Source organism: Calonectris borealis, chromosome 1 (assembly GCF_964195595.1).
Source record: "Calonectris borealis chromosome 1, bCalBor7.hap1.2, whole genome shotgun sequence".
In the NCBI taxonomy this organism is placed as follows: Eukaryota; Metazoa; Chordata; class Aves; order Procellariiformes; family Procellariidae; genus Calonectris; species Calonectris borealis.
Genome location: NC_134312.1, coordinates 205,499,981 through 205,785,897, shown reverse-complemented (window position 1 = coordinate 205,785,897; position 285,917 = coordinate 205,499,981). Strand labels below are relative to the sequence as shown.

At 39.7% G+C, this 285,917-nt stretch overlaps 1 protein-coding gene across 1 annotated transcript; it reads right to left on the bottom strand.

The window, feature by feature from the left end:
• Positions 1 to 59,240: 59,240 nt before the first annotated feature.
• TRPC6 (transient receptor potential cation channel subfamily C member 6) lies at positions 59,241 to 166,727 on the bottom strand. The gene is made up of 12 exons (XM_075140098.1): positions 166,585 to 166,727; positions 100,232 to 101,006; positions 88,519 to 88,704; positions 87,936 to 88,100; positions 82,535 to 82,748; positions 80,462 to 80,689; positions 74,228 to 74,492; positions 71,253 to 71,448; positions 69,458 to 69,661; positions 62,911 to 62,994; positions 60,934 to 61,009; positions 59,241 to 59,392 (listed from the first exon to the last, which is right to left on the bottom strand). Exons 1-12 carry the CDS (start codon positions 166,725 to 166,727, stop codon positions 59,241 to 59,243), a joined length of 2,688 nt encoding a protein of 895 aa, XP_074996199.1.
• Positions 166,728 to 285,917: the final 119,190 nt, after the last annotated feature.

The following is a 285,917-nucleotide window of genomic DNA, read 5'->3' as shown; positions in this document are numbered from 1 at the left end:
TAAGCGTGTATGATCTGCATAAATTCTTACTGGATAATGTGTATTTGTGCAAACAGGAACATGATGAGATAGTGGAAGATAATCTGTAAAATAATTTGATAATTTTACTCTAGTTTGTTCATCCAACAAAACTATAGAAATTCTAACAAACCTTTCAAAAAGGTAAATTTCTAGATGGACAGTAATTTTATGGATGCATTCACCTTAACTGAGCCATCACTGCTCTATGTATGTTAATTTTCTCATGTGTCTGAGAAAATGAGGTGTTAGGATGTGGCCTTTGTCACACTCAATATAAGCAAGTGTAAATGCTTCATTTCTGTCGTAGAATGAGTATTCAGAATTTCTTCTTCCGCACTAATGTAGTTTGTAACCCTCCAATATTCAGTATCGAGCCTTTGAGCACCATTGCCAATCAATATTTTAATAAATCAAAAAGAAGTGACAGCCTGTACTTCTGTATAGTGGCCTGAATGGGAGTCTACTCACATTAGAGTACACTTCTCTTCACACAGAAGTGTAAATCACCCAAAGTCCTGCTCCAGGTTGTTGCCAGAAGTCAGTAAAACAGCTAGGAGAGTGGTTGGGCAGAGGTGGTGATGGCACCCGCGAGTTAGGTGAACCATGGCCTGGAGGGATCTCAGGGGCGTCCTCGTCTTACAAGAGACCTGGTGGTGGGGACAATGCAATGGCGGGAGATGCAATGTCTGGCTTTCATTTGCTATTGAACAGCGATCTGGGGGACTGCAAACAGGGATCTGGCAGATAGTGTGGCATTCACATGGCAGGGCATGTGCAGGAGGTCTGGGACACTGCTTGGGCTGCTGTTTGCTGTTGGAGCTTGCAGTTTCCTCAGCAGTCAGGGCACTGTTTCTACGTCTTCTTGGTCTTCTGGGAACAACTTCTGGGAACTTTGGAGTCTAGGAACTTTGGGGTGTTTAGGGGAGGCCACTGAGATGGTGGGGCTGGAGCACCTGCCCCATGAGGAGACACTGAGGGAGCGGAGCTTGGTCAGCCTGGAGCAGAGATGGCTTTGGGGACACCTAACAGCAGCCTGAGAATACCAAAGAAGAGATTACCAAGAAGGCAGAGCCAGCCTCTTTACTCAGATGCACACTGGGGAAACAAGAGACAATGGTCTTAATGCAGACAGGAGAGGTATGGACTAGGTATAAAAAAAAAACTTTCACAATGAGAATAGTTAAGCACTGGAACAGGTTGCCAAAAGAGGTTATGCAGTCTGCATCCTCAGAGGTTTTCAAAACTCATCTAGAAAAAGCTCTGAGCAACCCTGTTTGAATACAGTGTTAAACCAGCTTTGAGCAGGAGGTTGGAATAGGGACCTCCTAAGGCCCTTTCCATCTTGAATTATCCTATGGTCCTAAGAACAAGTCTCTTCCAAAATCTCACCAATACTGTTACAATTTTTCATGCATGCATGGACATAGTTGTATTTCAGATGAGACAGTACCACACCTAGTGTCTTCCAGGCCTAAGATCAGGGGGAAAAAAAACAAAAAAATGGAGTGGCTTTGCAGCTGAGAGTGGGAGTGGGTTCAAAAGGATGAAGCTGACAAAAGATTCGTTTTTAGTTTAGAACAAGAAAATTTCAGACATACAGGTGCTCAAGCAGTATAATAGATGTAACATGGAAATATGAATAGAAGTAGGCTGAAGAGGTAGAACACAATTAAACTGGCTCAGACCATATGCTATTATGCAGACTGCAAGCTCAGCCCTGCATGTTTGGAAAGAATTTCTATTTCCCTCTCAAACAGCTGGAGCTGTTGTCGCACACGGGATTCTGGACTCGATGAACAATCTGATCTCTGAGGCAATCACTGTGTTCCTGAGGTACTGAATGAGGTCTCAGGGACCCAGTGCAATATACTTAAGTAAATATAAATGATTTTGCTAGACTGTGCCATCCTTGTATCATGTTTGGATCAATGGCTACTATTATAGTGAATAGTAAACAAGAATGAATGTTGTAGAAATGTACAAATATGCCTCACAATCATATAAAATGCATATGCTGGATATTCTTTTGGTGCAAACTAACATAATCTACTAATTTCTCGAAGTGAGCCCAGTTTGCATTCATGGTTTAGCCTTGGGCTTCCACATACTAGTCCTGTGCCTTGTCCAACTCTCTCCAAATCTGGCCACATTTCTAACATCTTTACATCCTCCCTATGACCTCCCCACTTGTGTACTTGGTGGATACTCCTCCTTTTTTTTCCAGGTCACTTCTCAAAAATAGCTTTTTCCATGATGCCTTTTCACAAACCAAGAAACATTAATATACTTGGAAGAAACTACATGCATTGTTTGAAATTTGTGCCTTTGATCTGTGGACCTTGTGCTTTAGTAGTCTTCTGGGAGCTTAAACATACTAACACGTTGACAGCATTCAGTAAATAATTCAGGTGGAAAGCTTCCAATTAATTATTATTTTACTCAGTGAAATATCAGCCTTGAATTACAATCAATTTGGTTTTGGTTAGGGAAAAATAGACTGCACATTAGTAATTTTCTGACATCAGTTGATATTATTTTACTCCATTCTCTAAATGTCATACTTCAACTATGGCCTTGTATTTATTTAAGCATATATGTGAAGGACTGCACACTATGTGCTTATTGAAGGATTAAGATAGGAAATTTTTAGTGTGCAAAAGGAACCTTTAAGTTTCTTGAATTCTGATTGAATTCTGTTGAATTCTGATGAGAAAGAATATTTACGTTGCTTGTGAAGTTACTCCAATTCATTTGTTACATAAAAGCTATCTTGAGAGTGTGAACAAGACATAATACACTGAACAAAGCAATTTCTGTTTGTTTTCTTGGTTATAGTACACGTAAAATCACCCTTAGATTTCAGATGGACATTTTAGTTATTAACACGTTTTCTATAAACAGAATTAATGATAGTGATAAAATGACACGTTTTTTTCACTCATGAAAATGAATAAATAATCTTCATCAAGCATGATTCAAATGCAAATTTCCTAGTACTATTCAATTTGCTGGCACACTATCTTGTACTAAAGAATCCTGCTTGTCTAACCTTGATTTAATTGTGCTCTGTGCATAAGCAATGACCTCACTTGGGTCATGAATCGCTGAATCAATGGAGCAAAAAGTACCACGTTTGACCTTGCCATTAATGGCAAAGCCTTAGACAGTGCTGTATTATGGGGTTTTTATGTAATATGTATATTTTTCTGACATTATTAAGCAGTTTTCATTTATAAAAAATAATTAAAATAAATACAAGTAACATCCTAGGTACTGCCCTCTCCCTCCCCTTTAACCCAACAGGCAGTCCCTAAAAAAATTCAATTTCATTAATTAAAAGATAGGATTTATAATATTAGCAAATTTTTGTTGGAGTTGTATTAAAAACAGAAGACAATGGCCATATAGCATATCTGAAATTGCGGTTAAGATTTTTAGTCTTCAGCAGTTTTACTGGAGTGGGATTATATAGACATTTAATTTGACTATAAAATCCAGCCAGTTGACAATGAAACAACTTGGGAATATTGCTGCTGCTGTGTTTGTCTCTTCAGAAATAGAATAGAATTATACTATATACTTTACTTATACATTGATAGTTTCTTAATAAACACATTCAGATAAAAATTCTCTCTTACCTTTCATTTGTTCATTAGTAATAATTGATGATTATTATCTTAACGCTTAGATGTTGAGTGCTGCAAGACAGTGGCTCATTGTAGAGTTACATTATACCAAAGGCAAAGGAGCTGAAACAGATTTGAAAATCTTCATAAAAATACTAACTAGTAATTGAAAGAAGACAGTACATATTTCTACTTAAGCGTTCAAAAATATGGGAGTTAGAGATCTACAGTTTGAAAGATGCTACACTATTTAACTGCTAATAGAGTTGTATGTAATGGAAAGAAATTTTTTTAATGAGTAATTAATGTATTTTTAAATTTAACTTAGTTCCATTTGGCAACAAAAACTGTCAGATATGTAAAGTGCACATAAATGAAATTGCTGAAACATTGAAGGAAAACTAGCTAACAATTTTATCTTAATGAAAATAGAGAAATCTGACAAAATTGAAATTGGATCATATTGCTTTGGCATTACTTTATAACTAAAATTAAATTTTAAAAGAAAACTTTAAATATTTAAAAATAAAAAGCGTGTTTGGGAGCTGTGAGGACACTCAGGATGATGTGACAGTGACACAGCTGGTAGGAAGACATGCTGTGTAAGCACACCATTTCCTATCAATATGCAGCTGATCAAAATGAATTTCCCTCCTGAGTGTGAGTGGAGCTGTTTTTCCTTGACAGGACAGAGAGAATGAAACTGTGTGGGTTTTGCACTTCCATTTTGCAGGTGGACAAGGTCGGCGTCAAGTGACCCCCACATGGATACCCAACCCGCAGCTTCAGAGACCTTCTCTGATTCTTATGCTGAAGCCCAGTGGGAAAGGTAGATTTAAAGGCTTTCAGTCATTGAGGGAATTCAAAGAAGTCCGTCTTTCCTCTTGCAAGAGTTTGGTCTGTAGGCACAGTCTTCCACAGATATCCCAAACAGCAAAGGGTCTCAGTGCCGGGCATCCCATGGGCTTCCTGTGTGTCATGACTTGAACAACGACTTCTCCTAAATTTTGCTTCCTTGTCACGTGGTTGTTTCTAGTACCATTCCACCCTGTTGATTTTATCAGCTGAAGTAGTTATGTTAAAATATTTGGACCAAAAATGGTAATAAAATAGCTCTCTGACTATTTTTCAGGATTTTTAGCCAGAGTTGCCATGTTCTTTTATCTTTGTACCCTTGCAGGACTTGGACAGCACTCTGTGGTGAGCAGCCCATCTGAGAGAAGGTGCTGTCTCAGAATAACATTTTTGTGCCACACCAAGAAAATGCATAGTTCTGACCAAATTAAAATCTACCGAGCTGAAAATGTACTGCTGAGAGGCAAGAAACAAGAAAGGTTTCTTCCCCGCTTACTATTACAGAACATTAGCTGTTACAAAGGGTTCTTTGTAAGCGTAATACCCCCAGCCCCTCTCTATTGCATCTTATCACTTTAGAAGAGTGGAAATGAGTAGAATTTTTCTCCAGTAGTTATGGCGAACGGTTCTATTTTGAGGATTTTTACTGCATTGTAGAGGTCATGCTGGCATTTCTGAGAGCTACTTCAGACTTCTCAAAAATTTTTTCATTATGTTGTTTTCTGTTGGGAGCTATAATTCTTTAAGTGAAAAACAGGCTGACATTAGCGCTCAAGAAAAAAAAATTATGGGCACAAAATTCGTATTCTTATGATAGCTTCCCGAAATATGACACAGAAATCCTCCACAGTTATCATCTGAAATGTCATTTAAAAGAAGTTTACTGTCATTCAGTTCAACTTCTGCAAATGTAGCTTTACTGTAATTTTGTTGTGAAGTTCTTGTTAGGTTTATTGTAATTATCACTAACTGCTTGCATCACTAAAGCAGAAGTGATAATGGCATTTTTACGTTGAGCTGTACACAGTAATTGGACAATCGTGCTGTGTAGATGGAACATTAAATTCACTGAAAACCGTTTCTTTTTGAGGTGAGTTCAGAAATGAAACTTCAGAAATTGCTAAAAGCATCATTAAAAATTTACAGACAGTCTGGAACCCTAACATTATTTTCTACAAAAAGACCAAGTCATCTTGTCTCACTCTCAGCCTCTCTTTTTATCTAAGAGAATCTGCTAATTCATCTCTGCTGCCAGGTAAGTAGAAAGTTAAGGCTTCAGAACTGAACAGAATTGAGCAACGCTGTCTAGGTTACAGTTGCAGGTATATATTTCACTAGGAGCAGAAGAACACAAGAGCAGAAAACTTTTTCAGATCATCCAGTTATCACAAGCCCTTGGTGATTACAAGCTGAAAGGTCATACAATTTAGTGCTATTGATATATACATCAAATTCCCTCTTTGCTTTAGTTATGCTTGTGTTAAAAAGTTTTCCAGCATCCCACTTACAGCTCCTCCATGTTTATCTAGCAATTTCCAGCAGTTATTGCAAATATACATCAATCCAGTTATAGTATTATTCTTTATATACTAACTATATCTAAGCTATATTTAGGTATATACCTATAGTATATATTTCTCTTTCAGGAACTTCTATAGTATCCTCTTGAATCTATATCAACTTTAATGATCTGCTGCCTCTTCTGACCTAAGTTCCACAGGCCTATTACTTCTTGTATAGAGAACTACTTCTGTGCATTGTGAATGGGGGTCCTTCTAGCTTCATTTGATGCCCCCCTTTATTCTTGTACTGCAAGAAAAAAATGACCAGTGAATCTCTGTCCCCTTTCCATGACACTCATTGTTTAATAGACCTCTATCATATACCTCCCTTCCCAGGTCGTATTTTTCTCAATTTTAGGAATTCCTTTGATGGAGCTGTAGGATCTCTTCACAAAAGCAGCTGTGGTAATGGTTATCCTGTCATATTTTCTATACTGCTCATTTTTTTCCCTTGTTAACATGAAAAAACTTTGAATGCTAAATTCCTGCATTCCAGGTTCCTTTCTGCTTCTTACCAGCTTCTGATAATTTCAGTATTTACATTTATGTATTCTGATTTATTCTGTTCATAAAAAGAAAGCAAACAGTCAATGCTATATATGTTTTTGTTTTTTAACTACAGATTACACATGGAATAAGCAATAAATCAAAATGAAACCAAACCACAAAACTCAGAATCTGAACATTCTCATACGCCCATCTCCATTCCAAAATATCAGTCCGTTCCTGTGTACTTTCCCTATGAGCATCAGAAGGTACAAGAAATAGTAGCTACTAAGACCATCAACAAATCCAGAAGCTGTCAAACTCAAAAGAAAATCAACTCCATAGCTATTGCCATGGCACCCTCCGTTTCCAAAGCTGCCATTTAGCTAAACCAACGTAAGGGAGAAAGGGGACGATCCATTCCGAGAGGTTTTTTCTGACCCAAACCCTGCCCTTACATAGGGAAGCATAATTTCAGTGTCAGTGAATAGGCCGTACCTTTTGAGAACTAGAAATCAGCATTAAGAATCATTATCAGAGAGTGCTGAAAACTGGAGTGCAACTGAGGGAAGGACCTATTTCTTATTTGCCCTTTGTTATTTCAGAACTGAATCCAAGTTCTTGAGCAAGCGACCCCCTTGGAAGAGGCAGCAGTTGATGAGCCTGGAGTCGAGTTGCAGGCCCGGCATTTTGGGGTCATTTCCTGCGGCTTTCGCAGAAGCTACGTTCCAGTTCTGCATTAGACGTGCAACCTTGCATTGCCTGAACTCTAGCCTACTCTGCAGAGGCTAAATAAAGAACTTGGAAAACATCGGATGATTCAACATCGGTTTCCACCGGCTCGTTTATGGTTCAGATTCAGTGGCTGGAGGGTGGGTTTAATACGTGGTTGTAAAAGTCCCATCCTGGCCCAGGGATGTCCTTTGGCGTTCGTACTGCAGCAGAGCTGTTACAGCTCTGTGTCACTGGAAATGTTCTCGACCTCTGGGATTTACGGCAGACTGAAGTGTGCTTTTTATTCTCATTTGAGTAGTCCTTTTAGATAATGTCTCTATTCTCCCCTCCTTTTCTTAGAAAGGAGAATTTAGTGTGATAATTTAAAGTACTGCATCTGTGAACTCTGTGTTACAGGAAAAAGTAGGCATTGCCAAAAGGCGACGACAGAGAATCAGAAAAGAAATGATGTGGCAAAGAAAAACAATAGCACAGACAGAGTTATGGATTTTTGCTTTTTATTTGTGCCTCCTCCAAAGAATTTCCTTAGTCCTGTCACACAAAACTTACTCCCGTGGCTTTAGGGAAGCAGTGCATATCTCACTGATGAACCACTATAGTTTTCAGTGACAAGGGTGTTATGGACCCATAATATTTTTATTGATAATAGATTTTGATTAACAGTGATAACAATATTACTGGTAAAAATTATGAACAGATTTTGCCCTATGAAAGCATGAAATGACACAGGACCTAACCAGGATGGATTTTATTACTTATGCCTGTACTTAGAGGGGTTTTCTACTTCCTGAACACCGAACTTTGGTGTCTGGCCCTGAAGAAGAATTCCATGTCCAGGAGAAAACTGTGTTCAGCGTCAGGAGAAGAGAGAGGTGCCTCGGAAAGGCTATCCAAAAAACTCACACACTGAAGTGTCTGCTATGGTTGACTTTGCCAAGTGTAAATCTTCCTGACACAAAATACACTAATATGGAGGAAAATCTTGGCTACTTCTCCATGTTAGAATAAACCAAAAAAACAGGCACAAAATTAAAATTTTAAAGTTTTATCACAATTAAGCTGTACTCTGTTAATTCCATCTTTTTGCCATGGTGATGGTGAAAGAACCATTTTGTCCAAAATTAATAATGATTGGGCAGAAAGAATTAGCATATGACTACTTTCCTCTAAATTAATCATTAAATTTAATTAGAGTAGATTAAATCATCACCTCCTGATTAAAATGAGTTTGCTTTTAAAACCTGCCAGGATTAACACTTGTAAGAGCAACTGGCAGCTTCTCTAACAATTGATTACATGCAGTACATCAACTAATTGTAATACTATCCGAATAATGAGTAGTTCTTTGGGCAAAGTCTTTGTACAGTATCCAACAAGGAAAGTCTTATTTTATCTGAGATGTCTAGGGATTACTGTAATAAAATGATAAAATATAGTCAATGTTGCATTATTTTAACATACCCACATTGGAGCGAGAAAGTACAAAAGTAGTATGCACCAATACTATTTTCCTTGGGGAATGCTGCATAACTGTAAATGTACACTCACCTACCTTGGTAGCAGTCAGAATCAATGACATAATGCAGTTTTTCTTTTCCTGCAATATAAGCCTACATTTTAAAAGCAGGGTGTATTAAAAGATAATACAGGTGATTTTATTCTCTATACCAGCTTGTTTGTTGTACTCCCTCATCTGTTCATTGACAAGAAAAGTGAAAACCAAAAGCTGTTTCACACTTCGAAGCTGTGGACTTTCCGGCACCATACAGACCGTCAGTCAGTTTTTCAGTACACAACCAGTTCAATTATAACATGTAGGAAATTCCAAAATTACAGATGTTACCATCCTGTTTTGCTCTCAACCACCAATGCCAGAGTCTGTTTGTCAGGACCGCAGGCTTCATCAGGACTGCAGTGTGGTTACAGCTTTGTGCAGGAGGATGACAGTGATCCTTCACTGAATCCTGAACTGGGTAGTCTAGCTATATAAAGTATTGATTGCTGCTTATATGACTTCCAACATTTTATGTGTGTACTGTAGGCTGCTGAGGTCTTAGCCAAATTAAATTTCTTTCTGCCCAGCTGTCCTTATTTTAGTCAGAAATCTGGGGTTTTGCCATTCTCTCTTGGTGACAAAAAAATGAACTAGATCTGAATCTCTTCTGAAACATTCAACTGAATAAAATAAAACATCACTGACATGTTCCAGCAGTCTGCAGTGGCAGCATTTACTACATCATCCGCTGGGAATCATAAACCAAATCTAAACATTCATCAAAAACACAGCTGATCTTCTAGATATGAAACCCATATACACTAATGATTATTTTTTTCTGCATGACAGCCTGTAGCAAAAACACTGAGATGTATAAATGGTTGCTCTTAACAAGTCACTAACATTTTTTTTTCTGTGATTTTTAACTGCAGATTATTTGTGCAGAAAATAGAATATTATTCTGTGATTTCTTGGTGCAGATGCAAACATAGGGATGGAGTTTTTTGCTTCAGGTGATTCCTAGCTAAAAGTGGAGAAGTGCTTCAGATATATGGACAATCATATTTCTGGGTAAAAGAATAGGAGCATAGAGAGAGTGTGTATATGAGAAAGCTTGAAACTTGCAAAAAAATTTTCTTTTTCATTGAAAATTTAAATAAGGTATACCTTGTGCTTCAGGGTTACGGGAGATGTTCAACAACTGTGGACACAAATGGTAGAGAATATGCTTAGTAGAAAAGATAGGAATCAGTGCTTCTGAAGACATGGTCCTTCTGGAAATGCCTTCCTCGCCGCAGCCTGAGACTGCTCTCCGTGCTGCGCTGCCTGTTTCCTGCCAAGCCTAGAACAGTGCGGAGGGTTCGATTTGAAATATTTTACAAGGGCATCTAAAATTAAAAGAAAAAAAATGGATAGTGCTGTTCTTCCCTGGACTGGGTCAAGATAAAGGGAAAATCTGCTGCTTGACTATTCTTTATCAATCTATACCAGATTAAGGTTTATTCTCAAAGACTTCTCATTTCAAATTCCGATTACTGAGATTCTAAACCTATCAGCCAAATTTGAGTCAGGATTGGAAACCAAAAACAAGGTCTTTTTTTTTTTCTCTTTTAATTAGTCAAGAGGAAATTGATAGCAAACTGATTATGTATATTTTCTATATGAAATATATTCTGAACTCCCAAATAATATTACAAAATAACAATACTTTGATTATGATGTTTAAATCTATGTATCAGTAACACTCACTTTCCTGAGGCATATTTGAACTACAAATCCAGCTGAATACTGTCACCAGTAATCTTGCAACGTTCAGCTGTAATACCAGACAAACCATTTTTTATTCGCACGATTACTGAAAGTAAATAATCCAATCTACAGAAAAAGCCATAGGCCAAAGGTAAAAGAAATTTATGTCTGCCTGTCTGTCTGTTCCGATGTAGAACTGCAGCTTTAGTGGCTCAAATTTGTTCAGACCATCAGTCTTACAATTTCTCTCCTTAGCTATTTCTCAAACATTTAATTGCGTGTATTCTGGAATTAGATTACAAGCACAGGTCCCCTTTTCCTTTTCCTCCCTCCTCATCTTAGGCCCTTACTCATACCTGAGTATTACCAGAGTTATTCCCTTTTAACAAAATTTTCATCCTTAAAGAGATTTAAAGTATTTTCACTCCTGTTTTGTCACCTGCAGCTGGTTTGTGAGATGAGATCACTCTGCCTCACAGTCTGATGAGTCCAAAGAGGTAAACAGTTCAGAAGCCCATTTATTTTTTCATACTGTCCCGTCCATCAGAAGACTTTCCTCTAAGATTCAGTCAGTACTATTGTTGCTGCCAGATGTTTTTAGACATTTATTTTAGACCTACAGCCTCTCTTTTCTTTGGTGGCATTTTTCAAGTCCAGAAAATGTACGATTAGGATGATTCATCAAAAGTTTAAAAGCATTTTTTGGAGGGAATTTCATAGAAGAAGTCACTAGTATTTGCTAAAGGCGGTACAAGGCAGAGAATAAAGAGAGATCCTGCCTGAAAGAGCTCAGTTTACAAGTCAGAGTGAAGAATCTCAGAAAAGCCTGGAAACCTCCTCGTTTTAATTTTATATATCAACTGTCCAACTGCCATGCCTTAGAAACCTGAAGTGAGGATGGAGTTATGCCACAGACATATGTCAGTTAACCTGTTCAAATGCGAATCGCCGGCAGTTTTATCTGAGCTGCTGAAACTGTAATCTTGCTATGGTTAAAGGAAAGCAATGATAACAATAAGCACTTTTAGGGCACAAGTCCTCTCATCCTAATGACGATGGTTAGGACTTGTCCTAATCTGAAATAGGACAACTGAATCGCCCCCCAAGGTGCCAGCTTCTCTCTGTTGATTATGGAGGGATGACTGCTCAGGTGTCACTTTTTCCACTGCTGCCATTTGAAGTTAAGTGAGATGAATCCCACCCCAAACTAAGTTGATCCTTGCAGACAAAGTGTGGGAAGGGACACAAAGGCGTAGAGCAGTGAGGTGATTTGCCCAAGTCATGTGGGACGTCAGAGCCAAAGCCTGAAGGAAAACCAAGCTTTGCTGATCTTCTTTTAATCCTCTGGTAACTAGCCTACCCAGCAGACCCCACACGCATCATTTGTTTCTCCTTTCTTGCAAGTGCTGGGAAATACTTCACTTTTTAAGAGGGGGCTGGTGATGGATAGCGACTAAAACCATCGAATCAGACCGTGGTCATGATTCATTTCTTATTCTCCATATTGCAAGAATCTTGACCTATAGATCTATAGGAAGACATATTCCTCTTGCTATTTTTCATTTTCACCTTGGATTCTAGAAGAGATTTTACATGAGTCTGTACAAAGTAGAAATGTATATCGTCTTAACAGCATTTGGTTATCATTTTCTATACTATTCCATTTGTGGTTTTTTTTTTCCCTCTGGCTAATCTTCTCCCATGCTTGCCTTAGAATATGCAACTGTCCAGTATAATCTCACCATTAAAAGCCTCCCCTTTATGGCTTGCATTGCCGCCCAGTGAAGATAATGTAAATCTTAATAATGCCTTTGAGAAGAACCTTTACATACTTTCTCTTCAGAAAATTTGATACTTTAAATTGTTTGCCTTCAGATATAAAATTAAGTTTATATACCTGAAGGTTTACTGTTTGAAATAATGATTGTATCCAACTGCAATAGGATATATTTAATTTCTTGTATCTGTAAACTGTATTTAACTGAATTATCTTGTGAGCTTGGTTTCCATGAAATAGTTATAACCTCAATATTCTTTTAAAAACACATCCTAACTTGATCTGTAGCCATCTCCTAATTCCAGACGCTAAATAAAACTAAAATATTTGTCTTTCAGTGGAATGTTGAAAATGTACAGTTGGGCAGAAGAACAAACCAGAAAAAATGTATTCTATAATTTATTACTTTGTAGTTTAAGTCCCAATGAGATTTGAATCATGTCAGTAGTACAGTTTATGTTGAAAATTATTTTTATTACAATTTATGTTGTTTTAGATAAGGAATTGTTTTGAAAAACACTCTGTAAGGACCTTAAATTACCTGTCCTAAAATGGCTTATATTGGTTTGCTTATAAAATACCCAGCAATGGTTTTAAAACCATGTTACTTTTGATCTTCATCCTTATCAAGTACTTGCTAAAAACTCTGTGTTCTGCTTTTTTTATTAGTTTGTCACTATCCAAAGGTAACTTAACCCTTTAAGCCTTACAGTGATACTCAGTTCTTTGGGAGAGGGAGAATACGCGGCACAGTTTGGAGGAAGAATACAAAGAAAAGGGAGGAAAGGTAGGAACCATAGAGTCATAGAACGATAGAATAGTTTGGGTTGGAATGGACCTTTAAAGGAGAAGGCTCCTCGCCTGGTTTTGCAACTCTATAAGGTACAGGTCCCTGTGCACACTTCTCCTCAGCTGGGACAGAGAGGTCGTCCAGGCACCAGCCACTGCAGACAGGCAATGGAAAACTCTTTTCTTTTTCTGCACTCTTTTCTACGCTTGCCCCAGCGTGAGAAGCAGAGGTGCCTGATCAGGCACTTGGACAGTACACAGACAGCATGAGCCCACTGGTAGGTCAGGAGTGGGTTTGTGGAGGAAAAAGAAGTTTTCCCCTTGTTCCACTTATTTCTGCAGGTAGGGGCTGTCTGCATGGTGAGACGGGTTTTGTCCTGGACCACTCACCCCGAGATATTTGACTCCCTCAGGGCAGCAACTGCAGAAGCCACGCATTGCCTCTTAGAGGTGGAGGTGGTGGGAAAGGGAGAAATCTCCTGGGTGGAAAATTCTGGCATTATCTTACTGTCACAGGTGTCACCTATAAAGTGCCATGGAGGCTGGGAGGAAACATAATGACATTGTGGAACTTCTCATAGGAGGAAAAAACAGCTGGCAATGCCCAGTTCCACTGCCCGCCAGCTGCCTGCTTTTATAAGCAGCTGCTTATATTACAGGAGCCCTAAGCTGCAATTACATGCAAGTACTTACTCATTTCCCATCTACTTGCACCATTTTCTGAAGGATATTAATATAATCAATTTCACTTCTGTCTATATTAATAATGCTCTGTAAATACAAATGGGAAAATTCAATTTTAGAATGGCAACAGGGCTTTTCATATAGCCCATCTTTAGAAGGTTATTGCACATTTCGAGTGGTTGATGCCACACTGCTGTCAGCTTCAGAGCTCATAAACCCGCCAGAGCTATGCTGTAATTACCTAAAAATGCACCGTCCAGAATTTCTTCTCGTTTCCCAACCCCTCCATGCACAGGCACCATCGCCGCAGCTGCCTGAGCATCCTGGGCGACTGGTCCAGGGGGGCTTGCGGGCGCCTGGAGACCAGCGGGGAGCCTGGCCCCGTGGTGTCCCGCTGCCTAGCAACGGTCACGCTGACCTCCTCTGGTTGCCATGGTGACATCTCCGGCAAGTGTCACCGGATAGGGGATCCGAAACAATTTGCTCTTGAGAGATAAAGTTCTGGTAATGCTGACCTCGAGAAATGGGTAATTTTATTGCTGTCGTCAAGGAACTATGCTTTTTAGAGACAAACCAGCTGACTAAATTTCTTGGTAAGAAGTTGTAAGTTTTAAAATAAATTCAGATTCAGGGGTATCCCTGCTCTGCCGGGGGTGGCCCATGGCCACAGTCCCTCAGGGGTGTCCCTGCCCCAGCATGGGTCACCCACACCCACGGCCACAGTCCCTCAGGAGTATTCTTGCCCCCTTGGCCTGGAGTAGTGTCCTCAGCAGGGTGTCTGCAGCCCTTCATGGCCACCCTTTTCTTTCTGAAGTAAGTGTGAGCAGGGGCACTGCGTACGTCTCTGACTGGCTGAGGTTCAACCTGTGATGCTTTTTGTTTCTGTAGGGTGCAGACCTGGCTAGAGCAGCTCTTGACTGGCACCCGGTCATGACTTCTCAACCCACATCAGAACTGCAGTTCCTGTCCTGCTACATTACAAGTGCAAGGCTTTGTCTCCCTCCTCACCCCAAGCCTAGCACCAGGCCTTTGCCTTGACCTTGGCTGAGCCTTCTCCAGGTTCCCAGACATGACAATCTTGAAGAAGTTCTCAGGGGAGATTTCTTCTTGCAGTTCAACTGGAGCCCTAGGATTTGTCAGTCTCCTAACTGTGACCTTAATACTAGTCCAAATCTGACTCTAACCCTAACATAAATGCACAAAAGCTGCAGAAGAAAAGGGTGAGCTGCAAAAAGGATTCTCCCTTGAGAACTAGTTTATGAGAGTTGTGGCTGAAGGATTGGTGCTAAGGCTCAGCTGTTGTTAAGAATTAGGTTTACATGTAAGGTTACCTTAACAGAAGCTTCAAAGGGGCTGAAGAGGAAGGAGGGGTCTACAGCAAGGTCTCAGGAGAAATCTCCCTTGAGACCATGGTCAAGAGGGCCATGACTAAGGATCAGCAAAGGCCAAGACCTAGGGTGGTAATTACTGTCAGGTTTAGGAGAGAGAACACACCTAGGGCTTCAGTTGGAGTGTCAGTGCAAAGGGGATGCTAAAGAAAGAGCTGGGCTACAAAACCAATCCCCCCCAAGAACCTGTACAACAGGACAATGGCTCAGTGGTGTTGGGGTAGGCTTCAGCCCATGTCAAGACCTACAGTTAGGCTAAGGGTTAGGGTTAGGAGAGAGGCAAAGCCTTGAGCTCCAGTTGGAGTGGGGTTGCAAAGGTGGCTGTCAAAGGAAGGGGTGGGATGTAAAGAGAAATCTACACTGATAACTTATTCAAGAGGGCCATGACTAAGGATCTTGGGATATGGCTGAGCCAAGGCCAAGATCTTGTGGCCTTGGTTTAGGATTAGTATTATGAGAGAGACAACATGTATGGCTTCAGTTGGAGTGTTGTTTCAAAGGGGCTGATCAAGAAAGGGATGGATTGCAAAGTCAAATCGTTCATGGGAACTTCTTCAACACTGCCATGGGTGGGAGTCTTGAGATTAGGTTCTGCTGAGGCCAAGGTCTTAAGGCCAGGGTTAGGTTTAGGAATAAGTGAGAGACAAAGCCTGGGGCTCCAGCTGGAGTGAAACTGCAAAGGAGTTGCTCAAGGAAGGTGTGGGCAGTGAAAAAAAATGGTCCCCATAGAGCTTTGTTAAAGCAATGAAGTCAGAGGGTCTTGAGCAAAAGCTGAGCCAATCCCAAGCCTGGCTTAGGGTTACATTTAAGTTTGGAGTTAGGAGAAACCCAAAGCCTAGGGCTCAAGTGTGGGAGGGGTCTAGGGCTATAGATGGAGTGGGGCCACGAAGGGGCTGCCAAAGGAGGGGGTGGACTTCAAAAAGAAATCATTCTTGGGAACTTGACTGAGGGTCTTGGGGTAAGGCTCAGTCATTGACATATCGTAGGATTATGTTTAGGTTTAGGGTTTAGGTTAGGTAGGGTTTAGGTTTGGGTTATGGTTAGTACAGAGACAAAGCCCAGAGCTCCAGTTAGTGCAGGGCTGCAGCAGGGTTGCCAGGGGAAGGGGTGGGCTAAAGACAGAAATCATTAGTGACACCTTGTTCAACACTCTAGTGCTGGGCGTCTTGGGCTGAAGGCACAGCTGAGACCAAGAGGCCTCTGGTCTCAACTATGCACTACTCTGTAACCCACATGATATTGGTCTTGAAAAAGTTCCCAGAAATTATTTATTTTTGGACCCATTCCCCTCTTTTGGCAGCCTGACCCTCACTGGAGTCTCAGGGTTTGTCTCTCACAAACCGTAACCTTAGCCATAGGTCTTGTCCTTGGCTGAGCCTTAGCCAAAGTTGCCCAGCCACGGCCCTGTTTAAGAAAGCTTCAGAGGACTGCTGCAATGCTGTGCAGCAGTATTTCTGTTTTCTGAAGACTGTATTCGTGGTATTTTAATGGTGTATATCTCACCATGCTATTTTATTTTGACGAGCATAAATGAAGTGTCTCTGAACACGCCTGTGACCCCTGCATTCCAGTGGTGTAAGGATGCAACTTTTGGTGAATTTTTGCCTAGTGCAGTAATAATAAAATACATAGCATTTCCATAGCAGCTGGCAGCTTCACAGGGCCCCATAAAGATAAATCAATTGACATCTCTTGTGCAAGTTTTCCTTTAATGAGATATATTTTAATGACTAATCTGACCCGCACTTTTGTAACCTGCACGCTTACTTTGAAGAATGTGAGCGTAACACAGCCACCCCTCTCGTATGCCAATAGGTCCCTTCAAAGTGCTGCTGCTGCTCTGAACACCGAACCTGAGAAAGGGCCATAGGTCTGTGGTGGCAGGCGGAGCAGACAGTGGTTGCAGCAGCTGGACCAAGTCTAGGAAGATAGGAAGCAACTGGAAAGGGAGGGAGAAAAATTCCTGGATGAAAGGAGCTTGAGAGTTTGTGGGGGAGAGAGAGGATCTGTGAGAGTCATGGACTCTAAACTATCTCGCTGAGGTCCCGGGCAGTTACATTATACCCTTGCTTCCTCTTACAGGAAAGTACTGAGTCCAAATATAGTTGTTTCTCATCTAAATTAGGTATTTGTCTTCTTTCTTGACTAGGAGATAACATTTTTTAATAATTCAGTTACATTATCTTTTTTTGTTTGTTTTGTTTTGTTTGCTTTGTGATTGCTTCGAATGTACCATGAAATATTTCTGCGTGTCTGCGTGGCTCAGTCATTTGCTTTGCCCGGAAAGCAGATGATCACTTAGTGAAGCAGTGTGCTTCTACTCACACTTCTGGGGGTAATGCCGTGCGTCTACCATGGCTTTCAGGAAAAGTGTCAGTGATATAACTTGAAGAAGCACAGTCAATGGGTAAACCTCTGTGCTGAGTTAAGAAAGATTACAAGCCGAGACAGGAAGAAGATAGAGAAAACAGTAGTGAGAAAAAAAGCAAAGTGACAAATTAACTAAAAGAAATAGGTTCATTCTCTGGAAAAAAAGAGAAGAGCAGAAAAGACAGAAGTGGAATAAAAAGGACAGTGACGAGGTGGGAAGGGAGTGGGAGGTGAGGGAAGTAGGCGGTTGACAGAATAATCTAATTACACAACACCAAGTAACAATTAAGAAATAAGAAGAGAGACAGCCATAGGAAAGGTGAAGACATTGCCAGGAAGAAAGTATCTAAGTGAGAAAAAGAGATCACAGAGAAAAGATGGGTTGATTATTATACTACCAACCACAACTTTCCCTTGGCTTGGACATTTGCATCATCGTCTGTGATGTATTTGCATAAGAACTGGCCTTAGTTTAACTTTTATGCATATCTCAAAAATGCAGTTCTTATCTGGAAGTTCTTATGTTAGATTTTTTATATTTGTAGCAAAGTTATAAGAGAAATCTGGGCTTGCAACTCTCCAGAACCAATGCTTACAGCAGTCTATTGTTTATACTTGCCATGTAAGGGATTTTAATGCCCAAGATTACTTCCAGTATGAAGCTACATTTTGTTTCTGGAAAGTCATACGTGAAGCAAGGATATTCTTCTCAGCCGTTGATTTCCTCTTCTATTTAGAATGATAGGTAGAATAAAAAAAACCCTTTCTGTTTCAAAGGCCATTCCTGAGAAATCACAGTGTAGTTCCTGTTTACCTGACAAGATCAAAGGCTGCCATTTTTAAATGCCTGTGCCCAAAGTCCACAGATTTAAGTCATTAAAAACTAAAAGACACTGATAATTCTGACAATCTATCATTTACTGAAGCTGCTAAAAATGAAGGTGTCTGATTTGGTCACCAAGTTTAGAAATGTCAATTTTATTCTTTTTGTGCTTATCACAATACTGTAAGTATAATGCTGTGACATGTCCCTGTGGAAAACTAATTTAAATTGAAGCTAATTTCTATACAGCAAACTGTGTTTTACCAAGATTACTGCATAGCAAAATAATTGACACATATGTATACATTGCACTTGATGTACAGGCTAGTGACACAGGTTAATAACTACTATGTCTCTAACCAAATTATTTTTAGGTTGATCTTGTGAATCCCTTCTTTTATAGAATTAATATTTTAATAAAACTGAATTCCTGCAGTTAGAATACTTTGTATTTTGATAATCAATATTCTTACTTCTTTCTATTAATCCAAACTCAAGCAGCAACTAAACCCAATACACATTTTAAGTCCAATGCAAGATCTTAACAAGTTCCTGCGTGACTGTAGAAATTTTGTGATGAGATGTATCCACAACTCTATCTTTGATGATCAAATTGGGCAAACCAGAGTCTTCAAAGTGCATGTAATGTTTGTCTCAAATACTTGTACATGGTTTGACACTTTTAGGAAAGCAGCTAAGTGTTTTCTATTGGCCGCTGAGGACTATTCTGGCAGGCTTTGCACTGAAAACTAGAAAGTTAAGTCAAACCGTGCACAGCTCAGTGCTGCCATAGCAAGAATGCTTCCAGTACATGAGCTGGTTTGTTCGAAGCTGTCTCACACACCTCTGCTCTACCCTGCAGCCTGCAGGATTAGCACACTCCTAACTTCACGTGGTAGAGGAAAAGGAAAGGAAAGAGGGAATGTGTGTGACTTCCTGAGAATGTGACGCTGTGGGCAGTGAAAGCCTGGGAAGAGTCCTAGCACAGAGGAGGTTTGAACTAATCATCTCTTCTGCTATCTTTACATGTTTTATTAACAAGTACCAATAAAAATTAAAAAACCCAAATGTCAGGAAATGAATGAGTTTGACTTCAACTTAATGTGTGGTCCGTGCTTGTAGGTTTGGAGAAGTGCTTGAATTATTGTTGCTGGACTTTTCCAAATTCGGCTTTTAAGATGTGAAACTGAAGAGAACCTGACATGGGTAATGGAATAGCAACAGCAAGTTTACTGAAAGTTATAAAGCAGCTGCAAATGTTGGCTTCAGTCCTGTAGAAACAGCAGAAACCATTCCAGCAACAGATGGTCTAGGGGCTTTCATTTATTCGGGGACTGTTAGTGTGTACCTGCCCATTTCTGTGTGCAGTGGAAGGATGTTGTAAGGACACAAGAACAATTGTACTAGGTCAAAGATACATCCAGCCCCGTATCCTGCCTCTGACAGTGGCCAATGCTATCTCAGAAGAAAAGCAGCAAGAGCAGTTCCAGGGGAAGAATCTTTTCTCAGTAACCTCGATTTTGGCTGTGCCTGCTGCAGCAATTTGCCTTGAATATTTGCTGTCAGTTCACTCTACCATCTACATTACTCCAATTCTTAAAGCAGCTTTTGTGTGGACAAGCATATTATGTTCCACTGGAAAGCAAAATGGGTCTTTATGCTAACTGCCCTTTTACACCAGTGGAAATGGCAGTGCTGAACCCACTTGTGACCCCTGGACTGTGTAAATGACCACCTGGGAAAAACCTGTGGATCTTCAGTTGTCATGAAATGGTGTAAGTGCTCAGAGAAGCCCAAGAGTTTGCCCGCCTTAGCTATCACCCTGGCCAGCTTCCCAGGAGATGTGCAGCTCACAAGCAAGGACGCAGATCTTACCAAGCCCATACATCTGTCCTTGAATTGTACTCAGTTAAGGGCGAGCTGACATAATTTCAGTTGGTCTGACCCTATAAGTACTACTCTGCAAGAATGACAATTGTAGAATCAGATGTGTAAGCTCTTATTCAGCCAAGCATTTAAGGATGAATTTAAGTCCTGTTGACTTACATGAGAAATAAGTGTGTGTTTAAGAGTTGCTGAACAAGAGATATTGTTATCATTAAGTCATATTCTACTTTTTAGAGGCGACATCTATTGACTTATATGGAAATATGAGTGTGGGTTGAGCCTACACTGAATAGTTTTGATCACCAGTCTGAAAAATACAGTGGCCTGTTTCATAATCATAAAATTGGAAGATTTTCAGCAGCTTTTATTAGCTTTTTTTCTTTGAAATCACAAAAATACTTTGTGTTACATTATCCTGGTTTAGTTTGAAGGTTTTCTTAAAATGCTTGTTATTAGTAGTCTTGCTAAATTGTAACCCAAAAGAGCGCTAACACTTGAGCCACTGAAACACATGGCTTTTCGTAAGTTTGGTGCTGATGGCTGGACATATCCCTATTACCAAAAGAACAACACGTAGACAATAGTGATAGATGACCAAAATAAGATGTATAAGCGGTTTCAAAACCTGCCCACTATTTCAGACACAAAGATAAGGAAAATATGTATAGCATCTAAGAAGTTTCCAAACACGGGAAAATAAGTGAGTTATAAATATTGGTACATTGAAGCTACATTAAAGTCATCTCACTCTATTCACTCTATTGTAGCTCTGAAAAAAAACCCATTCATTTGACTGAGAAAAATGTAACTTTATATGGCTGATGGATTACAGCCTTAGTAAAACTAAACTTACTAATAATATCATTTCTGTTGAATGTTATTAATATTATTAATTCATTAGATCAGTTGGATAAGCTGTTCTCTCTGATTCTTCCTAAAAGCAATAGTTATAAACATGACAAGGCAGGCAGGAGAGTAGTGATCAATATCAAATTAGTTGAAGTGACTAAGACTGCAGTTTAAGTACAACCATGAGAAACATCAACATAACATAAGGGAGGATTTGACTGTTGCTGTGTCAGAGCATAGTGCTTTCAGCTTGACACAGAGTCATTACTCATTGGGTTTTCAGCACAAAACCATCCTGTGAAGGGTTCTTAACAAAAGTCCTCATAGAAACTTGAAACAATGTTGCATTAAATTTAAGTAGAAAATTATGAAAACCTTTTTTCATAGTTCAGCTCAAAGTGGGTGAAACATCTTATAAAAAGCCATATTGCCTCAAGCTCAGTCAGAGAACATCTGAAATTGTAGACAGCAGCTGGTGAAAGGGAAATGTGGGAAGCACTCGTGTGTTCTGCAGTTGGGCAGCTTGCAAGAGCCGTGCCTCTCGTGCGGGACAGGCAGGGCAGTTAACCACCTGCAGGGACTAAGAGCTATTGCATAGAAAGAAGCGGTGTAGACAGCTCAGCTCACCACAGGGGTGGGAAGCTGGTGTTGCTGGTGGACAGCCAGGCAGCTGTCAGGACTGGGCAACCTCTGCCCAGTGAGAGTCACCACAGCGACTGGCAAGTTGCCTGCCTGGTGTACAGGGCCATCCTTTCTGCTACTCACAAGCCAAAGAGCTTGTCCTGCTGGTCCCATGTGTGGGCCATTAGTTATGCATCCTTCTATCTGATGTCTGTAGAACAGAGTAAAGATCCCTTGATGGACTGTGGCTCAGCGGCAAAATATTTTAAATGCTGGGCAAAGTGCCATGTGTTTGTAGTTAATACTGAACAATCACCAGGAAAACATACCGTGAATTATCACTGACAGCTTTCCTCAGTGTGGGAGCTAAACAGCAGAGGGGGAGATCGGCAAGTGACCTAACATATATGTAAAACTGGTAATTTATCATTCTGTATCAAGAATCAAACACAGGGTGGAACCAATGGTCAATAGGCAAATTCCTATAAATGCAGGGCTATGTTGTCCAGTTAAGCCATACTGGACACCGTACTGGAGAATCTGGGCTAGCATAGCAGAGGGAGAAAAACGAAAGGGAGCAGCTGCTGTCCCTGTGTGACTGAGAGGATTTCTAAATTACTGTAATGAGGATAACCCAAACAGTGATGTAATCCTCACCGTGGAGTCAAGGTGGTGAAAGTCATGCAGAAGGAAACAAAAATTATGGAATTATCAAAGGCTGAGACTGTGGAAAGCTAAGTGGCTTGTTAATTCAAATGTCCCCACAGCATCGCTGCCAAGTATCAAAATAGGCAGGAGGTTTGTTTGTCACTCCTGTTACTAAAGGAGCTGAGCAGCTCACAGACCAGCCTGATACTATCAGCTCTACATACAGCTCGGCCCAAACTGCTGATTTATGACAGAATTTAGTTTCTCTTCCTCCTGATGAATAGTCTTATCCCAGGTTGAATCTACGGCAAATAGCTGCTGGGTAGTGGTAACTGCCTTTTTTCTTTGAATTTTTGGAGGCTGACGGTTTAACACACACATCAGCTCATTAATTCTTCCCTGTCCTGCCTGACCCACACCCTGTGCATCCTCTTCTACCCTTCAGAAACCTAACGGCTTTAGATAACTTCTGTACCATCCATTTTATCCAAACCTCTTCTGGTGCCTTTCGAGGTTATAAGACGACTCTGGTTCTGCTTTAACTGAACTGCTTGGATGGGGTTCATTTTGCTATCAAAATACCAAGATGTGGGTGTATGCAAGTAGGTGGCTACAGATAAAGTAGGTGGCTAAGCTCCCCCAAAGATGATGGAGATAGAGTCAAACAGCCAGTGTAACTTGGAGGTAATTCAGTTTACTGAAAAAGTTTGCCCATTGGGTGCTCCTAGAGTAGATACCTTATGGCTGGTCAGATGAACTGTTCTCTCAAGGGAAAAAAATGAGCAGAGAGTTAATCCATTAGCTAGGTGCCATCTGTAGGTTTTGCTGTGCCTGAGTAGGATCATGACAGAGGCATAAACTTTCCTGTTACGGACCTTTTTTTTCTGATAGGGATTATGTCAAATACAGATTCACCCTCAGGGGGTTCTTTCAGCCTCGGTTCTGACAGTGGATTCAGTCACAGCACCATCCCCCTGTTCACGCTGATGTTACGCTGCCTTTCAGATCTTCAGCGTTTGCGACACAACATGCTACTCCTGCCAGATGGGCTCAGCGACTCAATGTTTAGATGACTCTAGACAAATAATTTTTTTCTATGTTAATACAAAACTTTACAAGTGCAATGCTTTTTTTGGCCGTACACAAATGCTTTGTCTGTTTTAAAAGTACATGCTTTAAATTAATCACATCCTTCTGAGTAATAAAAGATTTAAAAGCTTTCTCAGCTGCCCCATTATTTCTAGCTTATCCTATTATATTTTATAAAATATTTGATGGGAGAGCAAGGACTCTTGGCTAATGATTAGACAGGATAGCAAACATGTTTTGGGGGAGTAATGAAGTGTTTGGAATAGGTGATGCCTAAACATGGTTTACTGGAACTAGGGCACAATGACAAATACCGTACTTTGAGGCTGAGCAGTGGTTATTAATTAGCTATACCTACTTATTTTAAGTCTCTGGTGCATGAGTATCGCTGGTTTCGTAAATCTTCCTGTTCTTTTTCAAGGTAGTTTATTCAATGAAAATAGCAACATGTGGTGGGGTCAGTACACCCTCATTTATTTTTATATTTCCTCTTAATGTACATTGAATTTTAAAATATTTGTTCTGGCTTCCATTAACTCTAAATGTCATGCTGTCCCTTAAAAATATGCCATTTCTTAACCTTCTTACTCAAGTCTGCCTGATACTTGTTCAGTACAACACATAGAAATGGTTCACTACACACAGCTTACATCCATGAGGGAGTACTGCATCTTCTACTCTCACCTATATCATTGTAAGTCATTAAGTTTTGTACAAATATACTTCTGTAAAGACTTACACAGAGTAAAATTGCAGTCGCTAGGATGAAGCACTGTGTGCTACTGGCCGACAATACGAATGTGTAGGGTGCTACTAATCCAGGACATCTAAACAACAGATAAGCTGTGCCTTGCTCATCACAGATGAAGCACAGAGGAAAACGAAAGTACCCTGAGATCTCAGATCTGAGGAAGGAATTTTCTGAACCCCCAAACCTAACAACTGGTATAAGTTTTCATATCAATGACCAAAGCTTAGAAACATGTTTTTAACAGAGAGTTTAATAAGCATTATTTAACCTCAGGTAGCCTGCACACACACCTGTGTGATACGCATTAGACACAGAACTTCTTCCAGAAGAAGAGTCTTCTAGAAAATTCTGACCTTATTTTAAAGGTTAAGTGGTGGTAAATTCACCATCCTGGTCTTATTCTGTATTTCTAGGCTGAATTTCTTATCTTTGGCATCTAGCAACAGCATTTTGTACGCTGCTATTAATTATGTTGAAAAATCCTACATGGGAAAATACTTATAGAGTAGAATCCAAGCCATTTCTCAACCTTCTTTTCAAGAAGCCAAATAATATCATATTCTTCAATCCTTGTATCTGTTTCATGGCCCTCCTCTGAATTCACTCAAGCATGTGGAGGTTGGCTATGCGATCTTCTTCAGCTTGAATAGCTTTTCTACACCTGTTGGAAAGGAAAAAAAGACAAATTTACTTTTTCAAACCTAATTTACTGAAAACAAATAATGGATTATAGGTAAAATATACAGCTTATCTGTACAACAAGAGACTGGAGGTATTCATGGAGTTTCTACATGTCCTCAGTTTGGTCTGACATTTTAAGGGGCATTTCCAAACATATACTCTTGTTCTCGTTTGTGTTATTTATTTCTTGCCTTCCAAATTAAAGAAATAATGGAAAAATACTTTTACAATTTAAACTCTATTTGTTCTTTGAGTTTCTTAAGTGATTAGTTGAAAGTAGTTTTCTGTTTGTTTTCCAATGTGAATGTATTGCTTTGCTTAGGGAGATTAGAACAAGGTGGTTTATCTTATTTCTCTTGCTTGTTTAACTAGTTTAAAAAATAAAAAGTGTACTTACAAAAGCTTCCCCCTTTGCCTCTTGCAGACTCCTGAGTAAATTAGAAAATGATAACAATATTAAAGTACATAAATTTACATTATGCATGGCAGCTATCAAATGTGTGTTTTGAGATGAGTCAGACTTCAACATGAAGCCCTGCTGTGTGACCTTTCAGTCTGATTGCAATCTCAGCGTGTGACAGTTTCACTAACACCACATACAGCCTTTTCCGAAATTTCTGCCTTCCAAACCCAAGTCTTTTAAAACTTAGTTTTCAGACATTTTATCTGACCTCTCACAGTGAAATGCATTTTTTTGCATGGTCACTGTTTAGACAGTGGCATAACAGTGCTATCTGATTGGTTGTCTAGTCATTTCCAGCTAACCCCTCCCAGTCTATCATGGTTCTGACAGCGGCTGAGCAGATATCTAGCACAACAACATGATTATCTATTTCCTGTGTGGTTTTTGCTTTCAACATTTGAGTGTATCAATATGTGCTGCCGTTGTTGTTTCCCTATGTGTATGACTTGGTACATATGTACAATGAATTTTTTTTGGGGGGGTCAATCTTACCCTTTTTCATATAGAGGACTCCCTCTTAAATCTCTAAGGCTGATCTCTCTTGGGATGTGCCCAAATTCCTGGATTCTGCTGCGTTCAGAAACCAGCAAGTGCTGAGGTATGAACATGAGGAAAGAGAATAGCTCCAAGTCGTGATGAAATAAAAAGGCCTGGACACTGAGAGTGATGGAAGTCAGCAAAAAAGCTTATTCAGTTCTTAGGTACAGCAGTCTACATATCCAAGTTACATTAAAGCACAGTCATCTTAAATTTAGTGTAGCTGTGACGTCACTTCTTTACTTTGTTGCTTCCCCAGTCAGAGATGATAGACCTGCGTTATCTCAGATTACGATGGTGTATCCGTAGTTGCTTTATCTGTGAAGATGTGACTCACTGAGTTTCTAATTTATGAGACATCAGAATAAATGCGTGCATCAATTAAGGACAAAGTGATTTCAAAGACCTTTGCTGTGCTATGTGAGCAGAAACAGGATGGTTGTGCTTAAACTCAGTGTTGGGTAATCTCAAAGATTTTTCAAGCATCTTCAAGAAATGCTGAAAAATATTACCAAGGTAAATGATGAATGAATATTTTGTCCTTTGTTGGAGTTTTTCTTTTCTTTAATGAAAATGAAATTGTGGTACTTATCTAGTCTAACTGAAACTGATCTAGAAATAGAAAAAAAAACCCGAACAACTAAGTTTCTTCTTCCAAATCTTTACAAGATTGTTTCAATTTTTTTAAAGTTTTAAAATACTTAAAAGCTTTCAAAACTAAACACAAAATTCAGAGGTAAGGTATGCCTCCCAGAACTGAATTCCCCACGAATCCTGTGTTACAGATGTAGTTTACCTGTGCAGTAGTATCTACTTAGCAGTCATTTATAAATTAGGTTTAGCTGCCCCTGAAGGTCATTAGGCTGGCAAATCTGATGGCTACATGAAATGTAGTGAAAAGACAAAAGTACATGTCAGTAGCCAGGAGCTGATGAGTCAAGACTGACATTAAGGTTTTACTGAGAAAAAAAGCTGCTGTTCTTTCCAAAAATAAGGCAGCCATTGCCTGTTCATCCACTTTTGAGGTGAAAACCAGATATACAGTGAATTCTTCAGTCTGACTTTGTGAGAGGTCAGGGTGCTATACATCTCTGGAAACCATGTTTTGCCAGAAGAAGGGGAAACATGAGGCTGGCAGCTGTGTGCAATGTCTCACGCAGCAAGACCGCTCTGGGCGCAGCCTGAGTTGTGCCATCTCAAAAAGCAGGGCTTTCCTGAGCCCAGCGGGCTCGTCACGGTATGACACCAAAAGGAGTGCGATGGCCTCACAAATTGGTAAGTGAGGTGCAGGAGGAAGGCTTGAAAGATCTTGCAAAAGGTCTGTGTGGTAGTGACATATCTTGTGTATGGAGAGAAACACAAATTCCCTCTGGGAATCAGCCAGCCAGCCCTAGGGAATGAATCCACAATGCAGTATAGTTACTTTCTCAGACACAATTAAAATGTAATAGCAATATGTAAGTAATGTACATTTAAAGGATAGCAGGGCTCACATGAAAAGATAGTTTTCAAAATGATGTGGTTTTCATAGATCATGTGGTTGGAAAGGCAATGGGAAAAGAGACCAGGAATGGGTCTCATCTCCCTGTGCAAACAGATGGGCTTCTGTCAAAATGCAGGTATTGCACTCTGCTTGTAATACATCAAGATACTCGACTCCTTGGGTGCCTTGACTTTGCATTTACAACCATCTTTACTTTCACAATATAGGTGCTTATAGTCATATAATTAAAAATAACACATTAAATCAATGAACTATAGTGGCAGCTCAGTTTTCTGAGGCCATATAAATTAATCACTTTCTCATCCTTCTCTGACCTTGCTTCAGTAAGTAGGTAGGATGAATTCATTTGACATTTACTCTTTGCCAACTTTACTTCCTGAACATCCTCTGCAAAGCAGCAGATTAATTCTTCAGGGTTAAAGTGTGATGTAGACACCACTTGTCTTACAAGAGACAAAGAGGATAAGAAACCCTCTTACCACATGCTCTACCGTCCACCAAAAAATTAGTGACAAGACCCAGCAAATCTGCCAGCCTTGACCGGATGGGAAAGGGGGTGACAGCTGATTTCAGTTCTGTCCCTGAGGTATCATGGCTTAACAAGTGGGTACATTCAACAGCACATTGCTGCTTTCCTCCCCATGGCTTACTTTGGGGTGGCAAGGGAGGGCAGTGCCTTTGAAGGATCGTGGAGTTATGCACAGATCATTGCTCAGCGCTTTCCCTAGCCTCAGAACAACCACTGTTCACATGAGCATGACTTGAATACAACTTGAAATAAGAAAAAAATGACAAAAGAGGATTAATAGAAACTGTTCGAACAGAAATAGCAATTGGATGCCACTTTAAAATTGCTGAGACTCATCATTTTGTCTTTCTGATATTGCTTAGGAGAGGAACTGCAATAGGTAATAAACTATTAACAATTTGGAGGAAAAAAACAACACCCACTCTGTCTGATGTCTTGCCATAAGGATCTATTGGCTACCAACACAAAGCTTTTCAGGTCACTGTGTTCCATATTTTCCTCATGAAATGTACTGTGCACTTCGGTCACTTGAATAAATCTGTGTATGCAGTTTCCTAATAAATTTTTTATTTTATTGCCTAATAAAAGGAACTTTAAAGACCATGTGGATCTGTAATTGAAGATTGTAGGCTTAAAGAGAGAATAATTTTAGAGGAGCACAAGGGACATGGTATTTGTTATAAGAGTAGAGCCACCATAATTTCTGCACAGCAGATGTGGAACAAAGCGATGCAGAGAAATAGTTGGAGGCAGACCCCAGCTAGCCCTGGATGGGTGCTGAAAGAGTAGGAACAAAACCAAGGAAAAGGAACCTTTCCTGTGTTTTGCTCTGTGGGAGGTGAGCTTCCCTCCAGCCCCCTGCTCACGAGGGTCACCCCGACTTACCGACCCCTCTCCCGCAGCAGGAACTCTGCTCACGGCTCTCAGTAGCCGTATTGGGGCAGCACAGCCCCGAATGGCTCCTCTCAGCCTCAGCTTTGGCAAACTGAGCTGAGCAGCAGCTTAAAGCTGTGCCCTTTCCCCACCCCGCAGCTGTGCACCTTCACCCTCTAGCTCCAGCAGAGAGAGAAGGGGGATCTATGGGAAACCCCGGCATGAAAATGATGCCCTGCTACAGGCAGGCCAATTTCAGGTGTAGGGCTTGAAATTAAACTCTTTCGGAGGTGTGAGGTGCTTGGTCGAGTGATGACAGTGCTCGGCACTATGTTCATAGAACCATAGAATCATAGAATCATAGAATCATTAAGGTGGACCAAAGTCCAACCGTCAACCCAATACCACCATGCCCGCTAAACCATGTCCCTAAGTGCCACATCCACATGTCTTTTAAATACTTCTAGAGATGGTGACTCAACCACTTCCCTGGGCAGCCTGTTCCAAGGCCTGACCACTCTCTCAGTAAAGAAATTTCTCCTAATGTCCAGCCTAAACCTCCCCTGGTGCAACCTGAGGCCATTTCCTCTCGTCCTATCGCTTGTTACTTGGGAGAAGAGACCAACACCCACCTCGCTACAACCTCCTTTCAGGTAGTTGTAGAGCACGATGAGGTCTCCCCTCAGCCTCCTCTTCTCCAGGCTAAACAGTCCCAGTTCCCTCAGCCGCTCCTCATAAGACTTGTGTCCAGGCCCTTCACCAGCTTCGTTGCCCTTCTCTGGACACGCTCCAGCACCTCCATGTCCTTCTTGTAGTGAGGGGCCCAAAACTGAACACAGGATTCGAGGTGCGGCCTCACCAGTGCCGAGTACAGGGGCACGATCACCTCCCTGCTCCTGCTGGCCACACTATTTCTGATACAGGCCAGGATGCCGTTGGCCTTCTTGGCCACCTGAGCACACTGCCGGCTCATGTTCAGCCGGCTGTCAACCAGCACCCCCAGGTCCTTTTCCTCTGGGCAGCTTTCCAGCCACTCTTCCCCAAGCCTGTAGCATTGCCTGGGGTTGTCGTGGCCGAAGCGCAGGACCCGGCACTTGACCTTGTTGAACCTCATACAGTTGGCCTCAGTCCATCGATCCAGCCTGTCCAGGTCCCTCTGCAGAGCCTTCCTACCCTCCAGCAGATCAACACTCCTGCCCAGCTTGGTGTCGTCTGCAAACTTCCTGAGGGAGCACTCGATCCCCTCATCCAGATCATTGATAAAGATATTGAACAGGACTGGCCCCAGTACTGAGCCCTGGGGAACACCGTTCATGACTGGCTGCCAACTGGATTTAACTCCGTTCACCACAACTCTCTGGGCTTCATTTATAGGCTTTCAGATAAGTGTTTTAAAAGTTCTGCAATCCAGTTGAGGCTGGTTAACTACAAAGAGTAGTTGATTGATAAAGTATTCCTCTAGTAATCTTCTGTCACTGAATATCTAATTTTGTAAATTAAAGTCTACTACACAGGTCTGTGACTACTGTAAGGAGGAGAGTTAGTGTTGTTTCCTTTTCAGAAAATGGTTTGGTTTATAATATTTTTTTTTCCTAATATCACACTGTGCCATCTTGTGTTTAATTAAACAGATATGGCCACATGTACTTTGGGGAGGGTTAGATTTATGTCCACGATCATACATAAACAATACATTTCTTATCAAATCATACTTTGCTAGTTTGTATTTCTCCAAAATTCCCTGATCCAGTCCTGTTCTGGAGGAATCCTGACTGATTTACCCTCATGGGCTAAAAGATCACAAGTTACAGTTTCACAGTGACTTAAATAAAATGTGTTGAAATAGGAAAATTTCAGCTAGATCTCACTTAGAGTTTTTTATTATTTCAGTCAACAGTTCAAAGGAAATATTGGAAGGGAGAAGACTGTTGTAACCTCTTCTGCATCAAAATCCACTAGCCTGGTAACATTATCCGAAGTCAAGACGATACAGTGCCATAAACACAGGCCCTAATCTGCAAAAGATGGAGATCAGATCACAGGTTAGAAAATGATCAAGAACTAACGGAAATGGAGACTTTATGGAGTGGGCATCAAACAGAAATGCAAGATTAAGGAGTACTAAAGGTAAAATTCTTGAAGGAGCTATTTTAGGATCTTTTTTATCAATGATGTCCTGAATGATTTGTCAAAATACAGGAGGATAAATATATGAAGTAGTACCTTGAGGACAGGAAGAAAATTTACTAGCAGAAAAATACAGAGTTGGGCATGAAAAGTCAAGTACACAAAAATTTGCTGGAAACTGGAAGCACATTGATTGGAAAAGGAGAGACTTCAGAATATTAGACAATCATGTTTTACCTAATTCATTAATGTGTTTTGATGGCATAGAAAGCAAAGGGGATTCTAGAGCATATGAAAGAGTAGAAATTTTCAATATCAGTTGAAATGTGTTTGCCAGCAGAAACACTGCTGTTATCTGGGATGAAAGCTGAATTGTCATCATGACTGGAAAGGATTATGAAGTTGATTTAGGGAATGGACAGCCTTTCGTAAATCAGAAGCTAGAAGGGATTCATTTTTTTAACACAATTAAACAAAGGCTGAGGGAACATGTTATTGCTTTTACAAATATAGTTTGGGGAGAAACCAAGCTAAATGACAGTATTGGCACAAGAATGCATAGGTATAAAATCACCAAAACTATAGTCTTCAATTTAAAACAATGTTTCTGATCATAAGAGCAGTGAAGATCTGGAATAACCTGCCATTTGGAGTAGTGGAGACAAAAGAATATATACACCTAACCATTTTAATGCTAATTTAACAAATATTGGCCACTATCATCCTCAGTAAGTGAAAGTATCTTATCATCTAGAATGGTATAGAGCCGCTTCTTCCCAGGACCAGAGCAAGATTAATTATAGTGTGTTTCCCCCCTTTTTTTTTTGGCATTATTCATTACTGCCTTTTTCTGACAAACGTTAACATTAGGATTTCTTCTATCCCTTGCACATTTAAAAAATGGACTTAGGTTGTATTCAGCCCTGCCAGCACATTTTTCTACCTGGTGTCTTGTTCCCCTTCATAATTTCTAATAATAACAATCATGACATTTATTGTGTCATTTTATGGACTGGGTTCTCCTTTTACTTTGTACTTGGCTGAAAAAGAATCCCCAAACCTCTGTTTTGGTGATCCAGTTTAGTTCCTGATAAAATAGACCAGCAAAACTGTAAAAGTGGGCCAAGCTGGGGAACAGAAGGAGGAACCAGCAGCCGGAGACTGGAGCTTCTTTTGCTAACATCACTCTGCAGGTGGCAGGTTGTGAAACTATTTGTGGGTACTGGTTGCTTTTACAATCAGTTTTCTCTGCTTCTGTGCCAAGGAGATGAATAAAGACAACAAACTCTCACCTTCACCTGCCACTTCACAGCAAATCATAATGCCTGCCCGGGCACTCAGAAGATTAACATAATTAATCTTAAATCAGAGTAACTGTTTCCAAACTGTGCTTGGCATGAAAGTCACCACTTCTGTTTCAGGAGTCCTTGAGTGAATGCTTGTCTGTATTCACTGACTGTGATAATTGTTTAAGTACAAGTATTGCCTCTCTCTACAAGCCATGTCTTTCTTAAAACTGTCTCCGGGAGCCTTAAGAATTAGAAGGCAGCTAAAGGGAGCAGAAATATACTTGTGTTTGTGTGTGACTATGCAAAAAACCAGACAAGAATCAGCACTTAAATAAGTCAGCACTTAAATAAATCAGCACTGGCTAAAATAATTTGCTGGTTGTCCCACCTGCCCCCCTTCCCCAGCCTGCAGCTGGCAAAGCTCTGATGGTATTTATCAGGTCTTTGCTGATATTGCTTGCCATTTACAGCGATGTGCCTGCCTGTTTCCCTTCGAATGAGAACAACCCAAGCGACAAGGCAATTTTGAACCCATGTATGGTGCATGGGCTGAGACTCCATAGCCTCACATTGGGTTCTGAAAAATACCTGTTATGAAGAACTCATACACCGATCTCACGTGTTTAATGTGCTGGATTCACTCATGGCTCCTTCTCACTCGCCTGTGCTGTTTCACACCCATAAGAGTCTTTGCAAAACAAATTGGCTCAGTCACCCTGTCATGGTTTAACCCCAGCCGGCAACTAAGCCCCACCCAGCCTCTCGCTCACTCCCTCACAGTGGGATGGGGGAGAGAATCGGAAGGGTAAAAGTGAGAAAACTCATGGGGTGAGATAAAGACAGTTTAACAGGTAAAGCAAAAGCCGCGCACGCAAGCAAAGCAAAACAAGGAATTCACTCCCTACTTCCCATCGGCAGGCAGGTGTTCAGCCATCTCCAGGAAAGCAGTAACAGTGACTTGGGAAGACAAACGCCATCACTCCAAATGTCCCCCCCTTCCTTCTTCTTCCCCCAGCTTTATATGCTGAGCATGACGTCATATGGTATGGAAGACCCCTTTGGTCAGTTGGGGTCAGCTGTCCCAGCTGTGTCCCCTCCCAGCTTCTTGTGCACCTCCAGCCTCCTCGCTGGTGGGGTGGGGTGAGGAGCAGAAAAGGCCTTGACTCTGTATAAGCGCTGCTCAGCAGTAACAAAAACATCCCTGTGTTATCAACACTGTTTCCAGCCCAAATCCAAAACACAGCCCCATACTAGCTGCTGTGAAGAAAATTAACTCTATCCCAGCCAAACCCAGCACACATCCACATAAAGTGCTTATCTGTACTGCCAGCTCCAACATCTCCTGGGGGTTATCTCTTCAAAAATACTCAAGTTGTTCCGTCTGAGACCATCAACTAATTTAGTCATCCTACGAAATTATTCTCCAAAACCCAGGAAACTTGCAATGAGCACCATGAAATAGAAGAGCCCTTAAGAATTTCTGTTCAAAGAATCAAACGTAACAAGATGCTCTGTCCAGGTGCTGTAAAATAACTTGCCCTCACTGAAACAAGTAACTCGGTGTTGCTTACGTGACTGATTTGCCAGCAAAACCATATTGTTGTCTCTGCCTAGTGAGCTGTGTGACATTGACTTGGTGAGTCAAATGTGAGGGACCCTGCAAAAATGTAACCCCTTCTATTGAATAAGCCGTGAAACTTTCCATTTGTTCATCTATATCTCTGCCGTACACCGTAGCTATAACTTACAATCAATGATCTGTTAAGCTGTACATCCAGGTAAGTTGCCACAGGGAAGAGATTATGCCACCGAGACAGCATTCCCAGAAGACATCTTGTGTGAAATAGATATTAATCAAAGCAATTCCAGCAGTTCCTGGAGGGCAGCAGATTATACTGCACCATGTATTGCTCAAGCCAATACTGGCCTGTGCACACTCTCAGCTGAGTACACAGGGGCGGCTCTTGCAATTTCAGCAGCTAAGGAAATGGCCAGCTGCACACAGCGACAAAGCCGGGGTGCTCTGATAACAAAATTTCCAGTGAATTTCAGTTCAGAACGTCAGAGACGTTCTCCTTTTTTCCTTCCAGAGGAAGTATTATTTGAAGGCTAAGAAAAATGCTTGAAATAAGACATGAGACATAAGAAGGAGAATGTGGAAATCAAACTAGATTTGTGGCTCATTAAATGCTACTGACCTTAAAATGCACATGCCCCTCTTATTCTGATTTTGCTGCCTGACTGTGCCTCTGTGCATCACTGTTAGCCAGAAGATGAGCTTTCTGAAGCATCCATGGGGCACCCACTTTGTTCACTTGGCAATAATTTCAGAGGTTATTGCCCAGCAATAATTTATAGTAGTCAAATACAATAAGCTAAGGAGCAATGAATGATGTTTTTACAAGCTAGTTTTTCATTGTCACTTTGTGTTTCGGTGGCCTGTTATGCATTTGGCAAGCAAGCATTTAACCTTAAAAATGTTTGTCTCCCTCACCCACAGCAGGACAAAATGATAAGGCTTATGGACTCCTAAAAGGGCTGCACTGAAAGCTGTGAGGAACCTAAATTATCCTTATTTACACTCACCCTCATCCTTCTGCAGTAGTATGAGGGAGACAGGCATTGTTCAATAAAAGCCAGAAGACATGGTTTATCATGGTTTATCACGTTGAGGTATAGGTGACTTATTCAGCTGTGCTCTTTTTTGCCTTTTACTGGTTGTTTACTGCATGGAAATTATAAAACTACTTTTGCTTTTCTTACATCCCTAAATTTGATTATTTCACAAGACTTCAGAACATTTAAGTACATTAATAATTTGATGAAATCTCAGGTTAAGATATAATTCTGCCTTAGGTGGCTAAAAATGTGTCTTATTCTTTAGCTTCTGATTTGTTCTGTCTGGTTGCTATACCTCACCAACCATATGGCATGTGTGTAGTGGTTTTGGGTTTTTTTTTAAATTATAGTGTCACACCTGGGCCCAAACCAGTCAGTCTGCAGAGCAGATTGCTCATCTGTGTTTCATTGAGACCCTCTAAAGTGCTCCACAAGAGGTGAGGAACAAAACCAGTGCCATACTGACTTCCAGAGAGTTTTTTAGAATTTTTTCAGGCTGAACCACTGATACCATAACAAGTACTATAAGGTTAATTATCCTTGCTTGGCTGCCTGTTGCTCTGATATCAAGAATCAAGTCACCCTGTTGGATCTTCATTTTGCCTTCATTTTCACACCTGTGAGGCACAAGTTATGTCACCTTTATCTTTATCTAAAGATATTCTTAAAGGAAAGGGAATTGAATCAAAAGCAATTATATTGTTTCTGAGCCTAATCTATGCAAAAACCTACTCTTGACATTTTTTTCATTCATTAAAATCAGCAAAACCCAACATTTTTTTCTTAGCATTGTTTTTAAGCCTTTCAGATTCCTAACTGAAGTTTGCAGTCATGACAAATGTAATGCTTCACAGTCCACTTTTGAGATTTCAAGTACCCTGCTGCTGTTTTTGTCAGTCTAACTTTCTCCTAAGAGCTTCCCAAGTATCTTTTATTGTAGCTGTTCTGTATATATTTTTCTCTGATTTCCAGAAACCATGTCAAGCTGACCTAATCAAATATGAAACTGGATTCTTCGCAATAGGTCTCTCTGTTAGGAAGGTGTGCTAGAATTTTTAATAGGTATGGTTTCAACCTCTTTTGCCCTCAAATAAATTAAAGTGTTTTTTGACATGTACGCAGTGCCCTGTGGTATTGGGGTAGATGGCTATACAACATCTGCCCGTCTGTCCGCTTTTATCTCCATTATTAGAGTAACTGAGTTCTTCACAAGCACTGAAGAATGCATTGTTCCTCAGAACACCCTGTGGCTTTGAAGTAGGAACTTCATTATGTCTGTGGGGAATGAATGGACAAGACAGGTTAAGGGCTAAACCCTAAAGGTAGTTAAGGCTTGCAACACTGAGATGAACAGCATCTAGGGGCACTGAACCCGGGGTATTCTCGTCTCCAGGTCAGTCAGCCCTGGGGAGAATTAGGTGCTCATGGGACTGATCCTGAGAAACCTCTGAAGCTATGGAAGATTTAATTCCAGAAGGAGGAGGTGGACCTTAAATGCCTCTGCAGGTTCCTACTCTGGTGAGTGTCTGCACTTGGTACGACAAAAATAATAGAAATTATTGGAAGGCACTAATCTCAAATACCTGAAAAGTTAGACTATACCTAAGGTATAGGAGGGGGAAACCTGGGTTGAAAGCACCCAATTAGACAGAACAGGGATCTAAACCAGGTTTCTTACATACAACACACAGGTCTACCCTAGCTACAGCAAGACCCTTGTTCTTCTCCAGTGCTTGCCTAGTTGTTCTACTTAGTAGGAAGACCATAGTAGCTCATTGGCTGTAGGATTTATCAGTGCCTGTAGCACAGTAGCTTTGTACAATCTCAGATATGTGGGATACTCAGAGACCTAAGGGGTTAGGGGACTAACCAGTGCTTTCTCAGATCATCCATGGCACCTACCATGGTGGTGGTGGCCTTTGTTGTATAAAAAGAGATATCAGATGCCCCTTGTCTACAGGAACTGAACCAAGTCTTCTTAATGTGACCTGCCTTACCCCTGAGCACATTTACTTAATTATCTGTGCCAGTAGAGATCATGAAAAGGAGAATACAGTTTTCCTTGAACTTCTGATTATCTTTCTCAGTATTAATTGGTGTGAACTGGTGGAGCCATGATAGCCAGTTGGGTGTTCCTTCACTAGACTCTTTCTTACAAAAAGCTTCTTCACCCCTTTCTAAATGAGCCGACTTCCGCTTCCAATACTTCTTGTGTATAGGGGTGACTGATACCAGCACGGGTTGGTTCTGTGGTTTAGCTTTAGTGCCTATTGCCAGGGTTGGTGTAGCCTCAGTGCCTGTTGGTTTGGTTTCCTTCTCTTCTCCCTGAGGGTGCTGCATAAAACCCAGCAGTGTTTGGTAGATACTAGTCAGGGCCCAGCACAGTGCGATGTTGTGCCTCTTTGGAATAACCACGGCATTTTTTTTTTCAAGCATTCTATCACTTCATCAGGATCCTGTAGTTGTTCGGGAGTGAAGTTCCAGACCTTTGGGGGTGAGAAGTTCTCCCACATGCTGTGCCACCCATGACCATCCATTCTCAGGGCAGATGTCTGGGTGATTTTTTTAAATAGTTGTTTAATCCTAAACAAGACCTGAAACACATTCAGGAGACATAGCAACAAGAGCATGCTGGCTTGAACATCCCAAGGATATTCAAAATTCTCGAAAACTGAAGGAAAAAGGGAAGGTGAAAGAACAGGGGAAAGCATCCCCGTCTGTCTCCCCCATAGAGTGGTTCTTCGGGGAGAAAAGGTGAAGAGTGTCATCATTAATAATTTCCGAGAGATGGCGCCCGAGGTACGGAGATGCCAGCAATGCCAACTACAGATACCAAATCAGTTTTTTTGCCAATAATATTACCGTAGCAGAAGCCAATGTTACACAGTACAGCAAAGTGATAATCCTGACCAATCTCCCAGAAGTGATAAACAGCACTGAAGGGAATACATACTGCAAGTAAGGATTTACATAACACAACCATGAGAACAAATGAAACAACATTGTAACCAGCGACTATTAAATGCTTATAACAAATTTATTTTAACATGCTCTGGTTAGATCTGTTGTTACCTCAACCCTTCGTGCCCCTCGTTGGCCGCCAAAAAGGACTGTCGTGGTTTAACCCAAGTCAGCAACTAAGCACCACACAGCCGCTAGCTCGCTCCCCCCCCCGATGGGATGGGGGAGAGAATCGGAAGGGCAGGAGTAAGAAAACTCATGGGTTGAGATAAGAACAGTTTAATACTTGAAATAAAATAACAACAACAACAACAACAACAACAATAATAAATTGTAGCAAAGAGAAAAACAAAAGAGAGAGAGAGAGAGGAACAAAACCCAGGAAAAACAAGTGATGTAACCGCTCACCACCTGCTGACTGATGCCCAGCCAGTCCCTGAGCAGCAGTCGCTGCCCCCCTGGCCAACTCCCCCTAGTTTATGTACTGAGCATGATGTCATATGGTATCGAATACCCCTTTGGCCAGTTTGGGTCAGCTGTCCTGGCTATGCTCCCTCCCAGCTTCTTGTCCACCTGGCAGAGCATGGGAAGCTGAAAAGTCCTTGACTATGTAAACACTACTTAGCAACAACTAAAACATCAGTGTGTTATCAACATTATTCTCATCCTAAATCCAAAACACAGCACTATACCAACTCTGGGAAGAAAATTAACTGTATCCCAGCCGAAACCAGGACATGTAGCAATACTTGTATAGTCTGTTCTGCCAGTAAATGATCTGGATTTGTAAAAAGCTAACCAGGTTAGAGCTGTAACAACTTAATAGGACTTCTAGCCTCAATTCAGGGTGCACAGAAGAGCAAAGCGATTGAAAAGTATTGGTAGAGACAAATATCTTGTGCTAGTTCCCTTCAAGTCAAGTTGAATGGAGGGCACAGAGAAATAGTGTAGAACATGATAGAATAATGGCTCTAAATATAGCTTCAAGGAGAGGCCAGGCTATACTGTAGAAGATTACACAATGTATTCGAAGGAAGAAAGCAGCTCAGGGAGAACTCTGCAGCGATAGAGCAATGCACACAACAGGCTCTGCAGCCCACTGCAGAGGGTTAGTCATGGGGCAAGTCAGTGGTGCCCATCCTGAAAAATACAGCTGTTCTATCCTGCAGAAAAGCAATCAGGATCACAGAAGATGAGATGGGAGGATACTTCACACAACATGACAAATATGTGCACAGCTCTACACAACCTATAGTAAGGAAAATGTTTTACTGACATTGATACCACTATTTCCTTTTCATCATTACTTCACCAGCAAACTATCTTGTATTCCATGTTTCCCGGATGGTGAAAGAGAGAGGGTATAGCATTTTTTTATCTGCTTGTTGTACAAGAAAATAGTCTGTCCCAGAAACTGCAGAAAGATAGACAAAGACAATGTATGAAGTTAATTGGCCACATCAGTAGTAGGGAAATCTCCAGCAGTCCTTCCTGTGGTCACCCATACTGCCTGGAAGAAGGCTCCATGGCAGCTGGTTGCGGCTCCCGCACTGTTCCTGCAAACCTGTCTTCCTCATCACCTTCCTCACCAAAGGAGAAGGCAAACACAGAAGGTTGTCTCCACTCCACCACTGAAGTCATGGAGTAGAGACAGCCTTTCCCCTCTTTGCCTAGGCAGCAAATACTCCAAACGTGAGGCTGTATTAGAAACTGCATGAAATGCTGCATTGTTGTTACTTTCAAGTATGAATTTCACAGGTGAGCTCAGCAGCTGAAAGAAAAGCAAAAGGCGACTTTAGGCACCTGGTGAGCTCAGGCAGCAGCTGAGCAAGGCTTTATGATAACAGTTTGGGATTTAGACATTGATACTTCATCTTAATCCTGCCTTAGTATTTAAGCTTCTTAGGACCTTTCTGGTGAGCTAAGAAAGAGATCTGTGGATGAGCAAACTCTTTCAGGAAAATGGATGGAGCTAGATCAGTTTGACAAATAAGAAAGGGTGATGATAAATGTTGTAAGTTTGCCCCTCCATTTCTGTTATGCTGCTGGGAATGTGAATTCAAGCTGTTTTGTAAAGAGCAGCCTTGAAAGAATTCAAAATTTGTGATGCATTCCCGCAACAATGCAGCAAACAGGAGGCTTCTCATGTGAAACACTGCGAATTAACAATGCAGTTATTAACAGTGCCTCGAAAGCAGGCAGCGTGGGAAGGGATGGCTGCTATAACAGAACCTGAAGAAAATAAAATCTGGCCTTTTTGGTCTTTTTCATATGTTGCTATTACAAGTGATCCCTAAAATAACTAGAATTGAAACATACGGGGAGGATGAAGGAGAAACTTCTTTCATTTTTGTTTATTTATATATTCAGCAAGAGTCAGACCTTGCTCCAATCAAGGTGGAATTAGTCACAAAAAACCATTTCCTTTAATTTTAGTGGAGATACTCCATGTATAAATAACTACACATCAATGAGATAAGGGGTTCACAATCCAGCCCAGGACTTCAGCCAGTCTCCCCAGGAACTAGTGTGCATTTCCAACACAGCAAAAAAAGGCAGGGAAACATTATCATTAAAACCAGGAAGAAGTTCTGAAAAACCTCAAGCAGCAGATGCCAGGATTCAACACCATGAAAAATCATTATATAAATGTGTATGAGCTGCTGCTGTCCCTTTAACTTTGCACCAAACAGCTTGCCCATCTCAGATGCTGGAACAGGAGCATGGCCAGCAGCAGATCTTCCTTCAGACAGCCGGAACAGCGGTGGCTCGCTCCAGCCTTGTAAGGGAAGAGAGGAGTTCCTTGGACAAGCTGGACAGCAGCATCGTAAGACCTCTCACAAAACCTGATTTATACCCAGCAAGCTCTGAGCCTGACAACATGAGGAACAGCAGGCCTCAGCTGAAGTCAGTGGTGTTATATCAAGGAAGAGCTTTGCTTGGACTCAGGAAGGTCCTCAGGCATCAACGCTGCAAAAAAGCAGAACATTCAATTCAAGACGGTCCTTTCCCAGAGTTAGCAGGGACTGCGGAGCCACTGGAAGGCAGGCTAAATGCAAAATCATGTAGACAAATTAGAGAAATGATCTGGGGAAAACCCCAAACAGAATATAATTCAATTAAAATGTGAGCAGAAATCTACTTTTATCTGCAGATTCATGCTGGGAAGCAACAGACTAGGTAGGAATTCTGCCAAGAAAAGGGATGCAGGCATTATGGTAGATCAGGAATGAAATGAAATGTCACCTGTGACACGCTCTCAGGAAGATGACCAGTAAAAGCTGAAGGTGAGCTTGTAAAAGTCATACAACAACTTTATTTAGTGTTGGCAGGGCCTCATCTGGAGAGCCACATTTAGTATGGGACATAACAAATTTCCAAAGAAAAAATCTTAAATGAGAGGAGTCTAAACCCCATGACTTTTGAGGAAAATAATTGAAAGAATTGGTGTTTAGTCTGAAAGAAATGACTGAAATGACAATAGTCCTCAAATGCATAGGAGGCTGCGGCAAAGAGGAAGAGAATAATCTGTTCTAACTCTCTGTGCTGGGATGGTATGGCATGAAAATATAGTAAGAAAACTTCAGATCACAAAAAAGAGAAAGAAAAACTTACCTTTAGGGACAGTAAAGTATGTGTATGGGTTATGGTCGCCATGGAATCACAAGCATCTAAGGTTTTAAAAGCAGACTGAGACAAGATACCTAAAAAGCTGATCCCAGCCCGGGATGAGGGTGGCCTTCTGAGGCTGTGGATTTTTAAAAGATCAGACTGAATCTTGGCTGCTTTTGTTGACCCACCAATGGAGATAATATTTTAAAATACTTGTAAGTCCTTTTCTGCCAGAATGCACTACTTCAAGGCAAAACTGATGAGCAACACAGTACATAACAAATGGGTGGGAGCCTGACCCTGTGGAAGCAGGTTTTTTGGTAGATTTCAAAGCTTTTTGCCAGTCATATTCCACTGAACTCTGCAGGAACTTGTGGGTGCCGTTATAGATTTCACAAAAAAGGTCACACTTATATTCATCCAGAGAGAAGCAAGAACTGGTAAAGATCTTAGAGGAGGTCTGGAACACCGGAAAACATTATTTCACTTTCAACACTCACATTTACATCTTCTCCTGTAAAGCCCAAAGGAAATATATGAACAGAAAACAAATTACAGAGAGAGAAAACAAACCTCCCTCTTTCTGGCTTATGACTTCTTTGACCAGGTCTTGACAGGGATTGCTGATGCAGCTGCCAGCGATTCCCTCATCCTAGCCCCAGCAAATAGCTCGGGAAGATCAAAATGACAAGATCGGAAAAAACATTGGAGAAGCCTTTTTGGCCAAATGGTTGACTTGTAACAGTGTTGCACTTCATTATTTATTCCTAATTTTATGGTTGCTGGTGTTACTGCAGCCCTACAGACTTCCACTTGTGAGAGACATAAGAAAGCACAAAATAAAACCATCACTAGAGAATTTATAAGAGAAGATGAGAGTGAAAAACAAGCTATTGTTTCTCTCATACCGACAAGAAACAGGCACAGAAACACTGAGTCTCTGCAGTTTTCCATGTGAAACCCTGCTAGTGCTTTCCAGCGAGTAGGCAGACTGCGGCAAGCAGGGGGTCCACAGTGGCAACTTCGTGTAGAGCTGATTGCGGCATCAAGGAATTCACAACTGGTGTGAGATACATCAGTACCTACACCTGCAGGGGCACAAAGTTTAGCTTTACCTTCTCTGGTTTGGAGACCAGACAGCTGTGGTCGCCGGCATGTAGCGCCCACCCCCCGACGTGCTCAGGGCGCTAGTCCTTGCTGGCGTCTGCGGCAACCCATCTGCCGTGGAATGCGTGTTTATTTTAGCTGGATGAGCGCAAAACCCTAAACCTGAGCTGCACCAACAAGAGTCTGCAATGTAGACACGGTCTAACGTGAGGTGGGAGGTCTGTGCCAGAGCTGGAATCAAACTCAGCTTTCTCTCCTCCATGTCTTGCTGTGTAATCACAAGAGCATCTCTGCCTTTTTTATTTTTGCCTTTGCTGTCCTATAAAATTATGCGTGCTGGAAAGGTGCCAGGCAATTTGAAAGACCCTCAAACAGCTTAAGAACAGAAACATCTTTCCTGCTCAATCTATTTTCATTGCAAATATTAGCAGATCAGCCATCTTTGCTCTTTTTCTGTTTTGAAAACAAAGTTTTGAAACGGTTTCCATAAAAACCACACAGGTAGTTTAATCCATAAATACATTTTTTACCCTGTACTGGGAAGAGTTAACTCCCTGCATGTTTTTTCCCTAAACACTGATAACTCTGAGGGTCACTCACAGAATTTCTTTGGGTGCAGCAAAGTGATTGGTATCAGTGGGAGCTGATTGCGGAAAACTTTTTAAGACGTTTTAAGAAATTGAGCTTCTGACCAGAAGAAACCTGCTCTCACTTGATTTTTCAGTTGCAATATGTCTAGCAGTTCTTTTAGAGTGGGCTCAAAGTGTAACCTGCTTAGTACCCGAAATACAGAAGCTGTGGCTGTTTTTGAAAAGTTAATGACAATTTTTCTGACAACTTCAACGATTTCACATCCTGTGGGTCTCAGTCAGTTTTAATAACATCTCTAACCAGAAAAAAAAAAAAAGAGATTTATTTTGACTGGAGATTTATTTTGCTCTTGGAATTTGGCCCTAGATTTGTGATTTATAGTGATGGATTGGAAAAAAAAAAGTTAAAATTCTGGTTTTTTTAGTTTTAACTTATATTAATAGTACATGACACTGAACGAAGTTTGTGCAGCAATGGCAGTCCAGGCTTAGGAGTGCCAGAATCCTGTGAGCCAAATGTCTTGGAGACATTTCAGTCTAGAAGACAGATACGTTTTGCCAAACCCTTTATTCACAGGAGACTGAATTCATAGTTCATTTAGTTCACACTAAATATGGAAAATGCCACCTTCTCCTGGCTCTGGATTAACCATGAAGTGAAAATTTTGCTAATTTCGCATTGACAACCATTAGAATCATAGAATCATAGAATCATACAGGTTGGAAAAGACCTCTAAGATCATCGTGTCCAATCGTCAACCCAACACACCATGCCCACTACACCATGTCCCTAAGGGCCTCATCTACACGTCTTTTAAATACTTCCAGGGATGGTGACTCCACCACTTCCCTGGGCAGCCTGTTCCAAGGCCTGACAACCCTTTTGGTGAAGAAATTTCTCCTAATGTTCAATCTAAACCTCCCTTGGTGCAACTTGAGGCCATTTCCTCTTGTCCTATCGCTGGTTACTTGGCAGAAGAGACCAACACCCACCTCGCTACAACCTCCTTTCAGGTAGTTGTAGAGCGCGATGAGGTCTCCCCTCAGCCTCCTCTTCTCCAGACTAAACAACCCCAGTTCCCTCAGCCGCTCCTCAGAAGACTTGTGCTCCAGGCCCTTCACCAGCTTCGTTGCCCTCCTCTGGACACGCTCCAGCACCTCCATGTCCTTCTTGTAGTGAGTGGCCCAAAACTGAACACAGTATTCGAGGTGCGGCCTCACCAGTGCCGAGTACAGGGGCACGATCACCTCCCTGCTCCTGCTGGCCACACTATTTCTGATACAGGCCAGGATTGAGGCAAGTCCAGTGATTTTTTAATCAGACTATTATGTCCTAATATTTTGAGTGCTGTAGACATCTGATAGTTAAAAGTGTGTGTTTGTCTGTGCATGTATATTTATATAGAATTGTGCACATTTTGTATATTGTCTTTATATAAATATAGATGCACATATACATAAATAAATTACATTGTATAGATACATATGTACAGAGACTATATAAAGGATATGTTACATATTCACAACGTATTGTATATTTATTGCATATGCAAGTTTCTAAATACACAAACAATGTAAGAACATGAGAAGGAGGTTTGGAAAAAAGCAAATTTTTCCCAATATGGAATTTGATCTAATTTAGTTATAAATTTATTTATTAGAAAGTAAAGTGCCTGACCTTTCCTGTATAGAAGCAATAGGAAATGGTGCTGGTCAAGAGGAGAAAAAAAAAGTTTTCTTCTGATGAAAAAGAGAGATAAGAAACCTTCACTCTCCCATTTCAGACGACTACATCCATTTTCAGGGTAAAAACACACTGAGTGCTTCTGGAGCACAGGCAGGTTGTCACTCCAACCCCTCGCTTGTCATTTTGATGCTTTCTGAGGTCAAACTCCAAAAGCAGCTCTGGGGCAGACAGTGCTGGGTGGATTCCCACCGGCATAGACTTCTCTGCCGGAGATCCTGTTTGGAGGTAAGGACACACAGACCGCTTCCCAGTGCATTCCTAATCCAAAAAAAAGTGCTCTTTTTGATGCTAGAAATCAGGCAGCCATATAAGCACTAATGATAGTAGAAGCTGGTGGCAGCACCATACCTCGGGCTAAACTCCAAGTAGAGCTTATTATTTTGTTCAAAAGTAGAAGGATACCTTTTCTGCCCCAGCAATGAAAGCCTTCTGATGCCCCTTATTTTGCTCATCACAAAGCACTAGCACCAAATATGCACAAGTCAGCCCTATCTTTGGGTTAAGAGAGGCTACAGCCTTGCTGTTTATGGCTGGGGGTGGTTTAGTGTTTTCTTACTGAGCACCGGTGTTGTGCAGAACATACAGCGATGAGACATTCATGCCTTGATCTACCTGATGCAGATTAAAGAAGTTTTTTTTGCCAAAACTCAGTCAGGCAAACTCGTTTGGTCATTTTTTCAGTGGGAGGACATGTCCTTTATCATATATTTGTTCCACATAACCCCCTTCCCTTAGGACTTGGAAAGCAGCTATGTAGACCTTTCAGACAACAATATTGTCTATCTCTCCTCCACAAAAACCCAGTAAAGCCAAGGGACACCATTCTTCTGAATCCTCCTTAGATCCCATATGTCACAAACCTTCTTGTCTGCAGATAGATACAAAACTTCTGGGGAATGATAACTCACAAAGTTTGCCAAAAGGCCACCTGCTTGGTTGAAGAATTATCATCAAAACTCTGAAAAGTCCCAGTTCGTTTCTGAGCCGCAGTGTGCAAATTGCAGCACTGGCTTTAGTGAAAACTATATATGAAAAAAAAAAGTGTTAAAATGTAATACAGCAATAAATCGCTGTGTTTTTTCCAGGTAACTAGCAGTTTCGGCTTAGCTTCTAGCAGGCATAGGAAACTTGTGGTCAATTTACTCACATCACTCCTCAGCCTGTCAAGGCTCAAGAGCAAGGGAAGGAAGCAAATAGGCATGAGGCCGTGTCACCTAATCACTTTTCTGCAGAATAAAACCCAGTGACTGAAGTAATTCAACCCTCATGACCCTGCCAGGATTGGAGTCGTGCCAGCCCCCAAAAGAAGAAACTAGACATCAGACCGATAAACGTAAGTCACAAGGACAGTGAACATTAAAATGAGATTTCGTATTTATAAATGAGGCAATGGGCAGTCAATTAGCAGATGTGGAATTGGGGGGATGAGAAATATAAAAATACAGCCTGACAGCGCTGCAGTTTTCAGTGTTCATTATTGCAGCATGACCCAAGGAAATATATCCAGCCCAAAGTCATGCAGCCTGTTCAAGGTGTGCCACCACTGTGTCTTGCTGTGATGCTTCAAGGGACAGGTGGCTGGAATGTTTTCTTTTTGATGTGTAAAAACAAGACAGCCTTTAGACCATTGTGAAATGAGAGCCATTTGGGAGCGAATAAACAGGTCTAACATGGGAGAGCCAAAAAAAGTGGAGCTGAGGGTTATATCTCACATGTCTCTGCAGGCTCAGTCACTGTAAAACCAGAGCAGCTGAGAATTGGGGTGAGGAGGAGCAGCCGCCAGGTATGTGCAGAGCTGGACGGAGAGCTGGCCCTGGTGCTCTCTCCCGTCCGGGCACCATGGATTTGCTGCCTGCATGGGGCAGAGGCCAGGGCTGTGTCCTGTCCCTGAGCTGGGTTTGAACTTCAGGGCTGCTGGGTCAAATTCCCTGCTCTATTTTCCCTGCTCATACACGCCCAAAGAGGCCATTTACTCAGGGGCATCTCTCAGAAACCTCTGGCTCCATCCTTCTTGAGTGAGGAAAATACAGCACGAGCCCTGTGCAAAGCTACAACACTGGCTGGCTGTTGGAATTGGGAAATATTTGTATCAATGAAGAAATAATGAATGAAAACAGAGATCAGAGTCCTCTCTTCTTTTTACAAAATCTGAATAAATCTCATACAACTTCAGGAACAAAGGAAAAAAGAAATCAAAACATTTCTCATATTTACCTATAACCTATTAAAGCTGATCCATGGCAATTAAAATACAAAAAAAATCCAACTCATTTGACCTTCTGCTGGAAATCCAGAGTAGGTTCTCTGCTTCCCTCTCTCTTGGCTTCTCCCACTCCAGACGAGCTCTGTCAGCTATTTCAAAACAGCTATTCCAAAATCCACATCAAACATGGATGAACAAGGATTTATTGGGGAAAAAATGGTGCAAGATAGGAAACAAGAGGAAAAGAATTGGGAGTCATGTTTCTAGAAATAGGATGACATGAAAATAGCTGAAGTAGATTGAGCACAACCCATTTCATGCTTGGAGTGTTCGCCTTAGGAGTGACAGCAGGTGTATTTTAAGACTTAAAACTTTCCATGTTCAGGGATTTAAAACATTTATATTGAGTTATACTTGAGGTGTGACTTCTTTTATAGAGCTTCATTTTGATGCTACTATAGAGCATTGATATAGTATCTTTTTAAAGAATTGTTAGATAATTTTCTAGGCAACTCTGCTGCATCAGGTTATAATAATAATTTTTTCTGCTACGTAAAAATGTTACATTCTGCAGTCTCCAGCCTTCCCAAGCAGGGATGGGCCCGTGTTTGTTTGGCTGTATTGGTTTGTCTGCTCAGGGCTTTTGCTTGGCTGCTTGTTCTTTGGTTATTTTCCTTGGCTGGGAAAAGAAAATAAACAAATACTGGAAAACTGCTGTGTTTAGATGAGAGGGGAGTGATTAATCATAAGTCTAGAAGCCATGCATAAAAATTAATAAATTTCCCAAACTCACCAAGAGAAAAGCGAAATGTTGAAATCTCCGAAGATTTCATACATCCCTTCAATTCCTGGAACACAAACCAGAGGCTTTACAAACGTGGCTGGTCCAGGATCCCAAATAGTTGCTTTGGATAAATACAGATAACACTTTCAATCACTGAGGCTTGTAAATGCATATAAAGGTATCCATAATATAATCAGAGAGTTACAGAATTATAGAATAATTTAGTTTTGAAGGAAGCTCAATAGATCATCTGGACCAGCGCCTGGTCAAAGTAGATCCAACCCTGATAAAGTGGCCTAAGGCTTTATCCACTCAATTTTTTCAAAATCTCCAAAGATTAAGACTACACAACCTCTATGAGCAGCCTGTGCCAGTGTTTGAGCACACCCAGTGGAAGAATACATTTCCTAATATCTAATCTGGATTTACCTTCTTGCAGCTTGTGTCCATTGCCCCTTATTCTCCTCGTGTGATTGAGATGCATAATTGTCAGTCGTGTAAGTAAGTCTTGTAAGTAAGCATTTGCTGTGGCCTTTGAGTGGTTTGACTGAAGTCTTATTTTCACTTGACAGTCTGCTTTATAGGAAACATTGTATAGGAATGCCCAAGGCACCGAAAAAAACAAGTAAGAAAATTTGGTGGATGTATGTGTGTATATGTATACTGTATATGTAGTATATAAATATGTATATATGAGTGTATATGTAACATGTAAATCTGTATGTGCGTGTATGTATAAAACAAAGTGTGTGTGTGTTTGTGTGTGTGTGAGTGTCAGTGTGAGCACGTTGTCCCAGCCCTGCTCAGGGGGATGAGACGGCAGGGTTTGGAAGGTCTGTGCACAGTCAGTCCATCACCTGCTCTTTAAGCAAGAACAGGGAATCACTGCCCCAGCGTGGTGGGTTGTGCTTTTGCATGTGCCTTCAAAATTGCAGGGCTTGAATTCACTGAACTTTTTCTCAGTTTCGTCCTTACAGCTTTGCCACATTGATACAGAGTCAAACAGAGTTTTGGTTTACTTTGTACTTGCAGTTTGCCTGAACCTCAAATAACAGGTTTGCTTTTTAATTAGGCAGCTCCAACAGTGCCATACTTTGCTTTTTGTTTAAGTCATACACACAAAAATATACTGCAAATGAATATAAACAGTTCAACACAGATTGTTTAGACCATTTGTTGGAAGTGATGTCTGCGCTTGTGATTTCCTATGGTTTGGTCAGTCAGTCACCTCGTGCCTGAGAGTCCTCATGGAGGCACTAGTTCTAGTCACACTGCATTTCCCCCCTTTTTTTTTTCTCCTGGGTAGAAAAGTGGTGCTATAGGCCCATATCACCCAAAGCACGTGCACTGATATGCTCTGTGCCTCATTGCTGCCCTTAGATGGCTGTAATTCTTGCACCTGCATAACTGGTAAGGCCTTATTGTACCTGATTTAGAGGATTTTAGGCTAATTTATCGTCCTGAGTGAGCCATATGGAGTCAAATGATGGCTTTGTGGGCCATTGTGGGCATTACAATGGTGACCTCAGGCCAGGCAAACATCATATTCCTATGCCAGGTCCATACGCACTTTAGCTAGAAATACTTTTGAACCTACTTTGAAGGTACGTGTGGGCTCAGCCTCCATGCCAGCTTTTCCTTAACACCTGCTTCCAAATAATCTGAACGAGAGGCAGGTTTTAGTTTGAATTTAGTTTGAATTAAGGCTTGTGCTCATGCTTGGCAGGCAGGTTGCATGCACACTCCCAGGAAGATAGGGCTCATGAGCGTAGGGATCGAGAGAGCCACCAGCCCAGCAGGGGCTGATGCGTTTTACTCACTTACACTGATGCCCAGCCAGGCCATCCATCGCACTCACTGCTGCTACAGCCTGAAAGCACAGGTAAATATGAACCAGGCTATAAGGTTTGATTTTTATAGGGGTGCAACCTGCTAAAGGGGATTTATCTATATCACAGTTGCTTACAGCCACTTGTAGTACTAAGGATAATTTCTCCCAGTAGAAACCGGGCTTTTAAGGCCTGTTTATAATACTGAAATCCTTTTACACTGTAAACAAGAAGAAATAAGAATGAGGACAGTGGTTCTGTTTTCCAGAATTGAGTTTGCTCAGACAAGTTTTTTTTTTTTTTGCCCCTTTTTTATAGCAAGATTTCTGGAAAGCTGATGCACTTAATGCAATTAGCCATGACCTTGATAAATGTACTGCATAAAGATAAGTAGGTTATACTATAATCGTTACTGAATCAATACATCTATTTGCTAACTGTACTTGCTAATTCAAACCTCTGGCCAGGGTATAATGAGTTTATGTTGGCAGGGCCAAGGCACTGCTGTGGGAAATTATTGTTTTCAAGCTCATTGTTACTTAGGATAAGAGTAGATGAAGGAACATGGAAATACAGTTGGGAAATAAAATTGTTGTTAAAATATTTGCTTTATTGGAAAGAGAATGAATCTTCATGTGTTTACATACCCAGTTAAGACAGGGATGGACTTAGCAGAAGATAGGGTTTAGTGGGACTTAGGTAGACAGTGTTAGCGCAAGAGAGAATGTAATTCTCGCAAACTGGAGAAAATGTGATATGCTTCTAGGCTACGTCAAATCCTCCTGTTGACCCAGACAGTAATTATGTTTATTTTGGATAGCACTACAAAAAAAGTGTTGTTGTGACTCAGCTAAGTTGATGATGAGTTGTCAATAGTTTCTTTGCCTGTCGTCCACATGTGGACATCCACTACCGCATAGTTTTTGGCAAAGAAGGAATTATACATCTAACTCTCCTGAGATGTCTGGTGGACCATACACCTCAGAAGTTGCTAGAAGCTGTCTTTCAGACAGTCAGTCACTACTACCTCAGTTATATTGGAACTACCCTTAGGTTTTGCTTTGCAATTTTTAGGATTAGAAATTTACAATCGTTACTGAACTATGTCATTGGAGATCCCAGGATGGTCCTTGGGAGCCCACCCACAGCCCTGCAGGGATTTCATCGTAACTCAACCCCCATTGTAACAGTTCCCTCTAGTTCCCTCTTACCCACCTGAACTGAGAAACAGCTGAGATGATTGCATTTGAAGACTAGTTTCTCCAGGTTGTTGCTATTACACTGACTTGACTTTGGACAAAAAACTACAGGTTTGTATTGCACAGAACAGCGTGCATATAGATAATTTTCAGTCCCATTATAAAGTTAATCTAATTGTCTGGGTACATAGGAAGGCAAATTCACTCTTTGCATATTGCCATTGAAGTCACTGGGATGGATTAATTTGACTTAGGGCCTGCAAAGTCTGAAGTAATAGCCCTGCTACAATGTGCCCTGTGAATCCAAACATAATTTACCTGCCAGAAATTCCAGGCTGTCTTTGCTATAGCCTGTTAAATAAGATGGATATCTACCACCATCTGTCTTCTTCTGGCATGCATCCTGTGGTCTGCGGACATACAGAGGACTTCACCTACTATTGCATAAACTGATGTTATTTACTGCGCATGGAAGAAGCTTGTATGACAAACTGTTGGCTAGCAGCTGCTGACTATGCTGCGACAACACTGTAAAATGTATAGACATTGAAAATGATTACTTGAAATACATTTATTTCAACCAGAGTTGAATTCCTGCCTAAACCAAGTATGTAAACCAAGTATGTAAACCAATAAACCTAAAAATAAATGGGTAAGCTTAATTTACTTTTCAAAAGAAGTGTTAGGATAAGTTTAGCAGAAACAGTTTACTGGAGAGGCATATATATGTCAACTTTGCAGTAACCAAGATTGCTTTGAAATTTTTCAAGTCTTCTGTTTGATAAAGTAAGCGAAGATCTGGGATTATTTTTTCCAGAGCTACTGCAGTACACTGACTGCAGTCCTGTGGCTCAGGAACTGTTCTCTGTATAAAATAAACTGAAAGAAATATATGTATTTGAAGTAATTTCAAGCAAGCCTGATGACAAGAGCATTTGTTAAAAATATCTCTAATTCTTTTAAATTATGGATAACTGCCTTCTCTCCTACCGAGCTCCTGAGGAAACTTACAAGGACCGTGACATACCATCATCCTATCAGACACTGTTGGGGCAAGGAGGTGGGGATACCTCACTGGGATCATCAACACACACCCTATCCCCAACATAATCATCTCCTTCAGATTAAGTTTTGGCTGGTGACTAGAAAATTTACCTCCATGAAAGAAAAACATCTTGGTGCTTGCTTAATGCAACGATTGAATAATTTGAGGTTGAGTGATCAGCTACTAGATCAACTTCAACTGATGGAAAGCCAAATGTAATGGAGATTAATTTGTAAGAGACACAAATAATACAGGTATCTGAGTCTTACTAAAGTACATTGTTTGAAGCTGTGAAACCATCAGGACAGAAGAGCACTCAGCATATTTTCATGTGCAACTTCTTGTTAGGTCACTATTTCCATGCAGACCTCACCGGTGGCCCAATAAGGAATTACTATTTTCTCAAGACATTGAGCTACAAATAGATTGAGCTCCGCCAGAGGCTGCGCCTCTGCTCTAAGCCAAGATTTACCTCTGAAGCAACAATCAGGCAATAGAAGTCTGTTGAGTGAAGGCCCTGAAGCAGAGGGTGCTGGTGGTCTGTGCTTTCTTTCACAGAGACATTCACAACTAGGGTTTTGTGACAGTGGATGGGACTTACCTGAGCAGTGGAGAGAAAGAGGTATTTTGAAAGCATGTTTTGCTGGCATATTTTAGACATCTAAAATTGTCTAGATTTTTCTATGTCTTTTCAGAGATTAGAAGAGGAGCCTAGATGGCTCACTGAGTTATCTATGTTGCGGATATCTAAAATAGGAGAGAGAAAATCTCCAGACGCATGGAACATTCATGGGTGGTTACGGGCAAACTTCAGACAGTAAAAGAACTGTAGGCTCTGTGGGAGTGATTTTCTCTTTATTTCCTCCCACTCTGATACCGAGAAATCTTTCTTGGTCCAGCCAGGGCTTGGCTTTAACACTCTTGATGGTACCACAGTCAATGGCCTCCTGTAGGGACAGCGAGAAGTCTCTGCTGAAGGGATGTGGCTGTATCAGGCAGTTTAGTTTCCTAAAGCAAAGCAAAGTGTAAGGTCCGCTCTAGGGAGAAGAAATTCACAGTATTCTTAAATGATGCTGACGAATTCGAGCATGAGGCCATTTCTAAGAGAAACATTTTCTTTTGAAAAACAGAACCATCATCTCAGGAGAAATCATACGTGCTCTAGCACAGCCACCCAAAGTAGTCTTGAATCTTTTACTACCAACATGATTTGATAGCAGCCTGATATTGTACCTTATTGTCTGTTCGCCAGAAAGACTTGTTCATGATGTGTGTTTTTTTTAAACAATTTACTGTGTCAGTGATTTTTCTCCATTCAAAAGTGAGTATGTTATGACCCAGCTGCAGAGACTCAATTTACCATAAGGAGATGGGGACTGAGTAACTGGGCTACAGACAGGACAGGTTCAGTGAGTGTCTTAACTGGAATTTTTAGAACTGCAGTTCTCAAATACAATCCCATAGCGATGCCTTTTGCTGTGAAGACATTAAACTCATGAAATTTGTGGTTTTTCTCTATTGAAGTGGATTACACCATTGGAGTTCTGTAATAGTTAATCAAAATTTTTTCTGGAAGCAAGGAAATACTCCATTTGAAAAAGAATTGAGGTTTTCTCTTTTATAAGTTCCTCAAACTACTTATTCAAGTGTGTTTACATCAGTTAGTATCATCCTCCCCTGGCACAAATGAAGAAGCTGAGGAACAGAGAGTTCAACTGGCTTGACAAAGGTCATGGGAAAATAAATTTATTTGTAGAAATCCATTCACTAGCTGAGAGTGAGTAGGTTTTGCCTACAATCAAAAAGTTTTTGGGTTGGTTGTCATTTTATTTATGCCCTTTTGACAGACTGTGCAAACTTACCAGAATATACTCCTTGTTGTTTATAAAGCACAATGAAATATCAAAGTGATATAAAAGTGTTCATTGTTCATACATAAAGGTGCATAAAAATATTGCTATTAATATTGATAATGATTCATCTGCTGAACTGTACTTTGCATACTATAAGATCTGATCTTTTTCAATTACTTTGATTGGAGGTCCATCGATTAAAGGAACAAAGAGAAAACAAGGAGTTGAATCACAGAATATTGAAAAGGTTAAAACAAAACCAGATGCAAAATACAGTTTCTTGGACATAGAAAGCACTGAAAGATTGTACCTTGTGATCCCTACGGCACTGTCACATTAAAGACGGTGACAAGAACAGAAAGAGGAACAGGAGACTCAGGTTTTGCAATAATGGAAACGAGAACAAATGGAAATATTTTGAGCTACTCAATCATATACACCAGGGAAGAGCAGTGTATCAGATGGGATTCCCTGCCACCTAAGTACATGGAGTTTAAGGTACACTCCTCAGCCTCACCTAACTTCTCTTTTGTTATGAGCTCCTGAAGTACAAGTATTTTTCCAAACACAAACTTTTTAATTTATGACGTCTATTTTCCACAGGCCAGATTAAAATTTAAGCAGGAACATAAGCGCTTAGAAACATTATTCACACCAAGCATTTTCTAACGAATTAAAAAAAGCATTAAATATTTACATGAAAAACGAGCAATTTTCAACATAAGGACAATTTCTGCTGTTCTGCAAATGAGTATACTTGCACATTATGTGGTCTACAATGTATTAATTATAATATTCAGCTACAAATTTCAAGCTTGAGGGAAATCTCCTAGAGGCAAACATAAGATTTCATTGGACTCAACTGCATTTTGGGACACTGCAGTCATGAGAACATGTTCTTAGTAAATTACACGATACAGCTGCTATAGCTGAAGTTGCCAAGATCAAACTGTATATTGTAAACTTTAAAGACATAATATTGAAAATATATGTTCACCACAATGTACTAAAACATGGGATATGAACTTCTCTTTATCATAAAGCTCCTGGTTTATCAACAAGAATTTAGTTGCCATGTGTACAGCAACTTACAGTTTTTCTTATGTCTGGGGTAGATGCAGTTAATGGGTATTTTCATTTATGCCTACAGTTACAGTAATGAAGAAGGAAAAAACGTAATATTACCGCAGAACCATACTCATCCATCACCCCTGGGGGATGGGCTGGATTCTTCTGGAGGCAGGTTAGATCCTGCCCCTCTCAATGACTTCAAGCACTTCCAAGGAGATGAGCATGTGTGATGGTTCATGGCTCTGCAGTGTATGCAATTATCATGTCTGCCAAGCTGGGACTTCTCCCACTTCATTAGAAACATTGCTAACAGCTACAGTGGCTTCTTCAGAGTACTCGGAGAGAAATGGTCACTTCTACTATACGACTCACCTGGGATACTTGTCAGTCTTAAGATGAAATAAAATCATGCCTTTGACCATTTCTATCCACCGGATATAAAGTAAGTCTAGATGAGCTCAGATGCAGAAGTCTTCATGGCTGCCATCTAAAATCAGATGAACCTGTAGATCCTACTTCTAAAACCAGTAGGATTCATTGGCGTGGCCTGGCAGTGCTCCAAAATAGGGTGAAACACAGCAGATTTTAACCTGGAATATCTGAATCTATATATGAAACCCTGTAGCTCTTACTCAGGACCTGTTACTGTAAATATTGAGTACCTTAAGCTTGCACTGCAGTATTACTCTCTAATATCTGCAGTCCTCCATGATGTATAAGGCTTTTTCCCAATAGTTAGGCATGATTCGGTTTCATCCAGAATAGTGGGAGAAACCCTTGAGCAAAGCTTTGTTGATTTGAGGATTTTCTTACTGCATTTTCTTCTGTTCAGAATTTCTTAAGCCCTCCTATATCTTTTAATGAAATATGTTTGCATGAACAGAAAGGAGAACGTCTAAGAGATGACAGATTCTACTTACCATGTCTCATAATTCAAGCTTAAGAAATATTCAAGGAAAAAAAATTATAAAGGCAATTCTTCTTCACAGTAGGTCTGGTTTAGATGTGGAAGCTGCTGCTGCAGAAACTGTGAATAGCTGAGCTCAAAAAATTAACAAGATTTAAAGAAACAATTAAGTAGGTAGCAAGACTATCTTGTTATCCTAATAATTCACAAAAAAATCTGGAAACACTTCCTCATCAAAGTTATGTCAATCTTGCCTTATTAGAAACCAGAAGGAGAACTAAGTAGGATGCAAATTATCTGTTACCTACTACAGATGTTCTGAAACATCTAGCATCAGTCACATATAGCAGACAAGATACTTGACCTTGAGTCTAATCAAGTATGAAAAGACCTTTGTTCCTTCTGTGAAACTTTTTTTTGTACTAGTGTTGCTAGCAAATTAAAGTATTTTACCATATTTGTCTTGCTGCTGTCTTCCAAGCAAGAGCAGCAAAAGGTTCCCAGTAAAGGACCAACGTGCTCATACGATGCACCACAAAGGTATTTTGAGTCTGGTACATTTAATTTTTTTATCAGAATAATATATTTGGTATTGTGCTCATTTTAAATACTACATTGCTTGTCACACTACATTTGGCAATAGACCTCTTCAAATATATTTAACAAATTGTTCCATGAGTAATAACTACATATAAAATATCTTCATTGAATTAAAAAAAATCCATATGTATTTTCTTCATGAAATACAATATATACATTACGATCTTATAGTTTTAAGGTAAGTCAAAATTTGGGCTTAAACAATTTCACAGTGTCCATTTTACCTCTGTAATAAAAATCTTCACTTTAAAAGTGCCTGGATCTTAAACTGTGTTTATGTATTTCCTTACATTGGGTTTATGGCGATCAAAGGTTTTACCATCATCTAGCACTAGACCGCAGATCCAAATTGTACATTACAATGGCCAAAAATAAAGACTTTTGATTACTGAAAGCGAACTTTGACTGTCCTTGTTACCTCAAGTTCTGACCACAGATTTTCTGAAGAGCTTGTCAAAGGTGTAAGATCTGCTTTGAGCAGTACGGCCTCTAACACGGTTGTTCAATGGAGCTGTAGTAAGCGCTCACTGCTTCAGAAAACCAGGCCCAAAATACTCAAGCGGGAACTCAAAATCAGTGGCCAGTCCTGGCCAAGGGAGATGGGCAGGAACCATCCAGGAGCCAAAAGGCAGTGAAGTTAGCGTCACGCTGCCTTCCAGCCCGCGATCACCCCAACTGCCTTCATTTTCCACACAACGGCTGACACAGAAACCGGAGCGTTTCTGCCAAAGACCAGCCAGTCAGGTCACCTCAGAGTCCGCAGTACCCCCTGTTGATTACCGCAGGAAATACTGCAGGTTAGGAGGTAACGCTCTTCCACGACCAAAGGCGAGTTATGAAATTGGCTGTTCTGTAGCTCATAGTTTTTCAGGCCAGCACACTGTGGTTTTTAACGCAAACTGCTCTACTACCTTTGAAAATCTCACTTTCCTTCTCCTCCTTCAGAGGAAGAAGCCTTAAAAGTTTCTAAACCCTGAGTTCATTACACCTGAGGCCCACAGGACACGGATTGTCCCACACGCTCCATTTGTGGCTAAACTAACGGGCCAAGCAGAAGGCCGAGCAGTTCCCCCAAACCATGACAAACACCCTCGGGGCAGGCCGACCCCCACAGTGGCTTCCATTGCTCTCCAGGCAGGACACAGCCCCTCACCTCCACCTGCCTCCACGCTATTTCAAAGCCCGTTCCAACACACTCTTTTTTCCCTGAAAATACACAGTGATTTCACCAACAATTTTTAAAAAAAGGACTATCAGTAAATTCAGCTAGAAACTAATCTAAACCCATTAAAAAACAACCTCCAGCCTAAAAGGGAGAGGCAGAAACATTCTGATACATTCCACAATAAATAAGTTTCACAAAGCTAATTTAAAAGCAATTACTGAGAAGCCATTTTCAGCCTTGTTTCCTGAACATACAAGGCATTTACAGGTGCGTTATACATCTTGATGTTCCTGTTATAATTTTTCACAGCCCTTTTGCTCATTTGAACCAAGCTTACAGAGAAGCAGAGATCCCCAATGCAATATATGCTTCTAACAGTCCCAGAATTGCTGATTGTCAGAAAAGAGAAACCCGAATTACTGTATTATCTGATGGAAAAATTAGATGGAATTTAGCCTGTATCTATCTGGAGAGACAGAAACCAGCCGACTGTCCTGTATGGACGTATCAGCTGGCCAGTCACACAACTATCAGCCAGACACGGCACGGGCCACCCCTTCTCCAGTTTAAGAGAAGGAGACATAGAAGAAGTATTGCAGTGGGCAGGGTGGAAGCATTGGAGGCTTCTGCTGATGACATGGAGTGAAGATTCTTCACTGAAGGAGTCCTATGGAATACAGCACAAGAGCTGAGCTTTCTCCAGTGGAAAAAAGGACAAGGGATGCAAATCCATAGAAGATGAGATTTCATGAATTTTTGGAACAACGTGGTTTTGTTTGCTAAGGATAGATCTGAACAAAATTCAATAATTTAAACAAGTTTAACTGTGGGGAAACATGGTCCCCAATGCATGACATTCCCAGAATTCAGAGAGAGGGTTTGCACCTTACATTTTAGTAACTTCCACCTTAAACAAACATGTTACCCCTAGCCCGCAGTTTGCGAGTTTTAGTTCAAGACGTAAAAGCTGGAGAACTTGGGAATTCTGGAACAGATTAGAACTTCAAGGATTAATTATTTTGGATTAAAGAAGTTTTCTTCAGGCCTCAGCAATAGCTTTTCAATAAACTTGGTGAAAAATATTTCTTTCTTAATGCACTAACTCCCATTGGAATCTAGGTATCTTTCAGGATAGTCCAGTGGTGACAGGGATAAGTAGGGGAAAGTATAACACAGTGCTCTGAGTATTCTGATATCTACCTCTTCAAGGAAACATTCAAGTAAATTACTTTAATATCCTGCACATTTTTAAGAAAGGCAGTTAGCTTTTTTTTTTGCTAGTTGGGAATGCTTGAAGAATTAAATAGCTTTTGATATAAATATGTAAAAGCCTGGAATTTTCCTCTTTTGCTTCACTAAAATATATGTAAGAATGTCTATAAAAGGAAATTTGCGAAAATAACCAGTTAATGTAGGAAAAGTTTATATTTATGCTTTTAATCTTTCATGACTGGGCTTATCGAGATTCCACTGGAATTCTAAAAGGGGTAAATTGTATATTAAAATGATCTCAAATTAACTCTTCTTCAGCAGGTAAAGAATAAATAAGTATCCTTACTCAAGTGGTATCTCCTCCCTACCGTAGACCCAGAGGATTTGCCACTGTGGTTTTTCAATAAAGAATTGGAATGATTGGATTTCTGAATCTGTTGTAGAAATGTGAGCTAGACTCGAGAAAAACAGAAATATGGCTTTAAGAAGTGAATTGTTAACGTTCTGTTGCCTTCTTAAACATTTAGGTTATCTCTTGCTTTCTTCTTCCTTGGAGTCAATAGACAGTTTTTCCCCAAGTTTCCTTATAAGTTCTGCCAGATCTTCAGAATTTTGAGATTTTTCCTCAAGGAGTTCATACCGGAGACTTGAGATGTCCTGTTTAATTTCCTTCAGTTCACCTGTAACAAACATTAGAAGATCACACTATTAAGAAACAAAGGAAAAAAATGGCATATCCAAATATCTCACAGTTATCATGGGTTTTCTCTGGATTTCTTTGTTGAAACAGAAAAAGCGGATGTTCTGCTGCCCATCGGTGAATGGTGGCTTAGGGATAGGAATATGAAGATGCAGTTCAGGAATCAAAGAAATCTGAAGGCAAAAGTGTGAGAGATCACATCAATTCACAAAACTGAAATGATCCATTAGATGGAAGCTGCTGTACTGCTGCAAGAGAGATCATAGAATCATAGAATCATTTAGGTTGGAAAAGACCTTTAGAATCATCGAGTCCAACCGTAAACCTAACACTGCCAAGTCCACCACTAAACCATGTCCCTAAGTGCCACATCTACAAGACTTTTAAATACCTCCAGGGATGGTGACTCAACCACTTCTCTGGGCAGCCTGTTCCAATGTCCGACAACCCTTTTGGTGAAGAAATTTTTCCTAATATCCAATCTAAACCTCTCCTGGTGCAACTTGAGGCCATTTCCTCTTGACCTATCGCTTGTCACTTGGGAGAAGAGACCGACACCCACCTCGCTACAACCTCCTTTCAGGTAGTTGTAGAGAGCGATAAGGTCTCCCCTCAGCCTCTGTTTCTCCAAGCTAAACAATCCCAGTTCCCTCAGCCGCTCCTCATAGGACTTGTGCTCTAGACCCTTCACCAGCTTCATTGCCCTTCTTTGGACATGCTCCTCAATGTCTTTCTTGTAGTGAGGGTTCCAGAACTGAACACAGTATTCGAGGTGCGGCCTCACCAGTGCCGAGTACAGGGGGACAATCACTTCCCTACTCCTGCTGGCCACACTATTTCTGATACAGGCCAGGATGCTGTTGGCCTTCTTGGCCACCTGGGCACACTGCTGGCTCATATTCAGCTGGCAGTCGACCAACACCCCCAGGTCCTTTTCTGCAGATCATGCAGATCTGAAGTGCCTGAGTCCTCCTGGCCAGCAACAAGGCCTCTCACTGTCCAAAAGAGAGTGGTCCTCTCCTTTTCCTGCTGCGCTAAGTGTCTTTCCAGCATCAGAGGGGTGCAAACAGATGAGAACATTTCCGTGAAGTGCATTCACTAGCTATTTCCAGCTAATGAATCACACCAGGAAAAGGCTGAAGCATGTGTATCCCCATATATGAATCCCCAATAAGAACACATATCCACACAAGGGAGAATTCATACGGGAGTGCCCCAAACCAGCTGCTGCATTAAATGCAGCCTCACCATGGGAAATGCATGGGCATTACTAGAAGTAGCAACACTTTTCACAAGAAGTTGTCAGATCAGTGATAGTTTCTGATGGGAGAGCAAAGACAGAAAACCACAGCTCTTCCTTAACTTCAATTTCATGTTCATTTTACATCTTCCACTTGTAGACATGTCAAGTGGATTAAGTATTTTGGAAACATTTTTTTCAAGTGGCATATGCATCCACTTTAATTAGTTTGTTTTGATTCTCTGATTAGAGATAAACATACAATTCATCAACATACTCACCTTCATTGACTTCATCACTCTCCTTATCTATCTGAGCTTTCAGTACATATCTTTTAATGAGACGCTTCATTATTTTCTGCAGAGAAGAAAGAAAGAAAAAAAGAGTTTTCTTAGCTGGACTTTCTAGTATTGCTATGACATTTCAAAATATGAGCTCTGTTACCTTCTGTTGCATTCAGACGTTTCAGTGTAGGACTTGCCAGGTTAAAGGAATATAATGTAAAAATCTCTGCTTTCATCTACAGTAGATATTTAAACTTCATGATTCTGCACATATATGTACATGAAAGTTAGAAAACTAAACACATCTTATGAATGTTATCATTCATGAAGCTTAACCTACTACTGGAGTCTATGAGAATGATTAATACAGTTGCAGCTTTGACTTCCATGTAGGTGAAACCATCAAGCCTTTATTGTTACCAGACGATGATAATGACCCTGATTAGCAGTGCTAATTGCAAAACCCTTTTGCCATCAGTTTATTTTAATCTATTTTTATATTATATTTGATAAGTTATATTTTCCCAATGCGAGGCTTAGAGAAAGTGGGACCCACAATTCTAAGAGTCATTTAAGCATCTCAGCTGGAACTCATCACCAAATACAGATATTTTCTAATGTAAATATACATATCTGTGGCAGTCACTTTTAATTCCCTCTATGGATAGAAAAAGCAAACCTGAGAGCACAGTTCATCTCAGACAACTAAAATTGATCAAATAAATCACACCATTACGATGACTACCCTCTCTCCTGATAATATGGGGAACCTAGGCCAGCAAATTTAGATGTAAATTTTACCTTTCCAGGAAAAATAAATTCTGCCCCTGACTCTCCAATTAGTTCAAATTTCTTGAATAAGAACAAAGTATCTAATTACCTTTGAGGATCTATCTTTCTATCTTTGGGTTTAATATTTTCATATGGTGTAACCCATGACAACACAATAGTACTTGTTTTTCACTACAAGATGTAAAATGTACATAGGTTTATGTGTCTGCTTTTGTCTCCACAGTAATAGACCTGACCAGAGGTGGTTGTGAGGTGAATCATGCCAGATTAGTGGTTCCAGACCATCACTACAGTCATGCTTGCAAGGTCAGCAGTTGTAATCTGAAAATGTTTCAAATACAAAGTCACACATCCTCACATTTATGGGATAAATTTTTAATCTTAATATCTATCACGGCATCATAATGAAATCGGCGGTGAAAAAGTCAGGGAGTTTTTGGAATAGACTTGTGCAGACACTGCATAATGTAGGAGTGAAGCAGAGCTAGCCTGCCCAAGGGGAAAAACTTCTTTCTGTCTTATGGTTAAAAAAGGTATACTTGTTTTCTATACTCTTTTGTATTTAGATGGTCTTGTTCTATTGCCCAGGCAGTTCTTGCTTCTTCCTTTCCACCTGCTTGGCAGTATTAGAGGAAGGAAAGGAGCAGCCTCTGGACCAGAATAGGTGAGATTTATGTGGACTGTGCTGGGTCTCTTTATACTTAACTGCACAAAGGCTCATTGCAGTTGTTTAGGAGGCAAACAATAAACAGACTGTACTGATAGCATAAAGGCTGAAAGATATTTGCAGTGCTTGAGGTATTAGCATATAGAGGTGTGGCACAATAAGCTGAGCTGCTTCAGCAGATGGAACGGGAAGATTTTGGGTTTCTTTTTGGTTTTCTTAATTCACTGCGCAGTTGAGGATTCAACCTGTCTCTAAAATTAAAAACATTTTTCAAGCGTTTTAAAATGTTGCACTATAAGGGGAGCACTTAAGAAACAAAAAGAAGAAAAAAACACCCTCAGATTGTACTGCAGATATCTAAATCATTGCATTTATTTCTGATATATACAAGGTTTGTGGATTTATTCTTACTCATTTATTCATGTTATTTGACATAAATTCAAAACTGTCCTCATGCTGTCGGTCTGCCAGTTCTACTACTTCTTGATTTTGTTTCAAAATAAACTGTTTTTTACCTGGTATTGCCTTGGAGGATTGTTTAAACTGTTTAAGTGGATTTCATCTGAGCTTCTTATACTTGATTGCTTCCTTTGACCAAGCTGAAATGGAAACATTAGTTACAGTACAAAATAAACAGAACAATATGGTTAAATTATCTCGTGCATATATTGTATGACAGAACATTAGCTGTTAAGCTCAATTTGGGGAGTATTAAATTACTGTGGTAAAGTCCTTGTACCCGTGCAGAATTTCATCACAAGAGTTGAAACAAATCCTTTCAGATTGTGATGTAGGAAAGTGAGAACTGGGAGGTTTTCTCCCTTTATTCTGCCTGTCACCTGCTCCTAACATGCCCAAGGGACCAGAGCAGAGCAGCCACCTCCTCGTGGGCTTTCCCATGCTCCTCAGGGGCACAGGAGGGGGATCCACATCAGGAGGAAGACAGCAAGGGTGCAGCACAGCTTTGAAGGCAATGGATGAGGGAGAGTCAGGGCAGGGTGTGGGAGAAGCCAAGGCAGAAGGAGAGGCGGCAGCATTATCCCTTTCCTTTCTTTCATAGCACTTGCCCATAATTAATGTGACCTCCACTACCACAAAATACACAAGGAGTTTGCTTCCCCCCTCACTTGCACTAGTGGCTGAATGTAATCGGTTATGCAGTTCATGCCAAGGACCACAAAATTATCAGCTGACATTTTTGAGTAGCATCTTCTTTACTACACATGCTGAAAGGAAAGGGCATCACTCCCTGATGAAACACCGAGGATGTAATTTGCAGGCTTCATTACTGAAGCCTATAGCCTTCATGTAGCCATTTCTCCTGCAACTGAAATAATTACAACCTCTTGAGGTATAATGGGAGCTTCCCGTGGTTGAACTTTGATAATAAATGGAAGTAGGAATATGGAATATGTGATAAATATTCACCAGATGTCAATTAGAAAATGATAAAAACATCTCAGCGGTGAGCTTTACTGGGGCTTCATTCTAACATACATGTAGTAATACAAAGGCTACAATAAAAAACTTGGGAATTTTATAGGTATAAAAAGGCTGAATGAGGCATCAGATTCAGTTGTTTAACCAGCAATGAGGACATCAATTAAAATTCTCAATTCTCCCAGCTGCTGCAGAGCTTGCTCCTTAAAAGTCTTCTAGTTTTCTAGAATTCCAAATAACTTTACATTCACTTCAACAGTAAAGCAAATAAGTCTTCATGCATCTGCAAACAGGGAATAATTTAAATATTTTTAGATCTTGTCTAGCATTTCATAGAATCATAGAATGGTTTGTGTTGCAAGGGACTCTAAAGATCATGTAGTCCAACCCCCCTGCCATGGGCAGGGACATCTTCCACTAGATCAGGTTTGTACTTTGATATTTTTTCCTGAAGAAAAGATTACATTTATTGGTAAAATATATTAATTTGCAATTAATATAAAGTTTACACTGAATTTGGAATTTTGTTTTATTCTTTAGAAGGAGTCACAGTATCTATATACACATACTTTTAAAAAATTATATATCTAGTCAGACTATGTTTATTTGACTAAGCAAAAATAATGATAGAGGATATATAGTAATATATAAATAGATATATAAATAATTAATATTTATCTCTAACATATTAACCTGAATTTGGATGGAAATTGAATTAAAGATATATAAAAAGGGCAAGTTATTGTTGCTTTTTCTTGATTGAATAAAGCTACCTTAAACGTTTTGAATACGTATTAGAAAACATAAGTTTATCTAAACATTTTAACTTAAACTATGTATCTGATTTATAATAAAAAATAGTGGCTAGTGAGTTTACATGACTGTGTAATCACCGTGTCTTTCAGGATTTTAGAACTAATAATACTCTCTTGGGCCTCACCTTTGCTACCAGATTGAAAGAGAAAAACAATCTTCCTGCTTTTTCAGCTCTGGTTTCCTAAAGCACAATTTTTGGAAATAATGTAGTAGAATAAGAGGAAGAGTATGCTTCCTCTGCAGTGGCAGAGGAAAGTCATCCTGACCAAAGCTGCTCTAGGGCATGAGCTGGTGTGGCTGGTGTCTCAGCCCTTCGGGATCTCTGACTTTTTCTGCAGCTGTGATACCATTCATGATCCTGTTACCTACCAGTTACTTATGATCTACTAATGCATTTAATTTCATTATGTATTTTTTAATATTTATTATGTATTTTATTACGTATTTTAAATGTAATCTGTCATGCCGGTTACTGGTTTCAATTTTTTGTTATATTGGTTCACTTCAAAAGTTAATCCAATGCTTAACTAAAACTTGATTTTCTCTTGAAATAGCAAAATCAGTAATATGTGGTGAAATAAGTGAGACACCGCAAAGTTGTAAAACCAGACACACCGTAACATCTTCATCTTAACTTCGACCCTTTTAGCTACAGACTGCACCTTGAAAGTTGGCAAGTAAATCAGAAGTGTGTAACTTCATTAAATGTGCTTACGTGTAACACTAACAGGAGAGAACATCTATTGTACGTTGCTGAATGACCACTTGGTGGCAGAGATTGCCAAGATTTCATTATAACTTCATTTTTGCACAAAGTTTTTAAACTCTCTTTAAGCTTCATGCCTATGGCTTTTTCCTCTTCCAAAAATTACTACTAGAGTAAACTCAGCCTGTCACTGAACTAGAATTCATATTTTTAAGTTAATATCAATTGAACATCCACACATGAGTTACTGGAGGAGAAAAAAGTGTAATTTAAATAAAACAATGATATAAAGCCTATCAAAAATAACTCTCCTCCAGGAGTGTTGTGTGAAAGAAGAAATGGACTGTTGCTCTTAGAAAACACCTTCTTCTTTAAACTTGCTTCTCATTTCATCGCTCTCTAGTCTTAAAATCCAATGCAATCAGAATAGTAATGTAATTACTGTAGCTGTTTTGTGTAACACTTTGTTATCATCTTAAATCCCAGTTTTCAGAAGCGGCTGACAACTTGGAATGCCAGTAAATTGTACGTGCTTGGACCAGAAGGGAGGGTTCCCAGAAAATGGCTCAGTTTGCACTCCCAGAACCAGAAGTCACTTGTGAAAATTTCAGAAACACTGTTTTATACTAGTAAAGTAAAAGTTAACATATTTTTTATTGTTAGAGTGAGGGTTTAAAGCTATTTCAATAATTAGTTGTTCCTTATTTCTATCCTGAGGGGCCATGTTTTAAGAAAAAGGCTTAAATAGGTCATCTGCCACTATTGGTTTTTAGGTCAGGAAGATGAACAAGTTCTGTGACTCTTAAACCATAAACTTTCTCATTCACAAGGCAATTTTTCAGTTTAGAATAAAACTCAAAGTAGGTTTCTTTAAAAGTCTGAAAATTAATTCAGGGTTAGGAAAAAATCTGATAAATGATGGTTGCATCCTTACAGCTCTCTTTCAGAGGGACTGCTGTAAAAGCAGACACAACTGTTACTGTTTTATCTAGAATTGGTAATTATTACACTTTGCACCTTTCTAGCCATCTGAATTGCTAGGTTTAAATGTAATTTTGGAAAGGAATGATAAAAATTCAGCTTCTTTTCTTAGAGTGTAAGAATGGCATTTTTATGGGAACATAAATTTCATTTTAACAAGTCATTAAAAATAAGCTTCTAACTTACTTATGTGCTTTTCAAAGTCACAAATTAAGTGAATTAGAAAAAAAAAACCTTTGATTTGTTTTTTCTCACCATCACTTAATTTGAAGTTTATATGCATCTCCTTAAAGTCATGATTTTTCAGTGATGACTTTATCACTTACAGAGGTTGTGAAATCAATTTGCATCAAGCAGCTTGATGAAAAGTTTTGCAAATGTTGGAGTCATTAAAAACTTGAGCAAATGCAGTATTACCTCTGTTGGGTCTTAAATACATTAGGTTTAGCTTTCCCAAATAAAATGAAGTGAGATCTGTGAAATGCTAGAAAAATGACCAGTAACACACATGAGACATCTGAAGTTAATAACAATCTTGATTTTGGTGACAGTGTTTGTAATATCTGTGTTTGTTTTTATAAACTATTATGAACTTAACCAGAGGCTTGTCAGAGGCACAGGATTCTTCCCTATAGCTCCATTTTTTCCTTCTGGGATTGCAACCAGTTTCTTTTCTCTTTTACTCTTCAACTGATAACTGTAATGGAAAAAGTGCTTGTCACATTGGTGACAGAGAGCTGACAAATGCATGTAACTCTTTACTGGCCCCCTGTCTAATGACTAATGACTCTTGACTACAGACTCAAGAACTCCTAACCTTGAACAGGCCTCTGCTCAGACTACTGCCTATTTTAACAAAGATCATGGCATATTCAGATTTCCATAAATGACACATTTGTTTCTGCCACCATGACAAACCTGTAATTTTTTTTGTGTGAATGTTACCATATGCTCACCTTTCTACTCACTACGTCTGATCAGCTGTCTTGCAAAGCTCTTCTTCCCTAACGTGTTACAATAGTGCTAGTCTTTACACTTCCAGTACCACCTAACACCACGTGCTACACCCCATATTCTCCTAAAGCAATTAAGACACTGCAAGAAAAACTGACTGACTATAAACTCTTTAAATAAGCCCTTGAGATACAGCAAGGAATCAACGCAAGTGCTTTTTACTGTACTTGTCCTGTAAATAAAACGGATAACAGAATGCTTTACAATAAAAGCAGGATGCATCCTTGGTGGAAACAGAGACAGGCTACAAAGGGGTAATTTAAAAACTCTGCCCAGGCATGTGAGGGTGGTGGGAGGAAAGCCAAAGCTCACCTTAAGTTGACATTTGCAAGGGCAGTAAGAAGAGCTTCTACTGCTACAATAGCAGTATAAGGCTGAAAAAGGAAAATGTGGGCCTGTTGCTCAGTGGGGGGGGGGATTTAGTGAAAGTGGGCTCAGGTAAGGCTGAGGGACTTGATGCCTTCTTTGCCGCAGGCTTCACCAACACTCTCTCAGGCCTCTGTGCTTAGTGAAGGGATTCGAGGAGAAGGAGTATGGCTGGCTGTGGACAGGTTTACTTGAGAGAACTTGACCCAGGCAAGTCCACTGGACCCAATGGGCTGCATCCACGGGTGCTGAGGGAACAGATGAATTATGTTATCACCTTCCAATTATGCTATCATCTTTGAAAGATCATGGAGATTGGGAGAGGTCCCCAAAGGCTGGAGAAAGACAAATGTCAAACCCATCTTCAAAAAAGGCCAAAAATTATGATCTGGGCAACCACAGGCCACTCAAGCTCACTCTGGTAACTGGCCAAATAATGGTTTGAGTCCTCTTGGAGCACATTTCTGAGCTCATGGAAGAGCAGATGGTGACTGGGAACAGTAAGTGTGGGTTTATGAAGAGTAAAACCTGCCTGATCATCCAGATGGCTTTCTGAGATAAAATTACTGGGTTTGCAGATGAGGGGAGAGCTGGAAATGTCATCTGCCCTGACTTTAGCAAGGGTTTTAACACTGTATCCTAGAATATTCTTGTACCCACATTAGGATGTTACTATTTGTACTGGCTGTCCACTGTATGGGTGGACAACTAGATGGGCAAAATCCTGGCTGGATGGTTGTGCTCAGAGGGTAGTATGGGGTCTTGTCCTGGGAGTTGCTCTTTTAAACATCTTTATCAATGACCAGGTGTCAGAGGTGTTGGAGCGCACTCCTGTCAACTTTGCAAACAAAGCCAAATTTGGGGGGGGAGTAGTTGATAGGCTTGAGGATAGGGATGCCATCCAGGAGGATGGGGCTGACAGGAACCCTGTGGATTTCAATAAGGACAAATGGGAAGGAACAACACAGGTTGGGGACTGGCTGGCTGGGGAGCAGCTCTGCAGAAACGGACCTGGAGGACTTGGGGGACAGTGAGAAAGATGTTAAAAAAATGCAGCAAGTTCAGCAGAGGGTCACCAAGATTTTTGGGGCTGGAGCACTTGCCCTGTGAAGACACACTGGGGAATCTGGGCTTGTTCAGCCTGAAGTAGAGATGGCTTCAGGCATACCTAACAGGAGCCCCCAGTGCATACGGGGAGGTCATTGAGGAGAAGGAGCTGGGCTCTTCACAGTGCTGCAGGACAGGAGGATGAGAGACAAAGGACAAGTTCAAACAAGAGGTAGAAGAAGCAACTTCTTCCCCATGATGGACAGTCAGATGGTGGCACATGCTGCCCGGAGAGGTTGTGCAGACTCCATCCTTGGAGGTTTTCAAGACCTGACTAGATGAAACCCTGAGCAACCTGGTCTGACCTCAGAGTTGACCCTGCTGTGAGCAGGAGGTTTGACCAGAGACCTCCTGAAGTCCCTCCCGGCCTGAATTATTCTCTGATTCTGTGACAAGAAGCAGGAAGAACTGTAAATTTACAATAGTATTTTTGGACTTTACTGATTACAAATGTAGACAAATATTTATACTAAAAAACAAAGCAAGAATTTCAGCCTGCATGTAGTGACTGACCTCAGTATGGACTAAGTATGTTGGGAAATCAATTGGAAAAAGAGGTCAACATGAAAAAACAAGTTAAAATTAGTTTTATCTTTTAAAATTAGCAGTCAGTATACACACTATACAATTACCTTGTTCATCTCTGCATCTTCCTGAAAGCTTTTCTTTTGGCACAGAAATGGTTTAGAAATCCATTTTTTGATTCTGAGTAGGAGATACAGCAAAGATTTTGGGCTTGGCACTAAGTTGAAGGGTACTGGAAGAGTTCTCCCTTCTTCAAAGTAAGAAAACCAAAGTTTAGCCCTTGCAAATTTCCATTCTACATCAGCATCATCCTGTAAAACAGAAACACGGCTGCTAATACCATCTTGACTATTAAAGATGCTCTAGATCAAGAACTCGTTTAAAATCTGTGAAAACCAAATTTCAATGAATGGAACTGTTCTTATTAATCCATTTAAAATAATGCAATTACAGAAGAACAAAGTGGATTTGATTTAAACGTTGTTTACTCCAGAGCGAGTGCTAACAGTCTGCAATACAGGATCACAAAGACAGACCTCTTTGTTTGGTGCTCTCTGTAAACACACTGATAAGAATGAAAGCTCTGACTTAAAAGCACCCAATACAATGCCCAATGTAGAGCTTCATGGCAACACTCAAATTCATCTGTTAGGGCTTGACCGAGTAGTCGCTTGCTTGGAACACTGTCATGCTCAGTAAGTAAAATGGAAAAATCCCATATTAATGTAACAAAAATGTAAATCTCTCAATGAGACTACCAGCTCTGATTTCTTATGTTATTGGTCCCTTCTGTAGCAATTAGTCTATTATCTTTTTTGTGAAGAAGACATAGTATCAGAATTTTAAATGAAAATTTTACTCTATTACTTTAAAGATGAAGTTAAAAAAGATTAGATGATTCTTGCCTAATTCCTTCTACTAGCTGGAATATAAAATTAAATCAGGTATGCTATCATCACCACGGTTTATGTTTAACATTTATGATAGCCAAAAGACTTACTCTATTCCTCCCTGTAAAGTTCAAGAGGGTTTTCTGGAGAAAGGACTGATGTCATGTTCAAGGACATGACTCAATATTGCTGTAGCTGTTTTTGAAGCTGTTTGTATCCAGTCACCATATTTTTTGATAATAGCCCAATTTTTGTTGCTTTGAACCTGATAGTTCTGTGGCCTCCCGAGTCAGAAGAATCTGAACCTCCCTAGAGAATGTGTGTTGCTCTTGCTCAAGCTCGACAACACTACAGCCCCAAACCAAAGCCCAGAACCTGGGACCAGAGCGGTGTCAAACAACTTGAGTCTGCTGCTTTGTGGCAAGGGTGTCACCTGGGAAAGGCTGGGATGGCTCCTGGAGATCTGCTTCCTTTTTTTCTAAACAGCGATAATTATTTAGCCCTTTGTTTTCCATGGCATGCAAAAGTTCATGCTGATTTTCAGTAGCCCTGCTGATTACTTTGTCAAGTAAAGTTTTGTTCACTGCAGAGGACTAGAGCAACCGTTGTTTAAATAAAAGAAAACAGCATGTTACAGACTTGCTTGCAAGGTCAAGGCATAGGAACGAGAACATCCTTGCAGCAAGAGGGACACTACTCAAATAATAACTACAAATGAGGCAAATGAAAGATTCACAAAGTCACACAATGTAGCCCATCCTCTTCAGGAACATAACACAGTTCAACAGCAGTTTCTTAGTCCAGTCTATTGCAAGCACATGCAGCTGGGTAATTTCCAGGTATTTTGTAATAAACATGTACAGTGGAATTAATATTTTCTCCTAATATATTCCAAAAGCCTATGTGTTACTTTTCTTAAATAAGATGTCAACAAGAAAGATTTTCCAGGAGATTTAGACAATTAGCTATAACAGTAAATGTGGTGATATCTCATCATAAACAGAATTTTTACCTCAATTTCCTGGAATGAACTGTTGATCATTGCGATAAGCATGTTCAGTAAGACGATGACCATGGTAACATTATAGACTCCATAAAGGACATAACCAATATTTTCAATAAATTTGTGTTTATAATTGATGACAACTGATTTAACTTCTGAAAGTCCAAATATAGCCCAGAACAATGTCTTGAAACTTTCTTCAACACTAAAAGGAGAAATTGAACACATGCATATGTTACTGAAGAAAAGCTGTATATTCTTATTGTATAAATTGCCAGTTACCATTTTTATATAGTGTACAAATTTTTCCATTATCATAATGTAGAACTCTATCATAGTGATATTATGCAGAACAAGTAGACTATCTAATTTCATATGTACAAGGTGTTTCATAATATAAGATTCCTAATATTTAGGACTGACAATAAAACCATCTGATTCAGTCTAGGAATTATATATACATCCTCAAAAGAATATTACAATGATTCACTTGTTAACTACTTTAATCTACATGCTACATGCTTGCTGGTAATGCCAATGTAAATAACAAAAATAATTAACCTGTAAATACTTTATTTTAATTGCATCATTAGTTCACTCAGTATGAATTATTTCACCATTAATATGACTAACATTCTGAAACTGTGAAGAAGACAGGATGTCTGATTGCAAATCAGCATTTTTCAAAAAATGAGTCTCACACACCATTTCACAAATTCAGGGTAAAGGCAATAAGCCATGGTGTGGGGATACTGATTTTTTTCCAGGTTAGTTCATTTAAATACATGTATTTCCTCTTAATCAGTTTTTTTTTTATTTTTATATATATAAAAACATATAAACATAAGTCCAAACCTCTGAGGTATCTTTTCCTACCTATCCCCACCTGTTTGAAAACATACTTTCTGTTGCTTTGATGAAGAGATCTCAGCTTCCCATATCCAAAAATGCAGTAGCATTGCAAAGCATATTCTGAATTTTATTGCTTTATTGTTAAGAAAAAAAGTTAAAAGAAACTTGTAATTTTTAGTCATGAATTTACTTTTCCACTTACAATATTTTATCAGTATTCCATCTGTGAGTTGTAGTTTATCTATTGTGTGAACTAATAATAATAAAAATAATAAAAAAGTAGTAACAAATTTTTCCCTTGTGGCCAAGTTTGCTTCCTGGCTGAGTATACTTCATAACAGCTATAGCTTGAATATCATGACAGCCAGAAATTAAGTGGGCAAGAGCTGCAGAGCCTGGAAAAGAATGAGTTTCCACTCAAGTGATCTATCTCAAAATCACAGCTAGAAATGAGAGGCATGACAAATGTATACCAAATAACTCCTGACAGACAGAGTAAATTCAGAATTTCTCTTCTTATGATGGGAGAAGAAAAAAAGAAATAAATAAAAAGGAAATAGAGAGTCAAAAAAAAAAAAAAGGGAATATATTTTCTCCTCTCAAGATGGAATAGATTATTGCCATTGGAAACTATGGGGAGCCAGAGCTGAAAATAGGGATTAGATCTTTTTTATGACTGGTAAGAATATACAGAGTTGTCTGAATTAAATAAGAAGTATTTTATAACGTGTATCACATTGTAGTGATTAGTCTGCTTCAATTACAGACGACAGCAGCAGCTGATGGAGGAACCAGCCTTGCTCCCACGTGCTGCAGGGAGCCGCCTCGCTGCGCTCTGAAGTGCCGGTGCTGCCGCCCTTGCAGGCAGGATGCTGCCCCGCAGGCCCAGGGTCTGACCCAGTCTATGTCCCGAAATCCCTGAACCACAGGTTGCACTGACAGGTCATCTGACGTACGTACAGTGCTGTGTAAAGGGTCTGAGGTACTTCTGTTTTTTTACAAGCCTCCCCAGCCTAATGCAGCCCAGGCTTCTGCCACGCTGCTTTCAGCCAGTCAGCCCCAGCCTGTCCTGGTGCCCGAGGTTATTCCTCCCCAGGGGCAGGACACGGCACTTCCCTGTGCTGAACTTCACGAGGTCTCTGTCTCATTTCTCCAACCCGTCAAGGTCCTTCTGAGTGGCATCGTAACCAGCTGGCCTATCAGTCACTCTTGTTCATCCATAGAGGCCTCTTGACACCTTTGCTTGATTTGCCCATTGAGACACGTGCTGAAAAGGCAATCTTGAGAGCTGAAAAGGCAATTCTTAAAAATCAACCAGCTTCCCTGGACTGCCCTTCCCTTCAGGGTCTTATCTCATGAGATTCTTCCCTGAACAGCCCAAAGTCTGCTCTCCTGAAGTCCGGGGTTGTGATCCTGTTATTTGCCTTGCTCTCTCTCCTCAGGAACCTGAACTCCACCATCTCATGGTCAGCCAAGGCTGTTCCCAACCTTCACATACCCAACCAGTTCTTCCCTGTTTGTAAAAGTCAGGGGTCACAAAACTCCTCTCCGCATCAGCTCCTCAATCACCTGTGTCAGGAATTTATTGTCAATGCTCTGCAGAAACCTCCTGGATTGCTTGTGCCCTGCTGTGTCGTCCCTCCAGCAGATATCAGGATGGTTAAAAATCCCCATAAGGACCAGGGCCTGCAAGTGTGAGGCTTCTTCCAGTTGTCTGAAAAAGGCCTCATCTACTTTGCCTTCCTGATCAGGCATTCCATAGCAGACATCCACTACAACATCACCCATGTTGATCTGCCCTCTAATCCTGACCTATAAGCTCTGGCTGGCTCATCATCTATCCCAAGGCAGAGGTACAGCCATTCCTGCTACTGTCTCACGTAAAGGCCAACTACATCTCAGCTTTCCAGCCTGGCTTTCCTGATTTATCATAGCAAGAGCTCATCCTCTGATTTCAAATATATCCTTTAAGTACCAGTACAGGAGAGAAAATTACTACTTAATCCAAGACGAAGAAATTTTTAAGATGCAAACAATTATAAAACAATTAGTAGACTTAACACATATGATGCAAGCAACAGACTTTCCATAAAAATAGCCCACAATAGAATGGTTTAATCAGTTGTACTTACGTTGTGAATGCTTCATTTTGTTTTGCCCCCAGATAGTAGGAATAGAGATTAAACATGCCTATCATGAAAGCCACAAACACCATGATAAATATCACCATGAACTTGAAGATGTCTTTCACAGTTCTGCCAAGCGATATCTGCAGTGGTCCAAAGCTTTCATTAGCTGGTAAGATGTAGGCTATTCTGGAGAAACTTAATACTACCGCAATTGCATACAGGCCTTCGGATATGATCTGAGGATCAGATGGATCCCAGTTTATTCTGGCTAGAAACAAAAGATGAGAATTTTGGTCAGTATTTCAAAGTCCCCCTTAGGCTGTTTACTGAAGTACTCTCTTTTGGTGAGTAACAATGAACCAGTCAGTGTAAATTGGAATTGAATGCAATGGTGCTATGCAAATTTGGAACAGATAAGATGCAGTCTTCATGGCTTTTTTCCTTTATTGTACATTGCATCATGAATTTTCAGCAATTTTCACTTGCAGAAAAATTCTAAGACTTTGTTGTCTAAAAGTAAGGATCAGTTACTTTCTACCCTTTCAAACTTAAAAAACACATAGAAAATCTACTTCCTCACTGAGAGCTGTGAATACTTAGGTATTAACTTGGGCTTCCATGGGCCAAGTATGACTGCTCAAGTGGTTGTCCACTACATCACAGTGCTCAGCGAATGTCTTACGTGAAGATGCTGCTAGAAATAGAAGTGAAAGGAAGATACCTTGTTATGACTGAAACAGAAGTCCACCTACTACTCTAGGGCTGGGGAAGCATTTTATTTTACTTATGTTTTACTCTCTTCTTTTTCAACTTAATCAGAAGTGTAATTTTTAATTAGAAGAAACCATGAGTGGGCTTCAGTTCGAGATTAAGATGTCTACAGACAGCTATCCAAAAGGAAGGTACAATCAGTCCATCCTAGAGAGCGCTTGGGGCTTGATTCAGACACCTGAGCAAAGACATCCATTGCCATTTGAGACGCCTAGGGTATCCAAGATTATTTGTACAGATCTGTCCGAGGTTTTTTTGGAGCAGCACCTTGACAATTCAAATGGCACTATTCACTTATGTTTGGCCAATTGAATTGAGCCCGGTAGAGATAAAACTATTTCACAGTTCCACTGACTCTACTGATTAGATCTCCATTGATTATAAAGGTGGGCTGCAAGATCACTGCCATAACTTTTTGGGAGTTGAATCCCAACCTATTAGAGAATTTAAGTAAAATTCAGCTTATGGTGTCAGATGATGAAAACTGAATAAATTAAATTAGAAATGTGATTTGTTTGAGCTATCCGAAATGAACTGTTTAGATGTGGGGATCTGGAATCATTAAATGCCATCCACAACTCCAAAACTGTGGAATCAATGTTTCTCTACTTTTTCTATCTACTCCATCTTCTTACTCATAGTGAAATGGTAATGGCTCCCTTTTCTGACATACATCAAACACCCATTTCCATCACCTTTTCTATCATCATTTCTATCAATCTCTTCTTTTGAAGCTAATCCACTTGTGTGAATTACTTGAACATCCTTTGGATCATGAGTGAACGTGACATTGCTGTTTCATAGAGAACACATTCAGCTGAAGAGGGGAACATTCCAGTTCAAACCTGTGCTTAAATAAATATTTATAGAAAAGTGTCAGAAGGAGAAATCCAAAGCACTAACATTCAGGATATTTCCTAGCTGGAGATTAAGCCATTCTCCCATGAGGTGGGAGGTTTAAGTTCAATTCACTACTGTGCTTCAGGCAAAGAGAAGAGGTTAAGCTGGGATGGGTTTCCTACATCCCAGGAGAGTGTTGTCATCTGTGTTTATTCTACTGTAAATGCCAAAAAATGATACAAATAATTTATACTGCAATGAAGGCAATCACTGGCATTTGGAAAAATACTAATTTGAGACGTTAACTAACAAATAACCATTTAATAAAGTATGAGAAAATTATATTCTTCAAGGAACTTACTGCCATGCCGGTATTTGTGTACCATGACAAAGTAATGAATGACTCTGGTTTTAGGCACAACAAGGCTCAGTTAGCACATATTCATTGCCTTGGTAGCTGCTGTGTGTTTCTTGTAGGTATGTGCATATTCTTTTGTTTATTGTCACTGTAAAGCCTACTACACACTATATTTAAATGAGAAAATGTCTGTATGGCAAAAGACTGCACATTTTCACATAGGCAGACATACCTATGTTAACTTTACCTCAGATTTCATGAATAACTGAAATCAAAGACGTCCATGAATAACTGAAATCAAAGACATCGGATGTTTCAGTATGGGCTAGTAGCCAGATGTCTTTCAGGATTCCAGATGAGCTGTATTATCACAGAAAGTTTGAGGTGGGAAGGGACTTCTGGAGGTCATCTGGTCCAAGACCTCTGCTCAAGCAGGGCCACCTAGAGCCAGTTGCCCAGGATCATGTCCAGATGGCATTTGAATATCTCCAAGGATGGAGACTCCACCACTTCACTGAGCAACCTGTGCCAGTGCTTGGTCACCCACACAATAAAAACTTGTTTCCTGTGTTTCAGTTTGTGCCCCTTGCCTCTCGTCCTGTCACTGAAAAGAGCCTGGCTCCGTTCTCTTTGCACCCTCTCTTCAGGTATTTATATACATTCACGAGATCCCCTCCTGAGTCTTCCCTTCTCCAGGGTGAACAGTCCCAGCTTTCTCAGCCTTTCCTTACAGAACGGATGTGCCGGTCCCTTCATCACCTTTGTGGCTTTTCATAGGCCCTTCTCTCCAATATGTCCATGTCTCTCTTGTACTGGGAAGACCAGAACTGGACACAGGACTCCAGGTATGGCCTCACCAGCACTGAGCAGAGGGGAAGGATCGCCTCCCTCCACCTGCTAGCAATGCTTTGCCTAGCGCAGCCCAGGATACCATTGACCTTCTTTGCCGCAAGGGCCCTTTGCTGGCTCATGTTCAACCTGGTGTCCACCAAGTTATGTTTGCTAGCCTATGATAAAATCTGTGGCATTAAATATTCATTATTAATATTATTCATGTTAGTATGACCAAACATAGATGTTCTCCAAGCAGACTTCAGTGTACATGAGGGTAGGAAGGCTCTGCAGAGGGATCTGGACAGGCTGGATCGATGGGCTGAGGCCAATTGTATGAGGTTCAACAAGGCCAAGTGCCGGGTCCTGCACTTCGGCCACAACAACCCCAGGCAACGCTACAGGCTTGGGGAAGAGTGGCTGGAAAGCTGCCCGGAGGAAAAGGACCTGGGGGTGCTGGTTGACAGCCGGCTGAACATGAGCCGGCAGTGTGCCCAGGTGGCCAAGAAGGCCGATAGCACTCTGGTCTGTATCTGAAATAGTGTGGCCAGCAGGAGTAGGGAAGTGATCGTGCCCCTGTACTCGGCACTGGTGAGGCCGCACCTCGCATACTGTGTTCAGTTTTGGGCTCTCACTACAAGACAGACATCGAGGAGCGTCTTCAAAGAACGACAAAGCTCATGAAGGATCTAGAGCACAAGTCCTATGAGAAGCAGCTGAGGGAACTGGGGTTGTTTAGCTGCAGAAAAGGAGGCTCAGGGGAGACCTTATCGCTCTCTACAACTACCTGAAAGGGGGTTGTAGCGAGGTTGGTGTTGGTCTCTCCTGCCAAGTAACTAGCGATAGGACGAGAGGAAATGGCCTCAAGTTGCGCCAAGGGAGGTTTAGATTGGATATTAGGAAAAATTTCTTCACCAAAAGGGTTGTCGGACATTGGAACAGGCTGCCCAGGGAAGTGGTTGAGTCACCATCCCTGGAGGTATTTAAAAGACGTGTAGATGTGGCACTTAGGGACATGGTTTCGTGGTGGACTTGGCAGTGTTAGGTTTACGGTTGGACTCAATTATCTTAAAAGTCTTTTCCAACGTAAATGATTCTATGATTCTATACACTAAAAAATGACTCAACTCTGCTTAAGACAAAGTCACAACTCATGACTGATGTCAACAGAAACTGCCTTGCTAGACGATACAGTATTATATAGCATAAATGAGTTACAAGACTTCTGCTTGTCATACCCAGAAACTATGAACATACACAGTCCTTGTTTGCAAATTCTTCAAGTGGGTGTTACTGAAAACTGAATTAATATTTAACCAGCTGCTTTTATAACTTATGTGAAATTTGTAACTTTCCAGTAAAATTCATAAGACTACAATTTAATAGGTTTCAGAATATATATATTAATTGCTCTACAGCCTGGATAATGAAGAAATGCAACCTTATCAGAAACAGTATTTGAAGCATAGAATAGAGATAGAAACTGATGTAATTCAGTGTCTAGAGAGAAATATCCAATAAAGGGAAGAGAAATGTGGTGGTGTGGAGAGTGAACACAAGGAAACAGAGCATAATTTTTTCTCATTTGGGCAAAATAGCTTCTAGTCACTTCTCATATATGCCAAGCAAGTTTATTAACATTTTTATCTCTTACTCATAAAAAGAGTGGATTGAGAAATATTAAAATAATGTAACAGAGTCTCTGAGCAAAGAATATATAAAAGATACATTGGTTATGTTGGCAAAGCAGGTTTAAGAAGTTCCTGCATCTCATTGCTTAGTTCTGCCCCTGCATTACAGCACATCACATTCGCAGTTGTGCCAACACAAGTGTTTGCAGGTGTGGTGGTGCAATCCCCCCCCGCCTCCTGGGCCGCTCCACGATCTCAGAAACTCCCATTAAACCTTGGCCTTGGTGTAATGAGTCAGGCCGTGAAGCGTCCCTTTACCATATCAGGAACTCTTGCGTAGCTGAGGCTGGGGAAGGTACTGATCGTACCAGAAACTTCTGCTGCCTGGCCCAAGTGGAGGACAAGAGCGGGGATAATTGTCATGCCCTGATACCTTTATCTGAGTCGTAGCTCAGTGGAACGATACTATTGTTACTGAAACTGTAAGAGTTTTGACGGATGACTAAAGTCAATCATCTTGTGACCCTATAAACAGCGGTCCCAAGTGAGACCCTTTGAGCTCTCCTGGACCGCAGCAGGCTACGTCCAGCATCTCCCTCTGAGTGGAACGCTCCTCAGAGTTTGCAAACTCTCGAGTTTGTGATATTCAGAGGACCATCGCCAACTGGCACGGGACCTGGGCTGCAACACTCCTCGAGGCTCAACCCTTTGCCCGTTGAGAAATGCCAAGACATTTGACGTGAGTATTTCACTGAATTCCAGGGGGATTTTTAACAGGTATATCTTTGTATATTTATCTATCTTTGTATCCATGTGCATGTGTGTGTGAATTGATGGAAGTACCTGCAAGCAAATACAGTCTGCTAAAATCTTATGATCTATCTTAGGATTGTGAATGAACCTTAGACTGCTGCTAAACACATATAATCCCTTAGACATATACTGTTGACCAAGTCTGAGACTACGGGTAGATCTAGCCAGGTCTACCCTGAACCTCATGACTCAACAGGAGGGTCTCCTTACCCTTTTTGTATTAGACATAAACTGTTGTCCAAGTCTGAGACTAAGATTGGATCCAGCTGGGTCTTCTCCGAACCTCGTACTCAATGGGAGGGTCTCCCTTAACCTTTTCATCCTCAGCCTCTGTATAAATCATTCCAACTCAATTCTAACACAGTACCCTGGTTTCGGCTGGGATAGAGTTAATTTTCTTGCTAGTAGTTGGCATAGTGCTGTGTTTTGGATTTAGTATGAGAAGAATGTTGATAACACGCTGATGTTTTAGTTGTTGCTAAGTAGTGTTTACACTAATCAAGGATTTTTCAGCTTCCCATGCTCTTTTCCTTTGTATGCTTCATCCATGTAGTAAGTGATAGAGTGAATCTTGCCATCAAACTCTGTTAAGTTGCACGTTTATAAATTTCTGTTAAAATCACTTTCTGCTAATACCTTCGACAGCGATTCTTTGAGCGGCCTCTAAACCACTCATTTGCAACAGCAGGATAGCATTGTGTAATTGAACAGATGAAATTATCTGGATTAAAATAATCTTGAAAAGGGGTGGGATGACAGTAGGGTTACTTTGATCTTAGATCATTTCAGTGCTTGATGTCTAGAACAGTCCCCAAAGAGATGTGTGAGCATAGCCAAGAGAACTGTGATCAAATAGTAGGGATGAGAAAGAGAAGAAGGGGTGGGAATTCCTTAAGCAGTACATCATGGAACTAAAGTATTGGAGACTTATTAACAGCAAGTCAATTCATCTTGGCCCAAGAAGTAAGTCTTAATCACGTGCAATCAACTCACCCAAGGTGTAGTATTTTATGTTGGGCTCCAGTGTTGGACTTGTCAGATCTTTCATATTTGCATCAACGAAGTTCTGGGCTCTGGACGCATGCCAAAATGCCATAAACCTTGCTATGAATGATGCTGCAAAAATTGCTAACATACCAAAATCAAGCATATTCCATAACTCAAAAAGGTACTCCTTTGGACCTTGAGACCAAATTTCTTTACATTCAGACCATATCATGCCTGTATAAGACAAAACAGAGAAAACAGTGTGTTCTTTTATCTTCATGTTTGTTTTATTTGATATTTTATTATGTAGAGGATATGCTCTTGGTTACAGTCAAACTGAAAACCATTTTGGTCAGTGGGAGTTCGAACACAAACTAAAATCCTTGAACCTGCCAATTCATATACATTCCAGCATTTCTTTCTCATGTGAGTAATAATAAGTCTCTCATACTGCTTTTTCCTGTACAACTACAAAAGCTTTCAAAGAGAAGAATGGGATATGAGTATTACCATTTGTTACAGACACAGAAAGAGACTGAAAGAGCAGAAATGCTCTGGCATGATTATATACTGGTAGAACTAATAGCAGAACTCACATTTTCTTATTTGCAGAGTACCCTGGGTAGAGTCTATTTTACTGAAATTGCAAATATGTGTGACAAATGAAAGTAAAAATCAGACCTAATGCTTCTTCAATAAAGCAAAGGTATCTGTTTGATTCCTAATCATTCCCCCTTAATAATAAAATATAGGAGTACAGTATTAGTTTATGGCATCCTTTTTATTGCGCAAATCCTTCTGCTTTTCAAGATAAAATTTATTTAATCATGAATTACATTTCTGGGATTCTAAAGAGAGTTAATAAAAGCCTGAATTGGAATAATGACACTATTTTTTGCACTTATCGAATTGTCTGAAGGAACTTTTAATCATTTTCAGATAAGGACAATTATAATGTTAATTACAGTAATTAAATTCAGTGCTACATCTGTATGCACTGAATTAATTTCTCATAAACCATCTTATGCATGACACTGAAATAAATGAAAATAGATTAAATTAGCAAAATAGAACTTCAAACTGGAAAATTACTATTTACTCCTTTATTATCAGATGAAAACACTGATATTTATAGAATATTTGGAAATCTAAGTGCCATATTACTCCCATAATACACAACTATACTAACTTATATACAGCTATATGATGAAATAAATAAACATTGTCAATGTCTTTTAAAGCTATAAGAATCAGTTGGTGTACAAATGGCTCCAATTTCAATCACAGCGAGCTCATAAAAGCAAAATATTTTAAATGCATAAGCTCTTGAATGGAAACAGATTTTACTTAGCTTGAATTTAACTCTCCCATATTACTGACTTAACAACCTGAACCCAGATCTTTAAAATATTTGGGCATCTAAACCCCACTGGAATAAATGGCATTAGATTTGTAAATAAGAATCAGACAGCTAAAATATTTTTGAGGGTCTGTGGTCAAGTTCTTATGCATCATCGAATTGAATGCGTCAGCTCAGAATACTATTCATAGTATTCATTTCATCCCTATGTTGGGATGGCAAAATCTACTGCTGAATGTTCAGGGGTCTATATTCTGCTTCTCTTTTGTCAATAATACATTCAGCTATACACTATCAATTCTGCAGGCACACTTGCAAAATAAGAGAATCTTAGGGGATAGAGACAATTGGACACAAAAAAACTTGGCCCATGATGTGGAAATCTTTCCCCTTGGGAGTTGACACAGCCTGACTCAAAAAAAACCAGAAAACTGGTAGACGTAGACGCTTTCCTTTGATAGTCATAAAACTGAATTCATTCATATTCAGATGATGTAGATTTCACCTAGGTCCTTAACCTGAACGTTTGTGATTAACTAGGCACATGTGAATCCTGCTGACATCCAATAAGAAACATGAGGCCAATGTGGGAATGCAGCCAGTTGAATAAACTCCCTTTGTGGCAATTTTTACACATAACATTGATAGCAAAGGATTAAATTGGGTCCAGCTTCACTGAAATCATAGCAAGACAAATTTAAGCGAAAATTAATCTTTACCTATTACCCAAGAAATAATGAGCATCTCCATCCATGAGAAACAGGATGTTTTCATCCTAAATAGCTGTTTTACATTGCCTGTTGTTTCATTAGGTCGGAGTTTGGTGCCATCAAATCTGTCAGCTGCATTCATGACAAGTAGACCAAGAAAAATGGTGAAAGAGGCTGCATGGGCTACAAACTTCATAAATGGTCCACGCATTATCCTCCCGAGCTGCAACACAGGTTATAAAACACAAGGATATTGCATTGCCTTCTCCACAATAAAAATGTATAAAAAGAACAGTAACACAGAGAAATATATATTTCAGCAACACATAGGAACAAATATTTGGAAAAAGTTGTATACTATGACGCTATGCTGAAGGTCACCTTTAAAAGTTTCTCCTTATTTGCTATTTCCAGAGGGATAATCTATCAGTTTCACCATACATGTATTTTTAACTCAGTGTTCTGAAATAATTCTGTAATTATTTTGGGGCATCTATGTCTATTAAAGGTAATCAAGAGAAAAAATTATTATAGTTGTTGAATTTCTTACATGCTAGTCATCTCTATAAGGCAACAAAGAAAATGAGATTTTGGCACTTACTAAAAGCATTGTTATCACCAGGAGTGAATTATGACTAAAGAATTCCGTTTCCTGACTGATGTGATACTCAATTTAGCACAGTTATTGTGCAGTTTTCCCAACTTATTTTCTTTTAAAAAAAAAGTCATGAGGCCCCAAAAGGTTATGTTTATAGTTCTGTAGTGTCTTAATTTCCTTCCTGACTCCTTTAATGGAAATGTGCTCAACTTTGCCATGTTTAAGAACAACTTTAAAATGGTTTAGTGCAACACTTAAAAAACCTAAAAGTTCCATACAAACGCACACAAGGCTGAACTTTTAGCAATTATTTACTTTATTTTTGAGAGTGCTTGTATTAAGAGTAAAAGTCTTAGCTTGTTCATTTAGTTGGCAGCTGCAGAAAAATACTTTTTTATTTTAGATGAAGACAGTATCTGTATCTGACAAAAATTTCTTGGAAAGAATTGAAAGCAAGTGTCATGGATCTCAGCTGAGGCATATAACAATCTGTGGTCTGGAAAAGGGAGGGGAAAGCAGAAAGATAAGTTATTGGTATTCGTATTTTTGCTACACTTGTTTCACTATCAAAGTCAGAATTTTCCTGTCCTTACAGTCAGCTTTTACAGAAACACAGAATAAGAAGATGCAGCCAAGGACGCGATGGTAAGGTCTCAAATACAGATAACATTAAGAAAACTAGACAAATGTAGAAAGAAGATACTGTTAAAGGAACACTGTCAAGGTTAGCAGGCACAAAATTTGATCTTCTTTCTCCTTTATATTATTTTGCAAACCCATGCCATTCATTATGTTTGTGTTTCTCACTCAATAAAATTAACTTATCTTTTATTAAATAAAATATTCCATCAGCCTCATGAGATGAACTTCAACAACCAATTATTTTGCGTGAACTACAAAAAGAAAAGGTAATTGTCATGGGGAAAGATTTTATTTCAAGCTAGGAAGGAACAGTCATAAACAACACACAATAAAGCAGAGCCGGAAAATTATAAAGTACCTTGACAGTGTCCTTTTAAATGCATTATTCTTGTGTTCATAAACGAAGATGGCTTAGGAGAAAGATGCCAGAAAGAGACATAGCCAGAAAAGAAGAAAAAATACTGAAGGAGGTAATGTTAATATAACCCTTGATCAAAAAATACAAAATTTAAAAGACTGAACTCCTAGCATCGCCCCCCTCCCCCGCCTTCAAAAGAGACAGAAAAGTATTTTTTACATCTATATAGTAAAATCTCCCTAGAAACAGGACTGCCTATGGTTAAACTGATTACACAAACGCTGTAAGTTATTATGACATTGCCATATAACAGTGATCCAATAAAATCTTGAAATGACACTTTTAAAATTCCCAATCTCTTTATGGCAAAGATATAGGTCAGAAAACACGAATCAAGAGCAACATGTAAAGACAAGGCCATAATCTTGCAAGTTTGGACTTTTCTGTAAGATAGAGTCCCTCCTTAACACACTTTCACTGCGCATTTTGACATAATAAATTCCCTCCCATTGCACAGACCAAGGACATGATCTTCTAAATGCTCTGAATCTCTTTCTTTTAAGTGGTTTTGGTTTTGGGTTTTGTTTTGGGTTTTTTTCTGGTTTCTGACCCTCTGTGCTATGGTCTTTAGTTTGCTATAGAGTTTTGGAGAGTGTTTTATGGGTTAGTTTGGGTTAGGACAAGATATACAATAGTTATACTGTGTGGATACTTCCACATGTATTTGTCTGTATATAGGGTCACCTGAAATCGCTGGGGACTGGAGTCAGTGATTCGCATTATGCCACCTTTGTGACTCTGCAGAAACAATCAGTATTGTAACATTACGGAGTATGGCATTGATAAATAAATGATAAAATAGGACTCCAGGTAGCACATCTACCACAAAGGAGAAAAGGCCTGATAACAAAGAGGAGATAATGCATATACCTTTTTAGGAAGAACAATTTCCTAGCTCCTCATATACTGGACTCATAAACTTATATACTATTGTCGTGGTTTAACCTGGCAGGCAGCCAAATACCATGCAGCCGCTCGCTCACTCCCCCCGCCCCCCCAGCGGGACGGGGAGAGAATCGGAAGGGTAAGAGTGAGAAAAACTCGTGGGTTGAGATAAAGACAGTTTAATAGAACAGAAAAGGGAAAATAATGATAATAAATAATGATAGAATATACAAAATGAGTGATGCACAATGCAATTGCTCACCACCCGCGCTGACCGATAACCAAGTAGCGATCGGTACTTCCTGGATCACGCCTACCCTTCATATACTGAGCATGACGTCACATGGTATGGAATACCCCATTGGCCAGCTGGGCTGGCTGTCCTGATTATGTTCCCTCCCATCTCGTGTACCTAGCTCAGTCAGTAGGCACGGGAGCTGTCCTTGGACTAGGAGGGCACTTAGCAACAACTGAAAACATCAGTGTGTTATCAACATTCTTCTCGTACTAAATCCAAAACACAGCACTAGGAAGAAATTTAACCCTATCCCAGCCGAAACCAGGACAACTATAATGTTCAATTTCTTTTCCTCTACCACAGTGCAAAAGAGGAATGTGTATAATCCTCAGAACACACTTCTAGAAAGCATGTAGGGACTTATCAAGTTACTTCTTGATAAGGTGGCTGGGACCAGCGAAAGAAGACTGAATTTCAAATTCAGATCCCTCATCTTGGCCAGGGGCTGACTGAATTACTTAGGAATTCATAAAGCTAAAAATGTAAATTCTGTTATGAATTAGAGCTGAACAGCACAGACATTAGAGATTCTTGGAGATAACTGAAAAAAGTTTTTACTCTTTCAAAATGTCAAGTAATAAAATAGTATTCTAGAAGTTTTGGGTTAATTATGTCAGTAGTTAGACTGAATTACCAATCAGAAATGAAGAGCAAACAGTTCACAAAACTTCGAAGTGCCTCCATATGGATTGCTCGCTAAAACTCAAAGTAATCTTAATTCCTTGCGGCATCTGACATGAGTGAATTCCTGCCAAATCAACAGGACTTTGTCTACATATTTCTATGAAATTTCTTTCAGATCTGAAACTCTCAATTCAGTACCTGTGGTCCAAGCTCAAATTAATTTTTTCCTAAAGAGGAAACTGGTCAGCTATACAAGTAACTGACTGAGATGCTGAAATGTCATAAAGACATTTTTGCCTTTATCAGAGCCATGGCATGAGAATATAAAGAAATGTGTCAGAATAACTCCACTGCAAGCTGTTATTTTCACCACAAATACTGTATTTTCTCTCTCTTCTGTCACTGTGCCCTATAGTGCCAAACCTGGAAAAAGAATGGGTAGTTTATCTTGGTAAGAGGAGAAGAGATTTACAAAATTCATACACAGAATGAACTCTGTTGATATAGATTGTGTTCTGTATTGGAGCCATCCTATCCTGAAATTAAAAAGTGAACATTTTTGTCTTCAAAAAACAGATGAATCAAATTTTGAAGTATGAGTGAAGCACAAGGTAAGAAATGGCAGCGGGTGAAAAAGGTGGATTAGATTTTACATTTGCAGAATATAATGAAACAAAAAGCATTCAACATATAAATCACACGATGAGACAATTAAATAGCGACAGAGGAAGTGAAACCTTAAAGGATGTTGTCCCTTGAACCTTGACTTTAAAAAGCTACTTTGAAATAGCTTTTCCAGAATGTTCAAAATTACTTTAAGATCCAATAAATCATTGAAATAGGAAAATGACAAATAGATAAGTCACTGGTATAGTTGAAAACCAATTACTGAAGTATGTTGAATCTCAAGGCATGTTTTAAGACAAAAGTATTTGTCTTATATATCAGTATATAACTGATTTTTATTGTCCAGACTGAAATAAATGAAAAATATGGCGAAACAGAAAAGGCCCACCTTTCTCCTCTCAGAGAACAATAAAAAAACCCCACAAAGACCTCAGTCCTCTCTTTCAATCTTCCTCTTCCCCTGGAATCATTGTACGTGCACAGGATTCGACCTGCTAAAATCACGGATGTTATACTGTAACCTGTTGAATAATCCTTATAGGTTCCCATTTGTTCCTAACATACTCTCAAGGAAAATCTTCCATCAGTGTCCATTTAAAATGGATAGCGACCGACTAAAGCAGAGATTCAACACAAAGTTCAGAGAAGTCAGAGACTGCAACCCATCTTCAGTGGAAAGGCCTTCCATACTATGTATCATCCAAACCAGATACAGTGGTAGCATCCAGATCCAGACAGTGCATTATAAATGGATGCAGGGGAGGCTGAGTGACTGCTTTAAAAACCTCATGAAATACAGTGAGTGTTAGCACTGTCTTGACAACACAGTTCACTTTGACTTCTAGAAAAATGATGATGATTGTTTTAATTTCTGGCATTCATGTTTCAGCGACTTTTATCTATTAATTTTTAATCATCAAAAATAAAATTGCCTTTGAGGTAACTGGAATCAACGTACACTTGAACTTAGTCTAGCTCTGAATCAATGGGAAATGAGGATCCTCTGCCTCTGCCTACTAAGGCAACAACTAAATGAAGAATAGTTTGACTCATTATTTCTAAAGTACAATTTCTACAAGGCAACTCTTGCTCAACCATTGTAATTTAATACACATTGCATTTAACACAATACATTTACCTGTCTTAATTACAATTGTCAGAACATGCAATCTTGCAGCCATTCCATTCTAACTCAGCTTTAAAATAACACGTTTCTGAAGTATTATTTAAGCATGTCAGTAATTTATACCAGACAGGAATCTACATACCGATGATACAGGAGTTAATAAAAGGCCATTAGAAGATTTCACAGACTGACCTTACTGCAAGGAGCAATCCAGTAAGCCATTGAAAGGAATGGCAGTCCTACCGCAACAGCAAGAACCACCAGAAACTTCACTGCCATGGTCTGCTGCCGTAAACCTGACAAATTCTCATACCAGATTGAGAGAAGTTGTTGCTGGCAGTTTGGATGTGCTACAAACTGTAACAAAGAAAATGTGTATCAGTATTTGTTATCATGCAGTGTACATGACTGCTGTGCTATCCTCTGGTTTTTATTAAATCTTGTACTTTTCCAGGCTGCAGAAGTAGTGCAAATTTCTTCCATCTTTTTTTTTTTAAATAGATTAAAACTAAAAACAAGGAAATATCTACAAATTTTGCACATAGTTACACATTTTTTAGAGCCATTTGCTCTCACACTCACTGTGACCAGTATCCACCCCGAGTATCTGCTTCTTGTTTATATTGCAAGCTATTTGGGGCAAGGATTCTTTTGTATGTAAAATACACTGTGCAGAAGGGCCCAAATGTTCATTTAAGTGTCAGAGGCTACCAAAACAGAAACATTTAATAATAGCACAATTTAATACCACTATCATGACATCATAATTGCTTACTTTTTTAACTTCATACTTAATGGCGAGTTTTAAGCGGCTAAGGCTGGGGCGACCGTGTTCTCCATTATTATGGCTCATGTCTACATCACCATTCAAAATAGCTTCCACTTCTTCGGTATTTCTGCACAAATCAAGGAGTCCAACTACAAAATCCTTGCATTGCATAGACAATTTCTTGTAATCATTCTAGAAAAGAGAAGGAAAGAGAAGATAACTTGCTGTTTAGACCTAACACAAAAGTAATAGTTCTACATCCCAGCTACACATCTGTGAGCACCCATAATTTGTTTGCATATTGTAATGTTTTTTTTCTGGTAGATTAACAGCACTTTGTTATCAGGCATCTACTTCCCCTGAATGTTCAAAGAGTAGGATTCATCTCACCTTGGTTACCTTGGACATCTACATTATCAATTTTTACAACTGAGTTACTTCTCTAGACTTGCTTTAGAGCCAATTGAAAGTAAAAAAACACTTTCAGAAATATTGTATGACATTTTAATGACTATTTCAAGTTGAGATGAATAGCACAAGGGAAATTTTTCTGTTCACTGACTGTCACAGAAGTCTAGATAACTAGCTCAGATGTAGAAAGTTACACTGGAGAGACCTCAGTTGGACAAGATAAGCATCCTACAGAGAACACGTCTAAACAACTTCCCAACCTTCCTGAGAATTACATAAATATATTGAATTTTCTTAGGCCTTGAATTATTCTTGTAAATCTTATCTTTCTCATTTTCCAACATCTCTTTTAGCTTGCAAACACAAGATTTGATTGCTGTGTTTCAGCAACAGTGTCAGCAGTGCTACAGATAGCATGGTGATACCACATCTCTAACTTAGACTCAATGCTCTCTAGCTCAAATATCTCACAACAGGCTTCGACGTGTGAGCTAAAGTGTTGCTCTACAACTGCAGGTTCAGTTGCTTATTGCTTTAACTACCAAATATTCTTCTCAGTCACTGTTTTTCAAAAGGTGTAAGTCAAAACAGAAAAAGATATTTTGATCACTGCAATCCACAGTTCGTTAACCACTCCTTACTTGCAGCTGTGTTTGAGTCATAAAAGATTAATATAGCTAGACAGATAGGGAGTTAGATGGAGATAGATATAGATGTGTATCTAAAGCTAAAAAATGTGTACAGATACATTGCCCTTGGCCTAGATCTTACAAGAGATTTACTCATACATGTGTCAACAACTTCTGATATTTTTGTGATCTCTGCTAATTTTAATGTCTTAAAAAGATGAAATTACTGTAAAATTTTTCCCAAACAAAAGAATGAAAAAATACCCAACCACCCCACACCATACAGGACTGCTCATGTAGTCTCTATTTCATATTCAAAGTAACTTTCTATGAATGCTTTTATTACAGTGACAGTCCCCCTCTTCTGGTCTGTTCTTCATAGCATTCCCCCTTCTCCCACTCTTAGTCTCTGCTTAGTCCCTTTTTCTTAATTACTTCCTTCATACTAACTGCCATCTAATGCACACCCTGGAAGAGAAACCATTATTTTGAGTATACAGAATACCCTAACTTATTTGCCAAGGGTGCACTTCATGCATGTTTGCGCTTTATTACCCACAACACCACAATACCAGTTTATTACCCACAACACCACAATACCAGTTTATTACTTTGATATATTAAAGGATTGCACCCAAGTTTTACGTTTCACTTTACTTAGACAGATGCAAACATTCATAGACAAATAGTTATAGACACTATTGTATGTCTACATAAAACTGCTAGTGATTTATTTTTTTAATAATGTAATGTAAGCAAGATAGCTCAGATCTGTCATAAAAGAGAAAGGAACTTTAATGTCATTTCTCTAGAAAGACAACAGAAGCTAAATACTAAAACTAACCATTTCATGACATGCTATATATTTTATTATTGTATTATTTATTTTCCCTCTCTTCAGAAGAATAACAATAGAGATTAACCAAAATCCTGACTTCTTGGCACTACAGAAAGACATTTTTTGAGGCTAATATATCACTTTCTGTTTGGCTTTCATTTTTGTAGCAGCAGCTAAGATTCAGTATTCAATCATTTTAATACATAAATGTCCTCTTCAAAGTTAAAGGAGAAGTAGCCATTTGAGACAAAGGAAAAACCTAGAGTCAATCTGTGCACCCTTGTGCGATTAGGTACCATGAACTGTTCCAAACTGGTATCTGACCCTTCAACACCAAACGAAAAAAGGAGTATTTTTCAATAAATTTAGGAACGAAGTAATTTGGCCTTCATAAGTAACTATTACAAAATATTGTAATATATTTGTAATATATTGGTATATGCGTATTTTCTGGTAGGAGATACGTATATACATGCACACTCACGCTCACTCTTCCTCAGCATTTTCCAGGTCTGGTGACTGAGACATGACATGGATTTTCAAAACAGTATGTGAGGAGACCATTACTCCACGGTGGAGTCCAATGCCTTTGGGTAGTCTCAAAACAAAAATCAGGTATGATAATTTATTCTAATGAATAATATGATTTTTTCTGAGTGTAGTCCTATTTACTGAAATGAATACTGAATGGGCACTTTTAAAAATAGCCAGATACCCCCATTCACATTCACACTTTGCAGAATTATCCCTTCTGAATTTAGGTTCTGTACACAGTATCACAGCATATTTTAGCAAATTCATCCATAAACTCCATCAATTCATTTTCTCATTTGCAAATGCAGTAAAACAGCTTCCCCTCCTGTGAAATATTGCCATAGCTGTGATCAGTGGTGGTAGCTGAGCTGAAATCTCCTCGGCGGTCAGGTTACAGCAAATAAGCTTTGGGGAAATCAAGCGGCGCCCAGCATCGCCGCCTCCGCCCCAGCCACGGCACAGGACGGTTGTAACACAGCAGAGTCAGCTGAAGGCAAGGCACGTCCCTGCTCCAGTTCACAGTTTGCTGTCTTGAGACATATTCCCTTATGAAGAATTTATCCTCTTAGGGAAGGTTATGGAGGACAGATGGAATGATAATGTCTTAAACTGCTATGGGAAGATTTGTCAGGGTCTGGACACAGGGAAGGTAGCTCTAGCCAGAGAACTTCATTCCTAAGAAATCAAGTGTGTTAACTTGCAGAGACTACGGCACAAGCTGCCTTTTGCCCCTTGTCTCCTTGGTCCACTTACATGTGTAGTGACAGCAAAAATGATTAATATGCTCTTCTTGCCATCTCAATGTCTCTCTGTCACACATGCACAAAACCTTCCCTCTCCCCTAGTCTCACATGTCTCTTACCACTAACGTGAGCCCAGGGAACGTGGTAATTTGTTTGGCTTAACTTATTTTTGAAAATGGCCAAAGGCGCGTGGATAATTCCATGAGTTCTCTGCAAATTGTAAACTTAATGAATTAAAAAAGCAGTCCTGTGAGACTTGAGAAGGTAGTTAGCAATTAAATTACAGTTGGAGGCTCTAAAAAGGATGAGTCCTTAATTCTGCAATAAAGCATGAGTGTGCTTTATTTTACGCATGTGACAATGTTGGTTCAGGGCTCCTCAGCAGTTCAGGAAAAACCCAATTTTGCCAAATTTTGCCACACCAAGGATGAGGGGGCAGCACTAGCTGCTCCCACCCTGCAAAAGGAAGGTGATGATTTGCGGTGAGTCCTGTGGGGGATGAGGAACCAGGGGAACAAGACGCTGGTGGCAGAGGAATGACAGGAGGTGTGGGGGTGATAGTGGCTGCTGCTGAGAGGGGTCACCCTGCCCTTTGTGTTAGGAGCAGCCACAGACTGTCTTGGCGTCCCGGGTAAGAGAGCAAGAGGGCCACAGTCACTCTGAAAACCTCCGCTGACCATGATTTGCCTTACTCTGACCGCATAAGCAGGAGAGCATGGCCAGGAGAGCAGGAGAGCATCACCACAGCCGTTTCTCCCGGAAGAAAGGGGCCTTCTCCACTCAGCGTCCTGTGACCAGTCACAGGCTCCTGCTGTCCCCCAGACTGTGCCCGGGATGAAAATGCTCTCAGGACACAGGCTGACACTGAACCCCAGAGATGAGATGGAGCAGTGCTCCAGACCACGTCCTGGTCCTGCTTAGTGAACTGTAGAGGCCAAGACCAGAAACACGGGTACTGCTATACGAGGATCTAGGATTTCACAGTGCCTTGTGAATGTAAGTGGGACCTAAATGTTGGATTTAGGCATCTTAGTAGGTAAACAAACACATTATTCCCCTTACAAAGGTGGTCCTTATTCCTTCGGTGCTTCAGGTCTTCTTCTCTAAAAGGTGATGTTAACTTTTCTCTAAGAAAGCTGACAATACCTGGGAGCTGACAAGACTGGGACCTGATTTCTGCAATGGGGGTTCTATAAATGAAAACAAACAGAAGATCAGACTGTGAGATGATAAATTGAATTTTCCTTCTCATCAGAAAAGCAAACTCAGATGATCTTCTCAGGGATGTTAATTTAGAGCAGAGAGTAACATATCTACATTTATTTTAAAAATACATTTTTCCACTCCATCCCATTAAACTATAAAACAGTCTGTTGCCATTACAGCTGCAGTGGACTTTGTACTACATGAAAATCTTATCCATTTTGAACAGCACTGGGCCACAGCTGTCCTCAAAACTCCAGGCCACATCTCTGCAGGACAACATTTGTCAGATATCATCTACATCCTTATGGACACAGTAGAGATATTAGCTCTAGGGTGGGCAAACAATTTTGATGACAGAAAATACGAGCGCAATCCCCCCAAATAAAAATATTCTATATAGTATCAAACATTGTAAAGCTGCACACTTAGCCATGTCATAAAAAGCTAAATTAAATGGCGTTCAGAAAATTCTGAAGATCTCAGAATTACTCAGGAAGCCTGAATTAGCTGTTTGCTTGGTACAGAAATATTCCTACACTATGCTTGATACATCTGTCCAGTTGACTTCCTTCAAAAGTCATCTTCCACTTTTTTCTGGATTTAGAATCATAGAATCATAGAATAGTTTGGGTTGGGGAGGTTTACACGGCACCGGGCCTGCTGGCGACGGACGGAGTTCAGCTGTCTCGCAGGGGGAAAAGGATTCTCGCGTGTGAGTTGGCCGGGCTCATCGAGAGGGCTTTAAACTAGATTCGAAGGGGGACGGGGATAAAACCAGGCTCTCTAGAGAAGAGCCTAGGGACCGCACGCCATTGTCGGGGGAGAAATCGGCAGCCCAGCTGAAGTGCATCTATACCAATGCACGCAGCATGGGCGGCAAACAGGAGGAGCTGGAAGCCATTGTGCAGCGGGGTAGCTATGACTTAGTCGCCATCACGGAAACGTGGTGGGATGAGTCTCACGACTGGAGTGCTGCAATGGACGGCTATAAGCTCTTCAGAAGGGACAGGCGAGGAAGGAGAGGCGGTGGAGTAGCCCTGTATGTTAGGGAATGCTTCGACTGTCTAGAGCTCGATGGTAGTGATGACGAGGTCGAGTGCTTGTGGGTAAGGATGAGGGGGAAGGCCAACAAGGCAGATATCCTGCTGGGAGTCTGTTATAGACCACCTAGCCAGGAAGAGGAGGCAGACGAAATATTCTACCAGAGGCTGGCAGAAGTCTCCCAGTCGCTAGCCCTTGTTCTCATGGGGGACTTCAACTTTCCGGATGTCTGCTGGAAATACCACACGGCAGAGAGGAAACAGTCGAGGAGGTTCCTGGAGTGTGTGGAGGATAACTTCCTGACGCAGCTGGTAAGCGAGCCCACCAGGGGAGATGCCTCGCTTGACCTGCTGTTCACGAACAGCGAAGGGCTGGTGGGAGATGTGGTGGTCGGAGGCCGGCTTGGGCTTAGCGACCATGAAATGGTAGAATTTTCGATACTTGGTGAAGTAAAGAGGGGGGCCAGCAAAACCGCTACCATGGACTTCCGGCGGGCGGACTTTGGCCTGCTCAGGACACTGGTCGAGAGGGTCCCTTGGGAGACAGTCCTGAAGGGCAAAGGGGTCCAGGAAGGCTGGACGTTCTTCAAGAAGGAAGTCTTAAAGGCGCAGGAGCGGGCTGTCCCCATGTGTCGAAAGAAGAACGGGCGGGGAAGGCGACCGGCCTGGCTGAACGGGGAGCTCTGGCTGGGACTCAGGGAAAAAAGGAGAGTTTATCACTTGTGGAGGAAGGGTCAGGCAACTCAGGAAGAGTACAGGGATCGCGTTAGGTCGTGCAGAGAGGAAATTAGAAAGGCAAAAGCCCGGCTAGAACTCAACCTGGCCACTGTCGTGAGAGACAACAAAAAATGCTTTTATAAGTATGTTAATGACAAAAGGAGAGCCAAGGAGAATCTCCATCCTCTATTGGATGCGGAGGGGAACGTTGCCACCAAGGACGAGGAAAAGGCTGAGGTACTCAACGCCTTCTTTGCCTCAGTCTTTAGTAGTCAGAGTGGTTATCCTCAGGGTACTCAGCCCCCTGAGTTGGAAGACAGGGACGACGAGCAGGATAAACCCCCCATAATTCAAGAGGATGAAGTTCATGACCTGCTATGCCACCTGGACGTTCACAAGTCTATGGGGCCGGATGGGATCCACCCGAGGGTACTGAGGGAGCTGGCGGAGGAGCTTGCCGAGCCGCTCTCCATCATTTACCAGCAGTCCTGGTTAACTGGGGAGGTCCCGGATGACTGGAGGCTCGCCAATGTGACTCCCATCTACAAGAAGGGCCGGAGGGAGGATCCGGGGAACTACAGACCAGTCAGTCTGACCTCGGTGCCGGGGAAGATCATGGAGCGGTTGGTTTTGAGGGTGCGCACGAGCCATGTCCGGGACAACCAGGGGATCAGGCCCAGCCAGCACGGGTTCATGGAAGGCAGGTCCTGCTTGACCAACCTGATCTCCTTCTATGACCAGGTGACCCGCCTAGTGGATGAGGGAAAGGCAGTGGATGTGGTCTACTTGGACTTCAGTAAGGTCTTTGACACTGTCTCCCACAGCATTCTCCTAGAGAAGCTGGCGGCTCACGGCCTAGACAGGTACACTCTTCGCTGGGTAAAAAACCGGCTGGACGGCTGAGCCCAGAGCGTTGTGGTGAACGGAGTTAAATCCAGTTGGCGGCCGGTCACAAGCGGTGTTCCCCAGGGCTCAGTACTGGGGCCGGTCCTGTTCAATATCTTCATCAATGATCTGGACGAGGGGATCGAGTGCTCCCTCAGTAAGTTTGCAGATGACACCAAGTTGGGCGGGAGTGTTGATCTGCTGGAGGGCAGGAAGGCTCTGCAGAGGGACCTGGACAGGCTGGATCGATGGGCCGAGGCCAACTGTATGAGATTCAACAAGGCCAAGTGCCGGGTCCTGCACTTCGGCCACAACAACCCCAGGCAACGCTACAGGCTTGGGGAAGAGTGGCTGGAAAGCTGCCCGGAGGAAAAGGACCTGGGGGTGCTGGTTGACAGCCGGCTGAACATGAGCCGGCAGTGTGCCCAGGTGGCCAAGAAGGCCAACGGCATCCTGGCCTGTATCAGAAATAGTGTGGCCAGCAGGAGTAGGGAGGTGATCGTGCCCCTGTACTCGGCACTGGTGAGGCCGCACCTCGAATCCTGTGTTCAGTTTTGGGCCCCTCACTACAAGAAGGACATGGAGGTGCTGGAGCGTGTCCAGAGGAGGGCAACGAAGCTGGTGAAGGGCCTGGAGCACAAGTCTTATGAGGAGCGGCTGAGGGAACTGGGGTTGTTTAGCCTGGAGAAGAGGAGGCTGAGGGGAGACCTCATCGCGCTCTACAACTACCTGAAAGGAGGTTGTAGCGAGGTAGGGGTTGGTCTCTTCTGCCAAGTAACTAGCGATAGGACAAGAGGAAATGGCCTCAAGTTGCGCCAAGGGAGGTTTAGATTGAACATTAGGAAAAACTTCTTTACTGAAAGAGTGGTCAGACCTTGGAACAGGCTGCCCAGGGAAGTGGTGGAGTCACCATCCCTGGAGGTATTTAAAAGACGTGTAGATGAGGCCCTTAGGGACATGGTGTAGTGGGCATGGTGGTGTTGGGTTGACGGTTGGACACGATGATCTTAGAGGTCTTTTCCAACCTGTATAAAAAAGAAAAAGAAAAAAAAAAAAAAAAAAAAAGGAAGGGACCTTTAAAGGTCATCTAGTCCAACCCCCCTGCCATGGGCAGGGACATTTTCAACTCGATCAGGTTGCTTAGCGCCCCGTCCAACCTGACCTTGAATGTTTCCAGGGATGGGGCATCTACCACCACTCTGGGCAACCTGTTCCAGCATCTCACCACCCTCATCATAAAAAATTTCTTCCTTACATCCAACCCAAACCTACCCCCTTTTCAGTTTAAAACCATTGCCCCTTGTCCTTGTCACTACAGACCCTGGTAAAAAGTCTCTCTCTGCCTTTCTTATAAGCCCGCCTCTATATCTTGAAAGGCCACAATAAGGTCTCCCCGGAGCCTTCTCTTCTCCAGGCTGAATAACCCCAACTCTCTCAGCCTTTCCTCACAGGAGAGGCGTTCCATCCTTCTGATCATTTTCGTGGCCCTCCTCTGGACCCGCTCCAACAGGTCCATTTCTTTCCTGTGCTGAGGGCTCCAGAGCTGGACACAGTACTCCAGGCTGGGTGTCACCAGAGACTCCTAACAAAGAATCATCATCCAAATCACTTGTAAACACAATATCTGCAACCAAACGTAACAGGCATGTAATGCTAGATACCACCACTACAGAGGACTGAAGTAAAGAAAGAAGTTTTTTCCAGAGAATAGTGGTTTCCACTGATTATGGCATTTCCTATTTTGCATGAATCACAGTTTCATGGTCAGTGTTCTCTCTAACCTTAACTGATGGTGTAAGACAGGAGAGAGAAGTAATTTATAAGATAGTCACAAAGCAACCAGCATCACAGTTCAGCATCAACCCTTTCCATTGCCTCTGAGGAAGACCTGGGAATCGTCTGTGCCACTGGTTGCTGTAGGCACCCACTAGGAAGCTCCCTTGCAACAGTACCTCATCAGCACTATAAAATAGGTGACTTTTAAAACAGGGTATTACTAGAAAGTTCAATTTTCATTTACACAAGGTTTTAAATACTTTAAATGGCTCAGGGAAACCCTAGGTGGAGCTAAAGATTTGCCATGTCCAGCTAATCTATGCACTAAAAATATACTTGTTTTGATTACACTAGGACATGTAACACATTTTTATGAAAACCACATTTTTACGGAGGGACTACACTATCCAGGTGATTGTAGCAACTCCTGAAATAAAGTAAGGGTAACAATTTTTAGATAAATTGCTGCAAGCAGGGATATGAGCTTACAGGAGCACAAACAAGCCCAGACTCAGTAAAGACGATTGCGTCCATTTCCTGCAGCTTGTACACACAACCTTTGTACTGCCTGCACTGAACCTAGGCCAGGTATTTCTCAGACAAGCCCCCAGCCTGTCTGGATATTGTAAATGTCATCACTTGTCAATAGTGTAAATGTTAACTCTCATCAATGCACGTATAAATGTACTCCCTTGTCTTTAACATTTATCCAGAACCACCACATGATTTTAATACCTACAAAAATGTTCCCAAAAGACCTTATGTTGCCAGCCGCCTACTCCTCGTGAAACCTTAAATTAAGGGAGAGTTAAATTTCCATGTTGCTTTGCGCTCCTGCTTCTCATTGTTCCTCTTCACCTTTACTCTACTCCAAAGAGTATGTACGTCCCCAGCGGAGCTTGGCTTATTAACACTCGGCAATATGGAGCTGCTCTGTCTCTCGTTTCTGCTGAAGGACAGTACCTCAAAACCTCTGTTGCAATTCTTTATACAACACTACCCTACAAGTAGAGCTCTAATTTTTTGCAACTGAGCCAAAAGAGTAACTATAAAACCAAAAGTCACTCAGGATTGAGCCAGGTCACGCTGAGGAAGGACCTCCTCACGGCACACCAGGGCAGGCTGCAGAAGCGTGCTTTCTGAACCAGCCCACCTTTTCTCACCTATGTGCTCCACTCCCTGCCCTGGTGGCACCAGGGACAAATACTGAGCTCCCAGTTCACCTCGCCAGTTGTGTACTGCAGCATACATTTGAAGGACACTTCTTGCTGACAGTTCCAGATGGTGATTTTATTTATCTTTATCATAATCTTAGCTTGTATCACTCCAACTGTGGTAAACGGAGCTATACAGTCCCTACAAATCAGACATGCTATTTATCTCAACATAGCTGTGAACTTAACAGGCTGCATTTATGGTGTATGAAAAATGTTTTTCTGTTCTGTTCTAAATTTATTCCCCTTTAAGTTAATCAAGTCCTTTTGTTCACATCTTCAGCAGCTGCTAAAGAGAAAGAAACAAGAGTATGTTTAAATACCCTTCTCTGAACTGTACATGAAAGCCCTGGATGAAATCTCAGTCCACTGAGGTCCTAAGGATTTATGCCAGGGACTTCATGGGGTAGACTTTCATCTTCTCAGAATTTGGTCTTACTGATATAAAATAAAAATTCTCCCCTGCTCCTATTCCAGCTGTTTAGCTGCTGTTTTTAAGAACTCCTTGCACATTCCTCCTCCAAGAAATATTTCAGCTCCTTACAACAGATTGGTGCCACAAAGGTACACCTAGGAGAATGAGACAGGAGTAATAAATTCAGAATTGCAGCATCTCAGCTTAGGTTGGCTGAGCAGAAACGGGTTCACGGCCTTGAGAACTGTGCCACTGCTAAGATTAACATTAAATATTGATCATGGCAACTTCAAACTCTTCCTAACACAATGTTGGAAATTATTCTCTTACTGCTTTGGAGGGGGTTTGATCTCCTGCTAGTGAAATCTAGATATCTTGCTCTGTCACAGCAGTATCATATACTAGCATCTGCTTTCAACAGGGTCCCATAAGCTAAAACCAGTCCAAGTGATTTTAGCTAACCTAAGTCATAATTAACACTGCCTATGTTTGCATAAGGCCTGGTTTTGCATTTACTGAGGGCAAAAAGCTTACATTCTTACCATCTTAACACAAATAAACTATGGTAAACATTTTTGTTGGTTGTGCACCATTGTATCTACATAATAAATAAAAAAAAATTCATCCTTCAAGGATCTAAGGGGCCTTGAATCCCTGGGTCTCAACTATTTTTTTTTTTTTTTCAAAATCATGCATTTTTGTAACATTAAAAATTCTATATAACACTGAAAAAGTCTTTAACTTCACAGAGTTCACATATAACCAGGCACAAATAAGTTAAAAAGAGGAAGAGGTTAGTAGAAACACCAGAGAAAAGCAACACGTGAAAAAAGGACAAGCATGACATTTTTAGAGTCCTTTAGTAAATAACTGTAAAACATTGTCAGAAGTGAGCAAGCTTTCAGTCCAACTACGAGAAAATAATGAGAATGTATGAGGGTTTAGTAGAACCATGCAATTTGTCTTGCATAAATGACCAAACTATCCCATTTCAGTCTCCTCTTTCGCCTGTCCTCGGCCAGCTTCACTCAGGGGTTTGAAGATAGTCCCTTGCTATCCTGCCTGATAGGAAGTGGAAAATTAGTTCCCTGGCATCTTCTACACAAGCAGCACGAATTACAATCAGCACAGAGCAATAAGACGTCACCAAAGACTTAAATCTCCCAGTCATTAAACAATTGTACATTTTCCCACATTATCCTGCTGATTTGTGAAGATGATGCTAGTCTCTTACTGTTCAAGGATGGGAGAAAGACCTTTGATTGAACTTTGCAATTCTGTGTCTGTCAGAATCGGTATCCTTCTACTCACCTTAAACTCTTTTTCAATGTTGGCAAGCACGGCCAACTCATTGCTGAGCTCTAAGGCAGTCATTACAGGGTCTTCACTGGACAAAGACAGATAAGCAGGGCTGGCCAGACCTTTGTAGGCATTGATTCTGGACCTAGAATGGCTGAAAGAGTCATGCTTTTGTTTCTGATTGCATTCACTGCACTTGCAGAAATAGTCATGCGGCCTATCGATCCGAGCTCCTTTTCTCAGCAGGGTGTGGACAATCTCATACTCATGGCAGTGAGCAGCTAGAATGATTGGTGTAACATCATGGGAAAACCGTGTGCCATCTTCATCGTATGCATAGAAGTCATCGTGCTGGAGCTCTGACTGGCTAGGACTCAATGCAAGCCTCTTGCCTTCGGCAAATGCGGGATGGTTTAGGATGGCTTCCACTATCCGAACATAACCTTTGCTAATAGCCAAAAGCAAGGCATCTCCAACCCGAGACAGGTTCTCCTTCTTCAGCAGAAGTTCTGTGATCTCCAGGTGCTCATTGGCAACTGCTAGCTGCAGGGCGTTCTGCCCCATATAGTCCACACAGTTCACATTGAGTGAGGGACATTCTTCCAGCATTTTGCGAATCACTGGAATATTTCCATATTCTGCTGCATCCAAAAAGCGCTCCTCCTCAAGAGAAAGACTTGTTGAGTGGTCATTAAACATATACGCTGGCCCTCGACTGGCCTGCCTCCTCCCCTTCTCCCGGAGAATGGTCTGCCGTCGTAGCGCTAGTCTATTCTCGTTGCTTCGGCTGTGCAGAAATAGAGAAATTATTAGTTCTATTGTACACAAAGGCATATACATTTTAAATAATAATTAATAAAAATATTTTAATCATTTATCTGCTGAATATTTTTAATGCAGCAGGAAGACCAGAAACCCTGGCTTTGATGCACTTTCTAACCACTGTCGCTACACAGCCCTGGAATCAGTAGCCAGCTACATTTTATTTCAACAAGAAAAAGCCCTAGTCAATCATAATTTAAGACTAAATTTTTTTCCCTATTTCGTCCTCCAAAGCATAACTTTTAGTGAAGCTGGATTGTGCTTCATATTACATAAGTAGAATAGTAGTTTTAAAGGTGAGGTTCTTCCTCAGGTTTACTGAAATCCCTCTCTGTTTTTCCAGCACTCTTCTATCCAAATTTCTCAGCATCATTTGGTATCCCACACATCCCCCTGATATGTACGGTCACTTCATGAAAAAAGCGCTTCCTATTTTAACCTAGAAAAGAAGAAAGTATTATAACATTTTTACATGCCAAGATCTCACTTTCTGATTACAAGAATATTTTCAACAGAAAACATTCAACTAAGTTTGAGAATTGCTTCAAGAGCGAAACTATGTTTTCTCTGGATGAATGTACTACTTTCTGACACCTCTGCTAGATCTAGCAGATATTTTGAAGGACTTCACTGGAACAACTGAGTATGAAAAAAAAGAACATCAGATCTCAAGTTCATTGTTTAAATATATATTTTAAATACAAAGATGACCTGGAGAATGGTGATAACATGCAATGACTGCCTCGGTCCAGAGACAGCTGGTAGCAACAGCACAATGCAGTGAGAATAGCCCACATCTGCTCAGCTAGTAGGAGGAGTCCCGGTGACACCACATGAGCCCAGGTGCTCTCAGGTGGCCCTTCTGAAAGCCACCATCCCCTCAGGATGCCATTCACCCAAAGCTCTTTACATGGTCTACTTTGGTGCTAAGTCACAGCTCAGAGTGAAGACAAGTCACGGTGTGAAAGGAGTCAGCAGTCGCGGGATGAGGGACACGGGATTGCAGAGCACAGCAGTGCACAAACATGGAAACTCTCTAAATTTCCTTCTGCCTCAGAAAAGCAAGCAGGCTGACTTCACTTGCTCTTATTATTCTTATTGCCATCACTACTTTGGCCGCTATCTAGCTTACGTTTTGGATCTGGTTTCTCCTCTTCACCCTGCTGATGTTTTTCTGACATCTATAATTGAATGCTCAGTTATAAATTGAATCTGTACAAGATAAAAGCATATCGGCTACATTGTATGACATCTGTTACTCCCCATCTCCACCATCCTTTTCATTATTACAGTTCATAACCTTGATATCCTATTTATTCGTCCACTCAGTGGCTTGTCACCAAATCCTGCCAATTCTTGCTTCATGATAGCTCTGAAATGTTGTCCGTTCTTCTACTTCTACTACTGAAACCCTCAGTCATTCCTCACGTCTTATATTAATTATTAATTACTTAATAATTATTTAATTATCAAAACATAAAGTGAACCATAGCAAAGCTAAGTTTGCTGAGGAATGCTACAAAATATGCTACATTCTTTTTAACAAGAAGAAAATCTAATTCATGACTGCATTATTTCAGTCAACTAAGATCCCAATCCTCAATAGAAATTCAATTGCAAATCATTTTCTCTCCCAGAATTACTCTGCTAAACTACATAATATTCACTACAACTTCATCTTTTTTCTTTTTGAATGGTAGCTTAATGATTCTTTACATCCATACGCTCAAACACTTCACTATTTTCACTATTTTCAGTATTTCCCACAAAATAATAACCATGAGCAATATTTTATTCATTAAATACTTACTAACGAATATGAATTTAAGTATTTAAATGACAGCAAAAAAATCAGTCCTTTGTGACTCAAAATGTCTTCACAAAAAGTAACATTACAAGATATTATTTCTTCTAGATTGTTTATATTTAACTTTAGTACAAATTTCCATTTTGCCTCTTGCCTCCTCAGTTCCAGAGATACAGTCCTCTGCAGCACTGGAAATGCTTCAAATTGCCAAAGTCTTAAATCTAAAAGGACAAATTTTTTGCAAGATAATCACAAGCATGGAATGTGGAATATATCAAAATTGATAACTATAACATTGTTCAATATGAAGACAGTACTACTACTGTGCTACAATGGCAAGTTTACAGTTTTAGTTTGGACTATGTCTATCATTTCATGATATGGAATAAAGTTCGATCCCATCCTCTTCTACTCCTGAAGATCTCTACAAAGGCTGTCTCAGTTACTGTGGGTTCAAAACATATGAGAGAATATCAGTATATGCTAATGTCTTATAGGTGAATAAGCTATATGGCTGGTTGAAATTTTTCCATGCATATTTCCAGATATTTTAAAAGAAAAATATATTTATAATTGTTGAAAAGACAGCCTTTGGAGAGGTTTCATAGAAAACATAGAAAACTGAAAGAATGAAAATGTTACTGGCATTGGCGACAATATTGGTGCCAAAACCTGAAATTCACTAAATAGAAGCCAGTCTTTTGATATACCTACAAGTGTTTAACTGGAAATGCGTGTGCTAAATTGGAACAGGGATGAAATGGTAGAAAGGAGAGATCACAGCAGCGAAAGCAGACGCCAGACTGCCCAGTTGTGAAAGTTATACCTTAACAGACTGTAACGGGGTTCTGAAAAGTTTCTTAAAAGATGGAATATGACAGTGTATTGGTAGGCTGAAAATCATCTGGGAGACAGGAAAGAGAAGGAAGTTAAGACAAGATGAGAGGGAAAAAATGAGAAAGAAAAGAATGTAAGGGGGAATTTTAAAACCTGCTGGGTGTTAAGGTTTATGCACTGAATCACTTTTAAGAGATGACCATAGCAGGACCATAGGGAGACAAGATCCTTAATTTCCACAGCAGAGTTAGTTCTCAAAAAATAAAGGACTTAAATACCCCAATGAAGTTAATCCTACAGTCAAGGGTTTAAAATTGGGCTGTATGTTTCTTGCGTTTTATAGCTTCCTGGAAAAAAGAGGCTTAGTGTAATAATCATAAAATTTTGAGAAAAAATGTTTAGTTGATTCTGATCAACTGATCAGAACTGATTTTCATTCACCATTGCCCTTGCATATCCCAATGGTGCAATGCTTGGAAAAAAAAAACATTTTTATAGTGAAATGAACTAGAGCTAGCGTAAAAACAAACAATACATATTGTAATTACACATCTTGTACATGTATGCTTCTACCAAATTTAATTAAACATGATTTGGTTTTAGAGCTTAACTGATAAAAATTAAAGCTTCTCTTATAACAAATTTATAAAAAAAAGGATACAAAAACTTTGACTGTACTACTTTTAAGACTTTTTACAAAGGTGATGTCATGGCAGTTCACTGAATTGTGAATTGCCACTCCTTCTTAGGAGATATTTGGGAAAGCAAGTATACCTGTGTTGGACAGTTGTCAGTAAAATAAATTAATGTTTTTTAATTATTCTTTTATTCTACTGCATTTTTAATGAACAATCATATTGTGACCGATGCATACTGCTTTGCCCTTTTGGCATTCTATAGTTGAGTGTATAAATGCAAGAAGTTAGGAAAATCATCATAGGAGGCAGCCCTAAACAAACAGGAAGAATAAAGCACGGTTTGGTCAAAACCAGCATTTCTAGATGAAATATAGATAAGAAAGGTGACATTTAAAGTGATTACTTTAAAAAGTAATACCTTTTATATCAGTTTAGAAAAATAGAGCAAACTTACAAGATTTAACACATACATACAGGAAAACTAGGGTAAATATAAAAATAAAAACATACAGCGTTTTTCTTCCACAATTCATAAGATTTGTATTTATTACTAATAAAAAAGTTTGCTTTCAAAATGAATTTACACCTAGAACTAAATATTGCCCTGCTGGCATTTAAATATTTTGCGTTTTTTGAAAGAAGAGGAAATGTTTCTCTACTAACAATTTGGAAAAACTATTTATTACAAAATATCAAATGATTAAATTTATTATGATATGTAATAGTTACAGGTAGCTACACCTGTGCTTGCATCATTTAGATTGCTTTGATATTATATAGTCAACTGTTTATTTGATTTATATTTGACTTGTGTCTCCTGTTCCTACGTCTTTTACAGGAGAAGCTATAATGCTGTTTGGATTCCACAGGGCTAAGCAATTTAGGGTAGCAAAAGGTGAAAACATCCACCTCTATCTGAGAAGTCACTGTGCGATTTAGCTCTTGACTTGAATAAACCGTTACAGTCAGGTTTTTTTGGAGTACCAGTTGCTCAGTTTCTCTTTAAGTTGTTTTATGTCAAATGTAAGCTCTATCAAAATAACAAAATGCAAGTTTTATTATTCAAAGGAATGGTACTTCTTTTCAGTGTTTGCCATGGAGTCAGAGAGCTCCAACTGAAATGGAATAGCAGGACACATTCTGCAGCAGTTAATCACATATCACGTAGGTTTGAGTTTCCAGTCCAATTAATGAAATTAAAGTAAAAAATTCTATTATATTCTGATCAGTGCTGAAGCTATTAAGCCCCTTCCATAGTTCTTTACTCTGCTCAATAAAATCCATTAGAGGTGTTAACATTTTCTCAGTGCAAGTTCTGCAGCTGACTCAACTGGCAGTAGAAGCAGGCAATGAGTATAGTAACCAGTGTCTATCATGTGCTGATCTTTAAGCTATTTCTTGCATTTAGCAAAGGAAAAGCTTTGAGAGATTTTAATTAACACAAGCAGATGTCAGCATATCAGCTGCTATAAGTGTCCTTACCTGTACTTCTGCGATTTCCCTCTCCATGGCCTCTTCAGACATTAAGATGTGATGACCATCTTCTAACAAAAGTCACTGCAGTATCTCTCACCTTAGAAATTCCCAGAGCATCCGTGCTCCCTCTACCATATTTCACCTCAATCCATTCTAAAGACCCAAACCACCATGTTTTAAGAAATATTTATTGTTTTGCGCCAACTGGTACCATGGTTCCATCTCCCTCAATCCTTACTCCTTCATTTTCTCTGCCATTCCTTACATATGCTGTGTACATGAAAGCTCCTCCCGCTACTATCTACTATCCAAAAAGCCATGCTGCATCTCCTACATAGCAAGGGAAGTGTTCGCAAAGACTAAGTTCAGTTTAATGAGGTTAATCTCTCCAATTCCTACAGTCAGTAAAGGCAAACAGACACCATGAGACCAGGATTCAGAGCAGGAACTCCATCTCTTTGTAGATTATTTACCGTGTATAGGATGGTTAGCATCATTAACATAACAGTAACTATGTTATGTTTATGTTTGCCTAAGATAAATAGCCTAAATTCCCCACACCTGCTCAACTCATGATAATAACACATCTATACTGTTTATTCTTATCCTTCTGATTCTCACTTCTGGCAGAAACATTGAGATGATACGTATGCATGCAAAGATGGAGTTAGTAAAGCCAAAGTTCAGCTGGAGTTAAAAGCAGCAAAGGATGTGAAACCAGCAAAAAATGTCTTCTGAAAGTACACTATAAGCAGAACGAAGGCTAAGGAAATTCATGTGGACCCACTGACCAAGGACACAGGTGAGACCGAGGTACTCAATAATTTCCTTGCCTCAGTTTTCACCAGTAAGGTCTTTCTGCAGACCTCAAAGGTCCCCAACCAAGTAGCAGAGTGAAGCATTATCTACATTCAAGGAAGACTGACCTTAAGCCAACCGGACACACAATCCTGAAACCTTGCACCCAAGGGTACAGAGGGAGCTGGTAGATGTCATCGCAAGGCTGCTCTCTATCACCTTTTAAAGTGCATAGCGACTGGGGGAATTTTTACTCATAGGAAACAGGTTCTCCAACTTTCTTAGCTCCTCATTGACTTCTCAGTTTTGAATAAATTGATCATTGAATTGCAGTAGCACAATAATCTGGAATGCAGAAACCATTGAGCAGCATGCTGGCTATCTATCTTAAACCGCTTCTTTCTTCATGATATGTGCAGCAATTATTTACTGCTAAACATCATTTAAATAATTTATACTGAAGTTAACTAACAGACAATAAATTCAGCCCATAAAAAAATCATAATTTTTAAAAATTCCTTCAAAAAAATAAAGATGCAGTGTAGATTCAGATCTTATTTAAACTAAGTGACAATAACAATATAATTGATTTAAAATACATATCTTTATCTGCCCTGCAAAACTAACCCAGTATAAAATTATTTTGCTAGCATTTGATCCTTATAAAGTGAAAGGAAACAAACCCTTCAACAGGATCATGGTCACTATTTTTTCCTGAGATGTTAACTGAACTTCAGTTAACCAGCCAAAAACTCCAGTTCATTAAACACTTTCTCTTTCATTTTTCAAATAACAGAAACTGATTATATTTCTATTCCAGCAATACATTCGGTATGATTTATGAAAACAAAGAGTAATCATTGCTAGTGAAGAATACTTAGAATTAGCTTGTTCATCCAGTAGCATTTCCTCTTTCCAGAAAATCATTGCTTAAATGGGCGATTAAGTACATACAATCCCTAGACAGTAACTCATCTTCTGGAGTAGAACTTATTACAGAATGAAACAGAAGATTTTTGCATTCTTTGCTGGACTGTAGCACGTCTGATGCACAGCTCTAGAATCTCAGTGTAATCCATTTTCTCTGCATCAATGTATTTTTATAAGTATGAAATAAATTTCCTGTTTTGCCCATTTGCAATTACAGTTAATGGAAGTTAAGGGTCTGTAATTAAAACTGTTTTTTGCAGCACAAGACTATAAATATGTTTAATTGTAACAGAGAAGGCAAGTTATTCTACTTTATTATTTCTGCCTTATTAGATGCACACAGTAAATATTAAGTCATGAATTTGTTAAGAGTATAAGATACTTGATTACCTCCAAGACCAGGGAAAGGAATTTGATGATCCAGAAGAGTATGTTCAGTTCTGTTGTGTTCTGATGTTCTTACATTTATTTCACCATTACGAAGGTCTTTTCAGTCCATTTTTTATCAAAAAGATACCCATGTTAGCACCTATTGTCACAGATTCTGGCCACATAAGTCTTAAAGCCACTTGAAACCTCAACCTTCCCGGAGTACTAAATAACTGTTGGTTGCAACAGATTATTAATGCACTTTGGGGGAAATGCAGTCTAAATGACCGTACTTATTACTACTTATTATTCAGAGCCAGCATGACCAAGCCTGGAATACTGTCATCATTTTGGATACCGTATTACAGGAAGGAGTTCTACAAAATAAGAAATTAAATGCAAGAGAGCAGCAGGGGTCACACAGTCTCTACTGTATTTTCCACGTTAAGCATAACAAGGTCGATTTTGTGAATTATATAGTGTGGTATTCCATTCATCTCACTTCTACCATAGGGACAGTAGAATTCTAGTATAAATTAGTCTCTGTAGATAAAGGAGAGACAATTCTCCTGCCTACCTTTAATATTTATTTTAGGATAGCATAAATTTTCATGTGGAACACCTACATTTTTCCATTGTTTAAAAGGAATCCTATCTGATTAGGTGAGATTAAGGCCTCCTTTAATGTATATAATTTAGTAGGAACATAGACCACAAAAGGATGATGGAGTCAAGTCCCTTACAAGTACAGACACCACCCCAAATAATTCCTATTAAAATATCAGGCCCTGTCTTAAAGGAAATTGCTATCTTGCTGAATTTTATTTTCTCTCACTAATCCCACTAAAAGACTAATCCAGAATTTGATTGTTCTAGCAGTTAGAAACATTCATCTAATCTTCAGCCTAAATTTAATAATGGCCAATTTATATCTATTTGTTTTTGTTTAGGAAACAGAATTGTATTTCAAATTAAGTAGCACTTTCCCCTGACAATGGTTACCTGCAACCATGGCAATCATATCCCCTCTCAACCTTCATTTTGCTGAGCTAAATCAGGCTCATCTCATTTCCTGCTATGTCCATGCAGTGAAACCTGCCACAGAACAAAAACTCGAGTTCACCTTCCTGAACTATACAGTAATCCCACGTGTCAGTGTTTGCAGTAAAATGATGAGCAACCATTTTGTGTTAAAATGTACTTCTCTGCTGCATTTAGATCCAAGAAATCGTTTAGGCATTACGGATTCCTCTGCGACCCAGAGATAACTCTTCTGCCTTTGCTGACTTTCCTTAATCAGGCGTCAGACAGCGAGTCTCTGATTTATGAGCAGTCTCTGTGCTGAAAGATCCGATTTCGACCCTCAACTCAACTTTTGCTACGAAGAGTTGTGGAGCTGGGAAAGTTTGGGAGTGGGAAACAATTGTGGGCATTCACAGCATTATAATACAAAGTAAAAAGCTTTTTAGAAGAGTCTGCAATAGCTGCTAGAGGCTGAACAAGCTTGCATAGTGACAGGATAGACAACTCCTCTTTTTCCTTTATTCATGTAAAAGGGTTTATTATACTCTAAACTTACTGTGTAAAAGTACTCCGTTAATTCATTTAAACTTAAGGTTTGGCTTACCTTCAAAAATTTATTACCTCTGGAGGAAGACTATACAATTTCTTAGGAAGTTAAAAAAAAAAGAAAAAGCCAATGTAAACTAAATCAATAATTTTCAAATTTAATTCTCATATGCTGTTGGTAAACTGTCAATAATTAGTAATTGGCTAGGAGAACAGATAAGAAGTAATACCAAATAAGACCATCAACACCAAACACCCAAGAATAAATTATCTTGAAACAGTCTAATTTCCTTCTGTGACGGAATAAGAAGCCGTGTGATCTAGGCGGGACCCATATATATATTACAGGTATTTAGTAAGGCTTCTGCTGCTGTCACACATGATATTCTAATGAGCAAACTAGAGAAAGAGGCTGAAGGAAATTATGAAGAGGAAGCACAGTTGGTTGGAAAACTGTAGTTATCAATCCAAGGTTATAAAGACAAGCAGCTCAGAAAATCTGACTTAGATATGGTATGATTTAATATATTCATTACATGTGACGGATGTTGGAAGAGAAACTCCATGTTTTACATTTGCATGGGAACTTCGTCTGGGAGGGATTGAAAACTTAGTCCGGGAGGAAAGCGAGGTTAGGATTTGGAATGGGTCTGACAAGAAGTGATCTGAAATAAATGCTACGCAATTTGAAAACAAGATGTAAAAAATTTTGCACCTAAGTGAGAATAAGAAAGCACAATTAAAAGATAGGAATGGCCTAGGTCAGTTTGGAAGTGGGATAGGTAGGAAATAATATTGGTGTTATATAAACTTGTGGTGACACAGGCTCTGCACTTTGAGAACAATACAGACCAACGGCAATTAGTCTAGAGAACGACTACAGAGCTGATCAAAGGTCTGGAAGTCATGAAATAAAGTACAAGTAGGTTTTGTTTAATTTAGAGAAGACTGAAGGAAGATAGATAGTGTTCAAAGCAATGGTGTAAAAGGAAGGGAATAATTTGTTTCTATTCAGGTCTGGGATTAGTAGACAACCTGTAGCTTCGAAGTCCCTAAAACTTGATGGTAAGAAAATATTTCAGAGGAAAAAGGATTATTTGGATGTTCTGTTCTTCTGCTTTTCTTTAACATATATATATATATGAAATATTTTTAAATGTAGTATAGAGCATAATAATATATAATTTGCAATATATATTTTATAAAATTATATATTGATATATATAAAACATATAGTAATGTATATAAAATTAAATAATATATACTTAGTCCAATCAGAGGTAGGATGTGAGCTTAGACAGACACATGGTCTGAACGTGTATGGTCAGACCTCATGGTCTTTCTGTATCAGAAATAGTGTGGCCAGCAGGAGCAGGGAGGTGATCGTGCCCCTGGACTCGGCACTGGTGAGGCCGCACCTCGAATACTGTGTTCAGTTTTGGGCCCCTCACTACAAGAAGGACATGGAGGTGCTGGAGCGTGTCCAGAGGAGGGCAACGAAGCTGGTGAAGGGCCTGGAGCACGAGTCTTATGAAGAGCGGTTGAGGGAACTGGGGTTGTTCAGCCTGGAGGAGGCTGAGGGGAGACCTCATCGCGCTCTACAACTACCTGAAAGGAGGTTGTAGCAAGGTGGGTGTTGGTCTCTTCTGCCAAGTAACAAGCGATAGGACGAGAGGAAATGGCCTCAAGTTGCGCCAAGGGAGGTTTAGAGGCCTTGGAACAGGCCTGCCCAGGGAAGTGGTTGAGTCACCATCCCTGGAAGTATTTAAAAGACGTGTAGATGAGGCGCTTAGGGACATGGTGTAGTGGGTATGGTGGTGTTGGGTTGACGGTTGGACTCGATGATCTTGGAGGTCTTTTCCAACCTTAATGATTCTATGATTCTATGACTCTATGAACCTCTATGCGATGCCATGCTACAGGACAGGAAGTGATAGGCTGTAGAAAGGAAGATTAGATTAAAAATCTCAATGTAAAGACAGTGAACATCTGGAAACAAGTATCTGAAAAAAACTTGAATTTTCCACCACCAGAGATCTTGAAGAACAGCTGAATGGCTATGGGACAGCTGACTTTGCTTGGTGGAGAGGAATTGGCTAAGATATCCATGTCTCTCCTAGCCTTATTGCCTACAATTTGATGCTGCAAATTATTAACAGGGACATATCTGTCTCATGAGGGAAGACAAACGCCTCAAACCATGTTATTCAGAACTCATGCTTCTTCTGCAGTTCTCCATCATCAGTCAGTCACTAAAGCCGATGACAGTCCCACATCCTTTACTACTACAAAGCATGAGCATGCAGCTCTCACAAGATGCGTCTCTCTCAGGAAACTAGTAACAAACTACAGACGACAACAACTCCCTGGCTTGAATCTGATCATCAAAATTAGAGCCTGTACAAACTGAAGGTATGCAAAGTGTTGAGTGTTGATAAAGACCCATTTCACAGGCCTGGACACTGAGTCAGGGTGCTGGTTATTACTGTCTCCAGGTCTGAGCTCAGCACAGCACGGCTGCGGGTGGGGCCACCACCCGTACAGCATCAGAGAGACATTTATCTTTTACAGGTAGCAAGACAGCTCCTTTTGCTGATGTTTTCTACCTGGAATAATTTTTGATCATTCCTTGATCTATTTAGTGATAATGGGAAAGGCCTCTTAATAACATCCACTTTAGTATAAAGACTCACAGTTCCTCCATAACCCGTAGAAGCTGGTGCTAAAACGTAAGTGGGCTAGAGCTGAAGCGCTGTAAATAACAAGCCAAAACCAGCTGTGGACATTTACAATAAAATTTCCAAATAATCAATGACAGTGACTGCATTAGAAGTGAGAAAAGCCCATAATGAACATCCCTTAGGTATTTCATTTTGCAGCACTTGAAAGGCACAAATAAGAGTATTTCTACTTGTGTGGGGTTTTTTATCAGAAGATGCACATCTAACACCAAGTATGAAATATGTCATCTTTAAGACTGTTATTTGAAATTGTGGTTGAAACTGATGTGTCTTCTGGGACTGTCCTGGAGGCACTTCTGAGACATGAACTGTCATAGCTTTTTGTTTACATACTGCTGAGAAGTGTTTTCTCCAAGCTGATTTATTATGTTGTGCAAATGCTTTTGTATAGAAGCAGATAAAAACAATTTTATTTTAGAGAGTATTTCCTCATCCACAACTTGGTGAAAAGTTCACATCTGTTGATGTGAACCTAGAAAGCTAGTGGCCCAACAAACATTTTCTTCAGGGAATAGCAAAAGATTTTTCTCTCCCTCCTGGAAAGTAGTTCAGTGGCTATTTAATGCCTGATGGAGGAAAAGCACACAACGTAGGGCAAACAACCATTTCCCAGGCTCCTCATTTCATTTGTCATTCTCCCTTCTTTTTACCCTGCTCTTTCACTGCAGCAATAAAACTGGTGGCTTATTATTGATGAAGCAGCTGCGCAACACTGAAATGAGAATGACATGCAAACAGAGAAGTTTAGGGAAATTATTAAGAAAACAGTGTCTGGAGAAAAATGGTCCATGGTGGACAGGCAACTTGGAAAACTGTAACTGAGTCTGCTTAAAGGAGATTTATCAGAAACAACAAATAAAAGGTTAGACAGTTCTCATTGCTTGAAGCTTTTAAAGAGAGAAATGGGATTTAAATTATTTCCTAGGAATAAAAAAGGAGAGAAGAGAGTGCTTTACTAGCCCCAAACCTGTTATATACCATACTTGCAAGGCAAAGAAAACAGAGCAGATTAAACAGCATAGCATGGTAATGCAGGACAGGTGACACTAAGAAATGGGTTGAGACTTAGTATAGAGGGGCAAAAGATAGCTTTTTATTTTTATCATCCTTTTCTTTGGGGATTAATGTAACTTTAAGCTTTAGAAGACTACTATGGAACTGGGTTTTGTAGGTCTGAAGATCCTGTTGTACCTAAGCACATGCATAATTTCATGCTGGCTGCTGAAAACTTTTGATAATAAGCCTTAAATGTAAGCTTTGAAGTCTAATTTTAGGGTCATTATTGAAAACCATTTTCCAGTACTTGATTTTGCTCAGAATGGTGTCTAGCTATGTCTGCAAAACTAGTTCCTTTATATCGAATACATACCCGCTAAAACATTTTTCCTCAACTGTAAAAAAATGCTGAATGCATTCACCCTTTAAAACACATTTTAATTTAAGTGTAATTGTCTAGTTGCACAGATTATTTGATCAATGTGCTACTCTGAGGTTGTTTAAAGCCAGGAAGCATTTTTTTTCTGGACTGTTTTCTTGCAGAAGGTGGCAAAGAATACCGGTGTGTGCCCACCAGAGGGAACTCCTTACTAAGCTTGGCACCTGATAACACCAGTATTCCCTGCTATACCCAACTTCTCAATGAAAAATTTATAGCTCCATATTCCTTAGGTGTTTTCCAGGAAGTACCTTCTGGTGCCCACTGCATAATTTTGTTACATCCTCTACTCCTCTGGAGACAGACCGTCCAAAGTTTATTGATTTCAGCAACATTAAAACAAAGATCAAAAAGTCTTAATAATTCAAATTAGCATTTTAGCTACAAGACTGGAAAAAAAGAAAAGTTAGAAGCAAATGAAATACAAAGTATGACTTTAGCATAAATTTAACAGCTGGGTACTTTGCTAATTTGTGTTTCTTACATGGAATACCTGAAGTACACCACAGCCTTCATTGCCATGTGTTTACAGAGATATCCCACTTCCAGCATATTCCAAGGGCTATGCTAAATTCTGTATCTATTCCTACAGTCTTATGCATAGCCATTTTGAGATGAAGTAAATCATTCATACCTCATAGAGGTATCTATATGCCTTTGGAGTTGAGGCATAAACAATTTGCATAGGTCTAACTGAGCTTGCATGTTTTGCAAAATTGAATGTCCTATGCCTCGTTCACTCCTTAGTTACCAGGGAGTGTCTAACTTTGTCACTGCAGTTGATGGTTCTTTTTGAGGTTCCTTCTGTTAGTGCTGAAAACTATTTCCCCTTTTGGAAATTCAGTCTTCTGGTTAAGTGCTTGCTGCCCAGTTCAAGCCACGTCCTTTACAGAGCTATTAATACTGTACAGTATATGTGCTATGCAAGCAGTCTGCTGTGCTCACAATCTCTGGTGAGTTACCGGCTTTCATCACTCACCTCGTTATGAGATGACTATCAGTAGTTGCTGCTATCACGAAGACTACTGTAGATAACAATTGCTAGGTGACTGGCTGCCTCAAGCAAGCTTCTCCTTTCCATTAATTATCACTGGGATTTCTGTGTTAATATGCTATTGCAGTTAGCAATCTAAAAATTCAAGGTCTGATTTTATCCAAGATGGAAATTAGGATCCATTTGTTTACCTAGGTATGACCCCACTGAAAAGGTCTATCTAGTTCATATTAGAAATTACCATACCACTGAAATTACCATAACTCTCCTAATGTCACTTCTTTCTATTACTATTCTTTCATTATTACTATCATAAAACTATTCTCGATGAATTGTAGACTAAGTCACTAAAGCTAACAGGTCATGTTTTTTAAAATGAAGCTAAAACATTGTCCCGTTAGAATGATCACAATCAATATAATGGCTGTAACACAAACACAGATGGCTATGACAAACATGCCTCTATAAACAGAACATTATTACATTAGTAATAGTCAACAAGATAGCCCATGTTATTTTCTCAGAGTTCCTTAGGAACAAAGTGACAAGAAGTTCAAATAAAAGCAAAACCTACTTCTCATATAGATCTCTGGAATGTTAAGCTACGGTGTAGCATGTGCTTTAGTGCTGTGTCCCACTGGTTATAAATAAAAGCACTTAAAATAGAGTGTGGATACTTGTACCAATGCTAAAACTGGATACAAACAAAGCAAACTTCTATTATATACAAGTAACTTGATCTTGGTACTCCCCTGTTGGAAACTAAGATTCTTAAAGAGAAACTGTTTTTCAAACTATAAATTACAGACAAGGTTCAGTGTTTCATCTCTCCAAATCAAATCTGGTGACACAAAATGTTGATCCCATAGAGATCAAGGGACAAATACAATTTTTTTTTAGCTTCAAAAGAATTATAATTGGTTTCTATTCAACTAAACAGGTTAATTCCTATACTGTCATAATTTATATGGTACAGCAGTTTTGCTAACTGCTTAGTAAATTAGGTCAGGATGCTATTTCATGTGCATTCTTGCAGAAACACTCCCAACCCTCTGCTCTGCTTCGGCTGCTCATTGCTACTCTCACACACCATGCCATTTGCTATTCTGACGTAAGTACCGGGGCATCTCCAGGTTGACCCCAATCAAGGGGCTCACCTAAATGAAAATTAACATTTCTGAAAAAATAATAATAAAAAAAGCTTACTCTAAGCCCAGCTCTCCAACCCAGTTTATCATACTGCAAACACTTGTGCTGGCCCATGGTAGGAGGTAGCGTGAGGACAGGAATCAGTGGCAGGGAGTGAGGAGAGAGGGAGACTTGATTCTTGTGGTGACCGAGGGTGTTAAATACCCCGAAGTGTATGGAAATCTATAGACTAACGCTACTTAACAAACATGTACAGTAATACTGGTCTGTGCCACAAAGACTACTGTCTACCAAGTTGCTTAATACGACTTCATTGTTTCCTTGTGCTCTCCCTCTGTCCATTGCACCACCCTGTTTCACTTGTCGTGGTTTAACCCCAGCCGGCAACTAAGCCCCACACAGCCACTCGCTCACTCCCCCACAGTGGGATGGGGGAGAGAATCAGAAGAGTAACAGTGAGAAAATTCGTGGCTTGAGGTAAAGACAGTTTAATAGGTAAAGCAAAAGCCACGCACACAAGCAAAGCAAAACAAGGAATTAATTCCCTACTGCCCATCGGCAGGCAGGTGTTCAGTCATGGCCAGAAAAGCAGGGTTCCATCCCACGTAACGGTGACTTGGGAAGACAAATGTCATCATTCCAAATGTCCCCCCCTTCCTTCTTCTTCCCCCAGCTTTATATGCTGAGCATGACATCATATGGTATGGAAGACCCCTTTGGTCAGTTGGGGTCAGCTGTCCCGGCTGTGTCCCCTCCCAGCTTCTTGTGCACCCCCAGCCTCCTCGCTGGTGGGGTGGGGTGAGGAGCAGAAAAGGCCTTGACTCTGTGTACGCACTGCTCAACAGTAACGAAAACATCCCTGTGTTATTAACACTGTTTCCAGCCCAAATCCAAAACACAGCCCCATACTAGTTACATGAAGAAAATTAACTCTATCCCAGCCAAAACCAGCACAGCTTCCTATTATATTGTGAGCTCTGTTAGTCAGAACAATAGGCTATGATGAAAAAAATAGGGGTTTTTTTTTTCAATCAACATTTTGTATTCACTCATCAGATGAATAGATAGATGATCTATCTATGATGATGGTCAAGTGAATAGATAGATGATCTAGAAGTCCCGGGGAGTCTATAATCCTATAGACTCCCTCATCCCTCCCAGTCTGGTGTCAGGGATCCCCCCCAGTTTACCATTTACCACTTGCAAAGTCCAGGTGAAAAGCAGAATAGACAATGTAATTTCATGTGGATTTTCTCTATCAAGTTCTGTGTTGTGGTTGCTCACGTCACAACTGCACAAACAGAGCCTGGGTATATTATTAATATTTAAATCAGTAACAGTGGTCCTTCAACTGATCTGCATTAAACCCTGAAAGTAACTACATCTCTAGTTTTAGTGAATACTAAACAGAAAACAGGTTGAAACCTATGGGTCCAGAAGGCCCAGGATATTTTCTGAGCATTTAATGCTTTACTATCTGCTCACTGTCAACAGTTCACAAATCAGATGCTTGTGGTCCCCTTATCTGATTCCCTGCCCCCAGGACTGCTCATGCACAGCTCTCTTTCTCAAATCTCTGAGTCACCATAAGGCAACTACAGAACTTCTGCTACTGGGAATCCAAGAGAATGGTCAGGAGCCTAGAAAGAGCAAAGCCCCATTTACACACATAACCCCACACACCTTCCCTCTAGAGAGCATATGCCAATGAACCGATAAAAGAACATGTTTAAAACTATCCGCAATGCAACATTGTGCTTCTATAGCGTGTATTTATTTTCCTTCTGTCAAGTCTTTTTTGATTTTGACCACACATAGGCATGTTTTTAAATAGCACTTGGAGGGAGAGCTGATGACTTATACTGCTTGTTCTCCCTTTTTTTTGCAAGAACAAGTACAAGCAGAACCTGTAGCTCTTCCCTACAAAGGAAACTGAAGAAAATAGAGCAGTAAGTAAATTAGCAGATAACTGGTCCAAAACAAGCAAAACGAAGCGATCCTTTACACTATGCAGTTTGTATGTGGAACCCGCCGCACAATGCTATGGGTGCTAAAAGTTAACAATAGGTTCAAGGGGCAACTAGACAAATTCAGTGAACAGAAATCCACCCCTGGTATTAAATACAAAGTTTCTGAAATCTCTGAGCAGTAAACTGCAGGAAGCTAGGAAAGAATGCCTTCTTGTCTTCACTAGTCTCATAGTCTTTTCTAGGCATTGCTTTTGGGCCCTGCTGGAGACAGGATACTGTGAGGTCTGTAATTTACTCCTCTTATATATTTTTATATATAAAACAATGTACATACCTAATCATATATATAGTTGTATATAGGTGCCTGACTCAAAAGGTTTTCTTGAACCACAGGTAGAACTGAGGAGAGGTACTAGCTTGTCTTTTGAATCATTTACACTGGGCAGAAAGATTCAGTAAAAGGTACTCCCATATCTGTAGCTGTTTGCATAGCCCATAACAGATTCCAACAGCTTCTGTTATAATTTCTTGTGACCCCCACAGCAGTGAAGAGCACATCGCAGTGGCATGTTCTCTAAGGTTTTGAGGCTGTTCAGCTTACCCTGAGAGGTTAACAGCTTTCCTTTGGGTGCCTCATAAACAAGAAAAGCACAGGAACCTCTTCAAAGGACTGGTTCTTCTCTCATTCTCTGACCAGGGCTTAGAATAGCTTCAGATTTAGGCCAATAATTTTAATATTTGTAAGCACCACATAGATGTGTGCATGCTGTAACAATGTAGCTTAATAAAAATTCATTTCTGTATGAGCATTTTGTTACATAAACTTGAGTATGGATAAAGATTATTAAATTAGGCAACAGGAAAGTACATCTATATACTAGACACAAAGTTACATTTGCATTGCTCCTCTAAGTAAAGCTACAATCTATCACAGAGACATGGTATCTGATTTAGTATAGCAGTAATTTGCAGTTAATGGATTCATGTTTATAAAATCACTTCACACGTAAGAGAAAAATACACTAAAGAGATTAGTGCAAGTAAGTGTAAGGATTAGAAACTGGCCTGAGTTACAATTTTTCTTTAGAATTTGAAGAACTCAAGTATTCAGACAGTTGATCTTGATTTAGGTTCCTTTCTAATAAATATCAACGACTGAAATTAAACAACAGCTTTAAAAGACACTAACATCTGAGTACAATGTATCAGAAAGACAGGGAGATCAGCCGTTAGTTGATTAGTTCTGTAGCAGTCCATTCTTCATCAGCGAACTCCAGAGCTGAAACGTCGAAGTTCAATGGCATGAGCTCTTCATGCTGCAGCAACAGCCCATAAACTCTGCAGCAACACTGACTTACTGTACCGTCATCTATCGTGCTCTACACCCAACCCCTCTTTGCAAAACCTTATACAACTATGGCTCACAGCTAGAGAAGAACACTGACGTAAGCCTCATGATTCTGATGATGAACTTCTACCTACAAGAGTAATTAACTGTAAAAAATACAGCTGAGGAAAATTTTCCCTTGTGTTCTCCAACGCCAGTCTGAAATTCAAGTCCTTTAAAGCATCTGACAGCACAGCTCAGAACCTTTTTCTAAAAGCAGTTACTCTCTTTTGAATAGTACACACAATAATGTATGAAACATACTTTGCATAGCATACCTTGACCTTTAGAGAAAAAAAACACAATATGCAACTACATGGGGTTTCAGTGAGGTACATTTAATCCCATTTAATACAATTAATTACAAGCTTTACTGCTTGTAAGGCTTAACGCTGCTGGGACCAGGCGACCTTGAAATAAAGGCAGGAAACCTCAGAGACCTATTTTGGAATAACTGTGCAGTTCATACTTCGTGGAGCTAGTTTCAGGCTGTCTGCAGTCAGGGAAGTGGCACCATCAGTATAGAATCATAGAATAGTTTGGGTTGGAAGGGATCTTTAAAGGTCATCTAGTCCTATAATTATTTCAAAAAAGAACAATTTCACTAGTGCAAGACCATATGTTTACCTGATTAAATGAAAACTCATAAATGTCACAATTTAAGAACACTCATACAGAATTATTTTTTTCTTTTAAAAAAGTGTCATATACCATACTTTTACTAAAAAAAGTTACAAACTAATGGAAGACTGTTTGCCTCCATCTCTTGTCAACAAGGAAAGTAGTCAACAACAGTAGTCACTAGCTCATATCCCCAGAGCAAAGAGCCAGGGCTGAAGAGGTAGGACTCTGGAGTACAGCCACACGTTTATGACCTCCAGCAAAATCCCAGCTGTGGAACTGCAGGGGCCGTGACTCCAGCTGACCACTGTAGGTAGATGCAGCATGTAAAAGACTGCCTAAATCTGTGAAATGATGGGTAAACCTAACTTAGCAGCCTTTAGTAACAGCATCTCAAGGAGTATTCTGTTTTGCTTGCTAGAATAGGCAGATCTGTGGGAGACTGCACAGAGGGACAAGAGAAAGTTCTCGTTGAATATTGTTGACAAAAAAAAAATGAAAGGAGAAAGAAAACTCGAGCAATGCTGGGGAAAGATATATTTAAGTTATGCCTCAGATATGTCCTATTATGGTCCTGAGGCATTAGTCTTCTGATAACAGTGGAGTTGCATGTTTAAAGATTAATTTCACTTCAGCTTGTAAAGCTGCCACATTCAGGAATACATTTTAAAAGCAGAGAAATTTCACACTCCTGGTAGTATTGCTCCTCTTCATCTATTTTAATTGTACCTTCATACCTTTTACCACAGTCCTTGTTCATTCTGCTGGGTTTTTTTTCATAAACTGAACTCTACTTACTGACACATGTGATAATTAACCTCATTTGTGGTTCTCCCCAAGCACCTTCTTAACTCCTTCATTTATTTTTGAACCAACACTCATTACAGACAATATTGTCACCTACTGTATCCGTACTCAGAACCTGCCAGCAGATATCAATAAATTGCCTGGAAATAATAATATAAAATAAAATAAAAATACTAGAACAAAAATTGAAAAACAATGCACCATTCTTCCCAATCCTTTGGGTTCTCTGTTTTCATGTGTAAAATGAAAGCTACTAGGGCAGCGATGGGCTACACTTTACATGGTTTGAGCCTAGAAGATAGCTGTTAATAACAATCAACCAAACCAGAACATGCAGAAAAAGCACCCTACTTTGAAATTCCCCAGGGAATACATACAGGCAAAAAGTTGCACAGACTTTGCATGGAGACACACCAGATTCCAGCAGACAGATAACTATCTACCCAGGTAATCAGGGCTCAAAATCTCTTGCCTTGTAGTTGTAAGAAATAAATGTAGAGGTTTTACCCCTAAAATCCAACAATCCCAACCAGATTATATTTTCAGTAGAAAAAGCCCATCTACCACTTCCATTTCTGATTCTTTGAAACATGGAGGGTATGTTGACTTTCCCAGAGAGCATGGTACGATTTTTTCAGGATGCAGGATAGCGTCTCTCCTCTCTGTGCTATTACCACTCATCAACTGTCTTTCACCTCTGAGACAGGGAGAACCCAGCGGTATAATAAAATCCCCCTTCTGACAGGAATAGGCTGCTGGATTACTTCATTCTTAGCTCCTTTCCATTATGAAAAGATCCACGCATTCCTTGATTTCTGGGAATTAGCCAGTATCCTATTTCATCTTTCACTCAATGCCATTTTACCACAGCTCATCATCTCCAGTGAGGAATCTTGTCAAGTGATTTTAGAAAACATAAAATCTCCAAGGAATATCACTTATCTGATGCAACATTTTTAAAGTACTTAAAAAGGACTTTGGAAAATTAACAAGGCGTGCTTTCTTGTTTTCAAACTGTCCTGGCTATTGATAGATAAATCATCTATTTTCAGGGATTCTCTGATTCCTCAAACCATAGAAACTTCAGAGTGTTCATATAACAAACAATTTATCAAATTAAAATATTATAGCTATATATAGTGTATATAGTTGCTTTTCCACAAACCATTCTTTCCCTTCGAACAATCCAGCAACAGAATGAAAGATGGCCATTGAAGTACAAGAACTGGAAATAACACAGGAGGAACACAAGCTGTATGTCTAGATGGACTTGCCATACAGAGCTTGTATTCGTTTTCCATTTCCAAGAATGCCAGATTTCCATTCACACATTTTACAGCAAGCAGTGCTAAACCTGTACAAAAAGCAGGTCATCTTCTAGCACTACTGACTTTTAAGTAATAACATAGATATTATATTGAGCCCAGACAATCATTACTTTCTCTGCAGAGTAAAAAGGGGAAAAAAAGAACCACTATCATTATTCTTCGTTAGATTTACTAACGACCTCAAGCAATTAGTTCTGAAGACTGTTTAATTAAGCTTATAAAAAATACATCCACTCCCTATTCCTTTAAAAGCATTCAATTTTCTTGCCTTTTTTTTTTTTTTGACTGAGCTTTTACAGATTACTGGTGATGCAGAGGAATCAGAACATGACAGGTCCCTAGTTGGACCTTCCTGATGCAAATTCTTGATTTTACCTACCATCATCATGAACATACTTCATGAACATGCAACTGTAATTGATATAGAGATGAAGTAAATATATGAGACTGAAAAGAATCAGTTTGACATTGCCTGTGCAAGTAAAAGGTACTCTAAAGTACTTCAGGCTGTGCAAGGTTGAACTCTATTTGAGAACAACTAAACCACTGCTGTCTATCTCCAGCTCTGTTCTGCTTAGTAGGAGATTTCTCTCTATATTACACTAAAAATCTGTCTCACAATACAAACAATAAATCCACCTAAAATCCATGTGAGTCTTGATCTTCTAGGTATAAATAAAAAAGTGAACTTATGCTTTGGCCAGTTTTGGTGAAAAAAATTCACAACTTAAAAAAAAAAAAAACCAAACAGACTGGGATGAAGCAAGGTAATTATGGCCACAAAAGCTGTCATCAAACAGGATTTCAAATATTTAGAAACCTTCTGTCAAGGAGAAGAGCACCACAGGTCTAGGCCACTCCACTCAGAAGACTTTGCTGGAGCAGAAGCTAGTGGAGTGCCCACTCCCCTCCCCTGCTGAGCACTGGGCTTTGACTTTCATAGGTTCATTGGTACACTGGTGTCTGTATGCAGAAAAATCAGTGGATGCAAGATAGTCTGATATGTAAAGTGGAATATCAACTAGGAGAGAAGGAAAAAAAAAAATCCTGTCAATTTACTCTAGGAGTTTGTGCAATGCTTCAGTTCAACACTGGTAAAGAATATTAAGCAAATGTATTGAACAATTTTATAAGGTATCTAATCAACCTATTCAACTGCCCCACTTATTCAACGTTAGTCAAGCTGTTCAATGTCCAGGCTCACCCTGAATTGCTTTTTCTAGCAGTAGGTGGAGAAAGTGAACCATCCCAAAGTCTAAACCTTGGTTTATTATGCTAAAAATCAAAATCTCCTTACATACCACCTGTATGTACACTGCCCAACGAAAACCCTTCTATAGAGGCGTCTGATATCTCCACATACAAGACAAGCAACAGAAAATGATCTCTACTCAGAAAACCAAAGTGAAATCATTTCAGTACTTAATACTAAAGGGAAAAAAGTACCAAATGATCTCATTTGTGGAAGCAGAAAAAGTAATCCAGATCACCTAGAGCTTTGCTGAATTTAGGCAAAAGAAGCTAGTGCCTGGTGAAACCGTTACCCTCTCCTTACCTTACCAAATCTCATTGCAGCGGTATCTTTGGAAACACAGCCAGAACTACATTTCCTTATCCACATTTCATGTATATTGTATGAAATTTCCTATTTCCTTCTTTTTATGTGACCTAAATAAAGAACTCTTGTAAGCAAAGAATGAGCTTCTTTTTTCTAAAAATACTTTACATTTTGCCTATAAATAAGTAATAGTGATATGAAGCATCTGGGCCAAGTTCACTGTACAAAAACTAGTTCAGCTATCCAAAAAAGTGAATAGATTCATTTAACTCTACCTTTAGTTTCAGAATGGATGAATTTCTTACTGAAGCACCTTTTGTGTCAGTATGCTGTGCAATGCCTGGCACTAACAGAAGTAAGTTAAAATTAAGGTGGATGAACTCAGCTCTTTCTTTTTGAGGTCTGCATACTTTTGGATGTTTTCTATTTCTCAAAACATAAGACAATAATGGAAGACTATTCATGCAGAAGAGAATAGACTTCTATTATCCATTACGAGAACATTTACACAAACAGTTAAAGAATTAAGAGCAAATTAAAAATAACTTCAAGGCTTAATAAAAGAAAAAGATGAAATAAAGTAGGAACAGTGGAAACAATAGACACAAAGAGATGACTATTCAGTGTTCCTTATGAAAGCTCATTCAATTTTACCTTTCTCCTGATTTTGCATGGAGAACAGCACAGTGCCCCAAAATTACTCACAAATACAAAATGCAGGGACCTTTTCTGAGGCCTTCATATACAAGTTGTACTGTTTGTTCCTGCCCTCTATTCACCTGTTTCTATATTGGTCTCTCACCATAAGTCCTACAAACCTTCTGAAAAATCAGGCCAGAGATTTGAATTGAATTTGTTATATTTCTTTTTAGTTTATTTCATTCTATAGACAGGTCAGTAATAGCAAAAGAATGCTTATATGCTGTGTCAACCTCATCTTTTCCAAGAAAATCAGTGTGTTTTCATTGCGATAGCAGGGAGAAAATAAGTTTAATACATTACATTCCCTTTCTCTGCATCATCAACCATAACAGTCTATTTATCATGGTCTAACTCTTCAGTGTTCCTTTGCATAACTTTTCATGTATATTGTACCTCTGTTGAAATTGTTCAATACTGTAATTTCTACAGCAATCATGACAGCTTTACAATAGCAATAATGAACTTGTTGAAAGGATGCTAAACTTATTGCAAATTGATTAGAGAGGAAAAGCAATCCCAAGACAGAGACCACATATTTCAATTCACTTCTGCTGTCTCTGAGGTATAATTTTTCAAGTTTTTCACTCACTTCAGTTAACAAAAAAAGAGAAGCAAACATTAAAATAAGGCAGGGAAGGGAAAAATATTTTAAATTAGTTAAAATTGGAAACAATCAAAATAAATAATATCAAATATCAAACAATATCATTGAAACAACAACAACAATATCAGTCTTTATTGGAAATATTTTTCTTAGAAGAAAAAAACCTGAATGAAATCTGAGAGTCTTCTGAGTAGGACTTGCTAGACTGGCTCATAAAGAATTGGTTGAATGACCTAAAAGGGTTGTGTTATCATTCCACAGCTGTATCAGGAAGCACTGCTGACAAGAAGGAAAATAATGTAAGAAATTTGACTTATAAACATACTTCTCAATCTGGCACCTGGATTATTTAAGGCACTTAAAAAATGACAAGATGGCAGTCGGTTGATCCAAAGGGGAAAAATGTTCTTTAAATAGGGAAGAGCATGAGAAAATTCAAGGAAAAGTTAACAACCAGGACCTCAGGTCAGGAAATTACTCAAGAATACAAACTCAGTTTCCTGAAACAATATGTTTATGGATGTTTCTCTGCAAAACTAAAACCCATTGGTGTCATAGACGGCCTGAATTTGGATCATACACACTCCAGGAGAGTGCACTGTCGGGCCCTTTCTGGATGCATGTCCCCCTTCTCCTTTTACATCATTAAATCAACATTTTTCCATGGGGCAGGGGGGAAGAAATAAAAACATTCTGGTCTGCTCTGTTCAAACTCTATGTTTCTTGTGTTACTTTAAGAATTCATGCGCCCTACAAAACATTTCACTGAATTTCAATGCCAGTGAAAGCAGCCTGTCCAAACTTGTAACATCTGCATATTCAGAGAGCAGGGAATCCTCATGCTATACCACCAAACAACTACAAAGATACAAATTAAAATAAAATCATCTTTTGTATTCACCATTCCTGGAAGTACAGAGACGAGCAAGGTAGTCTAAATGTGCTTCTCCAGAATAGTGAAAGATTTACGGATCTGTTGATACACATCTTTGAAACGCCCCTCCCCAATAGCCATGCTGCACAAGCTTGTATGTAGGAATCCTTATGGATAACGGACTGCAAGAAAAGGAATGAATATACAGCTCCTGGTTGAAGATTCAGTCCCTTTCCGGCATAAAAGAACTACACCGGTTCTATTCACAGCTGTATTGCTACCATTCTGAGTCTCTGGGTGCAGCATAAAAAAGTCGATGAAACAGCAGGTGGGGAATAATTTCAGATATTATTTTCACATGAAAACATCGACGTATAAGGAAACAGTCTGAACATGTTGTTTTCTTAGATTGCCAAAATTCACGTTACCTTGTACCCAGGAAAGGCTTCTCATACCTACTATCACTTCCACAAAAATACTGAAAACCCGCAAGCTGACTTCCCAGCTGAGTTGGTCTTTCAGGGGGGAAAAAAAAAAAAGTAAGTAAATTGCAATAAAGAAACTTGCAGATGTCACTACCTGGAACTTGGAACTCACTTGGACATCCATAATCCATTTGGCTTTATATCTGTTAGCTGATTCTCTTTCTATCAAAAAAGTAACAATTTAAGCTGACTCTGCTTCCCTCAAAACAGGAGCAACTCAAATCCAAAACCCACAGACAACGAAGGAAAAGATTCCCATTGATGTTAACACATTTGGGATACGACCAAAGGAACTTAACAGATGAAGCAGCTTATTTTCTAGGGGAACTTCTTTTTTTGTCCTGAAGTTCATTAGTGAGGAAATGAAAGGTTTCAGTGACTGCAGGCATGAAGCAAAACCTGAATATTAACTTGGGATTCTCTGCAGGCCCATCAGTGCAAAGTTTAAAGTCTTAGGTGCTTTGCTCAGCATCAAAAGGACACATTCAAATCCTGATCTTCCAGGTCACACGCTAGTTGCCAAACTGCCATTTTTGTGCCTTAAAAGGAAAAATAAGTCTTGTGTTAACATCTCATACTTGGTGTTAACGGCCCTGAGAATTAACAATCAATTTCTGTCTGCTTTCACTTCTGGAAACAATATCATTGTGTGACCAGATCCCTGAGCAACAGTGTGCTTTTCTTCAGGCTTTGCAAAAGCAAAACTATTAGAGACTGAATAATAAATATAATAAAATAAATTTGGAGAAAAATGCAACCTCTTACATCTGTGTGGCAGTAGGCATTGCTATGCCTAGGGTGGTTTTTCATTGAACACTGTCAGAAGCTAAATAATGATCCCAAATTGCCTGTTTAGCTAGGATTAGAGAAGTATATCCTAAACGCTGTCCTTAGTAAAGAACTAATAAGCGTCCTGTGTTTTGTGAAACACCACTTTTCGTGTTCTATTTCCTGAGCTTCTGAAATTGCTTTTGTGATGAGCAGCCACAGCTCTTTGCATAAGGCACCCATATCTGGTTATGACCACGTCCACTGAAACCCCTTTTGACACTACACCAGAATAAAAACTCATATCCCTTTCATGTGCACTGAATTCAATGACGTGACAGAAGTTATTTGAAAATACTACGCGTGACTAAATAAATTTCACTTATTTTATGAGAAAGGTTTTGTCCATATGATTATTTACTGATGTAGCAACTAAAGCCTCCTAATTCTTATTTTGACACTCAGGAAGCCTCAGAAGAACTTGGAGGAATCTTGATCTATACCTTTATGATCACCATCTGTCATGATAACATTTTTTCAAAGACGGCAAACTGGCAATCAAAACAAGCCATCAACTATCACAGCTGTCACTGGGTTCTCTATATATGCCCCATCACCTCGATCCATCTTACAGCAAGGCTATGAGCAAGCATGTTCGGAAATACAGGCCTCTCATGATCGTTAATTATCTTATCTCTTTGTAGGCTTCCTTTTGAGAAGGTCCCCTTCTGCAGAGGGACCTGGACAGGCTGGATCGATGGGCTGAGGCCAACTGTACGAGGTTTAACTAGGCCAAGTGCCGGGTCCTGCGCTTCGGCCACAACAACCCCATGCAACGCTACAGGCTTGGGGAAGAGTGGCTGGAAAGCTGCCCAGAGGAAAAGGACCTGGGGATGCTGGTTGACAGCCGGCTGAACATGAGCCGGCAGTGTGCTCAGGTGGCCAAGAAGGCCAACGGCATCCTGGCCTGTATCAGAAATAGTGTGGCCAGCAGGAGCAGGGAGGTGATCGTGCCCCTGTACTCGGCACTGGTGAGGCCGCACCTCGAATACTGTGTTCAGTTTTGGGCCCCTCACTACAAGAAGCACATGGAGGTGCTGGAGCGTGTCCAGAGAAGGGCAACGAAGCTGGTGAAGGGCCTGGAGCACAAGTCTTATGAGGAGCGGCTGAGGGAACTGGGACTGTTTAGCCTGGAGAAGAGGAGGCTGAGGGGAGACCTCATCGCACTCTACAACTACCTGAAAGGAGGTTGTAGCGAGGTGGGGGTTGGTCTTTCTCCCAAGTAACAAGCGATAGGACGAGAGGAAATGGCCTCAAGTTGCGCCAAGGGAGGTTTAGACTGGACATTAGGAGAAATTTCTTTACTGAAGGAGTGGTCAGGCCTTGGAACAGGCTGCCCAGGGAAGTGGTTGAGTCACCATCCCTGGAAGTATTTAAAAGACGTGTAGATGAGGTGCTTAGGGACATGGTGTAGTGGGTATGGTGGTGTTGGGTTGACGGTTGGACTCGATGATCTTAGAGGTCTTTTCCAATCTTAATGATTCTACGATTCTATGATTCTATGTTTCACAGAATGTTCTCCCGTGATAAATTATCATCTCAGTTTCCAAAGTAAGCAGCTCAATGTATGGCTCAGCTCATAAAGGGCCAAATTCAGACCACCTGCCCTACGCATGACCACTCCTGCCGGGCCTTAGCGGGATGACCAGCCTCGCCAAGACCTCCTGCGGCAACCACTCACCCGTGCCCTGCAATGCCCCAGCGTGACTCAGAGCAGGGGAGACATAATCCTCTTCATGGACCCGAAACTTCTTTTAATTACATACTTTTGTTTTTATTATCTTGGAGGTGTCCTTGGTATCGTCTCACTTCAAGGAGTAAAAACTGCCTGTGTAGGTGCATTCATGTGTCAGCACCTGCCAACGCAACACTTGTGGGGCAACCCCCACAAGCATCTCTCTGCTTAAACTTCTCTAAATATCTCATCACTCTGTTCATTAGCGGGCTTATAGGGTCCTTGCTAAAACTACATATACACACATTTTAGGCCATAGGAAATTTCTGTTCACCAGTGGATTCCATTTCATTCCTTTAACACCTATATTTCAACCTCTTCATTTTTAGATAGGGGAAACGAGCAAGGACGGGATGCGTATGCATTTGTGTCTTAACAGGGTGTGCAGGAATCGGGATGTGAAAAGTACTGTAATTGTTCCCAATGCTGAAGTCCAGACACTGGGCAATAACTTGGGAGAAATATCTAAATTTGTCATCAAATTCAAGTCACAGATTTAGCGGAGCTTGGTATGACTAAGTCTATAGCTTAGTAAGTTTTATTTCTAAATTAATGCTTATTTTTTAATTACAACTCAAAGAACAAGAAGTTCCTTACCACCTCTTCTTTTGATTTTAATTGTTAAATGTTAGAACTTAATAGAACTTACCAAACTAATCTTTAATTACTTTCCTTTGAACGGTTGCAGAATTTTTGAAGGACTGTTTGGATGCCAGCAACTCTGCGTAGAAGGACCACATTAGCCTTTGGTCCTCATACTTTTACACAGAAGATTTCAACACCCCTGGGCAGAACGCCCCAAGCATTTCCAAATACTCCCTGAAAGGACTCAGGACTGAGTCATTCATGTTTCTACTACTACTGAGATTTGGAGGGAGCTCTTTTGTCAAGCATGCTCTCTCCTGTTGACTGTTGTGCACATTACAACACTAGATCCTTCTGACTTAAGCTGCACAAGAAATCCACTAGTAAGAAACATACTGAATGCGAGTATGGTTTAGTTTTCTTCAAAAAATTTAAACATTAGTCATTCAGCACACTAGAAAATAATCTGACAGCTTTTAATGGAGTATACTCATGTTGACACCAGAACTGACTTGGAAAATAAGATAAAGTCTAATCATACCCATTATGTGTGACACAATCAGATGGGATTGATTTGACTAAATATAGATGTACACAATGCAGACATCTGCAAATGAGCTAGGCACCCCAAACCTCCAACACTGTTGATGGACAGAAAATAAGCCCTTCCACAGCATGATTCATCGTCCCAAGTAAACGTCTAAATTGAACTGCACATTAGAACTGCCTATTTATCTCCACTGATTATAAAATGAGCTAAATATGCTCTGATTATAAAATGAGCTAAGCATGCCTAGTTGAGATGTAGATACCCACACATACTTCACTAAAGTTATCTGAGAAGATTAAGACTTTTTCATGTTCTGACTCAGGTCTACGCTAATTGGTCCAAGAAAGGTATCACCTCTATCCACAAACCTTCTCTTGCCAACATCTTTAAATCATTCTGACTATAACAACATTGCGTCTGAAACCTGAAGCATACTCGTTTTTCAAACTGCCCCTCTAACTATAAAGCAGAATACAGAGAATTATGCTTGAAGTCGTACCAGAAATTAGATTTAAAGCATGGATCCCAGAGGTTTACATAAGAACCAATGCCCTCTTAAAAACATAGTTTTCTGATATTCAATCTAAGCTCTTGCAAAAGGTCAAATAATGCTGTGGAAATTCCCCAGGCAGTTGCATTTGCACCATGTCAGCATAAGCTAGATAAAGCCAAACATCTCTTTGGATTTGATCCAAGTGTTACTGACTTGCGTGGGAACTGGCCTGGACCTTTAATGGTCAGAAAGGGTCTGAAAAGTCCTGTGATGAGATGAAGTAATACTATCTGTTTGGAAGAGATGAATCACTATTAAAATAAGCAGCCATCTTACTTCAGTTACCAGACTGTATTAGAATATTAATATTAATAAAAAACAAACAAACAAAACAAACAAACAAACAAAAAACCCCAAAAAAAACCCTAAAACTCTTACTCCATAAAAGACAATAGAAGTTTTACTACTCGCTTTAATAAGGCTGGGATTTCACTGTATGACTTGGCAATGATCAAAATTACAACAAAAAGACAAGTGTATTCTGCTTTGCTGCACTATGTAAAACATAAGTCAATCTGTGTGTATTTAGAAAAATTTTGCATATCACATTTTTAGTAGAGGTGTGCACTCGACTTTAACCCTATAATTAAGATATAAATGTTCACAGATGGGATCCCAGATAGAGAGGATGAACCTGATTCATTTCTCTTGCTTTCAGCTCACCGTACTGTTTTGTTCATTCACATTTCTTGATCTCATATGCCAGGTGCAGTGAGTTGTTGGATCACAGGGAAGGCTAATGAGCTGCCTCTGGCACGCTGGGTCCTGAAGAGAAGGATGGGCTTCAAGTGCCTGCAATACAAGTAATTTCCCAAGAAGATATAGACTCCTCCCTTTTCATGCAGGAAACAAGAGTTGAAATAATTGTTTTAATAATAACTCAGAATGGGACAAATTATGTGAGGCTATAGAGAAACAGAATGGCAGGTGCTTTCTGCTGCGTGCTCCATTGTCCTGGTCCTGTCCCCGTCTAGACTGAGGACCTGTCTGGAGCATGCTATAGTTGCCTTCCAGCCAGCACTCATTTGCTTTCTTTGGAAGCCTCAAGACGTGGGAGGGAAATCTGAAGAAAATGATGAGTTCTTGGGTCTTGTTCTGACGTGGAGTTAAAGTATCAGTGGGACGCACATCTAGGAACTGGGAAAGCTCTAAGACTGTATCTGCGCTAAAAAGTGGCCATTGAGGTGAAATGGTGCTGAACAGCCCATGACCCTTTATTAAACTCTGTTAGTTACCAAAACAGGGTGGCAGCATTCAGACTACCTAGTGGAAATTTTCTATGGCCTGGGTTAATTCCTGAGCAGTGCGTGGGAATATTTGGGAGTGCTAGTTGGCTAAGCCCAAAAACATACCAGGGACCATGCTAACAATTTAGCTGTACAGACGACGGAGTTCTGCTGCCCAGGAACATTCCCTGGCATTTATTCATTTATTAGTACAGACATAGCCCAAGGACTCTAGTCACTGAGCAGAAACCTTTTGTGTGAGATGCTGACCAGACACATAAGAAAACACAGTAGCTTTGTGATCAACAGATTTACGAGGGAGACAAAAATACAAATTTCATTTTAATTCCCAGTACCTACTGATTCTGTTTGCAGGTGTTTTGTGAAACTCCTGGGTACTCACAAAAAGTTGAAAAAGGCACATTGGGTCCTGAAAGAAAAATGTGGAGGGAGCAGATGCCCAAGAATAACCCTAATAACGCTCCTGTGTTTCCAAAACAAATAATAAACCTTGCATATCCCAGGAAACATGGCTAGCTGAATGACAAGATTTTTTTTTCCCCCATATATTTCCAAGGACAAGCGATGAAACAAAACAAAAAGGAGAAAAGAATGCTGTGCAATTATTGATGGATTCGAGAGGAGAGGGAGATAAAAAAGCCTGAGGTCTCACAGCCATTACAAACGTATATTGTTCCTAAAACCAAGGAAGTCTTTTCTACAAGAAGAAACAGCAGCTTTTTTCCCCAGTTTTCCTTAATTCCTTTGTAATCAATTTAGATTTACACCTGTTAGAAAAAATTTAGCCATCTGTTTTTTCTGGACATGCTATTTGCAGTGTAAAAATGTAAATATTATTGTACAATTAAAAGATAGTTGTAACCTAATAAAAGAAGGGAAGGATGTGCACTAATGCATATGTGAAACTTGTAGATTCTGAAAACAGGAGGGAGTTTGAAGAATGGAAAACTAAAATAATTGAAAAAAATAGAAACTTCAACCAACAATGATATCTCTAAGACTACAACTGTTAAATGATATGTTAAGATATTTTCTAGAAAATGAAACAAAATGAGGAAAAGTCACCCAAAAAGGACAGCAAGCAATTTCATCCTAACTAATGGCCATGTCAGGATCCTTTGGGTCTTTTGAATCCTCCTATGTAGGTAATTTGCAATCTTTCACCTGTTCGTGAAGGTAGGCCCTGAGCTGAGTGGAAAAATAGAGCAGGAAGAAGAAACAAAGGCTTTGAAAATGTTCTTAAATGTGAAATCAAAACAAAACTGCAAGGAAAGGAATGTTTTGGTGGGGACAAAAGACTGTAATCAATGTAATTGATAAGTGACAGTTCAGTGCCTTAATTATAGTTAAGGTAATGGTAGAAGAAGAATAGATCATACACCTTTCATCACTGGAGATTCTCCTTTTTCCTCATGTAGTAAAAACAGCCACATTGAAGTTCCTGGGCAGATACATTAATGGACATCAAAAATTACACTCTGGCATTTGTATAATCTTTGCCTGCAGGCGAGCGTTTGTTCTGCTGACTTTCTAAGCTGGCCTGATGTGAACCTCCACCAACTGCAAAGCTGAGTAACCACAGCTAACCCGAAAGTTCACTCTGAGCCATCTGCCTTCCAGCTGAGCTTGTAACGCAAATGCTGCACCATACCAATGGCATTTACGAGCTAAGAGCAAGTCCAGGCCAAACTGGAATCCATGTGTGAAGAACTGTGTATACGTATCCATGCAGAGGTTCTCTGTGGGAACAGTAAGCCACCTATACTATGCATAGGAAATACCTAATTTTGTAGACAGCCAAAAATATTAAGTGCATATAATGCTGATAGTACCTGCGGAATTAAAATGAGAATGCCAAGTAATTTCTAATGAATACAATAATAATTTTGAAGTTAGATTCTTGAAGTTCCATGAAGCATGACAATTTTAGGTAGGAAAGGATCTTTCCCACATTTTTGATAGCATAGAGTGGATTTGAATTGGTTATACTGAAGTATAAATCCTTGTATCCTGCCACCACAGAATCTCAGCGGTGCTATGTAATCCTCAGGGAATGGTTTTGGGGACGATTCAAGAAACCTGCCTTCACTTTTCAGGCGCGAATTTACTGGAGGAGGAAAAGATTCTTAACTTTCTCATTGCCTCATTCTCACACTTTATTGCAGTGCTGCGTGTTCTTAGGTTACAGTGAAACATACATGGACATACATGGACATACTCATTCAAATCCAGCCTCATATAATAGAAGTTATTTATACGAAAAGATGAATCTTGAACAACTTTCTGACTGAAGATCTTTATACTTATCTGCTGACACCAGAGTCCTAAGATAGTCAACCACAAATGCCTATGAAAATTGTAAACTAAAAAAACTATTTTTGAAATCTGTGGTTTGAAATTAAAGAAAAATTTTTAAATGGAATCCAAGTATCTCATAAAGTATTTGAAAATCTCTTCTACAGGATTTGAAAGAGGGTATTAGGGGCCTCTCAGTTCGAGGTAACAGAGTAGTGACAGAACGTAAGGGGCTTTTCAAGGCTCACCATTATTCATCTAGCAAGTTTTTCTACCCTCCAGGACCAATTAAACTTTAGACTGATGAGCCTTGTTTCTGATATTATTTGCAGACTTTAGCTATGACCTGTCTCGACATCCCCTTTCAGAATATTTTCTGGTTTACCTGATTTTAACAAGGGGAATGGCCATACCACACACAACACTAGGAAGATCATCTGTGTTTAACAAGCAAAAATTCCCGTATGAAACTTTTGTACAGTAGAAAGAAACATTTATGAACCTCACATGCATCTTGACCTGTGGATGATACTTCTTTCAGTCATGATCTGGCTGCTACTTAAATCTTCAGGAAATCTCATTCCATGATCTTTTGCACAGAAGCAATTTTCATTTTCTGCAAACCAGTATTTCTACATAGTTAATACAGCCAACCTCCCATTAGCAGCATATCAACGCTCTGAGATGACAAAGATAATGAAAAAGCTGTGACAATATGCACAGTGGGAGTGTGATGCAGAGACATATAGCTTGCACTACACAAAGCCAGCCTAGAGCTACCATGCTGGCTCAATAACTGAAGTTACTGAGTCCACAGGACTCCCGCAGTGTTCCAGCACTCTGGGATACACGACAAATGACTGACTTCAGCAGTGGAGCAAACATGGGCCAGTACATATATATAACGTAGTATCCAGCTACTATGTCTATCCGGCACCGTTGACTGGTGCCAAAATGGTCATTCTGCAGAAGCCAGTTTTGATCTCTCCTGGCTCACGAGCTCTGGTTCAGTATAAGCCACGGCAGAGCAGGATACCTCCATCCAGACTGAGGTGCCCATCACTGCAGAACTACACAGATTTAAACCTCAGCACTACGAATGCAAAAATTTCGCAGGTAGTTTCAATAAACTTACAGAGAGGGTACCATATAGAGGGGTTCCGTTTAAGAAGTACCGTATAGAGGAGTTAATGGAAGTAAAACATCCACTGGAAATACTGCAAACAGTAAATAAATAAATAAATCATAAATTCTACCTAGAATACTGTGAATAAGTTGTCAATGAAATACTATCATACAATAAATTCATAAGTGTTCCTCAGGCCAATTTCTCTTTTTTGTTACCATGACATATTTTGATTTTATTAGAAGGATTCATGAACACATTTACACTTCTATCGTACAACTATAAATACATTCCCTTTCTGTGTATTGTCAGAGATTATTTTTTTCAGTGGTTAAATTGTGGCTATAATATCCAGCTGAATTAAGCTGTCATAGGAGTTGTATTTCTTAAGGTTAAGTCAAAAGTCAGCATTGAGAAAACTCCAGAGAGTTATGGCTCCCTCTCAACACGCATATGAGAGTTTCTTTCGTGTAAAACCAAATGGAGACAGGAGGGGTGTGGGGAATGTGGAGAGGGAGAAAGGAAATGGTGATCCTGCAAGTTTCCAGGGCATGTTTTAGATGCAGGGCTTTGGAAGGATGCACAGACAGAGCAAAAGAGCTACTTCTTCAGGCTTTCCTTCTAGAATCAGCATGAAGCAAACTAAGTCCAACAGAAAACTTTTGGAGCAAGGAAAACCAGTATAGCAACAGAGGTATTGGGGGATGAGACAGACCACTTGTCTCTCACCAGCAATGAACTCTCTATTTACAACTTTCCCACGTCAGGACTGGCTGAATGCTTAGAGGAACACTCTCTCTCTCTCTCTCTCTCTCTTAAATTTCTCTATCATTTGTTCTGTATCTTTCCCCTTTTTAGTTAAAGGAAGTCTGCTTTTGCAGAACAAAGAAATGCGTACTTTTCATTGGCACTAGCTGGTACAGCATATTTCACGATTTTAGTCAACTGTTTGCATGGCAGGCCTGTGAGACTAATCCTCAGCTACGTCTACACTAGTAAAAATGCCCATGAATGTTTCAGCTGGTATCTAGCAGCCCAGAACTACGACCACTGTGCTCAGTTCCAGTAAATTCTGTCACTGTTGAAAACAGAGTGGCTGCATGAAAACCAACAACTGGGAACAGTTCCAGCAACACTCTTAATTCCCAAACTGTGAAGGGAATTGTTTGGGAGACTGTAGATGGCTTAGGCAAAAAGCACACTGTCCAACTTGTTAGTCGCAAAAAAGGAATTGGTTGAAGATATGGAAGTCAACAACAGCCTTGTCTGCAGGGACTGTGAAGTTGTACAGTTCAAAACCCTGAAAGAAGGTAGCAAGATAAACAGCAGAATTAGAGCCTTGGACTTCAGGAGACCAAACATGAGCTTGTTCAGAGACCTGCTTGGCAGCATCCTGTAAGAGGGCAAATAAGTCAAGGAGAACTTGTTGATCTTCAGGACACCCTCCTCAAAAGTATGAAAACAGTCCTTTGTGATGTACCAAAAGCCAAACAAGCATGGTAGAAGGCCAGCATGGATGAACAACAAAGTCCTGACTGACTACAGGAAAAAGGAAGCATAGGGATAGTGGAAGAAGGAGCAAGCTATCTGAATGCAATACAAAGATTTTGCCCAACCACACAGCGATGGCGTTAGCTAAACTAAAGTTCAGGTAAAGTTAAAATTAGCAAAGGATGTGAAAAGCAACTAGAAAGGCTTTTACAAATACAATGGTGAAAAAGGAAGACTAAAGAGAACATGGGTCCATTACTCAATGGGGCAGTGAATCTAGTGGCATAAGTCTGAGGTACTCGGTGTTTTCTTTGCCTCGGTCTTTACCAGCAAGCCCCTCAGATCCCTGAGCCAACTATCAGAGTCTGGGGGAAAGAAGCATTATCTACATTACAAGAAGATTAAGTTGGTTCAATTGGATATACATAAGTCCAATGGACCACATCAGACACATCCAAAGTTGCTGAGGGAGCTTGCCACTACCATTGCAAGGCTGACCTCTGCTATCTTTGAAAGGTTTTGGCAATTGGGAAAGGTTCCTGATTCTTGATGACTAGAAGAAGGCAAATGTCACATCCATTTTCAAAGCACGGCTTCTCCAGAGGCAGGATATGCAGAGCTGTAGGCGAATCAGCCCAACCTCAGCTCCTCAGGAAGGCTATGCGGCAAGTTCTCCCGGAAGACATTTCCAGTACGTGAAGGATAACAAGGTGACTGTTATCGATTTACTAAAGGGCACATCATACCTGACCAATTTGATTGCCTTCTGTGACAAGATGATGGGATCACTGCACTGAGGGAGAGCAATGGCTGCCACTTACCTTGATTTTAGCAAGGCCTTCAACATGATCCCACAGTAGGATAGACAAATTGGCAGGATATGGTTTGGAGAGGGACATGATAACGTGAGCAGAAAATTGACAGGGTGTTTGGGCTCAAAGGGTCACTGCGAAGCCCAACTGCAGCTGGTTACCACTGGCATCCCTCCAGGAATGATACTAGTGCCAACAGTGTTTAATGTATGACATGGATGATGAGACAGAGTGCACTTTTAACAAGATGGTGGGAGTGTTTGATACATTGGAGGGTAGGGCTGCTATTCAGAAGGTAGACTAGAGAAATGGGCCAAATGGAACACCATAAACTTCAACAAAGGCAACTGTAAAGTCTTACATCTGGGATGGATTAACCCAATACAACAAGCTGGAGGACAAATGTATAGAAAACAGCTTTCCAGGAAGGTCCTCAAGGTGAAGAGGATTCAGCAATGTGCCCTTGTGGCAAAGGCAATCAACCATGTACAACGCTGTATCAGCAGGAGTGCTACCAGCATGTCAAGGGAAGTGATCCTTCCCCTTTATTGGGCACTGGTGAGACTCTGTTGGGCACATCTGGAGTGCTGTGTCCACTTCTGGACTCACCAGGACAAAAAAAAGACATGGACATGCTGGGGCGAGTCCAGCGAGTGCTCAAGGGTGCTGGATCACAAGAAATGAAAGCAGAGATTGAGGAAACTGTGCTTGGTCAGCTTGAAGAAGAGAAAGCTGAGGTGGAGAATCTTGCTGCTTTCTACAAAGACCTACTGGAAGGATATAAAGATAACTGAGCCAGATTCATCTCAGAAGTGCACGGTGAAAGGACAAGATGCAGAAGTTGCAACACAGGAAATTCAGATTTGATATAAAGAAAGAATTCTTCCCTGTGGCACAGACTAGTCGAAGAATTTATGGAATCTCCACTTCCGAAGACTGAAACTGTTCAAACTCAGCTGAACAATTCCATGAGCAACATGATATAGTTGGACTTTCTCTGAGCAGGGGTTTGGTCTAAATGACCTACACAGGTCCCTTTCAGCCCACATTGTTCTATGATTTGGTGACTCTATGAACAACTTAATAGTACAGACAACTGCATTCCAGTACCCAGGAACATTTCCAGAAGTTTCATTTACCGTTATAAAGGTATCCTCCCCTTCCACATAGAAAATGAATAAATAAGTATATTTTGGAAGCACAGAAACATAAGAAACAGGAACTGTTTCTGAGAGGCAACTTCTTTTGCAAATGATTGAATAGGGACCCAATCATCACAGGTAAATGTGTGGTAATGAATTATCAGAAGTCATGAAAAGAGGTCTTGAGAAAAGATTGAAGGAACTGGATTGTTTATTCTCAATCTGGGAAGACTTCCACTATACAAAAAAGTTTTCAGATAGGTAATGCTTCGAAGAGGAAAGGAATAACTATTCCCTTGGACTAGGAAAGGAGTTACATCAAGAAAAATTGTAAAAGTTAAACATTTGGAAACCAGAACTCAATACTCTATTGCCTTCTACTAAACCAATTTCTTCAATTACAACAATCTTTTCCAACTTAAATAATTTCCTATATGACATTATATCAAATGCTTTATTGAGTTCTGGTTAATAAACTCTATTGTCCTTCCTGTTCATATACAATTAGTCTTTGTACTAGCCTACAATGCATTTTATTTCATTTTGTCTAATTATTCTTTCCTTCAATTTTTCTTCTAAAACTTCGTGTACTGTTCTTAAAACAGGGTTAGTACAGCTACCATTCACCAGTCATGAAATATCACCCCTATCTGATAGATCTATTAAAAACTGAAATGGCAAAGGAAAGACTGCCTTCAGAAACTGAAAGGTTCTGTTAGCCTTGGAAAAAATGATTGTAATATTTTCCCTATTCCTTTTATAACATGTTTTGAATCAAGTCTACCAATATAAAATTTCATTTTAAGAGACACTCTTATAATTCTTCTTCTGAGCTTCTATCTGAATGAAATGTAGCTTATTTTTTATTGATCATATTTCATAAATTCATTTCAATCATCTATGCAGTTTTTTGTTTACAAAGCAGTTGAAGAGCAACAGGAAATTAATTTTATGTATTTCAGATAAAATTGCCTGAATCAGGAAAATGAGAACTTTGTCAATAAATGGAAAAGGAAACGGTTATAATACAAGAAGGAAGTATAATGGCAAAACAAAAATAGTGGATTACGGCAGGATATATTTCAAGAAACAGTAAATAAGGTCTTGGAAAAATCTCTAAAAGGAAAAGGAGTTAACAAGAAGTAGGAGATGATCAAAAATAAAGCCAATATTATGGGGACAAATACACAGTTTTCTATCATGGAAGATAAAAAAGTTAATAGATGATCTTGATCAAACCACGGGCCTTTCTGGATACATGAGAAGAAAGTACTGGAAACAGAAGTGACAGCTTGCTGTGAAAGAATACAAACACAGAAAGAGAATATAGAAGCAGAAAGCATGGGGAAAAAAATGAAATTCAAGCATTCAGCATAAAGGCGCCTGAAGAGTAGTCGGAGATTATTCCAAAAACTCATTAACACAAAGCAAAGAACCAAGACAAGTCTTGGTCCACTCCACCACAAGGGAGAGCTACAGTGGATGAGTCTAAGAATCCCAAAGGAATTCATATACTGCTGGCATCAGTCTTCACTGACCTTCAATTTGAAAAAAAAAAAAAAAAAGGGATAAAGGGGTCCCATCACAATTAATACTACTAAAGAAGAGAAAAGACTAAATTCGTCAGCAAAGATTCATAACCAAAATGCAAAGATATAGATTAAAAAAGGTTATGAAGGGTTTCTTTTGAAACAGACATTGCTCAATATGTCTCATTTTAACTGACACAATGGCAGAGCTGAGCCTCTCATAGGTCTTGGTCTACTTGAACATACTTAAGATGTTCAAGCTTGTTTCAAGATGAAAGAGCTTCTAATTTTAATGGGCTCCCTAGTTGGCTGTTCTACATGACCCTTTGACATTTCAATACCCATATGAAAATGCGTTACAGAGCCTTTTTATTGTGAAGTGGGAATAAATTCATGGAAGTTCAGATATTCCATTTAATTTGCCTGAAAGATTAATTTAAACACAACTAATGTATACATTTGAGTGTTACACCACCATTAAGATATGCTGTACCCTGCATTTCTATACAGTTATCTAAATAACATATACATAATAAGTACAATGTGGAAAGGGGCACATGAGCTAGACCACACGCCCCCACTGTAACTGACAGAACCAGAGACCCCTGGGGTACAGCTCACCTATTTTGCACTATTTTAGACATCTTAGAGTTTTACATTCAGGTTGATGTAAACTGTGCACTAAAAATGATTATTTCTCTCTACTGATTATGAAGGGACCTTAGGGTAACTCTAGTGGTCTAATCAATCATATCAATGATCAAGTATATTATGTACAACACACTGCAAGCTTTTTTTTTTTAAGGAAAGTGATGACAAAAGTGATGTCCAGTGATGATGAAAGTTCAAATCAGAGAACTGCTCTTTGAAGACACCCACGATTGGTTTTACAACAATTTAGCTCTGCTAATTATTACTGTATTACCACTTAAAACACTACAACTCTGATATTTTCAGTCTGAATATATGTCACTCTTCTAAGAAATTTTTTGGGACTCCTCAATGTAGCACTTCAGCATCTTTGAGTAGTTCACCAAATGATATAATTAACATTGCCATATACACTTCACTCTCTTTCACCTTTGTTCATAGTCAAGTTATCCGACAACTGTTCCAGATCTGTCAAGTTTCACGCACTGAGCGTGACATTCACGCCTTGACTCCACTCTCAAGCTTTTCCCAGGCACTGACCAATCAAGCCACTGACCTCAGAAGCCTCTTCCAAACCCAAAGTCCCTGTAATGTCAATTGTATTTCTCATGCTTTCCAAGAAGCTAATTTAGAAATACTGTAAAACTCCAAGAAGCTCATTTAGAAATACATCTTAACTGGGGAACAAACCAACCTTTTGCCCAGTATTATACTGGGCATATGTTGGGTCTGGGTCTTGCCAACATAAGTAAAAGGATCAGAATCAACTTTGTGAATGAGAAGTAGGACCTATTTTAATTGAAAGTTGCCCCAGTTTCTATGCAATGTGCAGTAAATATTGTAAACTTTGAACAAATGCCAAATGTGGAAAGATACATTCACACAGCATATAATTAATTATTCCATTTCTAATTATTGTGTCGAGTGAGATGATGCCTTCAGGCCCTAAACAAGAATTTTGGTCATACTGAAATGTACATTTTAAAATAAAGAAAGCATAGATAATATCTGCCTCACGAAACTCACCCTAGGATAAGGATGTCAAGAGTATCCATTTGCCCCAAGTTGAAAAACTTCACCTATTGTAGAAAAACAAATAATGACCTCTATCTGGTTCAGAAACCCGCAAAATCAAAATTAGATCAACTCACAGTATAGAAATCCTTAATGTAAGCTCACAGCTTGTAAGTGCACTATACATCTTGAGGCATAACTTCAAAACAGAATGTTTCAGTGTTGTTCACACTTGAAGGTCACCATTAACTTTCCTTGAAGTTATTACACTTGTAACCGAAAAAATATAGCTAAGTGAGTACTGAATCTCTAATAGACTAGTACTTATAATTTTCAGATTCAGTATAAATTTCGACAGAATGCACATAAAAAAATACTGCCATGATCACACACAGGCAACTTTATGAAACCTTGAAGCTCACTTTAGCAAATTCATTTGTAACTCTCAAAACCAGAAATCTCATAAATCCAGTGTCAGATACAAATAATCACAGGCATTTATTTTCACAGTAGTTATAATTGCCCATATAATAAGTTCCTTGTTCTAAAAGTGATTTACAAAATAAACATCCATAATCAGAAAGACTAATGCTCATAATTTTAAAACAAATGTACTATTGGGGGGGCTTTGCATGTATGAAAAAATGGCTTTTTAAAGTTCATAATAATTTGGTCCTCAAATGAAATGTTTCTCAATGTTGTTCATCCATATAAAATTTGTTCAAACAAACCAAAACTCCCTTCCCCCAATCAATGCCATAAATAAGGGTGATCTCCAGATGGTGTAAGCTGTTATCAAACCACTGATCTTTTCCCAGTTACGTTGACATGCATAAACGCCCCATTATCACCATAATATTTATCTGCATCTCACTTAATTGCATTTATGACATTGCCTGTACCACTATACTAAGAAATTGTTTTTGTAAATTGACAGGAACTGTCAAGATAACCATAAAGATGTCTGAACTGTCATTAAAGAAAGTGGAACACAGTAAAGTTATTTTTTTGTAGTTTTGCAACTTACAAATCATCCAGTCATACTTAATTGCTAAAAATGCAAATTGTTAAGGTTCTCAAATCAAAACACAGCACCCCCCACAACACACACACAAAAGGCAGTTTAATCAGTAAGAATGAAAGTCATCCAGGTAATCAGGAATCCACACAGACTTTCAGCCTACACAACAAGAAGGCAACCGGTAAATACCTGGAGGAGTGCAAAAAACATATCACATGTTTTATAACTAGAAAATAAAGTCTTGCGTAAGTACAGCAATACCTACTCAAATCCCATTCACCTGCAATAAACAAACTGAAGAGATGCCAGATGGCTAAATTAAGCTGAAACTTACTTCTCTATAACATAAAACACAAATTTCAAGACTACTTCAGGAGGGCTATAAAACTACAGCACTGGTGTTCCCATCTTCACTGTCTGTCTTCTGTAAGAATAGCTGAAGTTCTGGCAGTAGATATTTCAACAACTTGACTACAGCCAAGATACGTTCTATGTCTTTAAATACTTCCTCAGATATATTTAGGTTTGTTTTTTAGTGCTTAAGTACTCTCACTTGCTCTTCTAAATTAAATGAGTGGTTGATTTTTTCTGTAGTCAGTAGTCCTCATTTTCAAATACTTGTTTTTCAACTAGGCTTGAAACATGTGATTCTCTCCATTGACCCTGCTGTCAGTTAACACCACTACTCAGTGCTGACATGTTGAAATCGTCTCAGGTAGCAAAAACAAAGCATCTTGTTAAATTAATTTTCAATCTAGTATCTTACAGTCGATAGAACCTCTTAGCAGATAAAGTCCTATCACTCATCTACGCCAAATCATCTTTCAATCTCTATTTATGCAAATTACCTCATAAGTGTTTTTATCTCCTTTTAAATTTGCAAAACTGACAAGTGCTTTAAAGCATTATAACGTGCTTTATAAAATCCACACACAGAAACAAGTTAGTTCAATATATGTATAATACCTCTTTGCCTACCCATCCTTCTAACATATCATATGAATACTGTTCACTAATACTAAATACTGGAACTTAAATTTTGATGTCTGGAAATTTCTAACTCATTATTATCAACTCGATTAAATGACTGACTAATATTCAAATAAATACTACAGAAAACTTAATTTATTGCTTCCCAATGTAAGAAACCATAAAAGAAAAATAAATATCAGCGTAAGTAAATGATTTAAAAGCACAGAATGCCAGAATCATGTTCAGGAATGTGATGTAAAATACACACTAGGAAAACTAAAACATTTAATGGACACTTTGGAAGGGAGAGCCACTCTGCAGGAAGACCTGGATAGGCTGGAAGAGTGGGCTAACAAGAACCTTATGAAGTTCAGCAAGGACAAGCGTAAGGTCTTGCACCTGGGAAAACATAATCCAGGAGTGCAGCACAGGCTGGGACCTACCCGTCTGGGGAGCAGCTCTATGGAAAGGGACCTGCGGGTCCTGGTGGACAACAAGCTCAATACGAGTGAACAATGTGCTGCTGCGGCAAAGAAAGCCAACAGGACGCTGGGTTCCATTAACAAGGGTGTCACCAGCAGAGATAAAGAAGTCATTATCCCACTCTACTCAGCACTTCTCAGGCCACGTCTGGAATACTGTGTTCAGTTTTGGTCCCCGTTATGCAAAAAAGATGTGGACGGGCTGGAGGGGGTCCAGAGAAGGGGCACAGAGATGATCAAAGGACTGGGAAGCCTGTCATACGAGGAAAGGCTGAGAGAATGGGGTTTGTTCAGCCTTGAGAAAAGAAGGCTTAGGGGAGACCTTATCACCATGTTCCAGTATTCAAAGGGTGGCTACAAAGAAGATGGAGACTCCCTTTTTACAAGGAGTCACATGGAAAAGACGAGGGTTAATGGGTACAAGTTACTCCTGGGGAGATTCCAATTGGACACAGGAGGAAAATTGGTCACAATGAGAACAATCAGCCATTGGAATAATCTCCCCAGGGAAGTGGTGGATTCCCCAACATTGGACACTTTTAAGATTCGGCTGGACAGGGTGCTGGGCCATAGTGCCTAGACCATGCTTTTGCCATGAAAGGTTGGACCTTGATGATCCTTGAGGTCCCTTCCAACCTGGTATTCTATGATTCTAATATATTTAAAATGATCTTTCTCTTTAAGTTCTGTACAAGGAAAATACCACACATGAAACTACAAAATAATATTTTTGTAGGAGCATAAGAGTAGTAAAATATCAGAATGGGTTCTTTCCATTTCCTCTTGTGTAGCTAAAGTCTAAGTTCATAAAAGAAGCTCTGTGGTTTTCACTGAAGAATACACTTTAGTTCCATTAACACCATTAAGATTGAATCACAAGCTCATGTGCTTTCTGAATTGGAGGAGTCTTAAATGTGTGTTCAACTTCATGGATAGGCTTAGATAATTTACATTTTCATTACTTCCACGGCTCCCTACACCTTTTGTGTACAGAGGAATTCAAAAGCAAAGCTGCGATTTAAGCACATATAATCACATTTGTCAAAACAAACTAATAGTTGTCATAGTGCCTTATAGTCCTCCCACATTTTTAAACTACTAACAATAATCCTTTCATGCTTTCCTAGTCAGGAATTAACAACTATTTTGTTTGAATGGAGCCCCCATACTCACAACCAGCCTCAGAAGAGGCAGCAGCTTCTGTAACACTGCCTGCCCCCTTCCCAGGCCTGGGTTTTTGCCTCCCCAGACACAAAAATATCTCTGGCTGGCATCTGTGATTAAGCAGAACGAAGAAACCAGGCAAACCAGATGGACAACTGTGGCACCCTCCATTTTAACTTTTGCATTATAAAGCTACCGTTGCTTTTGTCACACTGGATTTTATGGCATTCTGCTGGATTGCATCTTCGGTACTGCAGTCCCACGTTTAGTACGTTTCTCTTAAAAAAGTTCTCAAGTTGCATCTCTTATGCTTCAATTCTCAACCTCTTCAACATATGTTTATTTTCCAATATTTAAACAGTATTTAACTGCCCTCCTTATTAATGTCATGACCTACCAGCAGTAGGTGAGCTCTACAGAGCACTGTCTTTTCCTAGCCATAATAAGCTGGGGAGTTGTACAGATAACATCTTTGTGTTTGGCAACTGCAACAAAGTATGAAAGTATTAGTCAGTATACGCTGAAACAGAGGAAGTAAAACTGATTCCAGGCTTGCAAACAAGACCCATCTGCGACAATGCTTGCTAGGACTCTAGCTTTTCCCTTCCCAACATAAAAACCCAAGAGTCTTCTCTTCTTTCCAGACAACAGATTTAAGCTCAAGCAGTAAATATTTGTGTCTTTAGCTCTGTAGGGCCCTGTTTCAAAATGCCGTACTCTGACTCAACTACTTTGCTTATGTTTGCAATCACTTGCCAAATGCTAGAGCATGGCACTTAGCCATATTATTGCAATAACAAGGGGGTGCTCGGGCACTGAGAAGACTTTCTGCTTGAGACTTTCTGTAGGCTTGTACTTAAAAGGTGTGATGCTAGGACATGCCAACTCCCCCTAAACTCATGCTCAAACTGTCCAAGCCTTTAAACGATGTCAATTGGCATTTAAAAGGTATGCATTGGCACGTGGTGGTTAACATCACATTTCAAAAACTAACCCAGATAAAACAGTTCTGTATGTACAAGGTGCAAAATAACCCTTGCTCTGCATCCCACAAGGCTGGCTACCCTGGCCACCCCTTTTATGTACCTGTGGGACAGAGACATGATCCTGTCTTCTCCCTGTCCTTCTCTGCGTCTTTCGATAACCCTACCAAAGGATATCCTGGCAGTAGTGCCATACATTTCCTTAGCTCAGAAGCTGCAATTCCCCTTGGGGGTGCCATGTGATGGGGAGGGAGAAGAAACTCCTGACTGCCTTCGCACAATTCATACCCATGTAAGGTCCAGCCACCATCTACTCACAGAACTCTTCAGAGGATGAGGAGGAACGTGATGCTATGCTGACAGGATAACGCAAGTCTGTGCCGGTGTTACCAAGAGCTCTGCTGAGCTCTCACTGCCTTGATTATTTAATGACAAGGGGTAATTTCCTTTAATTCCACATAATGCCACCTATTTTCAAAAAGGGGGAAAAAGGGAACGTGTACGAGTGGATGCCTATATTATATATACATTTACAAAAGGAGGGAAACCAAACATGTATCACAGAGTACACTTTAATGTGCTCACCCCAATCGTTGAATGTATCTAAATCCAATTGTAGTACAGCAATCCAAGAAATGCATGGGGAGATTCAAGCACAGGGTGAAACACTGGCACAGAATTCAGACCAAACTCACAAGGTCGCCTTTTCTTCTTTTTCCCTGTTCTAGTGGTATGAATTACTTCTGGCATGAGTCAGACACAATTTTCACCATTACCTTTAGCACCGTTTATTGTAGAGAGCTGTATGTCCAGGCAATAGGGTATGGACAGTATCAGCAAAAAGGTCAGAGAAACACAAAAATCATCTCCAACAGAAGAGCTGGAGAGGATTAGAAAAAGAATGATAGAAGTAATGTAAAATGCCTTAATGAGACAGCATTTCAGCTAGCTGCCTCCTGTGCTACTTGGTCAAATAAATGCTGCCAAAGGTAAGAAGTCTAAATAAGATACTTTGACTTTATTTTTGTAAACCTTTGTTAATTTTAGCTATTCACATTTTTTATTGCTTGTACTAAACCAAGACTACTGAGCATCTTTTAAGAAAAACACGCACAAAAATTAAGATCCTCAGTAGAGAAATTCTTATCCTCTATAGCACCGAGTTGACAGTAAAAACCCGTCAAGTTGCAAAGTATGAATTCTAGACAGGAAACAATGTGGCAACTAAAATCACCCCAATATTTTCACATGCAATGCAAGTAAAGATAAAAGAGAAAATAAAAAAAAAGATTGACTGAATGAGGGGAAATACACCTGCATGGTTCACCCGTAAAACCTATAGTGTACAACACAAACCAGCGAGCCTGTAACAGGGATACGGCAGATCAGCATGCCCTCCAGTCAGCACTGAACTAACACTCCACCGTAGGAATAAATTATGCTTTAATCATATTTGTCAGCTTCTGGACTGTAACCAAAATTTGAATAATTCTTTTACCCTCAGGAGATCTATTCAGTCTCTATCTATTTCTTGAAAATCTGACTATTAACATTAAATGTAGCTGAAATCAATCTAACCCACTCATCACTACCATTGATGATAATTGTGTGTGTGATTTTTTTGGAGAACTGCAGATACGAAATATAACAATCCTAAGATGTCATCAAATAGCATAATTTCTAAGTATAGCCCCTAATTTCAGAGTTCTTCATACTGAAATACTATTCAGGTCCTATTCTTTTTTAAAAATGTAGTCTCTTTCCAGATATCCTCCTTTGTATATCTCTCACTGATCTTGACCTGTCATGGGTGAGGGCTCCAACCTCAAAAAAATTGCCAATAAAATAAGGACAGGAGAAAAATATGGACTTTAACATTATGGATCCTCCATGCTGAATACAAATGTCTCACGTGATTGAAGGAGAGCTAGACTAATATGGTAAGTTATGAGTGGATGTAATTGTGGATAAAAGCCATAATGAAATGAAAGCCATGTAAACAACTGACTAGGAAAATGACAACTGACAACCTCAGGACTGCTTAGTGTAAGGGAAAAAGCACTAAAGGTCTTTTAAATGTCTGGACAGGAAATAGCAATAGGAGATCCTGTTGGAATTAGACGAGTGACTAGGGTTTGGTGATAGAGAACTCCTTTCTGCAGAAGCAGGATGTACATGTTCCGCTCAGCACCTGAGGCAGAACAGGCAATAAGTTGTCCGCACTTCGCAAAAAAGCAGAAGAGGATATTACTGTACTAACGACAGCAATTAACCTAGAGATAATTGTGTTTCCCATAAAACAGATATGTGATAATATATCAAATAAAATTCCAAAAAGGTGGCAGGTATGATTATTCTAGCAGTCACATTTAACTGATTAAGGACCTTAATATGTTTATCCATTTCTTCATTCATTATACTCCGTAACACAACGAAATGTGTCCATCACATGTTGGTCTAACCAAGTATTTCTACAAAATGAAAATTTCCCAGAAAAGCTTTTGTAACTCATTTGTAACTCAATCAATGATGAAATGCTGACACTAACTAGCAACACTATTTTTTAACAAGCTCAGAGAAAACAATAAATCTAACCCAATTTTTCCTCCTTGGATAAAATAAAGATTTCCACAATAATTCTAGTTCCAGTACAGGAGACACTTTTTTTTTTCCTCCTCTGCTCATGGGAAAATAATGAAATGTGCCTATCTATACTCTTCCTGCATCTATGTTAGGAAGAAGTCATTTTCATTATGTAAATGTGATATTTACACATTTGACAACAATACAATGTGTATTGCTAATTAAATGGAAGAAGCAAGGCAATATGATAAAATTTACCTTAAAGTGCTTAAAAAACAAAGCGGTATTCAACAAAAAGAACAGCTGAGTGGTGTTACCCAGAAGAAAATTAAAAACAAGTAAAAAGCATGAAACTGAATTCCATGAAAACAAGGAGGGAGCAGCGTTATTTCTGTAGATGTTACCTACTATCTGCTGCAAAGTAGGTTGAAGAAATATGCATTCTGTACAAAAAAAAAAGAAAAGAGAATTCCACTAAAAATCAGTGTAATATAACTCCAGGATAAAGAAGAGTCACTGCAGAAGTGCTTAGCATTTCAATGTGTGCTTACATAAAAGGGAAAACAATGTAAAAAAGTAATTACTTTGGTTTACTTCTAATAACTGTAATTACTGTTATTAAAAAGTAATTACTTTGTAAGAATAAAGAAACAATGACAATGTTTATTGTTCCCTGCTATGCACAAATAAAGCACTTGCTATCCTGACCTCAGGGACACTTCTAGTGAAAAGAGAATTGGCGGCAAGTCACACACGCAAGTCCAGCAGGAAAAGATCATTTGCCTTTCTCAGACCCGAGATGTAATAACAATTCCAATACACGTCACAATGTAAAAGAGAGACCTGATTTGATAGATCAAAGACATGAGTCTTTTAATAGTTACTGTTACTTCATAATTGCAGAATATCTTCCTGTGCCATTTGTAAAATTTAAAGAACCTTCTGCCCCCTACCCCCCACACCACTCAAAAGAGAGTCAAAAGCCCTGGCATCCACCGAGCACTGTGTTGCCTTTGATCCCACAGAATAGAAGAAATCCCTGAGACAGTATATTTGACAATATCATTGGTTGTTGTAGCTGTCCAGTTAGGTGATAATAACAGAATAACATAGGGAGGCTTTTACAACCACTTGACAAAGACTGTTATTAGAGCTAAATGGAAATCGAGAGGTTCACTTTCACAGTGGAAAAATAAAGTTTAAAAATACACTGAGAAAACCTTGAGACCTTTATCTTCAAGAAGAAACCCAAGGAACAGACAGAACAGTTCCAACTTGCTGACATTTTTCTGGGAGGTGGCAACTGTGGATTGAGATTTCTGCTCTGCCTGAGTTGAAACAGGTCTTGCAACTCGGTCTTTGACACCCCACAAACGTACCTTACCGCTAAATAATTCACTATGGTGAAATAAGAAATGAGAAATCTTCCTAAGGGGTATTTATTCAAACTGACACATAAATGAAGATTTTGGAGCACTGACATTGCAGTGCAATGGTAAATACCAACCAAAACCAGTTCTTTCTTAGTTCTACTTACTATCAAATTATACTGGGTTTGCAACATACCCTAGAGAAGAACTATCATTTAATTAAAACCTTTAGTTACATAAAAACAACATCCTTTATCACTTAACACCAACATCCAGAGAATAACAATGTAAGGTATTTTCTACTGTGAAATCGCATGTACACTAGCAGAGTTAAGACCCATACGGCATCAGTTCTTTGGGATGGAAGGAAACTCTTATGCTGGAGAAACAAACTAAACCAGGAGAAATGTGAATCAAAGTTGCCTTTTCATTTATCCACTGGCAAATACGGGTTCTGAATAGCAAAAACTTTCAACAGGAGTTTTTCTTGCTTGTCTAACTGTCTAACTTCATTTACCAGATTTTAACCAACTACATTAGAATGAAGGGGAGAAGGGGATGTTGTGTTACTTCGATCCAAACCTTAATATTCTGGAGGAGAAGAAAGCATTCGTATGGTTGCATCAGCTCCACAGAACAATTAACTACATTTTCCTAATGAAGGGAGACAGAATTGTAGTTTCAATCACCTTGCCTGGGCTGGTCTCCCGAGGGAACACCATCGACCAAACACAAACATGCAGATACACTCTGAATGCTGCTGCCTGCCAAGGCAGTCACGTCACGCATGCATTACGGGAAAAAGAGTTCAGCAGAGACAGTCGGCCGGGGGCGGGGAAACAAAAGCAGTTAATATTGAATGGACTCACGTATGATTTAGGGTGGCTTCAACAAGCCAAAGTTAAACATTCTTATTTCAGACATATTGAAACACTTTGGATCAAAAAGTAAATGGTGAACATTTCTGAGAAGTGTTGTCAAGACTTATTTGGCAAAAAAAAATTAAATTGTAATTTTTTAAACCATGAAAACAGGTACAAAACCAGTAATGTTTCATGTGAAAAGAAATTCCAAACTTACTCAGCTTTCACTTTTCCATAGGACTTGTGAAAATCACAACACAGTGTTCATATATATTCTCTACCGGAAAAAAGAAATTGTTGTTTTGCCAAGTCTACAAGGTGATATCTCAGAACAAGAGAGGAGGAAAAGAGAAAACAAAAAGGAAAAAACCATGCACTTGCAGAGTTTTACTTAGAATTTTTGTTTACTTCAAAGTTTTTTTTTCCCCCATAATCCTCTTGTGTTATACTACATACTCTCTGGAGCAACAGCAAGTGTAGAAGAGTGAGGAACGGAGAGTCATGCTCTCATGCAGAAATGATCTCTGGGACATAAAGCTAGTCTAGTCAACATATCGTTTCTCTAGGTGCTGCATAAGAAAAGTGTCATGAAAATAGTTTCATGGTCCCTCTCCCTCACTCTGCGACATCCAGCTCCAGGGCATGAGAACATACAGCAGCTTCAGCTGGCTTTGCTATTTTCTGGAATTGACCCTGAATTTTTAGGAAGATGTTGATTGATGATTGGAGACAGGTGGCAAAAAAGTCATTCTTATTTTGTACATCCCTAACTTTCTACAGTCCTTTGAAGTATTCCTTCCAGTTACATCATTTTTAGCACCTTGCCTTTTTTTTGTAAGGTATTTAGCAGTCATAATTTGGTATTTACTACCTCTTATGTTCTCAGAATTGATACTTTCAGGTATACATAGCAATAGATACTTTCTTGTTCTCTTCCTCCTTGTGTCCCAGTCTTGAGCTCAGGGGTTACTAAGCAGAGCAAGAGGTAAGGTGATCCTACTCTTCAGACAAGACTATAAAGAGATTCCCAGGTTGTGCCAAATGGGATCGCGCTACCTTATTCAGAACTTCAATGGGATCTCTAATTTTCAGTTTCCCATAGGATAGTAAGTGATGAAATAGCAGCTTGCTGCATTGATGCTAATAGTTCAGAAGTTTAAAACCCCACACCTCACAACTGAAGGTCTCAAATGATTCTTAAGGGCAAAGTCTGGTCAGTTATACTGCTGAACTGTATCATCCCATTATTGCAAATACTGCAGTGGGTATCACTGAACACATTCTATTAATGACCCGTTGCCTATGTTCAGGACAAACACTGCAGTATAGCCAAGTGTGAACATGCCCAAGGAGCATCACAGGAAAATATGCTTATCTAGTACAAACAGGTGGGACATTAAGCTGATAAAGCTGCAACAATCTTTACTGTTTCCTATCATCACATAGTAGGGCAGTACAACCCCAGCAGATACCAAGGCAGGATCCCAACTCAGCCATCCTCAGGCCCCTTACGAGCCAAGGAGCAGCAGCAGCCTGCTGCTGAATCCAGCTGTGAGCTTGCAAAGAAGGATGCGCTTGAATTTTCAGGCAGCATTCAGTGCTCCAAATCTTGTTCCATATTTCTTAAAACAAAAAGCAGCCATCCGTACTGTGCCACTGTCCAGGGGCTGTCTGGCTGGTAATTCATATTTGGGACAACACTCCTCCTCTCCCAATATAATATTGATATATTTACCCCTCTCTCAATATAATATTAATATATTTAAAAAAACTATTCCAGATAAAGTAATAAATATTCAGAAATTACCTCTCACTCAGAAGACATTTTGCTGCTGCATCTCTCATGCAATTCTGATTCTCCAAAACTGTCCTGTCTCTAAAAGAGACTTTTATCTTCAGTGTCTTTCAGCCTTGAGAAGAAAACAGCATGCTACCCTATGATTAGTAGTGGGCAGGATCCTTCCTTAAACTCCAGGACAGTTGTTAGCCACTTGAAACAAAAACCTGTATACATGTAAATAATTTGTGAATGGAGGAACAAATGGGTGAACACTCAGGTCATCAAGATACTGATAATGAAGACCATTCCATTCTTGAACAGAAAATGTTCCTGTTTTCTATGTAAACTTTATGCAAATTTTATGCAATTAATGTTTTACAATTTTAAATAATTGCAGAGCAAAACCTCAGTTTACAACTGAGGTACATTCTCAACTTCAGTTTGTACTAGCCTGCATGCAGACTGCAGAAGCATTAAATTAATTAAAGGTTATGTAGGCAAGCCATGCGTGTAATTCAAGAGGAGAGAACACGATCTGACATTACAGAATGTTAGTAAACAGCCTTAATTGTAAGAAATTCTATTTTGAGACAAAGTTACATCACCACTAACAATACTACTTTATCCATGCCGACAATTCTGCAAAATCTTTTGTGATGCTTATGGAATCTATCATTACAATTTATTTTAAAAATAATCAGATTTAATACTTTTGCAAATTGTAAGTGAGGCTTTTTAATGAAAATGAAGGATTATGCTCTAATTGCTTGGCTCAAATTTTAATTTAAGATTTTGAAACAAAATTCCTTTTATTAAAAGATAAAGCTATTAGGGTCTATATATCATGTTCTTCTTCCTGCCTGTTCACTAATGCAGTGCAGATGATTAACATGCAAAATATCCCTCCTAATTCTTTCAAAATTTTCTCTCAAAAAAATTAAGTCGGTCTAAATTTTGCATAGTTCAGTAGCCAAAGGTCAGAAAATCCATCCATATATATACCTGTCAGAATTTAGCCTTAGTCAAAAAATTACATGCTGTTTTTCACTGTATATCACATATTTCTCATTTCTATAGCTTGTTCCTGAAATACATCACCTTTTCTTCCATATTTAAATTATCAATTATTGATATACACTACAACATAAACAGTGAAACACAGGACAAAATAAACACTCGGGGATATTGAAGACTGAGGATAATATTCTTCACAAGCATATGAACACAAATCCCACTGAAGCTAGCGGCAGCGTATCTGCATTTTGTGGAATGTAGATTTGCTATTCATCAACAATCCTGCCACAATATTTTAGTCACCAGCATGATTCGCCCAGTTCTGAAAGAGATCTGATGAACCAGCCCCTGAAGGGGCCTGTCTCCTTCACGCACTACAGAAGGAGCCCAGAGCGCGAGGTCAGGCTGGACGCCTCATTTCAGACAAACCCCGCAGCCTCTCCTACATCTGTTGCCATTCCTGCCTCCCCAGCAGCAGTCTTCAACTAAGGGAGAAGCCTGAAGACCACCACAGAGATGAAAGCAGGTACCAGCAGGATTTCCACCTTCCAACCTCAGATCCCACAACTAATTCAAAAGCAAAAGTAGATGGTAAAGTTCCTGACATTTTTATTAAAGGAGATAGGATTTGAAAACAAACCATGGATGGATGTAGAGTTTCTGTCAATCCTACTATGCTTGATCCACAATATGCAATACCTAGGACCTGATCTAGAAGTTTAAGACTCATGAAATCAGGAACTCATGAACTCAAGAACATGAAGCAATCAGATGATGTTCATATATCACCAACACTAGGAGTCCTCCCAAGTTCCTGCACCTTCCTCATGCATGCATGCATGCTGTCTTTGGGGTGATACCTGGACGTGCACCATCCCTCCCATCTCCTACTCGAGTTTCAATGAAAAGGAACTGTACCATATCCCCGCCCCGTCAGTCCCCCTATTTCCCCTCCTCCTCGCTATGTACCTCCATGCCTTTTCTGGCCCTCTGGAGATATCAAGATTTGCACGCTGGGAGTAAGTCAGTCTTGTCACAGCCAGAGGTCAGAAAAGGCACACAGATACCCAGCAGCGCTGCTACCCCTGTACCAGCACCTTCCTCACTGATTCACGGAGACGTGTCACAAATCCTGCACGAACTGAAGCTGCCTAATCCACACAGGATATTCCTTCCCTTTAAGGTGTTATCAGTGCTCTCACTGATAACTAGGAAATTTCTGCTGTTTGTCAGATTTGATGTAAAAATCAATGACGTAGAAACCTCAGGTCATTAAAGATCCTCAGGCAGAGCTTTGTAAGACTAGAGGCATTAGCCTTGCTGTCTCTGTGAATCCCTGACTAGGTTCTTTTTTAAGTTACCCTTCCTGTTATGTATTAAACGCTGTTGCTGATTTTAGGCTGGAAGTGGCTATGGGGTAAGAAATCCCTGTGTATATTTTATATATCAACTTGTTAGGTAAGATCATTATTATTTTACCATACAAAGCAGTGCTGAAATTTCACTATCACATCAGTTGCTGTTTACCTACCAATGTGCTCACATCAGATGTTGCTAAATGATTAAATAGCTTTCTGACTTAATCCTCTAAAATTCTTTTCTGAAGAAAAGTGGACAACATTAACTCCTACCGCTTCGTATCGTAGGCAGTGGTTCATTCTGCAGACCTTCTGGAGATACTGCTATTGCTGAGTTTTTTGTTAACAGTGCTCTACAAAATGTTTTAAGTACAATAAACCATATCTTCAGAAACTTACATTCCTTTCCCACTCTAATTTTTGCTTGTTTTCTTTGTTGCTTAGATGTCAGTTCAAGACACATCTATTCTTCCTCCACAGTATTTGTCACGTTGTGTAACTCCTTAGCCTTTCCTGGCCAGCAAGAGGCTGTTACAGGCTCTCACCCTCACTGACTCCATGGGACTCAGAACAGTAACACGGACTGCAGCCCAAACTTTCCAGTGATGTTATGGTTTTAGTTTTTAAGATACTGAAGTGAGAATGCTAATGTGAGGCCATACAAAATATCTAGTACCCTTGGAAAATTCCATCCCATCCCCGCGACCTGAAACCAAAGTTGTATTAACTAACTATTGTTAGCACTACCACATTTCGATCCAATTTTTGTTAACGATCGTTGCATTTTCCAGTTCAGATTTCTACACTTACAAAGAGAGGTGAAAACGAAATAGTACACTGTAAGGGGAGAAGTATGATTCCAAGACTCACTTGAGAAAGCTATGAAAGCAGCAGTCTTCAAAAACTGCCTTGAGAAATTAACAGGAAGCTTGTCCTTAAAGGGAGAGGAAAAGAAGAGCTACAGAGAGGAAGAGTCATTGCTGCCATCTAGCAGCCTGCTCTTTGCATCTAATTTGTCAGATAATTTAGTGAGAACAGGACTTAAATGTCTCTATGGACATTTTAGTAGTTCTACTGCAAATATCCTCACGCATCCCACCGGACCGGAGTTAATTTAAGTTCACCTCCCTGGTACAGTGGAGCATGTTAATCCTATACAGAGCCTGAACCCTCTGAGCAACCATCCTAGTCCATGTGCTCCTACCAGGACAAAAGAAAGCAAAAGCCAAGCAGTGGAGATGGTGCAGGCAGATCCATGAGCATATGGGTTCGTCCTTCGTTTCAGAGCTCAGAGAAGCTCAAAAGTTCTCAGAGCATGGGACTTCCCTTTGAGTAAGTGCCACTAGTACTATATACGTTTATATTAACTTCTAAAAAGACTCCTCTCCCACATGTGCCCAAAATAAAACTTCCATAACCTTTACATTACCATTTCAAAATCTTTCTCTACTTAATATATTTGGGTCATAGTAGGTTTACTGGAGTTAACTATGAATTAATAAATCCAGCAAGGAAAAAAAAAATGTATCTTCAACTCATGTATAATCCAACAAACTTAGCAAGTGCAGATAACAAACTAGAAATTTCTAGTACATGCGATATTTCATTAATAAATTTAAAAAAACACTTGAAAATTGAAAGTAATTTTAGATTAGCTTAAGGAAATAATGCATAAAAACAAAGATTAGCAGAGTGGAACTGAACTAATATAGAAAATCAATTATTGCATTGCAAAACAGAAGGGAAAAATTTATAGTCTTCGATCATGAAAAACAGTTGGTGAGGAACAATTCTCAAAGACGCTGACTGTGTTTTCTGGAAGGATTACCCCCCCCAAAAAAAAACCAAACATACAATGGTTCTGATACCACATAAATTACTAAACATGGTTAGAAATTCACAGAATGTGACCGTAAACATTGGCACATACTGCAAATGCTTAGGAAAAAAAAAAAACTACAATCCACTATTTTAACTAATCTCTGGATCTTTCACGGCACTAAGCTCCCTGCGTGGTGGGGTTTGCAAGTCAACACACAGCTCTGTCGCGCTCAGATGTTTCATGTGGGACAGATGCAGGAACCCACTCCTAAGTGACCAGACGTATCAGACACCAACCCCACCACAAGCCCCCACTCATGAGCATGCTTCTGCTATGCGTGACTCGGCATGTGCGTGGGCACATGGGAAAGGGAGGGCACTTGCCCACACCATGATTAGCAGAGAAATGGTAATCGTGACGTTTGTGGCACGAGTCTCAATGGCACACGCCTTCCAAGCTTTGTGATGCCAGTTTCCAACGCATCCTCCCACAAGCTGCACCTCAGTTAAAAGTATTTCCTGGATTCACGCTGGTGGTACCGCTGTTACGTTCTCCTGCGATGTGCCAGGTGCTGTAGAGGTGTTTAACTGATGCAATTCATGATTTAAAACACTGCTGTTGTAAGAACCGCTCTCTCTGCTGCCAAGCGCCCAGCGGCTGGAAGGCTGACAGCTGGACTGTGTGCAACGTGTCTGTTTGCAATGCACTTCAAGAGCCTTACAAAAAGTGACAAGTATTGGATTATTACCCCTTGGCAGGCCTAAGGCGTGTTCACAGAGCAGGACTAACAAAGTTTAGCAGTCTGACCTGGCTACCTGTTCTAAAAAAGGGGAGAAATATCATGTCTAGAACAGCTGAAACAGGTACACCACAGGCATAGAATCATAGAATCATAGAATCATACAGGTTGGAAAAGACCTCTAAGATCATCGAGTCCAACCGTCAACCCAACACACCATGCCCACTAAACCATGTCCCTAAGGGCCTCATCTACATGTCTTTTAAATACCTCTAGGGATGGTGACTCCACCACTTCCCTGGGCAGCCTGTTCCAAGGCCCGACCACTCTTTCAGTAAAAAAATTTCTCCTAATGTCCAATCTAAAAAAAATCTGTAAGGCAAAAACCTTACAGAAGAGAAAGAAAACGTAAATCACTCCTCAAAGATGAGGGAATCTTCCCTTTTGAAAGCAATCAGTCATCATTCCTAAATTCAGTCAACATGCACGACAGGAGAAACCCAGACTGGGTCAGGAGGAAAATCAGCACAACCAAATGTCCCTTTGAACTAACAGTGCTGACAGAAGAAGATGGGAGGCAACAGACCAGCACTGTAATCCACCGTGTCAGTCTGCTGGGCACATACCTATTTGCTAGTTAGGCTGATCAGGATGCGTAAAAATAACATTTCAGGAGGAACCAGGATGCCTGTGGCTGCCAGGTCTTTTCAACACCTCCTCAGTCTCAGGCTAGTTGCTGTCCAGCTCCGAGTTAGACGCTGCCTGCTTGCACGTGGTGGGTCCCTACGTGTCACGGTGAAATCAAGGTCCTCTCTTTTCAAAGTAACAATTCAGCGGGCTCCATAATAGTTTGCCCTTATTAGCAGCAATTAACCAGCACCTGATTAGAAATATATGAGGTCCCCTGTGCAGCTCAAGGATTGCAACCTGCCATGTGCACAACTATTAGCGTACCACAGCTGAGCCAAGAGTAAGTCTCTTGGAACAGCTACTTGTGCCCATGGTCAGGAGGGGCTGCTACTGCTGCTGCAGGTCATTCACAACTGAGGTCAATTTGTAATACAAACCTGCTAAACACCTGGGCTATCCAGCAAAACTCCCACTACCTTCAATAGACCGGGACTTAACTCAAAAGAATATGAGGTGCCATTTGTAAGAGATGCACTGTTTCATTCAAGATTTGGTAACAAAGCAGCAAAGTTTCATGGAAATTCTCCAGTCTGAATATTCTGTAAAATTGCTAGCGCTGCATCATACGGACCTTGTGATCTGTTTTCTGGGGTATTTTAAATCCAATTTGCATCAACCGTGATCTTTCGGTTCATGATTCTTCTTTCTACCAGCATGGGAAGGCCTCACAGATACTAAATAATTTTAAAAAACCCTCAGTTCTTTAATCTCTTCACTAAGGTAAATACTGGCATCAAAACCAGTATTTAATCAATTTCTAAGGGCAAAAAAGAACTCCAGTCACGTTCTTCTGAGCTGGCAGAGGGCAAGGTTGGTTTTGGGTTTAATTAATGATGTATAAGGGAAAACATTAACAGAGGTATGACTAAGGGCGCTACTGAAGGAATGTTTGAGGGAAGAGGCGGGCATCACAGCTATTTCTTGGTGATTCACGATTACTATTATTATTATTTGTCATTTTTATTTCATCACTACTATTCCACATTAAAAGAAAGTGATCCATCCACAACAAAGCTTTTACCCAGCAAATTCACAACACTGCCATTTTGTTCAAATTAGTAACTTCTTTTTTAAAAAAGGAAATTACATTCAACTCTTGCAGAAAACAAGCTATCCACCCTTCCCACAGAGCTTTGAGAACACACCTAAAACGACAATTCTTGATATGCAGTTCCTCTTCTGCTCCACTTACTTGGGGTTCTTGTACTCAATCTCACATTTCATTCTTAGTGACAAAGCTTGTTTTTGGGTTTTTTTTTTTAATATTGACAAACATTTATTTAAACATGTTAAGTTGGGGGGGACAATAGAGATGTGCTGTCAATTGTACTAATGGTATGAAAAAGTGTAGTTGTATAGAAGTGGATATAGAAAATAAATCCAGACTTTAGTCATCTTCACATTATATTCCATAACTTCTATTTCACTAAAAATAGTATACTTGATTATATACTTAAGTTGTCACTGCTAAACAAATAATAACCATTCTACTGCAAGATAAAAATGTTAAACCATTCCAGAGAAAACTGCATGTAATTTAATTATCACTAAGCTTTTTGTCCACATTTAATTATCAAAACTTACATTTAAATACTGCTTATCAACGTAAATCCTTTAAGCCTGCTGTTGAGTAGGCGCTGTGTGCGAGTGTCTACACTCACAAGTATGTGCACAAACATGTACGTAAGACTCATTTTATGCACTTTAAGATTGAAGCCCTTGCACTGCATCACAGTTTGAGGTATAAAGCCAAGTTATAAAGAATTTGATGAATATAGTTTAACTGCCAAAATTTTCTCTTCCTCATGTTTGCAGAGCTGGAAAGTCTAAACACAGCATGTTGAGGTAGACCCACCATGCCAAGTCATCTTTATTTGGGGATACTGACAGTTGGCAGGAATTCTTCAAGTAGCCAGTTATTACAACCTTCAGCTTCTGTGGTGGGAAATGCTGCTGGGAGGGTGTTTGATAAAGAACATGCTTGTTATTAACATTTACAGTGAAAAGTATGCCATATATATCCCACATATTTCTTAATCGCCACTCCACCTTCCTCATGCAAATTTAACAAATTACTTATATTTACATAGAAAGCTTCCAGTTTTATAAAATTAGATCCCACAGGGAGGTGACTTTCATTCGCTCGATGACTAAGTAAAAGTGATCCACAAATATACCCTTTTCTCAAGAATGAGTATAAATAAACCTACAGAAACACTGCAGTGAGTCAAGCAAAATTGATCATGAAGTATTAGCATAGGAAACCATTCAGGTAATGTAGCTGACCAAAGGAAGTTGACGGTTAAATTAGTGAGCATACGCAGTGAATACAAAAGTGCCTAACAACCAAACCCAACAAATCCCGCAGGTCTTCACCAAAAATGAACATATGTGGTTTAATTCACCTTTGAAAGGTAATTTTCAGGCTGTGTACCAGTTTCTGCCTAAGCTCACCGTTTTTCAAACAGCTTCAAAGCATAAAATGATCTGGTAGAAAACTCCATCTACAGAATACTGAGTCTGCTCCAGGGATGTGCCGGAATGGAGCATGTTGAAGACCACCAAACCAGCACCTACCCCTGGCCAGTATCGTGTGCTTTATGGACTGAGCTGCACGGGTAAGCTGGAACAGCACTCACTAGCAACAGACTTCAGCTCTCCAAGGCGAAATAAATATTGTCGGTCTGCTTTGCCGCTCTTTTAAAAGAAACCTTTGTTGAATGTCTTTCCCCAAAAATCACGGTTATGGTTTCTTTTTTCCTCATTTCAGATAAGGCAGGAAACATCAGACCACATGACTGATTTTTTTTTTACTAATTTACCTGTCAGGCGGAAATATCAAAATAAATATATTTCCTTTTGAAATAAATATATTTCCTTTCCTTTGTTCATTCAGATTAAAAAAAATGTATTTAGGGGAAAAAAGCAGAACTCATCATTAAGTGTATCTTTAGTTCAAAGTGAAGCATTCTCTTCTAGATACTTGTAGGCAATGCAGAGGGAACTAAAAGCTGGATTTTCTCGGGCTTGGTAATTAATGGTGATTTTCTTTTACCCAAGACTTCAGGGATTAAATTCAGTCACCCAGAATATGAGAGATCCAGACATGATTTTTTTTCCTCTGCCCAGTAGGAAGTAGATCCATTAGTCTTAATTCATAGGAAAGTGTTCCATTCACTAGGCTATAAAATGAAATTACACCCCTCCATACTAACTCTTCCACCTTTTTGCTGTCAACAACACTATTGCAACATATTTTCAGAGGATATAGCATCTCAGCAAAGAGACTAGCAATCTGAAACACAGCTGCCACGTTGCACAGTACTCCCTGAAGAGATTATGTCTAATGAAGAGACTGGAAGATAATTTTACAGGTCATTTCAAGCAAGATAGTTGAGGTTGGAGATAAAAATGATGTTATGCCAATAGCAGAAACTGTTATATTGCAGGCAGGAAAGAAATTATTAAACATATTATTTAACAAAGAAAGGGGTATGTATTGTGTTTGATAGTGCTGAGAAACACTTGATCTGGAAACCACAAAAGCTGAGGAATAATCTACACCTCAAGGCAGTTATGCACATCAGAACCCTTTTTCCCTCGTTTTCATCTGATAATTTGTGTGCCTCGTTTACTTTACAACTGACATTTTAATGCATAATTGTCCTTCCTCATGTGTATAAGAAAATGTATTTATTTTTCACAATGCAAAATATTTCAAAGTATAAATAAGCTATATAACCAGATGTCTGACTGAATTAGTGTATTCTCACTAGCTTACTACACTGACAATCTGTTCTTTAATAACATTTTTTCAGCAGGGAAGTTTACATACAAGCGCTATCACTTTCAAATCCCACTGCACATCAGCACTCAGATTTGGCGTTAGACCTTAAAATGCACTTTTCATCCTGTTTTAAACTACAAAACCGGCCTCTTTGCCAATGAAATACTTGCACAAGAGGGAAAAAAAAACCCACATATCCACATTTTTGTATTTCAGGAGGCAATCTTCTGACATGCATGTCGCAATGTATTTTTTGATACATTAGAGGCCAGACTTGATGACTAGATGGAAGAGGACTACTAGACAGAAAGTGTTTACTTGTATATTATTTCTAAGACACAATTATTAAATTCCTAAAAAGTAGCCTCATCGTTTGGAAACCATTTAACTACAAATTCTGCAGATGACCTGAAGTGTGTTTTTCCTACCAAAGGTTCTGAATTCAAAAGAAAAGCATGATTTTTCAGCACAAAATCCCACTAGAATTTCATTTTCCACCATACTGCAAATAAAGGTAAGAGTCTTCTATCCACTTACTGCCAAAAGACTGTGTGACCCTACTTGGCACGGCTGCTGAGCCCAAGGTACCTTGCTGAAGTCTTGTTTGCAACTAAGGTAGCAGCTACTTGGACACAGTAAAGCTGTTCTTCAGAAAGAGTGGTACTGATTCATACTCATTCGATATGATGCACATTGTTAAGCACGAGTACTGAAACTCAAAGAAAGCCTCACATATATAAGTAAGTCTGTCAGGTCTCTTGCTACTCACAGAGTCAGTTAACATTGACAGGTCAGTATTTCAAATATTTTTCCAATTTACAGGTAATTTAATATTTAAGCACGCTATACTGTCTCAGCCTAAACATAACAGAACAACCCAATCAGCGTTGCTGAACTCATTGACACAACGTCAAGCCAGCTGAGCTGATCACTGACAATTACTCTGATTTTTAATGTGACCATGCTTTTTTATAATTAATGAATGATCTGAAAAATCATCTGGGGAAAAAAAAAAAGACAAACTCAGTGTCTTTTATTAAACAGACAATTATTTGCTGTTATAAAGGGACTGTATAACAAGGCTCAGGAGTAATACCACTGAACTAAAGTAGTAGTTTGATGGATTAGGGCTTTAGCTACAAATACAAGAAATAGTTCTCTTAAAATGGTTATTTTAGAACCCAGCCACTACACCACTTAAAGGCAGTCGCAAAACAACACAGGAAAAACATGTTCTACAAACAACACATGCAATAATGTCAGCATTAGCACTAAATCACCACTTGAGGAAAACCATTCCTTGGTATCAGACTACTTTTCAAGTGACACTCACATGCCATATTACACCAGTAAACCTGCTACCCTCTCAGTAATGTTTAAAAGGAGGTACACTTCAGCTTTTTTTGGACCTCAGCTGTACTCTGTATTACTGGTCTGCATTAATCACCACCACACAAGATGTTCTTGGGGCATTTTTGCACATGCGAATGATGTCTATAATTTTCCAGTTAGTTTGAAAAAAATACCCTTAGCAATTGGATATAAACACTCTAAGTGAAATGTAAGTAGCTTTAGTTAAAACATTTTAATACACCAACTGATGTAATCTGGAGGGTTATTTTCTTGTGTACGCATTTAAGCGCAGATGTACCATTTGATCTCAAGGGACGCATAGCTCTATCTCAATGGACAGACTCACAAACCCCGTGGTTTAGACTCATAATCAAATGGTCACTAAAGATTCATACAAGGGCTTCAAGGAAAAATACGGCACCTGACAACTCCCTGAGCTGCCACATTTCTGAAGAAGTAGCTAAGGAATAAACACTGACAAACCATGTATGGACAGACTTGAAAAGGCACGTGCACTGAGTCCAAGTAGATTCACAGCACGTAAAATATTGATTTTACATAATTTTTCTGTCAGGGTAATACAGGCCCTCATCAGCAGTATCCTTGGGATCTCCAGAGACCTTATGACTCTACAGGTACAAGGTGAGATTCATATAACACTCTCTACCATAATAACATCAGGAAATACTCGTCATTTGAGGATTTTCAAATAAAGTAGAGAAAAGTATTCTTACTGCATGTAAATGACAAAGATTACAAACAGTATATCCTAAACATGGGCCATCTGATTATGTTCTGGCCATATGAAGGCCACTAGTGGCCATACTAATGACTTCTGGCTGAAAAAACAGATCTGCAAAGTATACCTAAAACATGATGTAGGTGGAATTTAGGCAGGAAAATTCAAAACCTTTGCTTAGTAATCACCATACCCTGGAGGAGCCTATACTCACTGCATTCACCCCTGCCAGCCAAGTCCTTGAAGCGGTTGCGTGTAGGCATTGTCTATGGGTGCCTGTGAAGTGGCTCCTTTCCACATCCAGAGAAGCCCCAAAGGACAGCTTCCCCGTGCCTAACGTGCATCTAAAAAACAAGCACTGCCCATTAAAGCACCCTTTTTAGTAGCGATTATATAAACTTGAGAAGGGGCACATTCCTCAAATTTATACCTGCCACGCATATCAGGTAGCTTCTGTCTATTTTCTCAGAGACTGATGGAAACATCCTCCATCAGGGAGGGACTCCAGGGTCCTGGACCTACCTGTACCACAGAATCAGTCATCTACAGACTTGACATAACTGGGGATAAATTCCTGCATTTAGTGCTACCCTAGTTGTACAAAGAAACTTGATTAGGATGTAGGCTTTCCTTATCGCTGCAAGATGATGAGAGGTGATCTGCACACTTGTGTGCTAGACCAAGAGCCACTTAGTATAGGCTATACTGCTGAAATGAAAATATCAGCACCCCACAGACCTTGCAGATTCTGTTTTAGGAGATGCTTTGAATCACTTAAGCAAGATATATTATATCCTTTCATAGCTGCACAACCATTCTGAATGAGTACGCGGCAAAGGAACTTCAGAATTGCCATATTAGTTCAAAGCCGAAGTCCACTAGTCGGAACCAATCTCGGAACTAACCATCAATGCTTTTCTTCTGAAAGCATTCATTAGACAGATGTGTTCATATATTTTGAGATGGGGTTTAGGTCCAAAGTGCAATAATGTATGCTCTTATAGCTACATGAGCATACTGAATTAGTACTCTAGAAAGACATTTAGGAATAGCAACACAGCAGTGAATTCTGAAAACTCTGGTTGTTCTTAGGTGAGTTTATAAATAATCAAACACTGTGAGTGTTGCCAGTTTCATTGGTGTTACTCCTTCCCTATATCCAGGTAGTTGGTAGTTGGCAAGTGGCTGGTAAGTCCCTCTTAGATAAAACAGCAAAAACTAGGAGAGGTTGATAACTGGAATTTACCAGTCAAGCAATAAAATACAATTTGTACAAAAGAAAGTACACATCTTCTGGTAATCACCTGAGATTTCTGGACTCATCTTGCATTGCTTAATACCCATTTTCCCCCTCTGTGGGATAGCTTCTCCTCAGAAGCATTAACAAGTGGCAATTATAGAAGTCATGCTGACAGCACATAACCAGAGGGACACTGTGAACACTGAATGTCAGCTGACCTGGATGTTAAAAATTGCGGTTCCTGGAACCTTTATAATTTATGTTTCATTTAGTTTTTATTGTGTATGTTCTCACACCCTACTTTGAATGATAACTATCCAGCAAAACTTAGAGAATCAAATTACAGGAGGCTACACAATTTTGACAAATGCAGTAATGAAAAGATTATGGTTTTATGAACAGGCCTGTGATGTGCGCTCTCGCTGTGGGAGCAACTGATCATAGGAGTTAACATTTCTGTAACTATATTGAAACCATTAGATACCGTTAGTTTTAAGTGCAACCGACGCCTGCAGCACCACTCTCCGCAGGAAACCGAAGCCATCCTTCGGCCGCCTTACAGCGGGGCAGGCGCCACGGTCTGCGCCGAGGAAGGAGACCTCTGCCCGCTGCCCGCGGGGGTGCTGCTGCTGCTCCTCCGCCTTTCGCAAACACAGCTGCCCCGCTCCTCCACCGCGCAAGACGAGGAAAGATGCCCGGGTCCCCACCGCGGCTGCCCACGAGCAGGTCCCGCCACGGGCTCTGCCCCAGCCGCAGCGCAGCGGGGCGGGCAGCCGCACCTCCCGCCGGCCGCGGCAGCCAGCGCGGCCCCGCGCCGCCGGCCCCCCCGCCCGCCAGCACCTGTCCCGCCACCGCCTCTCCCCCGCCGGGGGCAGTTAGCGCAGAGCCCGGCGCCCCGGCCCGCGCAGGGAGGGAGGGACCCTCGGGCCCGGCCGGCGGGACTCACACGGGGTAGAAGGCGTAGGGCGGCAGGGCGCTCTCCTCGCACGGCTCCGCGTCGAGCAGCAGGTAGTCCTGGCTGTCGTTCCGCCGGGCGCCGGCCGCCGGGGAGCTGCCCTTCCGCGGGGCGTAGGGCTGCGCCTGGCTCATGTTGTCCCGCGGCTGCGTCGCCGGGACGCGCAGCGGCTGCCTCAGGGCGCCGCGCAAGCAGCGCGGAAGCGGCCGGAGCGCGGCACTGCGGCTCCGTCTCCTCACGGCGCCGCGTACCCCGGCGGAGAGAGGGCAGGGCGGCGAATGGGTCCCGCCGCGCCCCGCCGCGCCCGGCGGGGGGTTACTGTGTCAGGCGGTGCCGCCGCCCCGGGAGCCGCCGCCCGCCGCGCCGGAGGCGAGGCGCAGCTCGGCGCGGGGGCAGTAAAGTTTGCGGCGCGTCAGCTGGCGCGGCTGTCCCCGGCCGGTCGGCGGGAAGGGGCGGGAGGTGGGAGGGCGGCGGGCGCCGCTCGCCTCCCCTGAGGGGCCGCGGTGCCCCCTGCGCGCCGCCCTCGCGGTCCCACCGCCTCCTCCGGCTCCCGCCCGGTCCCGCCGGCTCCGAGCCGATCCTGCCCCGCCCCGGCTCCCGCCGCCGGGCCCACAGCGCACCGGCACAGCGGAGCAGGCCGTCAGCGGCCGCCCCGGTGACTCGCCCGCTGCGGTGACACCGTCTCACCTGCGCTGGCACGGTGCTGCCTTCTGAGTAGAGGTGTGCGTACCTGTGCTCCAAAACACCCCAGAAAAGAGGGGTTCTATTCTAAAGACGCCCTGGGCAGGGTCGGTGCTCACCTTCAAACACTTTGTATAAGACATAGCCCACGGGGGTCTGAAAAAAATCGCGCAAAACTCTCCCCTGGGAGCCTGGCAGGACTGCCAGCGTGCGGCTGGCCGCAACTCCCGCTGTTAGGAAGCAGGAGCAGGTCGTCTTCCTTTATTTTAGCTTGGAAATACAGCATGTGCCGTGCTTGTATCCTTTGACAAACGCTGTTCATCTGTTTCACAGCAGAACTTGTTTTTATCACCTCTAATAATATCGGATAAGAACGGGGCAAAATACCACCTTTCTTAGCAAAAAAACAATAGTTTTGCAGTAATAACACTTCAGTAAAACTCAGTCCACTTGTATGTTTCTCAGTTCTGCTTCACTGGTAGCACTTTGATGATATTCTTATTCTACTTAATGGAGACTGTAGTAGCTTAAATACACTAAAATAATTACAAACTTTTCCGGGAAAAAATGTAAGGCACTGAAGAAATAACATATGACCTATAGGCATCTTTCACATTATTTAACATAATAGGCTTACTATTTCATAAGGGAATATTTATAACTAAATGTTGTAAATGTACAGCTAATGAGTGCGTCCAAATAAAATCTCTCCCTCATCCCCAGCCATGTTCACATATTGAAACTATCGCCAGTGTTTGTATTTGAATAGTGCGCAGCCCTTTACTCCTCAGGCATGCACACCTTCTCCTAATTTGGTGATATGCTGAGAAACCAACTGGGCAAACCCCAGCGCAATCCTTTACACAGCAGCAGGCAGGCGGACGTTGCCTGTGCTCCCCACCAGCCTTTGCCAGACCATGCTTTTAACGACTGCCTGAGCCACTGAGACTCATTTCACCTACTGAACTGCAAGAGGAGGAGGTATATAAAGAGATCCACAGCTCATTGAAGTTATGACAGTATATACGCGGCCTTTAGATGAGGTTCAGAAATACCTGCAGTCAAAGGTAATTCCACAGTTGCTCAAAGTTTCTGAAATTTCTTTTGTCCTGATAGTTATGGCTCTTGGAGTTAGACTCTAATGGGTTTTAGAAATCTTCTTTTCCTTGCAAAACATTTTTTTCTGTTAAAGAATATTTTATTTTAAATAGGAGGTTTAGTAGCAATGTTACCATGTGTATCTTATAGATCTCATGCTAATTCTTATTTCATATTACTATAAAAACAGATATTATAAAGTCATGTGCAGGCTTTGCATTTGAGAAATATGCTGTTGATAATACCTCACACTTTTATTGTAAGAAAATTTTTTGCCAGTAACAGAGTACTCTGTGATGGGGGGAATTTTAATGTGTTCCACTGCTCTTGTCCATAACCATTTCATTTCACTTGTCCTACGCTGTTATATAGTGCTTCTCCATTCAGTCTTTTTTGTGTATTCCCAAAATATTTGCAGATATTTTTTATTTCTCCATTTTATTTCAACTGCTCAATTTGATACTAGACTGGTGTCTCAAAATCCTCTTTTCTAGGTCCCTTTATTTTTTTCTCTGCTCTTTCTTGCTCACCCTCTGGTGTGTTTACTTCTTTTTTAAAACTAATACCGTCCTACTTTACTGATGGGTTATCAGATGCTTTGATTTCAGAGCCTGCTCAGCCACTTTCTCTGTTTTCTTCTGCTGCTTCCTTCAATCTTCTACTTACTGTTTGACTGTCCCTAGGATTATTTCCCATCTTCCCCATGATACTTGTGCATCTCTCTCTTAGCTTCCAGGTGACATTTCTTATTTTCTAAGGTGCTTCCCTTCCTAGATCCCAAACCTTCCTTGGTCTTCATTCTCTTTTCAGCCTTGTAAGCTCTGGTATCACCCCCAGCACTCTTACTTTCTCACCTATCCCAAATCTTCCACAAATTCTGAAGCCACACCCGAAAGTTGCAGTGATGACTCTCGTGGTTTCTTTCAGATCATATCACAACAGTGGCACTAATGAAAAATGAAATAAAACAATGTGGTGTTTTTACTTCTGCATGCTGTAGAACTGATATGAACCATGAGAATATCAACCAACTTCAACAGGGAAACCTACATCAGTATTTTCAGTGACTGCTTACTGAAAGTTAACCACAAACAGCTGCTTCTGAGTATTTGATAGCTCAGAAACGTGGTAGCGTTGTGAACTCTTCCACTTCTTGGTCATCTCAGGACAAGCTTTTTGATTATTTCAGATTAAGAGCATGTGATGGTCATTACTTCTGTGATACAGGTTGGTTGTTTTGGCCCTTTGTGTTTCATAGCACTGCTATCAAAATGAACTATAAAAAGGAGTCTTTTACAGACAACTGAATAGGCACCGGACAATAGATTTTCTCTACAACAGAGAAAGTACGTATTATCTTGGGAACAGCAAAAAAACCCTTGTGTTTATATTGTCTTTTCATATTCACTCCTGTGATAAATAAAATATCTATGTCCTTCTGTCCCTATGTGCTTTTCAAGTACAAATTACCTCTAGGAAACCACCTCAGTATGGTGCACTTCTGTTTCACTTCATCAAGGACTGGTAAGACTTGCTAAGTTAAACAGTTGTGTGATTTTCAGAAACATTGGGCAGATCAAGGTATAGGAACAAAAAATGTTCATCATCCTTGAAAGAGAAAAAGATGCTGAGCTGAAACTCTGAATCTTTACAACTTGATTTAAAAAAAAAAAAGTCTGTCAACATACTGTAGCAACTGTCTAGTCTCCATTGACTAGTTACAGAGTGAAAACATGCAGCACTATAGGAGTGGGCCACACTGCTACTGGAGGTTAGATAAGTGCACACCTTCTGAGATCAGTGGGTGTTCCAAGAGTCATAAGATGATGGAAACCCTGTCCAAAGGTGGTGTGTCCTGTTGCATATATGGTCCTTTGGATGCATTTGTATCTGAACGGTTCAAGATATAGGGGTGAACTTGCATCTATTTCCTTCTTTGAGTAATAGTCTAGGGATGATGATCCATTCTGTAACTATCTGAAAGCTAGTGAGGTTACAGAGAATTACTTTGGATGGCAAGATGCTGGGTTGAAGAAGCAGAGAGTGGTCCTTTCCTTCCGTGAGAGACAGAAAAAGAGATTCCTATCAGAGAGTGTGACTTTATTCATTACACTTCTTGCAGGTCTTTCCAACACCAAAATGAAATTTATATATTATTCTGGCTTTGCTAATGACTTGGTGTTTCTGTTGCAAAGATAAACAACATATGCTATTTTTTAATGAATTATCCGTTATTGATATTTATGCAGTGTTTCATTAGACACTTAAATTGCAAATCGAATTACAATGAAATTTCTGTACGTTTCTAGAAAAAGTTATCAGATCTTCACTGCAGTCTTTCTCATCCAGATATATATTTTAAATCAGAGTGAATACAGAACTAGACAAAAGAGCTATTTTTCCTGAGTCTTTATCTGACTTGTACGCATGTTAGCCTTTCTTTTTGAAATAAAAAATCTATAAACCTTACTGATGATACAAAAATTGCGATTTCCCTGCTTAATATTTCCCTTACGTGCACCTTTTTTATTAAATAATCTGAAAACGCATTTGTCTTCTCAGATAAAAAGAACTGATGTATTTAGTGTTAAATGGAAGTGTTAGTTTAGAGCTGGCTTAATTGTTTTTATTACAGCCAGCAAGTTACAAACTATTCCATCATCATTCACTCAATCAAGTATAGTGACTGAGATATTTCACTCAGAAAGATGAAAAACAGAAACTGAAAGCTTCTATTCCCTATACAGGGGAAAGGATGAGAGACTGAGTGAACTCGCCTGACGAGTGACAGGCACATTGCTTAATGCACTACTAGAAGTCGCTTGGGTACCATGGCAATGAAAGCTGCAAAAGAAGCCATGCAGCATATCACAGTACCATGATTCAGCCTCACTGAATAACTTACATAAAGGTTATCTCTATACAGCAAAATATAGGTGCAACTGTATTGCTCACTTGCAGACTAATCTAAACCTGTTTAGGAACAAAAGGAAGTGGCAACCTCAACCTGTACCTGTAGCCCAGAAATTTTCAAGGATTCATAGAATGATGTTTAGTTGCTCCTGTTTAATCAAAGTCTTGTTATGTGAGCTGGTTAGATTGCATCAACAAAGGTACTCCAGCACACACCACTGTCGTCGTTTCCTGGCTCTCTGTTCTGCACTAGGAATACTGTTAAAGATACACTTGTATAAACCAGGAAAGGGGCAAGTCAGTGTAATTGTGCCATCGCTAAGCAGTGTCACTGCTGTGGGTGTGAGCATCACTTGGAAAGAAAAGAAGTACACTATACAGTGAAGGAATGCTGGTTTCTTTGAGGTGTGAAAGATGTGTAACCTGCCTGCTGCATAGGACAGGACTCAAGACTTGCTTCTATGAAGCCAGCAAAGTGAACCATTGCCACTCACTAGTTTTGTTAGTTCTCTCCATAAAAAATGAAATACTATTTCTAATCACAACTAGTCTCTGCCTTTGTGTAAATGTGAATGAGGACAGAATCATGTTGTGCCACCAGGAAGCCTTCTCTATGTCTAAAAATTTTTCCTAGTATAGTGTCTTCTGGCCATGATCCGGCCTACTGCTTCACGTTCGGCTCTCATAATTGTAGCCCTTCCCACAGAACGCAGCCTGGATACATTTATGAAACTGAAGTGCAAATTTTAATCAGAGTCAGAAATTACAGCTGGACCGTTTTTCTGCAAAGGAGAGCTTGATGAGGAGGTGGGCTCAGATGGCTGGTGGATATTGGCACCCAAATGAGAGCACCAGGACTGGATCACAGAAACAGTAGAAACGTTTTCAAAAGCTGTCCAAAATGTCTTGGCTAAGAAGACTCTGCGGTGTTCAGGGGCCGAAGATACTGAAGGACTTTTGCACTGTAAGAGTGAAGGGAGAGAAGTAGGGTCTGCGATGAGAAGGGATGAATTTAAGGATGTGTTTCTTCCTGGACATTTATACTCAGGACTCTAGTTTGTGGAGAGACGGAGATTTCTAGGAGCATCATTATTGCTGGACTGCCAGGTACGCCCCTACCACGATCACTTACACATTGTACACATACATGACTTACAGGATCCCACTCAGCCATTATCCTATTTTTTGCTGTCAGAAACATACAATTCTTCTCTACGCACTTTCACACAAGGTCTGTCATGCTACGTTTGCCTTGGTTTACATGGTATAATTAATAATTGTCAATTAGTTTTAAAACTCTGAAACACACTAACACCCACCTGTACTGTATCTACACTGTGAAAGTCAATGCAACTGAAATATTGTCATTAAATCCATTGCAGTTTCATTACACATAATTTTGTGGGTTTTGCATAAATGCTATGTTTCCAACCCAATAGTCTGAGGCATGCTGCTCTAAAGAACACTACTAGTCATCAAAGCCCCTATTCCCATTACAGATAATAAGATACTTCTTCTGAATTATAAGTGAGTAGGAGGATACTTGAAGTCAAAACTAGATAGAATTAAGTGGAAAATATCTTGCTAGTTTCAAGGAAGTGGAAAAGTATTAACCTTCCAAAAAGAGTGTATATGTAAAGGAATGTTGGACCAGAGATTGTGTATGTTGTGAAAAGCAAGAGTAACCTGACAGAAATCAGTAGAATTACAGCATTATTAAATCAGTATAGGTGAGATCAAAATTAATTTTTTTCCTTTGTCTACGTTCTGTCATTACATAAATAAATAAAATATTTTCGATAACCCTATGTCCTTTTAATGACTAAAATAAGAGCTTTTCTATGTGGGTTCTGTGTTCACTCAAGATACTGTATTAACTTCTGTGTCCTGCCCACGTGGTTCAAAGCATCTCCACTTGTTGCCTAATTTTATCAAAGAAATAAAGAAAGTGATATATTGAAGCCTTTCATGTAAATACTTTACAGAATCAGTATGTGGTACTCATCTTGGAGAGTTGATATTTAGACCTACAAACGTATAAAGGATAAACAAGTATCATAAATAGTGACAAATAAATTAGGGCTTCAGCAAAAAGGGGTTCTTAAAAATTCAAATAACTATTGCTGACATTTAACCCTTACTGGAAAAGAAATGTGTTTCTACAAACGAGTTGTTTAGCTTGGCATGATCACATACTGCCATGAAAATGATGTGGTTCATAACACTTGCAACATTTTCTATTTCCTTTTTCCTTTTCATTTTAATTTAAGTGATCTTTATAAGTTGAAGTTGTGAAGCTTCTAGTAATGAGAAAAGAATGGTCATTTTTTTCTGGTGAGTACTAGAAATCTTGAGTTAGCCCTGTCAGTTTAACATTCACTTTTGTCTCTGTGTCGTATTAAGAGATGACAACAGTAGTTACTCTAGTTCTCAAAACAAGTATCATGCATAGGGATATTATTTTATGATTTTGGGAGGGGGGTTCCCCATGCTTACTGCTGGTACTCATATAACAGTTATCAGTTATCTGCCCAGAATAACACTAGCAATTTTCTGCCTCCTTTGAGAAAGAGATAAAACCACAAAATGTGAAAAATATGTTGGCAGGAGACCAATAGAAGAGATTGTTATATTTAAAAGCAGACTAACTGTAGTGAGTACCTTCTGAACATGTCTCACTGCTATGTCAACTTTATCATTTAGAGATTCTGACATGGTTATATTAGTTTTGCAATGCTGCCTTCAAGATGGAATTTATAATCGATATCCCACTGATTTAATCCTGCTGTATTAAAAATAATAACTCAGAACAATTTATCTGTCAAAGATATCTTTTCTAAGTTATCCACAAATGATCTCTTATTTATGTTTTCTCTTAATTACATCTCTTAATGTGCATCGTGTTCCTTTATAGTAAATCAGTTTCTACCCTGTTTCTTGTTAGCAATGCTCTAAGAAATAAAATAATCCAGTCTGGAATTATATTTCATTTTGCATTTCTGTTTCTTTTGCTACAAGTAGATGCTGCACCATCTTATTCAGTGACTTCAGTAGTAGAGGGCTCTAATGATTCCCAGCATTAATTTTTTGAGGGGATTCCACCTTCTAAAACATAAGATGCTGATTTTTTTTTTCTTGTAATTCAAAGGTCTGAGAGCATCAGTGTTACAGAGAAAACATGATGCAGTATCGACTGGCATCAAGCTGAGAAAGGACTCAGACGTGGCCTTTTATTTGTCTGTTGATGCATCTGCCAACTATCAGAGAGACTTTCCCTGCTGGCTCCCGCAGGCAGGCCTGTATTTTATAGATTCGCAGTGCAGTTCTGTCACCCTGTCTTCTCTGTGTTCTTGCTGCAGATGATTGGCCTGATCCGTTTTGTTTGGAAATCAGGGAAAAGTGAGTTAGGAAGAGAATGTTGTGTTGCATGAAGGAATGTGCCACCTAAAACAGCTCCACCTGAGGACCACGGGCTTTCCTCTGTTATGTGGTGCACCATCAGCCTTCCCATCCAAGTGGTTCTCTGGGTCCCCTACATTCACGGCTTCCATTATGTGGCATTCACATATTTCTAGATTAGTAAGGGTTTGTTTGAATAACTGTTTTGAGAGAAGATTAATGTCTGTAATCACACATCAATGATTACATGTGGCCGAGATTGTTCAGGAAAAGACAGTTACTGTCCTTTACTTGATGTTATTTTCCTTTTTTTTTGAAAGTTTCACCATGCATTCATAAAGAAGAAATAGTATCATAAAACTTGGATAATTATTTGTTTATCGTAACTTTAGAAAAAAACCACAGAAACAGATTTCTGGGATGAAGTTTGTTTACATACATTAATTGTTGAATTATATGAACTAAATTATAAAATACAATATATAGTATATATAATATAGCCATATATATATCTTGAGGAGAAATCCAGGGCTGATATAGAAAATGTAAGACAACTCAATCTGCTAGATAGTGGGTTTGTCACAAACAATTTGTCAAGCTCTACCCAACGTTCTGGATAAGATCAAGTCTTGTATAAATATATCGTGCTTATATACATCCTCCATCCAACAGTTTGAGCTGTGGTGGCATCTGCCAGGACACGCTTTGACGATCAGTTCTACCCATCATTACTTCAGACCTCAATGAGCAGTCACTCTGTGTCCTGCCACCGGATGGGACAGTCAGCTGGTTAGTTACATTTTGCCTGTTTATGAAACTTAAATTGCATGTAGCATCAGTGTGTGAACTAGCAACTGTGATGTGGAGCACAGAAGATTTTGATGTCATTCCTTCCCTTCAGTTTTATGTCGTAACATTTCTATTCATGATCTCTTTTGGGAAATTAGTTGGTTGCCGTAGTAATTAGCCAAAGAAGGCAGGGTCTTATTCCCCTCATTTATTCTCAAAGTGCTAAACTTGCTTTCTAAAACCCAAATAAATACCAACTCTAGAATATGAGATGTTAAAACGTATTAGATGCTACTGGTCTCTACACAAGTGTTGGACTGTTACAATATTGGTTTTGGGAAAAAATGACACGACTGTAGGATAGAAAACATGCAGCGTTTCTGTAGATTTTATTTGCTTGGAGTCATCACAGCTGTTTGGAATTTTTCTCTGCTCCTGGGATGACAGATCTGGCAATCAGTGCACCTCTGGGAGGGAAACTCATATGCCCTATTCCATGAGCGCCAGGCTCACTGTTTTGGGCATCCCCGAGACGGCGTAAGTGCTAGTGAATGGGCACTGTAGGGCTGCCAGATGGCGAAAGCTCAGTCTTTATAATCAGAGAACATTGCTAATCTGGCAGCTGAGTTTTTAGTTAAATGCATTAATACCTATTTTCACTAAGAAAAAGGATATTAATTCTGACTCCAGAAATGTTTCTGAGACACTATTCATTGGACCTTTATAAAAAAAAAAAAAAGGAGATATCATTTTATGTTTGCCTTATTTTGCACTGTCTTTAGGCATCTATTACTGTCAGATGCAGAACAGTAAGTCTGACAGATTACTTGGTCTTGTCAAACGTGATCATTCTTGAAACATTTAATTATTATCCCCTTCAGAGGTTATATTGCTGACATACTTATGCAAGATGCTTATTTGTTGTGTTATATTGTTATGGCTTATTTGGCTATGCCACCACAGTGTCACAAAATACTTTATAATGTTGTTGATTACACTATTTTAGTAATTCACAGGTGTCACAGGCCTCTGGTTTGACTACACCATGATGCATAACAAGCCTACTACTTTCACATCATGGCACTTCAGGAATGACGGTCACTACTTATACAGCTTGTGATATTTCTTTGATCCAGGCCAAACCACTTCTTAGTTAAAAAAATTATGATGTCTCATACTCCTTTGTTAGAGCTACTTCCACTGGTATTATTAGCTTAACTGATGGATAGATTTAAGCTTGCTGCTTCTGGTATATTATAACCATGGTATTATAAGCAATGGTAAAGCCTAATGGTTTGAGGATTTTCTTCCATAATATTTCCAAGAAATAAGAAGGGCAGAGCTCATAAAACAGAGTGTGCTTTAACATAGACTTTTCATTTCCTCTTCAGGATACAAGACACCTCTTTTCAACTGGATCACTACTGTTTTGTAGTCAGGAAGTTTGCTTTGAGAAATTTGCTATTATTTGTTCTGTGAAAATTCTGATAGTCTGGAAGGATTTAGATAACACCGTAACATAGAACTAAGAAATTTAAGGCAAATACAAAATTGTTGCAGTCCGTGGAAAGATACAAGAAATATATTCATTAAACACGACATCATGTAAGTAAAATAAATTTTAATCTAGAAAAGTTAAAATATGAAACAGATCATGGCACACCTGCAGTTTCTCTGAAGAAAACTTTCCTTCTGATGGACTTCACAAAATGCATCGCAGTGTTCATCTGCCTAATCCTTTACCAAACTCTCTGCAGTATAAACGAAGTGATACTGGCTGGGTATAGAAGAGGGAAGGTATGTATGGAGGCAAAGATACATCATCCTTGGGTTTTTAAGAATATCATATGGGTGGGAAGTCATTTTCACTTACCTTTAGATGTTTACAACCTAGACATATAGCTATTTAGGCTTTTTCTATAGGTAATTGTCTATCCATTTAGGTTAAGACTAATTGCATGCTGCAGGCAGAAATTTTCCTCCACCAATCTTCAGGGAAGCCTAGATAATTACCCCAGAAGTAGATGTTTTTACACTGCAAATGCGTAACAGTTAAGCAAAATAAATCCTGCTCCACAGTTCAGAATTCACCTCTTACCTTTTAGGCCCCCACACAACAGTCATCACATAAAAGTTAGACCATGTTGTAGTACTAGATGCATGCACGTCCCATGAAGTCATGATACACAAAACTGGGAAATGTGTTAAACAGGAATATTTGTTTCCAGACTCCCCTTTTGCAAATGGCAATGATGAGATATTATCTGTATTTCATGCCACGGTTACTTGACAAAGAAAAAAAAAGAAAAAAAAAAAGCAATTCTAGGATGTAGTAGAGACTCTTTTTAACATAAAATTAGGCCACTGAAGGAGTGGGATGAGGTTAGGACAGAGGAACAGACACAGCAGCTTTAAGGAATACTATTTTCCCCTTCTGATTAAAAATATTCATTAAGAATTGGAGAAAATCTACATCTTTAGAGGGTTTTTTTTGCCGTTTTCTTATGACAAATGATATGCAGTAAGAAATCTTTCCAAAATACTGATCTCTTACATTTGGTAGCAATAATTAGTAAAATGGCAATATTAAAATCTGGTTGGATACTTTTTGTTCAGGCTTTGCAAAATGTCCGCATGGTTGGTGTATTTGTAAATAATGCTAGGAAAGAAATAAAATGTGAAAATGAATCATTGAATTGTTATGCTCATTTCCTTTTCGGTAAACATGCAGGGATCTTCTTTTATCCCCTGAGACCAGATGTACCACATGTAATGAGATTCTGCAAAGTATCAATATGCACAAACACCACAAAAAGAATCTGGGGTATTCAGTTCATTCCTGACAAGTAGGATTAATGAGGAATGGATAAATATGTATGCAAAAAGCAAGATTGGATTGCAAGTTAAGTCTTATGGACATGATCAGTGTTTAAAAGAGTACTGATGTTCAATACATTGAAGAAATTCTCCCACAGAAATTTTCCCTGGGAAGAAAAAGTTTAAAAAACCAATTTTGAATAAACCAGACCTATTGAGAGACGAGCTAAAGTTATTCACTCAGTATTTCCAGGTAAAGTTTAACAGATTTTTGATTGTTTAGTCAGCAGATCTCTGTGTTTTCTTCACCAAGCTGAAGTTGCAAGACAAGTTGCAGTTGCAAAACATCTTGTCCCAGACTTCACAGTTCTCAGCTTCTCGCCAGTCTGCTGATTCCTCAGTGCCTAAGAAAACAGACTGAAAAAAATACATTAAATGTATGAAAACTACAGCAGTGATCTACTGCACAAAACTATACAGACATCAGTTATGTGGAACAGTTTGTTCTGCACAGTTCACCTCGATTCTGAGGTGTTTTTTTACTGAATTAGATTTTACTGAGATCCAAAGGGAGTACACGTGCAATAAAAACTCTGTGACTGTCCTGCACAGACTCTGTTAAATTCCATGCCACCTATATGGAGCCACAGTTGTATGATGTGTTTTTAATCCTGTCTGGGTCCTCCAAACTACACCATGGTTTAATCTTCTCTTTTGGATTAGAAAAATCCTGCTCATTGTTATAAATAGATGAACTGCGGTATTTTTAACTCTGTGTCTTTGAAAATATGACTAACAGAATATTCTGCTGGTCTCCACAAGGTCATTTTGGTAGATCTCTCTTAGCTGACAAAAATGTGTATAACAAGGACAAACCAAAAACTTACCTGAAAAAAATAACACCCACAAAACTATCCATATTGTGTCAAGTAGGCAACACCCTTTGTTTTACTTCATAATATCGATTAATAACAATAAACTCATACAAAAAGGGATACATTTATTCTGCCAAAGCAATCTGGGTCCCTAGAAGACAATTCTAAGAAAAAGTCAGAAAGGATATTGAAGAATTTAAAAATACATAAATGCTGAATCTTATCCAAGAAACACAAACTAACCTGCTTAATGTTAATTATATCCTGACTAAAGCTGATGAAACTTTTCACACAAAACTCTTCTCTGCCAATTTTCAGCACATCCAGTGTCTCCAAAATGTTCAGTTATTACTTTACAGACGTGGGGTTTTTTTCTTGGAAAGCAATTAAATCCGCAACTGAAAAACAGCCATTCTTGATCACTTCAAAATGTATCTCCTTGATTATTTTTTTTTTTGTGATTACTTTATTTCACTTTTCATAATTACGTTTGAAAATTTGAAATCAGAATGAAGCACTTTAAACCCTCTCAGAGTGAAATACTTCAAAGAGCCAAATAAACCTGAGGTGTTTTTTCCATCAATTAAGCACTGGAACGTTTTTATCTTTTAAGACCATGACAGTTAGTTTGAACTATTTGAATTACTGATAAAGAAACAAATTAATGATTGTCACATTCCATAGATAGTCCACCAGAAAACTAATTGTTGATATGAAATTCTGATCCCACTGGAATCCATGGAAATTGTGCCATCGATGGACTACAACAGAACCAAGAGTTTATCCTGGGTATTAACACAATTGGGACAAAAGCTTTAAGCAAATCTCAGCTCTCTGGATGAGCTAGATCAGAATCTTTGTGTTATTAATAGTTCATAATAATACCAAAAACTCTCCCACAACTATGAGCCAGCCCAGTGGACTTCCATTTTATTGGTTTAGCCTCGCTTACTGGGAACTGTTGAAAATTACTTTGAAAATTATCGCTGTATGAATTAAGTTATTTGTGCTTGCAATATGATATTCTGTAATATCATGAATGTTCAATGGATGCTTTCAGAATCATCATTTATAAATCCAGTCATGTAATAAAGCCAACAAACTCCAGAGGACCTAATGGGCTTCTGTAGCATGACATTTTATGCCTAGTAATACCTGAAATCCTGCAGGTTTTTTTAGGCCTATGTAGGCAACCTTGTTCCCTGTGGTGGCACTATGTACATCAATAGAGCTAAATACGTGGTCTTTGCCGGGCTGAAGGTCTTTGGAATTGCTCCCCAAATCCCATATTTAATAATGGGTTGTATCCATTTTCTGTTCTGAGGTACTGTCGTGGTTTAACCCCAGCCAGCAAAAATAAACGCCACGCAGCCGCTCGATCACCCCCCTCCCCGGTGGGATGGGGGAGAGAATCGGGAGGGCACAAGTAGGAAAGCTCCCGGGTTGAGATAAAAACAGTTTAATAATTGAAATAAAACTAAGTAGAACAGTAATAATAACAACAACAATAACAGAATACACAAAACAGGCAATGCACAACAGAACCGCTCACCGACCGCCGACCGCGTGTCATGAACGGGCGGCGAGCCCCCCCCCACACACCTGGTTTTTATACTGAGCATGATGTCACATGGTATAGAACACCCCATTGGCCAGCTGGGTCCACCACCCCGGCTGTGCTCCCCCCTCCCGGTGCAAGCATCACCCAGCAACAGCCAAAGCATCAATGGGCCATCAACGCTCCTTTCACACCGAACCCAAAACACAGCACACCCCCAGGCTACTGGGAAGAAAGTTAACCCTGTCCCAGCTGGAACCAGGACAGGTACATACAGCAGATAAATGTTTGTAAGTCATTTCAGCTATGATACATTTCTGAGAGTCTACGTTGTTCCGTTGGAAATGGAACATACAAGCTATAGGGCTGGGAACAGGAAATCTCTGCAAAAATGAATCCTCGGGTTCTGTCCCCTTCAGTTTTTGACTGAAACACTGAGATTTCTAAGAAGCGCTGAGTTTGCCAAGACCACAATGGCATTCTAGAGAGGATTTCCAGGCAACAGTTTACTTAGAAGTTTGTTTTCACTGGAGACAATAAATTGTTGTGGCTTAACTGATCTATTAAATAAATTCTTGGATAAAACTCCCATGGTATTACTGTCTGAACCACAAGACTGCTGTTATTTGTCTCTGAGCAAAGTGTTGCGTATTGAAAATTGCTATTTAGAAACTTGAGTCTTAAAGAATCTGCTCATCTCCACTCATCATCTCTTGGCCTCATGTTACCTGCATCAGAGTTCTCACTGAAAAAAGCTTCTAGTCCTCTGGGCTGCAAAGACAGACTTGAAAATAAGAATCCACTTCATATTCCTCTTGGGATTAATGTTAAAAATAGTTTTCAGATTTTAATGTTAAAATTAATTTTGACTTCAAGCAGAGCAGGAATTGGTTCCAGTTATAAGGGGAAAATAAATGCAGTAGACCTCCAGTTTGGAGACAACAGTTCTGGGAAGTTCCCTCTGTGTGTGTCCTCCGTTCTTACCCACTGATGCAGCAATGAAAGGGCCTTTCTTAGGCCCTTTCAACAGCACTCCAGAAGCAGCTCTTCTTTCACATGGGTTAAAATTAGCACTAAATTCCACTCAGTTATGAAGCATTGTGTTCAAAGTGAGAATACTTCTTCAAAACTGTATCTTGCAACTGAGAAGAGCTGAGATGCTCTTTTGACAGGTTTCAGGATCCAGAATAGCTGGATCTCCAATTGTGGAATTCAGAAGTCTTAAATTTGGTCTTTGGCAATCAGTCATAAAGGATTTAGAAAATCTATGGGGTTTATCAGTAGTAAATACAATTATACAGTGATGTTTAAAATTGTACGTTAAGCAACATACAATGCCATCCTGCTGAGAACAGGTAGCAGCTGCTCAAGGACAGAAAAAAGTATAAATTTCCAAACACAGAGATATTGCTACATTGCATAGGATGCAAGTGTGAAATATAAGAACAATACACAATGTAATATTGTGTTTGGGATGCTTTATGTCTCTGGCAACTGGATAGTCCAAAATTCCTATGTTCCAAATTCTGCTCTTAACAATACTAGTAAATATTTTTTCTTACACTCTTGACTTTAGTCCTGATTAAAACAGAACTGTGATAATATAGTCCAGAACTATTTTATAGGGGAGCTGACGGAGCAGCAGCCTCTGCAATTAACGCTGACAAATGCTTTCGTGCCACAGCTGTGAGGCTGCAGAGCCTCCCCCAGTGCCTTGTCTTCTCTGGGAGCAAAATTCACCTGTTCTAGAAAATGGATACAACCCCTACAAGCCGTAAGCAGCAAGTGGATCAAAAGTCCAAAACAAGTTTGTCCCCAAGCCAAGGAATGAACAGAGCTGGGTTTTTTTTGGTTTTTTTTTAGAATCATACAGGTTGGAAAAGACCTCTAAGATCATCGTGTCCAACCAGCTGTTGGAGAGCTATCCCATAGCTGTTACAGCTATGGGATACGTTCCTATAATTATGGTGGTTTTGTGAACCCACTTTTACTTGCTTGCTGTCTTGTAACAGTTACCTGAAAAACCCTAATAGGACAGGTGTAATAGCTTTAGTCCTGACCCTTTGCCTGGACACTCATGAAAAGTGCTAAACTTGCATTTCGGGCTGACGTGCCTTCTTTGTGTTTCTGGGACATTTCTATGTCGGGACTCCTCGCTCCCAGTCCACCTGCTCTGGGCTCCAGTGGCAAGCACAGGTACCTGATAGCATTACAGTAGCTTAAAGGTATCCCCAGGGACAGATACTAGCTAAATCTCGTCACATCAAAGATTTCTAACACAGCTATTGATTCTTTTGAATACCATAAGACCTGGTGAAAACCATTTAAAGAATTTATATCATTTGTTGCCTTTTTGTTCTTTGGGATTTTGTTGCGTGTCCAGGTCTCTTCCCTGTACTTGGGCTTTTTTTTTCTCCAAATGTATGTAGCTTGAGTGTTTGCTGTCTTATTTGTCTTGCAACCAGCAACAAGTACTGTCTGGCAAAAAGTATTTCATACCACAGAAAGCCAACTGAGTTTTTTTCGTATCTTTTAAGTGATCAAGCTCGTCAGTTGATCAAAATCCTCTCTAGGTGATTCAGCACATGGTCCTGTTCCTTACACACTTGTCAACATTCTTGATCTTTATTTGGAAATATATAGTATTTCCAGATAGCTCTATTCAATTTGCAGTAGGTTTGAACTGGCTGCTCACTACCCCACCCATGCCTACCATACCCCAGACCATTTCCTTGCTATCTCCAAAGACAAGACCATAAAAGACAATGTTAAAAATTGGTTGTGCAACTGGCTGGGAATTTTTTGGTGAAAAACGAAGAGGTTTACCCATTGAAACAAAATTAACTTTTTTCATTGGAAAGTAGAATTTTTTCAAAATGAAAGAAAACAAAAAGGAGAAAAAATATGAAGGAATACATGAAGCAGTCAAACACAAGTCCCTCTTCTAAACAAGGGGTTTGAATCTCGTTTTCAGCCAGGAGCTGTAAAATTCTTTTCATTCACTTTTTTTCATGGAAAATTTTTAAAAATTTCCTCCTGAAGCAAACAAGAAAATGTTGGAAAACTTGAAAATCCTCAGAAGGCAGGAAAACTACTTCCTATTCATCTTTCATACAGAAAAGGATATGAGTACTGGCTCATAAAATCAAACTGGAATTTGCAAGCTATACAAATTCTCCAAATTGATGTAATGGATTTTGATAATGCTGAATCATAATCATAATATGCCCATGTTATTGCAGCAAAAAGGACTACAAATATTAAAAAAACATGAATCAAATTTAGCTGTGTAAACTCCAGATGTCAAAACTATAACATCAACAGGCAGGTGCAACAGGAAGTAGAGTTTGTATGGAAAAGATTGAGAAGAATTAACATTTTTGTTAACAATGTATCATCACTGACGCTTGTGTAGCATGTTAAATGCTATGGTTCTGTTTGTTCCAACTGATTCCGTTCTTGCATGTTAGCAGGACTTACTTACCTGTTGATCTTTTTCTTTTCCCAATATGAAGGAAATTATTACTATTCTGTCATCCAGCCAGATTACAGCAATTATGTATGACAATATCTGTTTGTATTGATATTCATTTGGCTTATAGAAGACAAGGAGCTTGCAAGCTGGAGAACAAAGAGAACCAAAAGGTGAGAGCATCTTGTCGTCTGTATCTACAAAAGTATTTTCATGTCCATCTACTCTGTGATGGGGGAAATGTGAAGGGGACTGAGTGCCCAGGTAACAGCGCAGGCTTTGGGATAGGCTGTGAATGTAAGCTGGTGTCCGTTGGTATTTTGATGCTATCTATGATGAAACTCATGATCTTGTCTTGTCATCGTCATCAGTATCTATGTTAGCTTGTTTAAATCTAGCTGAGATGCTATGATCCCATGACCCAGCTGCAATATAGATATACTTTAGCAAGGTGTTTCATGAAGTTACCTTTCCCAGATTTCTTTTCTATTATAAATCTGATCTTACTGCCAATATAGTCACAGCTCCTTCCCTCTTCTCCTGCTGCTCCTTACTTACATTTCTAATTTCAGTTTTAGATTTAATGTGTTGCTAAGCTCTGCTTTGCTGAAACAATTGCCCCTTGTGACAAAAATCAATATGATACTCATGGGGTTTGGATGACACACGTCAGGAATTCTCTTTTGTATCTTGTCTGCCTCCCAGATAAATAGATCCTGGGCAGATTTCAGAAGTGGTGAACTGACTTAGACATTCAAGACACAATTTCAAAAATGATGTATGCATTTTTGAGCCCAAGTCAAACAGAAGGTGGGATAAACTTCTGTGCATAGATCAATGCATGAAAGCACCCTGATCTCCTAAGGAACGTCTACAGATCAGACATTTCTTTGATGACAGAGTAGTAAAGAATTACAGGCATTAGCTTTAAGTTGTTCAGTTCACGTACCAATAATGGAACAGTCACAGGCTCATTTGCCTTGAGGCTTGGCTTCTGACACTGTACCTTAGGTGCTTTTGAAAATTTTACCTGAAGTGAAATTTCCTACATTCCCATTTGGAATTGAAACTTCCACTTGGAAAACCTTCTCTTGTAGCAGTTCTTCCTGAAGCGAAGGGGTGAGTTGAACAGGCGTATGGCAGCTCTCCAAGCTATTTTGGTGGTAGTGTTCGTTTTCATATGATTCATTTGAACACCAACACCTTCCTGCCTTGTGAATGTAAATAATGCACTCATCTGGGGAATGACAAGTCATGACAAGGCTAGGGACAGGCTGAATCAAAAGAGAAAAAGGTCATCTCTACAACATTAAGATTCAGGTGTAAGTATTGTAATTGCCTCAGTACAAAGAGATTTGCCAGTGGATCTCTGACTACCATACTTATCCTTCTTTTTCATGGGATGCACAGGATCTCATTTACCACCATAGCAACGGAGGGATTACAAAGCCTTCGTTCAGGAGAGTTATGGAAAGGACTCCTGTTCTCATCTTCAGTCCCTCTGAAGCCATTTATTTGGAATTCACAAAAGGAGCTCACTAACAGATGAAACGCAGTCTGCTGGGTTGAACACTGGCTTGGGACCTATTGGCACCTGACTTGGGAACTGTTCCTAATTCTGCCATTAACTGCTGTGCAATGTTAAATTGTTTTGTTTCTCCACGCCTTAAATTCTGCATCTGTATGACACAGATAACACTCTCAGGCATGCCAAAAACAAATGCTGGAAAAGAACTGCTTTTTTTCATCTTATTCAAGAAAAGAAAGGAGGTACCAAAGTTTATCTGAATAAGAACCCTTAAAAATTTAAAATACTGCTGGCTATTTCGTTGTATCATTTAGGCAGAAAGCACTGGCAGTTCTGAGGCTGTGACAAAAGCCTAGAAATGCTGGTGATATTTCATAGCATCATACCATTTCCCCAGTATATTGACTGGTTTTTACTAGGCTATTAGATGTTACTTCTGGTATACAGTAGAGAGCGAACCCATTCAACAGTCCTAATTAACTGATTTCATGATATATCGTATTTAAATAAGTTCCTGATTAATCATCCATTAGCAGTAAGTCATCATTATGCAATCTGTTTCTGAAGATATTGAAACACAGTACTAAGAAGTTATTATGCACTCCTTCCTCAATGTTTTATGAGTCTGTTCCAGTGTTTTATGACACGGACTTAGTGCTGCATCACAGTTTACATATACACATTAAAGCTGTCATGTTAAACCCTTAATTCTTAATTACCATTAAGGTATTAGAAGAACAGCCTGGCCAAACTTTAATTTCCCTGTGAAATCCTTAGATCTGAGAAGTTTTAAGAACTTTGTTTCTCCTCTCTTAATCATCAAATCCTGAACAAAACATAAGGATTTTCACCTAAACTTTCTTCAGCTACTGCAAAATCCTCACAGAGTGCTCCAACGTGGCCCTCACTCAACAGAGCTTCCACTAAAAGTTTCCTATGAGAGTTTGGGCTGAGCAGAAGGCTGAGCAAAGATCTCAGGGCTTGTCCCAGAGGATTTAATACATCCTGTGTAACACACAACAAGTTTTGTTGTGCATGACTTTATATTGTTAAATCTGAATAATTCAACCATCTGTGTTAAATAATTAATTTGGGGGAATTAGCATTTCAGAGATGTCTTGTATAAAAAATTTTCAAGTCTAGTGTGCTATTATGTTTAACTTTCATCACATACAATTACTCGCTTGATTTTATATCCATGCTTTTGTACTTTACAGTCCCACTCTCACACAATCCAAACAATAAAACTGCCCGCAGTCCCATGCTCCTTGTTTTGATATCTGATAAAAAGCCCTATCGCTGAACTTCCCCCCTCAGTTTCTACAGGGTCCAATATGTATTTTTCCTTTCATGACAGCACTTACAAATTACTTCAGCTAAGGCCTTTAATTACTACATGAACACCAATTAATTAATGAGCCTTTGAAGCAACTTTGGGAGACAGGAATAAATTATGGATAAATGAAGACACAGAAGAATTTTGATTTGCTAAATTTCAATAGCAAATGAGGAACAGAATGAAGAACAGCACTGTCTGCATCAAGACTCCTAGCTGTCTTTGCAGCTCACCCAAATACATTTTCTCTGTTTCTGTTATGAATACTAACTCTTTCCCTGTTCCTTCCATTTCATCACTTACCACTATTGTCCAAGCAGTGTTAAAATCTTTCCTGTAAGATATGAGTCTTTGCCTGAAAATCCTCTCAAAGGCAGCAGTTCCCAATTGTATGTAAGCACATTCCTGCTGGGCTTCCTGAAACCCATCCCAGTGATAATCTCTTTCATGATAAATTCATAACAAAATATTAACAAATATGTCAGGCCTCATTCTCCTACAAAGAGCCCTTCCCACCACTTCAGCAATGTAAAACTGTTTGAAAGGGACTGCAAACATCATTTACATCCTGCATTTGCATTGCCAAAGCCCAGTTAGTGGGGCAAATGAGAGTAAGGCTAACTAGGTATGGAATAAAAATGCACTCTTAATTGGACTCTGACAAGATAACTGCTTGAAAACCTGCAAGGGTAATGCTTTGAGTGACCATGGTGGAAATGGCAAGCTTTCTAAGAGAATTCTATGCAGGTCTGGATTTCATTTCTTTAGCTAGCTTATGCTTCATGCCTATTTAGCAGCCCTTTGGCAGTACAATCAACGGCTTTTATACTTTTCAGTCTCTGTTGATGCTAGCTGGAGTTTCCCTAAGAGCCAATATTATTTCTGAGCTATTTTTTGTGTGAGTCCACCTCCCTGCTCCCTCTGAAATTTCTGGTGGAAGGCTGAAACTGATTTGAGAGATGCTTCCTTTACCAGTATAGTGATAATATATAGTGCCCATAGAAAGTTTGCAAACAATGGATACGGGTACTTGCTATCACATTTATAATTATGCTAATTAAAATAATAAGCAACACATTTCAGTCAATTTTCAATCTATTTTCCCTAAATCTGAGAGTCAAAGAATCTATGAAAGATGTAGTCATCTATATAGCAAAAAGATATATTTTAATAACATCATAATAATTAAACAAATACACTGAAAAAAAGAGTGAATTGCCCTTTCACAGCCATTTAGGCTGTGAAGCCAAGAAATCTGTTACACACAAGCACTTTTGCTAGGGCAATGCAGCGTAGTTTGTATGCATGTATTTAAATCCTTCTTTAGACAAGCAGTCAATGCTTTAAAATATCTGGATAAAACTAGTTGCTTAAAATTATCACAGTTAAATTCAGGAGACCTACTCTGGTTAGCAATTAAATTCTATTTGTTTTCCAACTGAAAAAAAGATGTTCTTACTACAAAACAAAATAATCAGGTCAAAGCCATTCAAAATTAACTCAATTACCAATCAGCTCATCAGCATCTCTTCATCTTCTTAGTGTTGAGGAATAGCACAAATTTAGCTTTGGGGAATGAGACTCCAACCATATTAGAGCCATATTCGGCCTACTGAAGTGAAAGCCTCAGAATTAATCCAACTAAAACAGTGAAGTATTGAATCAGAGTCTGAGGTTCATATTCTGCTTTATCCCATGTCCAGATGATTGCGTAGGAGGCATCCGCTATATGAATATGATCTGAAGCAAAAAGAAAACCTCCTGAGCTGGAAGACAGGGACGGCAAGCAGGATAAACCCCCCCATAAACCAAGAGGAAGCAGTTAACGACCTGCTGTGCCACCTGCACATAGACTCTTTCAGATTTATCTTTGTGGTTTTGAAGTGTTGCTATTACCAACTGTCCACCCATCTGAGTCTAATATATGAGCAAAAATCATAGAATCATAGAATACTTTGTGTTGGAGGGGACTTTTAAAGGTCATCTAGTCCAACCCCCCTGCCATGGGCAGGGACATCTTCAACTAGATCAGGTTGCTCAGAGCCCCGTCCAGCCTTACCTTGAACGTTTCCAGGGATGGGGCATCTACCACCTCTCTGGGCAACCTGTGCCAGTCTTTCACCACCCTCATCATAAAAAATTCCTTCCTTATATCTAGTCTGAATCTACCCTCTTTTAGTTTAAAACCATTCCCCCTTGTCCTATCGCTACAGACCCTACTAAAAAGTCTGTCCCCATCTTTCTTATAAGCCCCCTTTAAGTACTGAAAGGCCGCAATAAGGTCTCCCCAAAGCCTTCTCTTCTCCAGGCTGAACAACCCCAACTCTCTGAGCCTTTCCTCACAGGGGAGGCTGATCACAAAAATGTAATCATTTTTGTGGCCCTCCTCTGGACCCGCTCCAACAGGTCCATGTCTTTCTTGTGCTGAGGGTTGCAGAGCTGGACGCAGTACTGCAGGTGGGGTCTCACCAGAGCAGAGTAGAGGGGCAGAATCACCTCCCTCGACCTGCTGGCCACGCTGCTTTTGATGCAGCCCAGGATACGTTGGCTTTTCTGAAGCCAAGTTGTGCTCAAATGCAGCACAATGAGAAGCAGTCAGCACCATTGGGTGGGGCTTAGGGGGGCTGAGATGGTTTTAAAAGTCCTAGGTCAGTCTCTTAATGGTAATAGACTTTAGAGGTCTGCCTGTTCAGGGTGCTGCTGAGCATGCTTAGGAGATTCGATGTTCAGAACACATATGTCACTTCACTTGAATTGAGGTTGACTTGAATAATGATTCAAATCTCAAATCTAGATATCTCAATCTCTCCTCAGTCCACCCCAAGCAGGATAGTAGGCAATTTCAATGTGGACTTGATTTTCACGTCAACCAAAGAATTCTGATTCACAGCATCCATCTTTAAAATAAATAAATTATCTAATGTGTAGCTGCTGAAATAAGAATAAACCACCAGTTAACTTCAATGTTTCGGATACAAAATCGGTTTTATTTGAAGGTGTAAAGGTGAAGGTACTACTTTTTTGTTGCAGTCATACGGGGGGGAGGAGGAGGGTTAAAATACATCACAGTGTATGTTCTAGTTATTTTGTTTCAAAAATTCTGACCTTAATCGGACAATACTACCACTGTGTACTGGGTCTGGCTGACATGGAGTTAATTTTCTTCATAGCAGCCCGAATGGTGCAGTGTTTTGGATTTGTGATTAAAAGAGTGTTGATAACACAACAGTGTTTTGGCTATTGCTGAGCAGTACTTGCACAGCGTCAAGTCTTTCTCTTTTTCTCACTCTGCCCCAGCAGCCAGTAGGCTGGGGGTGCACAGGAAGCTGGGAGGGGACACAGGTGGGACAGCTGACCCCAACTGACCAAAGGGATATTCCATGCTACATAACATGCTCAACAATAAAAACTGAGGGGAGGGGGTTTTGTGGGAGGTAGCCATTGCTTGGAGAATGACTGGGCATCAATCTACTAGTAGGAGGTGGCAAGTGATTACCTTTGCATCACTTGGTTTTTGTTTGTTTGTTTGCCTTTTTCCTCTTTCTATCACTTATTAAACTGTCTTTATCTTGACCCATGAGTTTTCTTGCTTTTGCTCTTCCTATTCTCTCCCCTGTCCCATTAAGGGTGGGGAGTGAGCGAGCGGCTGGGTGGGGCTTAGCTGCTAGCCAGGGTGGACCCACCACACACCATCACATTATCAGAATCTCACATGCAAGAGACAAAAACAACTGATAACTGAAGATAAAAGATAGGAAAAAAATAAATGAAATACAGCGATTGGTCAAAATGTCAACTTATCTTATCCATGTAGTCTAAAGGTGTGAGTATATATGAACAGGACCTGAAACATATAAAACCAAGTATTAAGGTTAAATATACCAAGACATATGAAGATTAATAATACATAAGTCAGAATAATGAAGTTGTAATAGGAACAAAGAATCAGTGCATTTTATCAAGAAGCACTGCGTTGACATAGTGAAAGAGAAGCAAACATTAGTGTCAATTAATTTTTAGTCAATAAGCCTAGAAAGCAGCAAGTTGTAAATATATTACTGAGGTTTGTAAAGTAATGCTGTGAGGTCTGCACACATCCTTCTCCCCCATCCTGCTTTTTTCTGAAGGATGCTGCAGTCTCTGCTAGAACAGATCAAGCTATGAGCACTTTGCAGAAAGTAATGTGCAGGAGGACTTAGATATAAAGTAAACATCTGTCCAGATTTTTAATGCAATGGCTTGTTCAATGAAAGCTACAGCCATCTCACCTTTCATGGGAGGTGACTACCTTAGTTTGAACACCACATTTTTTATCCTGTTGTAGTCTTTCAAAATGGCAATGAGCGTCATCATTCAAAATAATTTCAAACTCAAGAGCAGAGGTCTGATCTCATTACAGTTCCTCAAGTCAGTAATGCTTTTGCTCATTAAATGAGATTGTTTGCTTGAGAAATACTCTCCTTTCCTATTCAAAGTATACAAAAACATTGCCACCTCTTAACTACTCTAACACGCTGCCTTTTTAAAAGCAACCAGCGTGTTGAGAAAGTTCTCCTGTACAGAACAGCAATGTCCTTTTTATGTCATGTGGGAGACAATTTGAAGGGAGTGCGCTAGTTGCCCTGTACACTTGGCAGCATTGAAAACAGGTCTTCAAGCACAAGAAACTCATTTCAGAGATTCCTCAGTTCTGGATGTGAAGAGGCTGAGGAAGAACCTCTGAGCTTTGTCCATGTGTTTATATGAGTGTCTGTGCATATAAGCCCATGGACGTGCACAGACTTAGCTAAACACTACCAAGTCCTCAATGCTTAATAAGATACTGTAAATTTGGTTATGTTTTATTAAAGGAACTTTAAAAGTTCATTTTGCTAAGGAAGACCCTTTAAATACTAAATCTTAAAACTTCATTAAAGTATTTCTGCTTTCTTCTTTGTGTGGCCTAAGAGCTGCAGTCAGGCACACGAGGATTAAGATTGCTCTGTTTCCATTATTTTTTCATAGCGCCTTTCCTCTCCCATATTGATTCTGTTGTTGACACTAGACAGCTTGCACAGACCAGGTAGCTGAGGCTGGATGAAGTGAATCCCAACCCAAGACAGATAATAGCAATTGTTCCCTGGCTGGATATCCACTATCCAGTGTAAAACTACTTCTTAAAGGGGGAATCCCACTTCCAAACAGACTTATTTCTCCTCTAATGGGATATACCGTAATGCTTCCTTATCATCTCCCCCCAGTCTTCGGTAGAAAGGGCTGCACTGGTCAGAGCTGCACATGGTCTTTACAGCAGCAGGAACAGAGAACTCCTTTACTTGGCTGATGAAGAAGCTCAGCCCTGTTTTTTTAACATACAGACTTGTGAATGATGCACCAACACAACACCAGCATCAACTCAAGCTCTGAGTGATAAGAACACATTTGTTTCCATTGATTTTATGCAACAATTCAGCTTTCTAATGACAATATTTTACAAAAGTCTGATTTAACTAACTATTCTTTATCTTTGCTCATTTTCCCAACTTGATGAAGCATTCAGTGCCTTAGAAAATTTTTCAGCAGATTTCTTGAAACTATTTCATGCTCCGTGCTTTTTTGCAGATCTGCTACTGGCCTGAAATGTTTATAGTTCTGTAATGTGGATGAGCATTTTTGGTGTTGTTAAAATCTTTTATTGAAGAAAGAAAATTCAGAAATTTCATCTTCATGATTTGTTATTATTTTTTATATTATTTTACACAAGCAAACTTTCAAAATTAAGTTAGACTTACAGATCATTAAATAACTTTTGAGATGCAAAATATGCAATGCATACAAATCTGGTTTTGGCTTGTGTATAGTTCAGCATTTGGGGGGAGAAAAAATTTCTGGTAAAATTATACTAAAATTTTTATGTACAACATTGCAGATATTCCTACGAAAAGAATAATAAAACTTGAAAAACTTTGATTTTTTTAAAAAAAGATAATTACTTGAAAAATTAATGTGAAAAAAATCATCCAACTGTTACCACACAGTTACCAAGCAGTGCCGCTATGCTATGAAATCCTCTGTATAGCCCCAAACCATGATTGGGTTAAATTCCAATCAAACTAATGATCAAAAGAAATCACGAGTTGCTAGGAGTAATGTTTGAAACAAATAGTTATTATAAATTCAGGTAGAGTGTTCTGTTCATGTTTCTATAGTACAGTACAGTACAAATAAATTTAGGAACATGAGGGACTGTTGGTTTGTTAAATATTAGAAGATAATTTAGCATACTATTGTAAGAAGCAACTGATGCTTAGAAGAAACCAGTTGAAGCAAATCACCTAGGTCGGATAGAAGCCAAGAGGCCACTGAGTCTGCGCAAAGTAAAAGGGTCAGCCAACAGTGACGAAGAGGAGTCACTGGCCTTCATCTCCAAGACCCCTGACGACCACCACCAAGCAACAGTGCGCAGGCGCAAATGGGAGGAGAGCTCATTTTAATACGAAGCGAAGACTAGTCATGCATATGTATTAGTAAATGATGTAATGCTATGTATATTTATGATTTTGTTGTATAAATTTATGGTGAAAGGTGCAACAAATTGGACACGCTGTGGTGGAGCGATCCCCCGTGTCCCCAGCGCTGCTAATAAAGAATGCCTGCCTTTTAACACTACATTGGTGTTACGAGGTTCCTTCCCGATTTCGGTGACACAACTACATCTGAGCTTTCTTCTATATCTAATTTTAAGAAAGGATTACAAGGAAATATTTCTGAGCACATCAAGTATTTATGAGGTCCAGATTATCTACAGTCTATAACCAAGAATGGAGAAAGAGCAAAGTGCTGTGATTTACCCATGATTAATCAGGAATGTCTCTGGCAGACCTACCCTTCCTCCTTCTGATTGCAGTAGTGCCTTGAAAGAGTAGCAAGCTACAACTACATTTCAGTTAATCATGTAGTATTTTGGAAAATTCAAACGCAGTATTTCCTTTCTATATAAACATTCCCAAAATGGGATGTTTCACAAGCTGACAGAGGCTTCATTGCATTTGAATTTGTTTTTCTAGTACTTCGTGAAGTGCTTTTTCATCTGACAATTTAAAAAGCATCCCACAGATAGAAATGTGCAGGCCATAATACACGTAAAGTGAAGAGAGCCTTTAAACAATGTTTTTTTTCCTGTAAAGGAAAAGAACAGCAACTGAGAGATATAAATCAAGTTGTTGATCATGGAAGTACTACAGTGAAAGGTAAAATTAACAAGAATAAAGAAATGTATGAGGCTGTTTCTATGCATTACCAGCCTCTGTTTGCTTGAAAACCAGACAACGAACAATCTTTTTGTAGAGTAAGATGAAAGGCTGTTGCTTTGTGCATTTTATCAGCCAAATTAACTATGCATGTACTCCTATCCAAATCACCAAGTTGCAGAGTGCCATAAAATGAAGAAAATTTATAATATTAAAAAATATGGCAGGCATTAGTAAAAACTCAGTGTAAATCAATTGTTATTTGCTGCTTGTATAGGTTGATTTCCCAGAGCCACAACTCAGGAAAAAAAAAATGATTGATAATGTGTACTTGAAGTTTTATCTGCATAAACTTCTGTAATTACACTTCCTACAGAGAAGGAAACCCGGATGACTGCGTGCTATGCCAAAAGCCAGAAAAATGACGCAGAACCCCATTTGGGCTATTTGTGTGGCCCAGAGTGACTCTGATAATCTCTGGGGATTTCAGGCATTCCACCTGCAAACCCAGAGATACTAATACTCATCTATCCTGGAAATATCATAACACTCAAATTCTGGATTATTTTCCTTGGCTTGGATTTAATAAACACAATATGATATAATGTTTAGAAAGGACTAGAGACAAAAGTCTTTATCCTCAATGATGGTATGTGTGCCATAAAATATACAAGTGACTTAAAAGGTACAGCTGTATGAATAATGCCTCTTTAGTTCAGTGTCCAAACAAAGAGGACAAAAAAAACCCAACAGCTGAAACAAAGTTGATATGAAATGGGAATATTTTAGCACTTTTTTAAAACTCTGGAAAACTTCATTTCAGATTAGCCCAAAATGTTTAATTCTTCTGAGAACGCCTGATTCCTGTTCAATTTATGCAAAGAAGTCACCCTATTCTACAGACAGTATGTGGCCATCCCACCCCACCCAGAGAGGGTGAGCCGAGCTGAGAGAGCTGAGAATGCCCACCTCATGCCTCCGGCAGTCCCGACAGAGAAATATTTCATTAAAACATTTTGGCAAAGAGCTAAGGAAATGGTTGCACAAAGAAACTAACTTCTTCAGGCCTGAAACAGGACAATACTTATCCAGTGGGACTTTATCAGGTACATCACAGTACAATTATGATTTTGTTCTCCATTCGCAGGAGCAGAGTTTGCCTTTAAAAAAGGCAAATTGACATGAAAGTGCTCAAGTCTGCAATGACATCTGAAAAGTGGACATTAACTTCCCTGCGGAAAAGCCAGCTCTGTATAACTACACAGCCCCCAATTGTGGTGGTGCATTCCTCCCCCCCTCTCTCCTGGGCCACTCTATGATCTCAGAAACTCCGATGAACTTTGGCCTTTGTGTAATGAGATGGGCGGTGAAGCGTCCCTTGACTGTACCCAGAACTCTTGCATGGCTGAAGTGGGGGAACGTACCAGGAACTCCTGCTGCCTGGCCCAGGTGGGGGACGACATTGGGGATAATTCGTCATACCCTGACACACTTATCTGAGTCGTAACTCAAGTGGAACAGCACCATTGTTGCTGAAATCTTGAGTATTTTCACAGATTACTAAAGCCAGTCTTGCAAATCTATAAACGTGGTCCCAAGGGAGACCCTTTGAGCTCTCCTGGACCGCAGCGGGCGGTGCCCAGCATCTCCCTCTGAGTGGGATGCCACTCAGAGTTCGTAATCTCTTGAATTTGCGATATTTGGACGACCATCAGGACCTGGGCTGAAACATTCTTCCACTGAGACACTCCTCGGGGCTCAACCCTTCGCCCATTGAGAAATGCCAAGGCATTTAACATGAGTATTTCACGAGACTCAGGGGAATTTTTAACAGGTACCTTTATCTAGCTTTGGGCCTTTGTGTGTGTGAAGTGATTTAGATAAGCAATAGTAAGCATAATCTGTGTGTGTGTGTGTGTGAATTGATTTAGATAACCAATAGTAAGCATAATCTGTAATTAAGTCAGTGTCGTGACTGTAGCAGACCTTATTAACTCACTTTGTAAATGTTAAATTAGTCAATGATTAAGTGCTGCTAAAATCTTGTGATCTAGCTTAAAACCGTGAATGAACTTTAGACTGCTGCTAAACACATGTAACCCCTCAGACATAAACCGTTGACCAAGTCTGGGACTAGGGGTAGATCCAGTCACACCTAGACTCCTCTCTGAGAAGGAGTTTAGAGAGCAAGGGGGTCTACTCTGAATCCTGTGACTCAACAGGAGGGTCTCCTTACCCTTTTGTATTAGACATAAACCGTTGTCCAAGTCTGAGACTAAGACTGGATCCAGCCAGGTCTTCTTTGAACCTCATGACTCAGCGGGAAGGTCTCCCTTACCCTTTTTGTCCGTGGTCTCTGTATAAATCATTCCAGCTCAATTCTAACACAATTCTCCCTGTGTATGCCTCATCCATGTAACAAGTAATAGAGTGAACCTTGCCATCGAATTCTGTTAAATCACGCTTTTATAAATTTCTATTAAAACCATTTTTTGCTAATACCTTTGACAGTGATTCTTTAAGCGACCTCAAACCACTCATTCATGACAAATTGGCGTAGTCGGCAGGATCCTAAATCAGCATTTCACGACACCAATACCAAAACATACTTTGAAACTCTGCTAGCTGGCAATAAAAACTCTTTCGAAGCATTAGCAGTTCTGCCCTGCCTGCCTACAGTTCCCTCACTATGCACCACTTGCTCCATCTCCACTCTGCTGGGCTTTTTTATGTTTGTGGAGACTTTGACCTGAACCAAGGAACAGGACAAGTCCCATCCCCACATCCCAGAGCCTGCTGCAGGGCCAGCAAAAAAAGGTGATTCCTACCTTTGCTCTGTAAATGCACCTGGAGGAGCCAAAGGCTATTTCATTTCATATCTGCATCACATGTCATTACCAGCCACTTTTGTGATTAATTTTCTTGGGTTTCTGCTGAGCACATTTCCAAGACAACCTTACAAAAACTCCTCAACACTACATAAATCAGCAAATGCCTAATGAAGGTTTAAAAATATTATTATTATAGTTTAGTGAAACTGAGCAGCTATTACAAATCTGTGCCTGTCTTGAATCATAGAATCATATAATTGTTTAGGTTGGAAAAGACCTTTAAGATCATCAAGTCCACCATTAACCTAACACTGCAAGTCCACCACTAAACCACGTCCCTAATAACCACATCTACACGTCTTTTAAATACTTCCAGGGATGGTGACTCCACCACTTCCCTGGGCAGCCTGTTCCAATGCCTGACAACCCTTTCGGTGAAGAAATATTTCCTCATATCCAACCTAAACCTCCCCTGGCACAACTTGAGGCCATTTCGTCTTGTCCTATTGCTTGTTACTTGGGAGAAGAGACCAACATCCACCTCAGTGTTTCATCTTTAAGTGTAAAGAAAGGGTCATATACATACATGCATAACTTTTTTTCCAATACTCTCAGTTGAAAAACCCTTTATGACCTTCTCTGCACAAAAATGATTTTTTAAAAATCTCATGGAAGTCTCTGTGGAATCTCATTTGATCATTAGGAGGTACCTGAAAAGTGATACTACACACTTAGTTATACATGACTATTCAAAATGTAATAATTTTAATTTGTGCTTTCCTGATTTTTAGCAAAATCAAGCTAAAATGATTGTCATTTCTGCCCTTCTTCAGAACCGAGCCTGGCAGTCTGCTTTACAGCATCTGTCAGGTAACTGAACGCTGCTGATCATTGACAGCGGTTTTGCCACGTGTCTGGGCTTTCTTGTTCGGATGCAGACAACCAAAGTTACAAATCCAGTTCTGGGCATGAAACATCTGGGTCACCTAAACTCTAGATGCTGTTTCATGAAAGTGGATGAGCTAACCAAAATACTCACTGCCTCCAAGCAGAAGAGTTTCCATCCCTCATCTCAGCTCCACACTCCTCCATCCCCTTGACCTTCTACTTGCCTATTGCTGGCTCTGGCAACTTGTGCAGATCCCTCTGTGAGCTGATTCAACTCCACAGCCTGGCAGAAAACTAACCAATGTATAGACTTCTGTTGGGTGAATGAACTGAATCTTGCATGTTGTCATGTGCAATAGAAATAAAATACCACCTACATCAGAAATTACTTTAGCAGAACAGGGAAGAGCTTTCCCTAAGAGTCAAGCTGAGTAAAAACCAGTTATGATCTTGTTTTTTAGAACTTGTTGAAAGTCTTAGAATGAAAGCAGATCCCTGTATTTTCCATAAAAATATTCAGTTCTTATTGTGAAGCACGAGTGACATTTCAGAAGCAGGGACTTCCTTGGTTCACTCAGTTCCTGCATGGCAGAATGCTCCCATCGCTAATTCTTAATGTTCACCTCCTAGATCCAAGAGACGCAGCTTTCACTTACTCCTGTAGTCCAGTGTCTTCGGTGTGATTCCTGATATTCTGCTACATTCCTTTCTAAAGTGCCTCCTCTGTATTTGGTTTCCTGTTCTAACTAGTGTTAGCAACACCTCCTGGCTTAGCATCATCTCCGAATTTTACTGAAGTGCTATTGACTACATCTTTCAGATTAAAAATTACTCTTAAATTAGATAATAGTCACTCCTCCTAAAGCATCTCCTAGTAACTTTTTAATTGTCGCTTATTATAACAGTTTATTTTCAGGCTTTTGTTCACTTTGTGCAAGCCTGACAAAATGTTGTAGCTAAATTTACTATTCATCGAATTGCAGTCTATATTTATATATTTTATTTATATCAATATATATTTTATTTCTATCAATATAAAATTGTGTCTAATCCCTCAAATAGTTTTGATTTTCATATAAAATTAGTGTCCAAATTCACGGAGCTCCTGCATAAAGATAGTGGGATCTAGTCCTAATTTAAAACATCTAAAATTATGTGTGTATTTGTAGGTGTCTACCTTTGAGCTACGTATCTCGGGATTGCTCCCATTGCAATCAGTGGCAATATGGTCATCATGCTCAAAAGAGACCCGGAGGGCTCTGACGTCTTTCTCAAAGTTGCTCACTCAGCGCTATCTAGGGCCATTTGAAATAGTTCATTACATCATTCCTGGCCTCCAGCTGTCGCTCCAGAAGGATACAACTCTCCTGTTGGACCTGTGTTATATCTGACAGTCTCCTACTAATATGAAGGATGCAGCACTGAATTCCTCTCTAAAGAAAGATTAATTACTCTCCAGGCTCCATTGGCTCCCTGTTGGCTAGACATCCTATTGATGTGAACCTAGACACCTAGCTCACACATTGGCACCTAAATTAAGGTGTCAGACTCACCTCTGTGTGATGCTGCCCTTTTATTATCCTGCAATTAGGGGTTGTAGCACACATTCGGGGTATGGGAGACCTAGGTTCAATTCCTCTTCTGTATTTATTGTATTATAATTTCTATATAATTTATATTATTTATATTATGTATTTAAGTTTACATGTTCTATCACTTATGTACATCTCATCATCAGCCAGTTGGGTATTAATTTCAATTTCTCTGCTGGAATGGTTCAGATTTTTTATAAAATGCTCAGTGAGTACAGGGGAATAAAAGGTGAATGATACTTTACCCCATTAGTTCAGACCTTGCAGAAGTGAGATACTTGGATCCCAGTGCCTAATTAAGTGCTCCAGTGAATGCTTAACTGTTCTCAGACAGTGCAATAATGTCAACAAAAAGCACAGAAATGTGAGTCTCATAATAACTTTGACTCTTTGACCACTTTCACAGGATAAGGAAGATACTTTTAAGAATACCTTGGTAAATGAGTTAAAATTGACCCTACATTTTTAACTTCCTGACTGATTATTATGAGCAACTGGGCCAAACCGGAACATATCCTTTTTTTTTTTTTTTTTTTTATTTGGGTGAGGCAATTTGTATTGAATGACTCAAATACACTTTTTTTTTAAATTTTGCTGAAAAACTGAAGTATCAAATGATCACATAGCCCTGATTTTCCATACCTATACTCGTTTTACAAGCTTTTATAATATTATTTCAGTTTTAAAATTCTGATACCAAAGAAATCCATTGTCAGAGATGGGTATGTCAAAATGCTGGTGTTTAATAGAAAATATATTCTAGCAAGATATGATCTTCACTGTGATTTTTGTACTCAGTCTGAAAAAATGAAACGTGCCAAATAATTACTCTGCACATCCAGTTTAAGCCAGTATTTAAGGAGTCCTGAAAAATAAGATAATCATTTTGGTTTTACTATATAATGTTTATCCTCATGAGTAAAAGACTAGCTTTTAAAGCCTTCAAAAAATAGCAATTTTCTTATACCTGGTATCTTTTAAAAGAGAAAGATTTAACCACCATAAGTAATGATTTTGCTGTCAGCCAAACGCAGAAAAGAGCAGTTCCGACACTCAAGGGATTTAACACTGTTGAAATGAAAAAGAACATCTGTTTTCATCAGGATAATATTCATAAGTGCATCTTCTAAGAAACAAAAGATACTCAGAGCCTCAAACTGAATCAATTCAAAAAGAAACTACCAGATATGCTCAGCCATTCTTTTGAACAGAACTTGTATGAACTATGATTAATAACATAATTTACAAATCTAGAATTCCCAATTTATATGTATCATTATTATACACACATGTGGGGTAATGTGAACTTAAAGAAGTGGTCATACTATTAATTGCTAATGGAAAGTCTTTCAAAAGCATGTGTGTATCTGATGATGTAAAACAAGAATGCCATGGAATTTTCAAAAGTAGTTTAAGTATTCAAACCCTTTCAGAGGATTATAACAATTCCTCAACTTGCCAATTCCTCTTTTTAGGAACCTAAGATGGCCTTGGACAGTAATCTAGCCTTGAAGTCTCTAGAAGAAGGAGACTACTAAAATGGCTCATATAGATTTGTGGGTAAATTCTTCTCAGATGTTGTGCCTCTCACAGCAGGAATAAATTGTTCTAACTTGCCCCTGGTGGGAGAACTGTTTGAAAAAAGTTCAAGATAAAATTACATTTTAAATTAAATTTCATATTGGAATGCATGATCAAAATTTTTATATTTTCTACCATGAAAAACTGGACAGTGCTGAAAAACTTTAGTCTGATAATGGCAAAATGTTACTTCTTAGAATCATAGAATCATAGAATAGTTTGGGTTGGAAAGGACCTTTAAAGGTCATCTAGTCCAATCCCCCTGCAATGAGCAGGGACATCTTCAACTAGATCAGGTTGCTGAGAGCCCTGTCCAACCTGACCTTGAATGTTTCCAGGGATGGGGCATCTACCACCTCTCTGGGCAACCTGTGCCAGTGTTTCCCCACCCTCATTGTAAAAAAAAAATTCTTTATGGGGTGAAGAGCTCCTTAAACATATATTTTGTGCTGATTTAAAAATAAAATAAAAACATTTCAGCATTGCCTCAACAAAGCAAAATTATCTGTTTCAACAATTCCCAGTGCAATCAGTGACATTAAAAGAAGCAGAAGCAGAGTATCCTGAAGATAACCATCGATGGGTGAGTCAAGAGCAGAAAGAGATGAATTCTTCTGCTGTATTTTTCTAAAACTAGATTATTTTTTTTTTCCAGAACATCTGGGGACAATATATTCTTGCAATGTCAACTAGACCTGAAGAAAACTTGTTCTTTAATGAAAAAAAAATGTTTCCCTGAAACATATAATTTTCTGTTCAGAAGAGGTTTATTGGATGAAAATTTTGGTTAAAATAAGAGAATGAAAGAAAAAAAAAAGGGAAGTGAGAAAGAACGGCAAGACACACTGATGTTACATCTTTACAAGAGTCAATAATCCAATGTTTATCCGCAATAGAAACAAAATCTAGGTTCAAACCACTAGTCTAAATCCTAATTCTCCTGTACTGCAAAGAAATACTAAAGGTTGTTAGCTATGCTAGGCTTTCCTTGGGTTTTTCATTAAAAAGTTCAACAAAGAGATTAATTCCATTCTGTTACAGAATGAAAACCAATTATAAGTTCTTGAAATATGTGACTCCACAATATTGATGTTTTCCAGTCAGCCTCAGGCTCAGCCCAGTTACTCGTCTGTGCACACAATGTTTAATAACAACCTGCAAGACTGGCTCCTGACATTGGGGATGCACCGGTCCTCTGCAAGGCACTGGCCTGTACATTTTAACAAAGAGATCATGGTCTAATTAATTCTTAAGGTACACTTGAACAAAATAGCTGCTTTCTTTAACTTCCCTCTTATTCTTAAAAAGCTTCATATATTTTTGCAGAGGGATAAAGCCACACACTCGTCTCAGTCCCCATCTCCATCCCCTTCCAACAGTGGTTCTGAGCAGCGCTTACCTTCACGGAGGCCAGTTCCTACTCGGCGCTCTGCTCTGTGCCAGGGAACACATTTGCCATTTTACAATGTCTCTGTGTGTGTGCACCTTCTTACCTATTCTGTGCCTTGATTCACGTGCAATTATAGCCCTGCAGTGACTCAGTTTGGAGTGTTCACGGAGTCACTTGAAAAATCACAGTATTTGCAAATGCAGATTAGCCACGCAATTATTCGGTCTCATGGTGTATGCAATTATTTTAAGGTAATTTATGTGTTTCTGTCATTTTTAAGTGCTTCGGAAATAAAATAGATCAATCTTTCTATCTATCTATCTATCTAGATGTTTTCTTTGTGTGTTATTAACATCTAGTAGTGAGGAAAATTATCAAGAAAAGCACGTTCATGGGAAGAAAACCTAGAATCATTAAGAAGATTCTTAAAAGAAAAGTCAATGCAACGTTCTATAAACTGTCCTTTATGTTAGTCTCAGAACGTACAAACCATAATTAATACATTCCTGAGTGTGGTAGGCCTATTTACTTAAAAGAGTCTCATAGTCTGATAATGGGTCACAAAAAATACTTTTCTTCAACATTGACTGTACTGACTAAATGTTGCTGTTTAACATTATTGGAATGAATGGTGAAGTCCTGAACCTCGTCAAGGCAGTTATACATATAGATAATACATCTGCCCATGACACTGATCATTACTAACCCTGTTGCAACACAGAGAACAAACAAAAAATATTCCTGTATTGCCAAATCGTTCAAAGTCACTCAATAGATTTGAAACAGTATTTTTCAATCAAGGTTATAGTTTTTAACATTTTTTTTTTTTGCTTAATTTCTCTTCTCAACAATATTTAATCTGCCTAAAATGAGAAATGGCAAGTTTTGTTTTCTATGAGAATGGAAAAATTTCTCTGTATTGCAGATCAGAAATTGAGACATTCATTTAAGTAAGTAGGAATTGAGCTGTAACATGTCATACATCACATTTTTGTATGCTTGCAAAAATTGCCTACAAAGATTTGCATGTCAGTGCAAATAACCTTCCAAGACCTTATCTTCTACTGAAACTATTCCAATTAACTCCTAGGGCTGCTCACATATCATGCACTCCAATGCTTTTGAATCACTTTTTTCTTATTAATGTCAGTTGTGCCATTTCATAGATTTTAAAGCCATATATCATGGAAATTTAATTTGATCTTCTAGGTAACTTATGACACACTATTTCACTCAATAATTCTTGCACCCACCTTAGCAGTTCATGCTTAAATTAAGCACGTCTTCAAATACATTTAATCTCAATTTAAAGATTCCAAGTGATGAAGAATTGATCACATTCTTGGCAATCTGTTGTAAAACACTTATATGCCAATCTTTCCATTGCTCAATCTTTTCTGACTTAAATTGCTAGGCACTGTATCTCACAAGTACTTTGTGAGATTAAAAGTGTTTTCTAACTTAAATATCTTTAACATATGTAAATTACTATTGGTGACAGTCATTTTTTTCCTCTTCTTCTGTTTTACAAGAGAATTACCTTGAAAACCTGAATGTGTTTATCAAAGCTGAGATTTCTTGAGTATGACCAGAGACACTTCACTGTTGATTGCTACAAGCTGGTATGTGTCGCTGTGGCAATCCACAAATAGGGATCTCTTTTTCAGAGCTCACTTTTGCAGGCATTTCAGAGTTTCTGTTTTGTCAATCCACAATCCACAACACACGAATTTCATATCTATATTGGTCTATTGTACAATATTCAAAAGTTTTATGTAGATCAAACCTGCATTTTATATGTCAGAGTGTGGTTCTTCTAACCTAGCATTAGCTTGCAGTATCCCAAATATGTGTTAAACAAAATTTTTAGGTGCAATCCCCTCTGAATGAAAATATATTGATAAAAAAAAAGAGTCAAGAATAATGAAAACACTGAGTCTAGAAGAGTATCCATCACATCCATAATATTCCTTTTTTTTTTCCTATTACCTACCTCTAACCTCTGTGAGAGCAGCCATTCAAATACCTAGCACACCAGCAGTCAGGGAGCGTTTGAAAAACCTTTGTGCTAAGATATAGCTGCTTGCTAAGAAAAAGCCTATTTTTTGTCACCAAACTATGTAAGGCTGAAGTTAGTAAATCCATGAAATCCTACTGTAATAAATGTGAAAACCAGATGGTATATGTATGTTCAACTAAAAATCGAATTAGTCCATGCTAATATGCTTCCTTTGTGCTATTCCAGAAGTGCTGTGGTCATAACGAAGGAGGGGTATGATTCTGCTTTATCTTGAGCTCAGTAGAGGGGCGATGCTGTTACAGGCTTCTGGACTAAGGAAGGATCACATCCAGTAGTTATGTCTTTACATGTCTGTAGAGACACATTCTGAAACAAACTAAAGGGCTTTCCAAATCCCAGAAAGCTTCTCATAGGAAGTCGGTAACAAACAGAGCACAAAGTTGAATCCAGAACAATGAAGTCCAAGACTTGCTCGACATTCAGGCAAGCATTCTTCCTTAAATGGGACGTAAGTGCAAATTATGCAATGTAGGTTGGCTAAATACACTTTAATTTACTGACAGAAATGTTAGTTGGAATGAATCTCTGAAGGTCAGAGTCCAGTCTCCTACTTGCAGTGGGACTAACACCAAGACTAGATCAGGTCAACAATGGCTTTATCTGCTTTATTTTGTCTATTTTCTCTCAACTTCATTAAACAATTAAAAATAAAAAAGCCACAGTAGAAAACAGTGGTTTGGGGTTTTTTTTCATCTTACATTTTTCTTGATTTTGGAAATTCCAACACATTCTTAGATTAGAGAAAGGCCAAAACATATTTCAAACATCTCCGAGAAGTTCCTGATATTTCTGCTTTTTGGTGACATCCAAAATCCAATCTGAGTTCTTGGTTGTAAGGTCATACGTATAACATAGTTCTTAATGTTACCAGAGAAAGGATAATACATACTTTCTCATACTTACATTAGCTAAGTGATCATCAGTTCTAGTTAGTTCTTTTAGCATTAAATCATCTAAATAATACTGTATTTTGAAATATATTCTGTTATATATAGATCATATAAATCTAGTAATATGTATCTAGTAGCTCAATACTTATGAGACATTGGAAGCACTAAGTGTAACATTGCAAGTAACAATGTTGTAACAATGTTACAATGTAACATTGTTGTAACAGTTGTTGTAACATTGTTGTAACAATGTTGTAACAGATGTAACAACGCAAGTCACGCAACTGTTTTTCCAAAGTAATTGTGACTGTATTGCAAGGCTACTCCTTCCTCCTTGCACACCCATTAATTTGATACTATTTTTTTAATTCTGTGTCAGGACAGATATTACACACTTTTTACTCATTTCAACAATAGATGGGCAGTGTCACTTTTGATTTCTTACCTATGCATGCCTCTCCTATGCTGGTTGCATATTTGCTGTAGCCTTACTATCCTCAAAACAAGAATATTTACTAAAATTGCTGCTATAAACTAAAGAAGTGTTATAGCATCTCAGATAAAATCTTCTGAACAAACCTTTGCATTTCCACAGCTCTATTTCAAAAAGTTGCCACAAGAACAACCAGAAATCTTGATGATAAAACATAATTTTATGGCACTTTTAACAGAAACTGCATAGCGTAAGTATCCCATAAGGGTAAGATTTTTTAGGAGACCAGTGTGAATGAGGATCCCAAATCCCATTTGGACTTTCAATAGAAAAATCACCTACGCTTCAGTTGAGCTAACTTGAGCTATTTCTGGTCCCAAAAGGAGCCACTGGGCTTCTCATGAGCTAGTGTACCCTGCCAGGATGGACATGCAGCTTGCTGTATCCCACTAACCCATTTAGCATTAGCTCAAGTTCCCCTGCAGTATTACTACATACAAAGTTTCAAAAACCCCACTTTAAAGCCCCAATAAAGAGCTATGCATTTTTGCATTCAGTTGAATTAACGTGAAACTGCAGAATTAAGAAGTATTTTGTGTGCTCCTCTGTCTACAGCTATTGCAAGTGTAGGTAGTTGAAACACTCCAGCTTTAGAGTGAGATACTGAGAGCAGAAGTTCAGCAGTCCTGGGACTATAAATGGCGTCAGCAGCCGCCTGCCATTTCATAAACACGCATTGTGTCTCAAAAAGCAGCTTAGCTGCTGCTTGAATGCTGAGTCCTGCACCTGAGACACACACATTGAGGAGACGGTGTGGATCCTGGCTTACTCTTTTCATGAAGGGGTTAATTTCCACCATCAGAATGGAGATTTGAAACATTTAGCTTCAGGCCTTCCATCTAGCTTTTCACTATTTGAGGAATAATCCAATGCAAAATCCTAAAGATTTTGTTATCTCAGGATATTTGTTCTCATCTATTCCTAACCTTTCTCTTGGCAAACAGTAGGAGTAATCTCATAGGACGAAATTCTCTGCTGTTACAGCAAGCGCACTACATCGAAAGGTTGCTAGGGCATCAGCACATGATAATTTGGCCTTTTTGTCATTTCTACTAAGCTTAATGAAAACGGCAACATTAACCCGCCTTACTTGAGGCATTTAACTTTGTGCCTAAGGTGGGAGTCTGCGTACCGTGTGGAGCAGGGAGTGCGGGAGGCTCCCAACGCGGCTGTTCTCAATTGCCCTCTGAAGGCTATCTTTACTACAAAGGGACTCCTGGGTCCCAGCGTAGGCATCCAAGTCAAAGGTCTAAAATTATCTCCTAGCCCCGGTATATCCAATTTTTCTACACTTCATAATGTCAGGCTGCGTGTGACATTGTGATCAGAGCCACACCACACAAAGGTGCTCAGAGCCGCAGCCATCAGTTGCACACAGCCTATTGCTCATGGAAAATTCTACTGCCGTGGTAAAATATAATGACCTATAATTGTGTTTGTGGAGGACTGTAATTAGCAATAAACCAAAGCTGGGAAATCGTGTAGGTGAATTACAGTATATAGAATTATAGGGCCTGTTACTTCTGCCATTTGATTTTGTAAGAACAGAGCCACAAAGTAGTTGCAGCTCCACTCCTCGCACCCCACTGAGTGGGGTAGAAATTGAATCTTACTCCATCTCCAACTGGGAATTGTTGCTGCTCAGCAAGCACACCTGGAGAGGTGGAGAACGTCATAACCCAATAATAACTTAAAGCTAGGATGTTTCAGGAACAAAAGAGGCCTGAATTCACTTGGGTACAAGAGGGAATTAAATATGAGGACGCCACATTCTGAGCAAGTGCTAAGATATTGCACAAGAACAGCAGCATAATACTGAAGACTCAGTTTTAAAAGAAGTAACTATTCCTGCTTCTGGTTTAGAAAGAAAGAAGAGGTGCCATCGTTGCAGAAGGATTCAGAGATGAGAGTCTCAAGTGGAGAGAAGTACTTATCTGCCATCCTGCATGAGGCATCTCAAGCCTGGGGAGAAATGATACTTAATACGTTTCCCATTTTCAGTGTTTCCCCACAGGCTGACCTTAGGCGACTTCCCAGCCAGTGCATTGGGTTTTAGCTGCTCTCGGCTTCAGGCACTCTATGTTGTGGGGCACCGCTTTTCCTTCCTGGGCATTTTATGGGGACATTGAGCATATAGGCAGGTATGGGGGATTTCACTACAACAGTGAAGCGCCTGAACATTTGATTGCACCAGCACCAGAAAAAATTAAGTCCTAGTATTTTCCCATCTCATGGGGGAGAACCCCATTGTGAGAGTCAGAGCATTAAACATTGTGAAGTGCTCAGAAACCGTAATGATTAGGGGCTGTAGAAGAGCACCAAGGCATGCTCAGTTGCAACTCATTTGATTTAGAAGCATCTGAACTGGCCTATGCCTGAAGTTACTGCAGCAGCGGTTTTCTGTGTCAATGCTTAGCACCGGAGAATTCAGATTAAAGTTAAATGAGCAGAGAATACTGTGGCAGTTTTCTTCTCCTAGATGTTTAGAATTTTTTAATTGTGCATGTTAACCAATAACTTAAATTTGATTTTTTTTATTCATCAATTGTTTTTAACTAGGTCTTAGTTTCAGTTACAGCCTTCTAAACATGGTTCTATGTCGTAGCAGTGTTACAGACTGAAAGCAAAATTTTCCCTGTTTGGGAAAAAATAGTATTGTATAACTGACAATTACTCCTCAGGCATAAGGCACAGAGACCTATTAACTTTTTCATTGGGGTTAAAGTGTCGGTCATTTCAATGCATAATTGGAGATACACTGGAGATCTATGGAGAACATGAATTCCTATGATTGAAACCTTGGCCTTTTTTCAAGCTGTGAAATGCTTATATGAAGGAACATTATTATTATGAATATACGCGCTTGAATTGTGAATTCTCAGGGTGTAATCTCCGAGTTTGGTAGGCATATATGAGATAGTGATACAAGAACACATTCAACTTTATTGCTTGAATAAACAGATGAGGAAAGTAGTGATTTATTTTTCATGGTATTTTTGTCTCTTAGCAACCTCAATTGTTTTTATCATAGTGCTTTAATGTTTGAGTTATGCATCAATTTACAGTACTTGACAGTGGGTATTACTATAATCTTTCAGGTTATAAACTGTTCTTTTGGGCTACAAGCTAATTACAAGAGAGGCTGCCACTTTCTGTATCTTTGAAATGTTAGATCTCATCTAAATGTTTTTAAATGTTATCAGATAAAATAATTCTCTTCTTGGAGTATTAACAGGGTTGGATAACCTGAGAGACATCTTTCCTGGAGAATTTAGTCTCAGACCTCGAGCCTGCATAAATGAAAACACATTCTTAACTTTCACATATTCTTTGTGCATCACCTTTGGATCTGAATTACATATTTTGAGCAAATATATGTTTCTTGGTTCTATTTATTGGACACAGACACTGACTACTTCTCTGCTTTGGCTTTCTAGACAAGCTCTTTTCTTTGGAGATTTTTTATTGATTTACTTCAGGAAGATTAACCTGACATAGCCTAAAAGTTGTACCAGTTGTATAGGAAGCTCAGTAATTAATTTTCGTATGGGATGTTATAGTAATCAGCTCCACCATAAAAATGGCAAGAGAAGAAAAAAGAAAAGACAGTGCTGATAAAGATTCAGGTTTACATTGGTGTCCTCTTCGAAGGACATAGGCTCAGATGACATCAAGGAAAATATACCAGAAATATGAGAACTCTTAGATACATTTCTTAATATTTCTTCTTTCCTCATTTTAAAATCATGTATTACTTTTTAAGTGTGTAAATTATTAAAATCATAGAGAAATAATATTTCAACTTATGGAAACGGTTATCTTGGAACAAGTATGGTCATGCTAAACTGGGAACCAGAAAAAATTGTAATACAAACAATTTGAGTAATCTAAAATCGAACATTTCTATCTCAATTAATTAGGTCCAGATCACTGAGGAAATATTCTTTCCTTTTCTCCTACGTCCATAATTACACTTCTTCACATGTTTCAGTAACAAAGGCTTATGAAAGATTAAATAAGGACACTGTTCTCAGAGTAAGTGCTCTGGAATCCAAACTAGACATTCAGCTAATTCAACCTATAACAATACAAGTTGACAACAAGGGATTAAAAAAAGGGATAATAAACATTTGGGTAAATAAGAAACACAGACACATTAAAATATAAAAGTCCATGCATTTATCACATGTGAAGAAAATAAAGCCCCCTCTTTTCTTCCTTTTCTAATTTTACATCTATTGCTTGATGATACAACCTATGGGCTATTTTCATTATATTATGCATTAAAACATCCTATATATTGCACTACTTTGGACTGCTTTCTCTTGGGCTAGAAAACAGAATTACAGAACCATGCAATCACATACTGGCTGAGGTGGGAAGACACCTTTGGACATAGTGTCGTCCAACACCCTGCTCAGAGCAGGGTCAGCTACAGCAGGCTGCCCAGGGCCATGTCCAGTTGAATTTTGAGTATATCCAGGGATGGAGACTCCACAGCCTCTCTGGGCAACCTGTTTCATTGTTTGACCACCCCAAGCATAAACAAATTTTTCCTTATGTTTAAATAGAATTTCTTGTATAATAATTTGTGCCCATTACCTCTTGTCCTCTCACTGGACACCACTGAGAAGGATCTAGTTCTGTCTTCTTTACTATCCCTCATCAGATATTTATACACACTGACACAAGCCCCCTGAGCCTTCTCTTCTCCAGGCTGAACAGTCCCAGCTCTCTCAGGCCTTCCTTATATATGCTTTCTGGACTCGCTCCAGTATGTCCACATCTCTCTTGTACTGGGGAGCCCAGCACTAGGCACAGCACTCCAGATGTGTCTCACCAGTGCTGAGCAGAGCAGCAGGATCACCTCCATTGACCTGCTGACAACACTCTGCCACATGCAGCCCAGGAGGCTGGTGGCCTTCTTTGCCTCAAGGGCATGTTGCTGGCTCACGGTCAACTTGGTGTCGACCAAGACCTACAGGTCCTTTCCTACAAAGTTGCTTTACAGCCGGTTGGCCCAGCCTGTCCTGCCTGGGGTTATTCCTCCCCAGGGGCAGGACTTCGCATATCCCTTTGTTAAACTTTATGAGATTCCTGTTGGCCCATTTCTCCAGCCTCTTAAGGTCTGAATGGCAGCACACTCATCAGGTTTATCAGTCACTCCTTCCAGTTTTGTATCACCTGCAAACATGCTGAGTGTCCATTCCCCTCATATAACCAAGCCAGTCAACTCATCAAAGAAGGCTGTCAGGTTGAACAGTCATGATTTCCCCTTTATAAATCCATGCTGACTACTCCCAATCACCTTCTTGTCCTTAATACGTTTGGAAACAGTTTCTGAAAAGATGTCTCAGTAGTGGAACATTTTGTCAAAGGGAATTGCAGACTTGCCACCCCTGGATATGGCTGAATGTGGTTCTGAATCATAGTACTAAAATGATAATGAAACTGAAGACTGAAACACATTGTGTCATAGTTCAGACCGATGGCCTATCACAGATGTTCTTGCAACTCAGGTGGGACGTACTTATGTAGTTCTCCTGGTGCGTGCACTTCACCACTAGTGCAGAGTACCAAAAACATAGCTGTGAATATGAAAACAAGTAAGTTCTTTATTAGTGTAAATGCATAGAAGAAGTCATGTCATCACGGGAGGTCAGTTGTTTTGCAAATTGAGAATATAGTTATAATTTATTATCTAAACTCTTTCAATCAGGAACTGTGTTTTCTTATTTAACTTAATACACGCTTTTTCAAAAGGCCTCAAGAGTTGTTGCTGGCTAAAATAATTCATTTAAGCAGTAATGTGGAAAGTGGAATCATTTTTTTATAGAAGGGACTTCAGGTTACATTAATAAACAGAATTTTTATTAAGATTTATAAAAGACTGTTTTGGATTGTTTAGAAGCTGTTTTTCAAGGAAAGTACTGACAAACCATAACACATAAGATGAAAAATGTCAACTGCCTGTAAAAATATTAGTTTATAGAAGAGGGACTGCAGTAAAAAAAAAATTTTTTTTAAATCTGCAATTGTAAAGTTAGACAGGCCTGTAGGAAGAAAATAGAATTTAGTTTTCAGCCACTGCTTTCACATAAGAACAGCAAGGCTTAGACTACTGATGAGGCATAGGTGATTAGGGTTAGAAACTTTGGGGTAGTTCCTTCTAGTCAATAGAATCAGTAAAAAGATAAGAATAGCATGTAACCAAATAAAGAAACATGTTAAAATAGCCTAAGCAGCATGTTTATTTAGTTGGAAACAAAACCCACAAAAAGCAAAAGAAAACCAAGATAGGTAAAAATAGAGTGAACTGCCCTGGATAGAAAGAAGACAAATCTAAGCAGAAAGAAGAATAAATGCCAAAAGAAATGTCATTTTTGGAAAATCATAACCAAGCTGAAGCACTCCATTAAACAAATTTGTTCAGAAAAATGTCATGAATACACAACAGCATAGATGGAGTTATATAGAGAGTGAGTCTTTTGGCCCACTCTTTGGTCTCCAACAGTTGTCAGTAGTGGAACATAAGGGAGGAGAATAAGAACAAAACAAGGTTGTTGTGGAGTTAAATGTTCTTGATAATGAACTATCAGGAACTTTCTGATACGTTGTACTTAAATATGAAATAATGTATTTAGTAGCCCTAAATAGATTCTGATCCATATTTTTGTCAGTCACTTTATAAACTAATATAAAATGTTATCATGCACGATATTACAGGGCAACCTGTTCCAAAGCTTAGCTCTTACTGGATGAAGAACTACTTTTGTTCATCTGTTTAGAACTTGCTTCCTAATAGTTTCACTTGGTGCCCTTGTATTAGAAATGATAGTGATTAATCATTGCCTATATCTTTGCTCCATTCATGAGTCTGTACTTCTTCTGTAGTCTCTACTTCCAAGCTCAAAACCTTAGTCTGTCTAATCATTCCTTGTACAGAAGTCATTCCTTTTCAATTCCATTCTGCTATGTCCTTCTGGAAATGGAAAGAACCAGCACTCAAATAGTTCTCAGGTTGTAGGTACATTATATCATTAAGCAACGGCCTAAAATTTTTATTCTAAATTGAATAACTCCTAACATCCTATTTTCTTTTTGGACCATTGTTGAGCTTTGAAATGATGTTTTCATGGGACTACCTACTTTAAAGCTAAAATGTCATCCTGAGTGGCAAGATTTAACTTGGCATCTGACACTGTATCTGTGATGTCAAGACAACTTCTCCCTAAGTTTATTGCTTTGCCTTTGTCTGCACTGAATTTCATCTGCCATAGTATCTCCTAGTCATTCATTCAGCTTTTTTTCATAGTTGGCCCTCACCTTTCTTTCTCTGATTCAATGAGTATCACCAACAAAGCTTGTTCACTTTACGCCCTCTTCTTCACATCATTTAATTAATAGCTGCACGTCACAATACTCTCTGAAAACTCTGCTGAGTCCATTTTTCTCTGGGTTTTAACCTTTTAATCCATCATATGCTACGTGAACAATGTCTTACATGACTTTTGCCTTCCTACAGAAAACTTGAAGAACCTCTGGGGATGGTTGTCGTTGATTGCCTTTTGGAATAGACCAAGTCAAATAAATCTCCCTTGTCCACATACATATTGACTTCTCCAAAGAAGTCAAACAGAAAAATGAGGCCGTACCTTTTCTCACAAAATCTGAGTTCCCTCTTCCACAGGCTACTCTATTTATCCATGCCCACTAATCCTATTCTTTATTTGATAGGTCCCCTGAAGTCTTAAAACATGATGGATTATCAGCCACTTTCTAGACTTATAATATCATAATTGTTTTAAGCTAACAGTTGAACACCATAATATATAACACCATATATAATTCAGATATTTCATCTAAGCATTCTTCTAGATCTCTTGGACACGTAACCTCTAGCACTGGTGATTAGTTACTGTTCATTTTGTCTATTCTCTCCATAAGTTCAGCCAACACCTTGATATGAAACAGATCCGCTGTCGTATTTTCCACAGAGAATGGCAAACTTTTGAGCTCCTTGGCCAGGAATAAGAATGCTAAGAAAAATATTTTTTCCTGTTTCAGTTGGATTTTCTTTGTGCACTTTTTTGACGCACTGATCATCTATTGATGTGAGATTGAGGGATGTGTTCTTTATATCTCTCATAAGTTGTTCCAAAGATCACTGTTTGATTAATTGTACATATCTATTTAGCCAAATTTTCCCTCATTTGGACACAAATTTAAATTTTTGAGAGATATCTTCTTGCTTTTAACAATAACTCTTATCTTACAGTTTAGCTATACGACAAAATCTTCATAATTTCAGGACCACCTTCAGTTATGCATCATTGATTTTTCATATTCTGTATTATGCAGCTGGCAGCATATTTTCTATTAACTTTAATACAAAATTAGTTTGTCAGCTGATCCCTCAACTCTGAAGCACCCAAATACTGTGAAACCAAACATTATTTTTAACCATGCATGTGAACTTACATGACTTTGATGGAAAGACTGCAGCACAGGTTCTCTTGAATTGAGAATGAGGGTAGATATACTTTGACTTTATTAGCTAGAAATAGCAGAGGTATACTTTGCTTACTGATGACAATTCAAGAAAATACATTAACACATATTCACTGAAGTCAGCTAAATTGTCCCAAATTTGATTAAAAAATAATTGCTTAGTCAGCTAATGTGCAAACACGTATTTGACCAGTTAATGAGCCAACATGAAGCCATGAGATCTCATATTGTCCATTTAGACATAGGCAAAGTACACACACTTGGCTCTTCACCTGGCCAAAGAAACAATTTCAAGAGATATGTAGCCAACCTGTAACAGAAGATGTAAGCCTGCTACAGAGGTAAAGTAGCTCTGTGATGTCATAACCACCAGGAAGTTTGTACCAAAATGAATCAAGCTATCTGAGCAAGAAGGACATATGTTGAAATCACAGATTTGTTTAAAATCCATCTACAGATGGTCTGTTGTTTTAGCTACAACAACTTGGTCCTTGGACTAGTAGTAAAATAAGAGGGAGTAGCAACTGTAGTACCTACATGTAAGAAAAATGAGTGGGAAAGTTCTGGAAAAAGAGCTATTACTGTAACATAGAATCATAGAATCATAGAATCATTTACGTTGGAAAAGACTTTTAACATCATCAAGTCGAACCGTAAACCTAACACTGCCAAGTCCACCACTAAACCATGTCCCTAAGCACCACATCTACACGTCTTTTAAATACCTCCAGGGATAGTGATTCAACCACTTCCCTGGGCAGCCTGTTCTAATGCTTGGTAACCCTTTCGGCGAGGAAATATTTCCTAATATCCAACCTAAACCTCCCCTGGTGCAACTTGAGGCTTCTCCTCTCGCCTTGTTGCTTGTTACTTGGGAGAAGATACCGACACCCACCTCGCTACAACCTCCTTCCAGGTAGTTGTAGAGAGCGATGAGGTCTCCCCTCAGCCTCCTCTTCTCCAGACTAAACAACCCCAGTTCCCTCAGCTGCTCCTCATAGGACTTGTGCTCCAGGCCCTTCACCAGCTTCGTTGCCCTTCTCTGGACACGCTCCAGCACCTCCATGTCCTTCTTGTAGTGAGGGTTCCAGAACTGAACACAGTATTCGAGGTGTGGCCTCACCAGTGCCGAGTACAGGGGCATGATCACCTCCCTACTCCTGCTGGCCACACTATTTCTAATAAAGGCCAGGATGCCATTGGCCTTCTTGGCCACCTGGGCACACTGTCGGCTCATGTTCAGCCGGCTGTCAACCAGCACCCCCAGGTCCTTTTCCTCTGGGCAGCTTTCCAGCCACTCTTCCTCAAGCCTGTAGCGTTGCATGGGGTTGTTGTGGCCGAAGTGCAGGACCCGGCACTTGATCTTTTTGAACCTCATACAGTTGGCCTCGGCCCATCGATCCAGCCTGTCCAGGTCCCTCTGCAGAGCCTTCCTACCCTCCAGCAGATCAATACTCCTGCCCAACTTGGTGTCATCTTCACACTTACTGAGGGAGCACTCGATCCCCTCATCCAGATTGTTGATAAAGATATTGAACAGGACTGGCCCCAAAACTGAGCCCTGGGGGACACCGCTCGTGACTGGCTGCCAACTGGATTTAACTCCGTTCACCACAACTCTATGGGCCTGGCCATTCAGCCATTTTTTTACCCAGCAAAGAGCACACCAATCCAAGCCATGAGCAGCCAGTTTCTCCAGGAGAATGCTGTGGGAAATGATGTCAAAGGCTTTACTAAAGCCTAGGTAGACCACATCCACAGCCTTTCCCTCATCCTCTAAGTGGGTCACCTTGTCATAGAAGGAGATCAGGTTAGTCAAGCAGGACCTGCCTTTCATAAACCCATGCTGGCTGGGCCTGATCACCTGGTTGTCCCATATATGACACGTGATGGCACTCAAGACGATCTGCTCCATAACCTTCCCTGGCACCGAGGTCAGATGGACAGGCGCATAGTTCCCCAGATCCTCCTTTTGGCCCTTTTTGTACATGGGCGTCACATTTGCTAACCTCCAGTCAACTGGGACCTCCCTGGTTAGCCAGGACTGCTGATAAATGATGGAAAGTGGGTTGGTGAGCACTTCCACCAGCTCCCTTGGTACCCTTGGGTGGATCCCATCTGGCCCCATAGGCTTGTGTGCATCTAAGTGGTGTAGCAGGATGTTAACCATTTCCCCTTGGATTATGGGGGCTTCATTCTGCTCCCTGTCCCTGTCTTCCAGCTCAGGGGGCTGGGTACCCCAGGAACAACTGGTCTTACTATTAAAGACTGAGGCAAAGAAAGCAGTGAGTATCTCAGTCTTTTCCTCATCCTTTGTCACTATGTTTCCCCCTGCATCCAATAAAGGATGGAGATTCTCCTTAGCCCTCCTTTTGTTGCTAATGTTGCTATGTTGTCTTTTATGGCAGTAGCCAGATTAAGTTCTAGCTGGGCTTTGGCCCTTCTAATTTTCTCCCTGCATAACCTCACGACATCCTTGTAGTCCTCCTGAGATGCCTGCCCCTTCTTCCAAAGGTCATAAACTCTCCTTTTTCTCCTGAGTTCCAGCCAAAGCTCTCTGTTCAGCCAGGCTGGTCTTCCCCACTGGCTCGTCTTTCGGCACATGGGGACGGTCTGCTCCTGCGCCTTTAAGCCCTCAGAATTCTTGTTGCAACTTCATTGCTGCCTACCTGAAAAATCAGTAATGGATAGTAATCCTAGGGCCGTATCAGGGTGGGAAGTTTCCTCTTCACATCTTTAACCCAGGCCCCAGGGAGGCAGCAGACTTCCATAAGAAGTGGGTCTGGTCTGCACATTGGGCCCTCTGTTCCCTTCAGAAGGGAGTCTCCCATAGCAATGACCTGTCTTTTTTATTTTATGGAAGCAGTTTTGACGCAGGGCATAGGCTGACTTAACCTCGGCGACACCTCCAAGCTAGATGAACCATCGTCCTCGTTATTGTGGGGTTCCACTTGCAGAGCCTCGTACCTGTTACACAAGAGCACAAGGTCACAGAGGAGAGGCGCCTGCTGCGCCGGGCAGGAACTTGTCCCCATTGACCCTGTCCCTTAAGTCCCTGTGTTCAGCCAGGCGGAGAGAGGATAGGGAATCCTCCGTGTCACGCATCCTGCCTGCCCGTGGGGCCTGTCTCAGGGAAGGCAGGGTGCCATTCCAGCCGTCCATCTCTCTCTCGCTCTCCCTGATACTCCTCAACCTGCTCACCTCCTCCCGGAGCTCTGTCACCCGGCGGAGGAGTTCCTCTCCCGGGGCGCAGCTCCCAGGGTGTGCCGGCTGCTGCCGGCCGGTACTGGCCTAAGGGCCGGGCACAGACGCAGCCTCGGCCCTGGGGAGCAGCTGCTCCCACCAGAGCTCCGTCTGGGAAGCTGCGTCCATCGTGGTGGGTGCAGAGCTTAGAGGGGCCATGGCTGTCTGCCGGGTGGATGCCATTGCTCCCTGGTTGAGCTGGCAGAGCTTCAGCGCCCTTCCTGCACCAACTGCCGGGCAAACTGCCGCGCCGCGCCCTCACTGACACACCACGCCCTGTTCGCCCACCCTGTTCTGGCGTTATGTGCAATACTTATGGGGAGAGGTGGGAAAGATTGTTAAGAAAGAATGTGCTAGCAAATGGAAAAATTTAGAACATGACATAATATACTATATAATATTACTAGAATTACACAACCAGAATAATCTGACATTTCTTGTTTAAATAAATTATTTTCTAGACAAAAGAAACATTCATCCAGAACTTCAAATAAGTATTTGATAGACCATAAATGGAAAAAAAGTTCTTTAAGTTGGAAAAAATGAGGTTTGCTGTAAGAACTGAAGAAGAGATAAAAGACTGAGAGACAGCAGCTGGAGTTGTTACTGATTAAGTCACCTTAGGAGTGGCCTTGGGAATAATTTTTAATATTTTCACCTTGGCTAAAGAATTGTGCCCCTGAAATTTCCCCATGAGAAAGTTAGATGACATTGTTAAACAGAAAAAGGCCTGATATAGGAAAACCAGGTGTTTTGAAGATGAGGGTATTAGGAATGGTATGAAATGTTGCTCTAGAACACCCAAGTCATTAATAGAAGGATTAATAAATGTGATTTTTACTGCAGCAGGGGGACTCAGATGGAATTTGACAAATGGGAGAGATCTAAATGTCTAAATCAAATCTTGGCCTGAAGGTGAGTCACCAGTCTTTATAACCATGGCAGAAGAAATGCAATTCTAGACTACAGCAGTCAAAGTGTTTCCTGTAGAGAAAGAGAAGTACATTTAAATGAGTCATTGTGGGCTCAGTTCAGTTGCCTAAACTCAACCAGTCATTTGCAATGCACTGACGTATCTGAGACATCTTCATGAGGATGACATATTTAATAACAAACCATGCCTGACCTATGAATGGCAATGGGAAGCTAAATAAAACATCTCATATTGCACTTGTCACAGATGTTTAAGCAACTGCAATGTACCCTGGGATTTGTATCTGTTTAGGCTCATTGACTCTAATAGTGAAAAGACAGTGGAGTCCAACAGAAGAATGTGTGTCTTGAACTTGATCTTCCCAGAGGAACCAGTTTCTTTAGGTCTACAGCTTTTCAAGCAGTTCATTTTGCTCCCATACAACAAGCAGTTTTACTTTCCTCAAAGTAAAACTTTGGTCTAAAAGCAAAGAAACAATGTTTAATGTGTCCCATCAAAATATTTTTGGCTGTACTTAAATGAAAATACATCGTCTCAGGGCCTTTCTCTATCCCATTAGTAAGTGAAAGCATTTAAAGCTCATGAATGTTTCTTTGATGTTTCTTTTAATAAATGGAGATATGCCAAGATGAACTGAAATATTGTTTATATTGTGCTTCATGATCTGGTTACAGCTACACTGAAAGCTTCACCCAGGCTTTTGCAAGAGCATGGGAAAGAGAACACAAATCTCCTAAGCTTTCCCAAGACTTAACTTTCCAAATACCAGTAGTGTCCACCATACATGCTCATACTCAACCACAACAGACATAGGCCGTTTGTTTGCACATCCAAATGAAGACTGCTCTCATCAGGATATCTGTCTTTCCCTTTGTCAAGTCTTCTTATACCCAAAATATGAAACTCAGTGAATTTATATTGTTGTATTTCTAATATTATTTCCTGGAAGGAGATAAAAAGAACATCCACAGGACAGCCAGCTTTTCACTTAGATACATGCTGATGCTTGGCACTCCAAGTCAGCCTTATTTAGGTGTATTCTAGAAGAAGGGCAGACTGTATTGGCTATTCTAGGCGGTTGATGACATATCTACTAAGGTCAGAAATATTTTTCATTGACAGAGAATCTCATACTTGCTATACATAAGGCCAGTGAGGTGGAAAGAAAAGACAGACAGTGCCTATATTCGGTGAACATATTGTTTCATATATTTGAGTGTTTGCTTTGGAGTAGCTGCTATACTTCTTCCTTTTTTCAAACCTAGTAGAGTAACATCCTGCTAAAGGTCAACTGACTGCAGCTGGCCTGTGAAAATGCCACTTCTTGTTCCAATATATAAGCAATTTCTCCCCAGTTTTAATCTCATTTTTGCCAGAGCTAGCCCAAATCCACATATGAGTTCATGACCTCCCTCCAGAATCCTCCTGCTTCTGGGGAAAACATTCCTTACCCTAAGGATCACTTTATAATTGTGAGAATGTTGAAAATGGAAAATCTGGAAGACAAGAAAAAAGGTTGTAGAAGTATTGTTTGCAAAATGAACCTAATGCTGCAAATTAACAATGAAATCTGGTCACCACAAAATTTAGAGAGCCACCACAAACTTCTAGTGTTTTAGCAGAAGGACTTCCAGAAGAGGAGGTACACAAACTGGTGAGAGAAAAAGCACTATCATTCTTTCCATGAATTTCACAGATCTTTATAGCCCAGCCGTTGGCTTTGACTGGTTCCATTTGAATTGCCATATTTTTTCACTTATTATTAATGAACTTGTTTTTGTGGTCATGCATCAAAACAACCAGAACAAAAGCTTACTGTGCTGGAGACTATATAAAAAGAAAGCCTGGAAGGCTATGGAAGGATGCTGACATCAAGAAAGGGAACAGAAGGGAGGCTGAAGACAGAATTCATAGAATCATAGAATCATTAAGGTTGGAAAAGACCTCCAAAATCATCGAGTCCAACTGTCAACCCAACACCACCATGCCCACTGAACCATGTCCCTAAGCGCCTCATCTACACGTGTTTTAAATACTTCCAGGATTGGTGACTCACTTCCCTGGCAGCCTGTTCCAAGGCCTGACCACTCTTTCAGTAAAGAAATTTTTCCTAATGTCCAATCTAAACCTTCCTTGGCACAACTTGAGGCCATTTCCTCTTGTCCTATCGCTAGTTACTTGGGAGAAGAGACCAACACCCACCTCGCTACAACCTCCTTTCAGGTAGTTGTAGAGAGCGATGAGGTCTCCCTTCAGCCTCCTCTTCTCCAGGCTAAACAACCCCAGTTCCCTCAGCCGCTCCTCATAAGGCTTGTGCTCCAGGCCCTTCACCAGCTTCGTTGCCCTTCTCTGGACACGCTCCAGCACCTCCATGTCCTTCTTGTAGTGAGGGTTCCAGAACTGAACACAGTATTCGAGGTGCGGCCTCACCAGTGCCCAGTACAGGGGCATGATCACCTCCCTACTCCTGCTGGCCACACTATTTCTAATAAAGGCCAGGATGCCATTGGCCTTCTTGGCCACCTGGGCACACTGTCGGCTCATGTTCAGCCGGCTGTCAACCAGCACCCCCAGGTCCTTTTCCTCTGGGCAGCTTTCCAGCCACTCTTCCTCAAGCCTGTAGCGTTGCCTGGGGTTGTTGTGGCCGAAGTGCAGGACCCGGCACTTGGTCTTGTTAAACCTCATAGAATTGGCCTCAGTCCACCGATCCAGCCTGTCCAGGTCCCTCTGCAGAGCCTTCCTACCCTTCAGCAGATCAACACTCCCGCCCAACTTGGTGTCATCTGCAAACTTACTGAGGGAGCACTCGATCCCCTCATCCAGATCATCGATAAAGATATTGAACAGGACTGGCCCCAGTACTGAGCCCTGGGGAACACCGCTCGTGACCGGCTGCCAACTGGATTTAACTCCGTTGACCACAACTCTCTGGGCTCGGCCATCCAGCCAGTTCTTTACCCAGCGAAGAGTGCACCTGTCTAGGCCATGAGCCGCCAGCTTCTCTAGGAGAATGCTGTGGGAGACAGTGTCAAAGGCCTTACTGAAGTCCAGGTAGACCACATCCACAGCCTTTCCCTCGCCCACTAGGCGGGTCACCTGGTCATAGAAGGAAATCAGGTTGGTCAAGCAGGACCTGCCTTCCACGAACCCGTGCTGGCTGGGACTGATCCCCTGGTTGTCCCGCACATGGCTCGTGAGTGCCCTCAAAACAAACCGCTCCATGATCTTCCCTGGCACCGAGGTCAGGCTGACTGGCCTGTAGTTCCCCGGATCCTCCTTCCGGCCCTTCTTATAGATGGGCGTCACATTAGCAAGCCTCCAGTCGTCCGGGACCTCCCCAATTAACCAGGACTGCTGGTAAATGATGGAGAGCAGCTTGGCAAGCTCCTCCGCCAGCTCCCTCAGTACCCTCGCGTGGATTCCATCTGGCCCCATAGACTTGTGAGCATCCAGGTGGCGTAGCAGGTCATTAACTTCCTCCTCTTGGATTATGAGGGGTTTATCCTGCTCGCCGTCCCTATCTTCCAGCTCAGGGGGCTGAGTACCCTGAGGATAACTGCTCTGACTATTAAAGACTGAGGCAAAGAAGGCATTGAGTACCTCAGCCTTTTCCTCGTCCTTGGTAGCAACGTTCCCCTCCGCATCCAATAGAGGATGGAGATTCTCCTTGATTCTCCTTTTGTCATTAATATAATTGTAAAAATATTTTTTGTTGTCTCTCACGACAGTGGCCAGGTTGAGTTCTAGCTGGGCTTTTGCCTTTCTAATCCACTTAGTTTATCATAAAAATTTCGCTAAAATAATTAAATAAGCACTTAAGTGGAGACATACAAACACAAACTTGATATGAACAAATGCTGTGAAACCAGCAAGGCTTTTTCTATGACTTCTATGACAGGCAGAAGCAATTGTTTTGACACAAGCCGTTGATGTGCTTGTCAAATATTGCATAGAATTTCATAAGCAAAACAAGGATTAGCTTTCCCTTTTCTAGAACATGATAAAACTACCATGGGTTGGACATAACATTAGTTAGAAAATTTCATTCAGATAGTAGTTATCTGTTGTTGATTATGAAAATGGAAGGATGTACTATTCAGAAGGGATATGTCCTGGATCCAGTACTATTCAATAACCTCATTTACCACCTGGGTGACTGAACAGAAAGTACTTGCTATTAAATTTGTAGATAACAAGAGGCTGAGAAGAAAAGACTGTCTTCGGGACAGAATTGCAATATAAAATGAGCTGTGGAGGGCTCTGGAAAACAAGGACAAAATTTAACAGGGATATGTACAAGGTATTTATTTAGGTATACTGAATTTTACAAATGCCTAGGGAAACAATTCATTAGAAATATTTTGTTAGAAACTGAAGAAGTCATGGGAGATCACAAGATGAAAAGCAATTAGGAACATCTTACTGTTAAAAAGAATGTATGTATTAGAATATGGCCTGCAAGACAACTGAAGCAATCCTTACTCTCTGCACCCCACTGGTAAAGCCTTTGCTCTGATACTGTGCCCAGTTTTGGAAACTGAACTTTTAGGAAAACCACTGAATACTAGGGATAGTTCAGAGAAGGAAACAAAAAATGGTTTATGAAAAAGGATGGAAAAATTTGCTTTTCATGTCCATGCCCAATGATTCCAGTAGTAACAGGCCAGAACGGGATACGTGTACCCTACATCTACCAGAAAAGAGAGTGTGGAAATTCTTAACAGTGATTTATTTTCAGAACTAAATAACCAGTTTGAGATCTCTTCAGAATTTTAATCCATGGTGCATCATATCTCCAGCTAGCAGATAACACTGGCATATGATGTAACATGGAGATTTTACAACAGGTATTTCTTTTTCCTTTGTTAACAGCATTGGTCCTTATGCATAGACTTCTCATATTCCATGTAAAGCATCTGTGCTCTTTCAAAGGGACAAAAAAGGCACTTAAGTTTCTTTGGTGTAGCAAGCGCCAGAGTAGAGGCATGGCTAAAAATCCTCGACTACAATACTTTTTCTTAGAACTACCCTCCCACAATTTTGAGGCAGGGGGTGCTGCCTTCATTCTCTGCACACTGCCATGCAGTGCATTATATTATAAAGTTTTGAGCGACTATTTAAAACTATTTAAAATCAGATAAGCATTAAGACTTGCACAAATCTGTCTCCTAACAGACTTGTTAGTGTAAATAAGTATGTGATAATATTGAGAGTTGGTGCTCTATCATAACAAACCTTCCAGTTTATAAGAGCTCTTTCTAGGCTTGTAAACTACATATTTTGATAAGTGTATTTCATATCTACCTAAGTTCCCTAAAACTGACAAATCCAGTTCATTCCCATCTTGGTCATTATTTATAGCAAATTGTAACTAACAGTAGTTTACAGACTGAATTACTGGAATTAGCCAAGAGCTGTTCATTTCATCTGTCCGAAGAAAAGAGCATTGAAAATACCCAGATTTCCTCTCAAGAAACTCAGAGTGAGTGAAGTGATGTGACAGATTCATGTGCTGCCCCACTACGTGCAAAAAAGCATAGCATAGTATAGAAAAGGTGCTTTAATGGAAAGAATAGCAATAGTGAATCTTATAATAAATTCTGAAGAACCAGAGGGTGATATACAGATTTCACAAAAGGAGAATTACTGCTCATCCTCTTACAGCTGTAAAAAGAGCAAACAAGGCTATGAGATCCTACTAAAACCTCTTTGGACACAGAAGGTAAATGTGGACTTAAATCAGGAGAAATACAAAATCATTTAAGGGAATAATGTCAACCGTTTTAAAATTCTGACTTTAATTTTAAACAGGAATTACTTCCAAGTGACCGTTTCTCTCTGATTTATTGCACCATGAGAACAAGATGGAAGAAGTCATGCTTGTGGCATTAAGTAGAGACATGGGAGACCTCATTTTCATTTCTGTTTATGGCAGCATCTCCATACATCAATACCAGCAAATTTTAATCTCTCTAGACTTCTGCTTACCAAATCTTTTACTGGGAATATGAACTCTTCCCTTTCTGAAAGTGGATATGAGAATAACTTGATAGCACAGTGATAGGTAAATAAAGAAATTCAGAAGAAAATGCATATTCTAACAATTATTGAAGCACACAGAATTTTGGTACCAGACTGAAATTCACCCAGGACCCTTCACTACTACCTGCATAAAATAAAAAGTTATCTCAAGTATAGTGCCCAAGAAAAGATTAGCTGTGCCACACACTACTTGTCTTATAATCAATTATCATAGATAGAGGTGAACTAAATGGAATAATTTCACAGCAGACAATTATTCACATGTCAATTAATCCCTTCCATAATTCTAGAAGAATTTTCTACTACCATAACATAAGGCTGCAGCGTTCCTGGGACAAGACTAACCAGAGTGAAAACACAGGCAGACTAGTTCTACTAACAAATAAAATAAACCTTTGAATTGCCAGACCAAGAAAATAAAGTTATTCTCATGAATCATGTTGAGTCTATATCAGAAGAGAAGTTAAAAATTGTTAGTAGCGTTTAAAATTGTCTGCATCCATTTTGCTCTCCTCTGCAGAAGTTAAATGGAAAGGTAGGCTCCAGCGTTACTGCCAGAGCACGCTGGCTATTACTCTCGCTAGACAGATGGCAAGTGGTACCTTAAAAAACCCAGAAAATTAGTAGGAAATACAAAGGAAAAAATGTCTCCCCTATGGTCCAAGTAATTCAAATTACAATAATGGACTACAAAGGCCAAACGTATAGCTGGGCTCGCTCACTATGCCAGTTCCTATCACCAAAGGTCTGACTGGCATTCTGGGAGCAGAAAAAAATAAACATTTTAGATCTAAACTGCAGTTGTCTTACAGAGCTGAAAACATAAAAAAAAAATTGTAAAAGTCATTCTCCCTCCATTAAACCACTTGAATTAAATTTTTGCACAAGTACAGTTCTTGTAACACAAAAGTCTGGGTAATCTTCATCTCTGGGAATGAAAACAGAGATGATTTGCTCAGTTGTGAACTCACATCACTGGGTCCTAACTTTGAGATGAAAAGAATCTTTTTTAAACCAACACAGGCAAGAATGCGAAGAGGTGAAACTGAAGCATCCTGGATTGGAAATATTTATAATATTTTATATTGTGGAATTAAGCTCCATGAGATTCTCTTGTTACATCTCTATTCCCAGTGCCTTGCCTCCTATGTAGTCACTTGTATCAGTGAGGTGTATGTCTGTGTTCAAGCTTTTTTTCTGGATCAAGACAGTAACTTTTTATTGTGTTGGGGTTTTTTTTTTCACAGACTGCCTCTTTTCTAGTACTTTTATTGATATTGTTGCATAGTTGCTACATTAAATCAGAATGGCTAGTAGTTTATAAGTTATAATTGTATACATAAAGTTGTATCTGTAGTCTGACAAGCCAATATCAGCTCTTCATTAAAAGGATTTAGTTTAATTAATGAATGTCATTCCTTCACTGTGCAAAATTCTCTAAGCATATAATTTGTAACACCTGGATTTTTCATTGAAATAAACTGCAGTATGTTACATAAGCAAAGCAAATCACTTTTACCACACATGAAATTATTTTTTTTCACATGTTAAGCTTCGCTTGCCTCGTTACTTAATCATACTGACGAAACTTCATTCATCAGGAGAGCAGCATTTGAGGTACTGCTGTGACTCCAGCAAGAGCACATCCACGGTGCAGAAGAAATCCTCCAGCTGGCATTAACAGGATTTTGTACGATGCACGCCAGCGTCAGCCCATCCCCTTTGCTGAGGAGCATAGAGCCGTGACGTAGGCGAGAGACACAGCCGTTCCCTCCCTGGCACCCAACATACAGCTGTGCCGGGCTGCCAGAAGGGGCGCAGGGGCAGTCGGGGCAAACCCCACGCTGGGGGCACTTTTGCAGGCACTGCTTTCCTCCTCTACACCACCCCTGCTGCCTCACGCCGACAGACACCACGTGCATATTCAGGGATTAGAGAAAGGCAGAGACAGCGTGAGATGGAGAGAGATGAGTGGCATGTCTAACGTGTCCCTTTACAGATAGAACTCTGTCCAGCTGGCACATTTTCTGGTAAGGCCACACCAGGAAGGGTGAATAGTGAGTAGTAATCTAGATTTTTTTTTTAATTTATTTTTGGGGCTGGGGTGTCATTCCTACAAGTTTTCTCCCCAGCCTGTTTTGCTCCAGCCATCCAGTTCCTGAGATACTAAATTTACTTGACCACTTCTTTAACACGGTTGTTCATCTGAGGCGAGACTAAACCACAGAATTTCCTCCCAGAGTTTTTACAATCCACACATGACATTTGCATACTCTTTTTAAGATGTTAGAGAAAAGTATTAAAAGTCTCTGTCCTGTAAGTTTTAAACAGAATACCAGTATTGGCTGACATACAGACATAAAATATTTTATTATGTTGTGCTAAATGCCTGATTTTTTTCTATGAGGTAGCTGGGGAAATCAGAACCCAAATTTTGTCCAAAGATCTTTCCATGATACTGTGACCAGATGCTAGAGGCAGAATTCATTTTCCTAACCATGGGTACTTAGTGTCGTTTGAGGTGCTCTAGCGATGTCGAAAAATCTCCACAAAGGAATGGCAGATTGATGCAGAACCCACTAGAAATCCATATCTTGCTGGTACAGCTGCTGGAGGCCAGGCAAAAGAAGCCATTGCACCTACAGTGGCATTAAACATTCATGATTAGGCAAACATATCCTGCCCAATGTATATCTCCTTTGGGTATTGGATACATTCACATGGGGTTTGCAGCTATGAAACATGACCTGTAAGTAATCCATGTCTCACTGGAGACAGCTAGATGCTTATATATGAGTAACCAACTTAAACTCCAAATCTCTGTTGACTCTAATAGGAGCTTAGACAACTTCTGCATAAGCAAACATTTACAGACTTCTTAACTGAAGTATTTTAATTGCAGCTTGAATCCTATCCTCAATGGCTTGTGTTGCTTACAACACAACAGTAGCAACAGTAGCATTCCTAGAGGTCTTACCTTAGGTTGTTGAGCTTTCCAGCTTTAGTCTGTACAGGTTTGTGTCCTGTCTACCGGACTGTCCTCGGTATCTTCCCAGTCACTTTAATGCCCTGCCAGTGGCTGCACTTTAGATGAAACTAAGAGTTTCACCTACCTTTTTGCCCAGCACTGTTACAGAACAGATTCTTTCCCAGGTGGTATTTACCTGTATAATCACATCCTCTATTGTAAGATCAATGCTATGCAGCCCAGATTTTAGCTGTTTATCTTCTCTGTAGTGCTAATATCATTGTTTCTGGCACCACTTTTGCCTGTTCGCTTTTCTTTATCCAACTAAAAGTTCGCAAATGTTGTGTGTGCTTTCAGGCTGCTAGTTTGTCTTTTGCTGCAGCATAACCTTTTGCCTCTAGGCCTAATTCTTTTGAATTAAGGGCACTGCTTCAATCCCCCAGTCCATGCTGTGCACACTGCTGTCATTTGCAAAGCCCAGCCAAATAATATAATCCATTGCTGATATTACCTTCTCTCCTTTCCAATCTCGCCTCCCTACCCAAAAAATGCTAAATTAGTTCTGGAGCTACACATGGCAAATACTGAGCTTTTTTTTACCTTGGGTCATTTTTCTTCTATTTCATGTTGTCTGTCATACCTACAGTGTCAGAGCCCTCCCCATACCTCATCAACTTCAGTCTGAAGAGAGGGGTGGGGGTGTCTTAATTTTCTTAATTTCTGGCAAATTCTAATGACTCTGAAGGGTTAATTCTACTTCCTAGTGTGAATCTGCACACCTGCCTCTCCTGTCGGCATCCAAAACAAATCTAATTATTTAACCACAACCCTGTCTTGATGACTGAGAGCTGTTAAAAATAATTGTTAAAAAGCCACCACCAGAAGCATAGCTACCCTCAGACTTCTTGCTTTCATGCTGGAACTCACTGGTTGCAGATTCAGAGTGATGTGTGAGTAAATCTTCTCCATATTTTACGAATGTCAAAGCCATCAGAGCTTTTACCCTTACCAGTCTTTCTCTCGGGGTGTTGTTTTCATCACCATAAAACTGACTCCCTATTATTTCTTATTGAGCAATTTTAGAAAGGCATTTCACTGCAGGAACATGACTCATTTCCATCTAAAATAATTTATGCTGAACATATCTCAAGGTATTATGTTGCAAAAAATTTGCAGGCTGTTGATTCCACAAAGTACAGACAGAACTGCTTAAAAGCTTTACTGCGGCAGGGTCGCACACCCCGTGAAGTAAAGCACAGATATCAACCTGTTTACACCTCTTTGGAGCTGGAACAGTTATAGGAGTTGAACTTCACCTACCAGTGATTATGTATCTGTTAATAGGAGAGTTAAACCATCTAACCGTTTAACAACGGTGTTCCGATCAGCCTCCGCAAAGGTGTTTGCCGCTCTCCCATGACTATACATCAAACTCCTGATTTTGATCCCCTGACGAGGATGTAGTAGATGACGTGTCATTCCCTCGCAACCCCCATTTAGTATGCAAGCCCTGGTCCCCAAACAGCCATCTGTTTGCAAAAAGCGTCTCTATATTGAGGCATCATGTTGCCAGTCTGTGCAATGAGTCCAGGAGGCAATAATTTGCCACAAGACGATCACAGTGAAGTCTCATTAAAATGAGACTTTCTCATATTTATTAGACAATATAGTGACAGAGATTAAAAATCACATTTTAAACCCCTTTGGATATTTCAGTCAGTCTAGGGTAGGTGATGCAGATCTAAGATGACTATATTTGTGTTAATGAAGCAATATTAGTTCCTTTTTGTCTTCCTCTGTTATTTACAGAATATTTGACATTTTTATAGAGTTTAATCCAAAATTAACCAGAAAAATCAGTAAGCAGTTTTAAAAAAATGAGTGTTGCAAAGATCATCTTCTAGACCCTGATGGTATCCACTACTCTAGATGGATGTGTGCATGAGTCCATCTGACACTTCACTGAATCAATAACACTTTATGGAACAGTAGTTAAGCACCTCCTTACTTCAAACGGTGGTCTCTTAGTTCCGCTTATTCGACTTTTTGTGGTTCAGTTAGCCCCACTATAACAAGTTATACCAGGAGTAAAATCAAAAGAAAAACATTTAGAGAAATAATACCATCTTTTTTTCTGACTGAAATTAAGAATTTGTATTTCATTTACTGTGATTATAGCGCTTCCTGGTTTCTTTTCTTGTGAGCAAGCCTTATGCACTAACAAGATCTGTTTGGTTTTTGACTGGTTTTTGTCTGCTTGTCTGTTTTTTGACTGTCATGAGAGTTTTTTTGAATTAGCAGGTTTTTCAGTACTAACAGTTTTACTCGTGTGCAAATTATCAGCCATAGTGCCTGTATGAAGCGGTCCAAACATTTTCACAATATGGCATAAATCACCATCCTTTAATCATAGCGTAAAGATTGCAGCAGCCAGGATAGAAATGAGGACACCCCAGTGCTATTAAAACAGTACATGCATTTAAACATTTCAGTATCAGTTACACAGTCAGAATTTGGAAAAAAAAATAGTAATCACAAAAAACAATTTATAAAAACCTTCTGTTGAAAACATGATGGTACAACAATCACTGGCCCTTCCGCCACTAGCATCTCTTGGAAAGATGATGGCTGTCCAGGCTTCCAGGTAGGTCCAAGGTATCTGCATCCTTTAATCCTCAGCTTCATGAAGTGCAGCAATTCCCTTGTAACCTCCCAATAAGACAACTCCCATTACTTTCTAATAGTTTATGCGTTTCCTGTTTGCTTATGGGGGCAAACTCCATAGAACAAGAAGCTTCCCCAATTAACTTGATAATCACAAAGCTGTGCAGCTGCAGTATTTTCTAATAGTTTCTTAGCCAGAAATGAGGCCATAACAAACACACATTACCCAGCCCTTGGCCCAACGGGTTTTTTTTCTCTTTCATCTTTACTGCAGGAATTCATGTTTTTCTTGTTCAGACATGCACTCCGTTTCCAGCTGAGATACATGACATGCTAACAGCTTCCTTAGCGTTGGTGTCTATTTGAAAGATTAAAAGGCCTCTGGTCCTTCTCTGAGGCTTTTCAGAAGTCAGTTCTTAAGAAAAATTACTCTCTGCTTCCTATGTCAGAGCAGCATCTTAGAGCTTCAGACATCGGCAGGAAGCACTGCTTTGCATCTATTGCACATGCTTCATGGACCATTCAAGGAACAATTTAGTTGAATGTGGAAAAAAAAAATCAGCTACAGTCCTATTCAGCATTTAAGTTTGATTCAGTCCTCAACAGCAGAGTTTGAGGCATGCCTTTCTGCCCTGAGATGAACCATATATACAACTAAATATACACATATGCAAGCCCACTTCCCAACTTTTCTGTGTACATGTGTATAGCTGATGATTTCAGATCATATGCACATGCAGTTCTTTGCTCCATTCTTAGCAATATTCAGTACTAAACCCTTTTAGTGATGCAAGGATAAGGGCTGCTATAATGAATGTTTCTTCCTCTTCTCCCCCCCCCCCCCCCAACAACCTAAGAAGCAAAAAACCTGACATATTTGTGGCTAATTTGGAACAGCATATTTTCTTTAAAATAATTTTTTAATCGACTGCTGCATAAATAACTGGATACAGATGCTACACAAATTACATATTCCTCACCATCAATGAAAATGATGTATGGCACACTATGGAGTTGTTCAATAAAAAATTTTCAGAGAATACCTTTACTTCAAATCATTTGAAGTAGGCTTGAAGAAGACCTCCTGAATCATTACACTTAGGCTACTGAATGCAGCATGTCATATAATCCCCTTCATATATTTATTATTGAATTTTACCTAAAAGTAGGTTAATTTTTTATTCCTCTCTTCACTGCTCCAGAACTACTCCAGTGGTCATGTTTAGGAAAAGCCTTTGGATTTTTAGCCAAAACTTAGTCATTGCCAGCTTATTCTTATCTGGTTTTATGTATCTGTTCACTTTACTCTCACCTTGCAGCATGTCCCTTGGAGGTATTTATAAACAGTCACAAGGGACTCATTTTCCTGGAGGTTACAGATAGATGGAACGTGAATACTTACTGTGTAAGAGGCTGTGTTTCCTTTAATGTACTCACATAATTCATAGATAAACATGAAATAGTTTGCTACTGATTTTCGAAAATGACTGACAGTCTTAGAAACTTTGTATAAAAAAATTCTCTAAGGATCAAATGCTCCTTTTTCTCTTATATCCTGGGTGCTTTCTCCTGCTCTGTAAATATCCTCTGCTCTACCCCTGTGGCCGATAAAGATCTAGGCCAATATGGCTATCTTAAGACTTTCTAAAATACTCAAACCAACAGATGAACATTTCCAAGGAAAAGAAAGCACATCTTTAATGGAAGCCTTTGCTCTTCTCCTTTTGCCAGTTCCAGGAACGTCTGTGTAGCTACATCTGCTTTTCAGTACAGGCATCTGTTGACTGGCACTTGTTTGGGATTGTTGGTGGACCCAACTATCATCTGCCTAGTTATAGGGGGGAAGACTTATGGAAGAGAGAAATGGCAGCAGGCGAGGAAGTCGGTCAGTCCCGTTCCCCTAGGGCCCGTATATACAAAAGCCTGATGGCTGGGACCTAAAGCAATGGCAAGACCCCACATCTTCCTCCCCAACAATGAACCCAGATGGCAGAGGAGCCCCCAGGAGGAGGTGAACTCTGTTGCTATCTGATGGATCAAAGGGAAGAGAAATGAAGGACATTGATGGACAGGCCTAAAGCCATGAATTTTGCACATGCTGTGCTTGTTACGAAGGCAACCCAGCTGGACTGCAGAGCAACCCAAGTTACAGCACTGTAAGAGCTCAGTGTAATGCTCCCTTGCTTGGCATTGCATTAGGGCAATGACACCAGAGAACAGTGTCAGTGGCTGCAGGGCAAAGTAAGGGGGCTTTCAGAAGAGAAATGGAAGAAATAATTCGAAATTCTTGCAGTGGAGAGCTGTGTTTTATTGTTGGTGCTAAGGAGCAGGCCTGTTAGCAGCACAGCTGTGATGAACGAGGATGGTTATGAGAGCAAGGAGGAAGGGGCGGTGTGGAGCAGGGCAGCAACAACCAGCAGCAAAAGTGATGCTACAAGATCAGCTATGAAATCAGAGTTACTTTATTTGCCCACCTCTTCAGACTTCTCTTATTCCCTTTAATAAAAATATTTGTTAAGCCAATTTCTAGGACTGGTAAGTGAGGAAAACTAGCTCATTTAGTATCAAAATGTTAGTTTAATTTTCCTTTTTCCCCTTTTGCTGGGAGGCATAAATCAGCATGTTAGCAGTGACCCCTTTAAATCTAATCCTGTCTCATTTTGCTTCCTATCAGGTGCTGACGGAAGGGTTGAACAGTATAATGAACCAGGGCTTTCATGATTAAACACATTCATCTTCAAACTTACTCTTCAAGTCAGCTTGAACAACCATCCTCCCTGTAAACTCTGACTTCAAACATACCTGCTTGTTCAGTCAGCAGTGGTTTTTCATTAAAAGTATTAATGTGTGATGACCAGGTTTTCCTATAATTTTATTCCAAACCATCTCAAGAAATAGTCTAGCAAACAAATTAGGGGCATAAATAAGGCTTTAGGAATATTAAGACCACCCTTCATACCCACATCCAGCATGGGTGCCTGTATATTGTCCAAAATGAGATTTACTTGTTAACACTAGCAGTCCTTCAAGTACCTCTTCAAAAAGCGTGGATCTAGCACAATAGTGCTAGAAATATTAGTCACTGCAATTATAGCCCATTTCATATGCAGAGATGTCAAGTAGGAGCTGAATTTTTCCTGCTTACTGCAGTGGTGGATGATTAATTCTCACCCAATTACTTCTTGCAGCATATGTTTTTGGTTTCCAAAGATCAGAAAAAATTCTGATACTGGGTTCAACGTTGTAGTTTCTCAACCATCACTGTTACTAGGCACACAGTAAAGAAAGATGGATAAATTCTCTCATCCATCTCATATAGCTTACAGAAGCCCTATAATATTGGCCCCCTTCAGATTTTATTGGTGCAGTTTACTCTCTCCTTTGGTTACTCCATTTCACTCTAGCTTCAGAGTTGTCTCCAAGCATCATCTGGTCTGAAACTGGCTTGGAAAACAGCCTCCCAGCCCTGAACAGCTTGCACCTGGGCATTCTCTAATTTTTTTTTGCCACTTCACTAGCAATTATGTTTTGAATTGCAGCAGCTGGCACAGAGAAGAGTCACCAGAAGCAAAAGATTAACAGCTAACATATTAGAGAGTAGCTGGCCAATATGTGTAACCAGGATGTTACTGTGTTTTACTCCCATAGAACACAGCTTCTGTCTTATTCCACTTAAACAGCTACTTAATGTGGATTCTCTCAAGGCTGATCCCTGGCTGCTCTGTGGTGCCAGGTTTAGCTGAGCAAGTGCTGCTGGATTCGGGTACTCTCTTAGCCAGTGGAGTAAATGGAAATTAAAGTTCTGTTCACCACACAATTATATAGTGATTTTCCTTCCTACTACCTCCTAGATTGATATCGTATCTAGTATTTCCAGAAAACCCAGTGCCTCCTTGCCTCCACCAAGTATTTGCAGAATTATCTGAAATATCGCCAATCTGCTCTGGGAAACCGCTAGAGAAGTTTATGGAATCATCATAAAAAATGCTGCAAGGATCACGGCTGTTGTCTCTTGTATAACAGCTCTTAGACTGTCCCATGCTCTCTGAATTCCTGATGAAATATTTTTTAGGCAAAAGTGCTTGTGCCCTCCAAAAACCACTTAGATTGGTTGTGTTGGCCTCCTGCAGGAATCTAGCACTTTGTGGGATTCAGGGTGAGTAGCCCAGTACGCCAGAGGGTTGCGCACCACCTTCAAACTGGTATCTTTTAGGCAGCAAATAGTTCATGGGAGTACAGAGATGTGACGGTGCAAGTGCTCTCAAGCCTTTCTTGGATCACCTGCCACAAAGCTTGGGTTTTGGGAACCACTGTAATGCAAGATGAGAGGCAGAACTGCCAAAGTAGGTTTTAATTTGAAATTTCCCTTTCCAGGAGTAGGGAGAGGTAGCCTTAATGTTGTTCTACCCCAGCCAGTCATGGGGGTCTTGTGGACACTGCCTGGGAACCCCTACAACAGGCAGGGCAAGCTGAACTGCCCACTGGGGAAGTCCTCTGGAGTAGACAGCTCCCGGCATGTCCATGCAGTGAATAGGGAGGAAGAGAGGTTATCTGGAGCACACACTGCATGCCCATTTCATAGTAATCTGGGACAACTAAAATGTTTGTGTGTCTCCAGTCTCAACCTCCTGCTGGGACAAAACCACTGTGGAAAAACAGCAATCACAAGTACTTTTACAACAAGGTTAAGTTTCTAAAAGGAAGCATATTTGAGATTAAAAAAACAAACTAACAAATAATTTTAACCCCACAACCTAGTTAATCTGATATTATGAAGGCCAGTGCTATATAACAACATCATAAGTTATAACAGGACCTACATCTTCATTTATTTCCACAGAGAGAAATATGCAATATATATTGATTTTGTAATTTTTTTCTTACATACTCTAACTATATCAGATTCAGCTGGGGAAACTTTTCCTCATGTCTTCCCTCCCTGCAATTTATTGTGCTGATTTACAAGGACCCTGCCACAAGTCCTGGTCTAGGTATTGCTGGTTGTCGGAAGCTAGAGATAAGCCGTCATAATTTAGACAGCCACTTAAGCCTGTTTGAATTCAGCACTTCACTGTGTCTCTGCTACAAGACAGAAATAAGAGGTAAAAAGGTAATTTGCAGTGACCTTAGTCCCTCCTCAGGACCCCAGGGTTTGAATTTTGTGTTGTTTCAGTGAAGAGCAAAGGAAAATCACATCATCCATATTGAACATTCTTTGGGTTATTGACTTCCATCATGGCATTTCAGAAAACTATGATGTTATGTGCTGATTTCAGCTGATGAAAATCAAGTTGTCTTAATAATTACAGAAAGGCAGACTGCAATTTCAGAACATTATTTTTTTTATTTGGGTATTCCCAAAACCTTGAAATGTATTTTATGAGTAGATAGGAGTCTATTAGTAGCATAATTATAATGTACTGAAAGTATCTTAGGGTTTTCTTGGACGTAATCAATCGAAAACTGGTTGATTATGTTAGTTACCTAGTAATGACTTTTGCATGAGTGTCTGTGCCTTATCAAACCGATTTTGATACCTTTTCTACAGTGGTTGTGTAATAACTATACAACTTGGTACAATAATTGACTGTTGTTAAGAAGGGCCTTGCACCAAGGTCAGATCAGCTTACACAGGGATGAAAACTTAGAGATTATTCTTCATGTGTTTGCTCTCAGACTGTGCAAGCAGGTTGTACACAAAATAGCATTGCAAAAACAGCTTGTGGTCACTTCAAAGGACTAAGATTTTCAGCTATAATTGTTACTACCAATGTTATGCCTACTGCTATCTGAGAAGCAGAAAAAAGCTTGAGTCCACCTTCTCATTTTCTGAGACTGTCATATTCCCTCCTTCTCATTCTCCACAAATATTATTTATATGAGAAAACACTGACAGCAATTCCAGATGTTCTGAAGTCTGAGAGCAAATCCTATAAGATACGACTGCTTCTTTATTTGTTTACCTTTCATGCATAAATGGTTTTAAATTAGCTATTTTATCATTATGTTTACTTACTGTTAACTGTTATTTATGATAATTTACTTTTGGCTGATTAAAAGCTGAGTTTTTCAAGTGTTTGTTTGGAGATACTGAAGTTTAATCAGCAAGTAACATCTCTAGCAATAGTTTATGATTTTTCTGTCAATGCAAAATAAATTTCACTGCCATTATGGCAGGGTTTTCAATATTTCTTTTTACTTAGTGCTAAACATAGCCATTTTACTGAAGAAAAGAAATTGCACATTACTTGCGATCGCAGTAATTTCTTCATAGCACCATTAGCATCTGTTAAAATCTCCTTTAAGGACACACACCTGAGTCACTGAAGTCTCCTCTGCAGCTGTGTGTGCAGGAAGAGGGGCTGGGAACCGGGCTAGGAAAGGTTTTAACCTCTGTCCCAGGGACTGGTAATGCCAACCAGCTCTGCAAAATTGGAAACAAGTGAGAGGCAGCAGAAAGGGGACAGCTTTAGTTGAGAACTGATTTTAAACATGGTTAGGGAGAAAGAATATGCTCTAAAATGAGAGTTCTGCATCAAATTGTAGAGCAGAGCTTAACACTCAGTTTCTATATTCCAAAAATGGGATTTCTTAACATGACTCTCTCTATATCCTAATCTAATGGTGCATTCTCTTTTTGTGCAACTCCTAAGGAGATAACAGTATTGAAGGCTGCATGGACTGCAGAATTCCTTTCCAGTATCTCTCTACCTAGTTTTCTCTTTTGCAGAATCACGTACAGCATGCAAACATGCAAAATTCAGACACTTGACATGAAACCTGACATCTTGAGTATCAGCTGGCTAGTGGAGCTACTGACATAACTACAATTTATGTGTAAGTTGTTATATATGTCAGCCAAGTGCTAGGAACCGGATACAGCCTCCCTAAATAGAGGTACCGCTCAGAAGACATCCACTCTCTTTCACCAAAACCTAAGCATCATAGTCACTGGAGTGACATGCCAAAAGCACAGCTTTGTTTTCTAGATGTACAGAAGTTTCAGCAAGTACACAGGTGTTTGCAGCTATGTCACCAATATTCCCCAATGGTTTACGGAGCTCCAGAAGACTTCTAAAACTCTGTGGCTGCTTAGGAAATTCCACCACGCTCGATTCAGTCAGAGATTTGACTGAACTGTGATTCTCTCTTCTTTTTTTTTGTAAGCATGAACAAATATTAGAAGGTCTAGATTTTTTCATTTATGAAGCTCACAGTCCCAAGAAGTAAGTTCATTATTATTTTGAATATTCCTTCAAATATTATTTGTGATAAAATCTCAGGCTGAAGTAATGATACGCAGCACCGCTGCAGTGCACTTTGAACACTAGTTCTAGGAAGTGATGAAATTTGCTTTTTGTGATGGTATTTGAAAACAGCCCTCCTGGAGCCTAACTGTCACTGTCTGTTTGGATCTCAAATTTATAGAACAACATACTCTGTAAATTAAACTTTATTTTATGAGCTTATTAGGAAAGAAAACAAACAAACATGACAAAGGCTCAATCTCCTTTGTACAGACTAGTCTAACAAGTGAATTCACTAATTCATTGCTTAATTTATGAGGTTTCTAACTCACAAGTTCTCTAGTTCATAACTTGTAACTTGTGCACCTACGAGCAAAACAGTTACCTGGCCAACAGTGAGAGCACTCATCCTTCCTCCTCCATCACAGTGCCAGCATCCCCTGCAGGCATTCCCTGTATCACAACAGCAAGCACGAAAGCCTTAGCAGTCCAGCTGCTGTTGGATCTGCTTCAAAACCTTTTTGGGTAAGCTGACATATTTATACCTTCCAGCTTCGAAGTTTGGTCTATAACATTTCCATCAGCTGGCAGATTCTGAAGAAACTGCCAGACAATCAACGTGCAAGGATTATGGCTGCAGGAGACAGCAAGCTGCAGGTGATAGTGGCTGCATAATGACCTTTAGCCCTTTCTGGCCACCATGTCCTGCCTACGTGTTGTCCTTGCTTTGACCTAATGGCACCGGCCCCAGCATGAGCTATGTGCTAGCCAAAATCTCAGCAGGAGTTGAGTGAACAGCCATGCCTAACTCATTTTCCCATTACAGGTGCCTTTGGCAGTTAGCACAATTATTTGGTTAAAATTCTTTCAATTTAAAATCCAGGTGCCTAGGATATTCTCTTTTCTTTTTCTCATACTCTCTTGATTTGCCAAACTGTATATGGAAGTAAGATGTTTGTTTGAAAATATGGCCTTACATATCTGTTATTGTCTGAGAAGAGATTTAGGTGCTATTTGCACATAGAACATTTTGCGGAATACATTAGCTATCTTAATGAGAGCTGCAAAATACAAAAAGGACTATTTTCTTTCAGTAAGCTCAGCGGAGTTTCAAAACTGTCACTCTGGCCTCTATGTATTCTATAATATTTAGTCTTGCTCTAGGTGTGAATAATGAATTTACAACACAAATGGCGAAAAGTCCAAATGTTTTCAAGAAACTGATGCAGCAGAATTTATACCATATAGCTATTAGACCTGATCCTAAAAATCCTCATTCAACTAGTGCTTACAAATATGAGAAAGCCCACTACATTCACAGGAATGAAAAATACAGGGATAAAATTTGTAATACTCTGTATCCCTTCCTTGAAACACTTTACAATTAAATGCAATTTGGTTCATTAGCTGAAGATGGAGATGCAGATTTTAAAGTCAAGAATAATATACTGGTGAGAAAAAAAAAAAAGTCTAAACATATTCCGTCCCAATTCTGTCTCCCACTGAATAGACACATGCCTTAGGCTTATGTGCCTTACGTCTGCTCACATACTCACTTGCTAGAGCTTGGCTTTTATCCTGTACACAAAATAATTCAACATCAACCTCAGGTTTTTCTTTTGAGGCTGTCCCTGTAGCTTTTTGTAAGCCACCCTAACTTTAACTCTCTTGTTCATGCTACCTTCAGGGCTGCTCCTGTCTCACTTTCTTTACAGAAGCAGCGGAATGGCTCTCAGCTATGTCAGCTCCTGCAGAGAGGACTCCAGCACTCCCTCACAGCCACTGTCCCTCTCTTCCCTCCAGGAATTTTCTTACCGAGCACTTAAGCATATCAAGTTATCTCAGCTTCCATCTTAATTGCTTTTCTGTCTTTATTCATATTCCTGTAAAGATACGCTTTTTTTGTAGAATTTGCCAGACACTAATGAATTCTTTGCCCTCATTCCAGGAAAAAAAAGGTTACTTCTTCCTCTGAATTTCTTTTCTTTACTTCTTTTTTATATTTTAGCCGTAATATTATATTTTAGGCAGAGTCATATTTTGCCTTGTATAGCATGTACTGCCTTCTTAGTGCCTAAACTTTCTAGATAAACAGGAGCGCCATTAAAATGGATGATGAATGGAAGCCATTCTTCACATGTTACAGACAGGGAACTGTCTCGGGGACAGTGTGCTGAGTTTGAAGTTTGACAAGAGGGCTGAGCAGATCTAACAGCTATTACCAAAAGGTAAAGCCTTCCTCTCCTTCTCCTTCTTGCTGTTCCCTTTCCAGTTCAGCTCTCCTGATTTCACATCCCAGCCCCTCCCTTGAAACCACTCTGGTCACCATCTGGATGAACCGATTCAGCTCACTGAATCAGCAAAGAACTAACCCAGCAGAAACAACTTAATTTTTTTCTGCCACTTTAAGGAGCTGAATCAGCTCATCACAGGATCTGACAAGTGCCAGTGCCAAGCAAGGGAAGCATGGCCAAGAGAGGGGAAAGTAGTAGGACTGCCGCTTTTGGAAGCTGCAGGCTGTCAAATTGCTCCTTGAGCTGAAATGACTTACCCAAGGTAAGTTGTGGCAGAGTAGATATCTAGGTTTTGGATCATTCATCGTCTCTAGACCACCTTTGCTCTCAGCCATAGTGTCAGCAGTTACTTAAAAAATAAATAGAAGCACTACTCCAAACACAGTCGGCTAGAGTGAGTAGGAAGCTAGATAATACTGGGCCAAGTAACAAGATCATGTTATATGGCTTAGCTTTACTGGTATCTTTGCAAGAAAATAAATATCTCAACAGAACCACCACTAACTTTGTATAAATACAGAAAATGTCTGTCATATGATGATAAGCAATTACTAGAGCGAGACAATAATCATCTGTCACTTAAAGCATCAGCATCACTACATAACTAGCAAATGAAGTCAATAGCTGACATTATCTGATTGCTCAATTTTTATTTTAAAGTTAATTTATCACCTATTAATCACATTTAAGTCCCTTATTAAAATCCTTCAATGTTAGCAACTGCTCACAAATATTAAGGTAGGTTAAGCTAATCTCTAAATGAAGGGAAGAATCCACAATCCACCCTTTCCACTTCCAGGTACCTGGCAATAATTATACGGGAGGCTTATTATCTGAGTGCTTTCTCCAGTCCTGCTTTAGTAGAGCAAAAGGGCTCATAGTTCTGCAACAATAAGACTGTGATGGCAGTACAAATAAAATTCAACCTGAAAAAAGCCTACCACAAGGCTGCTCGGCATATCCTCACAGGCTGACATAAGGTTAGGAATTTTGGCAGTCAGACTCTCAAGGAGGCTGCATTTGCGTCCCCGGGTGACCCTCTTTAGATATGCTCAGGTTGCAAGATGCTGAGACTTTCAGCTCACAGCTTTCCCGGCTAGAAATTACACAGCTTTATGTTGCTGTTGTTACCAAGTATATGTGCAAAATGGCACATGGCAGAGGCAATATAGGAGAAGGAGGAAGCTGGGAAATGAGAGATGAAACTTCTGCCTCCTGTTTGTCCCAGCCGCTCACTGATTTATAGTGTGCCAGCACTCAAAATCCATTTCTTTGCAATCAAGGTTCTCCCTAAATAAATAGGAAAATATGTTGAGGTTTTCATATAAAAAATTCATGTGGGAAATTGCAAAATACTATTTTTTGTAAAGCCCTTGAGATCATGAAATGTGTATTGCACATCTTTCTCATGTAATTTTATCAGACATCTTCAAATACCAGTAAGAATCTTCTGAAAGGCTACATGAAATAAAGATTTGGTTTTTGGACTCTCCTCAGGAAGTTTTATACAATTATGGTGTTCTCTCTCATTGAAGTTGTTTCAATATAGCACAGTATTTCAAAAAAAGTGAGAAAAAAGCAATTATTTCCCATTAAAAAATTGCTACATTTTTTACTGTCAAATGAACAGTTATAGTTTAATCCAATTGTTTTAGTGGTTGCTAAATTACCTCAGTAATTTACAAAATTTAATTGTAGCTGCTTTTTTAGAAAGTCACTTTTCCATGAGACGTTCGTGGCAGACAGGCTTTTGGAGCTATTACTATTTCATATACCAGTGTAGGCTAACATAATAACTGTAGGTCTTAATAATGCCGACTATGAAGATAACTGCTGAGAATTGTCTTTATTCTTGTTAGGAAAAATGACAAGATTGGGAGGTGACTTCATGTTTTGAGATTGAGTAAAAGATCATGTGGAAATTGACAGATTATTTTTCACAATGGAAAAAAAAACCCAAAACATAAAATTCCAGACCTAAACTAAATTGTATAATTTATTTCTAGCTGAGTACTATGTCTTAAAAGAAATTTAGAATGAAAAGTTCAAACATTTCTGAATATTATAGCTATATTACATAAATTGTGAGATAGGACAAAGTGTTGCAGGGACCAGTGTATTACTTTATCTGTCAGCTTGCTAGAATTGTAATTCAGAAGTTTCTCTTTTATTAGGTGTGATGAATGTGACAACTGAGCTCAAACAAAAATTAGGTAAACATTAAATGACTGAAGTTTTTTGACCCCCAAAAGTTGCTGCTGTGGCAGGTGATACAGCACTATTCTAACCATAAACTAGCGCTCCTTCCTAATACCTGTGTCAACCGTTCTTTGTATTTTACTGAAAGCTCCATGCGGGCACAGAAGCTTCCATGGGCAGATCAATTTACAGGAAAAAGGTTGAGTTTCTAACTTGTTTCTCAACAACAGCTACCTCGACAATCTGAGCTCAACTCAGTTACCTAAAGACAAGTGCTATGCTGTTTGAGACACCACAATTTTCTGAGACAGCCTTACAGAGCAGGCTGGTTTTACACAGGACCTGTGAGAGCCCAGTGTCCTTCAGGAATGGTATCTGGAGGTCAAGTAGAAGGCCACCTCAAATACATCTGGCTAGGTGTTGTAGCCTTTAGTGAGCTATATGTTGCTGAGATTACACCAGCAAATTTAAGCAGCATAATGCTTAAATGTCTGCATAAGCAGCAATCACAAAGAGAATGATGGAAACACAGGAAAAGGAGATCAAAATAACCTGAGGAGAAAATACAGTGGTTTAGCAATTTCCTGAAGTTTCCCGACTAGAGAGGCTGAGCCCACGGAATTCTCACTGATGCAATTCAAGAATAATAAACTATCTTTCCTGGCACAGAGAATGACCAGATATAGATCCAGTGATCCATCAGCTCTTTTAGTCCTCCTGTAACACTTTGTCCTTTAAAGACCTTACTTATTGATTCACATTCTCCAGAGTTTGCTCTGCATCAATTTCAATAATCTTTAATTAAAACTGAGCTGATCCCATAAAACCTGTGGAAATTACCATTAAAGGTTGCAACACTGATTTAGCGAAGCTTATTGCTTGCCTTTGACTGCATAGTTCATGAGATTCAAGGAACTGGTGGCAATTCATAAAAATTAATACAAATGACCTTGCCTGTAGACAAGAAATTCTTTATAGAGCCTATAATAGTTTTGGCTCAAAGGTAACTGCTAGAGAGGTTCTCACACCATCCTTGACATGCTCTTTGTTCTCCACGTTTTAAATGGATGACAGTGATTCATCTTCTTATTTAGCCAGATGTCTGAAAGCCTTGAAGATATGTAATAGTGCCTATGGAGAGAGCCACATTTGACACTTACAATTCTGGCACTGACAGCGCCTAGAGGGTTCAAGAGAGAGTGGATTTGAAACTCTTTATATTTGTTTCCCAAACCAAACACAAGTAAAGATTTGGGGAGATACTGCTATTCTGGCATCTCTGAGCAATGCATGATTTCCCTGAGAGTGGCCCAGGCTCAGCTGCATATCTTGCTGAAGAAAGTAAATCAGCTCAAGACATGCAGTGGGATTTAGCAGAATAAAACTTCTCATGTTTTTTAAATAGCCCCTACATGCCCTGATGCAGATGGATTGGGCAGCATTTGAAAACACAGTCAATTATTGCCTCCTTACTGCCTCCAAAAAAACACTCCCCAAGATATTCTTTCTGCTTGCTACCATAAAATTGCCCCCGTTCATCATGAATTAAATTTTCCTACACTCCCCAGAGCACAAGTCTTTGAAAGTTTAAACCTCAGCCTTCAAATAATCCAATATCTTTCCAACAGTTCTTCTCCTATCCCAAAGAGGTTAGCACAGGTCCCTCACTGCCTGCAGAGAAACAGTGTCAGTGCAGAGAGGATGACAGGAAGGTATGTTCAAATCACAGTGCCATTCTCAGCCAACACCTTAAAGTTTACCCACATGGCTGGTGATGTCAAATGTTAATAGACCACAACCATAACCCGATTTGCTTGAATTCTTCCATATTTTGTCTAAAAAGAGTGGAAAATTCCTCATTTTTCAACCAGTTCTGCTGGCAGCAAACCCTGCCATGCTATGAGGAGCTAGTGAAATTGCACTTGGGTTTCTAGACATTTCAGTCCTGGGGCTTCTTGAGAAGCAATGACAACAGACTTCAAGGGCTACTTACTATCGTGTGGAATAAGAACCTCTACTGATGTTCAGGTTTTGTTGGTGGTAGATTTTTGTAGTCTCCTGATGTAACAATTTTACAGTCAAATATTAGTTATCAGAATCCAAATAATTAATTTTTGAGATATTATATTATTTTCTTGATTATACCTTCCAGGGTTTTTAATGACAACTGCTCTTTCAGGAGAGGCAGTGACTATGTATGGACATGTTTCACTTGATGATCAGGAATTATAGAAATTTAGGAAAGACTTGTCTATAAACTATCACTGCCAACTCCAAAAATGTGTAGGGGCAAGCTAAGCAATGATAGCTTGTATAAACCATTACTATTTCATTTTTGGTTTGTGTGTTGTTAAATCACTAACTGGTTTTAACTGAGGCCATGTTTGACAGAGATGTTATTTGTGCGCTTTTTAAAAATCCATTAGTCCAGAATAGAAATGTAGTTATTTTACAGATATCTGGATTTTACTGAGCCATCAACTCTGTGCTATTAAACAAGAGATTCAAGACTTCTTAGGGGATCCATTTGGAGCCAGTTTTCACTGAGAACATGAGAGAAAAGTTAGAAGGCTCTTATGGTACCTTTTGAGCTAAATTCTGGAATAAGAATTGAAAATAAGTCCAATGGAGAATATAAGCAATATTCACCAATATTTTGTGAAAATAGACTTTTGAGTTTTTCCTCAGATGGGGAAGTACTGGATTGAAATTAGTTTATTAGTTCCAATAGAATTTAATAATAGGCAATTTAAATTACGAGGAATCCATTTTCAATAACCTCGAGTAAACTTATTTAAAGAATTGATTCCATGTGAGATTAAACAAAAGAATCCAGAAAGCAACATAATTAGAAAGGTGTTTTTCTATATTCTTTTCACCTTCTCTTTTATGTTGCTGGCAACTTTGTTTTAGCCTGAGGCTTTGTTTATTGATTGTGGCCAACAGAAGGACAAACATGAAAAAAATTGAGGCAAACTAAACTCTCTCTGCAGATGAAGGTCAAATTCACATCATCTGATCTCAGGAACACAAATTTCCCATTATCTCTAAAATGAAATACCACAGACACTTAGGCTGAAATACTTGAAATCTATGAACTGATTTAGGAAAACTTCAAGTAACCTCTTCTGCTTATGAGAGGAAAAATAATGGCTGTGGAGTGAAAAAAAAAAATCTGAGAAAACCCAGTTCCCGCCAGGTTTGGTGCCAGGCCCTGAGCACACACCTCTCCCTGGGAGGGCCAGCTCGGCCGCACAGCAAGGGCGGCCCCGTCCCGTGGGGACCATGGGGCTGCTCCTAGTGCTGTGGGGTGGCTGCGGCCAGGCCAGACCCCGGCCCAGGGAGGCCCCTGTGCCTGGGCCGATGGCTCTGCTGTGAGGCAGTCCTGCCCGGGGCTGCCCGCCGCCCCACCGATCCAGGCTCCAACCCGCAGGCCACGTCCCGGCCCAGCCTCGGCCCATCCCTGTCCCCGGGGGGCTGCCCGGTGCCCCCTGGCCTGCCCTCACGCTTAGCTTAAATACTATTTAAATGCTAACTGTTTTTTCAGTTTCATTAGCATCCAATGGTGATGACTGAACAGTGTCTATCACAGAATTTGAAGACAACATACCACTTTGAAATGAAAATGATAAATGAGTAGCAGCCCAAAAAAAAGAGCCATAGTTCCTGATCTTTTCTATAGAATCATGTTAAGGTCAGTGCGATTAAGAAATCAAACAATAAACTCAATGCAGTTCCATCCAGCAAAAAGCTAGGCAATTGTAAATGCCAAATTTGACAGAGAGGAGAAAGAGCATCCAAACGACACACCGTACCGATCCGCCCCAGACCCCGGAAGAGGATGCCCGTCCTGTGACTAGTCAAGTCAAAACTGGGTTTAACAGAGCTATCTGGATTTCACAGTAGCAGCAGTAGCTCGGAAGTAACACACTCCGAACTGCAATACTGAGAGAGGCCTGCAGTTTACTTTGTCAAAGATTTGTAAAGAAAATTCATTTTAACAAATAGATTTAAATAAATTTTAAGAAACTTCTGTTACATACTCCTGCATCTCTGTTTATGAGCTGGATTTTTCTCCTGAGATACATCCTCAGGCTCACAAGGTATCATTTATATAAATATTTATATTATTTATATTTATATTTATATTTGGGGGGTGAGGTGGGGGGTTTTTATGTCTATAGGGTCTCATTTTTCAGTGACACCCCTATTTGGCCTAGACGTTTTCCCAGTGAAGTTTGTGGAGGTTTTACAACTGGCATTAGCCTGATTTTGCACTGCATTTATACCAGCGGTAAAGCTTCATCAGATCTCAGTATAGGCCAAAGCTGAGGTACTTTGTAAATCCTATTTGTCTGTAAACATGAAAGAGATTGAAACAGTCTGCAGTGAACCATGTATATGGAAGCTAATCTACGTATTTTGTTCCAGTGTCCAGCTGAAGTATGTACCACAGGACAGCCCCTGGCAACATCTTCAGCTCATTTCGGGGAAAGAAAGGTGCCAGCCTTGCAGTTCACACCGGAACATCCTCAGCGCTGTCAGCTGCTCATGGCTGTAGGGTTTGGGGCTGGGCACGTCTTTAATTCCAGAGGTGTGAAATAATATACCTTCAGTCAACTTGATGAGCATTTTTCTTCCAGAGTTTAGCCTTCAAACCCACAAATCTCAGCAGCAAGTACCACACAAATCTGTGATGTAAATTGGGCAGCGGGTAAGACCTGCTGCTTTTAATTCTCTTTCAATCTTTGCTGAGCTGCTTTTCTTTAAATTGCTGCTACAGCTACTTAATTTCCCTCCTCAGCATTACTAGTTGTTGGGGTTTGTGTTGGTTTTTCTTTTTTCTATTTAATTTTTTCTTTTTGTTTGAATGGTGGAAGATAATAGCCACCCTGTGGCTAGCTGGAACTGCTTCCCTAAGATGGATCAGATCACAGCTTCTTAAGAGGTCTTCATTTCTGTTTTGCCGTAGTCTTACAGAAAGCTGAAAGTCCTCCAAGCCAGGATTAATGTGCCATGGCTGTGGAGTGAGCAGAGGGCAGATATTAATAACTCAGCATGAGCATAGTCATAGATTGAAGTACTTTGGACTACTGTCTTCAGAGTACTGTCTAAGAAGGTTTCAGGTACAGGACAACCAAGAGAAGGCATTGGGGAACAGAGATAAAAGGGCTGTAGCACTCTGGATTAAATTCTTTAACTGAACTTCTAAATCCCAAGACCAGAACTGGCTTTGCTTAGTGCCTCACTAATTCTGAAACCTGCCTAATATCAATCATTAGCCAAAAACTAGGTGAAAACTAGGGTCTTCTGGGACCCCTAATTGGTTCAGGTCCCTCACAAAATCTGCTTTCTTTTTAAAATGCATTCATAGGATTTACAACAGCCTAATGACCAGTGCACTCAGTAGGGAAAAGGGAGTCTTGAATTTGAATTGATCCTTGTTAGCCTAAGGATTTCCAAACCTTCAGATCCATATTCTTGGAGAAGAATGCTACTGTTGGCTACTTCTGATGATTTGGGGGTTTCTTGCATTTTTCCATTACTCAAAAATATTTTTTCTCCCCTTCCAAAAAGAAAGAGATCATAATTATCTTGTGCTTTGCTCAGCCAGTTTGGTTGGTTGGTTTCTTTTTGTTTGGTTGGTTGGTTTTGTTCTTGTGGAAGTGAAGGCAGGATTAACAAAATTTGGAGGAACAGAAGAATATACTAGAGAATTTGCTACAAAAGGCAAATAGTACCAGGAGCTATGAGTTATGTAGGGAAAGTGGTTTCTAACTAATGCAAATCTCTACAGTTCAGGAAAGAAAAGAAAGAAAAAAGATAAAATGGGAAAATGTAAGCAAAAGAAAACAAATCTTATTTTAGTCTTGTTTCTATAAATGCTATCCTAATTTTTTTTCCCAGTATTAATTGCAGCACTGGCAGAAGTTAGAACTTAATCACAGAGTAAAAGTGGAGGGGAACTATGAGAGGAAACTGTCTTTAAGCACATCACTATATAGAACATATAAACTCTGAATAACACAGATTTGTGACCTGTTGCTACACAGTGGTGGCATCTGAACAATTGCAAAAGCACCATGGCAACACTAAAGGTAAACCTTGGCCGATAAAAGCAGGGAACAAAAAATTTCTGTTCATCTTTAAAGAACTATCACAATCACAAACATGTTTAAAAATGAAGCTTGAACTTGATGAAGAATTTCAGATGCCTGAAGTGGCATTTCAGTAGAATCAGATTTTGTTGTTCAAATCCTTTAGACTGGAAGACTGAGCATGCAGGTGTTTTTCATCAGTAGATTCTAGTGCAGTATCTTCCCTGCTTCAAATCTGACACTGAATGGAGAAAGAAATTGTGCATTACAGAAAAAAATGCCTTTGGGAACTAAGTCCCAACTCAGGGTATTAGGCCCCTCAGGAGTGCCTAGACCCAGGCTAGAATCAGACTCCCTGTGTCTGTTCTTCTCTTGGCCCTATGACTCACATCCCTGGATCCCAGGCTCAGCTCCATGAGGAGCTGTAGGAAGCATTCCCGCTCCAACACCCCACAGTGCTGCGGTGAGGGCACTTTTTTCAGAGGTGGGAGAGTGAGTGGAAACCATAGACTGGGGAAAGTTTAAGGGGCTAGTGAGTGCTTTATCCACTGACATCTAGTGCAAAAACATGTCACACCTCTTCTTCCAGGAGTTGCTCGGACTATAGATGGCTGTCTGCCTAAACCTGGATTATGATGGAAATATAGCCTGGAGATATGTGCTCATCCTCCTAGAGCAAGCACTTTGGAGCATGTTTGAAGAGCTAAAGTTAGATACCTGGAGGACTTTCAGGCTAAGCAGGTAAGTGCCTACAGGACTAGGCAGTATTTGAAAGATGCAAGTCTAGGTTGCTGTCTAGGAGAAATGCACACAGCTTTGATTTAGGTGTCTATGTCTCAAATTAGATGGGATTTTGGCAGCCTGGTTCCTATCCAGAGTGAATATAAAAAAATATTTTTGCCATCTGTGGATGTGAACAATTTTGTCAATACACCCTTTCTACAGTAGATTAAAGCTAAATTATTTCCTGCATTTATAGCTAAACCTAAGATGATAAACAAGAATAGATAAGTAAATGATAAATAAATGCAATGGAGATCCTTAAAAGTCCTTGATCTGTGTCCAAGGGACTATAAGGTCAGGAACAGTTGCAGGTATGAGTAAATGAGGAGCCAGGATACTCACAATTGTATCACAAGACCTGGACTTGTCCTGGCATGCCACATAGGTCAAGCCTTGTAATTCCTTCTGAGAAATCTGTGTCTGTATGTGCTTATAGAATTATTCTGGATCTCTCTAACCTAAATTACATTTCTAAGACTTCCCAAAGCACCCTGTAAATTGTTTCATATTTTAGAATCTGTCTAAAGTCTACTGCTGGTTAATGAATTTACCTCTGAGTAAAGGTACAGTAGTTCTGAAAACAAAAATTTATATTCAGAGGTAAATACATAGACATAATGAGCAGGGAAGGAAGAAGTAGCTATTAGAACTAACCCTGTCTTCTCCCCAGACATCTTTGCAGGAAATATTAAAGCTATTATTTCCAGCCTTCAAGATTTAGACTCCATCTGACATGAACATGGAATTTTCATTAATGTTAATGGAATTTATGTAGATGCATCAAGCGAAAAATAGGCAGTGAGTAATGAAAGCTGTAGCAGAGTGAAAACAGGTGGCACCACACAGAGATGGATCAGCAAAGCCAATATTTTAATACGGATAGTCCATCTTCCCCAAAATTACAATATCCTAATCAATTCTAGGAAATGTTAGGAATGCTATTTACCTGGAAAGATGCAAAAAGACCCGAATAGTTGGACAACTCATCAAATGTTTGGTCTGTCCCTTAACACCCATGTTTCCGACTCTCCCCCAAAAGAAAAAATCTCCTAATTTGACTGTATATGTTACACGGTTTCTTTAACAAGAAAGCATCTGTGAGATGTTATTTCTCCCTTGCCCAATAAGAAAATTCATTCCTCTGTATAAGAATTATTTTTTTTTATAAATATCCACAATTTTCTCGGTGTCTTTCTATATAATTTACATATATATGTAGTGTATTTTTATCTGTCAAACCAAATTTAACTTTTTTAGCTGTCTGAAAAGCTGAATTGGCAAATGCTCAACACAAGCAAGCTTTTTTTGAGTTTGGTGTCTTAAGTACTAAATAGGCCAAATTTTTGAGGCTGGATAGATTTTCTGAGATATTAATAATTCAAAGGCCTCAAGATTCCGCTGTGCATTTTCAAAAGGAAGCCAAATGACAAATTATATATGAAAGGAACTCTTCTGTATTCTGGTTACTCTTTGTAGCAGTAAAAACATCTACATCTACCAACTCAGTGTTTTTATTTGTAAATTAATTCTGCACTTAACCACATTCCCAGATGGGAAGAATGGAACCAGAAACAATCCTGCTTCTATGTACTAGACATATTTTTTTTTCTTTCCGTTTCTTGTTCCAACTTTTCTGAAATGCTCCTGTGTTTACTAACATTGCCTCTTTAGCCTGCAAAGTCATAATACAGAACTGAGTAGCCCGGAAGAAAGTGATGTTTTTCAGAAGAAGGTGAATAAGAAGCTGTAAAAACCAGGTCTTTATGCCTGAGTCAGATAGGGCTTTAAACTAATCCAATTAGCAATTAAACTGGTAAAGTCCCAAACCTGTGTCCTGGCTCTCCTAACCTTTTATTTCAAAACCCACTGCTCCCCCAGGGTTAATAACTTACCTGCATAGTGAGACGAGTGTGGACTAGTTTAATTCAGGCAACTTCATTTTCCCTGTTTTCTACATTAATCTTTCCAGAGCTATTCAGTCCACGCTTAGGTTGTGGATTAATAGAGATGATGGTATAAGATACGCCATATCCCTCTCTCCCTCCTGGCTGCTCATTCCCACCCAGTTCCTGGGACAAGCTTTAAAGAAAACCTTGAAAACCATGTTAGGAAAACAAAAACCCTAGATTTGTTCCTGGTCTGATTGACAGAGCAGGCATACAAATGCTGGTGCTGACACCCCGGGCAGTCACAGCAAGGAAGGAAGGGCAGCAGAAGAGAGCTGGGTAAGGCCTGTTGTACTGAAACATTTGCTCTGTAAACAGGAGCCTGATTTCCCATTTCACAGGTGCTTATCCATCCTTTCATAAATTGAAAAGTGACTGTGCAAACACTAAAAAAAGAAAAAGTGTTTGTAGATGTTTAAATGATCTTTTAGTAGGTAACAGGCCGATGGAGTCTGCCTTCCACCGGCAGTGAGAGTGAGTATGTTAGCGATCGCTAAGAACAGCTGGCTGGAAAGCTCTGTAGTTCTCTGCTCCTTTCCTGCTCTACGCTGTCACTGGCTGCATGATCGCCTGTCCATTAACACAGCAATTAGCTGAGGAAGAGCAGCTGGCTAACATCAGTTATTTTGGAACACTAATAGTTTCATCAGGTAAATGATTAGCAGCATGCACAATAAACTGGATTTTCTTTTTTTGCATCTAAGTTACAAATTCTCTCTTGGATAATACTTGCCTGAATCGCCTATTTTGGCAAGTCAAGGCTCTGACCCACATTGCAGAAGTAATGATGTGGAGTATTTTCTCCAAATGTCAGTCATATAGTCTTGACATTTCCTTCTTGGTTTTTATAATACACTTGGTGGCTTCGCTTTGCACACCATTATACCAATCACTTCAGCATCCTATTTTCAAGCTTGTGTTTTCAAGAATAGTAAAATATATTACTCAATTGCTTTGTAGTACAGGTAATAATAATTAAAAAGGACATCTAAGTAGCTCGATGGGATGTCTGTTCTGATGTTAGTGTTCAAAAGTTATGTGACCTGTTATTTTTGTGTGGACGCATGCTATGTTATGGGAAGGTTATAAGGCAGTATGGGTGATAGTACTTGGAGCTTGTGATTCGCATCATCTGAACCAGTGAAGCTACATAAATACTAGGTAATATTGAGAGAATTTCTGAAAATCCTTTAACTTTTTGTGTCCTCTTATAGGCATGAGGCTGTAAGTCTTCATGTCATCTCAAATATCATCAGACACGTGACATCTAGAGCAGCAGGAGAGCTATGGCAATGCAAATAAAAAGCCTCATGTTACTGAAAACAATTCTCTTATATTCTGCAAAATCTGTAAATCCAACCATAAATAACTGCTCTCCATATCTGGCAAAGCCCTAATGCCCTCTCATTGTTGAGTAGGATCCTTCTGAGCCCTAAAAAAGAAGTTAAACTTAAGCAAGCCTTGTTGGTTCTTCAATTGCAATGGAGGGAGACGGGTACTTCCAAAAGGTATCTGACCTCATATGTTTTAGACACCTAAGTCTAGGCAGCTCGCTTAGACCAGACCCCTCAGGTTTTGAAAGCTGCTGTTAGGTGGAACAAGTCTTACCCTTTGAACTGTTTTTTAAAGATGACTTTTAATTTAGGGAAATATTTTTTTAATAGTTTTTCAATAGAATCATAGAATAGCTTAGGTTGGAAAGGACCTCCAGAGGTCATCTAGTACAAGTCCCTGCTCAAAACAGGTCTAATCAGATCAGGTTGCTCAAGACTGTTCACAGTCTTGAACAACTCCAAAGATGGAGATCCCACAACCTCTCTGGGACACTGTTCCAGTACTCGACCACTCTCATGGTAAAAAAAAAATTCCTAATATGTAATTGGAATTTGCCATGTTCCATTGTGTCCATTGCCTTCTGTCCTATCACTGTACACCTCCAAAAAGTCTCACTCCATCTTCTCTATATACTCCAATCTGTTGAAAACAGCAATGAGGTCTTTACCTTCTCCAGGCTGAACAAACCCAAGTCTATCAGCCTCTCCTCATATGTATTGTGCTCCAGCTCCCTGACCATCTTGGTTATCTCTGTTGGACTCACTACTCTATGTCCTTGTCTTTCATGTACTGGGGAGCCCAAAACTGGACACAGAACTCTAGATGTGTCTCACAGATGCAGAACAGAGGGGAAAGATCACTGGACCTGCTGGCTACAGTTTTACTAATACAGGCTTTACCCTTGCTAGTACACTTTGGTTGATAATGATATGACAGGCAAGCTAAAGTTGTACAAAGTTAGACCATGGGAAATAATTTAGTCACAAGATTATTATAAAGCTCTTGGTATCTATGGCATTTCTCTAGAAGGTTGAGTGAAGGCTGCTAAGACAGTACTTCCTGGAAACAAAGTGAAATTCAAGGAGGTAAAAAGAGTGAACAAATAATAAGCAAAGAAACAAAACCATTTTTCTATTGCTAGGTTTATTTTTTAACCATGTCATTTTTGTGACTCAACAATCTGCTATATAAACAAAGCTGAGGAGCATGATTAACCACAGTACAGCATGAAAACAAGGAGCAGTTGTGGGGGAGGTATAGGTTTTCTTTAACATTTTTGCTATTGGAAAAAATATCAGTGAAACTACACCCTAAGGAAAATAAGTCTATGCTATTATGGCCTGAATTTGTTAACTCAGGGTCCATACTTCCCCTGGAAAATATTCATTGTTCCACAAATGAAAACTGATTGAAAACCACAGAATTAGTAGAGAAGGACAAGAGGAGACAATTGACTCCGGTGAAGTGGTTAAAGAAGCATGAGCCATTCCGGTTAAGACAAATAGAGAATACATAAGACAATGCACCATATGCTTGGCAAGGTGCTTTTCATCAGATTCTGTTAGACTTATCAAATTTCATTGGCTTGCAATTTCTCTGAGATACAGAGAAAACTGTATCAGAAAAAATTCAGTGTCCCAATACAAGCTAAATTCCAATAGATGTTCCCTTATCTAACCAAACTGTAGGGGTTGCATTTGCAGCTGTGACTAAAGTACTTCTGATGAAAGAAGAATGAGATTCCCACTATATACCAAATTGTATAATAATAAATTGTTTTATGAGGACCTTTATGTGGAATGTGGAGTCCTTAGCTTTGGATGGACCTTCAACCTGATTTATAGTTATAATTAAATATAGAAGTATAAATATAAGTTTATTATAATAGTTACAGTTATTACATTTTAAATATTGGACATTTATAGTTGCTAGTGACATGAACTATATGCTTTTTGAATTCCTGAAAATCAAGTCCGTAGTTGTACTTCCAAAAAAATACCAACTTCCGAATACAACTCTAAAGATTTTGCTCATAAAGTTGATCTGAAACAACGTTGTCATGCAGCAAACCAACAAACTCCTTTACCTGTACATTTCTTCCTTCCTCCCCCTAATCCTTTTTTAAGGAGGCTACTGCTGTCACCAGAGAAAATTATTATGGCAAAACCGATTAGGTCCCCAATGGAAGAAACAATTTAGTTCATATCTTAGCAGCTTCTCAAATGCAAAGGAATTTGGGAGATCTACAGGTTTATAGCAAGGCAAAAAGAAAAAGAAAAGGGCACTATGTCAATACATTAAAAACAGAACATTTGCCAATGACAAAATTTGAATTCATATTTACAAAGGATGAGATAAAGAGAAGAAAGAGTTGATTCATTTGCTGTCCACCAATAAAGTAAAATTCATTATGGAGATTGGTCTCACCTTAGTTTAGGCTGACTGGTTGCATTTCACGTTAAACTGAAAGTGCTGGCATGCTAATGCCTGATGTCTTTTATATGCAGAAATTATGGTGAAGATGCCCTACAGTAAGAAGCCAGAATGTATGGAACATGTCCTTGCACTGAGTGGCTCAACCATGTATCCCCATGTAGGGGAAGAATCAAGCCCTCTCCTCCAGTACTAAAAGAGCTAGCAGGTTCATCATGGCTCAGAGCTCCACAGAAATGGAGCTGGGGAAGAGCAGGACTGGGAGGGCAGGTGTGTATTCTCCCTAGCTCTACAACACCACAGGAAAGATTTCATGTCTCTGATGACCACTTACTGGAAGAGAACAAAGACAGATGCCCAGACTGATAATTTAAAAATGTATAGGTCAAGACTAGAAACTTCAGGATTCGCGTGGCTTTGCACGTTCAAAACTTCTGATTGGCAAGGTCAGGCCAAAGGTACAGCAAGCATATTACCTTGTCTCCAACAGTGAAAAGCAGCAAATTTTGAAGGAAAGACTACAAGCAACAGGATAAATATAAAATAATCATTTTCTTCATATGACTTCCCAGATAGGATAATCTCAGTGAAGAATATGGAGAAAACTCATGGAGAAAACAGTACAGCTGAAACTGGAAGTTCTCCACAGTTTAGACTATTTCCCTAATCAGTCTGGGAAGGTGAGAACGTGTAGCTTACAGTAAAAGCACTCACATATTTCTGATGAAATAAACATTTCCAGAAAACAACAATCCAGAGCTCTACATGTTCTCTAGCTCTTTCCTCCCACACTACAGAATATACAAAGGGAAATGATAAACCCAAATAAAAAAAAAAAATCCATTTTGTACCCATGAACTTCAAAAATCCATCTGAAAAAGAGAGAAGATTCAAGACCCCACACCTAATCTCCCTCTGCAACACCAAAGCAAAAAAGACAGACTTTGCTAAGGAAGGAAAAAAAGTCTCTTTGCCTCAATGTGGATTAAAAGGAATAGGTAGAGAACAGTGATTATAAAAGGAAAATCATGAAGAGATGTCAAGCTCCATTCAATTCTCTCTCTCTCTCTAGTGTACTATTCACACACTAGGGAGCAAAGTTTATCTTCTTCCAGTGAAATGTCTAGACTCAGGTCATACTCTTCCTTCACTGGAACTCTTATAAAAAATCTTTCCATCTAAGTGTTTTATAGAATGCAAGCAATAGCCACTTGATTATGAGACAAAATTAAATTAGGTGTATCTTACCATCCTAACATTTTTCTCCTGCAAACCTGTTTGTAAGGAAATTAAATCGGTCAATGGGACCTATGGTATTGCTCACCCTCTTCACAATCTTAACACTGAAAAGGTAATTTGGTCTACAGAAAGTCCTTACTCACAGTAATTTAAAATTTAAGTTTCGTGATATTACAGAAAAGTAGATCTGCATTTACAGAATTATAATGTTTCCAAATTGTTTTCACTTGTTCTTAGTATTATGGCATAAAAATATTATTCTGCTCTAAAAGAAATACAAAATATTCACTATTTTGACCACTTGTGAATTTATTTAATGTTAACATTTCATGTTGCGTTATATTTAGGCAATTTGAATACTAAATGAAATATGGGCAATCAAATGCAATGTTGGCAGGTCCTAGCCCATGTAACATTGCACTCACTGCACTCTGGACTGCTTATAATTTTTGCAATTTTAGGTGTCTGTTTGTAAGAACTGACTGCCAGAGTTGTCCATCAGAGGAAGGAGGGACATAGGATCAGAGGATGCAAATTTGATGGGATGCAAACCGTAGGATGCCAATTGACTGAGCGACTTCTTTTCAGGGGCTCATGTTGACCTTGTAATTTCCAGCACTAGAAGGTCACTGGTTATTTTGAAACATTTAACTTTTTAAGTAAATTTTGTTTTGGCCTCTACCTCTTTCTCATTACTGTTGTATATGAGAATTTCCTTTCCCCAGTGTAACTTTCCATTGTGTGCTGAATTACATGTGTATTTATATCCTCTTCTCAAACCCCTGTCATTTGTGAGACATGAAGAAAGGCTAAGCGAAACAGGTCTGTAACATGGCAGGTTCAATGTTCAGTGAGTGAACAGTATTTTCCAGGATTTAAGTCGTAAAACTTAGGGGAGTCCTTTCAGCACAAAGTCTCTGACACACCTGCGGAGGTCACTAATGTGAAACCCTGCTGTGTCAATTCGGAATGAAGAGATTATTGTGACAGCAGATTTAGCTTGCTCTGCATATGTAACTGAAATCTTACATCCTCCTGTTATGTGTGAGTCTGATCAACAATGTAGACTGAAGGACTTGTCTGACAGCCAGGGTTGCTAAAAAACGTAATCTTGATTAATTCAGTCTGCTTTTTTAAAGATGTTCTCTGTAGCCAGCTCTACTCAGTCCTTGTTTAAAGCAATCGTTTCGGTAAGTTACAGTCAGCTTCTTCGCAAACAACAACCCGTTGGACTCATGTCTCAAGTTTAGACTTCTATTCTCACAATATTTTGTGTATATAGTTGTTTCTGGTGTAAATGACCTGTCCTTGCCTTAAATATTTCACATAACTTTTCCTCTCTCCAAATCCAGCCTCTTATTAAATCAAACTCCTGCTACATTGTGCTATTATCAATGCAGTTTCTCTGCTCCTGCCAAAAATCCCCTTCCCTCTATGCAACATGAAACTGGTTTCTCCCACTGACTCTTCCTCAGTTATTTCACTGGAAGTTTTAATTCTTGGACACTATTGGAGAAGCAATAAAAATCTTCTAAAATCCCCCAAACTGCCTGAAAATGCATATGGTGAACAGTGACATAATCCTACTGCCATAACCCCTCATCTTCAATTCTCAATCAGATTCTCTTTCACTGCCATTTCACATCTAAAATGATGCTGCAAGTTTTTAGGAATGGAAACTTCGTTCTTTACCTATTTTTTGCAAACAGTAAATATAATAAAAAGAAGGCAAATGTGGGACCTGTCTGTCTAGTAATGCTCTATTCTTGGAGACAACCTCTGGCCTTTTGTCTGAGTTCATATTTGCACCATGGGAGTAGTAAGTCTCTGAATGTTTACTGTTTCTCTGTAGAAGATGCATCTCTGGCACTTTGGAGTTGACACATCTTATCAGTCTTAGGATCACCCTCTCTGCTGTTGTATTCATTCCCTTCTATCTACCAACAGAACTTTACAATATAAAGGGATTTTCAGAGTGATCATGTGGAGTACAGTAATCATATATACAGGGTCATCCAACTGCGTGCCTGGTCCTAATTTGAGGCACAGCAGACCAAAGTATATGCCATCTCAGAAGCTCACTCAATCCCAGAGTTTAGCATTTCTCCCAGACATGGTGAATTCCCTCTTGTCCTGTTAGTGCACCTTGAGCTCACCCAGAAGGTGTTGCTGTTCAGCAGAACTTTTAGCAGCAGTTTAAGCAGTTTTTCCCTGCTTGCAGAGGTGACTGAAGCTAATGCACACTCCTAGTCCCCTCAGCAGTCTGCTAGAGCTGAGAGGCAATGGAAGAAGCTTTGGATGTCTGCAGATCTCACCTCCGGGCAGCAAATTCAGTGCTAGGATCATAGTCCAACTTCCCTGATTCCAGTTTGGTCAAGTTTCAAGTGCTTTAGTGTGCTTAAGGTACTGCTGCTCAGCATGTTAAGTTAGGACTAACCTATCATTTTTATGTAGATGTTCTCAGTGTCTTAGGCTTAGTTAAAAGCCTATTTGGAGACTGACTTATTTTCAGGATTTCTCACATTAAATATTGGGAAAGTCACCGATGGAAACCCAGGGCATCATGACCATATTAGGAGAACATTGGAGCATGGCTGGACACCCATTCCTTTTCTCCTGCTTAAAAACATTTGCCCACTCCTGAAGAGAAGGACTTCATGAGCTTCAGGGCAGGGGGGGAAAAAGCACACAGGAAAGTAAAAGCCGGAAAGTAAAAGCCAGAAAGTGGCACTGAAAGAAATTCTAATTTATATTTCCTTTGTGACATGTTTGGAGGGATTTATATTTCTTTTGCGAAATGAGGGAGAAGAAGGAGTGGTGTATTGTGTGAAGTTAATATAAGCACCCTCATGTCTGTGGATTTGACTCTGCTTTATCTGTGAGTCAAAATGCTGGTACACATACAGCAGCGACCTGGGGAACCTCAGGCCAGATATACAGTTCATGTGGAATCAGTGGTGCAATAGAAACATCATTTAGCCAGCCTTAACCGAACCATCTTCTGCATGAGAAAAGAAGGTTTACAGAGCAAATGCAGTGTATGTTGAGCTATAATTACTTCCTCAACTATTGGGCAGTTTTTTGAGAGAATTGCTACAACCTATAGCGCAATAGAGTACACAGCATAATGTAATCACAGATTATTCTCTAATTTACACAGTTCTCAGTGAGTATCAGGGCAAACAAGTTGAACATCTGGTAGCAGAGGCAGCTACCAATGAATGTAGAGCTGTATTTTAACTCATGCAAATCGGTCCTAGCTAAGCAGATTAAAAGCTTTTGTTACTCTTGATGTCTGCAACATATGTGTAAGAGTCTGTGGGAAAAATTAAGTATCACATCATTTGCAAGCTCTTTTTGTGAAGGAAACTCTTCCTCTCATAAAATATGTATTAATTCAGGCTAAAAATACAGCTTTGTAAGTCATGTTCACATGACCTATGTACTAAGAATGTGCCTATGATATCAGAATAGTACTAGAAGGACTTACAAAACAGTGATACCTGACTCTGCATTGGCAAAAGGTTTTTGTTCCCTTGTGAACTTTTTTAGTATTTTTCCCAAGGAACCAAAGCATCATATATTTCTTTCTATTCCTTGAAAATGTAATGTATTTCAATTTGATCCAGGTTATGTGCTTCCTGCTGCCCCACTAAAAGTTAATGACCTTGCACAGTGTGTGTGTCAGCAAATAATTTGGAGGACAAATATAGTATGATTTATGCGTATTGGACTCTTGGTTTTGCACAGGAGGACAAGATGACAGAGTAATCATGAGAACGTTTCTTCTTCCCCAGGCAGTGGAGGAATGCTTAACATAGTCCTGAATACACTGACCAGAGGAAAATGAGTTGTTGTGTCTGTCACCATGATCTGGGACCTTTTGGTATAACCAAATAGTACAGAATGGGTTTTATCCTGCCCATTGCCTAATGCAATGATTTTTCAGGGACATGTGGTTGGACATCTGGGAAACCCATTCCTGATATACTTTAAAACTGCTCTAATTTTGTCTCTTTAGATTTTGAACAAGAGACACGAACAAACCAATATTAGAAGTCTGGCATTTTGAGCTTTCATCTCCCTCCAATACGCAGTTGCTTCTAACGGCAGGATATTTTGTCCAGCCTGACTGTAAATAAGACACTTCATTGGGCTGTAGACATTTGACTAGAGTGTCCTCATTACATTATTCTTATTTGTGATCAAAATTATTCCTCTTTATAGAGTTAGCAGCCTCCAAAAATTGTCTGCTATCCTGAGCCACCTTATTACCAATATGTTATTTGTGCTGCAGTATGCATCAGCGGCTCCAAATCATTAGTCAGGATCCTACAGTTGTAGGAATTATATAGACCCATAAAGGCAAAAATGGGTCCTCAAGTTTGTATTCTAAATCTAGGAAAGCTATAAGTAGTAATATACATAGTTACAGGGGCTGTCAGGGCAAAACATGTGTGATTGATAGGATTTTTAAAAAATCTTAACAAAGAGCCAGTCAGACACTGTCAGCATGCAAAGACTCTACACGTCTCCTAAGACATGCCTTATTGATATGGCGCTTATGTTATTCATATATATTCATATATACATACCTATACATTGATTTCCAGGCAAGATGGGGTCTTTAGTAGCCAAGCTTTACACCTGAAATTCAAAATTCATGGAATTTTACTTGGGACTGGGGTAGAAATGGCCTTGTTTAATTAACGCCTCTTTTGTGTTTATGACAGTGTAATTACATATTTAAAAAATGGAAAACTACTTTTTTGGGCTACCATGGCTGTGTTAAAGATCCTTCAAAATCAGTATGAATTTGTGCTTAGTACGTGCCATTCTGAACTGCATGATACTTGTGTTCCTGGGAAGAGGATTTTAATATCAACAAACAGGGAAATTGTCACAAAGGCAAGACTCATGCAGCACGTAGCCTTATTTACTTATTATTAGTAACATTGAGAGTTGCTGTATGTAGCTGGGTTGCTATTTGGGTACTAAACTAAGGACAGTGTGTTTAATTAACAAAACCAATATTAGTTTCCTGTTTCCTATTTACTAATAAGTGAGGTAGAGCAAAATGCAATTGCCAAGCATTCATATAATCCTGAAAAAAACACCTGAAAGTCAACCAGGCTCATGGATGCAAACAATACTGTGTATTTCAGTAGTGCCTGTGAATTGTCCAGTCGGACCCGTGGGCACTCTCTTGGAAACCTTTGGTAACCTGAATTCTCTGTGGGCACAAGGACGATTATGCCAACAGCCAAAGCTACACACAGCACTAGAACTGAGGCAGTTTTCCTTGCGAGGTTTTATCACCTCTCGGCAGGACAGCTAAAATTATATTTATAGCACAGCTGAGGGCAGAGTTCTAGGATACTATATTTGAAAAAAGGCATTACATGACCTTGTACTACATTTCCTGCCAATTATGCTTCAAGACATATAATACACTGCTGTGAAATATGCTCCAAAACAGAAAGTAAGTTAAGACTTTTGAATCAAGACTCTTTATAACTAATCACTGTGTTGCTCTGGTTTTTAGGTCTTTCTTGGCTTTGTGCTATTTTCCTGTTTACCTGAGAATTCATAATTCTGTTTTACTATACATATCTTGATTCCCTGTAATGCTGCACTTTTACAAAGCATCATCAAAACATTTTTGTATCTTGTTACCTGTACTGAGCAGTCAATTCCTCGTTGTAATTTAAATCAGAATTACAGAAGATTACTTTGATTTGAACCGCTTATCTGAAACTTTTAATCCTTAACTCTGCCACTCACTAATAGTGTGTTGATCTTTACCAGGTTCAAGAATCTACCTAAATTCATATAGAAAATTCTGGAAACAGAGAAAAAAAGTAGGTAATTCTGAGGTAACCCAAAGAAATTGCTTTATCAAGTTTCTTCTCAAATTAAAAAAAAAAAAACATAAGAAATTATAAGCCAAATCTACAGAATCTGAAAGGTAGAAAAAATATTAAGAAGCAAAATCATAGTAACAAAACTAAAATATTTCTAAACAGTCATTCTGTTCAGTCTGATAGTGTCAGTTCTATCTTTTTCTTTTCCTCTTTGACAGTCTCTTCTGTGTTAATAGTCTTTGGGACAGACTGCATAGGTGTAAAGATGGGAATGAGAGAGAGAAGATGGAATGTGAGAGACTGGGATGTGTGGAGGAGCTCTTGGATGATGCAAGCTGCTTCTTCAAGTGAATGGATAAAATGCAAGACAAAGTATTACAAATTAACTCAGAAACTCTAGACAAAGTGGGACTCATAGATGAGCCTAACCTTAAAATGGTTGGGTGGATGAGTAGGAAGGATACACCAGTGGTCAGATTTGGGAATGTGAATGATACTGCTTTATAAACATAACGAGGCACAGAAGACTCTCCATAAAGACAGTCCCATAGTTTCCCAAGGCATAGGAGAACAGAGAATGTTTTCAGCAGCATATGCTTCGCAGTGATACAAACTGATGTCGAATTAGTAATTTATTAATTTTAGTTCAGATTCATAATCAAGTACATCAGTGGAAGAGGCTAATAACTGTAAGAGATACCCATCTAGAAATGTCTGAAACAGAACACTAACCATTCCTCATGCAATAAACCAATGGAAACAAACACAATAACTGTTCCTCTATAAAATCACGTGCACGTGTTCATGTATGTTAATATGTATGTGTGTGACCAAAACAAGCACAGTTTTAAGCATAACTTGGTATCATATGTTGGAATAAAGGAGAAAAAGGTTTGCAGATTGAAAAAGCTGTTTGAGAACCTTCAGTATATGCAAAGTCATACTTCTTTTGAGTAACATTATTTTAATTCTGCTTATTAGCTGACATAATGATCACAGTTTTTAATCTCAAAAATTCACCCATATTGGGAAATCTATTTAGTGTCTTGCTGGATGACACCTGGGAACCAAATCTCAGCAAAGTGTAGTCCGGCATTAATGTATTGGCTAAACTGCTGTGGATGAAGAACACTGCTAATAAATGTTTAGCACTGTATTTACACATATGACACATACCTTCTTACCTGCAGAACAATTTAATGATACTAGCTCAAAAGAAAAAAATGATGAGTCAGAATGCTGTGAAAGCAAATTTCAGATTTAAAACTTCAGGTTTTCACAGGAAGTACTTCTCACAATTTACCATAATCTGCCTATTTGGTGTAAGTTAAGAGTGCTGAATGCTTGAAGTAATACATGCAGTCGTAAACAGTGAATCACTGGCATAAGTCAAACCCTTGACATTTCAGAGATTTCTAGCTGGATATCTCTTATACTCATTACTTTTGACTAGAGTATTCGCTGGCTTGCAAACAATCAACACATCTCTCAGAATGTGTTAGCAGTTACCAACTAGAATAGAGCTATATTCTTTGCATTAATTATTGTGGTAACCAGTTCTAATCAGGAACATGCTTGACACTTTCTTCTATAAAGCAAAGCTAAGTTCTCTGGCAATTTCTGATAGCTCTGGCTGCCAGGTAGGTCAGGAGCACCATGAGAACAGCTCCTCAAGTTGCATTTTGAACCTTCCCTTTCTTGTTTTGTCTAGTAAACAAGCAGCACAGAGGTAAGCAAAACAAGTACATGAGAGTTTTTTCAAAACTTAAAAAAGTTTCAGTCTCAGTTTGATGTGAAAGTTCATGGGACTTACCCAAAACATTTCCACTCTATTAATAGCTTTGGTTTAATATAGGCACAGAGCAAAGGCACTGTGAAAACTTCCCCACATAAATCTGTTAGTGCACTTCAGGTTTGAGTTACGTAATTGCTTTTCCACCTCTAGAATCTCTTCAGAAGCCAAACTGTATCATGCAAAATTTAAAGTCTTCTATACAGGGCAGTGCTGGATAAGATATTTCCAAGCTAGCAATGATACCAACCATCAGGTTAGTATTGCGGTGTTCACAAATTCACAATACTAGTGAGTTTTTGCACAACTTTGGGAGAAAGTGTCCATAGGGAGCTAGTTTTAAGCCTGGCCTTAGCTTTTGGAGCTGCAGATGGTGCTACTGAGCTATGAACTCTTTTGAAAATCTGGCTCTTAATGGAAGAATCGAATTACTTTAAAAAATTATCAGGCATCACCCATCATGCAGCTGCCTCATGACTGATGTCACTCTTGATCTCAGTTTACCAGACACAGTCACTTAAAGATCATTGCACTGTCATACTTTGTAGTGGAAGTTGCTGGGTTTGGCAGTAGCAAAGAAGATGGTTGGTGGTTTTTAGCACCGGAGTACCCCTGTGAGGTATTTTGAGGTTTTGGCTACTTCTTCTAAACGGGGATGAAATGTTTCAAAATTTGTGAGAGGTTTTAACTCTTATGTTCCCAAATTAGTAACTATTTACTCTCCAAATGTTCAATTTTGTAAAATGGTAAATAAGCTCATTAGCTTTCAGCTTCTGTACAATGAGATTCTATACAATGAGATTCTCATTTATTTCAGCATATATTTTCAAAGATAAGTGCAAATTCATCCCCTTAGGCTTTTGTTCCAGCCTTCCTACCAACTAGGGGAATTAAAATAGGATTTCAGTTTGTGTTCACAAATGTAGGCAGGTGATACTCCTGGGTGGGAACCAAGGCATCTATGGGACAGGGAGGGCAGCCAGAACAGAAGGAGTCCTCGGGCACCCACCAAGACCAGGGCTGGGGAGAAGGGAGACCCAGTGAGCAAAGTTTAGGGGTTAGCCACAAAATAGGAAGGGTGCGGGGAGGAACTATGTAGTAATAATTCTGCTTTGGGCATGAACTGAATTGCAGGATGATCTGGTAATGGCTTTTTCAGTGATTAACTTTTTGGCTTAACTTTCTGACTACTGCTGGAAATTATAATGGAATTTTTTTTGCAGTGGTTACAGAGAAATAAATAATAGTGCCAAAAAAATGAGGGATAATAAACTTAACATGTGTGAGGCTCTCAATGACAGATGCTCAAAAAGTGTCTCCTGGGGAGATATGATTCCAGGGGCCTTGACCCACAGTAGTCGTCTCTTAGAGATATCCAGTAAAATATTGTTGTTATTCACAGGAGAGAGACATGTCTGAAACACACTGTCATGACATACGAATAAAATTGTGTTACAAAGGGTCTCATACTGGGGGGAGGAACACAGAATTTGTTTTCATTCCGGGTAGGATCACATTTCATGATCTCAATTGGAAAATAACTGAGTATATAGCCAAGAAGATGAATCAAGCCCCTGATTCCAGCACGTGCTGGAATACTATTAATCCTGGGATTAATCCTATGGGGTAAATCACTCCAAATTAGTGTTAAACCATACTATATTTGAATTTTGGTGAGAAAGGCTCAAGTATGCTTTATTTTTTTATTGCTTTAAGTATTTTTTCTATTAACAAAAAGGTATCATTTTCATTTCATTTTGCATAACAGTATTGATTTTCTATAAAAACTTTTAGAAATGAAAGAAGACAACACTTCTTCCATAAATTTCTCTCATTATCTCATGGCAAAAACATAATCAAGAAATTTGAGAAAGTTAAGCAAACCACTCTTGATTTTGGGGACAAGGCATAAAAAAAAGCCATCAAAACTCATCAATAATAGTTCTGACAATAGAGAAATTAACAGCCTTTTTCCTGGTATACTGCCTAAAAATAGGCAGAACACTAGGAATATTAAATAAATCAAGGCCAGCAAAATATTCAAAAGCTTTAAAACAAACATTAGAACATAATAAAAGAAACTTAAAAATTGGAAGTGTGTTATAACAATCAAAGAATTATTTTAAATGGTGGTACCTCACTAAATCTTAAATTCTGCCACAACTGTCATCTGGGCGTCCCAATTAAAAATAATGTCTTACTCAGCAATTCAATATTATACAACCTCTGCAAGCAAGATGAAGTGAGGTCAGCCTAGATTAGTCCACCCATACATAGCCTGTCTTTAGGTGCTGACACCCTCACCCAGAGGTGTACCAACTGGTTACCTCCTCAGAGCTGGATTGTTGGAAGGGGAGGTAGGTTAGCACCAGCCAGGCCAGCTATGCACCGCTCCTTCAGTGACCTACTAATCTATGGGAAACCTTAGCTGGCCACTTTGCGTTCTCTTCATGCTCATTTGTAATACGAAAGCTCATACAAAGCTCACAGACCTCCACTGGAGCTGGGGGGCTAAGATATACGACCATTTGAAAGGCTGCAGATATATATCACACTGTTTTAAAACCTAACACATTGCAGTGGAACGGAAACCTTCAGTTAACAGGAAAATAAAGGCCAGTGATGGCTGCTGCATTGGAAAGCAAAATGTCAGCCCTTTTCCCTGTTACTGTTTGGAACCTATGGCACGGATACATAAAACCTAGCTCTAGGCAGTTAATTCTGGCATCCACATTGCAAATTGATCTGATTTCCTACATGCTCTGTCAAAAAAGTGAGGCATCACCATATGGGCATACAAAGGAAAGCACCTCAACTTTGAAATGTAAACTCTTTCCCTTGTTTTCTCCTAGAGAGCTCCATAAGGACTGTTGAGTCTTTATTGGCCCCTGAGCTCCCATCATGTTTGCTTAATAAAAGATCATTGAGCCCCCATAAAGAACCTCTTTAGGGAAATCATAGAAAGAAAACTCCCAAGGATTTGGATCTGTTCAGTACTAAAAGTTAGCTCCTTCCTACCACAGACTTTCATACCAATTTTCTCTACAGGATAGGAGGGTGCATTTGAAATGACAACTTCTCAGTGATGTGGCTTATTTTAAGGCTGCACTAGAAAGCAGTCATATGAGAGGCTTGATAGAGGAAGAACCAAGGAGGTGGAAACAACCTTCATATCCAAATCTACCTATCGCAGTGACATTTCTAAGAGGCAATAGTTAGGAAAAGATGAAGAAATTTCAGAGAAAATCTTGTGTTTATTTGTCTAGTCCTTCACCCCAGGATTTAGATCCAGGAATCAGCTATAACCTGGTATGATCATCATTAAATATTATATTCCTCACATCTAATTCTACTGTCATAGGCCTGTCACTCTAGAGCAGGAATAAACATTATTCACAGTGTTTTTTTAAAATCCTATAATTTTTAAATAGGAAAATATCTTCAAATGAAAGTGTTATAACTTCCAAGAAAGAACCTTTTAAAGAAGATAGCTATTGCAAGAGCAGATCAGAAATTATTTTCTGCCAAACAGAACAATTAGTGGAGTTACCAAATTGAGCCCTCTGCTTGAGTAATCACTTCTGTCCATATTCTCTGGCTAACATCAATTCACAGAATGTAATGCAACATGTCTTTGGAACAAGGTTCCGTTTGCTCCAGTTTTTTGATTGTTTCATGGTCAAGAGTAACGGAAAATAGGTTCGCTATAATTAACTGTTATTCAGAAAGGAGAAAACACTGACTGTATTAGACATAAAAGCATTTAAACTATTAGTTTCTCAATGACAACACTCATCCTGTTTCCTAAAGAAATTCAGTCTTCGTAAGAGACCACAGCGAAAATCTGGACCTTTATATAGTGGTGCTGCTCAAACACAGCAAGCATGAAAGATGCGACCAGAAATGTAAGATCTATGCAAGCACCTCTGCGAACATAAACTTTTTGTTCCCACATGAAGCTCGTTAGAGCACACACTGAAATCTACTTGCCCAGTATCAATTTTACTACTAAAATGTAACTTGATAAGAGACATTAAATGAATACGACAGGCAGAAGAGGAAAGAAACACCACAATTTCTCTCTCTAAGTATGTCACAGGTGGCCAAATTCTGGAATTTCTGTTCTGTTTAGCCATTTAGTTCTTCAACATTTCCTTTTGACAGAAATTGAAATAAAATGTCAAAACCTCCCACGAGGAAAAATTTCTAGAAAAGTTCACTTCAGAAATATTGGATATTATCTGGATTTTCATTTCAATAAAGCAAAAAGGCTCTTTTCACTAAAGCTTTCCGTGATAAATCATGCTATAAAAGTCAACATGATAAAGCCAGAACAAAGCACTTCAGCTTTATCACAACACTCCATTAAGAAGCTACTCACAGCAACTATGAGAATTGACAGTTCCTGCAACAGCGTGACTTAATCTGATCTTTGCTTTTCCAAGAGAAAAGTTTTCAGAGTTCTTTAATACAATGATATACTCATATATCAAGTTTCTCAAACATTCTTAGAAATTTGAAGGACTGATAAGACCTTTAAAAGTATTTTTAGAAGTGTGCATTATTGTCCACAGAAGAATAATTTGTCTTCCTCTGTTTGTGGTTAGTTTTCCTTGATGCTCATAATTTTTCTTTTTTTCTCAAAAAACATTGCATGACAGCAGCTGCTTTCGTCCAGTCCCACAGAGCCCCACAGCACAGCACAGCTGGCAGACACCACAGTTCATGCAGCAGTTTCTGGACTCCACTTTGAGATCCTGTATGTCTTCTGGGAACTTTTACTGTGACTGTCAAGGGACTCCTGGGAACCCTTTGAGGAACACCAGGGTGCCTGCTGCTGCCGGGAAAGGTTGGCTGTGGGAGGCTGTGACCACCCGGAAACTCTCACAGTGGGAGGAGACCAGAATCCTGCACAGCATCGATGATGAGGCAGAGAGTGGCTGGATCCTCTCTGAGATCTGCAGTCTCATGAGCTTCAACCCCAGCTGCACTGAGGGAGGGGCCAGCAGCACCTCTGCTTATCGGGTTGGGAAATGGAGACTCTTACAATGGGAGCTGGTGAGTTGGCCAACCAGCTCTCGCCAACCAGAGGCCAACTGGCTGGAAAGCAGCTTTGCAGAGAAGGCCCTGGAGGTCCTGGTGGAGAACAAGTTGACCATGAGCCAGCAATGGGCCCTTGCAGCAAAGGCCACCAGCCTCCTGGGTTGCATCAGGCAGAGCGTTGCCAGCACATCAATGGAGGTGACCCTTCCTCTCTGCTCAGCACTGCTGAGACACACCTGAAGTGCTGGGTCCAGTGTTGGGCTCCCCAGTACAAGAGAGACATGGACATACTGGATTGAGTCTAGTGAAGGGTTTGAAGCATCTGCCATACAAGGAGATACTGAGAGAGCTGGGATTGTTCAGTCTGGAGACGCTCAGGGGGATCCTAGAAATGGATATAAATACCTGATGGTGGGAGTAAAGAAGACAGAGCCAAACTCTTCCCAGTGGTGCCCAGAGGCAGGACAAGAGGTAATGGGCACAAATTGAAATACAGGAAATTCCATTCAAACGTAAGAAAAAAAATTTTTACTGTGAGGGTGGTCAGATACTGAAACAGATTGCCCAGAGAGTCTCTGAAGACTTTTTCTTGGAGATATTCAAAACCCAACTGGACATGGCCCTGGGCAACCTTCTCTAGCTGACCCTGCTCTGAGCAGGGTGGTTGAACTAGACAGTCTCCTGAGGCACCTTCCAACTTCAGTCATTCGGTGTATCTGATAAAACTACTTTCAGGCTATAATCATGCCTTTGTCATTGCAATATTATTGCTTTGTGAGAAAGAAATCACATATGGTGTCAAATCCTTTCTCAGTGGACTTCTTTTACTTAGCTTTCTATCACTCATCTCCATATGAGTGCTATCTCATTTTCTTTGTTATGTCCACCCTATTCAATGGCAGACAAAATATGTTTGATTTTTCTGAATTGTTGAATTTTAAATGAGATTAAAATAGAATCCAATTTGAATAAAATAGAAAAAACATCATAGTTTCATAAGAAGATCTAAAGTGATTTGAGTAAATTCTAAGATCACTACATATTTCATTCCTTTCATGAAATTCACTGATATCGACCTGTCTGTTTGGCCTGATTTTTGTTTGGTTGATATTTTCATGGTTTTAAGAGAAGAGGAAATGTCTTGACTAATATTTGCTTAATTTCTGTAGTTTTTCTCTCTTTTTTTCATTTCGTGTACGTTACATACATTATAGGTCATTTATGTTAAAAAATCCTCCATTTTAAAGGTGGGATTAATATAGTATCTGTATTTTATTTAACAGGACGTCCTGTTCCATGCTGGAGGTGAAGAAGTAACACCAAACAGTGACACGACTGTTACAGCAGAATGAAAATCTAAAACAAGGTAAGAAACAACAGAGGAGAAAAAGACTCTTCCCTGTCATCAGGAAGGATGAAGTAGAGGGCTTGTGTGACACTCATTCCTCCCCAGCAGTATGCTCACACAGCAAATCACAGCTCATCTTTCTTGCTTTGATCTTTCAATTTTGACCACTGCAGCCACTTTTCTGAATACACACTATAAATGTAATTTTAGGCCCATAAGGTGAGTTTCCTCCAGAACATGGGAATGGCTGTACTGGGTCTAACAAAAAGCCCATCTAGGCAAGGATCCTCATTCTGTATGCTAGTTATCTTCCGCTGTTAGAAAAAGAACAGGATTTCCATATATGATACTTTAATACTCTCCTGATTCAGTTCTTATCTAAATTTAGACATACACAGATGTCTACATCTGAGCAAATCACTTTGGGAACCCCATCATATGGAACATGCATTTGGTGAAACTTGCCTGACTTACTTTAAGCATCACTATGAGATGAGATGAATCATGCTCTAGAAGTAGTTACTTCTCCTTTTACTATAGAGGGAACCAAGCAATATTAGCTCAGACATAAGTGTCTTTGTAAGAGACAGATTAAGTTATCCGAGATATGTCTCATTCAAAACACCTGTAGCCAAACTTGGATTTGGGGTTTTGAAGTCAAGAGGTATGGGCTAGGGCTCAGACCTGTGCTGTGACCCACACCTGATGTAGCTGTAACCCGAGGGAGCAGAAATCTTGCTGTGCTGAGATGTGTTCAGCAAAGTGGGAATAGCAACAGCAAAGCAGTGACAAGAAACAGCAATAGAAACAGTGGTCAGGGGCGGCAAAAGGAGCAGCAAGAGGATAGCAGGCAAAACTAGCAGTAGTTGTTTGAATGAGATAGTGAGCTGACTAAAAGCTAGGCAATGAGCACCTTAGTGCAACACAAACAGGGAAGAAGAGTTGTGTCTTTCTTTAACCACATCAGTAAATCTTGGTTGGAGGAGTATTCGTCTGAGGACTGTTACCACCATTTTTTCAAGAATGCCAGTCCTTCCCACTTCTAACTCTATCAGTTGTTTTTCCAAGATGATATTATAACTCTGCTTTCCTTCCCTCAGGTAAAGGGAGACCTTTATCTTCCTCAAGGCCCTTCTTTACAAACATTATCTGTGTGTGAGTGCTGTTCTCTTTGAAGCACCCAGAAGGTGTAATTTAGTGTCTGGAATAGAGCATGAGCTGCAGTTGTTTTAACTTTTTTTAGTGGAAAACCTTAGAAATTTAACCTACCCCTTTTTACTATTTAAATACACGTGACAGGAGGGTTAGGTCAGACTGAGATTGAGTCTTGCTTCCAGCAAGGAAATTGTACAAAACAGAAGCTTCACTCTGTACAGCATCTTTCATGCAAAACAAAGCAGAAATACCTTCAAAAGCAAGAGAGAATGATAGAATGATTTCTCTAAATGAAACCAAACAAAATCGTAATAAAAAGCAAAACTAAACGAGGACAAAGCTAAGGCAAGAATTCTAAGAATCAAAACAAATTAAGAACAGGAAGAAACAGGAAATCCTGGTACATTAGTTCAAAACAAGCAAAAAGCAAAAAATGCATCTAGACAGTCACAGCACCAATATTTCACTTTAATTTACTTAGCAAAATGAGACCGCAGCCCCCAGACTTTTTCTCAGATAGTATTTGAAATTCAAGCTGCCTTACGGCAAAATAGATCAGGTAAAAGACAACCACTAAGGATAAAACACAACTTGGTTATCTCAAGAACATACAGTGTTGCCAACCTCCTGTGACACCATAAAGGTGGTTCTTATTTAAGCTTGATGAGCATAAACTTAGTGTATGAATGAGAACATTTAGAACAAAACATTAACTTTAAAGCCATTCTCATGAGTAAGGTCCTGTCTCATCATTGTTCAATATTTGGGACTGGAAATACTGGTAATCACAAGACTCAGAATGGCTGTAGATCAGAATTCCATCTGATAATTGAGGCTCTTCTAATCACTCTTCCCACTGTTCTGCTTTCCAGGCTTAGACATTTCTTTCTGCTGGTCTTAGGGAAAAAACTTTTTCATGTTAGAATCCCAGACTCTTTTTCATAGATGCTTTGTTATTTGCCAAAAAGATAACTGCATTTTTCCTTCCAGCAGTTCTCATCCCATGATCATCCCTTCTGCTGTCAAACTAGCTTACTCTACAATGACTCTTGAGGTTGCTTTTCACTCAAGAAGGAAAAAAAAATGTGAGACTTGTTTCCCAGCTTTCATTCTTCTGAATCTGGTTGCTACCATGTCTCTACTGATTCCCCTGTGCAGTGGACCATCAGTGGTCCTGCCATCAAAAGGCCTCCTAGGGTTTAGCTTTGATATTGCTTCTACTAAGCCTAGGTGTAAAGGTTTGGGGGTTTAATGATGCAGAATCAATATCTTGATGTTGTTTGGCATTCAGAATGAAATTCCGTGTGCAAAATCACAGTGGAATGCAAAGTGCTAGCAGAGTGCAGCCTATCACAGTCCTGGAGTAATGAATCTCAGGTGGGAAAAAAAGGATTTGTACATATTTTTGTGCTGTAAGTATACAAAAGTCTTAATTTTGGAAAATGAAATATTGCACATAGGCTTTATTACCATTTTTAGAATCAAAACAACTTCAAAGTCCATCAAGTTCATCTGCAAGGATAATATTTATTGTGGGTTTTCAAGAGAGGTCATGAACAAGTGCTCTGAACTTTAAAAGCAATCATGAAAAATCATTTAAAGCAGAGATGCCAAGTGTTTTGACATCCAGGCCACATGGCGTTTACAAATAGAGACTGTGAGCCAGAGTGGAATTGCTCCCTTGGGTTATATGGTCTTTGTTTCCACGACCTACTGTGATCCTCTTGTTCAAATGTACTGTACATTTCCTTTCTATGTGAAACACTACTATTTCCAGTTCATAGAATGATTTAAAAGGTTGCTATCAAAGTGTGTTCTAAAATTCACAGGCTTAGTCAGATCCTCTTGAAATTTTCTGTGGCCTACGGCATAAGATTAATGATCCTGAAATTGAGTTGTTTGAACAAATTGCTTCCAAAGAACATGCTCTCCACCTGCTCCCAAAGCAGGCCAATGTAAGTTCAACAGGTTCTCCTGACTTTTTTGTCTTTACATGGAGCTTGAAAAATGGCCCAGATCAACAGTGCTCCATATTTTTCGGGCAATAAAATGTACAATAACTGTTAACCAGAATCTAACATTTTCTTAACAAAGGGCACATTTGTATTTGGAAGAACTGTACCAAACAGGCCTGATACTTGTCTAGTTCCAAACCCAGAGTTTCCTCCACAAGAGGAATACTTGTACATTTCACAGTCTCTTCACCTCCCGCGGGTACTTATAACCTGTGCACTTAAGAGGCCATGGAGCAGGGCACTCTGCCCTAAAGCCACCTAAATATCATTTTAGCATATTCAACAAAAGTCAGTACTGAAATAAAGCAAATCCCCTCCCACAGGTTGTACACAGATTTCTGCCCTTTAACTCCAATTATGGGAGGAAGGGCAGGGAGCACTGGCAAGATACCTCATCTTGAAGGACTCTCACCACCATTTACCTCCTATCTAAAGCCTGGGACACAGGAAAGATTTCTGCAGTTTCATAAACTGTACATCAGTTGAGCCACAGTCATGAATCATGTTTATATTTTCAGTTTTGGGAAAACAAGATAATACATATTGATGAAACAGATTGTAGCTATTCCACTTTATCTCACATTTGCAGGGAGGTAAGAGCACGCATACAGTCAGATATTGCTACTCTGTGACGCACAATGACATGTTAAATCACAAAACCCATGAGTCACAGGTAAGGCAATCTTCTCCAAGCTACCAATCACTATTTTCAACAGCCACTTGGGAAAACTCAATGCAACCACACTATATACGGATTATTCCCAATGACTCCAGTGGCTCTGTAACTCAAGGGCTTTGGCAAGTATTTGAACTTTCTACTATGCAAATCACAGAGCTCATTACTAAAGGTTTCTGATTTGCCTTGTGTCTACATTCAGCCAGTTTTCCAAATAATTTATGACTATTTAATACTCAAAAAATGAACTAAGAGGTTTCTGAAAGAGGAAATCTCTAGCTATCAACATTACAAGGATGAGGGGGCCAGTCCTCCCCAAAATTTAGTTTTTCCATGTGTCTTTTCATTCCTGTTTATACCACAGTTATTTTATGTGGGAAACATTAAATGGTTATTGTGTGATCAAAGAAAAGGTAGCTCTTCATCTAAGATGTAACAAACTAAGCAACAGAACTGAGCTTAATTATGGGGCATGTGGTAAGGCCTGTCAACACTGCCTAAATATCAAAGCCTAAATCCCAGTCACACTGAAACACCTCCCAAAAATCTTAGGAAATTCAGGAGGCCAAGATTATACCTTTTGAGTTACTATGTCTCTCTCTATTCACTATTTATAGAGCACCTAAGATAGATAATACATTGCTAATAGATAGACAATATATTGCTTAATGGGGAGCCATCACTTAACAAATTACATACAAATCATTAAAACCAAAAAAGTGATACTAAGGAGTATCCAAAAAGATATCTGGTTTATATTTCACCAGCTCTTGTTACATTCTGTAAAGACAAGACTTGTATTGGACAGAAGCCCTTCTCTGATCTTTTCCCAAACTAGCAATGTTTTCACAGAGACGCAATAGCAGTTATTTTCTGTTACATGAGAATCCATTATATCATACCATAGACTATTATTCTTCCTAAGTGAAGCTGGAATGAAATCAGAGGAAAATAAATCTCATCCACTTAAAGGGGACTTCACAGAGTAAAGTCCTGTATTTGATAAAAATAAACATATATTGAGTGGTAGGAACACCGTGTCTGTCTTCAGCTTCACATTAGGCTGCAGATCGTGAGCAGTGAAAGATCTGATGATTCAGGCAGAACTGACATACAAAATGGGTCAGAAAGAAATGGGTCAGAGGAAATACTTACATTTATAAGAAGCATTTATGGCTTTTACACTAATACAAAGAAGACATTTCACGTTGCCCAGGTCACTTGCCCCCAAAGACCAAGGATGTTTTGTTTAGAGGTATAGGCATAGTATTAATTTTTTCTGGGCTACATCCTACTCACAGGAGTTTTGCTGTTGACCACAGGGCCCTCAGGAGATAACCTGCCAATATCAATATGGTTGACTTCAGTCTCTACACTCTTCTCCTCACAAATTTCCCTTTGAGAGATATGTTCAAAACGAGCACTGTGGTTTCTATCTAACACACAGATTCTAAGAACTACAAGACTGCTGTATGCATTTTTTTTTCTGAGGAAGTTAAATGTTTCCACATGCACAAACAGTGTTTTTAATAAAAGTGCACAGGTTTTACTCAACAGCTATGTAGAGTGGTTGCTCCAGAACTTTATACTGGGTGTTTCAGAACCAGCAACTGGGCTGAAGGTGGGTCAAATCATACTAAATGAAAGAGGCAAAGACTGACTGGAAAACCATCCCAAAAGATCAAAAGTTAGCACTTGATTCTGACTTTCAAAAAAAATGCATACTGCAGACTTGACCGTTGCTCCTAGTCTCTTTTAATAAAAGACAAGACAATTCTGACTGGTTGTCCTTTTCCTCCCCCGACAGCATTGCCTCTGCACAAAGAAGACATTGATAGGGTAATTCACAGTGGTCATTCGAGTCTATAGATAATGCAAGTCATGCACGGTCACACTTCAGAAGAGTAGAATCAACAAAATAAAAACAGAATGTGAAATGAGATTCTGGAAAATAACTGGATTTGTGCTTCAAACTGACTCATCAAATGAATGGTATTCTAAAAGTGGAATCTATATACCAGAATTGATCAGGAAATTTTCAAAGACTGCTTTTTGTCAAAAAATACCTCTTCATTTTAGCCATGAATTTAACAGAAAAACTGATGGAAGTAAAATTATGTTGTGCATCTGTCACCTAATCATTTCATAATTCTCGCAATGACCTGTTTTCCATATGAAGAATTCTGCTTTTAAGTGAAATCATTTTCATTGCAAAATCTAGTATATTCTAAGCTAAAAAAGTTAAAGTTTTAGAAGAAGTCTTAAATTTAAAGCAAAGTTTCTACTGTCTGAAACAGAGTACAGTTTTAAATCTAACTCATGAAAACATTGAGAATTTTAAGGACAGTTTCAGACAAGATTCAATTGTTTCAAAATTTGCTGTGAGGTAGGAAAGTAATATCATCCCCATTCTTAATATGTAACCTGATTCACATTATTCATGCTGCATTTCTACAATTACTTTATTAACTGCAGGACCTTGATTTTCTTTTCATGCTACTTTTTGTAACACACGATTTGAAATTTTAATAGAGCTGGTTTGTTTTCATTTACATTTCTGTAAAGGTAACCATCAATTTCTGGGGAGATATTTTATTTGCTACTACAAACAAGGTCGAAATCAGACCTCCTTCCAAATCATGTTGTAACAAGTTACATCAAAGTGGTTTCATCAAACATTATCTAAATCACAGTAACTAATTTGAAGCTGCTTTAACAATGTTATGGTATTTGAGCAGCTGGCTGTAGGCCACACCAGGGTAGTGAAAAACTCAGCCTTTTCGGTCTGCTAAGGTTCTTATTAACAAGCATCTTGTTTTATTTTACATTGTCTGAAGTTTCACATTTGAATTTAAGTTCAAGCTAACTTAAGGGTTTTCCAATGTTAGACTGGTCAGTAGTGAATGAGTTGAAACTGGTTTAAAACAAAATTGGTCTAAATCCTTAAAACAAGTCTCTTTAAGCTTTGCATAAATCACATTGGAATAATCCAGATTTTTTGTTTTAGACAAACTTTAGTTCTGCCTCTGCACATGAACTGTAAAAAGCATTGGATTCAGTTGTCATGCCACTGCTACTTTTTTTTCATGTAGTGAAATTACTGATTAAACTGATATGAGAAACTCAGCTCTGGCTTTTGAATTTTGTTATAAAACCTATTTGGAGAGGGAGTTTTGCTATTCTTCAGACAAAAAGAGGAGAAAAAGATGTTCTACCCACTTTCCAGCTAGAGAAATATAATATAGTTGTAAATCTGTTGTCTTTAATGCTCTGATGTGTAAGTCCTGTGCCTGAGAACAAAACTGGACCAGAAAAATACTGAGGAGGTCATAGCACACAGGCCTGTTATTGTTTTAAGATTTTATACCTTGCCAAGTGGTTTCTTCTTGCCTTGAAATTGCAAACAGCCTGTTTATTCAAGTCTTTCAAAAAGTAATTTCAAAAAAGCCTGTAAATGGGTTACTGTACAATAACCTGCTCTCAGAAACAGAGCATGAAGCAGCATATAACTGCATCCCCTTCTGGGATATTCTGCAAGGCCAAAATGATGCTTTTCCTTTTTCAGAAGACTTTGTCAACATTTTGGGGGATTGGACCCAAACTGGTAGATTATTTTCACCTTCTATAATGGAGATTCCAAAAGATAACTAGAAAATTTGAAGGGACACCCTCCACATTCAATGTAATACAGAGACGGGTCATGGGAAACAAAAGCTATATTCCTATCTAATGAGTCGCCCAGCTATTCAAACTATATTTTTAGGCTTTTACCAAAATGAAGGTGCCCCTAAGTACATTTTCAGGGAATGACGTGGCAATGTTAAAGTAATAAATTAGTATTAAGGGTATAGAATGAATTTGTGTAACAATTGAATGTGTGGCATTACTAATTTTAATATGCTTAATATCTTCTGATGTCTCTACTGCATGATTCAGCAGAGATAAAAGAAATACGCGATGCAGGCACACAGGAAAGCGAGTGGTACGTTCACACCACACCAGCCAGTCACAGTGTTTGCTCGGCCTTACATGCTGCGAACCGTGGGGATACTCTATAGGCCAGGCACAGTCCATTTGGCAGGAATAAGATGATATCAACAAAACCAATTCAGCTCAGTAGTTATCAAAAGCTTTTAGTGTTCAACATCACCATGCAGCTAGTGAGTGTTTGAAACAATTTGCTGACTCTGTCCTACTTTTTTCTCTTTCCTGCGTTACCTCTACTTTGGAAGCCAGTTTCCAAGCAGCGTTCACCAGTAAAGGCCATCACTTGCTATTACCATTTAGAAATTAAATTCTTCTCTGACGACTCAGCCTGCTGGAAAAAGCCAGCTTTTACTTTCATACTGCACAATCAAATGAACTAAATTAACTTCCAGAAAGGACATGGGGCTCACTCTCCTGCATATTTCAGCTGATGGCCGTCAACTGGGACTTTCAAGTGCTCGATTAAAAGATGTCAGGTAATTTTGGCTTCTCAGGAACCTTAAAACAAAAATCTTTTTAAAAAGCTATACAGTGCCTCTCTCTAAACAGAAACATAGAGAGCTGAATACTCCAGCTACAATGTCAGAGCATAGAAGAAGCAGGACAGAAGTTTATTTGCCCTGCAAAAGGAGCCTGTGGCAGATATCTTTGAGATATCTCTGCAGCACTGCCAGGAGGACTGATCAGCAAAGATCCAGCTATAGGTTTGCCGTGCTCAGGGAGCACTTACTCTTAATTCTTAATTAATATACTTAATACATATGCTTTTGGCATACGTGTTTAGCTTGATTGCAATATTAGGCTAATGCTGCAAGACTGTGGCTATCCGACGCCCAATTTGTACCAGCTTATACTAAACCAGCTTGGGTGCCTGCACACCCTGCTCTTCCATCCTGCTGGCACCAGGATAAACCTGAACCAAGCTCCGACTGCTCTCACCAAGGGAGATATATTCCAGCCATTCCCAGCCCAAGAGGCACAGTGCTGGCTCAGCTCCTGACGAGGTTCACACTCAGCGTGACTGCAATGATTGTAAGTGGTCCTCTGCTGAGCTACAACCACTTGAGCTGCGTCTCACACACGCTCATCAGTCGGCAAAAGACATGCAATCATGCACCTCTCCTTTGAGAGGACAGAGAGAAAGAGCACCGACTCACTTTGTTCAGTAGAGCCCTATATACTCTCATGAGCTTGACTTTGACCATGAGCCCTCTGGAATTCCTCTTGGCCTCTGATGCCAAGATCTCACGTCAGCAGTGCTCACATGAAGCCAAAATTTTCCAGCTGCCCACTGGACATCCCTTTTCATTACCAAACCTAGCAATACGTGCTAGATGCATACACATACAAATACAGTCCTTAAGGGCCTGCTCCCAGGGAAACTAGTGAAAGTTAACTTAATTTACATCAGTGGCGGCTGTACTCAGTTCCTTATCACAGAAAATGGAGGAGCAAACACGAAAGAGATACAATGCATTTGCTAATGTACCTAGTACTGGCAGTAATACTAAAGCACCACCCATGCAATACCATTTACAGCTAGACAATCGCTATGCGCTGGGAACCCCAAAACTCAACACAGCATTACAGCCCTCAATAGCAGCAATGAGATTTCATGCACACCCCCTAGGAGTCCCATCTGACGCACTGACAGTAAATATCAAGCCAATATGCTTGTGCACGTATCCATTAATGCAGTTAAAATGCTTTGGAATGAACGCCTGATAACAGGTTTAGTGCTTTAAATTAGCTTAGAGGAAACACCAGCTGGTAAAGCTAAGGCATTATTTCAGGCTTGTTATTTTAAATAAAGTTGATAATAATTATGCTTGGTTTTTGCCAGTCCATTCGAGGCTACAGATTTGCTGCACACCAGTCTCCAGTACTCTTATTCGTGCAGCAGTTAATTCATCTTCTGTTGGTGTTAAAAATGGAGTTGGAGAAAAATGAAAAGACCATATATCAGGGGGGAATTTTTTAGTCTTTGGGGCATTGAAACGCACAGCAACAGTAATGCTGACCTCAGAGAGTCAGACTGATGGCTGAAGCAGCTAAGAACAGAGCCACACTCAGTAACATCGAATGGCAGCTCGCAGTTTCTCCAAGTTATCCCTGTATCAATTCACCTTCAGTTACAGATCCAATTCAGTCACCTGTAGCAATCCACCCTCAGAAGGACCCCATCCAGATGAACGCAGGTTGATTGTCCTAGAGGTTTTATACTGGTGTGGAATAAAGCAGGCAGCACTTTCCCAGCTCCAGCTGTGACACTGATGGCTTGGTTGTGTCCAGGTCCCTGTCGTCTCCTCCCCGCTGAAGGTGACTGTCCCTATAGCTTCCCTCAATTAAGTGGGTCATGTGGATGCTCCCTAGTCTATTTAGTCAGGATAATCCAGACCCTTTGTTACACTGCTTAAAAGAGTTTTGCTTGAAGCAGAGTGCAGGACACAGAGATGAACAACTCTTCAGGAAAAGCTGGAGGGCCAGCAACCTTCAGCAGAAGGACAGACATGCCGTCAACCCATGAAGCTGTTTGCTGAATGAACATCTCCCAACAGCCCTGTATTCTCTTCCTGTAGGTGTTGCTGTTCCAGTATGAAATGCTTTTACTTAGAGGTTTCTCATTTCAGGTGCGGGAAGATTACTACTTTATATTTGCTTGTATAATTCAAGTGAGACAAATAATTGAAGTGCAGACAAGCTCTCAGCAACCACTGCCTCTTCTTCTTCAAATAACAGGTAAACATCAGAGGTATGTGCTCTCCAGCTTCCTCGGGCTATGGCATCAATGGATGGAGACACATCAAAATGGAGTACCTGTACTGGAACAGCTCTTTAAGGTACACATGCTCTTGTTTCATATTTTTTTAATACATGGCAGATGCAAATTACTTCCTCCATATATGAATTTCTTAATTTTCATTGCTAATTATTTACAACAAAATGTCGGATATGAAATATGAGAGTATAGAAAATCAAAGGCTAAATTAAATTATATGTCTCTGCATATTTCTGCTTTTCTTCTTCTGCATTTTTCCTACTTTATGTTCACTATTTGATTCTCAGGATACTAAGGCAGCTTTTAGTGTAGCATGTTTTGAAAGAGTTGTAAAATATGGAGCAAGTAATTTTCAACTGAGGTGAGTTAATAACAGTAATAAAACAACAACCTACATATTTCTCAGCTGAAGATCTCAAAGCACTCAGATTAACTCATAAAGCATCACAGACCTTTAGGAAAAAAAAGTTATAGCTAGGAAAATTGAAGTATGAAAAGGTGGTTTGATTAAAGCACAGCACTAGCGAAACTGGGAAAGTCCTGATTCCCGTCAACTTTTACAGCTTTCAAGGGCAAGACTCTGTATGGAGGTATGCTTGAGAGGTACAAGCCAAAGGTAAGACAACTATTTAGCCAAAAATATCTATGGAATTCCATCATTTCCATCATCTGGGAACAACAAGTTTCTCTTTTATTCCTGCAGTATAATCCACTCATTCTTCTTTCCCCATTATCTCCTCGGAAAATATAATATTGAGTCACTGCATGTCAGTTGTCCAATTCAACAGGTATTTCTGAAAGGTAGGGGATGCTTCTGAAATACTTAATATTATTAGGAACAAATGTGCTGAGCATTTTTTGCGGCCAATGAATTTAGTGAGAGCTTACACTTTTCAAGTTCCCTATTGGGAGGAGTGTTAAAGACTGGGAGCTTGTCTTTATGCATTACACCTCCTGTCCAGGAAGGGTTTTGTTGCAGTTCCTTAGTCATGAGTGTTTTAGCCTGAACTGCAGAGCAATAGCAGTTTTCCATCCCTGATGACCAACCATTCGGCTGAATGTTGGTCCTGTTTGACCATGTACTCTGCTGCCTCCCTTCCCGTAACGCAGACGTTGTAGGAATCGTCTGCCTCAGAGTTGTAGGTTTCAGCTCATTACATCGTGGAAATAATTTGAATGGATTGAAACCAAAGGATTCTTTGGAATTCCATCAACTTTTTTTCATATTGCTTACCAAAGGAAAAATATTACAGGATCACAGAAAGAAGACAGAGGCCTAGAGGAGATTTCTCTTTCATAGAGGTTTCTGAAATGTTTTTTTTCTAACTGTGAGCTCAGATCTTTTCTCTAACATCTCCAGTATTCTTCCTTGCCCTGAGAATATCTTTTTCCTAACAAGATGTGTTTGTAAATGCATAGGTTTTACAATACTCTTCAAGGAAGATCCTGGGGGAGATGTGTGTAATTAAACTCCACTTACAATTTGGAAAAGTAGAGCAAGGGAATCAGCAATCAAATGGCTATTTCAGAGATCCAGCTGCTTGACAGTCCTGGATATAGAGTCAGTCCTAAAGAGGTATTCTGGGAAAAATGTCTTACAGAAGGTGCAATGAGGAGCATTAATAAGAACTAGCTAATCAAGGGATAAAGTGTGTGTGCATGTTTGTGTGTATGCAGGTACATACACGTGTAGTACAGGTACCCCACAGTAACAAAAGAAAAATATGGTATTGCACAAAGGATGTTGAGACAAGTCCACACCCATGAATATTTCTTAGTGGGATCTGTATCTGGCAGCATACATAGTCTCTGGCAGTGAAAGTTATTTGTTGGGGAAAAAATAAAAAACAGAGAGCAGAGAGAGATGGGGGAGGGGGGAAGGGAAAGAGAAAGGGACAAAGAAAAGGAAAGGGAAAGGACATGAGTAGAACAAGGGAAAACACTGCCTCAGAGGCTCTGGAAAACACCCCTCCCTTGGGTGAAAGTGTACAGGGCAGAGAGTGGAATGCAGAGTGTAGGGTTGCAGCAGAAGGCCTTCAGCAATACAAAAGGCTGAAGCACCTTAGGCAATGTGCAGCAATTGGAAATACTTAGCATTTATTTTGGTTTTGACTTTACTGTTTGGTTTCGACTTTACTGTTTGGTTTCAAAAGGACTTGATAGTTTGAGCATTGCCATAGTCTAGGCACTGGTATTGCCTTAATTTTTGCAAAATTATGTGAATAAGCATAGCCATTTTATGGCACAATAAACTAGCTATAACAGTAAGATAAAAGGATATAAGGTTTAAAAATAAAAATCTAGCCATAGGAATCTACCCATTAATTATTAAAGGGAAAGCAAACTGCTAACCCAAAAACTATTTACAATATTCTAAGATTTAATCACAAGCACCTCATAAATTGATAGAATATTCTTGGCTTGATTCTTACAAATGAACAAATAGTGACTGCTGAAGTGGAATATTAGACTTCTTGTGGATGTGAAGAAAAAGACTGGACTGATACTCTCCTCCTGCAGCTGGATGACTTATGCAGTAATGACTACCAGATTCGCAGGAACTGGGAATGCCCACCTAGGTCTGTGACGCAGCTAGAAAGCAAAAGATCTGGTTTCTAGTGCCTGCATCCAGATTCTTTAAAATTAAGCACTGTATAGATAAAATGTTTGAATCAGTCCAGGTAAAGAGGACTGAGCTCAGCATTCACATGCGTAGTTGAATACCATAAACACTTGCTACAGAGGAATACAAGTGTCATGGCCAATTTCAGCAGAGAGGATCGAAAGTATTCGCTCATAGCCTAGCCTGTAGCATTTTGGTTGAGATTATTCCCTTATGCGTGGCAGAAGGATGATCTTACACTCAGGGCTGGATGAGTGCTCTCAGTGCTATAAAAGATAGACACCACCACTGTCAAAAGTGTCTTTTGTAAGGAGCAGCCCTAGTGGATCAAGTCATTCAGGGGTCTTATTTATGCAAGTAGAAATGTTGTCATAAAATACAGTCAAATACCATCAGCAGCAGACAAAAACCAAGGAAAGCGAGATGCAATCCTGATAATATGTGTGCATATGTGGGAAGGAACATTTAGGTTTCTGTGGTTTTAAAATATTACAAAAGAGTTCTGAGCTGTGATTGCAGTCCACCAAAAGCAAGGTAAGATCCAAGACAAGTGAGAATAAAATTCAAGCAGATCAGCATAAAAATCATTTATTCTACAAAATATTGGGAATGGATAGGTAAAATGGATACATTTTTTCATTTCCAAAATATTGCAAAGAAAAGCTGAAGTTTGCTTTTGTAACATAGGCCCGCTTCAACAAACACATGACATGGCAGAAGTAGTTCAGTTGATGCTTCACAGAGTATGCGGCAGCTCATCACACTCATCTTGTCTAATCCTAAAGGGTTTAAGATCATAGTAAGGAATTTCTAGCACTTCCAACAAAAAGTACACAGATAACAATATCTGCAATTCAGTTGCAACTGAATATATCTATAAATTAGAGATTGCTGTGATGGGAGCGTTTAAAAGACTGATAAATCAAACTTCAAAACAAAAGAGTTATTGGACTGGCATTGATTAAAGTACACATTGCTATACAGTATCATGAAGCTGAAGCCACATAGTCGGTGCTAGTGACTATGGTCCTTGATGGTCTTAGTTACCCAGGTGGAGGTAATCAAGCCTGAGAGCTCTTTGACAAGGAAAGCTGGACCTGAAACAGGTCGTCTTTCTCTCCTCCCATTGCCCTCAAATCTGGGATCTCTTTTCATATGAGTTTTCAGTCTCTGGACGGTTCTGAACCCTTTACCTCTGGTCCTGAACTACAGGCTGGGTGATGCTAAAGTGGGGTTGTTTTCCAGGCTGTAGCAGGTACCTTATTGTGTCACTTGGCTGTTTTTCTTTCTTGCATAAATGCATCTTCTTGTCTTAAAGCAAAAGCAATCTTGCCAGCTCTTAACCAGTAGGTGACCGTCAGCTAGTTGTTCATAGTTCTCAGGCCTCTCTTTTCAACTTGTGCCCATACTTCCAAGGCCTTCACTGTTACCCCATGCTTCAACTTCACATCACAACAGGAGACACCTGGTACCAAGTTCCAGTTCACACAGTAAGCTCTCACAGCAAGTTGGTAACAAGCCCAGTTTGGGGCTTGTGTAGTTAGCATAAGGCACAGTTAGCATAAGACACAGCATAACGCATGTGTCCTGCTACTAGCAACAACAATATTATTTGTACTGGAACACTCTGTACAAAAATGGTTACACATTGGTCACCAGATATTAGTGTGTTTATGTCTAAGTTCAATAAATCCTTCTTAGCCTGTTTTCTACTTTATGGGTAGAAAAGGTCTGTGCTTAGGCTTCACTGTTGAGGTTGAACCATGGACAGCCAGCAGGTCCAATCTTGCTGCTTTCTGTGGTCTCCGTGGGAGCAGTGGGTGGTTCTGCAGAAAAATGGCCCATTATTAGTTCAGAATTAAACCCTTATGCTCATTAGCTGGAGAAGAAAGGGCAATGTTTATGGAGCATATGTTTCACTTTAAAAAGTACGAGCTCTCGGCAGTCTTGCTGACATTATCCCAACTAATAAGCAAACGGGCTTTGGGGCATCAGTTGACTCCATCAAACCCGCACTCCAGGAAGCGCATTAGAAATAGGAAGGGCTGCTTTAGACAACATGTGAAACAGCCAATGTTTGTGCTGATGAAATTTTCTTTTTTGCGCAAATCCAAACTGCTTTCAAACATACTTACCCCTTCTTATTTCCAAATAACAACAATTTACTTTGGAGCACAAGAATTCCCTTGAGAAGAAACAATTTAAGCAATTTTATAGTCTTGCCAGCTCTTTAAATCAAGTTTCCTTCTCACCCTCTCAGGCCCCAGTGAGCCAGGCAGGTTACGAGAGTCGTTCTGGTGCTTCTTCCTGCCGTAACGCATCGGAGAGAGCCGGCAGGGACGCAGGATGAAGCCTTTTCATATAATTCACATGTAAGAAGCTGCACAGTAAGCACTGTGTGTGCACTCTTGGACTGCCTCTATGGATCTGAAAGAGTATTTAAGGCCTTCTGTGTAATGCTGAATATGTACAAAATTAATTACATTGATATAAATCAACACTGATTTAAGTTACTCACGCAAGCCATTCCACCAGTGATGTGAAGTGTGTAGAGCATCAAATAACAGAAAATATTTATATCTGCATCTGGCTCCCATCTAAAGAGCTGGCCTGTTGTGTGTATTCATGCAAGTTACTGGCTTCCAGGAAGAACTTTGCATTATCAC

Bases quoted from the DNA above. Each gene is read 5' to 3' on its own strand.
- TRPC6 (XM_075140098.1), bottom strand. From the start codon at position 166,727: ATGAGCCAGGCGCAGCCCTACGCCCCGCGGAAGGGCAGCTCCCCGGCG. The intron at 74,493-80,461 runs GTGAGTTGATTG...TTTTGTTTCTAG, and splicing joins CATAAAATACTACACCTTGG to CCAGAATAAACTGGGATCCA. The intron at 59,393-60,933 runs GTGAGTATGTTG...TGTTTGTTACAG, and splicing joins GAGTGATGAAGTCAATGAAG to GTGAACTGAAGGAAATTAAA.